The sequence below is a fragment of the Aricia agestis genome, chromosome 8 (assembly GCF_905147365.1).
Source record: "Aricia agestis chromosome 8, ilAriAges1.1, whole genome shotgun sequence".
NCBI classification, from domain to species: Eukaryota; Metazoa; Arthropoda; class Insecta; order Lepidoptera; family Lycaenidae; genus Aricia; species Aricia agestis.
Window position 1 is genome coordinate 10,552,902 of NC_056413.1, and position 271,903 is coordinate 10,824,804.

A 271,903-nucleotide genomic window follows, 5' to 3' on the forward strand; every position below is an offset into this window, starting at 1 on the left:
ATAAAACGAGCGAATCCCTATGTCTGGCTAGTCGCCAACATTATTTCAGATAGGTATACGCGGTATACCTAAGGGAGCATACCCATACTACGTGACCTACTTTTTAAGATTTTTTGACCCCCCCCCCCCCCCCCTCCCCCTAGTGACCACGCGTAGTATATGCCAAGACACCCCCCCTCCCCCCCCCTCCCCCCAACAATTGTTCACGTGGTATTGACAAGAATAATTTTTAATCATTTTGTAAGTTGAAAGAATAGATAGCAAATGAAAATAATTTGACTTATGTTTGTGCTTATTAAGTTATTTATTACAAAAGACTCTTTGCAAGTTAAGTATAATAATTATTGTACTACTTAGTGAAATATAGGAATAAAAATAATGATCACCAAAAATACTTTCATACCCAATAGCTTACCAAAAAGAAATACTTGACACCAATATTTATAATAATTATTACTACTTAATTACATATGGGAATAATAATAATGATCACCAAAAAATATAGATATATTTTTTGCTTATAGTGAGTTTACTGTGAAAGTGGCAGCGCTGAATGAGCAAATTTTTTTTCACTTTTGTATGGGTAAGCGCCCCAGTGAGCGATTTTCTCCATACAAAAGTGAAAAACAATTTGGTCTTTCAGCGCTGCTACTTTCACAGTGAACTCTAATGTAAGGAACACATACACACCCTAAAGTATTAGGCCCTTATGTTTATGTATACGTGGGAGAGCCATGCTTCAGCACGAATGGGCCGGCTCGACCGGAGAAATATCACGTTCTCACAGAAAACCGGCGTGAAACAGCGCTTGCGCTGTGTTTCGCCGATAGAGTGAGTTTACCGGAGGCCCAATCCTCTACCCTATTCCCTTCCCTACCCTCCCCATCCCTACCCTCCCCTATTACCCTATTCCCTCTTAAAAGGCCGGCAACTCACCTGCAGCTCTTCTGATGCTGCGAGTGTCCATGGGTGACTGAAGTCCATCAGGTGACCCGTTTGCTCGTTTGCCACCTTATTTCATAAAAAAATGTATAATATATAGTATAATAACTAGCGACCCGCCCCGGCTTCGCACGGGTATAAAATATATAGCCACTGAAAAAATGATTAAAATCGATTCAGCAGTTTTGATTTATATTACTATCGGTGGCCCGCATTGGTCGGTACCGCCGCAAAAGCTAAGTCTCGCAATTTTTAAATATGTAATATTATCTTCGAAAATATTCATTTAAATCATATACTGTAAAGGGCCATATACAGTATTAATGCCGTATTGGTTAAAATCGCTTCGAAAATTAGCTATTATTTGTCGTTAAAAGTATATGACAAAAACTTTTATTGTGGGATACACGGCCGTAGCTAGAGGGGGCATTGGGGGGCAATGCCCTACCTTAAAAACACAATGCCCTACCTTAAAAATATCAAAACCCTAGAAAATTATGACAATTTTTTTACTTCTGCCCTACATGTAACCAATGCTACCCTACCTCAAATCTGACTCTAGCTACAGCCCTGGTGGTATATCCATAAGAGATAGATATATACCATTGCGGAGTTTTCTGTAGACCTTTTCAATGTTTACAATACTTGGTAGTTGGTACATTATTTTGATAAATCTCGTAGGGTTCAGCCTGCGTTTGCAATATAAGCCGAAAAAATCACATTAGAAACTCCAACAGTATTTCTCCACTATTGGAATGTTATTACTTATTCCTTCCTCCTCCTCTTGAATCACTCTATCTTTTAAAGATAACCGCATCAAAATCCGTTGCGCAGTTTTAAAGATTAAAGGGAACAAAGGGAAATGAGGGAAAAAAACTTTGTTTTATAATATTTAGTGATAGTCTAAAATTACAATAGAACAATCAGAGAAATTAATTTCTAGGCAGATGGCGGACCTAAGTAATTTGGTTACGTTTACAGTTAAACTCAACCGACAGATCACAATTAACATTTAATTGACATAATCCGACTACATGACGTTGGTCTGTAAACTACCTAGGAATCAATTTCCTCGATGATACCCACTAGCTATTTTAGTCACGACTGTAGTTCAAATTGTAATCGAATACCAAGTATAGTAATTAATATGAGCTTCACCAAACTTCAAAATGCCTGATAAGTGACAACAGTGCCTGTTTTTTTTTAATGGCTGTTTGCTATAAATAACCATAATATTAAAATGCTAGTGTCAAGTATTAAATGGCGAGATTTTTTTTTTCATATGACGTTTCTCTCAGCGAAATTGACTACGTGACAAAACTCTAGACCCCCTCCCCCCCTCTCGTGACCGAGCGTAGTATTTTGAAGACCCCCCTCCCCCCCTAAATGGGTCACGTAGTATGGGTATGCTCCCTAATAGTAGTTACTTACAATGCGATGCTCTACGTACAATACAATTACCGAAAGATGTAATCCCGAGCTATCTGAATAAAGTAGACGATTGGGTGTTTATTCATGTACTTGCAATGACAATAATAGATAGGTAAAATTAATGTATTATTATAGGTATGCTAAACATTTTCTTTCCTTGACTATGCTAGGTGGTTGGATTCGATAGTACTGTGATATATTAGATACTAGCTGTTGCCCGCAACTTCGTCCGCGTGAATGTACGTTATTAAAATCGAGAAAATTTAACAGCCATCTACGACTCTTTTATTTGGATCTATATTACACACAAAATGTTTAATTTAATTCACCTCAGATACTTATCGTCTTGAAAAATCCTTTCTTCGAAGGTAAACAAATTGGAATTTGTTGTGTTAGACTGTTGATAAAAACGCTTGAAGGCACGGATTAAGTTCCTATAGCGCTGTCCACGATATCACCGTAGTATGCGACATCAGATTTACACTGTAGGTTTTCTAGCATTGTAGTTCTTTCGTCTTGGCAGAAAAAACTCTCCCAGAGAACATGATGAGATGTTTATTCAAACATATTGCCTTCGGTCGTACATATTCTACCATTTCTACCTATGTGCTCGACTCGACCGATGCTAGTAACTTACATCCGTAAAGTTTGACTTTAGAATTTCCATGGCCGGTAACGAATTGAGATACACAGTGGTCAATATCCATCCATGGTTTGGATAATCGTTTACAAATATTAGGAAAAGTTTTAAAGATCGACCTTTGCTAGAATTGGTAATTACTTTGGCTGTCGTTGTAAATTTCGAGGAGTTCCTTCAATTCCATTACTTAACAAGTCACCGTTTTTAGGGTTCCGTACCCAAAGGGTAAAAATGGGACCCTATTACTAAGACTTCGTTGTCTGTCCGTCTGTCTTCTCCAGGCTGTATCTCAAGAACCTTTATAGCTAGGGTTCTGAAATTTTTACTCAAAAGGAGGGCTCCCATAAAACAAACATGATTTTTTTGGCCTTTTTTTGCTTGATATCAGTAATGACAACAGGCAGGCAGTTGAAATTTTCACAGAATCCTTAATTATATGTGTACTTTAACGATTAAGTTTAAGGGGGGCTTCCATACAAAAACACAACTTTTGGCCTATTTTTTCTCTATAGCGGTACGGAACCCTTCGTGCGCGAGTCCGACTCGCACTTGGCCGATTTTATTGTAAAAATGGTGTCAAATTCTTGCAATCTATACAACAAAAAAATAATTTTGAAAATCTGACCACAAACAGCAAAGTAAACATTAACTCCTCCTTTTTTGAAAGTTGGTTAAAAAAGTATCTAAGATGTTGACCAAGGATGTAAGGTATCATCATGCCAAATTTCATTAAAATCGGTCCAGCGGATTCAGAGATTAGCAGACAATTATGATGATTACAAACAGACAAACAGACAAACAGACAGAGAAACAAAAATTTCAAAAACAGTTAAAATGTGTTCTATTACTCTTCTAACATGCCCCTGACTCGTTTTTTCAAGTTTATTTTCAATGTACAAAAATTTTACCTCTACGATTTTATTATAAGTATAGATAAGACATAGGTACATAATGGATCAGTATGGAGCAAAAGAGCACCTGTACCAAAAGTACAATATAAGAAAATTAAAACGACCAAAGCCATCCATGCCATTTTATACGTCCATCTCATCCCATGCCCCATTATAACTATTCATGATATTCTGGTTTTGCTCAAACATTCCAACGAGATTCCAACCAACAAGTACCCGATGTAGGTACCGTATGTTTATTTTTAACCGACTTCCAAAAACGAGGAGGTTATTTATTCGGCTGTGGATATTTTTTTTCTCTATGCCTACAAGACGCAAGTTAAAGTTATAGCCCGTCAAAAAAGTCACGACATTAATAGAGTCGCCACTTGTTTCCGGTGTGGCCTCTTATGGCCACACTGTATCCAGTCACTATAAAAGATTTTGATACTTTACATTAAATACAGTTAAAAAAAAACACGTTTTAAATAATATGATTTATATAATATTATATTACGTAGTTAAGAAAATTTGAAATAATTATGATGTAGTTATAGTGTGTGTTTAATTTACGACATTACAAGAAACAATTTAATCTATGTATGTAAAGTATTATAATCTTTGTATATGTCATAGTCTGTCTCTGTCAAGAAAGTGAAGAAATTAAAATGTGGCATCATCCCTTTCAAATCAATCTAAGAAAAAAGGGATGACATTACGATGTTTCCACTTTTAATTTCTTCACTTTCTTGATGGACTATATAAAAATGCAATAACTCGATTAAACGGTTGAACCGATGTGGCTAATTTTAGTCTTAAAATATTCCTGGAAGTCCAGGGAAGGTTCATAAGTGACACGAAGTTCACCGGGACATCCAGTCACTAGTTATATTATGAATTTATAGCACCTGTTATTTAAGTACCCTCTCCCTGAGAGCTGCAGAGCTACTTTGAAGACTGCCAGTGAAAGCTGAGAGAAGCTCACTCCTTTTTTTATTAAGGAACTACTTATTTAAGAAAATACAAAAAATAAATAAATGAAAAACAGGGTTTTGTTATTTTAATAAAATATAATCATCCAAAAAATCCAACTTTTAAGTTCTTGCCATGCAGAGCTTAATTTTCACTTTGCTTTAGTTACTATTTATATTTATTAGTGGAAACTTGTTATTGGCTCTCAGTTTTGTAATAGTTTTAGTTATAGTTATTATTATGTAGCTGTAAGTTTTCCTAAGAAAATAAAAATAAAAATAAAAAAATAATATTCTACAATGCAGCCGGAAACAGAATCATCGCCACTTTCTAGGTCCATGTAGTTACAGCAGTGGTGTCAAGAGGCACTTTCATCTTCAATAATCAGCTCTTCAATATCCTAATAAAGGGTTAATTCCCACTCCTTTTATTTATTTTCAGTGTTTTTTTCAAAATAATAGCATAAATTCTCCCAGTCATTTCGGTTATAACGAAACGCTTTTTCTGCTACCTGTAAATATAAAACGTAATAATTATAATATTATATAACGCTGCATCAAAGTGTTAAAAGAGTTAAGTACATACACTGTGACACGAGAATATTTTTATATACATCTAAGTTACATAATTACGTAAAGCACCTAAGTCAAAGTTTCAATCGTTGTAAGGCGCGTTATATGATAGATTTCTTTGACAGTTCATTGTTTACGTAAACATAAGGTTTATGTAAAGTTGTTGTTTTATTATACCACATAATACTTACTCAGGCTACTTGAAATTGCATTAAACAATAAATTTGACAAACAAAATTTATAAAACAAACGCATAATTACCTGCTACTATGGCGATTGAGCGAGCAGAATCGGAAATGTGGACGCGAGAGTTTCAGTGATATTTTCGCGGTTTACTATTTTTCTTCAATGAAAATCTTCGAATTTTCAGCACTATGACACGTCTTTCACTTTAATTATTAATAATAATCACAGTAGCATGTAGTTTTCACATTGTAAAACTAAATTTAAGCAAATTGAAAATCTTTGTCTTGTAAATTTTATGTCATAGAGTATTGATACAACAAAGGGACAAATATCAAAAGAGTGTTGCTATTGCTAAAAAAAAAGTTTCGCCTCCTAGACATTCTTGACGCACTATACGTATGATGATTACAAATTACAACATAAAAAAATGAAGCCAAACCTCAAAATATGTAATAAAAAATATAAACATGTCTATTAAAATAATGACACTGGACACATTTGGAAAGTCATAACAAAATCTTTTGTAAAATATTACGGTCTACTTATATTTTTTTAGAAAAGTTTTTACAAATTCGCAAGTGAATATGACATTTTCAGGGTTATTAACTCATTATAGTACATGCCAGTTGAGGCGGTTTTTTAGCAGCGGGTGCGAAACCAAATTGGAAACTAAGTGGGGGTGCAACCCGGCGCCGCCCGCCCGCCCGCCGACGTCCGAGTTTGGCCGCCCCCAGCCTATCCCGCCCAACCCCTGCTGCGTCGGCGCACCCCACAAACCCAACGCCAAAAGATTCAAATACTTATTTTTCTTCGTCGCCGTTCCCCTCATCGCGTTCCAGACGTACATGATTCACGGCATCGAGAAACCGCCGAAAGAGGATTGCCGGGAGTACGAGTACATGCTCATACGCACGAAGAGGTTCCCGTGGGGGGACGGCGTGAAATCTCTGTTCCACTCCGACGAGTACAACCACCTGCCCGGCGAGTGTGCGGCGGACGACGACGACTAGCCGGCCCGACGGAGGCCGAGAGTGAAACGACTGCGAATTTCGGTGACACTCGAGCGGAGGAGGGACGGTCGGCGGCACGGGCGCACGCATCGGAATTAGAAGGGCGTGCGACGGCGCGTCGGGCGCGTCGGAGGGCCGCGGATCAATACCGGCGTTGACGTCAGAGCGGGGTCGCGCGCCGTCGGCTCGCCCGGCATTGCTAAATAAACCTCCGGGCCGAGTAGCGCGGACGTCGCGCGGCACAGCACCGCAGAGCGGCGGGCCCGCGTCGCCGTCGCGGCTCGCCGCTGCCATGGACGACATGCCGGACCTGTCGCACCTCACGCCAGAGGAGCGCGCCATCATCGAGGGCGTCATAATGCGGCAGCGCCAGGAGGAGCAGCGCGAGCACGAGATCATGAGGTGTGCCCGACCCCCGCCAGCCCCCGCACGCTCCTACCAGCCCCCGCCCACCCCCGCTGCACCATATGTGAAAGTGTTCGTAGCGAGATAAATCGTACGGTCACGTAAAACTGAACCGATCTAATTAATGCAAAATCAGTTCTAGCTATGGCCATTTTGTTCTCGTGTCGGTATGTATCTATCGATATGAGTAGTGATGACAAAATCGACGAATACCTACTTCGTGTGCATCTATAGTAACTTTTATGCCTTTTTTAATATTGTTAAAATCAAACAACGAAATTATTTATAAGTTTTCATGTGGCAAGATATTAAGTGAATATTATATCCATTTGAAACGTTGAAAATCTCGGGGTGTCATTACAAACGACGGCCGCGCAATAGCAATAAAATGTCGCACAGATAGTTTCAGCTGTAATAAATAATACAATAATTCAATTATAAACCTTATATTTCATTTGTAAGGTTTATTCTGAGATACGTACACTTCGAGCGATGCCTCCATATTTCCAGGGAAGTAATTTTCCATTGTAACAAAATAATCAATGTTGCCTTTATTCGTCCTTCGCTACGTTTTCTCAACTTTATGCAATTTAATTAGATCTAACCGGGTACTTAAAGTAAATTAAGTAGTAAGCTACGATTTTAATCTGGCCACTAAATCAGCAGCCGTTTTTGGAGCGTGGATGCAGTAAGGTATTTCAGTGACCTACTTTCTAACCTGCATAGCACAGACCTAAATGAGTACACATTTTCTTTAGTAATATTGTATTGAAATATTTAACAAAGAAAATATTTACTGAAGTCGTTCCTGCAATTATGTGAATAGGGCCGAATGTTACTATTTATAGACGCGCTGCCAGTAGGTAGCTCGGTCCATTTACCAAAGCTGAAAAAGTATTATTACTTAGTTACCTTTTGTTACTGAATTACGAGCGAAGTAGTTTTAAATGTAAGTTTGCACTCTACGTAGAGTTTGAGAATATCTTAAAGAACTCTTACTTAGAACTTATTTTCACAAAAGGAACTGTAGAGTATGTAAAGGTAACCAATTTAAAACTGTTATTTCCTTTCTAAATATTTTCGTAGTTATTAATTTTATTAATTTCGTACTATTTAAAGTTTAAGCCCACGGCTCCCCATGCGTAATCACATGAAACTATCTAACTTCTACCTATCACAAGATATCATTTTTTCAGAACATCGTATGTGTTCATATTAAGTCTTTAATAATAGAACACTTTAATCTACTATCTACTACCATCTTCCTCCCACGTAAAAATGTGATCAAAGTTCAAACTCTGTTATATTTCCTTCAAATACAAACAATTTTCTATCTATACTATCTATGCTTAATATTATAAAGCGGAAGAGTTTGTTAGTTTGCTTGTTTGTTTGAACGCGCTAATCTCAGGAACTACTGGTCTGATTTGAAAAAATCTTTTGAGTGTTAGACAGCCCATTTATCGAGGAAGGCTATAGTATAGGCTATATTTTATCACGCTAAGACTAATAGGAGCGAAGAAATAGAGGAAAATGTGGGAAAAACGGGGGGAAATTATTTGAAAGGGCTTATTTGAATGCGCTAATCTCAGGAACTACTGGTCCGAATTGAAAAATTCTTTCAGTAATAGATAGCCCATTTATCGAAGAAGGTTATAAGCTATATTTTATCACGCTAAAACTAATAGCAGCGAAGAAATAGAGGGAAATGTGGAAAAAACGGGATAAATTATTTGAAAGGGCTTAATGCTTATCTCACGAACTACTGGAGCAATTTTTCTGTTATTTGGCACCGATGAGAATTGTAGACCACGTGAAGGATCATAGGCTATTTTTTGTGGACTCATTTGTCTGTGAAATATCTAATTTACGCGGGCGAAGCCGCGCGGTACGTCTAGTTTTGAATATTTTTAATACCTACCTTATTTAAAATTTTGTATTGGTGTTTCTTACCTTGCAAGTTGCAAGGTAAGAACGGCAAATCCTAAAAAATATTTCTAGAGTTTGTATTATAATTACGCTTCATCGTTTGGCCGATTTTAATGAACCACGTTTTAATAAATGGCTAAATCAGTAGGTATACTGGCCTTTGTAATTATTATAACGCCTCCGTGGTCTAGTGGTATAGAGCGCGCCTCTTGACTCAGAGGTCGTGGGTTCGATTCCCGCGTTGGAAACATGTTATTTCCAAGTTTGGTTAGGCTTAGGACGATGCAGGCTGATCACATTATTGTCTGACAAGTAAGATGATCCATGCGTCGGATGGGCATGTAAAAAGTCGGTCCTGCGCCTGATCTCTCGCCGGTCGTGTCGGTCTTCCGTCCCACTGGGTTATGAGAGTAAAGGAAGTGCACAAGAGAGTGCTCTTTTTTTATTTTATTTAACTGTTTATTGCACACACAAATTTTTACATGAAATATACACAGAAGAAAGACGACACAACAGGTACTGCCTATCTCTAATAGAAATATCTTCCAGCAGTCCTACGGAGAGAGATGTGATGGGAATTATCAGATAGGGCGTGCTCTTGTGAACTGCGCACACACTTGGGCACTATAAAATTACTCCTGCGTAGCTGGCCTGGTTTCAATGAAACCGGCCACCGTCACCGAAACCGGTGTGGGAGCTATTATTATTATTATTATTATTAGATTAATTTATGTAAACACATTTAAATATAATAACTACTTAGTTCTGTCTCTGATATAAATTATGTCCTAAAGCGAATTTTTTTCTTTTATCAGTTTTTTTTTGTTATTAGGTCCGACCGATAGTCAGTTATTTGTACCATACCTATATGTTTGTTAGTAGGGAAAATATTTTTATAAGGTAAATAATAGTCTAAAGAGCTCTTATTAGATATTAATAATACCATGATACACCGTTTCTAGGGTACCCAAAGGATATAAGTAATAACGGGACCCTATTACTGAGACTTCGATATCTGTCCGTCTGTCTGTCTGTCTTCAGACTGTATCTCAATTCTCAAGTTTTAATAATTATATCAATCGAACCGCGCGCTATAGCTAGACTTATGAAATTTTCATAAATTGTGTATTTCTGTTGCCGCTATAACAACAAATACTAAAAACAAAAGAAATTAAATATTTAAGGTGGGTTCCCATACAACATACGAGATTTTTAGCTTTTTAGGGTTCCGTACCCAAAGGGTAAAAACGGGACCCTATTACTGACACCTTAGATAAATGATTGGTCTCGCGCGCGCGGTCGTAGCGCACGCGCGAGACCAATCATTCATCTAAGACTGACACGTTATTTGTATGGGGGCCCCCCTTAAATATTGAATTTATTTTATTTTTAGTATTAGTTGTTATAGCGGCAACAGATATACACAATCTGTGAAAATTTCAGAAGTCTAGCTATAGCGGTTCTTGAGTTACAGCCTGGAGACACACAGACAGACAGACGGACAGACATTGAAGTCTTCGTAATAGGGTCCCGTTTTTACCCTTTAGGTACGGAACCCTAAAAAGGTAAAGTTTGTTTTTTATTAGTATTAGTATTAGTATAGTGTTTTTTATTGTAGGAGGTAATCTCTGAAACTACTGAGGGGTTAGCCAAGATGAATATCGCTTCGTTATAGAATCGTCAACCAAAAATGTATAGAAAAAATTGTCCGATTGCAAAAAAATTAACACCGATAGAAAGCTGGTGTGTTCCTAAGTGTCATATTGTATGCCACGAGTATATTTTATCATTACAAAAAGTTAGGTTTTTTTCCTGAAATTATGCCGTTCTCAGAATTCCACGCGGACGAAGCCGCGGACAAAAGCTAGTTCAGTACATGCCTTTATATACCTAATGCTTTTTGTATATAATTTCGCCATGCCTATGTATATTAAAACGACAGTCATTTTTAATGAGAATAGTACTTTGAAGCGGACTGGATCGAACAAGAAACAAACCTGCATTAATTTTAAAATAAATGTTATTAAATAAGTAGGGAATATGCACGATTTTAGGGCTCCGTATCGAAAGGGTTAAGAGGGCGACTAACCCCAAAAAATTAAACATCGTCCTTCTCTCTTCACACTCACGCCCGTCTTTCATATGCCAGGTGAAAAAGAACGACGCGGACTCATCACCAAATTAGTTTTTTCTCAATAACTCGATAAATATACAACATTTATAAAATCCGCTAGGTCGATCTCTTCAATGATAGAATTTTATACAAATTCGTGAAAACTAGATGCATCATTGTGATTTTTTTCTATCGAGAAAATTTTAAGATATCGTGTTTTGCTCAGATCGAATTCTCGGAAATATAATGTAGTATCCTATTTTAGAAAATGAAACAATTCGGGGCTTATTTTCAAGTAAAAAAATGAATTATAAAACCGACACTTTAGGGTTAGTCGCCCCCTTAAAGCGGGACTCTTTTACTGTCACTTCGATGTCTGTTCGTCTCTCTGTCTCCAGGCTGTATCTCAAGAACCGCTATAGCTAGAATTCTGAAATTAGTACGGATAGTGTATTTCTGTTGCCGCTATAACAACAAATACTAAAAACAAAATAAAATTGATGTTAATTATAGAGGGCTCCCATTTAACGAACATCATTTTTAGCCATTTTTTACGTAATCAGTAATGGCAACCTACCTGTTACCATTATAAAACTATATTTTTATCACGCTTCAATTTTATTGAACCGTTTATTTGACAGTTTTTTGATAATAGATTGAAGACACGCGATGTTCAATATCAATTATCAACCCTAGACAGTCAATAATATTACGCAAAACGTGATTTTGCGCAATAAAATTTCTGGTCTAGGGACCCGCTTAGACATAATTATTTATTTTATTTAAGCCTTTTTAGAAAGAGAGATCCATATACATATTGTGTAACCGTGACGTCATAATATCACAGCAATCAGAGATTTTTTCGTCAGTTCACGTATTTTATTACTAAATTATAATTCTTGATTGAGTTAGTTGTAAGATCAATATTTTTTTAAAAGCTTGATACTTACTCAAATCAATAACAGATTACAGAACGTCCAGGAAACACGATGTGTTACAGGAAATTACCTCATCCACATTCTAACAAAGCCAGCCCTCAGGGAATTGACATTATAGTTTGCATTATTTGTATAATATTGTAGCAATTGTATACATCGAATATATTCTTTACTAATTATTGCATAATAAAATATATTGGGTGTAATCCGCATCTTCATTGGAATAGAAATGGAATTACAATATAGTAAGTATATACAAAACTATATCTATGTGTTTTCCTGACACTTAAATTATTATCTGCATAATTTCATTGAAATCACTTCAGTGGTTCAGTGTGGCGTCAGACTTGCTTCAGACACAATTTCGCGTTTATAATAATTAATATTGAAGACAATTTAAGTGGATGAAGTGGGTAAAAAACAAGGCCTCTACATCCGTTATGGATGATTTATTCAGTATTTTCAGAGCGAACCACTCTTCAAATACTGTAGTGCCTAGGACAAGATTTTTAAATGTCCGTACCTATAATTGCCCAATCACAGACGGCATTCTCGCAACATAGTCGGCCTAGTTCAGAGGAATGAGCCGGTCAATACGTCTGGGACTAACCGTGTGCGGGTTATTTCACGATGTTTTCCTTCGCTGTACGATCGTCCGTATTATGTTCTTGAGATTTGAAAATGTCTCATTGGTACACGCCTCCACCCGGGATCGAGCCTGCGCCCTTTAATAATCTATATATCTATACTTAATATTATAATTCTGCAGAGTTTACAGTTATAGTTTGTTTGTTTGTTTGAACGCGCTCATCTCAGGATAGGCTCTAATAGGAGCGAAGAAATAGAGGAAAATGTGGAAAAAAACGGGAGAAATTATATGATAGTACTTATTTGAACGCGCTAATCTCAGGAACTACTGGGCCGATTTAAAAAATTCTTTCAATGTAAGATAGCTCATTGATTGAGAAAGGCTATGGGCTATATTTTATTACGCATAGACTAATTGTAGCAAATAAATAGAGGAAAATGTGGAAAAAACGGGGGAAATCATATGAAAGGGCTTATTTGGACGCGCTAATCTCAGGAACTACTAGTCCGATTTTAAAAATTCGTTCAGTGTTAGATAGCCTATTTATCGAAAAAGGTTATAGGCTATATTTTATCTCACTGAGACTAATAGGAGCTAAGAAGTAGAGGAAAATGTGGAAAAAACGTGGGAAATTATATGAAAGGGCTTATTTGAACGCGCTAATCTCAGGAACTACGGGTCCGATTTGAAAAATTCTTTTAGTGTTTGATAGCCCATTTATCGAGGAAGGTTATAAGCTATATTTTATCACGCTAAAACTAATAAGAGCAAAGAAATAGAGGAAAATGTGGAAAAAACGGAGGGAAAATATTTGAAATTGCTTATTATCTTAAGAACTACTGGAGCAATTGTTATGTTATTTGGCAAACATGAAGAATAGATCACGTGAAGGGACAAAGGCTATTTTTTGCGGAAAAATGTACGGTTGCGTAAAATTCCTAAATTACGCAAGCAAAGCCTCGCGGAACGATATATATACCATCCTCATCACCTTGATGAGTGGCAGTCTTCCACAGTGCGTTTTTCGCGTAACTTTCTGCCGCGCTCTGTAAAACTCTGGAATGAACTGTCACCAGCAGTATTTCCAGACCGATACGACCGGCAAACCTTCAAGAAAAGAGCGTATTCCCTCTTAAAAGGCCGGCAACGCACCTGCAGCTCTTCTGATGTTGCGTGTGTCCATGGGCGACGGTAGTTGCTTACCATCAGGTGACCCGTTTGCTCGTTTGCCCCCTTATTTAATAAAAAAAAAAAAAAAAATATATATATATATATATATATATATATATATATATATATATATATATATATATATATATATATATATATTTTTAATAATAAATATAAATAATTTTATAATATAATCGTAGGAAACTTGGGATGTGATCTACTATGCTAACGCGGACGAAGTCGCGGGCAACGGCTAGTTATCTATAATCTAACATTTTAATACATAAGAGCAATTAAGTTAACTTATTTGAACAGACCTTGTAACTTACCTAACAGCTATGTCTACACTATGCACTTTCATCTTCAATTTTCGTCACCTTCTTTCATTCAACTTTTGTTTTGGCGCATTCAATAAATTATTGTATGCGTCAACGAACGCGAACGCAACGCCAACATTGTCATTTTACTGGGTGGAATATGTGCGACTTATGTGGTCATAAGAAATTCCAGAAAAAAAACCAAGCGAAAGTTTTGAATACGATCAGAGCGCATGCGTCGCGGGCATGCCTCACGTGCGCTGTTGACTGTGCTATAGTGTGGCCACTGGACATAGCTAATTTATCATCTAGCTAATTCATCTAGCTATACATAGAATTCGCATTTTTTTTATTTTAAATCATTTTCCTGGTTCTAAAGCCTCCGTTTAATGCAAAAAAACAACAGTGTTAAAATTGTTAGTTATTTACTTCATCCACTCATGTCTTCATTTTGAAAGTAAATATTATGTAGATGTTAGTTGTAACAATAGCAATGCAATAACATGCAACCATTAAAAAAACCGGCCAAGTGCGTGTTCGGCCACGTGCAATGTAGGGTTCCGCAGTACCGCTAGTTTTTGATTGGTCAATGACAGGACATTTATAACGTGTTTTACACTACTTACAACATCATTTCAGTTACGTTCAAAGGAATTTGAACGAAAAGTTCCTTTATACTTTGTCGAATACATTTTTTTTAGTTGATCGTCTATTACTAAATAACTTATATAAGTAAAGTCTTCTTAGCCATGATAGTTTCCTTTTAAATTAAGCATATTTTTTACTCTTGTAAATTTTTTCACATTTCTAGAAGCAACCGTTTAGCTGGTAAAAGGGGGGACACCTAACGACTTTTTCCACTTTAAAACTTCATATTTCACAAATGGATCGCTTAATCGAAAAATGATCTATGAATGCTCATAATATTTAAAAAAATATTATCCTACGACACCCCACACGGTGGGGTGGGCGCGAAAAAAAAAATTCATCCCCGCTTGATGTGTAGGGGAGGTCCCATAAATTTTTGTTTTTTATTTTGTCGGCACCATTAATATGTGCCAAATTACAGCTTTGTAGGCCCTATAGTCTCTGAGCAAAACCGCGCACAGACAGACGGACGGACAGACCGAAACTATAAGGGTTCTTTGTTGACTACGGAACCCTAAAAAGAAGCTTAAAGCCGATTTTGATAAAAAATAAAACAATTGTTCAACTTCAGGCGTGAGTGCATTCGTATTTCCAGTTGCATAACAGTTAAGAAATCAAATGTATTGCAACCGAAGCCTTATATTTTCATGTATCGTTACTATGCGATGTGAGGTCGAGTATTGGCCTTCCGTCGAGTGGCCGCCCACTGTGATACCTGCGATACCTGCGATATAGAGATAACACTCGGATTTTAACATCGAGTGCTTTTCATTTCCACTCACCTTTTCTGCGCTCCATTTCATTAGTAGGCCCACGTAATTTCAAAAATGCAAATGCATTCGAAAAAGCCAGTTACGAATGATGTATATCGTATACTGTACATTGTACAATGCGTATTATTAAGAACAAGATGATACACACAACTCAGTTGCGCCGTAAATCATAATTTGTTTATCGAGCGGAAACCGTACTTTTTTTCCTATAAAAACAATTCTATGTCCTTCCCCGTCTCTCAAAGTATCTTCACACCTATTTTATTATTCGTAGCTTCACACCCAATTTTGCCTAAATCGACTTAGTCGTTTAAGCGTGACAGACCGACAGACAGACACATTTATAATATTAGTAAGAAATAATTTAATTGGTATATGGAATATAGATAAAAGATTTCTTGAATACTAACATGAACAAATGTTGTGGCAGACGCAAACAAGACGAAGTAGCGGTGTTGGAGCAGACGATACGGACTCGGAATGAGATGCAGCGCGCGGCGGGGGTGGAGCTGGCCGCCACCTGCCACATCTGCCTCAAGACCAAGTTCGCGGACGGCGTCGGCCACTCCTGCCACTACTGCCGTGTACGCTGCTGCGCGCGCTGCGGCGGCAAGGTCACGCTGCGATCCAACAAGGTCTGCCACACCCTAGACGCCTGTCTCGCTTCTGCTGAAAGACACTGAGTCACGCCAACGCACTACATCATCTTCATCGGTTTGACTTAGGAGTTTCTATTTAGATGAAATCGTGTAGCCGAGTCTACGGTTATCATTGTTCTAGAATGAAATTTCGTTCGCTATCATTTCGATTGGCCAAAACGAAGCGGCGGGAATTTTTTATACTTTTCACACTCTACTATCTTGCATGTCACGAGTCACGACACGTTAAATATTTAGGATAGCGTTCGCTTCCAGGTTATTTGGGTTTGCATACTTTGTCGCAAAAAGCAAGAGTTACTCTCCAAAACCGGGCAGTGGATCCACAAGAGCGCCGGGCCGGACTCGATGCTGTGGCAGATGGAGGCGGACATGCGCGGGCTGCCGCCGCAGGACGGCTCCATGGACAAGCGGCCCAAGCTGGAGCGAGCGCACAGCGCCGCGGAGAAGGAGAACCTGCCCCTGCAGCGGTCGGGGTCGGCGCTGCGGCGGCAGTACAGCCAGCAGGAGGCGCGCTGCTACGGCGAGCTGGAGGGGCTGGCGCGCACGCACCCGCATCTCGTGCACCCGCGCCAGAAGGCGGCGTACGGCGTGGAGGACGTGCCGGTGCCGCCCACGTCGCAGCTGATGCCGCCGCCCGGCACTCATCTGCCGCTGCCGCCGCGCTCGTCCTCCTCCGACGACGAGGTGCCGGAGTGCACCTCCGACACCGACGAGTACCGGGACCGCGGTGAGTCCGCACGCCGCCCGCCGCTTCCCCTCCCGATGTCTCGTTTCCCCTCCGTCCATGCAATTTTATTTATCACCCGACACTACAGCTACACACACCACACGCATTTTCCGATATCCGACGATAGTTCGGGTCGTCCACCGTGACGCACCACCCGTCCTCCACTTTCGCAGCAGATAAAGTTAAGGTGTTCCGTGCGAGGTGTTTAAATTTTAACAGACCCTAGCGTTTCCTTCCAGGTAATCTAGCGAACTTCTCTCGGTATATTAAAGAGCACCTGAACTCACTCTTAGGTACATAACATCTCCGTTGACCTCATGTCCGATCATGTAGCGTGTCCCCGCGACACGAGGTGTATCACCGACATGTTACTCGATCTGTAGTCTGTATACAGCTCCGACTGACCATCGTCCACCATCTATGTTACGTGTTGTAACTTGTAACGCATATGTTAGCGCGCCGTACGCGTGTAGCGCGCCCGCGCCCGGTTCGCCCCTGACCAGCTATCGACTGTTCGCAGGTAATAAAGATAGGAGCGGTCCCGCGGCCTCCAGGAACCAGCGCCAAGCGATATTAGATGACAAAATGAAAAAGTTCTTATCGGTGAGAGGGCGATACGGGAACGTTGTAAACTGTGCTGATATTAGATGTTTCAGTTTTGTTGATGTTCGTTCACCGTTTGTAACGATACTTCTCGGTCGTCCAACGATCGCTGCTATTTTTATTAGATCTCTATCTTTCTTCGTAATGTTTTTTCGAGACGTGTCTTCATCACACAGTATATGAAACAGGTAGACGTACATGTTTCATATACGTACAAATCTTTGCCATGTTCGATTTATTAGAATGCTTTGTATAACATTGTACGTCTATCTTCCTATTGCTTGAACCATGTCATTTACATCACAAAAAAATACAATGTTTTATCTACTTTTTTTACGTCCGTGGTTTTATCTTTAAATTTCGTTTTCATATAACTCGAGTATATACCTTGTAAATGCTTATTTATATTATTGTGCGGTAAATCACTTAAACCCTAATTTAAATTAAATTCTATTTATATATTTCCATTCTTTTGTATTATTTTCTACACTATTCTACTGTGTCTTACCTAACAGTTATTTTATTTTACTGTTGAATGTGCTGTATATATCTACATCGATGGCTTTTATCTTACTTTACTAACAGTTTTTAAAAAACAAAAATAATAATCATAATCTACATTAAATACTATATGGTTCAAGCAAAGCATGATTGGCGAAAGAACTGTAACATACTTGGTTGATGGATTTATTTTAGTTTATGGCCGTGTATGTTTTGATGATTGTTGTTAAATGTTTGACTTGGATAAATAATTGTCACACGTTCTCTTCGCTTGTGCGTGATCACCGCTTCAAATGCGATTCCTTTATTTAAAAAATATAAAGACATTACTGCGTCCTCGGTGTAGTCGGTGTTGGAATAGAACGTTAGCCCGAGCGCGGTCACTGCGTCATCGCGTCGTCGTAGCTGAGGTCGGTCCGGGCGGGGGCGGGGCCGGGGGGCGGGGCGCCAGCGGGCGCGCTAGTCGCGGACGGCGCCGGTCGGGGCGAGCCGACTCCTCGCTATTGATACAATGTCATCCGTAGGCCTCGAGGCGTGCGCGTCGCTCCGGAACCCGCACCTGAGCAGCACCAGCGTGGCTGCCAATAACTATTACAATTTGACTAATCATTCGCCGGTGTCGTACTTGCCGGAGATCCGCGGGACGTTTGACGCCGCGCGGGCGCCGACCGGCGGTCGGAGCTTCGACTCGGTGACAGAGTGCCGGTGGCGCGCGCGCGACGACAGCGAGGGCTCGTACCTGCGGCCATACGCGCCGGACGAGGCTCGCGCCGACCGCGCCGTCTACAAGAGCGCCTACCTGTGGGAGGACTCGGCCGACAGTAGACGCTTCACCGAGAGGAGAAAAAAGACGGTGCGCTTCGACGGCCACGAGGGCGCCGCCACCTTCCCGCGGGGCGGGCGCGACGCGGCGCCCCACGACTGGGCCTCGCTGCGCTGGGAGTCCGAGAGGCAGACCAGCCAGGACTCCGCCACCAAAGACTCGGGCATCGATACTTCTAGCACTTTCACTTCCAGCGAGGATTCGAACAGGGGCGACTGCCCTAAGGTACAATATAATATGACCTCGGTCAATTTTTATACGTATACATATATGCATTTATTATATGGCTGGCGCTGTAGAGGACCGTAGTTCGGGAAGGAGGGGATCGGCCCCGATCGAATCGACGAGGCTCCGGGCGACTTCGGGCGATGTAAAGTTGCGACCGAACCGTTTATTGTGTTTTGCTATGGCATGATTGCATTGGCCGGCATGCGTCTCGTAGGAACTGATGTGCACTTTCGTACTCGCGACACGCCTCTCGCCAGACTAGCTGTCGGTCGTCCCCCGTAGTCACGTACCTAACGTGTGGCATTGCTGGCAGTTCCCGCTGAGCTGGCAAGTGTCGGCGGACGGCACGCGCATGGTGGGTCACATGGTGCTTCGGAAGAGCGTGGTGGAGGGGAGCTCCCACTCCTCGGCGGCCATCCTCGGCCTGAAGGTGGTGGGAGGGAAAATTTTACCCGACGGCTCGAGGGGAGCCATCGTCGAGAAAGTCAAGAAGGGATCAATCGCTGACTTAGAGGGGCAGCTCAAAATAGGCGAGTATTGACAGTTTATCCGGCGCCTTCTAAGTAGATGGTTATTCATAGGTCGTATTGACTAGCTTTGCATGCTTCGATAACCTTTCTCGTGTCATATCTTTTGCCAAACACTAATATGCACAGATCATGAGCAGCGGCAATAACAGAACCTTAACTGTTAGGTGACGAGGTGGTACAGTGGAACGGCGTGCCGCTGGCGGGGCGCAGCGCGGACGAGGTGGCGCTGGTGGTGGCCAACAGTAAACACGACTCGCACGTCGAGCTCGTAGTGTCACGTCCGCTGCTGCGCACCGCACCGTGGCGACCTCATAAAGGTATATATTTTGTATTGTTTGGAAAAGCATTGATTCTGTTTTGTCTTTTATGTTTTTTTAAAAGTCCCATACCTACCTAACGGGCCACCCTTACAGGGTATGATTTTGAGGTCATAATCAGGTCACCACTTTTGTGAAAATGGTACGAAATTGGAGTGAAACCTAATACAACAGAACAAAAATTTCGAAAATCGGTTCACAAACGGCGGAGTAATCGTTGAACATACAAAAATAAAAAAATAAAAATATATATCCACTGCCGAACATATAACCTCCTCGTTTTTTGAAAGTCGGTTAAAAAGTACCCAGTAGTCGATTCTCAGACCTACTGAATATGCATATAAAATTTGGTAAAAATCAGTAAAGCCGTTTCGGAGGAGTACGATGACTAACATTGTGACACGAGAATTTTATAATATAAGATTATATAATTGGAATCTCGGAATCGGCTCCAAGGATTTTCATGAAATTTAGTATATAGGGGTTTCGGGGGCGATAAATCGATCTAGCTACGAATCATTTTTAGAAACTGTCATTTTATTCGTGTTTTATCGAATACCGATTACCGAGCAAAGCTCGGTCAAATAGCTAGTAGCTACTTATACAAGGACTCCATGGTGTCTCATTGATCTGAATTGTTAAATAGCGACAGATATACATTATTTTTATTTTTGCTGAAACTTGCAACCAATTGAAGAGCACCAAACAGCGTAACAAATACCATAACTATAATCTTAATAACGAGGCACACAATCTCAAACAAATTTGACATTTTACATGAAATTTTCTGCCTGTATACGCCGTTGGGGCTTTAGTAGTGTTAATTTTAACCATTGACATAAGAAACTGTTTAAAAATAACATAATTTGTACCATCGAGGAATTGATTCCTACATCCTAGGCAGTTGACAGATGAACGTCGTTTGGTCGGGTCATGTCAATGTTTTTTTTTTATGAAATAAGGGGGCAAACGAACAAACGGTTCACCTGATGGAAAGCAACTTCCGTCGTCCATGGACACTCGCAACATCAGAAGAGCTGCAGGTGCGTTGCCGACCTTTTAAGAGGGAATAGGGTAATAGGGGAGGGTAGGGATGGGAAGGAAAGGGAATAGGATAGGGTAGGGAAGGGAATAGGGTAGGGGATTGGGCCTCCGGTAAACTCACTCACTCGGCGAAACACAGCGCAAGCGCTGTTTCACGCCGGTTTCCTGTGAGAACGTGGTATTTCTCCGGTCGAGCCGGCCCATTCGTGCCGAAGCATGGCTCTCCCACGTTAAAGTAACGTTAATTACATGGCTGGGTTGATGTAACGCGACCAACTACGTAGGCGGTAGGTCCCCCATCTGCCTATGAATCGATAATTCCATGGTACAACACTGAACAATTTGTCCAGAAGTTTACACGGAGATAATGGGTGGGGCGGAGAAGCCGAGCGTGCTGGTGACGTCGCCGGGCTCGCCCGACGTGCACGCGCGACGCCGCTCCGCCCGACACTCCCACAACGCCAGCGTCGCTGGACGCATACAGGTTAGTCCTTTATTATATTGGGATATTTTTAGGGTTCCGTACCCAAAGGGACCCTATTACTGAGACTTCGTTGTTGTTGTATGGGAGCCTCCCTTAAATATTTCTTTTATTTTGTTTTTAGTATTTGTTGTTATAGCGGCAACAGTTCTTGTGTTACAGCCTGGAGACATTCAGACGGACAGACGGACAGATATCGAAGTCTTAGTAATAGGGTCCCTTTTTTACCCTTTGGGTACGGAACCCTAAAATGACATTTCGATGCGATGCGATGCGAATTCGTAGTTTTGTGTGGGAGCCCTTACAATGTATACAGGATGTAACAAAAACAAGTGATAATACTTTAGGGTGTGTACGTGTTCTTTGTAGAGAGTTCACTGTGAAAGTAGCAGTGCTGAAAGACCAACATTTTTTTTCACTTTTGTATGGGGAAACTCGTGACGCTCGGGCCCTTGCCCATACAAAAGTGAAAAAAATGTTCGTCTTTCAGAGCTGCTACTTTCACAGTGAACTCTCTACAAGGAACATGTACACACCCTAAAGTATTATCACTAGTTTTTGTTACACAATGTATATGTGTCTCTTATAATTTATAGAGTTCACTGTGAAAGTAGCAGCGATGTTAAGTTACTTTTCACTTCTGTGTCTCTACGAAAAATTTCCCAACGTAATGAATTTGCCCATAAAATAATTTAAAAAGTAACTATTTCAGCGCTGCTACCTTTATAGTACAGTCTTTATTTAAGGGACACATTCACGCCCTGAAATATTATAACTTAGTTTGGTTACACCACAGACATATATCAAAATAGATACAGCATGTCACTCCATTTGTATAAAATCTAGCGTGCCACTTTTTTCCTACCTACTGTGACGTACCGATGATACGAAACGTGTCCATTATCTAGGCCAAGGTTTCTATTTGAATTTCTACAGCTACATTTAGGCATTTTTAAAATTCCGATTGATGTCCGATTCCGATAGCAGTCTTAAGAACAAACTTTCGAAAGACGAGCATTGCTTGTCACTTGGGAACGCAATATAGCACGCGAAGTACATACACATGCGGTTTCTATCTTGATCTATGTCTGTGGGTTACACCTTGTATAATTTGAGCAGTCTGGTCCAAAAAACGGACATCTTCGTCTGAAGTTGTTCGTTGTAGCACTATTACGAAGTCGCCTACGAGTATACCCTGCACCGCTACAAATGTACTAAACTTACTATGTGGCATCGCTACTTTCTCTGCACAAAAATATAAAGCTACTATATTCGTAGGCTATATAGCGACTATATTTGTATAATTTTTATACCTTACTATTACATCAGAATTGTAAAAAAAATGGAAAAGAATAAAAATTATACTTTATTACTGCTTGGTTCGTGATACAACAGATGAAAACTTTTGAATAAAGCAATTCATCGTCATCATTTGTCATCATCACAATCATCAAAACATTAACATATATTTAACGTATCATTGTGAGGACTCTCATTTTATAAAATAAATATTATCTGTCAGCTACCAACAAACAAACAAAAAAAACAAACACACATGTACCACTACAACTTCTGCTGACTTCGAACGTGTCAATTTTGTCGTAGCTGAAAGTATATTTCGACGTTGCGGCGCTCCAGCTACTGGTGACAGTTGTATCGGCGACGGGGCTGACCCCCCGCGCCGACGGCTCCCCCCGCTGCCCTTACGCCAAGATATTCCTTCTGCCAGACAAGAGCGAGAAAAGCAAGCGTCGCACCAAGACGCTGGCTAACACGCTCGAGCCACGCTGGAACCAGACGTTCGTGTACTGCGGTATACGCATCGCGGATATCAAGAAACGAACGTTAGAGGTAAAAGAAGTTTTTAAAGTGACTTAACCGAAAAAAAGTTATTTAGCCTTGAGAAGAAAAAGAACGCTATCAATAATTGCTTTCGTATATTTTTATGATGCAAAGTTGATTGAGATTCATACTTTTTTACTCCCGAAAACAGAGGCACAAAAGCTGATGTGATCAAACGTATTCTTATGTATGATTATTAATTCGTTATCATCAGATTGACCATGTAGTATTTCTTTAAATTTTTAATCTTTCTTTCATAAAGTTTATTTTAATAAATACAATATTGTATATAGGTATAGTTTAAAAACGCGCCGCGCCACCACGCATGTACGAGTATGTGCGCTTTTTTTATCTTTCTTTTTATTAAGGGCCTGTTCCAACACTTCCTGATAAAATGCCGGATAGGCTATCCACAACTTTTTTGACAGATTCTCCATACTTTATCTGTCAAGTTAAGTTGTGGATAGACTATCCGGCACTTATCAGGAAGTGATGAAACAGGCCTTAAGTAGCCTATCCAGCACTTACAAGGTAATGGTGAAACAGGCCCTGAGTATTTTAGTTTTAGAAACTTATTTTTCATTACTCTTTTTTTTGTCTTAGGTGACAGTGTGGGACCTCAATAGATATGGGCCAAACGACTTCTTGGGTGAAGTGCTTCTGGACCTAGACAATGTGGTGATGAACCACGAACCGAACTGGTACCTGCTGAAACCTCATGAAGACATCGCGAGCTATAGAGTAAGTAAATTTCTGTACGCTAATATTGTGTAAGCAACAGTTTGAAAGCGTGTATGTTACTTGACGCAAAAACTACTGAAAGGCTTTTGATCTTTGGCATGTTAGTTATTTGCTACTTATTTACCAAATAAATAATAAAAAAGGACAGCGGAGCTGGGAGGGTAAAAACTAGTCAACCATGTTTTTAATCACCCAACTTCGAAAAGTTTATGGTTGTTATATAACACACATGTGTATAATAATATATGAAAAATGTTTGTACAATTTTTTTAAAGATTATCATGAATTTATGATTGTTTGTTATAAGCACATACTTATTTACACAATAATTTACACACATACTTATTTACCAAATAAATAATAAAAAAGGACAGCGGAGCTGGGAGGGTAAAAACTAGTCAACCATGTTTTTAATCACCCAACTTCGAAAAGTTTATGGTTGTTATATAACACACATGTGTATAATAATATATGAAAAATGTTTGTACAATTTTTTTAAAGATTATCATGAATTTATGATTGTTTGTTATAAGCACAGAGTATCAAAAGAGGAAAATATAGTTAACTATACAATATCACAAATTTGTTCTAGTCTAGACGTACAAGGTTGATATTCATACAGTTTATTTTACTGATAGCGACTGACCCAACGATCACACCAACTAGCGATATCGTCGACGATTAATCGTACCGACATTATGCAGAGGTACCGCGACGACGAGATCGACGGGGAGCACCTGTCCCCGCCGTCGACGTCGACATCCCGCCTGTCGGACTCCGACACGCCCAGCGAGTGTGATCTCCGCCGACACCACTCGCTGTCCAGCCTCGCCTCCAGCTCCAGCCCCCCGCCCCCGCACGAGGTGAGTCTTATTACTGTAGTAATAAGATACATTATTGCACTGTAAAGTAGCGACACGCCCAGCGAGTGTGACCTCCGACGACACCACTCGCTGTCCGGCCTCGCCTCCAGCTCCAGCCCGCCGCCGCACGCACGAGGTGAATCTTATTATTGTAATAATAAGATACATTATTGCACTGTAAAGTAGCGACACGCCCAGCGAGTGTGACCTCCGCCGACACCACTCGCTGTCCAGCCTCGCCTCCAGCTCCAGCCCCCCGCCGCCGCACGAGGTGAGTCTTATTACTGTAGTAATAAGATACATTATTGCACTGTAAAGTAGCGACACGCCCAGCAAGTGTGACCTCCGCCGACACCACTCGCTGTCCAGCCTCGCCTCCAGCTCCAGCCCCCCGCCGCCGCACGCAGGTGAGTCTTATTACTGTAGTAATAAGATACATTATTGCACTGTAAAGTAGCGACACGCCCAGCAAGTGTGACCTCCGCCGACACCACTCGCTGTCCAGCCTCGCCTCCAGCTCCAGCCCCCCGCCGCCGCACGAGGTGAGTCTTATTACTGTAGTAATAAGATACATTATTGCACTGTAAAGTAGCGACACGCCCAGCGAGTGTGACCTCCGACGACACCACTCGCTGTCCGGCCTCGCCTCCAGCTCCAGCCCGCCGCCGCACGCACGAGGTGAATCTTATTACTGTAATAATAAGATACATTATTGCACTGTAAAGTAGCGACACGCCCAGCGAGTGTGACCTCCGCCGACACCACTCGCTGTCCAGCCTCGCCTCCAGCCCCCCGCCGCCGCACGAGGTGAGTCTTATTACTGTAGTAATAAGATACATTATTGCACTGTAAAGTAGCGACACGCCCAGCAAGTGTGACCTCCGCCGACACCACTCGCTGTCCAGCCTCGCCTCCAGCTCCAGCCCCCCGCCGCCGCACGCAGGTGAGTCTTATTACTATAGCAATAAGGTACATTATCGCACTGTAAAGTAGCGACACGCCCAGCGAGTGTGACCTCCGACGACACCACTCGCTGTCCGGCCTCGCCTCCAGCTCCAGCCCGCCGCCGCACGCACGAGGTGAATCTTATTACTGTAATAATAAGATACATTATTGCACTGTAAAGTAGCGACACGTCCAGCGAGTGTGACCTCCGCCGACACCACTCGCTGTCCAGCCTCGCCTCCAGCTCCAGCCCCCCGCCGCCGCACGAGGTGAGTCTTATTACTGTAGTAATAAGATACATTATTGCACTGTAAAGTAGCGACACGCCCAGCAAGTGTGACCTCCGCCGACACCACTCGCTGTCCAGCCTCGCCTCCAGCTCCAGCCCCCCGCCGCCGCACGCAGGTGAGTCTTATTACTGTAGTAATAAGATACATTATTGCACTGTAAAGTAGCGACACGCCCAGCAAGTGTGACCTCCGCCGACACCACTCGCTGTCCAGCCTCGCCTCCAGCTCCAGCCCCCCGCCGCCGCACGAGGTGAGTCTTATTACTGTAGTAATAAGATACATTATTGCACTGTAAAGTAGCGACACGCCCAGCGAGTGTGACCTCCGACGACACCACTCGCTGTCCGGCCTCGCCTCCAGCTCCAGCCCGCCGCCGCACGCACGAGGTGAATCTTATTACTGTAATAATAAGATACATTATTGCACTGTAAAGTAGCGACACGCCCAGCGAGTGTGACCTCCGCCGACACCACTCGCTGTCCAGCCTCGCCTCCAGCCCCCCGCCGCCGCACGAGGTGAGTCTTATTACTGTAGTAATAAGATACATTATTGCACTGTAAAGTAGCGACACGCCCAGCAAGTGTGACCTCCGCCGACACCACTCGCTGTCCAGCCTCGCCTCCAGCTCCAGCCCCCCGCCGCCGCACGCAGGTGAGTCTTATTACTATAGCAATAAGGTACATTATCGCACTGTAAAGTAGCGACACGCCCAGCGAGTGTGACCTCCGACGACACCACTCGCTGTCCGGCCTCGCCTCCAGCTCCAGCCCGCCGCCGCACGCAGGTGAGTCTTATTACTATATCAATAAGGTACTTTCAAAGAAGTTGATTCATAGACTGCGGACCTATGTAATTTGGTCGCGATATGTCAAATCCAGCAAAAAGATCACAAAAAACATTGAATTGATTCGACCAAAATATGACGTAGGTGCGTCAACTACCTATGAATAAATTTCTTCGGTGGTACATTATTGCACGGTAAAGTACACGCCCAGCGAGTGCGACCTCTGACGACTCTACTAATTGCTGTCCAACCTGCCACCTAGATCTATTCTTTGTAAAATAATTAAAATCAATAAGAAACAGAGTATTATATCAGCCTGTAACGACACGACAAATTACATGCCTTTAATTATCAATAAAAAAAAATTAATAAGTTTTTTGTTATAAATATTATACGTATTTATGCAATAATATGAATAATTTTAATATTATACATATAATTATAATATAACTAATAATCTAATTTTAAATGTTAAATCGACGCTACGTCTGGTCACCGCAATATTGGCGTAGACCCCGTGTAGACTAAATGTAGGTCTCGCGTAGACCTCGCGTAGACGTCGCGTAGACCTCGCGAAGACGTCGCGTAGACCTCGCGAAGACGTCGCGTAGATCATTGGTAGACTTTGCGTATACCCTGTGTAAGCCAGTCGTAGAACTAGCGTCGACACCGCGTAGACCTCGCGTAGACTCCGCGTAGAACAATCGTAGACACTGCGTAGACCTCGCGTAGACACCGCGTAGAACAATCGTAGACAACGCGTAGAACAATCGTAGACACTGTGTAGATCTCGTGTAGAATCCGCGTAGACCTTGCGTAGCACCTCGTAGAGACAGCGTAGATCTCGCGTAGACTCCGCGTAGAACAATCGTAGACACCGCGTAGATCTCGTGTAGGATCCGCGTAGACCTTGCGTAGCACCTCGTAGAGACCGCGTAGATCTCGCGTAGACTCCGCGTAGAACAATCGTAGACACCGCGTAGATCTCGTGTAGGATCCGCGTAGACCTTGCGTAGCACCTCGTAGAGACCGCGTAGATCTCGCGTAGACTCCGCGTAGAACAATCGTAGACACCGCGTAGATCTTGTGTAGGATCCGCGTAGACCTTGCGTAGCACCTCGTAGAGACCGCGTAGATCTCGCGTAGACTCCGCGTAGAACAATCGTAGACACCGCGTAGATCTCGTGTAGGATCCGCGTAGACCTTGCGTAGCACCTCGTAGAGACCGCGTAGATCTCGCGTAGACTCCGCGTAGAACAATCGTAGACACCGCGTAGATTTCGTGTAATATCCGCGTAGACCCTGCGTAGCACCTCGTAGAGACCGCGTAGACTCTAGACGTAGACATAGCGTCCAAAATCAAGCAAATAAATGCCCATAAATCTTATACCTAATAAAAACTAGGCCTTTACATCCGTTGTGGATGATTTATACAGTATTTTTCAGAGCGAAGTAACCACTCCTTAAATACTGTAAGCGCCTGGGACAAGATTTTTAAATGTTCATATATGTATGCAAGCGCATACTGCATTCTCGGCCTAGTCCAGAGGAAAGAACTAGTCTATACGTCTGGGACCAACTATGTGCGGGTTTCCTCACGATGTTGTCCTTCACCGTACGAACGTCCGTATTATGTACTTATCAGAAAATGACTCATAGATATACCTCCACCGAGGTTCGAACCTGCACCCTCTATAAGGAGTGCGAACCGAAGGTCTACCCATTAGGCCACGGACGCTCTATACCTAATAATCGAATACGTAAAGGTGCCCATACACGGGACAATTTGTCGTTTCGATCGATCGTCAAGAAAATCGTCTAATCGATCTTTTGAACGTAAAATCGTTTGCGATATTGCTACACACGTACAATCTGTCGTTCGATTTAAACATCGAGGAGATAAATCGTTACGATAATTGTCCCGTGTATGGCCACCTTAATAATATTGGGTATTTTTCTCAGTTTAGTCCATCCCTCACAGTGCGTGTACACTACAGGTGTTATTGTCCGTAGATCGACGGTCGGCGGCGCGACATGTCGCCCGCGGGCCGCGTGCGCTCCGTCGGCACGGGCAGAGATCGGGTGAGATTTTTTTATCTTATTTAGTTTCTATAGTCTATACGCGTTAAAATAGTGAATGTCAATTAATAACACATAAATGCCGTAACGGCTTAATTTGTTACTGTAAAGACGACTTTTTCGTTATTGATCAGTTTTAAACGTATTTAACTGTCTTCTTGAGGCGAGTATGCTATAGTTTATACGTTTACTTAATAGTATTATCAAGAACACAAATTATACACATAATGCTTCGGACTATCAATTTCTTAATCTTACTAATACCAATAGGAGGCCAGCTACAGAGCCAATCAATGAACAACCTGCCTATTTTGTGTCGACGAGTGCTCATTAAAAATATTGCTCGCTGTTCAATCTAATAATCTGCATTGTATTTTTTTTAAATCCAAGTATATTTAAAGCAGTGTCACGTAATCACTTTTAAACACGAGATCTAATTATTTTTGGTGTGTCACCGCTTATCGCTAACGATCTGCGTGAAATAGGTTCTTTGACGGTGACAATTGAAGATTGTATCGTCGCTTCGAAAACTCGATAAGAGAATGACCCGTCGAAATAATAATTAACTCGGCAAGCTTTTGTGTCGTTTTTTATCGAGGTTATCGATCCTTCTGTTAATTCTGTTTGGTACTGTTTGTTTTTGACTGGAAGTTATTTCATGGGTTTCAATATGAACCTTTAAAACCTAACATTTGTTATATAACTATTTTGTTTAATAATGTATCTTATATATTAAATTTAATCTGAAAGATACTGGCCTAAATAGTGTACACACATCTTTAAACTCTGTGTGTTGCAATAGTGTGTGAGCCCTCCCTAAAAGCGTTTTTGAAGTCATACAGATTTGGTTAAGCACATTAATTCTGGAGCAATTTCATATTATGACATCATATATTATTCATTGTGAATTGGCATTAGGTATCTTCGTGTGTAACTAAATCTCCATGACTAAAAACTACGAGAGTAAAGGCAGATTTACATCAAGTCAGTAACTGACGTCAGTCCCAGTGGACTGACGTGTCAGTGCTGACCTGGCACTGCTATAGTGTGAAGGAATATTTACATTGAGACAGTTGCTGTCGTCAGTGTAATATGCTGACTTGAAATCATGTGAATTGATTTCATGTCAGCACAGTACTCTAGGCCAGTGCCAGGTCAGCACTGACACGGCAGTGGACTAACGTCAGTTACTGACTCAATGTAAATCGGTATTAACGCTGTTTGTGCAGAGCGGGTACGTGGCGCGGTCCCAGTCCGCGGCGGGCGGGCGCAGCGCCTCCCCGCGTCGCTCGCTGTCGCCGCCCGCCGCTGCCGTCGCCAGATACGCAGGTCACCACCACACCATCCCACAGATTACATTCATACATACAACACTATGCAGTTACTCACAAAGCTCTATACTAAGGTAGCAGCCGCGTTGCTGCCTTAGTATAGGCGCTGTAGGACTCTTGTTCATTGTGGTGCTGATTAAAATTAATTCAGTCGTGCATGCGGTGTCGGCTACTAAATAAACCGCTGTCGTTTTCGTCATAGATCCTAAATGAGCAGTGGTCCTTACAATAACAACGTGACCTTATCTTTTTACTTTACATAATTATTTCGTTTAATATACAAGTAAAAAGATAGGATTACTACCTAACACTAGACAATATCACTATGGAAATGTTTCTATTGAGTCATTTGAATGTTTTTTATACTTTGGACTTATCTTTCCTCGATGGCCTTACACTTTCAACGGCGTTGAAGGTGTAACTGCACGTTTACACGACGGTCTCTGTTCATTGTTATCCGGCATCGTAATGAGCGGGCCCGGCGGACGGCCCAGGACTAGAAGTGGGCCACGGATGGGCCGGTAACTGGACCTCGGGCCGGTATGTGGACCCCGGGCCCGACCCCGCACGGAACACGTCGCCGCGACACTCTTGCGATCATCACCACTCTACTGCCACCGACTGTTATACCCTCCTGGCATTTTTGTTTCACGCATCTTCCGCCCTCTCCTCTACCTCTGAGCACGCTAATCACTTATCGCATTTACATCGTAGGTTCGGGTCGCTGTCTTTATGCATGTGGATTCGCTATTGTGGTGACGTGGTAGTTTAATGTTTTCTTCTTGTGTGGATATATTGGAGGTTGGTTAGTGCGTGGTGGACTAAAACGTCAAAGAAGCAGCGTTGGTTGACGGTTACAGTGGGCGGGGAGCGGGGTGCGGGGGAGGCGGCGCGGCTGCCGACGCACGCGTACGCGCCGCGCTTCCAGTCGCGCTCCGCCACCGCCACGCCCACCACGAGCCCCAAGAAGCGCCAGCTGCCCCAGATACCGCATCAGGTACGTGCCCATCGTATGCTTTAAAAAAAAAGTACTATTGAAGAAAATTGTTGATACGTATATGGCGGACCTAAGTTATTTGGTCGAGTTATGCCAATTCGATGTTAACCGTGATCTGTTGGCTGGGTTTGACTTTTTTTTTTTTTATGAAAGAAGGGGGCAAACGAGCAAACGGGTCACCTGATGGAAAGCAACTTCCGTCGCCCATGGACACTCGCAGCATCAGAAGAGCTGCAGGTGCGTTGCCGGCCTTTTAAGAGAGAATAGGGTAGTAGGGGAGGGTAGGGAAGGGAAGGGAATAGGGTAGGGTATTGGGCCTCCGGTAAACTCACTCACTCGGCGAAACACAGCGCAAGCGCTGTTTCACGCCGGTTTTCTGTGAGAACGTGGTATTTCTCCGGTCGAGCCGGCCCATTCGTGCCGAAGTATGGCTCTCCCACGTATAAAACTTTGATACAACGCGACCACATTTAGGTCCACCATCTGCTTACGAATCAACTTCTCTTATAGTACATATTAATACATTTGGTGTAACAAAACTAAGTGATAATACTTTAGTTTGTGTACGGGTCCCGTATATAGCGTTCGCTGTGAAAGTAGCAGCGCTCAAAGAGTAACTATTTTTTTCACTTTTGTATAGGAATGTCATGACGCGCGGGCGCTTGCCCATACAAATCACAAAAAATGTTTGCTCTTTCAGCGCTGCTACTATCACAGTGAACTCTATAAAAGGAACACATACACACCCTAAAGTATTATCACTTAGTTTTGTAATTTGTTACACCCTCTATATGTGGGGAGTTGCATTTCGAATTAAGTAATTGAAAGTAATTTAAATGGACTGTTTATTCTGATGTTGCACTTAATTGCTATTTGTGTTGCAATATTCAATTTCGAGGCCTTCATGGTCATTTGATATTTAAAGTATCAAGGTGAAAGTAGCAGCGCTGAAAGACCAAATTTTTTTTTCACTTTTGTGGGTACAAGGGCCCGAGCGTCACGAGTTTCCCCATACAAAAGTGAAAAAAAATTTTGGTCTTTCAGCGCTGCTACTTTCACAGTGGACTCTCTACAAGGAACACGCACACACCCTAAATTATTATCACTTTTTTTAGTTACACCCTGTATAAATGACTCATTGTTCTTTGAATACAGTCAGCGTTTTGATGCGTCACTTGGAGAGAATGATACAAAAGATGAAAACTGTCTAATACGAAATTAATGTCTTTAGATAAAATAGTAAACCTTACTGGCAGTACAAGCAAGAAAATTTGCTCTACATTAATTATTTGATTAATAGCAGGAAATAATAAATAAAAATTTTAATCGTGTGATTTATAGCATTGTTTGAAATCACATAAAGCCGGGCAAAGAGAAAGATAATCACAATTGGCAAATACTCCAGCAGTTTTTAGCCAAAAAAGTAAACGGCCAAGTAATATACATATTTGTAGCTTCAGTGACCCCGACCCTTTGGCGGACCGCCGAGGTTGCGCAGTACGGGGCTCCATACCATAGATGATGCATAACAATACAGTGTGTTCATGTTCACCGCTCTTGTAGGTCCATTGTTCGTGCAATATTTAGAACGTTCTAGTCCAATCTAGTCAGTTTTAATTAACAATTTTGTTGCAAAGTTCTCAATTTAAAAGTTTATAATTGAAGTGATGTACAGAAATAGAAGTGATACTTGGCGTCCCGAGGAGATGTACCCACCACATTATCAAACAAGAGTATGCAGAGGATTGTTTTCTTGATTTCGTTTCGATTCATTTTGATATAAAATCATATTCATTCAAATTGATATTCTATTGTATTTCTTTATTGCGTGTGTAGCCGGTATTTACGTTGATAACATTGCAGACGTCAACGCTTTGTTTACGTTTAGATCAAAATGGATCGGAACGGATATTATTAGCTTTGGAGATTTGTTTATTGACGTGTTCTTGTGGTTTAGCAAAGCACGCAGAGGACGATGCGCGCCCAAGTGTCGGCGGACCTTGAAGAACGTAAGTGGATCGCCCCGCACCACATTGGCGCCACACTCACCTACCGCAGCACGCCTCAAGGTCTATACATCATCCCCATGCTACATTTTACCGCCCCGATTACGGGAAACGCAATGACGTTTATTTTTTTTATTCGAAATGAGATGAATGCAATGAAATGTAAAGTTGTTGCGTTTTAATGGGTCCGCTTTTTTGAAAAATAAAACACATTTGAGATTAAGTTACTGAATATTGCTGGCAAATGATTAAGTTTGGGAAAATAATTTTGGTATTAATTTAGCTTGTAAAAATATTTTAGGAAAAAAAGTTTGGCTGTAGCGAAAGCAAGCTCGTAAATGGAGCATCATAAAAACACTTTCTACATTCCTACACTAAGCTGTAGTGGTAGTTACGTAGTGGAAATAGTTGTAGCTGTAATTAATTAATAATGAATAGAATACCCAGTTAGCACCAATTAATTTCAAATTTCAAATCTTAAGAAAACGAACACTAAGCTTTTAACTATAAAACAAAAACTAGAGAGTTACTGGAAACCTAATAAAACGCATGATGTGACTGGCTATTTCTCATAATTTGTCCCTCATATTTCATGTAAATTTATCAAACTATGATTGTTGTTTTGCATTTACTTAATACAAAATCCATTTGACAAAACTTATGTTTTGTAAACAAAAACATCCGTGCTTAATCATGTTAATAAATAACATTGCAATTGCAATGCAAGGCAACTTTCTTCAAAATTAGAAAATTAATCATAACTCATAGAACACAAGAAACTGTCGTAGTATTTTCAATCTGAGGTTATGCATCAGGTTGGGAGAGGCACTACGCGGGCCTGTCGGACTCCGAGCTAGCGGCCAGGGGCGGGGGCTGGGCCCCACGGCGAAGACTCTCCCCTGATGCCGCCGCAGGAGACTCCGATTTGGAATCCGTCGGTTCAGTCACTTCTAGCGCTTTCAGCACTCAATCCGAGAGACCACGACCTACGAGGATGCTAAGGTGACCATAACTGGATTCATAAAAGCACACATTCGTGTGTTAACCCACAAAAAATGTTTCAATAGAAACTCAGTTATCTGGCACAATTATACGGTTTTGGGACTATATTCGGACTGCCACCAAAAAAGTATCTCTTACTAATTCCTACTTTTTTCAATATACACATTGGATAAGTGTTTATTGATTTTAACAAATACATAGTATTAAGTACTACATATTATTATACAACGAACCTGATTACCCGGATTTTTGACCATCCGAATGCTTAACCAACAATTAGTCCGGTTAATCGAGTCTGTATTGAGTTATGAATGCAGTGTTGATCATATAGAACAAGAATGCATTCGTGACTCGATACCTTTGTGGGTTAACTCACAAATGATTAACAGCGTACAAAAATTCTATGTAAAAAGTTTACATATAAATTACACAAGGCATTATACAAGAACAGCGTCGACTCTACAATCTACATAGACCATTCACAGTTGGCAAGATCCCAAAACATGATAAATGGCAAATACCTTCTAAGTCGCAGTCATAACATAAATTAAGTGCATACGATGTTAAACTAAACGACGTTTTGGGTTTCAATTTATTACGTAAATATTAATTTCTAGTAAAGGGTAAACATAATCGAAAGGAAGAAGGTAAAATACTTATGTTGTACTTTTACAGCCGAATGGATACCTTTCCTTTGACCTACACGAAATCCCTTTACACATCAGCTTCTACACGTGCAAATGAGGAAACTAGTAGATTACATGCCAATTTGATAAGTAATGGGAGTTTTTTGACAAAAGCCGATGCAAACGAAGTGTATTCTACTAGTTACCCTCAAAATGTCCCAACGAAATGTACTAAAAACGTACAACCGCACCGTTCAGTAGATCGTAGCTACTCAACTCCATTCTACTCCACAATGAAACAAAATGGAGATCACAGTAAACGCTACTTTACCCCCGTAACTGACAAATACAATCATCATTACTTGAAACAGAAACTTAAAATGGATAAAAACAAATTACACGAATACAACAAGACATTGAGAAATTATTACACGAGAAAAATACTTCACAAACAATCGATAAGTTTGGTAGATGATCAAACAGATGTTCTACTGCAAAATCAAAGCCCTAAAGAAATTAGGCGCGCTAAATCGTTTCATATTGACAGTGTTGTAAAAACTGAAATCATCCCCTCAACGCACATAGCTGGTACTCCAGAACAAGACGAAAATGTTCATTATCATGGTTATGCTAGCGATGATAGCATCGCAGAAACGACTATCCTTGTAAATTCAGATAGTCACGACAAGAAAAAATATGATATAGAGAAAGATAATCTAATTAGTAACCAATATAATATGCAACCGAATTCGTGTAGTGATAGGAAAAAGAACTTATCACTCGAATTGAGGAGCAACTATAAAAATTATGAACATTTGTCCGATAGAGCAAATGAAATAATTAAGAATCATATGAATTCTGCTCATAGCTGCCATAAAAATAATAAAAATCATCACAATAATACACAAAAATACTACTATACACTGTCTCCTACCAAACGTAACCAATATTCAGAAAAAGTTAGTGAATCTAACCATCTCTATTTAACGAATGGCTCAGAAAATTGTTCGGATTCTACTAAAACACCGAATAAGCGTAATAAAAGACAAGGTAGTGTTACTATTGACGATGTTCCGACCATATGCGAATATTCCTTACCCCCTTCGTTAAGTTTTAGCTCGCTTTGCAAAGAATCTATGACGAATCTCATTAGAAAGGCTAGAAATAAATTTTACTATGTTACATCAATAGATCATATAGATAAAGAGTATTTTGGTACGATTGCTAATTCTGTGTCTCTTTCATCCCCGAACCTGAATTCGTCCCGCCGTGTTTATGATTCCAATGATCATACTGATTCTTCGGCACCTGCACGGAAAAAATCCACTGACATGGCGCAAACGAAACATGACGAAAATGGTGACGAAAACCAAACCGATGCTCCAAACAAACATCGACGAATGTCTTCGATCAAATCCAATCGCAGTAATGATTACGGAGGACGAGAAAATGGAAGAAATAACAACCAACAACAACCTCTGGAGCGACGCGAGTCCAGGAGGGGTCAATTCACTAGAAGTCTGAGCAATGCCGATGTGCCTCCTGATGAAAAAGCAGGTATGTCGCTTACCAGTCGGGGAATGTAATGACACTAAATTTTAACTTTGAAGTAACTAACACCCTTTCAAATTTTTAAAGATGGCAGTCTGAGCGACACTGCCCTGGGTGGTGCGAGCGAACTGGAGCCCACCAGCGACGACGCGCTACTCAAGGCGGAACCACGCGACTACTTCGGACCAGGCATGGGCAAAAAGAGTAATTCCACCTCCCAACTCTCCGCAACGGGTAAGCTGTAGTATATCCGAATGCTATCTTATGTCTGTATGGTATATTATTATCATTCCGCTAATGCTATATGCGACTATCGGCAGGGCGAAAAAGAAGGTTAGGGTTTGGTAAACGTGGAAAAAATTCGTTTACTGTCCAACGCAGCGAGGAAGTGGTCCCGGGGGAGATGAGAACTAATATCGGGGTCTCCCGAGCGTCGTCCGCCTCCAGCGAGAACGATGAGGACAGGTTGGCAGCGCTAGAGCTGACGACATTGACACAATAGTGCTTTAAAGACGGTAGACTCATTGAGCGGATGATCTCTCGCGGGATATGTGGGGACCTAATAGAGAACTGTCACTATAACCTAGATGTCAGAATAGCGTAGCATGATTAGCGTTCACCGATATAATGTGTGCAATGTTGCTTTGCAGACCTATTTATGTACAGCTTTAACTGGTTTAATGTAAATTTGGTCAGAGCGAGCGAGTACCTTAGTATTTCAAAGAAATGATAGAAAGTTTTCACGGCTCGCAGCTACTAACAATTCTGTTTAAGTACGCCAATTACTGCCCTGCCTTGTCATTGTATATACGGACTTATAATTCAATGTTTTTGGAATTATTCGATCGAATATCGCGTGCGGCGAACGGAACTGTAGTCCGTCGTTTCGCACTGGACCGTTTGTCTCGCGTAGAGGGCGGCCGGGGCGCGCGCCGCAAGCGGTCCGGGGCGCCCACCAGCTTCCAGCGCTCGCACGAGGTGTGCTCCACCAGCCTCGTCTCCATATCTAGCTCGGAGGGATCCTCGTAAGTCGCTCGCTCGTCGCTCCGTCCCCCGCTGTCGGCCTTCTTGCGGCCTGCCCGCGACCGCGGCCGAAGCGACGATTGACGCGTGATTCATACGAATGGATCTTTCTATGGAACGCTCGCAGTCTCCGCTTCCGCCCGGTTCCGGCCAGGTTATGTATGCATCGATGTATCCCGTCTTCTTACACCCCAAGCCTTCGTCTTGTACGCATGATGCCGTATCGGTGTTTCATTCTTTACTGTTCAGCACATTCGTGTCTCTCGCGCGAGGTATTTACCCGTTTTTGCTTAGTGGAGTCGAGTGGTGCTGCAGGTATACCGAGAAGCTTAATGTTTCTGATGCACGAAATATTCTTGTTCTAACTGTTTCCGGAATGCCTACAAATAATCCGCACATTTTTGTTTAATCGTAAGATTTGTCTGTAACTATCTGTACACACGATGCCGTCTTGTGAACTATATTATGCATGATTGTTTTACCTTATCGACACTGAATATAAGCTGCAATGTTTCACGGTTTGAATCTAAACTCTAAAGCAACCAAATCTTATTTTCGTATCGGACCTTTAAATTTCGGCACATTAAAATATTTACACGATCATTTCATTAAAACTTCTGTTGTAACATTACACTAAAAATTTCCTAAAATAGGCATTGAAATTCTGTTTAACTGTGTTACGTACGTAAGGAAATTCTTATGCTACTTACTGTAGCTAAAATTGCTAGCTAATGAGAGCAAAATCAATGTAGTTACGAAATATTACATACACGTAGGTCATAATTACTACTTACAAAATATTTTATAAGTACTCAAACCCCCCCTCTACGCGTAAACAGACGTTACAGTTGCACAATGCTAAGTCCCTGTCTTGCAAGAACTTTCCTAACGAATCGGACAAGTGCAGAATATTGTGTAACTGTAACATCTGCATACACAGACTGGATTAATAAAAGAGTCACTTATAAGTTGAAATTTAAAATTTATATTGACCCTAAAATTTGTTCTAGAAGGTATGTTTCTAATCTATTTGAATCTATCTGTAAATACTACCTTTAGATATAGCCCTCGCCCCTAATCTATGACTCCAAATTGAATACTTTAAAATACTTCATATCTTAGATCTTTGGCGACTACGATCTGTAGATATTGAAACTTCTAGAATCTGGATGACCTAGATCTTTAGAATTAGGTTCCCAATATCTGTACAAATGTTTCACGTAAGGTATCATTGTGCATCCGTTATCTACCGCCCTTCTTCACTATTGTATCAATGTTGTGACCCTTTATACATTTTATTTTATACCCTATGACCTATATCCATAAATCTATTTTAGCGTGATCACTAATCTGACTGGCTTAATGTTTTGTTCTGGATTTTGTTCCTATCTTAAAATTTAGTATCTCAAATTTATTGACTTTGTATAAACTACGTTGGTTTGAATACATAAGTACATCAGCAAATAACAACAATCTTACGAATTAAATATTTTTTTTATAATGTGCGGTCTTTGCAAACTAGCTTACTTATATTTGCCGATATAAACAGCTGGTTGCTGATGCTGCCAAATCGCTTTTATGCTTGTGGAAATGTGATCATTGAAATTTTATTAAATTAAGGCTTAACAAATAACTAAAAGAGTTGGTATTAATTTTATTGGATCTTAGGAATTTTAGATATATGTATATCATTGGAGAATGGATACTATCTGCTCTACCTACAATTCCTACAAAGGTAGAGTCAGTTATATCATATTCATATGCGCTGGTTATATTTTCCAAAGTAATCATTATTATATAAAATTGAAGTGATAAATTATATTAACCATTCACCGGCAATTTAGGCACAGTAAACTGTAAGCTCCAAGAATTTAGAAACCTAATACAAAGGCAATAGGGTTTAATCTCTCATCTCGTGAATGTAACTATTTCCTGACGAACATAGATGGTCCCCCGGTATGCGGGGGTCGGGCTCGTCTGACGGCGGCGGTCTGTCGGACTTCATCGACGGGCTGGGCCCGGGACAGCTGGTCGGAAGACAGCTCCTGGGAGCACCCACACTCGGAGATGTACAACTATCTATGTGCTACCAGAAGGGATTCCTTGAGGTAAGCTTGAGATGTTTCTGAATCTTTGGCAGTTTCTGAGTCTTTTTTTTTATGAAACGGGGCAAACGAGCAAACGGGTCACCTGATGGAAAGCAACTTCCGTCGCCCATGGACACTCGCAGCATCAGAAGAGCTGCAAGTGCGTTGCCGGCCTTTAAAGAGGGAATAGGGTAATAGGCGAGGGTAGGGAAGGGAAGGGAATAGGGGTATATTTGTATGCAAAATTAAATAAAAACTGCCTATCCCGTGCAAGAAATCAAGCAAACTCTTCCTCTATCTTTATTTAACACTACAAGATATAAAACAAAGTCCAAAAGCTTCCCGCTGTCTATCTATACGTTCGTTCTTTTAATAGACAGGGTGATTTAAAAAAATATTTCCGCAGTAGATTAGAGAACCTTAATTTTTGAAAGTCAGCCAAAAAAGCAATAAGAAAGAAAGGATAGGAATGTTTATATCTATTAAAGTATATTATGGCAAAACAACGTTTGCGGAGTCTACGAGTACCTAGTATATTATGATAGTGTGTTCAGCCTTGTACCTAAATTGTACTTTTCAAAAATTTCATGCATTTATAGATATTAACTGTAAAGTTTCCTCAAAAAACTAAATGTATCTGTTAACAATTGATTACAAATATTTCAATTTAACGGTATTTACAATAACACGGTAACATACATAGATACATTTAACATTAACTTACCTTTACAGGTGGAGGTGATCCGCGCGCGTGGGCTACAGGCTCGTCAGGGTAGCCGGACGCTGCCCGCGCCGTACGTGAAGGTGTACCTGGTGAGCGGCAAGCGCTGCGTCGCCAAGGCCAAGACCACCACCGCGCGCCGCACGCTCGACCCGCTCTACCAGCAGACGCTCACCTTTAGGGAGAACTTCAAGGGATGCGTGCTGCAGGTTAGCTTTGCAGTCAATGACGAAAAACGTGGCATAAATTGTTGACGAAAAATGATACAAAGTTCTTTAGATACAGTGAATACCCCTAAGGAAAGACAATTGTCCACCAGTTTCTCTATCAGGCGTGCCACTTCCTCACGCTGACTCAGTGAAATACCTTGGTATTCACCTGGACCGCCGTTTAACATGGAAACCTCACATTAAAGCAAAACGAGACGAATTAAATATAAGATACAAAGACCTGACTTGGCTTCTTGGTAGAAATTCAAAATTGAGCTCACATAACAAATTGCTCGTCTACAAAACAGTACTAAAACCCATCTGGACTTATGGTCTTCAGCTCTGGGGTAGTGCTGCCATAAGCAACATAGAAATATTGCAAAGATGTGAAAATATAATATTGAGAGGAATCTCCAATGCACACTGGTATATAAGGAATAGTGAACTACATGAAATCTTATCGATACCCACCATCAAAGAGGAAATCTCTAAATCATGCACCAGATATAAGCTACGCTTAAATAATCACCCTAATGACCTTGCCCACGGTCTCCTCGAAAAAAGCCGTTATGGTCGTCTTAAGCGCCACAACATACTGGACCTGGATAACAGATTCTAGCCAATTGAATATAGAGGCCTAGTTACTGAGCTTAAGCCTCTGAGCCGCCAAATCCACTTCATCACATCTGCTTATAACTTTCAAGTTGATCGCAGATAACAAGGGGAAAAAAAAAAAAAAAAACAGTGAATACCTTTCTCCTAAAATATCCTATTTTAGTACTTTTTGACTACATAAAATGGCTAGTAAAATCAACTAAAATCTGAAGAGATGCAGGCACGGAGCTAATACAAACTCCGTGGATGCAGTTGTCAATGTGTCCACAGATCGAAGTCTCGTAACTCGAAAAAATTGTGTATTTTGTATGGGAGCCCTCAATTATTTATTTTATTTAAATTTTATTATTAATTATTAAATTAAAAACACAATTGAGTATTTTGTGAATATTTCAGGTGCCTATCTATTGCCATCATTTATATCAAGCAATAAATGGCAAAAAAAAAACACGTTTGTATGGGAATATGGCCCTTAAAAATTTAATTTATTTTGTTTTTAATATATTGTGTTGTTATAGCGGCAACAGAAATACATATCTATAAAATTTCATCTCTCTAGATAGTACCGTTCTTAAGTTACAGCCTGGAGACAGACAGGTGGACATCGAAGTCTTAGTAATGGGGTCCCGTTTTTACCCTTTGGGTACGGAACCCTAACAAGTCGAAAAACATGACCCTCATTCTAACGCAGTGACCGTTTACCAATTCTGTTTGTCACTTCTGGCGCAGTCTGATAGTTTGTCCTCGCAGGTGACGGTCTGGGGCGACTACGGGCGCATCGAAGGCAAGAAGGTGTTCATGGGCGTGGCGCAGATCATGCTGGACGACCTCAATCTCTCCAACATCGTCATCGGCTGGTACAAACTCTTCGGGACTACGTCGCTGGTAAGTGCTAAAAAGTGCTTTAAGGGCAAGTTCACATCTCCACGTCACGAAGTCGTCAACGTGGAACGTGTGGTAACGTGGCACGGTACGTTGACGTGACGTGTAAATTTACGTCAACGTAACCTAAAAATGCACGTCTATGTTCTTCTCTTTCTCCGTTTTTAACAATATCAAAAGCAGAATACGTATTGTGTGGATTTTTTTTTTAGTTATTACATGTCCTTCATTGATATGAAAACAATTACGTGATAATAAATGAAACAATTTTTTTTTGACAATATTACTTGGATTTCTAGTTTTTTGTTCAAGTTAAAAAATTATTATAAACAAAGTATTATTTTTTTTAAAACTTTTATGGCGTGATCTTGTTAAGTATGTTTATATCAAGGGCTCCACGAATTGAAATATTTTTACGAAAATTATTTAAGATTTTATTTAAAGTACAATGAGGACGGAAGTTAGAAAAAATTTCGTTAGTTTACATTTTTCTAATTTGTTGAAAAATTAACTTGAAGTTAAATTTCCAACGGGAGCAAATTCTTTGAAGTGTTCGAAATACACCATAAGTTTTTGAAATTTTTAAATAAATATTTAATTCCTTTAAAAAAATAATCAGTGTGACGTGCTCAGTTTTGAAGCCGCGCGCGCTACCTAAAAATGCCGCGCGGAGGCTTACTTTCAGCGGTTAATTAGAATAATAAAAAATAGAGATAGAATTCCGGGAGTTAGGAGTTTTCTTACGGAAATTTCCTCCTCTTTAAGAATCTTTTTCTTAAATATTAATAGTTTCGGAGTTTTTAACAAAAAACGTAATACCTTTTTTTTTGGCAACCTAATTTGCTTATAACTTTTGCAATTTTTTGTGTGCTAATTACACGCTTCCGATACATTTTTCTAGAATCTAATGAGCTATCGCACGTATTTTTATGACCCTTATCTCTATATTTCGCCATTCTCAACTTATCGCTTAGACTATACGGGCGCCATACATTTAGCTATGTACCGTTTTCACGCAACGACACCGCACAGCACGACACACGATTTTTAGATGACAATTGGCAATGTGGTCTGGCACTCCGCACTGCTATGTCGTCACGTTTTTAGCATATATAAAAAATGACTGCAATAGATAATACAATATAATAGATATATGCCCCGCGTTCCACTTGACGTTAAAAACTATCAAAACACTCAAAATGCCTCCTATTTTGAGTTTTTATCGTTTTTAACGTCAAGTGAAACGCGGGGATGGTGGCTGCGGTGTCGCCGCTGAAATCCTCTCGTGGGATTTGGGAAAACGTCCAAACGACAGCCTGTGTGCCGTGTGTTGTGCAGTTCTTAAATCGTGTCGTGTCGTGGCTCGTGGGAAAGCGCCCTTAACGTGCACGTCACGTCAAGGTACCGTGCCACGTTACCGCACCGTTCCACGTTGACGACGTCGTGACGTGGGGATGTGGACAGGCCCTAAGTCCTAACACCTACGCTAAGATATACAGGTTGTAACAAAACTAAGTGATGATACTTTAGGGTGTGTAGATGTATTCCTATACTAGCTGTTGCCCGCGACTTCGTCCGCGTTAGCATAGTAGATCAAATCCCAAGTATTATTTATTGAAGTTACACAAATATTCAATAAACAAAATTAACTATCCTACGATTTTATTATATATAGATGTTCCGCGCGGCTTCCCTTGTGTAATTTAGGAATTTACGCAACCGTAAAATGTACGGTTGCGTAAATTCCTCCAGCAAAAAATAGCCTATGTCCCTTCACGTGGTCTTTTCTTCATGTTTGCCAAATAACATAAAAATTGCTCCAGTAGTTCATAAGATTATAACAATTCCATATAATTTCCCCCGTTTTTTCCATATTTTCATCTATTTCTTCGCTCTTGTTAGTCTTAGCGTCATAAAATATAGCCTATAGCCTTCCTCGATAAATGGGCTATCTAACACTGGAAGAATTGTTCAAATCGGACCAGTAGTACCTGAGATTAGCGCGTTGAAATAAGCCCTTTCAAATACACTTGCGTGCAAAAAAATCGACCCACCCCGCGCATCTCTATTCAAGTCGCTATATCTTAAAAAGTTATAGTTATTTATTATTTCTTTTTATTAATAATGCGAGTTAATATGATAGGGAATGTGTACGTTTACTCTACATTTTCATTTCCAACATGCTTGACTACAAACGACACAAATCACTAAGCACCCCCATCACTCAGTTTTTTTATCGTTAATTGAACGGTTTTGTTCTGTATGAAAAATCGGTCAAATCTTATTGTTTTTGTTATGTCGCGATTTTTATTGATTTATTGTTCATTTAACTTCATTTTAAACGTAATTTCTTTGTGGCGAAATGGATATTACTCCAAATAAAGCCTCTCAAGCAAGGGCTTTGCTAAGAGCTGAATTTAGACAACGAGTTGTGGCTAGAAGTCTTAATTTAAGTCGAACTTCGGTTACAAGAGTATACCGAAGTATTCTAGAGACTCTAAACTTTACCATGCGACCATGTTTAGGAAGACATTGGGCTACATTTGAACGTGATGACCGTTTTAAGGTGTCAACGTCCTTGCGGAATCGACATCTCATTTCAGTTCAAGTGCAACGACGGCCAAGAGAAGTCGGATGAGTTACAGTAATTGAGTAGACTGTACGACGAAGACTTGCAGGCAGCTATTTGACTTCACAAAAACTCGCTAACGGTCCAAAATTAGCCCCAGCACACAGTCAAGCGCTGCTTAGTTTCGCACGTTCTCATGTTGATTTTTCATTGGATCAATGGCGGGTGGTGCTCTTTTCTGATGAAAGCTAAATCAGTCTTTATGGTGACGATGGTCGCAGAAAAGCATACCGTTGATAAGGAGAATGATTTGCGCAGGCGTGCATTGACGAAAGGCTTCCATTTGGTAGGTGTTCGGGGACTGTATGAGGCGAGATTTCTTTTGATGCATAAACCAATCTTGAGTTCGTAACTGGGCCACGCCTTGGCACTTTGAGTACCTATCGATACATTCAGGGCGTACTAGGACAACATGCGGTGCCATATGCTGGTTTTGTTGATGAAGGTTTCATATTGATGTAGAACAATGCTCGACCTCACGTTGCTGCGAAAGTTCGTCAATATCTCTCCGACGTTGAAATTTCGGGTTTGGACTGGCCAGCAAGGAATCCAACCCTTAATCCTATTGAGCACCTATGGGGAGAACTCAAAAGGAGGGTCAGGGCCCGGACTCTTGCCGCAGATACCCTTCAGGACCTCCAGGTGGCTGTACAAGAAGATCGGCATGGTATCGCTCAGGAGTTCATCATAACTTTGATAAGGTCAAGGAAAACCCGAATGGAAACCTAAATTAGGGTAATGGGTGGCACTATGAGCTATTGAAATCAATTTGTTAGTGTTTTTTACAAGAAAGATGTCATTAATCGCCTACTGAAATGTTATGCCAAACTGACCGGTTTTTGTTTTAAGGCTGTAGAATTAGTAAACAATTTACAATTACAATAACTATAGCAATAATTAAATCCTTATTGTACTACCTTTAAAAGGATTTCAACATTTATTTAATACTTATTATACTTCTTGAGTTATTACCGTTTGAATCATAAGGAGAGAGGTGGGTCGATTTTTTTGCACGCAAGTTTAATTTCCCCCCGTTTTTTCCACATTGTCCTCTATTTCTTCGCTCCTATTATACTTAGCGTGATAAAATATAGCCTATAGCCTTCCTCGATAAATGGGCTATCCAACAGTCAAAGAAAAAGAATTTCAAATCGGACCAGTATTTCCTGAGCTGATTAGCGCGTTCAAACAAACAAACTCTTCCCAATTATAATATTAGTATAGATGAGTTCGTTGTGAAAGTAGCAGCGCTAAAAGAGTAACATTTTTTTTCACCGTTGTATGACAAAATTAATGACGCGGGGGCGCTTTCCCATACAAATCACAAAAAAAATTGCACTTACAGCGCTGCTACTTTCAAGTTTCACAGTGAACTCTATGTAAGGAAAACACGCAGACCCTAAACTCTAAAGTATTATCATTTATCACTTACCTATGCCTTATGGCTGGTTTACACGTATTAAGTTGATAAGTAGTTAACTAAATTTTAACTTAATTTTAAATTGTTAATTGCATGTAAACACAAAATTTAGTAGCAAATAGCAAGTTAAAATTTTGTAAGTACTAAACTAGATGACAATTAGAATTTAGTTACTACTTATATTCTACTTAATACGTGTAAACTGGCTATTCGTTTTGTTACATTCTGTATTACAGGGTACAGGGTCCCTGTATAGCTGTCTCATTCACACAAACTACTTATTGTATATTTTATATTGTTACCATGGGTAAGCAAGTTTTTAAAAAGGATTTACGCCTCTAGTAAACCGCCGCTGCGAAACGCGAAATATCTGCGAAACAGGAATAGAGCGAGAAGCCATAAAATGGCTTCTCGCTCTATTCCTCGTTATATTATAACGCATTGCCGTGTGGCCAGTGAGACAGCAAATCGATTCGCCACTGTTTCGCGTTTCGCAGCGTCAGTGTACGAGAGGCGTTAATGGACAATTCGATTCCCAATAAATGTTTGTTGATGTTTTTGTGATTAGTAGCCCCTCCAAAAAGTTTAAATGTAAAAGCACGGTACGGACCACTGACCTCCATTATACAAGTACGCTGGACTGATGATATAGATATATTTTGTGCATAGTTGAAGCGGAATCAGCTCCCCCAATATTCGGGAAGAGAACTAAATCTGACGTAACTTGCAAATGGCCGCTCAATCGCTATTGGTTGTAGAAACCACAGATAATAGTAACCTCCAATTGGCAGAAACTAGTATTAGTTCCAAGTACTCCCACTACTGCTATCAGCGCCAATATGGCGACTTTCAAACATCATTTTTACGTCAAATTTAGTTCTCTTCCCGAATATTGGGGGAGCTGATTTCGCTTCAAATAGGCACAAAAATTTGCTGTCATTTCAAAGCGTATCATTAGTCCAGCGTACTTGTATAATGGAGGTCAGTGGTACGGACTAACTGTTACCGTGCTTTCACATAACTAATCAATTTCCTTTGTGATGTCCAAATTTGTTACCTTTTATAATGGTGTTCCGTGTTCACTAACATAATTCTTTTTTTTTTCTTTTCAGTAACCAAGGTTTCACGGTGGCTAGTGTCCGGAGATGCTATCGACACAATAAACTAACTTTGTCCAAATAATACATTTAGTGATACTGCTTTAATATCATGATAAACTTGCAAGATATCTTTACTATAGGAAATTTTCTATAAAACGAAAGTACGTGTAAATGATTTGTAATATTTATTTTTCTTTTGGAATGCCTACCGGAGTTTTGAATAGATAGCATTTTATAGCAAGAAACAAAATGTATAGTGTACTCAATAATATGTAATTAAGGATTAAAAAGCCAAACTAAATGTGTTTTTGCAATCTCCTCCCAAGAATTTAACATTCATAATATTATTATTATATTACTCAAAGATGTAGCAGAGATATTTTTAATATGATGTATGCAGTATGACTTTACAGTTATGTTATTAGTGCCCGGTTTCTGATGATTTCAGGAGTTTATCTATTCTCGAGCGCTTTTCATTGCCTAATGTCAAAAAAATTCAACACGACAAACAGTTAACCAATAAACAACGCTATTGAAAAGACAAACTTCTGTCAGCAACTTTTGAAAGTAGTCCTAACTTTCTACAGAACAAAACAACGTGTTATTTATTAAAAATCTTGTTTATTCTCTTTAAGAATATTTTACATAACAGATATATTTAATTTTACACTTAATCTATTCTCCTGAAATACTTACATAGCATGATATCAGTCACTCCTTCAACAATAATAAGCTGTTAATATTACATTTTATTATATTCACTTGTAAATCTTTTGTATTATGGACGCAGAATAAATATTATTCTTACGACAGTTTTGACTTTCGACGACCATTTTATAAATTAGGCAGGTTTCAATTGGAGTAGAAACATAATACATGAATAATAATTAATTGATTTACTTAAACAAACAGTGAGATAAAGATAAAATTTCGAAGTGTGGTATGGAAATTGGATACAATCGTAACATATAAGTTTATAACATACAAAATTGTACATTAAAAATTAATTTGCTAAACATCCACACAATTATAACACACTTATATTAAAAACTTAAATAACATTTCATCCATTAACCAATATTGAATTCAGTTAAGAACTGATCATTTTAGTCCATATTGTTCTTGCTATTCAGTTTACAAATATACAATATAATAAATGGTTATTTGCTTTTAGTGTTGATTTACAAGTGAATATATTTCGTCAGAACTCAGAATCAACCTAAAACATAGTCATTTGTGTTACTCTTTGATAAAATAGAACTAGGTGCGGTGCAAACGGGCGACCGAACACTGCCACAAAGCAACAGCCTCCATTACAAGTTTCGTAAATTCTGTATAGTCTTTCCACACATTGATACCATTAAGGTAAGACCTTAACGACAACACGCTGCAGTAGAGCGGAGCCTCACGTCGTGGCTTAATATTATTTGTTTGAAATTGCACTACGACGGAGCGAAGCTACGCAACACAATATGTAAGTGCGTGAAGTGTCGCTTCGCTCCAATGCAGTGTACTGTGTAGATTCAGTATAAATGTCAACTTTTCAAAAAAATCCTCCTAAAGCGACTTCAAACCCATCTTATTTCAACCAAAACTCCCCAACTATAATCCAATTAATATTTATCACTTGTGGTGCGTTCCACTAAGCGATCAAAACGCTGAATATACTTCTTCAGCCGTTCCACATGGCGATCACTGTGATCGCGGAGAAAACGTCAATCATGTGACGTTATGTTAATTTTCGCTCATGCAAGGCTTAAAACGACTTCCATCCATCCATCTTAAGAAAAATTTACTCCCAAAATATTGTACCCCCTAAAAACCTAAGTGTATTTATTGTTCCCACTTAATTTTACTGGGAAATCCCCAAAGTTGGCAACACTGTGTGGTTTCGCTTAGTACTGTCTCGCCTTTAGAAAATCATTGAAAATGCATGAAAATTGTGTCGCGGCCGCGACAGGTAAGTCGCCCGTTTGCGCCGAAATATAGCGCTTACGCCTTAGCACGTCTTGCACTTACGTTCAGTGTAGAATGTTTTTGGGCTGTTTGGACGGCGACGCGCCGGGCAGCCCGCCGCCCGCTCGCTTCACCCCTGTTGATTTAATGTCTGCAACAGTTATTAGAATAATGTTACGTTCAACTAAAAAAAAATAAAAAAATTAAGCATTCTAAAAAAGAGAAAAATTATACAAGGTAATACTAAAGGATGTGTATGAATCCCCTGCATTGAGCTCACCGTAAAAGTAGCAGCGCTGAAAGAGTGATTTTTTTTTACTTTTGCATAGACAAATGCCAGACGGAGGAGCTAGCCCACACAAACCACAAAAAATTGCTATTTCGGCTGAAAGTGCTACTTTCATAGTGAACTCTAAGTAAGGAACTTATACCCTAAAGTATTATCACTTAGTTTTATTACATCCTGTATATTTTAGACTAAACTAAGCCATAGACAAGTGGCACCCACCTTGCAGCCACCTGACTTGCGTGGCGGGCCCGTAGCCCTTGTCGTTGCGCGCGGCGATGCGGAATATGATGGCGGGCTTAGTGGACGAGTCCACGTGCGCCGCGCTCAGCGACGCCTGCCCCACCACGCACGTGTTCGCGCGGCCGCAGTACACGCGCACGAAGGCTAGCTGCGATTTTGATGCCTCCTGTTGATGAACATGGTTATTAGTACATTCAATTGAATAGTTATACACTTTGCTTGCACTTATTCCACTTTATTAGTAAGTATATTATATATTATCGACGAAATATTATAATTAATATTTCGTCGATAATATAATATTATTTCGTGACGACCTCTGTGGCTCAGCGGTTGAGCGTCTTGTCAGCGCTCACGTCGAAGGTCGCAGGTTCGAATCCCGCCGACGAAACAAAAAGTTTTCAATGTTCCCGGGTCATGGATGTGTATTAAATATGTGTATAGAATAATAAAAATCTTTGCTATATTTCCATTGTCTGGTACCTGTAACACAAGTCCTTCCGGTACTTAGCACGGGGCCAGACCGACGTGGTGTGAGCGTCCATAGATATTATTATTATTATTATATTAGTATAAGTCCTTTAACTTTTTTTACTTTAACTTAAGTAGTTCAATTAACACAAAAATCCTACATCACGGTATCAAAGTATTCTATGCGCGGTATAAATACGACATATCACAATTCACAGCTGAAAACGAACAAAGTGGGCGAGGTCGACGTGCGCAGCGTCGCCTGACCACCACGCACGTGTTCGCCCGACCGCCGTACACGCGCACTAGGTTAGCTAGTAATTACAAGGCTAACTGCAATTTTGATGCCTCCTGATGATAAATATGGTTATTGATAACTATCCTATCGTTAGCAGTCATTCCATTATGTTTAAAAATAATAAAAGTGCCAGTGATAACAGGATTTTTCGTAGTGTGAAAGCCAAATTGGGTGTTTGACTTTATAAAGGCAGAGCCGACTAGAGCTAGAAACTTCTATACAAATGTTTCTTTTACGACGTTGACATCTACTGCTTCCTTAGTAGATTTAATCAAATTTCAAAATTACAATAGGAAAAACCGGCCAAGTGCGAGTCGGACTCGAGCACCGAGGGTTCCGACAGCTTAAAGGTATTATAGACCTGAGTATTTGGTATGAATTTCAATTTAATACCTCTACGCGTTTATGAGGAAATGGGTAGTAAGTTTAAAATTATTAAAAAAAAATATATTATGTGATGTAACTAAAAATTTATGGTTTTCGTAATTTTTCCTTTATCTATGCTATAAGACGTTGCTTCGTACCAAATTTCAAGATTCTGAGTTCACGGGAAGCACCCTGTAGGTTTTGATTCCCTTGCAAGTGTCGAAAATTTGCGGCATAAACGGCTGTATCTTTTGATTGCGTTGGCTTAGAAGTTTGATTTTTTCACAGCTTCAAGGGACAGTAGACCTGAGTAATTGATATAAATTTCAGCTTCATACCTCCACGCGTTCCTGAGAAAAAGGGTCTTGACAGACGGACGGACGGACAGACGGACAACAAAGTGATCCTATAAGGGTTCCGTTTTTTCCTTTTGAGGTACGGAACCCTAAAAAAAGGTCCTGAATGCTACATAAAAAGTGCAATACTCCTTAATCAGAGTATATCTGCAAGCAAAAGCTACTTAATTATCAATTTTAAAAAGAATCTTTTTAACCGGTAAGGCTGCATTTCCACCAGAGATGTGTTGCGAGGAATATGTTTTTGAGAACCAATAGAATCGCTTCCTTGACGTGAGCTTGCCACCGACATCGCTCAGCGCGACGATGCTATTGGATCTTAAAAATACATTTCTCGCAACACATCTCTGGTGGAAATGCAGCCTTATACTAAGATTTGTATCCTGAAATATATGAAAACAAGAGTATAAGAAAATGTGGCCCGCATGGAGTCCCATACCTTAGGTTGGTTGCTGGACCTCACTGCGAGGTATACGGAGTACTCGAATATGCCCTCAGCGGCGACCTGCGGCGGCTCCCAGGACAGGTGGGCGCCCTCTACCGACTTCGATATCTTGATGGCCGACGGCGCGCCAGGGAACCCGGGCAGACAGGTCTTGAACGCTGATTCCTGTAACGATATTCATGTTATTACATGCAATAGGTACACTGTAAATTGTAGTATTCATTAAAATTACAAGTACACAAAACATATTCATCTTGTTATGTTATAGGTAAGTAATAAGAAGAAAGGCGGTAGGAATTTTTCACCGACCCAAAAAATGGTAATAATTTTCAGTGTCCATAACAATATTCCGACCGTTTACCGTTCTTTTTAATGCTACTAGCAACTTAGATTGCGGACCTCACTTGCGATTGATTCTAGAGGAATGCGATATTTTTCAGCAAAAATCCTGTGTCAACCTTTTGCTGTTCTGTACCAAATTTTGCGTAAGTTAATTCAATTAGATACGCATACACAAAATTTGCATCTATATTACTAATATCTATTCTACTATGTATGTACCCAACAGTGTTGGACTAACAGACAATGTAGAGAATTGTGATAATTCTTAATACTTACATTTATATGTAGTAATAAATAAAATACCTCACTAAAATCTCCCCGTCCACAGGAGTTGATAGCTGCGATGCGGAACTTGTAAGCAGTTCCATGCTCCAGAGGTGTGGTGGACAGATTGCTCAGGTCTGGCAGATTGTCCAGCGACAGTGTAGACAGATCCACGTTGGGGTCTGATATGTAGTTGTGTACCTATGAAACACAGAAATATTGTTCAACATTGTACACACACAGTTTCAAATCATAACAGCGGAAACAAGCATAATATTATGGTGACCATTATAATCTTCGAAGTTAAGTAGATATCTTCAATGTTGAATATCTGCTAACTTATAAATACTAGTTAAAAGTCAAGCTTTGTGAGGGCTCGCGTCGTCACACCTGACTTGACTGACTGACTGATGAGAACACATTTACTTATAAATAAAAAGTATTATGTTAGAGCACAAATCAATAGGCGTGATAGTTTTTTCGTAAAGTGTCCAACAAAATGTTCAGGTTGTGAGATATACTAGGGCTCGCTTTGCTCGATTTTGTAATTTAGCAGATATACTAAAATTGAAAACTTATAATTACATCAAGGAAACATAAGTGCCTGTTACTAGCAACAACAAAAAGGGTAACAAAAACTAATACATACTGTAAATGTAGTTCCTTTGACAAAACCAACAGTGTACCATGTGTCTTCTTCATTTTGTGGTTTGTCCTCTGGCTCCGCCTGCAAAAATTATAATCGTTAATTTATTTATAAAATAAGAATAGATATAAAATATAACCAAATAAAATTAAAAGTAAAATTAACTTTGTTTTCTGCTCCCTTAATTAATCTGAAACCTACTACTGGATAAATTTGATACTAATACCGGCATCTGCTTCTTTTTAAATAACTACTAAATCAGCACTTTCATTAATACATTCGTTCATTCAGTTGTTCATACATTCACTTATGATGGTTCTTTCAGAGAAGTCGATTCCTAGGCAAATGGGGGACCTACATTGATCGCGTTACGTCAAACCCAGACAGACAGATCACAATCAACATTAAATTGACATGATCCGACCAAATGTCGTTGGTCTGCCAACTGCCTAGGAAACAATTTCCTCGATGGTACCTTTTCATGATGATGCAACGCGGCGCTCGCGAGCGTGGCTAGGGCGTGCGCGGCGTCGGTGGGTGGCAGCGGCGCGGCCGCTCCGTTGGCACCGGACGAGCTAACGGCGCCTTCGCCCTCTGTCGCACCGGAACCCGCCTCCTCGGCGGAGGATGACACCCGGGCGCCACCCTCCTCACCTAAATATTATTATAGTATTACAAAAAAACATTTTAAAATATTAAATTATACTAGAGATCGCCCAATGATCGAAATTCGACCTTAGTTACAATTGTAAGCATTGTCTAATAGTATCTAAAATTCAATAAAAAAAACTATAATCTGGTTTCAATTTGTCGCCTTGTTGTCAACTGTTGTCAACAGACTTCAACCATAAATAAAAGAGTATAATTCGTATGTATAGGCTTGTCACTCAAAAATCTGTCATTTTTCCTAGTGTGTGTGTTGTAGTGTGTGTAATGTTTTATTTGATAATTTTTTTTATGGTAAAAGCATAATTTCAAAATAATATTAGCTCGATGCACTCCTTTACCATATAAACTATAACTGTGAAAAATTTCATTCACCTACATTTAACCATTTTTCGTCAAAAGGGATACAAAGTTTTTGGCTTACGTATTAATATATAGATATGTTGACCATTTCGCTGAGAGAAAAATCACATGGCTCTTTTGCATTGCTTCATTTCAACGCAGCGTCGACGCAACAACGCGTACCGTAAGAGTCAGTCCACCCGGCTCATTGCGTTAGCGTTGCGTCGACGCAGCGCTGCCGTTTGACGCATAGCCGGCCACACGGGCGCTGCGTCATCGCAGCGTTATTACGTTGCAGTCTTAACGTCAACACCCCCTCCCGCTTCGTCTCGGGGGCTGCTGTCCGTCATGTGTGCGTTGCGATGACGCAGCGCGTCGTGTGAACACCTTGGTTATGCATGTAAAACAACGCAACGGCAGCGCCGTGTGGACTGGCTCTTATGCGTGCACTATAATTTGTGGTAGCCGTGCTCTATTCAAAATCAAAAAAGTAATTTATCGTACACTGGCTATAATTTTCTTAGAGACATCATACGTAAAACTTGATAGTTTTCTGTTAGTTACCCATGACATAGCACTTGAATAGCTTTAGCTGGGCATTATAAAGAAGTTATAATAACCTTTGAAATATTACCTTGTAAGAGGGTGGGTGATAATAAGGCAGATCCATTTGCTGTCATGGTCAGGACAGGCAGAGACTCGCTGACTGATGGCATTGTGTCTGCCGCTCCCTCCATCTCCGAGGTGTCTGCATCACTGAACCTGGTGATATTGTACTTATATTACAGTATATACCTGGCAGTTATCTATCCTATGTTTGCAGAAAAAATCATTGAGTAAACTGGGGCAAATGCATACCTGATGGGAACTGAAATAGGGTAGAACAAGTACTGTTTTTACTTGTCTCCCTTACAATATTTTTGAAAAAAGTTTATTTACGTACTATTTCATGTAAGTACCTGTTACAGGGCTCGGAAACCTGGTTAATCTCGCGATCCTGTTCATTAGAAACACCATACATTTCCAAAAAAAGCGTTTTCATTTCGATTCCGCTCTGAACGTACCGAAATTATTCCTGGTTTTGATCAAAGAGCAAAATGAAACTACTCCTGCTCAAAATACCGGTTAGAACCGTTAGCGATATCGTTCGCCCGGCCCACTCACACACACCACAACCCTCACCCATGATTGTCCACACGTAAACAAGTTATGGCCTATTGGCTATTAGATGGTGCACTACAAAGGGATAGAAGATGTCACTGCACTAGTTACATTTCGTGAGAAATTAACCAGGTTAATTTCAGAAGCAATACCGCTCGCATCTCGATTTTGCTCCGTGTGAACACTAATCCAAAAACTGCTTATAGAGCGCTTTAACCTGGTAAAAAAATACCCGTTCTGAGCCCTGTTACTCTATTTCTTTCCTGACAGTATGCAATTGCACCTATTATAAAATCTACCACTTAACAATATGATCTAAATGGTTAGTTTAAAATTTGTGTTTAACTTAGTCTAAATATACTAACTCATTAGCTTGTGGCTGTTGAGGCAACAATGAGAAGGAGTGCAGGACAGCTGGGCCATTGGCTGTGGAAGATATAAGGGTTCCTTCTGTCTGTCCACTACTTGTTATATCCGCACCACCTTCTTGAGTACTTGAACTATATGGAATAGACGATAATTTATCAGACTATACTAATAATCTAAATTAAATAGAATTAAAAAGTAAAAAATGAAGATCACAAAGTAAAAATTAAAAAGAAATCTTATAATATGTTTAACATTGATAATTACAATGAATATGTTGTATGTTCAAAACATATAAAAGTTTTTTATCTTCTAGAAGTAAAACCAGAATCATTTAGACACCTAAAACGACGCCAAATATTAAAACTGAAGCTGCTGTAGGCGACCAGAATGCCAAAGAGAAGTCTCCACACTTACTCTCCATGTCATAAACCACACAACAAAATTCATAGTTCGAGAACTGATTGCAAGATCAGGCAATCCATACAAATATTATCAATGCGAAAGTGTGTCTTCACCCTGTCTATCTGTTACCTCTTCACATCCAAATCGCTGAACCAATTTTGCTGAAATTTGGTTTGGAGATACTTTAGAGTCCGAGGAAAGCACATAAACTATTTATACATCCCGGAAAAATTTACAGTTCCCGTGCGATAAACGATTTTTGGCACAAAGGCGTTGCGGGCAATAAAAATCTTCCTGAAGTAAAAAATTAATTACCTTATGCCTGTGCCGAGTACATCTTGTGCGGCACTGCTGATGTCATTCACATCATCACTGCTGGCAACTCCCTCACCGCCACCCATGTCTTCGTCCATTGTGCTCGACTCCTCTGTAATAAAACATATATTTTTATAACCCTTAAGATTTGAAAACAAAATTTTTATCTACTATCTGAAAACAGCCTAAGATTAAAATACAAAATGGCATTTACATGGTGTGAACTGATATCAAAAGTCATCCCTGGCATTCCAGCAAACTTGATCAAGCTCTGGAAAATATAACAAAGGCCATTGTCAAAATAATGTCAAATTTACCATCTTGAACAATTGGTGCACTTTCAATGGGCAAAGCGGAACTGATAGATTGGTCCGGAGATTCCTCTTGTGGTTCACCTTCCTCTGTTCCATCTTCCTTTTCCAAGCCTTGTTCTTTGAGGAGTGGATCCAATGCATGGTCCTCTTGGGGAGAGTTGTCCTCAGTCTCAGCCTGTAAATATTTATTTGCTATCATTTTTTGATAAATGCTTGGTATGACTTTTCTTATTAAATTGTGTCACATATTAATATCTCGATTGTGGAAAAACCAGACACAATAGCTTATATATTGTTAACGCGGCCACATGTGGCCGCTTGGGAGTTGAAGCAATTTAAGTATTATTTGTATATAGTTCTATATTATGAATCAATGTATGAGTTATATTCATTGTAGTAGCAAAATATATACAAAACTTACTGGAGTGGATAAACAGTTATCTCCGATATATGCAGACTCATCTCCGACTGCCCCTGGAGTAGTTTCATCTATGTCCATTTCTTCTTCCGCTGAAGCATTGGCTAAAATATGAACATTTGTGTGAATATAAGATAAACGAAAGCCTTTTATCCCAGTAGCACCATGAAATTGCCCAATTAGTCATGAAAAATGATGAGGTTATAGGGACACCAACATGAACATGGATTTTTTTGACCTCTCCCTTTTACCTGGATCGGCTACCGGCTGCTCCAAAAACTCAGGTTGTAAACCATCCCCTAAGTCCGGAAGATCACTGCTGCTTGTAGGAGCACCACCATTTGCAGCTACATGTAACGGACATATCCCTAAGTCGTTGTTTTTAAAGTAAACAGTGTTAATTAAAACTTATTTATGTAAAGTCAATTATTTTTCTGCTACATACTAATCAGAATTTAGTATAAAGACGCTTAAAAACACAAAATTGCCTAAACTGAACATTGCACATTTTATAGAAATAACTGTAAGATACCTAGAATTTGGACTTACTGGCATCATCCGCCGATTGTATTGCTTCAGATTCATCCCCTGCGATGTTACTATCACTTATATCTGGTAAATTATCAGATGGGTTTTCAACTAAAGGGGACATTTCGGCGCCATCCGCAACATCCCCTTGAAGAACAGGCTCTGAATCCATTTTGGTAATAACTAGGCACGTACTTTAGTAAGCACAAATAAACATTGAAATTCGTACGGTTTTTAGTATGAAAAACTTAGCATATTTCTTATAATTACAAAAATTAGAGATTTTTTGACAGCTTTTAAAATGCCGTTTGCAGATTTCACCAGTGTTGCCAACTTTTTTTTACTAACCCACCAAATTCAGCAGCATAAACCACCAGAAACCACTAAAACCTAAATGGCCTCTCAAACCACCAGAATTCCACTAAATAAAGTAAAGACAACAACAACCTATCTGAATATAATTTGAAAATATTGCAACAACAACGTCATTATTATTATGAAATAATTATTTTTGTTACTACAATAAGGTAAACTTTAGTTACCTATGTACCTATGTATAAGAAGGTACTTAACTAAAGATTAAAGATGAACGTCTTTAGAGAAATCATTGTCATTTACTTGTTCAGTTTGTGAAGAATAAATTTCTTTAGTTCTAATTTTTGTCATACGGTATTTGGTATTATGTTGTTATTACAGCATTTGCCTTCGCGTGCTAACCTTTCACGAAAGAAAGGCGATCAAACTTCATCCGGTTTCTCTGTTAAGTCTTGACAACATTCATCATGCTAAGTAATCGCTCTGTATCAGCGTTAGAATGCGGCAAAACGAATAAAGATAATAATACTTAATATAATTAAGTTTCCAGTATGCGTCTTCAAGGGTTAGAAACATAATAAAAAAACTAGTGGTTTAACGTCGAAGCTACCACTAACATAATATATAATCTAATCCACTAAGAAATCCACTAGCCACTAAAACTAAATTTTTCCCGCCGAAAGGTACGTCTAAACCACCAGATCTAGTGGAAATTCCACTAAGTTGGCAACACTGGATTTCACAGACCAAGCCAACTCGGCGTCACAAGTTGTTTTTTTTTTCTTGGATACATTTAGGTTATGGTAAATTGTAAAAAGATTAAAGTAAAAATGACTTCTGCTGTCTGCAGAAATCTCAACTTCAAACTTCAAAATTCTTTGTTTGTTTGAACTTCAAACAATACTTCAAACTTCAAACAATGGTTCAAACTTCAACTTTAGCAGCTATATAAAGTTGTAACTATAATTTATAAACTAATAACACAAAATTTTAAATTTGAAATAAAGCAAACAAAATTTTCCAAATTCCGATGTTAAGAGTTACGACTTACGAGTTACGAGTTACGAGCGACTTACGTGTTACGAGCGACTTACGAATTACGATTACGAACTAATTATCAGTTTTGTCTGCTCATTCATTTCTTTATTAAAAAAGAAACATTGAGACGAAGAAGAAGAAAAATAAAAGAATGTCAAATTTCCCAAATTTTTTCCAAAAAAATCTTGAATTTACAAAATATCCTAATTTACCTATCGAAATAAAATATTAATTCGTTACAAATATGGAAAACAAAAAACCAGGGGAAGGGATTCGTTCTATGAGATCTACTACAGCATTCAGAGTTATAAATTTTGAGCTGTATGCAAAACCTGTAAGATATTAAAAAATATTACAAAACTCAGCTACCGGACTGTGTTAATGTGGTTTATGTGATGCTAAAATATTATGGAGTAATAGATTTTTAACATGACGTTAATTTTTGATTTCAGAATATAGTTATAATGAGCTTAGGTCTGACTTGTTTTGGACTTGCTTTAGGTTATATTGCCTATATGAGACAAAAATACGAATCTATGGGCTACTATGCTGCAGTTAATGAAGATGGAAAGGAAATATTCGAGAAAAAGAAATCTAAATGGGATTAAACATTGTGAGACAATCTGAGACAATGCAATATCAAAATGTTTGTGCAGGCTGTAGGTAATAGGTAAGGCAAATAATATAATGATAAGTTATTAAGATTGTTAGCGAATAAAATATATTACTTTTAACATATTACAGGACCCGTTATTATGAATATTCAAAAATCCCAATCCTTTAACATGTAAGCACAACCCGGTCAAAAGATTTTGAGACTCGGCTGGTATTGGTATCAAGTTTTAGGATCTTTTGACTGGGTACATACCCCGTGTATTATATTTCTCTATGGTACTGTATACTGGTCTATTTAGTCCAGTAAAGTAACTTTCAAAATTTAAAACAAAATAATAATATATTGATAATCTTACTTTCTTTTTACGAATAATAAAAACTAAGGAAAAGTAACTCCGTCAAAAAACATGTTTCACAATACTTGTCAAAAAAGTGTACCTTAGGTACACATTTCAATACCTACGTTTGCAATATTTAGGTGACCTTGAACGGTACTAGACTGACGTTACATGACAGATCAAAAGGAACCAAATTTAAAATGGTAATAGTATGGGAGTTACGATTCCTTAGTTTTTATTATTCATAGCTTTCTTTACTTTCTTTCTAGTTTTTTGTTTAAGTTAAAAAATGATTATACTTACCTACGTAAATTTACCTTAAATTTACTATAACTATAACTTTAACTTTACCCACGCCTCTGGTGCAACCCAGTCTTAGTTAAATTTCCAACGGGAACAAATTCTTTGAAGTGTTCAGAATACACCATAAGTTTTTGAAAATTTAAAATTAATATTTAATACCTTTAAAAAAATAATCAGTACATGTGACGTGCTCGGTTTTGAAACCGCGCACGCTACCTAAAATTGCCGCGCGGAGGCTTACTTTCAGCGTTAAATTAAAATTATAAATAATAGAGAAGTGCGTCGAAAATGTCGTTTTTTTTTAAGCAATAGCAACACTCTTTTGACATTTGTCCCTTTGTTGTATCAATACTTTACAAAACAAACCCAAGCAGCAAATGGACGTGCTATAATGGTCGAGAGCACGTTCTTGTTTTCGCTTTAAGTTCTATAAAAGTTCTTAAAACAGTCGAGTAAAAGTGCTGTAAACGTTTACTCGACGCGAAAAAGGCGCAAATTATTCAGACTTAAGTCCTATTAAAGTGGAATAAGCGCTGAGTAAGCAACAAAAAAATGCTGTAAGATTTGAGTAAAAGTGGTAGAAAACACTAAGAGTGTTTTAAGAGCAACCAAAATGCGTATATAGGATATTTAATTCAATAAACGCAATTGATTTGCTATTATACAGATAAAGTGTGCTATAATAGCAGACGAATTGCTTTTATTCTCCTTTTTAGTTCTGTAAAGAGTGCGAGCTTGTGTGCTACATAAATTTAATGTAAAACAATTATAGTTATTAAACTACATCTCAATCCTTATTTATATTATCAAGTTTTTGAGAAATCAATATGTGATTATTTTTTCTGTTCGTGTAGCTACTCCAAAACATCATGCGCAACAAGTTTTATTGATAAACCCAAAGGCATTTTTACATAAACATTCATGCGCTGCCTATTTTCTTAAATTTGAAGACTAATTAATATAATTAAATATACTTAAAATATATTTTTTTACTGCCATTGTCCATATTGATAATCTAGTTGCAGTTACAGCTAACTTATTCCATTAAAAGTCGAGTAAGAGTGCTGGTCACCACATTTATAGCACAAGGTGTCGCCATGATAACAGGATTTAGGGTTCGCTTCGTAAATATCGTATAACAGCTCTTAATTACACTACAGTTCCTATACGAACGTTTTTAATTCTACTATAAGAGTTAGTCTATAAGCGTGCAGTAACAGCAGCAATGTTGCCATAAGCAATTCGATTGCGTTTATAGAGCTTTTATAGAAACATAAAAGAGCTGAGTAACGGCTGTATAAAAGCACCCAATTCAGCGAATCATCTATTCTACAGCTATTATACGACTGTTATAGATCAAACGATCGAATAACGAGTATTTTAGCCATATTCATTCAGCATCTGCTAAAAGGTGGAGTAAAAGGGCTAAAACATAGTGCTGTAAACGTTTATTCGACGTCCTTAAAGCACACATTAGCAAATATTGCCAAATAGTCGAGATAACCGCTATTAAACGATAAATGGGTGTTTTATGAACGGTTACCCGGCTCTTATACGATTAAAGGCTGAGTAAAAAAATCCTTATTCGACTGTTTTGCTGCTTGGGAAGATTTTCAATTTGCTTAAATTTAGTTTTTCAATGTGAAAACTACATGTTACTGTGATTAATATGAATAATTAAAGTGAAAGACGTGTCATAAGTGCTGAAAATTCAAAAGATTTTCATTGAAGAAAAATAGTAAAATGCGAAAATATATATTACTGAAATTCTCGCGTCCATATTTCCGATTCTGATCGCTCAATCACCATAGTAGCAGGTAATTATGGCTAGGTTATTCCAAATTCACGTTTCTAGAATGAGTAATTTTTAAAGAAAGCGTCATTAAAAAAACTGAAAAAATATAGATGAATAGATACATCTTATAACTCAAAACATAGAATATCATTGTTATAACCAGGGTTGCCAGATCAAAGACCGATCAAATCGCCACTTCGCGATAAAAAGATAGCCCAAAGTAGCCCAATAAAAAAGAAACACGGTAATTAAACGTAATGTCAATAAAACGTATGAATAATATTATATGCTACTGTTCTATTACATTAGAGTTATGTATTTACATGTAATTTTATCAATATTTTAAGGAGACTTGCTTCGTTTAATTCAAGAAGCTTATATAATATAACAGGTAACGAGTTGTTTTTATTTTTTGGGGTTTTTTTCCCAACTATAAAAGTGACATTTAGCAATGAAAATCTATAATTCATAGTATTTATTTTAAAATTATGTATTTACAAATAAAAAATGTTTTATGCATATTAATCGTCATCTGCTGCAAAAAGTTGGATGGTTTCGAGCAAATTACGATCCAACATATCTACTCAGTATATATATGTACTAGCTGTTGCCCACGACTTCGTCCGCGTGGACTTCAGTTTATAGCGCGCGATGTCAACAAAATTGGTGTCAAAAGCTTTTATAAAAAAAACCCTGGTACCCCTTAAATCAAAACAGCTGTGCAGTGTGCACATAATATTTCATTTTTTTAAATTAAACTTTATAATATATTATGCCAAATTTTAAAGCTTATTTAGCCCTCCAATTACACAACTTTACCCATAAACTATTTATCATTAATAGGTTTAAGGTTACGTCACTGTATATATAATATAATATAAAGTACTGACTTATTAAATAATGTAAAAAAGAAATAACAATCGAAAAAAATCGAAACTCAAATTCACGATGATACCACCTCTTATAGAAAGATGTTGGGCAAGCGTTAGCGCGATGTAAGAGACGTAAGGCGCCATCTAGTATGAATTTTTGGAACTAACTTAATTTGAACAAATTTTCGTATTTTCACCCTCTTACAACCCCTTTTTTTCAGTAAAAAAGTAGCCTATGTCCTTTCTCAGGCTTTAGACTATCTGTATACAAAATTTCATTACAATCGGTTCGGTAGTTTTGGCGTGAAAGCGAGACAGACAGACAGACAGAGATACTTTCGCATTTATAATATTAGTATAGATTATCTATGATATCTACTGCCTCTCTCTCACAGAACACTAACACTCCTACCGGAGCTCTCTCTGCTCCTGAACAGAATGATATTCAACAGCCACCCACGCGGCGAACCACAGATTATGAGTGAAAGTGGCCGCGCATAGACAACGCATCGCTGCGTTCGTTGATATTATGGCCGCGTTCACGAAAATACAATAGTAGGCAGTAGCCCAATAGGCGATAAGTAAAAAACCGTGTCGCCCAACAGGCGATAAGTCGCCATTCCAAATTTTTTGTAGCCGCGGAGGACCGCAAAATAGCCCAATTGGCTACTTGTCGCCCAATCTGGCAACCCTGGTTATAACTAGTGACTTTTATGGTTAGAAACACAATACAGATAATTTTACTCGATAAAAAAAAAATCCGAAACAACTTCGATTTTAAAAACATTTTGAGTTTTATAGGACTTAGGGGGGTATTACATTATCATTTATATATGATCATTTCTATGATCATATATAGGATCCAATATATATGATCATTTGATCATATGTGCTTAAGGCGGGGATTAATCTCAATCAAAAACGATAACCTTGCACACAACCAAAGACCAAGCGTATACGCATCGCAATAAGATTCATTTTAGCTTAGCATAAAACTATAGGTTCTCGGGCGGATCTTCTCTATTTTTCATGTTTTTTTTAAATATCTTTGGAAATAAATATTAAGAAACAAAATTGCTCGGTTAAAGAATTTATAATATAGATTTTCTAACAATTTATTCAAATAAAATGTACAATTATTCCAGTTAATACTTATATTTCGATGAAATAGAGTTTTTTCGGAGGTAAGTTTGTACATTAATTACAGCCAAAGTATTACGTTTTATTAAAATGTTTATGGTTTAAGGTATTTTGAATATTGTGCTTTATATCTCATATTTTTTAACACTTCGTTATTATATTGGAACTAGGTAAACCGGAAGTCGCGGAATAACAAATTGGGCTTTATCCTCGCCTTAATACATTACCATATTTCATTGATCCTATTTTACGTCATATGTGATTTCCATAGCCAATGGAGAGCGCTAACGCTGACAGGTATTGACGTCAGGGTTACTAGATCTCAGAGAATTCGATGTGTCAAAAGACATCGTCATTTTTAATATGGCTTGTTTTTTTGTTATTTCAGCAAGATTATCCAATTATATAATTAGAAAAATAATTACATTACATTATTTGAAACATATTAACGAACAAGAAATTAAAAACTCTTTTTTATATTAAATAACTGGCAACACCTATTTCTATGACCGTATTGGATCCAATCTCTCAGCAAATGTCAAAAATCTTTGATCAAGGAAGAAATTCATCAATCATTGACTCAATGATCTCGGATCCAATATATATGATAATCTAATATCCCCCTTACAGGGACTCAATCAAAAAATAATTTGGATAGTTCGATTACTATTAAAATTTTACAGGGAAATGTACGGGTACATGTTTAGTTATACTATTTTTATCTAAGTAAAAAGGTTTTTTCTCCTATTTCACCCTATCATGGACGCGGCGAGCATCGTAACCGCCACTGTACAAGGCGCGCTGATATGAATGTTATTTTAATGTCATTTACGTCGATATTCGCACTGACAGACATCGACCTGCTAATTTAGGAATAACCTCCCATTAAGCGTTTGTTTTATAAATTTTGTTAGTTAATTTTATTGTTTATTGCAATTTTAAGTAGCCTGAGTAAGTATTATGTAGTTTATTAAAGCAATAATTTTACATAAACCCTATATTTACGTAAACAATGAACTGTCAAAGAAATCTATCATATAACGCGCCTAACAATGATCGATACTTTGACTTAGGTGCTTTGCGTAATTATATATCTTAGATGTATTTAAAATTCTCGCGTCACAGTATATGTGCTTAACTCCTTTAATACTTTGATGCAGCGTAATATAATATTACATTTTTTACGTTTTGTTTACAGGTAGCAGAAAAAGCGTTTAACGAAATAACCGAAATGACTGGGAGAATTTATGCTATCATTTTGAAAAAAAAAAACACTGAAAATAAATACAAGAAGTGGGAATTAACCCTTTAATAGGATATTGAAGAGCTGCTTATTGAAGATGAAAGTGCCTCTTCACTGTGACACCACTGCTGTAACTACATGGACCTAGAAAGTGGCGATGATTCTGTTTGCGGCTGCATTGTAGAATATTTGGATGATCATATTTTATTAAAATAACAAAACTGTGTTTTTAATTAATTTATTTTTTGTATTTTCTTAAATAAGTGGTTCCTTAATAAAAAAGGAGTGAGCTTCGCTCAGCTTTCACTGGCAGTCATCAAAGTAGCTCTGCAGCTCTCAGGGAGAGGGTACTTGAATAACAGGTGCTATAAATTCATAATATGTCTCACTTGTCACTTATAAACCTTCCCTCCAGGGAAGGTTTATAAGTGACAAGTCGGAAGGAAGTCCACTTCCAGGAATATTTTAAGACTAAAATTAGCCACATCGGTTCAACCGTTTAATCGAGTTATTGCATTTTTATATAGTCCATCAAGAAAGTGAAGAAATTAAAAGTGGAAACATCGTGATGTCATCCCTTTTTTCTTAGATTGATTTGAAAGGGATGACACTACGATATTGCCACTTTTTAATTTCTTCACTTTCTTGACAGAGACAGACTATGATACAAAGATTATAATACTTTACATAGATTAGATTGTTTCTTCTTGTAATGTCGTAAATTAAACACACTATAACTACATCATAATTATTTCAAATTCTCTTAACTACATAATATATATAAATCATATTAATATTTACGTGTTTTTTACACTGTACTTAATATAAAGTATCAAAATCTTTTATAGTGACTGGATACTGTGTGGCCATAAGAGGCCACACCGGAAACAAGTGGCGACTCTATTAATGTCGTGACTTTTTTGACGGGCTGTAGAATTCCGGGAGTTGGGATTTTTTATGGAAATTTCCTCTTCTTTAAGAATCTTTTTTTTTTAATTTCTTAATTGTTAATAGTTTCAGAGTTTTTAACTTTTTAACAAAAAACTTAATACCTTTTTTTGCAACCTAATTTGCTTATAACTTTTGCAATTTTTTGTGTGCTAAATCTAATACACGCTTCCGATACATTTTTCTAGACGTCTTCCCGAATCTAATGAGCTATCGCACGTATTTTTATGACCTTTATCTCTATATTTCGCCATTCTCAACTTATCGCTCAGACTCCTATAGAATATAGATATTTATTTTATTTTTATAATTCGTTGTTAAAGCAAAATTCATAATCTGTGAAAGTTTCTACTCTCTTGTTGAAACAAGTTATCCTGGTTCTGAGATACACCCTGGAAACACACACATAGATGGACAGACAATGAAAATATCTCAGTAATAATATAGGGTCCCGTTTTTTACCCTTTGGGTAACAAACCCTAAATATAAATTTTCCCGCCTTTTAAACTTGATACTTGATGAACTTTGATGTTATGTACCTAGCTGTTTATGAAAAAAAGCGATGACAGTTGTCACGACATGTCAAATGTCAATAAACTAGATGACATTTGAAAGAAGTCATTACTCAAAATAAATATAAAAATTAAATTAAACTTTATTTTCTTAGTTTTACTAAAATAAAAATGTTTTCAGCGCTAAAGAAATTAACTAGGAGTGGCGAGGATCGGTGTGCACCACCGATGCCAATGTCCTCTTCGTTGCAGAAAAGATTTTCTAGAGGCGTTCATTTTAATAGTAATAACTTTATATTTTTCGTTAATTTTGTTGCTTAATAAACAAGTTGTACATTTTGTATTATATTTTAGTGAAAATACTCATCAAGGGTGATAGAAATGTAGGAAAGTCGTGTCTTCTGCAACGTCTTCAAGGAGGAGCATTTACTGAAGACTATGTGCCAACAGAGCAGATTCAAGTGGCACCAATTCATTGGACTTACAAAAACTCGGATTACATAGTTAAAGTAACTGTTCAGAATATAAACTACTGCTTTTTATCCATTGATATAAAAAAATAGAGTACTTATATGGCTACGAATAATAAAAACTAAGGAAAAGTAACTCTGTCAAGAAACATGCTCCACAATACTTGTCGAAAAATTGTACCTTAGGTACACATTTCAATACATTTGCAATATTTAGGTGACCTTGAGCGGTTCTGGGTTGACGTCACATGACAGATCAAAAGGAACTAAATTTTAAATGTAAAGTATGGGAGTTACAATTCCTTAGTTTTTATTATTCATAGGTATATGGGTAAAATTTTATTTTTATCAATTTCATATCAAATTGTAACATGTTTTTTTTACATAAGTATTATAAAAAAAAACTTTTAAACTATTTACAGGTTGAAGTATGGGAGGTAGTGGATAAGGGTCGCACAAAGAAAAAACCTCCATTGGGCTTGAAACTTGAGAACCAGGCTGCTACGGCACAGGCTGATGATGTTGAAACACCAGTACTAGATGCCACTTTCTTAGATGTTTATAAGAATGCAACTGGAGTTATTTTAATGATGGATATTACAAAGCCATGGTAATTATTTCATAGACTTGTAATTAATACCTTAACCCATCAAGCCTCGCGCGAGCACCGGTGATCGTGACAACAATAGAATACAATAGTAATTCTTGGAAACTCCGATCGAAGGATTAATCATGGAAAAACCAGACACAATAGCTTATCTATTGTTATCGCGGTTGCCGGTTACCACTTGGGCTTTGAGGCATTAATATATCAATGTATTATATTAATTTGAAACTATAAAAGCTATACAACCTACACATTAACGTCAACCTAATTAAAACAAGTATTAAAACACATTAAATTATAATACTGCCATAAAGGATTATAAACAATCTGATGACACATTTTAAGGACAGAATGTAGAAATGTAGACTACTCTTAGCCTGAGATACTACCCCCTTTACAGATAACCAGGAAATGAGTTCTTTTACTTCTTTTTGTTTCCTGGTTTATTATTAAAAAATGCTTTTTTTCTTTTTGTAGGACATTTGATTATGTTGTGAAAGAACTGTCGAGGATACCCGCCGACCTTCCAGTTGTGTTGCTAGGTAACCACTGCGACATGCAGCATCACCGGCAGGTCCAGTCACATCACATTGAGCAAGCCCTGCAACATGCTAAGGCTGTTAGGTGAGTCTTATTTTTAACCCATACAGGGCCCCCGTAAGGGCTACTGGCGCCTGTGTGCAAAAAACGGATTTGGCGTCCCTTTAGGCAAATTTTTTGGGTCCTTGGTTTAGGCGCCCCTAAAGATGGCGATTTGGTGCCTAGAGGACATGCATTGCATTGCACACATTGCACATATGGTAGCGTACGGTATGGCCCTGAATCCATAAATATAAATGCAAAAGTATTCTTTGAGATGCAGAAAAGAATAAACTATAATATCTAGATAGGATAGATCTTAGTTTGACTGATCTGATGGAGTTATTGTCCAACTAAGATCTATGTCATAGAATATAATTGATACAACTAAATATTAAAATCTTACAAATAAAAATATTTACACAAAATAATTATACAAAGTCAGCTTGTATTGTTTTTGTCTGACACATTAGAATAGTCACTAGGGAGACAAAGACAGCTATTAGATTCATTTAAGTGACTTTAGAAAATCTAGGTTCACACTTTTTTTTATTGCAGAACTGCACCCATCCGCTATGCTGAATCCTCCATGAGAAATGGTTTTGGCCTAAGACTTCTTCACAAATTTTTGAGTGTACCTTTTCTGAGGCTACAGAAAACCAGCTTGTTGGAACAGTTACAAAGGAACCAAAAGGATATGGAGGAAATTGAGAAGGAGCTAGATGACTTTCAGGTATAGTTAAGTTATTAATTTAAACATTTCATGATTAAATATTGTTTTAAACTATTAAGCCTCAAGCGGCCCCCGGTGGCTGCATTACAATTGAATATCTATTGTGTCTGTAATTCCCACACTCGAGGTATTAAAGGAACATTGTGTTAAGGCCTTAAGGGCATGGTGTCACGGGCGTATATATAGCTTTGATAAGGAGAGGTCCCTAACGTAAAGAAGCGGCCAAGTGCGAGTTGGAGTCGCCCATGAAGGGTTCCGCAGCAGCAAATAGGCAACATGTTTAGGAAATCAAAAATATTTTTTTATAAGTACATGTACCGCACCGATTTTAATTGGCGAGGTACATATATTATTGTCGAAATTGGACAAGTAAGATGGATAATAATTGGGGGAGGGGTCCGGCCCCCAGGACACCCTCCTTATATTCATGCATGGTGTACTAGGTGTGGCGGACGCTCATTGCAGACGGCGCGTGATTATATTACATTTGTAGCCTGTTGCTTCAGCTAGCGGAGATCCTAAGCGACCTTACGTTTAATAATTTAACTTAATAATTATGAAACATTCTTACCACCTATATACTTATCTACATAAAAAATTACTCTTAAAACCTTATTTGTGGGATACTTGACCCGTACCAATAAAAATTTATACGTGGGAGAGCCATGCTTCGGCACGAATGGGCCGGCTCGACCGGAGAAATACCACGTTCTCACAGAAAATCGGCGTGAAACAGCGTTTGCGCTGTGTTTCGCCTAGTGAGTGAGTTTACCGGAGGCCCAATCCCCTACCCTATTCCCTTCTCTGTCCTCCCCTATTCCCTTCCCTTCCCTCTCCTATTACCCTATTCCCTCTTAAAAGGCCGGCAACGCACTTGCATCTCTTCTGATGCTGCGAGTGTCCATGGGTGACGGATGTTGCTTTCCATCATGACCTGTATGCTCGTTTGCCCCCTTATTTCATAAAAAAAAAATTTACCTACACTTTATACCTTTATACAGTTGTTAGTACTGTTAGAAGTTTTGATAGACAAGGGTAAAAACTGCATACTTACATAATATTATATATAATAATATTTATTAGTAAGAAAACAATTAAAATGTAATTCTTTATTTTTTTGCCTTTAAAATCAGAGTCCGAGGTAAATTTCAGTATGAATAATTGCTACCTGAAAAAAGCAACAATTGCAATTAGTATTTCATTTAAGTACATCTAGATGTCACAGTATATCATCTCCTTGCTTGTCCTGCAATTGCACAAAATATACACTTAAACTAGGCTAGCCTCTTAGCTTTCTTCTTCAAGCTTACAATATACAAAGGGAGCAAGCAGACATTAATTAGTTATAGTATTAACACCTTACACCTGTACTGTAGTCCTATTAATTGATATCTATTTATATTGCCACACTTTGAAAACCTAGGATAAAAAAACTTTATCAATGTATACAAATTCCCTCGGTATAAAACATAAACTTATACGACAGTATATAAATAAGTCTATGGTATAAGCAAGGACGTTGAAATAAGAGCCGGACGGATCGCCATTAAGAAAAAAGTGAAGCACTCTTAATAAGCCGAGGCGATCATATGTACACATCTTACACACACACTCGCACTGTAATAAGCCGATCGTACCGCCATTACACAATTAGACTGCATCGCGGTGTAACGTCTTTGTAATTCATAAATAAAAATAAATATGCCATCTTGTGATGTAAAATAGTGCAAGAACAATACAACCTTACACAAAAAACATCAAGGAATAACTTTTCATAGGTAAGATAACATATTTTTAAAGTATTTTGATAACGTATTTTAAAGTATTTTGATAAAGTAAAACCTCAACTTCAACAGGTCTGTAGTGTCCATAACAAATTATTGTTTTTTTTTTTAGTTTGTTTGAATTACTTACCGAAAATGGACTTTTATATTATAAAGTTAAAAGAAGCGGGAAATTTTAAAAATAAATTTAATAAGTCATAAGTGGTTTTTTAATTGAAATAAGAGTGTATTTATTTTTTATACATATTTTAGGTGTAACAAAATATGTACATCTGTAAAATAAATATATTTCCTAAAAATAGTCTACACCCCTATTAATTTCTTAATTTACAAAAGTGGATATAATTGTTGTCTTAGATTTCCTTCAGCTAATGAAACTTGGAAAAATGACTGGATAGATGTTATCAGAGATTGTAGAGGAAAAAGTAATTGGAAACCAACAAAATCCAGTGTCGTATGCAGCATTCATTTTGATAGCAATGATTTGTACAGCACTGAGACGGGGCAGGAGTGTTATAAATTTCACTTGTGTCAATCTATACTAATATTATAAATGCGAAAGTATCTCTGTCTGTCTGTCTGTCTCGCTTTCACGCCAAAACTACTGAACCGATTGTAATGAAATTTTGTACACATATAGTCTGAAGCCTGAGAAAGGAGATAGGCTACTTTTTAACTGGGAAAAAAAGGTTGTAAGGGGGTAAAAATGCGTAAATTTGTTCAAATTAAGTTAGTTCCAAAAATCTATACTAGATGGCGCCGTGTGTCTCTTACATCGCGCTAACGCTTGCCCAACATCTTTCTATAAGAGGTGGTATCATTATATATTCAAGTTTCGATTTTTTTTTCGATTGTTATTTCTTTTTTACGTTATTTAATAAGTCAGTACTTTATATTATATACAGTGACGTAACCTTAAACCTATCAATGATAAATAGTTTATGGATAAAGTAAAACGACATTTTTGACAGTTCTCCTTTACCAGCAGCGCCCCCGCCCACATTCATTTAAAGTCTTGTCAGTTGTCGCACTTTATTATGTTGTTACATAATTAGAGGTAGTATTATTAACATGTCGAATATTTATAGCTTTTGACAGAAGACATTTTGACCCGTGAAACAACTTCATCAAATTAATTCTGGAACGGAATATAGTCGGGGAATTTTTTTACATATATGGCAACACTCAATTCTCTCACACATAGTGAAAACGGCGCCATTGTTATGCTTCACTTTTTTGATGTGCGATCCGTCCGGCTATTATTTCAACGTCCTTGGGTATAAGATTATATTTGAATTACCACGCGTACTACAAAGTACAAAATATTTTTTCTTTTACTAAATCACTGCATCACGTGTTTATCATTATTATTTATAAAACATCCATAGTTCCATACTATACGTACTAATATTATTACCTACCGTATGTCTGGCGCAACGTAGTTGCGGGCATCAACTAGTTGTATTATATTTAAATTATATAAATAAAAATAAAGCTACATTTTTATAATTTATTAAGATCAGATTACCTTATATTAAAAAAACAACAACAACAAACAATAACACGTTGCGCCAGACAGACAGACAGTAATAATATTAGCACGTATATTATGGAACTATGGATATTTTCAAATAAGTAATAATGAAAAACACTTTATGCAGTGATTTAGTAAAAGAAAAAATATTTTTTAGTAGGTACGCGTGGTAATTTAAATAAGTATAATCTTCTACACCTATGGACGATTAATCAATCAAGAACAAATCAAGAAGAAAAACGAATAGCACATCAACCACGACACGAATTTCGCGTTATGGTCTGTTTGTGATTGTCAGAACGCGTCGTGGCCGTTTTCATTAGAGCCACGACGCAAATTTCGCGTCGTGGCTGTTTCACTGTGACCACAACGCGTTGTGAGCCATTTTTTCGCTCATTGATTTCGCTCATTATATATATATATATATATATATATATATATATATATATATATATATATATATATATATATATATATATATATATATATATATATATATATAAATATAATATAATATAATTATATATATATATAAATTCCAACCCCAAGGGGTTCAAATAGGGGATGAAAGTTTGTATATAATCATACTTCTTAACGCGAGCGAAGCCGCGGGCAAAAGCTAGTTATAAATAAACACCTTTATCTAATTATATCTAATTTTATTTTATAATATTTGCGGTTTCGGATAATTATGGAGTACGGGAGTACTTGCCCGCGACTTCGTCCGCGTGGACTTCAGTTTATAGCGCGCGATGTCAACAAAATTGGTGTCAAAAACTTTTATAAAAAAAACCCTGGTACCCCTTAAATCAAAACAGCTGTGCAGACAGTCAGTGCAGTGTGCACATAATATTTCATTTTTTAAAATTAAACTTTATATATTATGCCAAATTTTAAAGCTTATTTAGCCCCCCAATTACACAACTTTACCCATAAACTATTTATCATTGATAGGTTTAAGGTTACGTCACTGTATATAATATAAAGTACTGACTTATTAAATAACGTAAAAAAGAAATAACAATCGAAAAAAAATCGAAACTTGAATATATAATGATACCATCTCTTATAGAAAGATGTTGGGCAAGCGTTAGCGCGATGTAAGAGACGCACGGCGCCATCTAGTATGGATTTTTGGAACTAACTTAATTTGAACAAATTTTCGTATTTTCACCCACTTACAACCCTTTTTTCTAGTAAAGAAGTAGCCTATGTCCTTTCTCAGGCTTTAGACTATCTGTATACAAAATTTCATTACAATCGGTTCGGTAGTTTTGGCGTGAAAGCGAGACAGACAGACAGACAGGTACTTTCGCATTTATAATATTAGTATAGATTAGTATAGATTGACTCACGGCGCCCCTCTTGCCTTTCCACGGCGCCCCTCTTGCTTTTCCACGGCGCACCAGGGCGCCGCGGCGCACACGTTGCAAACTCCGGGTCTACTTGATTTTGTCCGGAATATTGGAAAAGTCACATGACAGATAAAGACCTTGAATACGTTGCATAAGCATCTTTATTAGTAGATATTTCGCGAATTTTTTTAACTACAAATCAATAACAAATAAGCAACATCCGACGCAACCAGCAATTTGTACTATGATAGCTACCTTATTTAAGAATCTTACTGAGAAATGAAATTGTAAGGTTTTTATTCTCTATTCTAATGCTTATCTATGATATGCTAATGAATTTTTATTTTCAGAACTCTGAAGAAGCACATTACAACATATTCGTCGATCGTCTGGCGAATAAAAGGCGGCAAGGTGCAGAAAACGAGCCTAGAATTAATAACGACCGCTCGCCTAGTATCGTGCTGGGTGCGGGGAAACCTATTATACCACCGAGTGTTAATCCTCTGGTAAGTCGTATAATTTCGATCCTATTATCTCCCAGTCATAGAAGCGATTAATACTAACTGAAGCAACTTATCAATATTTGTACTCTAGAGTCTAGAGTGTCGATTTCCTGAAAGGCTGCTTCACAGTTTCTGCTGTGTGTGTGTGTGTTGATGTCGGTTCCTGAACGTTACCATTACTCTTTTTCCTGTGACTGCTTTATCATCGCGGTCCTGTCAGCGAACACAAACAAACTGATTCAGTGTTATATTTTGGGTCGTTTTAAAAGAGTTTCCGAGGTTACTTTCCCGAAACTTTTCTTTATTCAATTTCATTCAGTTTAAAGAAAATACAATATTAAAAGCTGCAGTATAAGTAATGATACTAACGTATAATGATGAATGATATAATAAAACATACTTTAGAATGGTCATAATATACTGCTTCCTAATACCTAGCTACTACCCGCCTACGTTGTTGTTGTTGTCTAATAAAGGGCGAGATGATGATGATTAATTTCTTAGAAAAAATTAACCACGTCCGTTTAATAAGTTCAGATAATAATAGACGTTCTACTTATATATTAGCTTACGGTAAAACTAAAAAGTCACAATATCATTACAATTTCGATGACAACATGTAATGCTGGAATCTCATGGTGCGTAATATCACGAAACGCGCCCCGCCAGATCGAGCCACGTGCCGTGTGAAGGGGGTGGCTCGCGCGCTACGCGCCGTGATAACGGGTAGCTCGCCTGTTGGCTCGTGATATCACGCGCCGTGATAACGGGTAGCTCGCCTGTTGGCTCGTGATATCACGCGCCGTCAGAAGGCAGCATAACATGTTGTAACAAGAAATTTAGACAATTTAAATATTATGTCACTAACAATATTTTATTTTATTCGGAAAACTTACAGCTTTTCAACAATTTCACTAAGAGTACAATTATTATAGAAATTAATATGTAATTGATCAATCTTAATATGAACACGGCTTATGCTCTGTTGGTCAATTTACTTGTACTTACGCATGTTTCACTGCAATCTCGAATAGTCTATAGGGGCAGGAGAAGACTAATCATTTATTTTTTTCAGCTGGCCCAATCTCTGAACCCGACGCCTCCACAAGTGAAACAGACTCAGTATGTGAGTCCTGAGCTCATGAAGAGCAAGCCGCCAGTCAGCATGGACATGACGCCGGCCAAATCACAGTATCAAGAAAGGTAGACTATTCCTAACATGATTAACATCTAATATAGCAAAACTTTTTACAAGTTAGGATCCCTCAGTGGAACTAGAGGGGGCAATGGGTGTTTCTTCATGCGCTCACCGCTCACTCCTCGACCCACTAAAGAGACCTAAAATCGAACACTGTCCTTTCCTCTACCATTTTGGCAAAGCGATCGACGATCTTAAAGCTGTGCGTCGCTTTAGCTAGATAATGATGCTTAATAGCATTTGGCCGGAGTCTACTAGTAAAGCCAATCCAAAAAAATCCATAGCTTATAGAAATCTAGCTGTTGCACCTGCGTTAATCGCGCAAATAGTTCTCATAAGTGTCTAATCATAGCGTCCCAAGCACCCCGTCCGGCGCAAACATGTCAGTGACTGGTTCGTCGGGCGCGCTCGACGAGTTCTACGCCGGCACCCTCGACACCAGCTTCCTCGACGACCTGGGCGACGTCAATGTCAACCAGGAGGCGAATTATGACAGTGACAGGTTTGTGCAAATATCTTCTTGTCAAGAGTAGATTCCGAAATATAGCCCAGAACAATGCTCATGACATCTAGAATCCTCAGTACATATTGCATTGGTTGGTGTGCCACTGCTGACACAAGTGTGAAGTATTAGAAATATATAAAATATCTGCAATAACACCCCAACAAATAATACGTCAATGCACTGGCACTGACCAGAACAATATTTCAAACGAATCAAAAGCGTGACGTCGTTTACTCTACCATCATTAGCTCTACCTAGTATACTGCTCTATATTTCGGAACACACACGCATCATCGATTTCAGTACTCTTCTCGCAGCTCCAGAACCCTTTATAGTCCGTAAATTCAATTGCAGCGACGAAGAAACGTCAGTTAATCCAAAAGTGACGTTGGAAGAAGACGACCTGGGTGATGACTTCAGCGAGCCGTCGGCGTCGCTGCGAGAACCCCAGCGGATTAATGAGGAGGATCTGAGGAATGTGTTTTTCAGGCAGGCGGCGGTGAAGGACGATGAGCCCACTGTAGATAACGACTACCAATGGGTCGGAGATGCTAGTGTCAGACGGTCGCCTGAAGGTATTTTCTTTTTTTTTTTAAGAGCTGAAGGCATTAAGCTGTATTTTTTTAAATGAAATAAGGGGGCAAACGAGCAAACGGGTCACCTGATGGAAAGCAACTTCCGTCGCCCATGGACACTCGCAGCTTTAGAAGAGCTGCAGGTGCGTTGCCTTTTAAGAGGGAATAGGGTAATAGGGGAGGGTAGGGATGGGAAGGGAAGGGACAAGGGGAGGATAGGGAAGTAATTGGGCCTCCGGTAAACTCACTCATTCAGAGAAACACAGCGCAAGCGCTGTTTCACGCCGGTTTTCTGTGAGAACGTGATATTTCTCCGGTCGAGCCGGCCCATATTAGTGCCGAAGCATGGCTCTCCCACATATAAACCGCTGAATCTCAATTCTACCATTAGCTGCATTCGTCCTTTCTTTCTCATGAAATGTCTAATCAAATGTTAATTATGCTTGTAGGAAGTATATCAGTTTTTTTTCGGAATAATTTTAATATTGATATATTATACATATATGTAATGTTATATTTAATTATGCTCCACAGGTGGTGAGGATCCAGATGCATTGCAGGAGAGCCAACAAAAGGTACGAAAATTTAAGTAAAAAGAATAGTTTTGCTGTCATTTATTTTTGCGATATTTTTATTTAGATGTTGAGTGTCGACCTTACGATGCATTTTAATATTATTGCAGGTAGAGAAAAAACATAAGAAGAAAAAGTCCAAAGATAAAGACAAGGGTGATTCTAGCGAGAAATCGGAACGCAAAGAGAAGAAGCATAAACGAAGGAAGTCTAAATCTGAGAAACCGTCCAACCCCCAAGCTGACCTGCTCGAACCGACGGCAGGCATCAACTATAACTACGACGATTATGATAGTCTTTAACACCGATAACATCAGTAAATTAGGGGTTTCAAAAATGTGCCATTTGGATCCTTCGCCGCCTGGGCACTAAAATAATCGAAAAGCTAGTTATGGCAAGACAACACGGCGCGTTGCGTCGACGGAGCGCGTATTAAGGCAACAAGGTGGTAACACGACGCTGCGTTAATGCAGCATTGTTGTTAATAATAGGTACAACTTAGAGTCTATTCCATAAAGTTATTAATACCTAGCGGAATAGAGAAACAAAGGCCTGAGCAAGAGAGATGTCACTATCAGTAACACTGCGTGGTAAAAAGAGACGTGTGACACATGACAGCAGCACTCTTTTTTGACGTCTAGTCGGCACGTGCCGCACGTTGACAATTTAATCTCATAGAAATCATGTTCAATCATGCTTGTGTAAGTGTATACGTACTCATATTTTTACACACAGATGAAACCAATTTCGGTTTTGTTTGACAGCTCGAGATTGTTGCTCTATTCCGCTAGGTATATTAACTTTATGGTCTATTCGGACCGCAACGCGACGCGTTTCTATATTTGTATAGATTTGACAGATTTGCAAGACGTCTCACGCAATTGACATCTGTCAATTCAGTACAAATTTAGAAATTCATTTATGCGTCGCGTTTCGGTCTGAATTGACGCTTAGCGGTGGCGATGCAACGTAGCAACCTGCGAATCGTTCGTGCGTTGACAGCGTTGCGTCGATGCAACGCACATAATATTATAGAATAGCAAAACTGAACTGAGTGCAATGTGCAACTCCACAACATGATACAGCTCGAAATTCGATTATTATGTAGTAAATAAAAATATTTTTAAATCGCTAAATAACAAATTTCAAGTCGAGTCGTGGTGTGAATTGACCCTTACGGCTCTAGTACACCGATGCTGCGAATCGCGAAACAGCGGCGAATCGATTTGCTGTCTCACTCGCCACACGGCAATGCGTTATATATGACATCTCGCTCTATTCCTGTTTCGCATTGGTTTCGCAGATATTTCGCGTTTCGTAGCGGTGGTCTACTAGAGGGCAGAGGCGCAGAGTTTAAACACTTTTTGTCACCGGACAGTACGACACACACGTCCAAAGCTGTCTACGCTGTTCTGATAGACCACTCCTGAAACACTCTATACTAAAATATTTGCCGTTACAAAAATGGGCAAACTGAAAACATATTATCAATAAAACAATTATTGTTGTTATTTAAATATTAAATCAATAATTTTAATATTGATATTTTATACAACAATGAAATTCTAACTACATATTTTTTGTGTTTTCAAATCAAAAGCATGATAAAACGTTTTTAAAATAGAAATATTTATATTTTAATCGCCTTATGAAGATTTATTTTAAGTCTACTGTTTTTGTCTATACTTAACGACTTTTCTAAATATACTAGACAAAGACAAGTAGACTTTGTATAATTATGTCTAATGTCCTGCATAAATATCTTTTTAGTGAGTAGGTATATGTTTTATTACTATTGTAAATCTTCTTAAATATGGTGAAATTTTGAATATTATTTTATGTAACATACTTCCAATTAAAATACATTCCACTAAATAGTAAAACGAGATTTAAGGTACAAGTTGGAAGCCCGCTACATGAAGCGGCAGCAGATAACGTGTCGTCGCGTCACTACTGGTTTCTACGTATTTCTATGAAACGTGTCGCTAGCTTCGTGTCGCTAACTGCGGAGGGTATTTCATCACGACACGTGGTCTGCGATTGCTTCTGTCACCCGCTGCCAACTGGCACCTTAAAGGGCGCTTTTCCTGTCATGCGTATCATCAATGCGTATCAACAATTCAATAACTTTCATTGTGCTGTATTGATATCAATGATTACAACCCGCGTGCAGCAGCAGCAAGAGCATGTTGTCATCCGCATGCGAACCAGGGGCCGTACAACTAAACTCTCCTACTCTAACAAACGCGAAATGACGTTGTTGGAGCAGGACGCGGCATTCTTATTCGATTGTTTGAGTCTCAAAACGATTTCGTAGTAGGCCTCCAATCTCCATCCGCGCGCAACAATAATCCACATGACAGGAAAGCGTTAGAAACAGAAATACGAATATGCATAATGGATTTGATCTAGTCATCTACTTATACCTTGTTTGCATTTTTGCTTTGGCGATTTATGGATCTGAAATTTTTGTACTTACGTTTGCATTTAAGGGCCAACGCTAAAACACGGGCGGACGCGGGCGCGGGCGTCGGAATACCGCCGCGGGCCACGAATCCGCGAGCGGGCACCCGTCGCGTGCGCCCATCTCATTTAGCGATGCTAGTATAATTTTTATCACGAGCTTGTACAGTTGTGTCGAGTAGATTACCATGGGTTATTTACTAATTTATTATTTGACAAAAAGACGTCAACGGAAGCAATGTCGATTGCGAAAAGCGTGCGCCCGCCGTCCGCTGCGCGTGTGACAGTCCGTCGCCCGCGTCCGCGCTCCGTCGCACACGCCTGCGCTGCCCATACTATTTTTCATTATACACACGCGAGCGTGCGCCCGCGCGAGTTTTAGCGTTGGCCCTAAGATTTTCGGCTTATACGAAGATGGCCTTGGGACATTACCAACCCGGTTGCGTTGCACTGTACATTAAATGAAATATTGTTTTCGTTTTATTTCCTTTTCTTGTATTTTTTTAAACTAGCCAGATTATTGTCATCTTGCCACATAACGGCTGCACTTTAGGGTCTATACAGACGGACCGCATTTCAACTGCAATCCAACCGCAAATTGCAGTTCAAGTGCAGTTTGAATGCAGTTGATAATGGTTTGCAGTTCTATTGCAGTCGTGTCAACTGCATTCAAACTGCACTTGACCTGCAATTTGAGGTTGGATTGCAGTTCATCTGTATAGACCCTAGGATACATTTAATCATTACTTTAGAGGAATGTATAGCGCTTATGTCAAAACCTAGGTACTTATATTAAATTAAAGTGATTGTTAAATAAATCTCTCTAGTGCCGCCGAGAGATATTAAGATCGTGGATTATTATGTATTATGTTATATAAATAATAATTTTACGCGAGATAGATATTTTTCTTGCATGTTTTTTCTTTAAGCATGTGCATTTTATAATTAATAAAAATATAAGTTACTTCCTAAAAGGCTATAAATGTTAGTTTATAGTTCTTATTGTTAAAAACATAATACATTTTATTGTACTTTATGTTGTTGCTTGTTGAAATATACAAAATATATAAATGTATAAGATTAATAACAATTTCTTTTATTTTTAAAGTCCGGTCGCTCCGGCCGGTTTTCTCTCTGCATTGACTATAAAAATGTCTTTTTACTTCTATAAAGTATCTTGTTTTATGCCATATCTGAGGGCTTGCAAGACGTACATAATAAAATAAAAAGAAGGTTTTTGACACAGATTATTGAAAAGGCCGGTCTTTAAAATACTACCAAATTGAAAACAAATAGAGCGAGAAGGTAATGGAATGGGGCAGGACAATGATGGGATAAAGTTTGGTCTCAACGAAAGATATTTAATAAATAGATTACAATCTATTCAAAATGTAAATATACAACCACATCGATATTTTATTGGTTAAGATTATAAAAATTGGACCACTCTGGTGGAGTCCATGTAGTAATATAACAATATTACAAACAAAAATCTCTACATAACAGAACTTACGATAATTAGTCAACTTTATTTTATACATACTATAGTACACGATTATTTAACATAATATTTCGCCTAATTTTAATATCATACAACTATGTATACTAGATAATAATTCTTTATTTTTGTAATAAGTTAATAAAACTATAAAATATTCTCTTCAGTTAAAGATCAGGCATTCGATAAGGCTAAAGTAGTTGAAACAATATTTGGTGATGTTACGGTATGTCATACGTGCACGACTTACGCCGTTTATAAAATTTACAAAAGCACTTTGTACTAGTCATCCGTTTGTGATAAAACAATACACCGATCTGAACACGCGTAAAATAATATTTTAAACTCATGATTATTTGGCTACTCTGTAAAAGTATATAAACAAGAACGTCGCATAGCTAAGTAAAATGCATTATACTTAATATGTTTGGGCTGTTGGTAACGCGAGCTGTACTAGCTGTATTAGTGGAAGAAGATATAAAAATTTCGCTGTTTGCAAGGATATTATATATAGAACATTTTCTTATTATAATGACTTATTATAAGATCATAAACATTTTTTTCTGTTGTGGTGCATGGCAAAAAGGTCGAAAATTATTACAGTTTATAGGAATGGTTTACTTTCCTTTAACCCTTGTCCCTTAGTTACATATTTTATCGTTTACCAATAGTGACAGTTGACTCTTATCATTTCCACTATTTATTACTTTCAACCTTTTTTAACGTTACCAGAAACCCAAAACACAATATGTGAAACCATATCAACATTTATTTAGAAATTCATCTAGTTCTATTTCTACTAAAAGTAAAAAGTAAACTATACAGAAACTACACGGATTGTATAAAATTTCTTATCATAGAACAAATGAGCACATAATATATATTTATAGATAATAATATTAAATATATTTACATCACTTACTGGCTGATCATCGATTTAGATTGAAAAAAAATTGGGCAGTCCATTTTTGGGAACGTTTGACAACTGTAGGCTTTGTGCAGCTTATCGCGATTAGCGCGACAAAGGCGGAGAATTGAGAAATATTACGATACCCAATTATTGTTTTATAAGGGCATTTTGGCGAAAATTACTTATAAGTAAGATATCTTTAAACGAGTAATTCTTGTAATAATGTAATTGGAATCTCGGAATCGGCTCCCAACAATTTTCATGAAATTTAGTATATAGGCTTCGGGGGCGATAAATCGAACTAGCTAGGAATCATTTTTTTAAAAATGACATTTCAATCGTGGTTTATCGAATACCGAGCGAAGCTGGGTCAAATAGCTAGACTACTTGTATTAGATATTAGTCACTCATTAGTCATTAATCATTATCGTCAAAATGTCCTTTACGACAGTTGAAATATCCAGTATCGATTATATTGTGTCGCGCTTCTATACCTATTTGGCTATCTCGCGCCTATTGTCTAACGGCCGTTCCCAATATTTGATCTGTCTCTGGTTTTGCCCTACTAAAGATAGGAATAGCTCACAATTGACATAAATGTCTAATGTGAGCTATTCATATCTCCAGTAGGGCAAAACCGGAGATAGATCAAATATTGGGAACGGCCGTTAGAACTGTGCTATGTCTATCTGTAGATATAGATATTACTTCTATCTTACAAGACGATTTATTGCAACATTTTGGTGTTTAAATCTTATACGTTATCTTAACTAGTGTACGCAGATTCGATGATAACCCAGTAAATATAATTTAGCAGTAAATTTTACAAATAAATAATTCTTTTTACAAATCAACATGGCAAAGCTTTACATAATTGTTGCTCGTGTGAAACTCAGATCATTTTATCTTATATTCTATGTAATGCATCCCTAACAATATCGCCGGCTTACTAAGCCCGACCGCTATACTCTTTTAGAGCCAGGCCACATTGCTTCAGAGAGTCGCGTCGTCGCATCGGCATAACATCGTATGTCACATTTGTTTTTTTTTTTTTTAATTTTGAATTTGTGTTGAGGCGACTAGCGACAACACAAGACTGTGACAGCATAGCGAGTAATTTTTTCTCCCACTTTATCTCCTGACTAATAGCTTCGTCCACACTGTGTCTTTTTCCGTTCGTCAAGGGCATGCGTTATAGCGCACTCAACAGCGAACTTCAAAAGTTGATGACGAAAATTGAAGATGAAAGTGCACAGTGTGGACATAGCTATTGTTTGATAACGCCATGTCTAATAACGTAACAAATTAATGTGATATATCAAATTTTATAACACGACAGCATAGACACAACACAAGAAAGCAATGTGGCATCCGCTCATTCTTGTGTAAATGTACGGTGCGAGTGCACTTAGTAAAAACAGGAATGTGTGTAAATTAAACGATTTCAGTAATGGAATATTGCATGTAAGTGACACTTCACTCGGGCGGGTAGCACCACTATGCCGCGTCTAGCGTTAAAAATATTATTGCTTCGAATTCATCGCAAATAAAATCATTTACAGCCAAAAGGTAGATATATAAATACAAAACTACAATAGAACACTATTACAACAGATCGCGACGCAAAACGTATTTCACTACGAATAAGACACCTATACACTCCGTCGATCGAACTCGTCCGAATGCGATCACATAGGCTGAAAGACGCACCTAGCTCGTTACACTTACACCTATCTAAATACTCTTATTTACAATATCTAATAGTAATTGTTCAAATTTATAGGAGCGTTACCCTAGAGGGGATCTACCGAGAGACGTAGGCGACGAGGCGAGAGGGCGGGGCGCGGGGCCCCGTCAGTCCACGCGCGACGTCTCGCTGAAGTTGTCGTCCAGGTAGCTCTGCAGCGCGTGCTGGTGGCTCAGGTGCGTGCTGAGTGACTCGAAGCTGACGTTCTGCTCCACGAACGTGTGCTGGTCCGGCGTCGGCGGCTCCATCCGGAACTGGCTCAGCGTCCACGGGTCGCCGGCGTCAGGGGCGCGGCGGGGGCCGCCGTCGAACGGCGACTGGCTCCAGGGCTGCGGCGGCGGCGTGTTGAGCATGCCCGCCTCCAGCTCGCTCCACACGAGCGACTCGATGCTCTGCGCGGTGGCGGCGCTCATCTGGCCGAACCGGTCCGCGCCCCAGCCGGGGATCTCCGGTGGCGGCGCGGTGGGCGGCCCCTCCGGCATCTTGAGCGCCATGGTGCGGCCGTACGCGTCCTGGCGGGCCGGGGGGCGGGGCGGCGCCGCGTCCGGGCTGGGCAGGTGGCAGTCCGGCCGGACCATGGGGCTGTACCCGCCGACGCCGGGGCTCCGGCGGGCGACGTAGCCGGGGTCGACGCCGGGCCGCGGCGAGTACGGGCTGGGGTGCTGCGGCCGCGACATCGGGCTGTACTGGACCGGCGTCTTGTTGGGGTTGCTCATGATCACGCCGTCGACCTTGAGCCCGAGGCCGGGGTCGGGGCTCGCGAGGGTCGCGGGGTGCGGGGAAAACGGCGCGGGGTGTTTCCGCATGGGGCTGTAGCCGCCGGTGTTCCAGCCCGTCTTCTGCAGCTCGGGCTTCGCGATCTGGCTGGTGTCGGGGCTGGGCTGCGCGGAGTACGGGCTGGGCTGCGACGAGTATGGGCTGGGCTGGGTCGAGTAAGGGCTCGGCTGTGTCGAGTAGGGGCTCGGCTGGGCCGGGCTCGGTTGCGCAGAGTAGGGGCTCCGCTGCGAGGCGAACTGGGCCTCCTGGCGCCTCATCGGGCTGGACTCCTGGCGGGCGTAGCTCCAGTTGTTGGGATGTTTTATGTCCTGCTCCTTCTGTTTGACGCCCAAAGTTTCGGGGCTCGGCTTGTTCTCCAGCGAGGTCGTCGGGCTGCACTGCTCGACGACTTTCCCGTGTTTGAGCTTTGTGGGGCCCTCCAATCTATTGAGCGGGCTGGCCTCTGACTTGTGAGTCGGGGTGCGCTTGAACGACCCGAGGCTCCACGGGCTGGTCTTCATGGGCTCCGACGCGACTCCGGGGCTGTGGGGCACCTGGCTATCCGGTTTCTGGACGGGACTGAAATGGGGGCTCCCGAAGTCGGTCTTGAAGGGGTCCGAGCTCGGGGTGGAGGAGGAGTCGGGCTTGGACTGGGCGAGGGGACTAGATAAGTTCGGTGTTGATCCTCTGGAACTGTGTTTCCTTTCGACTGACGTCGGAAGCGTCTCGGAGCCGGCTGTCTCAGATTTAGCTGTCGGAGACTTTAATTTAGCTTCAGCAGGCGAAACTTTATCGAGCAACATGCTGCTGTCCGATACACTTTTTGGCTCCTGGAAAACAGTCTCGGGGGACTTAATGGGGGGAGTGTTTTCTAACTTGGAAGTTTCAGCCGCGGTGCTGACGGAGTCACTCTCACTCGACGCTGGTTTTGAGGCTTCAGTTTTCTTCGACTTTTTCTTCTTGGTTTCCTCCTCCTTGGCCTTCGCTTCCTTCTCTGGATCGAGACTGTCCTTGAGATTCTGAAGATCGGTTCCAGTGAAAAGTCTCTTTATACCCCGGGGGAGGGCTCGACACGAGCTGAGGTTGATGGACTCTAAATGCGGGCACTTTAACAGCACCTTTTTGACAGCTTCGAACGACACAGACGAGCCGCACAAGTTGAGAATTCTGCAAAAGGAATGTCGTTATAACAAATTGCATGCTATAAGAAATTCATACTAATATTATAATGCGAAAATGTGTCTTTCTGTCCGTCTGTCTGTCTGTTACCTCTTCACTCCCAAACCGCTAAACCAATTTTGCTGACATTTGGTATGGAGATAGTTTGAATCCCGGGAAATGACATAGGATACTTTTTATTTCGAAAAAAATTACGGATACCGCGCGATAATCAAGTTTTCGCGCAACGGAGTTGCGTGCGTTATGTAGTAAGATATTTTTCTTTTATTTAAGAACTTTGCACACCTTCTATAACATAATAATTAATAGGCTACTTGACCTAATTTCTTTCTTCATGGTAATCATACGGTATGACACACACACACACACACACACTATGGCGGACAGTGTTTTCGGCGCCATTTATGAGGCATATTTTTCAATCAACATTTTTATGGGTTTCTACTGTGTAAAATATTAGTTATTTTTTTGTGAAAATGAATGATTAAGAAGCGATTACCATGAAGAAAGAAATAAGGTCAAGTAGCCTATTAATTATTATGTTATAGAAGGTGTGCAAAGATCTTAAATAAAAAAAATATATATCTTACTAGATAACGCCCGCAACTCCGTTGCGCCAAAACTTGATTATCGCGCGGTAACCGTAATTTTTTTCGAAATAAAAAGTATCCTATGTCATTTCCCGGGATTTAAACTATCTCCATACCAAATGTCAGCAAAATTGGTTCAGCGGTTTGGGTATAAAGAGAGTCTAAAATACAAAACGTATGACTCATACGTTTTGTATTTTAGACTCTCTTTATTGAACATTTTTTATGTACTAAATGTACGAGTCTAAAAGTGCCCAAAAATGATAAAAGAATTAAATAAGAAATTAGAAATAATTTGTAATGTTGAAAACTTTTGGAGAAAATTTATTTATTTCTTTATTAGACTCGCCAACAGCAAAACACAAAAATACATATAAATACACTTACTTAACTAAAACATGCACTTATGTGTAAGCCAATAATTATAGGCGGCATTCATTAAGAACAGTAGATATTATAAAAGTTTTGGCCATTTCATTTCCCGTCTACAATAAATGGAGATAATATTATATAAAACTGATGTTTTATTTGAATTATTCAAGAATATATATTTTACAAATCTTTCTAGGCTTATTCTTATTATTTATGTACAAATAAACTTACATATAACGAGCGCGATAAATAAAAGATATTAAGTTACGAGTCGGATGACGTCACATCCAAATCGGAAGTACCGCAAAAGCGTTTTCGTCAGTACAAATCCTATTTTCATAAAATCATATTTTCAAATCGACTTTATTTATCAATCATAAGCTTTTATTTGATGATAAGGGTGAAATACGGTTTCCTAGGCCATGTTCTACTAGAAATATACGTTTGTTCAATGAAATTGAATATAGGTCAAGTAGCCTATTGTGTATAATAAATATTTAGTTTCTTTATATAGTTAATATTTAGTTTTCTAATCTCACTGTTTTTCTAGAATTATTTATAATGTTTACTTACCTTAGTTTGCTATTGGGTGAGTCAGCGAGTGCAGACACCGCGTCGTCGAGGACTTTGGCCGCCGACGCCCAGGACAGGTCCAGCTCTAGTAAACTGTGCGACCACTTCTCACATATCAGTTCCAAACAGGCGTTGTTTTGACGAGTGACGTTACAACCTAGGTACGAAAAAATTTAATCATTTGTTTGTTGTTATCTCAGATAAAACCTTTTAGATTTTAGGAAACGTTCTTACGTCTTATATCTAGGGAACGTGAGGAGACCTTCAAAAACCAAAACTAACTTTGTCGGAATCGAACCCATGCCTTGCTAAAGGGCTTATTCCACCTTAATGCCCCCCCCCCCCCCCCCCCCCCCCCCCTTCAATTGTTCACGTGGTACTGACAAGAATAATTTTTAATCATTTTGCAAGTTGAAAGAGTACATACTAGATAGCAAATGAAAATAATTTGACTCATATATTTTGTGCTTATTAAGTTATTTATTACAAAAACTCTTTGCATATTTATGATAATTATTGCTACTTCATTATATAAGTAAATAAAAATAACGATCTCCAAAAAATACATTGATACCCAATAGATTGCCAAAAAGAAATACTTGACACCAATAAAAAAAAACTTTACTGTGAAAGTAGCAGCGTTGAATGAGCAAATTTTTTTTTCTCCATACAGATGTGAAAAAATGGTCTTTCAGCGCTGCTACTTTCACAGTGAACTCTATGTTAGGAACACATACACATCCTAAAGTATTATCACTTAGATTTATGTATAATATTGTATAATAACTAGCGACCCGCCCCGGCTTCGCACAGCCCGGGTATATGGACTTCAGCTTGTAGCGTGCGGTAGTTGCCGTTTCCATGTAGGCTACAGAAATGCTTCCGCGGTACGATTATTTCAAACTTCAAAAATCTTTTTATAACTTAAAAAAAAAAACTCGCGAAAAACTTTCGTTATCCTTACCACCTCTTATAGAAACACGTTTGAGTAAGCGCTTGTGCGATGTAGGACGACGCACATCGTCATCTATTATTAATTTTTGGAACTAACTTAATTTGAACAAATTTACGTAGAAACACTCCTTTACAACCCCTTTTTCCAGTTAAAAAGTAGCCTATGTCCTTTTCCAGGCTTTAGACTATCTGTGTACAAAGTTTCATTACAATCGGTTCAGTAGTTTTGGCGTGATAGCGAGACAGACAGACAGACAGATAGAGGTACTTTCGCATTTATAATATTAGTATAGATATTCAATTTACAATGGTTTTATTGAATAAGGATTAATGCCGTATTGGTTAAAATCGCTTCGAAAATTAGCCACTATAATATTTTGTCGTTAAAAGTAAATGACAAAAAACTGTTATTGTGGGATATCCATAAGAGGTAGACATATACCATTGCGGAGTTTTCTGTAGACCTTTTCAATGTGTACAGTACTTGGTACATTATTTTGATAAATCTCGTAGGGTTCAGCCTGCGTTTGCAATGTAAGCGGAAAAAAATGTAATTATTTACGACATCACATTAGAAAGCCCAATAATAACAGTATTTTTCCACTATTTAAGGAATGTTATTATACTTATAAACCTTCCTCTTGAATCACTCTATCTATTAAAGAAAACCGCATCAAAATCCGTTGCGTAGTTTTAAAGATTAACAAAGGGACATGGGGGAAAACTTTGTTTTATAATATATTTTAGTGATAGTCTAAAATTACAATAGAACAATCAGAGAAATTAATTTCTAGGCAGATAGCGGACCTAAGTAATTTGGTCGCGTTTAAAGTTAAACCCAACCGACAGATCACAATTAACATTGAATTGACATGATCCGACTACATGACGTTGGTGTGTCAACTACTTAGGAATCAATTTCCTCGATGGTACCTACTATTTTAGTCACGACTGTAGTTCAAATTGTAATCGAACACTAAAATATATAGTAAATATGATCACCAAGCTTGACAGCTTCACCAAACTTCAAAATGCCTGATAAGTGACAACAGTGCCTGTTTTTTTAATGGCTGTTGGCTATAAATAACCATAATAAATGCCAGTGTTAAGTATTAAATGACGAGAAAAAAATTTTTCGTATGACGTTTCTCTCGGGCGAAATTGACTACGTGACAAAACTCTAGACCCCCTCCCCCCCTCTCGTGACCGAGCGTAGTATTTTGAAGACCCCCCTCCCCCCCCTAAATGGGTCACGTAGTATGGGTATGTATTAGAAGCTTCTCATTCCATGAATCAGAAGCCACACTTCTTCCGATTTAGTTCGCTAATTAGGATCCTAGTTTTCTTAATGCTACATCACTTGACTTTTAGTTACGGAATCAATTACTAAGGTGGAATTGGACCTTTACTTTGACGCGATCAAACATACCTCCAAGGAACAGATGCTGCAAGTCCCACGCTGGGACTCTCACGAGGCCGCTGTCTGTCAATCGCTGCAGGTTTCTCAGATCCAACAGCCGGAGTCTAGTCGCAGCTCGGACGAGGCGAGCCAAAGCCTCGTCACCGAACCTGTACTCGCCGAGAGCTTCGCGTTCCACCGTCGCATTGCCAGCTATAGATAGTTCTTCTAGTTGACTCCAACCGCCGGACTCCATCTGGATAAATCATTAAGGCTTTAATGCTAGGGCTACAAAAGAGGTGTATGCTAGAATATTTTAAAAAAAATAGTAAAATTTACCTACTACAGGGTGTAACAAAACTAAGTGATAATACTTTAGGCTGTGTATGTGTCCGCACTCCCCAGTATAGAGTTCACTGTAAAGTAGAGATGGGCGATGGGTAAATACCCAATCTACCCACCTGGGTATTTACCGGGTAGATTGGGTATTTACCGGGTAGATTGGGTAAATACCCAAAAATGGTGGGTATTTATAATTCAGCGTACGTTTTCACATATATTTTTTTAGTAAATCCTTAGTAAAACCTCCATTAAATAATGCAAATTTGGTCACTAGCCCGTAACTGTTCGAATAAGCCCCTTTAAGTCTTAAACTAATGTATGTTTGCAATACAAAACCATGTTTTTCATGAATTCCGGCCGCATGTCAAAGAGTAACGCTGTGTTTTTGAACTTTTTTCCTAAATTTTGGTTTCGTATGTGTGATATTAATATTCTTTAAAGTATACTGCCTTTTAATGGTGATAAGGTTTTGGGAATTGAGTAAATCGTCTTAGTGGACGCCTTCATCGCTAAGGGAAACACGCGTGCGTAATTTCAAAACATTCATCCCTCCTTTAGGCTAAACTTTGAAAAATTCTAAAATACATAGGTTCTCGTAATTCAATATTTGTTAGTAATTGTAGGCACTTAATACGAAATATTGTTGTGTAATTGTGTCTAAGAAATTATAAGGTTCCACTAACTAACCTTGAGCCTATACTATTACAACCTCAAGGTATAAAACCTCTTTGAGGTAAGAATTTTGTGAAATACAATTATAGTGGATGCCTACTTTATTAGAGGAACACGTGTGCAAAATCTTGTCTCTTATATAACCAGTACACAATGTCACGTCTACTGAAAATATACACTGAAAATCGTCCGCCATCATACACCATTACTCCGTTTACACAATGGCGATGGCTAGTAGTGGGCCAGTATGGTCAATTGTGAAGAGGCACCTTTACAGTCTTGACACCTATATATTATGTACATGCAAATTAATGTATTATGTAAATGAGTACTGTTTTTGTATAAACGCAACTAATGATCAAATATAAAAAGTTCTTGGCCTGTGCGTTACTTAAAAGAAAAAAATTCCCTTTTAACCGTGGGAGAGCGATTCTTCGGTACGAATGGGTCGAATCCGAAAAAACCGGCGTGAAACAGCGCTTGCACTGTGTTTCCTTCAAAACGCAAAAGAGAATGCCGATCTTATGACATGTCCTCATGTCGTCCAACTCGACCCTTTATGATGAGGGCGGAAACCGCCAACCGGTATGGTTCGTTATGGTAACGAAGTATGAGCGTCATGTCGGATATTCGGTTTTATCAGCGCTCAGTGCAAGTAGCTCCAGTGAGTGCTCCAGAGTTGGCTCCGGTCTTTACGCGTCTTTTTTGGCTCAACTATCCTACTTACATAGTTTCGGCTTCTTGAAAGACAGCTTTTTGAGAACCCGATACTTAAAAAATGTGACCGTTCCAATTCTTCCAACAGCAGATCAATCGCTATAACCTTCTCGAAGATGATGGAGTCCATCATCAATAGCCAGCCCCTTCGACACTTGGACGCTCAGGGATTACTAAGGCTCGGCTCGGCTCTCTTGGCGTACCTAACTCATCGTTGGCTCAGGCGATTGAAACTATGGGTATTAGCTGTCAGTTTGGATATATACAATTTCACTATTATCCAAGATTCCATACATCCAAGAAATAATGCAAGAGGGTCACAAGTTTCTTAGCAGTCGTAATTGATGGTGAATGCTCTGATACTCTATCTGTTGACACTGGTATCCCTCAGGGCTGTGTGCTATCTCCCACCCTATTCATACAGCCTATCAATGACATGTTACAGACCAACGGCATTCATTTCTATGCAGATGATAGTACAGATAATGTGACTTCTCTCATATTTCTCGGGGTGGAATGGGGTAGACGTAACTCAGTCTAATTTAACCGCACCAAAACACAAGTCAGCGCGTTCACCACAAAAAAGTCACCAATAGTATATCCTCGTTTAAGGGAACCACTTTAACAATCTTCCCCAGCATTAAAATTGGCGTAAACATTTTACCAAAAATACTAAAAGAGCTACCAGAAAGTAGAATCAAATATCTCACACAAATCCGCGTGTATTTAAAAAAAAATTCCCCCCGCAATGTAGAGATTATAATATTAATTAATCCCCAAACCCGAAAAAGATCCATAGGATGAAAAATCTCACCGGCCTATAAGTCTTCTGCCAGTGCCCTCCAAGGTCTTAGAAATACTCTTCCTGAAACGCATGATGCCAGAAATCAGAGCGAGTAAACTGTTACCCGATCACCAAATCGGTTTTCGCCAAGCGCATGGGACCGTGGAGCAGGTACACAGACTGGTAGAAGAAATTCAAAAAGCTTTTGAAAGCAAATCTTACTATTTTTCTGGACATATCACAGGCCTTTGATCGATTATGGCATCTTGGACTGTTGTATAAAGTTCGTAAAAAGCCACCCTTAAACTTCTACCTCTTTATAAACGCATACCTCAGCAATAGATATTTCTATGTTGAGTACGGATATAGTGTCACATGTCTCCATGAAATCGAAGCCGGAGTGCCGCAAGGCAGTATATTGGGCCCTTATCTCTACCTTCTAAACACATTAGACCTTCCAAGTACTGATGAAGCTCTGACATATACATACGCAGATGACACAGCAATCCTCGCAGTAGACCAAACAGCCCATGGAGCATCGGCAAAATTGCAAAGAACCTTAAACGAAATATCATAGTGGTTAAAAGATTGGAGGATAAAAGCCAACGAGAATAAATCTGTCCATGTAACTTTCACATTAAGACACGAAACATGTCCAGAAGTAGAACTTAATCGGATAAAAATACCACAGTCAAACGATGTTAGATACCTAGGAATTTATCTCGACAGGCGATTAACATGGAGAACACATATATGGAACAAAAGAAAGGCTTTAGACAAGCAGCTACGAAAGCTTTACTGGCTGATAAAATAAACTTATTTTGTATAAAAGCATACTCAAACCCATCTGGACCTATGGGATGCAGTTGTGGGGCACAACCTCCACATCAAACACAGAAATTCTACAATGATTCCAATCTAAAACCCTGCGTTCAATAACTGGAGCCCCATATTATGTTACGAATAAAAACTCCCTTCAAAACTATTGTAAAAGGATAAAATGACATCCCAATATATTGGCAAAAAAATTGATAAAACTCTACCAAACCAAACATTCAAAAGATTAAAAAGACGAGCCCCACAAAATCTTCTGTAAATAAAGATAAATAGTAAATATATAGACGCATCAATGGATGCGTGCCATACAAAAAAGAAATTCAAAACGACTAGTTCAATGTCTAGAAGTCAGATCGCTAGCAGAATGAGAAGTTAAAAAAATCAGAAGCAAATCAAAGCAAATCAGATTTTATATAAGATAGGACGTGTTATATGTATAAATAATAAAAAATTATACCTACATATTTTTTTATATAATTTCTTTAACCAGGTACTTAAACATTGTCTATTTTAAAAGTAATTTTCAAGGGTCTTCTAATATTTTTTCTAATATATTTTTTTAATATTTTAAAGGTTTTTCAAATATTTTAAATTATTAATAAAATAATAGAATGTAAATAAAAAAAATCGGCCAAGTGCGAGTCGGACTCGCGCACGAAGGGTTCCGTACCATTATAAAGAAAAATTAGGACAAAATTTGTATTTTTTGTATGGCAGCCCCTCTTAATTTTTTATTTTATATTAATATTATTATTAAATATTAAAGTTAACATCCATCTAAAGACTGTGTAAAAATTCAAGTACCTACATTTTGCTATTATTGATAAGATAGCAGAAAAGGCCAAAAAAAACACGTTCGTTGTATGGGAGCCCCCCTTAAATATTAATTTTATTTTGCTTTTAGTATTTGTTTTTATAGTGGCAACGGATATACACAATCTGTGAAAATTTCAACTCTCTAGCTATTACCGTTCTTGAGGTGGTTGTGACTTAAGTATTGAATTTTATCTACCCGCCCTTTTGGGTAGATACGGGTATTTACCGGGTACGTGAGGGTAAATACCGGGTAGATGGGTAAATACCCAGGTACGTGCCCATCTCTACTGTAAAGGGGAGCGATGAAAGAGTAACTTCCTTCTATAAACAATAATAATAATAATAATAATAAAAACCGGCCAAGTGCGAGTCGGACTCGCGCACCGAGGGTTCCGACAGCTTAAAGGTATTATAGACCTGAGTATTTGGTATGAATTTCAATTTAATACCTCTACGCGTTTATGAGGAAATGGGTAGTAAGTTTAAAATTATTAAAAAAAAATATATTATGTGATGTAACTAAAAATTTATGGTTATCGTAATTTTTCCTTTATCTATGCTATAAGACGTTGCTTCGTACCAAATTTCAAGATTCTGAGTTCACGGGAAGCACCCTGTAGGTTTTGATTCCCTTGCAAGTGTCGAAAATTTGCAGCATAAACGGCTGTATCTTTTGATTGCATTGGCTTAGAAGTTTGATTTTTTCACAGCTTCAAGGGACAGTAGACCTGAGTAATTGATATAAATTTCAGCTTCATACCTCCACGCGTTCCTGAGAAAAAGGGTCTTGACAGACGGACGGACGGACAGACGGACAACAAAGTGATCCTATAAGGGTTCCGTTTTTTCCTTTTGAGGTACGGAACCCTAAAAATTATAATAATAATAAAAAAATAAAGTAGAAGTAAAGACTCGGATTCCGAAAATTTATTGCGAGACTTTCAAAGCATGGTAACGTTTCCGAATCCGAGTTAAACGGAAATCTTGAATTCAATAGACGTGGGAAAGCCATGCTTCGGCACGAATGGGCCGTCTCGGAGAAATACCACGTTCTCACAGAAAACCGGCGTGAAATAGCGCTTGCACTGTGTTACGCCGAGTGAGTATACCGGAGGCCCAATCCCCTACCCTATACCCTTCCCTACCCTCCCCTATTCCTTTCCCTTCCCATCCCTACCCTCCCCTATTATCCTATTCCCTCTTAAAAGGCCGGCAACGCACCTGCAGCTCTTCTGATGCTGCTAGTGTCCATGGGCGACGGAAGTTGCTTTCCATCAGGTGACACGTTTGCTCATTTGCCCCCTTATTTCATAAAAAAAAAACATTAATTCCCTCATTTAGTGCTGCGTCCGCGCATGAATATATGAAACGGTTAAGGCTACTACATCATAGAAGACATTATCCCCCCTCAAACTGGCTAGCATTTAGCCTACCTGCTGCGAGGTGGTGGCTGAGGCCAGCACGAGCTGCGAGTTGGCGGCGCGGAAGACGCGCAGCTTGGGGCAGCCCTTCTGCAGCGCCTCCAGCGGTATCGGCGCGGGGTGAGATATCGCCAGTGCACCCGATATGTCCAATACCTCGAGATTAGCACAGTGCGTCTGTTGATACGAAGTTATAAATAAAAATCTTTTATTTTCAGACAAAGCAGTCCTTACTGATATAACTTTAGAGAAAAAATAAAAATTAAATACACAATCATTATTATTTTCATGTTATGATATATAGAACAGAACAATTTTGCCAGTTCGGCTTTGTTTTCATAGGAGCTGAGCAGCTATGCAGCGTTGCGGGAAATGTGTTTTTAAGGTCCAGTGGAATCGCTACGTTGAGAGAGGTCAGTAAATGCGATTCTACAAAAGCTAGCTGAAGTAATTAGATAACTAGCCAGTATAGTCTTAGCTAATTTTTAATCTGACATTAGAAACTTTAGTACAGCCATATGTATAACATAGCACATCTTAGTCTACTAGATATACCCTGTTAATGATAAAGATATTATTTACGCAGTGTGTATAATATCTTTATTCGTTACAGAATATTGTATAGTTTAGCAATTTCTTTTTAAATATAAAAATATATTTGTCATGTAGTAAACTTTTTCATAGCAATAAAGAGACAATAATTGGCAGATTTTATAGAATTATATGACGTGTAAATAGTTTTATTAGTAAGATTAACATACCGCAACAGAAGTGAGTATCTGCGTGAGCGCGGTGAACTTGTTGTTGGCGAGTATGAGGTGTGTGAGCCGCGCGCCGAACGCCGCCGCCACTCGCGCCATCGACGCCGCTGACAGACACGTGGAAGAACCGCCCGTCTCAGACTAAGATATAACAACAATTACAAAATAAGATACAAGAAAGATATTTAAAAAAACAATTTTGAATTACGATAAATTAAAAATAGGGAGCATAAGCCCGGGCGCGCACTAGCGGCCAGGTCGCGAGGGCCATCGAAAGTATGGTGTGGTCGCTGGCCGCCGTGGTCTATGGCGGTTTCATACTAAGGTCTATATCTCGATGGCCGTCGCGACCTGGCCGCTAGTGCGCGCCGGGGCTTAGAGATAAATAAAAATCTTACGACGGAAATGCTACAAATAAATAAATAAAATTATATAAAATCTTTACAGCAAAAATAAAATAGCAAAATCACCGTAAGCGACAGATCCAGCCGCTGGAGCGCCGGCAACCCCTGCATGAGCTCGTACAGTTGTTCGGATGTGATGCGGCTCCAGCCGGCCACGCTGAGCTCCACTAGCCCGGGGCAGTAGTCGGCCACGCACGCCAGCACCCACGACACGTTGCTCACCTTCCACTGGGCTGTAAAGATGATGACGTCATTTAATTAAAAGCCAACCCGTGTAGTGTGTACACCACATAAAGGCTAATCCACAATATGCACCAGAACATACTTAATATTATAAATTAATGTGAAAGTGAGTCTGTTTGTCTGTCTGTTACCTCTTCACGAATCACGCCACATCCGCAGAATCAATTTTGATGAAATTTGGTATGAAAATACTTTATGTCCCGGGAAGGACATAGGATACTTTTTGTCCCGAATAAAAGTAAGGTTCCCCCGCGATAAACTAATTTTGGCCCAAGTGTAAGCGCGTATTTATTAATAAAAATGAAAAGACTATTTAAATGTACCATATTTTGTAGTCGTTATCGTTTGTATTTATTAACGCGTACGCGGTACGGCGTAACGATAGCTTAACCACTTTTTTTCGTGACGTTGTGGTATGTGTGAGTAGAGTTTTTTGACAAGAATTTATCTATTTACTGGCGTTTTTTATTATATAAGTGTGTCCGACCGAAACTGATTTTTCAGCCGAAACCGAAACCGAACTTTCGGCCTTACTCTTAGTTTCGGCCGAAACCGAAACTTGGTAAAACATTCAAAATTACGATTATTTACTAAAATTTATTGATTTTAACATAAATTACAACTTTTTAAACTAAAGAAAAAGTACCACATTGAATTTTTTACTTTTTGCGACATTTCTTACCATAAATATTATTATTCTTAGACTCGAATAACTTTTTGTACTATATTCCGTTTTTTCATACGATTCCAAGTAGATGCGTTTCGTCTCATTCACAGCTAATCCGATTTTTATCTCCTGAACGCCCAATATTGGAGTTTTAACTTCATAAAACACATGTCCTGTCGGTGTAGTGTATGACAGATCGAAAAACATAGGCGAAAAAATTGTTAAGTTGACAGTTTTCACAGATATACGTTTGGTTAGCTTATTTATCGTTTCTTGCTATTTGTTACTAAAACAACGTGACAAGGCTCAAAGATGATAAAAATGTATAAAAATCATCAATCAAACGTATAACTCAAAATTAGATTCATTAATCGCGATTAATTAATGAAGAATGTAAAATCTATTTGAAACAAAACGAGATTCACGTGGCCATATAAACGCGTTCATTGTTCAATGAGAACTTAGTTTAATAAAACGTTTAAGTGTGATTTAGAAGTTATTTGAAGTCATTTTATTTAGGTGCGATTCACCTAAGAAATAGAACGCGCTTAGTGTACACTAAATTGGTTCTACACGTATAAACCCGTTTATAGCACCTAATTGCATTTCACTAACATAAAGTTCACAACGATCCGAGTTTTATCTTCAGAACATCCAATGTTGCACGGTTAAACTTCATTAAAGCCGTTAAAGTCCTGCCAGTGTAGTGTCATGGCGAAACGAAAATCATAGACGAATAAAATGATGCGTTTGGGTAGTTTATATATCGTTTCTTGCTTTTTTATTGATCCCCGTAGGAACGTGTTTAATGAGAATTAAATTTATAAAACGAAGTTGTGCGATTGGTGAAATCCTCCCTTAGACATACTACTGAACGACGTACTACTGAAAACAAAATCAATAATTGCAGTATATTATTTTTATGGGAGACATGGACACGACCGCGGTCGAAGTTCAAAACGAAATGACTAAGCAAACTTGCAGTTGACGTCACATTTTATTTCTCCAGAAAGCGTTTTGTCACTAAACCTGAAGAATATACTGAAGGCCGCAAGAGTGAAGCTTACGGGGAAGTGGGCTAGATAAGATTCTAGCAGGGTAGGAACGGTCTAAGTCCTAAGAGATTGCGTGTCCAAAAAAAAAGAGTGAGGCGAGATTACTAAATAAATCTCACAAGATATATCCTAAGATATCCTATAATCTCACAGTCAAACAAAATTCAATTTATCATAGCATTTACTAAATCGTTTGTTTGGGAAACATTATTAAAATAGCACGTAATTTGCCAACAGTTATATATATTAAATAAGCCTGCTTTTATCGTAGAAATAAAATTCAATAATATAATTTCGATAAAAATAAGTTAAGACAATTTAATGGAAATAAAAGGAAGTGCTAATTTTGATTTGGGACTAATCTGGAATACACAATCTCAAAACATGATTAAATAGATGGTGGCGAAATGAGCCAGGGCCTCGCTGGCAAGCAAGCTCGAGTTAACTGCGAAGTTTACCGAACGATGCATGAGTTTCGGTTTCGGTTTCGGCTATATTTTGGCCGAAACCGAAACTAAGGCCGAAACTAGATTTTTTGGCCGAAACTGGCCGAAACCGAAACCGAAAGTTCGGTCGGTCACTATATATAACCAAATAACAATGCTGTTGAGTATATTAACTCCTGTCAAAATTACTCCGAATCATGCATCAGTGCTTCAACAACAAAAAATGTGTCTGTCTGTCTATTACCTCTTCACGCCCAAACCACTGAACTGATTTTGCTGAAATTTGGTATGGTTTAGTAAGTCCCGGGAAGGGACATAGGATACTATTTATAGAGGAAAAATTCATGATTCCCGCGCGGTAAACGCGCGAGTATTTTGGCGCAACGTCCGCGTCATCTAGTCAATTTATAGCTTTAGTCCAGATTGGTACAACTGGACCTTTAAAACTGAACTCACCTATATTGAGAACTTGACATTGCGACAGCCTATTTTCAAGAATCCACACTAGCTTGTAATCAGTTTTGAACTTTTCAATCGCATATTGAGCGAGATCCATATGCTTCCAAAACTCGGGCCGACAGCTCACATTGTACCACAGTCTGCATACTCTACTTAATCTAAAAATTAAAAATATATATGAATAAACACACCGTAAAAATAATATGTATATGTCTACTTAAATAATTCATTAACAACACTGATTAAATTTTGATCTATAAAAAATTTAATTGTAGGTGTACACTGTACATAGTAACATATTTGTTTGATTGAATATAAAATATTTTTTATTATTTAATATAATATTATATTAGATTATCATTTATTCAAATGATAGACACCTTGGAAGTTATAAAGACATCCTGATACAGCATTATTATGTTAAATTAATATTAAGAAAAAAATTGTTCGTTCATTTTTAAAAACTTCGATTTACATTCCAGTTCTTAAAATAATAATAATTTATTCTTTATGTAGACACTACTTGGACATTTTACAAAAATAAATATCTTATAAAACTCAACTTTAAGGCCAATACGATCTTAAGAGTTATGTTTAGAACCATTACTGAAAATAGCTACTTTTATGGCAATAAAAAACATGTGTGTGTATCTAATTTATTTTTTTATAAATACATCAAGCCCCTGGTATGCTCACTGGTGAACGAGACACAATAGAATATCTATTGTGTCTCGTTTTCCCACGATCGACGGGTTAAAACTTACCTTACAATAGTTGGTAAAGAGCCTGCTTGAGTAGCATAGTCAAAAATCCTAGCCAATACTTCTTCAGGCAAGGCATTTGCCCACGGGCTCTGTGGTCCAATATCCTTAGCTTGCTCTACATTTACTCTACTTTTTTCAGTCTTTTGAGCTTTATCTAGAAAATATTAAATTGATTATATTACTATACAAATGTTATGATGTAATGACACTGGTAATTTTTCTTTCCCTTTAATATATTTTTAGAGTGTTATTGGTAGTGAAAAATAAGTGTTGATTACATATTTTAAGTTTTAATTAACATTTTGTCTTTTAATGTGATTATAATGTACTATACCTTTACTTTTAGGGTTATTATTGTTTGATTTTCGCGTTTTGGGCTGTGAATGCCGTGGTTTTGGGGCAGCCACACTTATTGAGGCAGCCGTATCACCTTTAGTTGGATCATACTCCTCCCCGGAACTGTTACTAGGGGCTGGGGAGTAGGCTCTTTTCTTTTTGGATTTTCTTTGCCCTAAATCGGATATTAGTTTCGGTGTTGGCACAACCTGTAAGTCGGGAAGTACGAATTCTGTAAATATTTTTTTACAAAAAAGCTTTAAATTATTATACACTTGTTGCAATGTAAGTAAAAGTAAAATTTGTACTATTATTTTGTTTAGTATCACATTGTGCCAGTAGAGAATCAGCACAAAATTCAATCTCTAAATAATTTGCAGATTTAAATAATATTTTATACATAGTATGAATTTAGTAAATTATTAAATTAAATTGGAAAAAATGTGTAGATTAAATTGGATGAAAATTTTATAACTTGAACTCATAATAATTTAAAAGATAAGATACAATTAATATTATGATAAAATGCTGGCTTTATAGAATTTTGTTTTGGTTGATAAATTATAATCTGTTAGATGGCAAGGTGCAAGAATAAATAATGTAGCACATTCCACACACTTTGCTAAACTTGTGTGCCATTATTAATATATAATAGACTAATTTATATTTAGGCCTGATAACTGAGAAGTGATAATAACAATTAAATATCAGTCTCACAATAACATACTTGGAGTAAGATTGTTTTCTGCTACGCTATTGGGAAATTTTATTACATAATATTAAAAGTTTGGTCTTTACTAACTTTGGCCAAATAATAGGTTTTTATTTGAGTACTTCCTTATAGAACATAGCTTCTAGTTGTAGATACAACTTGTTATGTAACTCTATATCTATATATATATAAAACTCAAAGGTGACTACACTGACATGGTGATCTATCAACGCACAGCCCAAACCACTGGACCGATCAGGCTGAAGTTTGGCATGCAGGTAGATATTATGACGTAGGCATCCGCTAAGAAAGGATTTTGATCAATTCCACCTCCAAGGGGTTAAAATAGGGGATGAAAGTTTGTATGTAATAATACTTCTTAACTTTTTTATAAACAAGGAGAACTGATTTTATAGAAAACTATACATCTCCTTTTATAAATATTCTGATAGTAGAGCAACCAATCTGCCTGATCTGATATAATGAGTATACTGAAAGATAGTACTTTAGTGATTAACTCTCTACAGTTATTTATGAAAGTATAATTCTTTTTTGTTTGGATTCTTGTGCACCCAAAAGATACAAAGGCCACAAGGAAAAGCTCTAATAAATTCCTTAGAATATTTGTATGAGTGAAAGTGTAAATACATGTAATTAATTAACATAGGCTGTTATATGTAGTATATTACTAATTTAAACTGACTTTTGCCTGACAGAGTTCATTTTTTTTCTAATCGGAATCTATGATTGATTTTTTTAGGGCACACAGAACACACATGTTTATGTTTATTAACTTGGAGTTTATAGTATCATTTACTGATAAAAACATATTTTACAAAGTTTTGTTATGTGAGATCCTCCATTGTAAACATAAAGAATACAATATGTAATTTGTATACTAACACTGTCTGTTTGTGCCTTCTAGTTTTAAAAATAATGTAAGTACTTGAAAATTATCTAACATGATATTCAAAAATATACTACAATTTTAGTAGTTACATCAATACATTTTAGCCAACTCCTACACTAGTAACTAATAGTAATAGTTAATGGAATCAGGAGAAAAAATTGCTTCTTTATCAATATTTACATATTATACAAAATATTATGGGTAAGCATTATTAGCAGTCAATGTAAACATAACAAACATAAAAATAAATACATACAGTGTCCTGTTCCCTTGTTCTTCTAATCTTAATCTTAAGTTTGGTATTTGAGTCCACGATCTGGCTCCTGTAAACAGCTGCGCGTTCAGTCTTCTTAGATTTCTTTTTACTACGAGAACTACAGAGACCCAACATAGAACGCGGTTTACCACTGGAGGGTATCACTATATGTGTCCTTTGTTCCTTAGAGGAGTCCTTGTTTTTACTCTTTTTGGATGATAATTGACTAAGTTCATGGCTGTACGGTTTGCCACTTTGCCTCGATATATTAATTATGGGTAACTTCATACTATGTAACACTTCATCCTCGGAGGTCTCGCTCTCGTCCTCGCACTCGGCTAGCTCCTCCTCCTGGCACTCACTACTACTCACTAAATTTAAATTTTTACCACCCTTTACTTGTGACACTACACTATTCGAAGAATGCGTCCTTTTATGTGATTCGTGCGACTTTTTCTTCTTTTTCTTTTCTTTAGGAGGACAACCGTTGGGAGGTGAGTCTTTATCGCGTTTCGAATGCTGCTTGTGTTTTTTATGGCGCGACCGAGGTGCGGACGGGAGAGCTCCATTGATCACCTTCATCTTTTGGTGGGCGATTTCGTCGATGCTCTGCTCGAAATCTGTCTCTAGCTTAACGCAGGAGACTCTGTCGAAATCCTCCTGCAGAGGTTCCGAGTCCGAGTCGGAGGCTGCATCGGAGAGACCATCCTGAGGGAACAGATCTTTGCGGACCGAGAGCCTCACAGCGGGCTCGGCAGCGTCGTAGCCGCCGTTGAGGGGACTCGAACGGCTCGACATACCGCCCGTCACCCTCCGCCCTCGCGAACCACTTCTATAAACCACTCACCGTCACCTGTCTGTCGCGAAGTAAACAATCAGTTTGACACATCACATTTTCACTTTTGATATTCAGGCACTCACTATTCATAAAACGATAGTTTACACTTTCATGTTTGATTCGGCACAGTAAAAGTTTTGATCACTCCCATATTTTCCCACTATCATTTCTTGAGACCATCTTAGGCATCTTTTTTTCTTTACGTATTCGCATTTTAGGTCATCCATGTTCATGTAACGTTGTGATTGCGAAAAACAAAGTGTTGACCATTTTCGCGGAAATAAACACTTATCTTTTGAATAAAGACAGATTGATTTAACTAATTTAGTCAGTATTTACTAATGTTTAATTATATTTGGCGACTACAAGTTGATGAAAACTGTTGACCTTGTTAAAAAGCTAAATAGGTTTCAAATTTTAGTCAACAGATGCAGACATTGTCACAAAGATTGTTCTTGGTTGTTCATCTTTGAAGCAGAGTGTCTTTGTAACGACGTCGACGAGTGATAAATAATTATTATTAAATGAGAATTTTTGTCAAATTGTGATAAGAAATCTATTTTTTTTTGATTGGCAAGAAAATATTCAAAGAAAATTATAATTACGCATACTCTTTTTGGTTATAATTTTGAATATAATGAAATTTTTAAATATAGATATTTTTATAAAATATACTACTTTACAAAGTTGTATCTACTATCATTAGCATCTTGTCTTTGGTTTTGTCTTGTCTATGTCTCTTGTCAGTTTCTGTCACTGTCATACGATAATGCATATAAAAAGGTACTCTGTGGATAATGCCCACCATCAGAGAAAATATTGTTTTTTATCAGTCATTAAATATTTTATTCGTTTTTCTGGTTTTAATTACATTTTCTTACGATTTTTTTAACAGACATATTTTGTTTCAAAAATTGGAAACATTTAAGCTATTTTTTTGTATAATAACACAGTAATCTGGCTTTTGCGTATAAATTTAAATGTCAATTGTGACTCATAGATGGCAGTTGGCACTAGTGGTTTAAATTTTGGACGAAATAAATCTAGAGAGTACTGTATACAAATTTTTGTTGTTTCTGTTTCATCTTTTAGTACAAATTGAAGCTTTAGTTTATTTATAATTTATACATTTAAGACAAAAATTTTTAGTAACGTGTGTTTATCAGAAGTTCATTTAAATTAACGTGATATTTTGGAATTATCACTTTTGCTAGTGCTATCTATGACGTATGTCATAAGTAGTTGTGATAATAAAATGATAACCTATACGGTCTCAGTAACTGCTATATAAATGGGTGAGTCATATTTAAATTTATTTACTGTATCGATGATCTCATAAAGGAGCATTTGTAGGTATTCGTTGTGTTATTAAAAGTCATTGTTATAACTTCTTAACAACATTAACACTCCCTAAGTTTTTCATAAATCTTGATAAAAAAAAGTTGATTATGTACATAGTATTGTTTTTTAAACCATTTTGCATTTGCAAAGCAAACACTCACGTTTTAAAGAATCATAACACATGGACATTTGTGAGTTACATAAGTTTTCTGCATTGTCTCAAAAGAGAGAGACTGTGTGAGCAAAACAATATGTAACATTATCTTATAACATTGCCTTTATTAGAATGCCGCAAAGTGTACCTACTTCGGCTCTAAATTTTTTGTCTAGTTTTTTATAAACAAACATATTCAAATGAAGAAGTTCCTTAAATAAATTGATATACTTACTCTATGACGGCCTATGATACTGCCATACTACAAATCTGTTGACATCTCATTCATAAAAATAAACTAAGTAGTATGGTATGTAGTTGAAGTGCCTCAGTAAAGGAAGTAAACAAACATACATTCATAGCTACTTTCCTTACTTAAGCCTTCATAATTGGATTCAGGGTGTTATTTTTACATCCTTTCTTGTTCTTCAAAAACAAATGTTCATTATTATTGATTATTTAATTTGGATGTATTTCAAATTAAAAATAATGAATAGGTATTGAAGTACCTACATAATACAACCTTTTCAAACATTTTACTCTAAACTATGCCCTTACTTGCAATAAACACTGAATTTCTTTTTTTTCCCTTGAACTTCTGCAATGGGTTAGTTATAACCAAGGGCGTCGCGTGGGGGGGGGGGGCAGCTGCCCCCCCCCCTAGAGACTCTAAAAAAGTTTCCAAATATAATGCAAACAACGACCACTATAAGTAATATTAAAATCTGGTAATAGATGTAAGGCTCATAGTACAAGTGAAAAGCTTCATGTGCTGGCGACTTTACCTACTTTTCATTCTTTACCTACAATTCATACATACTTTTCATTCATACCTACAATTCATACCTACTTTCTTAATAGCTACCCACAGATTTTTAATTGGTATGGTCTCTGCAAGACCTACTGTCTCAGATGGTTGTATCTAACTTAGACCTTAATCCATCAATCCCCAAGAGGAACCCGGCTGTCGCATAACAATTGAAAATCTTCTTATTGTGTCTGTGACTCCCACGCATACTCCAGGTATTAGGGTGGGTTGCACCAACTTACTTTAACAGCTTTAACCATAACAAAATGAACTGTCAAATTCTATAGGTAGTAAAAGTCCATAATGGACGCTATATGTGACAATAACCTTAACTATAACTACGCCTCTAGTGCAACCCACTCTTAATGTCTTATGTTTTAAAAGTCTTCCTAAGTCACAGAAAGTAGATTGCAATGTTATAAAATTGATGTGAAGAAGTAAATAACATAAAACAAGATTGTTTTCAAAAAGTAACTTTGCATGTTCTGATGTTATCTTAGTATGAAAATAGGGAAACCTTTTTGTTCATCATTTTCTAATTTCTATAATCTAAAATCAAATTGTTGGGACTGGGGTATATTATACTTAATTCATATCTTTTAAATTGATTTGGCACCAGATTTTCCACGCAGGTTCGTCTGCGTAAAATAGGAATTTCACAGACAAATTAGCCCTCAGAAAATAGCCTATGATCCTTCACGTGGTCTACTTTTTATCTGTGCCAAATAACATGAAAATTGCTCCAGTAATTCGTGACATAAGCCCTTTCATAATTTTAGCGGTTTTTTCTCATTTTTCTCTATTTCTTTGCTTCTATGAGTCATAGCCTCTCCTATTATTATTATTATTATGAGCGTGATAATAAATAGCCTGCCTTCCTCGATAAATAAGCTATCTAACACTGAAAGAATAATTCAAATCGTACCAGTAGTTTCTGAGATTAGCGCGTTCAAACAAACAAACTCTTCCGATTTATAATACCTATTAGTAAAGTATAGATTTAGGTAAACCAGATTGGGTATCATGTACCTAACTTTCTAATGGTAATTAATTCTCTAGAATATCATACAGTATCGTCGATTAATAGTTTCAATAAATTGTAATTTGCGTCCCTGACTTGGTTTCCAAGAAACATAAGGGCCAAGCCACAACACAGCGTTGCCGCTGCGGCGTCGCATCGATAAATAAAACATTACTTTTCAATGGTTGTTTTTGCGATAGGACGCCACAAAGCAGTGTTGTTGCCTGGGTCTAAGAGAAGCACACGCCGTGCTTCTCTTATGTTGCTAAGAAACCAGTTCAGGGAATGCAACAATGACATTTTAAATCATAAGCACTCTGAAGGCAAACGCGCCATCGCTCGACTGGATGTCTAGAAAGTAGAAATTCTAGGCTTTTATGATATCCTAGAACTAAATAGCCAACAAACTTCGCGACAAACCTACCACAATACGAACAAGACGATCGTTCGTCAATATTATTTTTTGCGATCGGTCACTCGCATTTGCTGCATATATCACACTGCACTGCCACCAGGTACCAGGTGGCAGTGTGAAGAAGGAAGAGGAATGTTTGGGCTAAGCTAAGGTAGCAGCCGTCCTTTTGCCTTTCTTTTTGAGGCTTCCCCAAAAAGCTCCCCAGCCTAGAAAATTCGATAACTTGGGTTCGTTCCGGGTAGAGAAACTTAGGCACCTAATTAGTCAATAATGAGTGTTCTCTGTTGTTCCAGATGCTGTAAAACCAACCGCAAGCGGTTGCGATAGCGTTTTGTGAGGCCGGACAGTGAGGGTAACTAGATATTCGCGTATCGGGTGTCGGATCGAGGGTTACTGTAATGTGTAGTGCGTGGTTGTGCGGTGGTGGCGATTAGTTAGTGATGCTCGCAGTGATGCAGAGGCATGGTGGACGCGGCAGCGGAGCGCAGAGCCGCCGCCGCGAGCATCAGTCATACCTCCAGTCTCACCAAGTAAGTAAAATTATTGTGCAGCAAGTCTCATGGCGAGAACTTTCGGAAGGTCTCGTTTCTTTACGCTAGATTGAGAACTGAGAATAAGTCTTTTTTGGGGTCTTTATCCATGAGTTTCCCGGAGCTTCTCGTCTAGAGTCAGCATCGCCATCATCATCAGCCTATTGCCGTCCAGAGTCAACATAGCATGGGCTATTGTGCTATGACCTAAAGCGACACGTGAAGAATTAAAGAAGTGAGTTTTTTGTGACATTCTTTTGACGACCTCTGTGGCTCAGTGGTGAGCGCGTTTGTAGCTCAAGCCGGGGGTCGCGGGTTCGACGGAACAAAAAGTTTTCAAAGTTCCTGGGTCATGGATGTGTATTAAATATGTGTATCATCTTTATCTTTATATATAATAAAACTCAAAGGTGACTGACTGATTGACATAGTGATCTATCAACGCACAGCCCAAACCACTGGAAGGATCGGGCTGAAATTTGGCATGCAGGTAGATGTTATGACGTAGGCATCCGCTAAGAAAGGATTTTGATAAATTCCAACCCCAAGGGGTTTAAATAGGGGATGAAAGTTTGTATATAATAATACTTCTTAACGCGAGCGAAGCCGCGGGCAAAAGCTCGTATTATAATAAAAATCTTAAATATATGTATAGTATAAAAGTATTAAATATATTTCCGTTGTCTTGTACCCGTAACACAAGTCCTTCAGGTACTTAGCACGGAGCCAGACTGACGTGGTGTGAAGCGTCTATAGATATTATTATTATTCTAATAATTCCTAAGCCTTATTATAGAAGATACCGAGCTAGCTGTTACTAACCTTTCCTGCCCTGTGAAAGATTAGTTACGATGGTACTGCTAAAAACCAGAACTCATTATTCATTATACTATAATGATAGACAAGCCCAAGGCTGCCGCAAGGACCACGTAAATCGTAATCTATAGTTATTGCTTTAGTCCGGGTGAATGTCAACTATGCGATTACGTTTCGAAGGTCTCCTCACGTTCCCTCTGATACAAGGGCGTCGCCAGCCGATAGCGCAGGGGGGGGCAAGTTGACTTTACCTACTACAATTCATACTTTTCTCATTCTCTATGAATGAGAAAAGTAGGTAAAGTCGACAGCACATGAAGCTTTTCACTTATACTACGAGCCTTACATCTATTACCAGATTTTAATATTATAGTGGTCGTTGTTTGTATTATATTTAGCAACTTTTTTAGAATCTCGGGGGGGGGGGGGGGGGGGGGGGGGGGGCAGCTGCCCCTCCCTGCCCCCCCCCCCCCCCTGGCGACGCCCTTGCTCTAACGTTTCCTAAAATCTAAAAGGTGATACAGTCAAACCTTTTCCTTTATTGCGCCTATCTTTGCTTGTGTCACGGGTCAGGACTTATATTTATATTATGTCATGGCTTTTTTGTCGTTCTTTACACTGTTAACCCATCAATTCCGCGTAATATGGGGATTTAAAGTTATGCCCAATATTTTGTCGCATTCAACTGCTTTGCGGTATAATAAACAATAAATTACATCATTAGTCATTACCGAAACGTTTTCTTCGATAAAGTTCGCGTGAATAAATGTCATTGACTGGTCTGCCTACAACAAGCCTACAAAATATTTTAGACTATTGCCTACTTTCTGCACAACAAAACTTTTGTTATTCTTATGTATAAAATTCTCGTGTCACAATGTAAGGCCGCGTACTCCTCCGAAACGGCTTTACTGATTTTAACCAAATATATATTATGCATATTCAGTGGGTCTGAGAATCGGCTACTGGCTATTTTTTATATCGATAAGTGCATTTGTTGAATAAATAATAGTAAATTATTACAACTCGAGACTGACGGCGACCATTGTTTGTGCGACGGGATAGCGATGGACGTTGCCATGGTGACATACTTATTTAGTCACTTCAATAAAAAAATATGGGCGAAATAATTTAAGCGTGGGAGAGCCGAAGCATGCTTCGGCACGAATAGGCCGGCTCGACCGGAGAAATACCAGGTTCTCACAGAAAACCGGCGTGAAACAGCGCTTGCGCTGTGTTTCGCCGAGTGAGTGAGTTTACCGGAGGCCCAATCCCCTGCTCTATTCCCTTCCTACCATCCCCTATTCCCTTCCCTACCCTCCCCTATTAACCTATTCCCTCTTAAAGGCCGGCAACGCACTTGTAGCTCTACTGATGCTGCGAGTGTCCATGGGCGACGGAAGTTGCTTTCCATCAGGTGACCCGTTTGCTCGTTTGCCCCCTTATTTTATGAAAAGAAAAATATGGCAAAAAAACGTTTGCCGGGACAGCTAGTATCTTATAAATATTCCAAAGTCAAACATGTTTATATCATTGTGATAAAGGTGCACCAGAATGTGCCGCAAGAGTTTATCGTTATAATACTGCTAATAAAAACATCTTTCGAACCGAACCAATTGATATTTATTGCCGGCTAGTTCATATGTTAAATTATCATTATTGACCGCTGCCATTACAGCGTTGACCTCGATGATCTTACGATCGCTCTATTGGACCTTCCTGATTGGCGCATGTAGAGCTGATTAATCCGACTCGCTTTAGTGACCAGTTTCAAAGGTTTTTGACAGGAATTTGATCTATTCAATTAGGCTTTTGATTGGTTTAAAGTAAATAAATCAACAACCTTATTGAATTGATGAATACCTCTGAAAAAACCTGAAAAACCGGTCATAAGTCAGCAGAATATCGCACTCGCCTGTTACCACTTACCTGTAGCACCTCCATCGTGGGTATCGCAATTCGCAGAGACAATAGATTTTCAATTGTCATGTTATGCGGCAGCCGGCTGCCGCTTGGGGATTGATGGGTTAATTATGCGCATTCAAGAGAAACTGCCTAGTTGTTAATGTTTTGTCAGCCATTAAAAACGCTGCAAACCTAGTATGTTTGTGAGGCCTTTTGACTGCGCGATCGCAATTTATAAGGAGCGATTTGTATGATTGCATGTAAAGTGAGACGGGTACGCAATGTGAGTCTGTTAATGAGTATAACTGCCGATACACGGCTCGTCACTCGTGTTATCAGGGTCGTGGGCGGCTGTGTGCCGTAATATACTACATACGTGTGTGTAAACATAGTAGCGCTTCCAGGAAACTCGGCCGGATTTCTCGGTACGATGTCGCGCACATTTTCAGCAATGAATGGCGTTGCAAGACGTCGAACGTCGCCAACGCTGAAACGTACGCGCTATCTTATCAGACCGCTCGTATCCGTCCCCATTTCGCACCATTGTCATTCGAATTTTATAAAACGTTCATATATTATGTAGCCCTGTAAACGTGTACGGTTTACAATGTAGATAAGTACTATAATTTAGAGAAAAAAAATAATTTTAAACTGGTGTTAAACGATTCTGAAATCTGAATGAACCAAAATGTATAAGGAGTTAACAACACGTCTCAAAATAAGAAACAAATAACACAAATTGGGTGAAGGTTTTAAAATAAATGAACAAATTATATTAAACAGACCGTAATTTAAAAATTACAAGTTTTCAGAACTTGTAGAAGTTCGCTGAAGCTAAAGGTTTTCAGGTGTCATAGGCCTTTTTTAGTTCAATCAATATAAAATTCAATAGTTTGCGGACTGCGTCACTGTCCTTTTTAGGGTTCCGTAGTCAACAAGGAACCCAAATAGTTTCGGTCTGTCCGTCTGTCGGTCCGTGTGTCCGCGGTTTTGCTCAGAGACTATAGGACCTACAAAACTGTAATTCGGCATGAATGCACATATTAATAATGGTGCCGACAAAATTGTACTTATATAAAATCTTAAAAAAACATTTTTTATGGGACCTCACCTACACATCAAGCGGGGATGATTTTTTTTGCGCCCAACCCACGGTGTGGGGTGTCGTTGGATAGATTTTTTTTAAAATATTATGAGTATTCATAGATCATTTTCCGTTTAAGGGATTCGTTTGTGAAATATGAAGTTTAAAGTGGAAAAAGCGTTAGAGTCCAGTGTCCCCCCTTCTACCAGCTTCTTTTGCTTCTAGAAATGTAAAAAAATTCACGAGAGTAGGAAATATGCTGAATTTAAGAAGACTTCATAAATTATTAAGACTACTTAATAGTCGATCAACTAAAAAATTGTATTCGGCGAAGTATAAAGGAACTTTTCGTTCAAATTCCTTTGAACGTAACTGAGATGAGATGTTGTTAGTAGTGTCAGTAAAACACGTTATAAATGTCCGGTCATTGACAAATCAAAAATTAGCGATACTACGGAACCCTATATTGCGCGTGGCCCGACACGCACTTGGCCGGTTTTTACCTAAATTATATTTCCGTAAGACGTTCCGTTTCCCAAATTCTGCTAATCGTGAATAACTTGGACCGGGTTTGAACGTTGTGGTTCGTTGACCGTTCTGTAGTACGCTGTACGATGGACTTGCCGCTTTAACCTTACCAGTTATAAGGTGAATTCGTGCGTCAGCGTTTATTTTATGGTGGATGACTTCATTGCGCTTTTTATCCGCTAAAAGAGTTCTAACATTATAAACATTGCTAAATAGTTGGGTGACCGTCTTTGAAGGGGTGTGTTGCACTTTAGTTTATGAAATTATGAATAACATCTTTTGTTACAGTTTGCTTTACAGTCGGTTCAGAGCTATGTAACCACTGAATTTCTACGAGGGTAAACCTCTAGTTATGGTAGATGCTTCACAACATGCCCGAAAAATGGTTCTATTAATGGATATTTCAAAATGGTTTTGTTAATGGATATTTTTTATTTCAACAGTTTATGCCGTAGGGCGTAGTTTTATTATGCAACACGGATTTCCGTAAAACAACACCTGGTGCATTAAATTGGTGTCAGAATCACAATCAAGTCAAATCAAGGTCGCCGCAAAACGTCGGTTGACTGTAATTTGATGTTCTAATAGAATGCACCTTTTGTGAGGAATTAGCAAGTACAGCAGTGCGTCAGCGATGTGCAAGCTGGTTAACTTCCGCCGTGCTGTTAACATTGTAAACAAATGAAAACATGTTGCATTAGCATCGTCAGCTATATATCAGAATATCAATTCAATACTTAAGTATTGATTTGATCTAATATATAAAATTCTCGTGTCACAGTTTTCGTTGCCGTACTCCTCCGAAACGGCTTGACCGATTCTCATGAAATTTTGTGAGCATATTGAGTAGGTCTGAGAATCGGCCAACATCTATTTTTCATACCAAAAATTATTTATATGGCAAAACAACGTTTGCCGGGACAGCTAGTATTCTAATAAATCTTGATTTGAGACACCATGGCAGTTAGATTTATGCAAAAACTTCTAGGAAATTAGATTTGATGCCGTTCATTATGTTTATCAATTGTTATTGGTAGATTTGAAGCCGGGGCCTCTGAAGCAAGGGTCGCAGACTGCTCTTTAGCCCTCCATTAAAGGAACTTCAGGTAACTGTTTGTACTTTATGTTGTACTTTATTAATCTCAAAACTAAACGCTAGTGATCTTAAAAACGGATTTTTGGATCTTTGACATTTCAATATAAAGATAAATGAGACAAAAATAGTATTTCCTAATTTATCAGATCAGTTTTGATAATTGAAGACGTGAGTGGAAGAATCGAACAAGTAACATTTCGTAACGTACGGACAATAACTCATTTTTAGGGTTCCGTACCTCAAAAGGAAAAAACGGAACCCTTATAGGATCACTTTGTTGTCCGTCTGTCCGTCTGTCAAGACCCTTTTTCTCAGGAACGCGTGGAGGTATGAAGCTGAAATTTATATCAATTACTCAAGTCTACTGTCCCTTGAAGCTGTGAAAAAATCAAACTTCTAAGCCAACGCAATCAAAAGATACAGCCGTTTATGCCGCAAATTTTCGACACTTGCAAGGGAATCAAAACCTACAGGGTGCTTCCCGTGAACTCAGAATCTTGAAATTTGGTACGAAGCAACGTCTTATAGCATAGATAAAGGAAAAATTACGAAAACCATAAATTTTTAGTTACATCACATAATATATTTTTTTTAATAATTTTAAACTTACTACCCATTTCCTCATAAACGCGTAGAGGTATTAAATTGAAATTCATACCAAATACTCAGGTCTATAATACCTTTAAGCTGTCGGAACCCTCGGTGCGCGAGTCCGACTCGCACTTGGCCGGTTTTTTTTTTTTTTAATTATTTTAATAAAACTTATAACTATCTACTTCATAACCTAGCTAATATATCTGGCTACACATATAATCCATAGTTTTTCTATTTCAAATAGGTTTTCCGGCCCATTTAAGCAAAAAAACGGGAAGATTTTTCATGTTACTTACCTTATTCTTCCACTCACGTCTTGAATAGGCATGATGACTATTTTTTTTTCTTATCGGTAATTGAAAGACACTTAAAAAATAGAAACATCGTTGAAAGAATGACACTGATAGCTTAAAAATTCACCAAGATATGACAATTCAAATATCTCAAAAAAAATGACCTGCCCGAAACGCTCCATACAAAGTGCTACGAAAGTATGACGTCAGTCTTTCGTAGTTTGTACGCATCGGGAGACAACTTTGTTCGACAGGTATATTAAATATTGCGTTTATGAAAGTGGTTTCTTATCAAAAGTTGCTTTTAATTGCATAAGTTATCGCATTGTATACACATATTAAGAAATTAAATTGAAAAAAAATTCGACTTGAATATCCAACTTTGAAGGCGCATAACAAAAAAAATACAAATGCTATCAAGCTGAAATTTTGGGAACACTTATTTTTTACCGTGATTTCTTTATTTTATTAACAAAATTCGCTAATCTTTGACCTTGTCATCATCCCTATTATGACTTTAGTGATAAATCATGATTCGAGTAGTCATGCAAATTCTAGTTAAATATACATACTTATATTAAACAATGATGATACATAGCTAGCAATTCTAACTATGAGCAGTAGGGACTCACTTGGTACTGCTTCTTCTTATTTAAAAATGGCCCCGTAGTCTGTTGCCAATGTCAAAGTGGTCGATGTGACTCTGCTCTAGGATGGGTTGGCTTTATGAAAAAACAAGGTATGATTTGAGACGCGTACGGATGTTGAAAAATCTAAAACAAGCACAAACATATTTTAGGGTTAGTACTATACACCTCACAGTTTTATTTTGTTATTATGAATATATGAACATAACATTTCAACAAATAGAGTATTTACAAAGGACAAAACAGATTGATATTAGATTGATAGGACGAGGAATGGTAGGGGGAGGGTGCACTTGGTACTGACTACTGACAGTCCCTATTGCGCGTCATTTTGGCAGTCAATAATCCCATATTATCGTGACTCAGCTAAACCATTGCATGACACCTTTTCAATTAAAAAGTCCTTCAAATGTGTTGTAAGCGGCGATCTACGCATTAGTTTACAACGCTTCTCACGCAAATACACTGAAAAAATACGTATGTAGGTCAAACAAAAGCCAAGAGTAGGTAGCGCGATGATATCATAGTCAATACATATAAAACACGATACATAAAACATTTCATGCCAGTATCGACTATCGACTGCAAAGATTTCGTAAACATACTAACGTACCTACTTCTTTGTCACTTTGTACTTCGGTTCTCAGTTGTGATGGTCGTCGATGGTAAATTGCGTCAGTTCCTAATAAGAAGGCGAGGCACTCATTATTCACACAATTTGCCTTCACGTTATTAAAAATTATGATAATATTATGATGAATATAATTCTATTTACATTAACATTTTTTTCAGATAATTTACTAAGCCATATCGCGTACGCACTACGCAATATGCATTTTGACATCTGCTTACTACGTACCATTTAATTGATTGTTATATCGGCATTTACCCATATCCAAGGCTAACATAATAGTTAAGCGTCTCAGCGAGACCGGTGCTGTCAAACATTTGACTTCGAAGGTTGTCCGCTTCGGGTCGGCTAAATTCGTCGGTGACTGCGAGGGGCTTGCGGTGGGGCGGGACTATTTTTGTCTGGCGGCCACGTTTGGAAAACGCGATGACGTCACGGTCCTCCGCGGCGATGGCATCATCGGGCGCCCGCGACACGCACGCCGCTACTTGCCAAAATATCGCAACCGGCCAGTCCGCTCCCGACTAGCGATCAACTTTATTTTGGTCATTGTTACAAGTTTATTTGCCAGATTTATTTATTGGCACTGGCATTGTAAATATTACGTTTGGTTTAATCTGCGCAAGGGCATTGTAGTGCTATGTTTACTTCTCCAAAACATTCATATTCTTCTTCGTTGTACCTCTAGGCTTGTACTATTATCTATTCTGTGCTCTAGGTCATCGTTGGATTTTATTTTTCAGTTTCATTGCTTCGCTCATTCTTAGGTGTCTTAACAATAATCTTCCTTCGGCGATTACCACAATACGCCTTGGCAGACTGGCTGGCTCGGCTGCTTACAAAATACAAATATATCTTTTTTTATCACAGTGTATCATTATTCCTAGTGACACATCGCATTCTGCTTTTAAAATTCAAGCAGTAATAGCATAGAGTCATGATCGAGTTCCTTTTGGCCTTTTTATGCTAAACATAAAACACTAGAAATACAAAAGTATCATCAGGATTAAAAGATTACAAGTTAATTGCTATAAAGGTCTTTGACATGGTTGGCATTAACTCTTCTTGGTATAGAGTACCGATGACTCCCAGATATACACGTGACCGGATTTATACAGCCTGGCATTTACTGAGCTTGTCTAAATCTGTATCCTCAATTCGTTGTGTCCGCTTCGATTTGTTTTTTTAATATTATGCTAAAGACCATTGTTGTGATGCTGTTGTTTAGATGCACAGTCGATGTCCAACATAGGCAATTATAGACGAGTATGCTCCTCTACACGTCTGTAATTGTTTGTACCTACTACCTACTTTGTACTGTTTCATCATAGGCCATCGTGGAGAGGCCGCATGTGAATGATTTATTAGATCTTATTCTCATAATATGTTTGAATTACATACGTGCAAAACGAAGATGTACTTAACATGTACCTGTTATCAGTTTCAACCGTACGCTAGGTACTACGATCGATCTGTTTGTCGCTCGTTATCGAGTGACGAAATTTTTTGTTTGGGCACTAGCGATATGCGGACGACGAGAGATGTCGTTAGAATTTCGTGGTAGCAGCCGTAGGGTCGGGCGCGCGTTATCGTACGGCAATCATCAGTGCGACCGGCGCCCCCGCGAGCTACGGTCCGCATACGCCGGATCGGCGGCGGTTTATTTACAGTCGCGTCTAGTGAACTATGAACATGTTGAGTGGTTTATTTTTAATTAGAAGTTTTAGAACGCTGGTGAATAAGACTTACGATTCGGAACGCTGAAGTTTTCTTTTCTAAACGAAGTTGCATTGTTTACACGCTTAGTCGTTAATAGTATGGGTACGTAAGTGTTAACCAACGTCTATTTTTTATGGAATCCGCGAAAATTCGCAAATAATATCGAACGTTACGCAAACAGTTCAATGTCAAGTTGTTTTTGCTCAGCTCAGATTGCCTGGAATGACCAAACTGTCAAACTTTACTGGAAATGGACTAATAGATTTCCTATTCTATGAAGTAGTAGTTCTACACAATTAATAATTATTTTGTAGTCACAAGTTAATAAGTATATATTTTTATCACTAAACATTATCTAGTATTTATGTAGTGCATACCTTTATAGTATTCTTCCTTCATTATAATAAGCTAGAGGCATTAGGCATGCTGCATACTTGATTGGTGATATCTTTAATTGCCTACTGATATAATAAATGGATTCATGTAGTTCTAAATTCTAAAGTTATTAATCTGTTCAAAACTCCACGAAGTTTTAAGATGTTCATTTGTCTACCCAAGCTACTTAGACAATTCTTAATATTATTCGACAATATTGATGTTCTTAAGGAAATTAAAAAGGGGTGAATTCTTCTAAACATTTTGCTAGAAGTAGTCGACACCACTTTGAGCAGAATGATCGTGTATGTGTGATGTTTTGAATTGAAAATATTTATGTGTCATTTTAATAATGCTTTGGAACAAGCGACAAGCGTACATAGTACACACCTTGAACTGAGCGCAGCGTTTAGTCATAGTATTGATTTAAAATCCGGCCAAAATGTCAACTCTGTTGTGTGGATATATAAATATTCACATGACCTATCGTTGAACTGTATTAAAAGCTGCAGACAATACCTAATAGCGCACCTCATGCCTAAATTAGTTCTCATGTCCTTGTTTGAGCTGCTGCTACCTTTCAGTACCTACGCAATTTATAACGAATTACCATATTGATCGGTCATGTGGCTATATCGACATCCTCGTTTGTTGAGGATGTATAGCTTTAGAAGACTCACAGGTTCTTTCACACTCACGAGGAATCAGAGTGCTAAGTCAAAATGCATTCGCTAATTTCGATAGCGAACTAAGATGTCCAAAATGTGTGGGATTTGACGTAACGCATCGCTAAGAGTCATGACTCATGCGTGATGAGTTATGTCAAATTTCATACATTTTTGTCATCTAAGTTCTCCGCTATCGAAACGAACGAATGCACTTTGCACTCTGGTTCCTCGTGTGCTGTGACATGTCTCATTGGTTGACTCCACCACCCGAAGCAGCCTATCAAATACAAGCCAAGACATCATCATTTCACCACTAGGCCGTACAATTTTGTCACGACCTTATTAAAGTCTCAAGTCATCAGGTTTCCTAAATTCTCATGTGATTTTTAGGTAAGTTTCCCATACCGGTACCTTCGATTTATGATTTAATACGTTACTAAGGCGTGGTTGTCAAGAAGGAAGTTTGCCATCAACATAATCACCGTCTCATCTCGTGTAGTAAATATATGCTGGCGCCGCACGTCGCCCTTCGATTAAGTAATCGATCGTTATCGAATTCGCTGCTCTGCGCCAATACTTATTATTAGAGAATGAAATCGTACCTTCGCTTCGACAAAGGCTATTTAAAGTTTTCTTGGTCATATTTTGTGCCGTTGTCTTACGGAAGGTACGCATTATGTATTTACTCGTAAATCATGGAACCCAATTTTTTTCTGATCTCATAAAACAGTAGCAAATATTTTGTAGGTGGTACGGTCTGCTAAGATATTAGGCTCATACTCAAATATTATTAAGATAGTGCTATTGGTACAGTTCACTTTAAAAATATTATGATAGTAAGTTAATATCTCATTTCTCTTACCTTGCATTTAATTTAATAATAATACGTCTATAACGCTATAGTCTATATAATTATATCAACTACTAAGAACTTTGTGAAACTTTGAAAGTAAAACTGGTACACAGCGTTAATTACATTATTGTACAACTTATCTAATAAATTAACATTGTACGATTAATGGTTTCTACGGTTATAATTGTCAGGAATAGGCTGTACTATTCTGTTAAGAGATTGTTTAGTTGGTATGTACTATGTTGGTAGGTACACTAAAGTCTAAATAGTTTGGTATTTCCGGAGTGGTCTGCCATTCCGTAACCAATAATATGCGCATAAAACTTATTGATGTAGGTATGATCTATTCCTCGAAACCATAATATAGACAACTTCAAGCGGGAAGCAGAAGGAAAGTAATTAATCCTTTGATTGGATTCTTGGAAATCTATTGTTATTCTATTGTGTCTCGCTCACCGGTGAGCTTATGGGGTTTGATGGGTTCAAGGAACAATTTAAAAATATTTTGTTTAAGAATAACATTATTCGTTGCTTATAATCATGAAGTTACTATTCAAAACATTACATAAGTAATTGTTTATTTTGCAGAATGGAGAAAATTGCTTAACCCCATGCTAATTTTCTTCAAATAATCTTTGTTTAATGTAGAGTTTTTCGATGATAGTTTCTATATTAACGAAATTTATATCAACAATGTGTGTAGAGATTTGACATATTTAGGTCATAGAGCATCGCAAGCGCATTGTCATTTGCGATTTCTTACGTCAAATTCAATTTTGTTTTGGAACTTCGCTGTCGACAGCAAAGCCCTTATCCAACCTATAAAGCTATCAAAGTACCTACCCAGGTTTTAAGCAATGACGGTATCTTTTGCTGAATATCCAATAATAGAAACGAGCGAATAATTTGATCTGTTAAAGAGTCATAAGTCTCAATAAATGTAATCGTATCCAGGATGTCTTGAACTCGTTCCATAGATGAGAATACAATCGATACGGGTCAAGTGACCTCCATCCATCCATCCTATTATGAACAAAACGGACACGGCGACTCACTGGGACTTGAATGGCTTTCAAATCGTCAACCGTTTTATTCGCTTTGTCGGATATGTCTGTGTTCGTTGGAGCAACGGTTCTAAAGCGAGTCATTCATTGCCAAAAATCAAAAGCGGTCTTTGGGCAGTAATTTACGTTCACTTGTTACTTGTTTTTTAAATAATTTATTTACGCGTCTAATTTCTTTTGTTTTTTAATTAATTTTATTAGGTTAATCATTAATTAATTACACGTCATGCATTAAAAAGATACAATGTGAAGTGGGAAGAAATTGTTAAAGGCAACCACAGCAGCACAATATTATAAGTCACTAGCTTCCCATAGTAATGAATGTGCCAAAATATAATTCTCTTTAAACATGCTACTTATTTACTGATATAAATAGTATTAATATTGATAGAAGTATACAAGGAGATCAAGATAAGAAAATATTAATCAATTCGCTTGTAACAACCTGACATGCAGCATTGTAAATACACATGATAGATCTGTAGAGTTCGACACGATTTTCATTAACATAAGTCGTATCCCAGTTCACGACCTTTTGATTTAATTGTTTGATCGCATAAACGTGATTGATTACGTACAACTGAATGTAATCAGTAAACTTGTAAAAAAATATAGATTTTTGGATGATTCAGCGCACATCACATTGAATTTGTCATTACTATTATAAGGCTGGCTTCTCACGGCGCGTTATATCACAAGCCGCGCCACGCTGACAAACATTCAAGTAAAATTAAACTTTATTAACACGATAATAGATATCATTTTGTATTTTTTGTAAAATTACAAAATGTTATTTGTAAAATAAGTAAATTTTAATGAAATGCAACTTTATTCAGTAGGCAACTAGGTTGCATTTCCATATATGCCGCTAATTTTATTATATTAAGTTTAATTCCTTTATTTTGATAACAGATGCCGCCGCTTGGCGGCTACATCGCGCTATAGCTAGCACGAAGATATTTGTTATAGGTATAAGGTGATTAACTAGTATGAAACTAATTCCATTCACACTCACATGTGGTGTTGTAAAATTATCATGCCAGAGCGATTTAGTCCCAGGGTAACCGTACAGACGGATTTCGTGATGTTGTGCTCGAATAGAAGCGTCAATCTTCCACCAGTTTATACGTGGGAGAGCCATGCTTCGGCACGAATGGGCCGGCTCGACCGGAGAAATACCACTTTCTCACAGAAAACCGGCGTGAAACAGCGCATGCGCTGTGTATCGCCGAGTGAGTTTACCGGAGGCCCAATTCCTTTCCATATCCTACTCTATTCCCTTCCCTTCCCATCCTTATTACCCTATTCCCTCTTAAAAGGCCGGCAACGCACCTGCAGCTCTTCTGATGCTGCGAGTGTCCATGGCGGACGGAAGTTGCTTTCCATCAGGTGACCCGTTTGCTCGTTTGCCCCCTTCTTTCATAAAAAAATGACCAGTACGAGTGGACACATAATAATAATTATTATTGTGAACTAGATGTCCCGCGCGGCTTCGCCCGCGTAAATTAGAAATTTTACAGAATCCGTAGGTACATTTTCCCATAAAAAATATTTCCCCCGTTTTTCCCACATTTTCCTGAGTTTCTTCTGTCGTATTAGTCTTAGAGTAATAATATAATATAACCTTCTCGATAAATGATGAGTCTTACTCGATAAATGATCTATCTAACACTGAGATAAGTTTTTAAATCGGACCTGTAGTTTCTGAGATTGACGCGTTCAAGCAAACATACTCTTCAGGTTTATAATATTAGGTAGATATAGATTTTTTTTAATTATCGCTTGACAAACTCGAGTCTCGATCTAAAAGACTATGATATGGTAGTGATGATGATGATGATGATGATGAAGAATGTAATTTGCATAGTAGCATATGCTTTCTGTTCTTAAAACAACGCCGAAACTCCCAAACTTGTATCTATAAAGAATCAGGAATTCTCTCAGCACCTTCCGAACCACGGTATACCAGGTATATCTCGGTGCAAAATCTTACTTGTTGGTAGCATATGCTTAGAATACTTCTCACGAAACCGAAGTCACCATATGTTTCCCTATAAGTTTTGAGGAGTTCCCTCGATTACTTGGGTTAGGCCCCGTAACTATGCACTTTTCGAAAAAAGCGTGTGACTCCTTAGTTCATCCTTCACTCCTTGCTTACCAAAAATATTTTTATGCATTTTTATGTTAAAAACTACGTGTGCAGTGTTTTTACGAGCCTATTTACAGTAGTAATGATGTCTCAGATTAATCTAAGGCTCACCATTAGATTTTATAATTCCTCTTTTTTTTCTAGTCAATGAAAATTTTACTGACCCCACGCCATTGTTTAAACTTTTAATCGTTAAAATCGTATTTTTTGTTATCTACTTGTGTAAAAAGTTCTTGCAATATTTAAACCCTTACTTTTTTGAATATTATAGTGCTTGTTATGTAGTTATAAATAATTATCTCATCATATTTTATTCATAAAATATACATGACTCCACTTTTTTTCCAGTGTGTTGCCTTGGCGTGTGTTACTCGTTTTTATATTATTTTCTTTTTGTTACGGCTACCCTAATATATTTTATTTATATGGCAACATCTCTTCATGACATTTCATTTGACAGCTATGTCAAGTAGCCATCTTTGGAGGATTACGGTGACGTCAACGTCTGTTGCAGAAAATTCAGATACTGTTTTATTGGAGAAAAAAGCGATCATTCTATTAAAGTAAGTAAATAAAAACATTACCTAAGAGTCTCCCAACATAGAAACTGTTCGTAGTTCATGAATTGTTGTGTGAATCACGTAGAAAAAGCAAATTCAAGAGTGAAAAATTAAGTTGAGGTTAGAATTGCCACGCGATTCATTCCAGTGTGTTACTGTGTGATACCGAGTGTTACCGTGTGTTACATAAAGCTTTGTACACATACTACGAGAGAGCTGTTTTGGATAAATATTCGTAATGATTTACTGCTAGCACATAGGGTTATGAAGATTTTTGTGTGGAGCCTGGCCTACCTACTTGTCCGCTATTGTTTTTTTTAGGGTTCCGTACCCAAAGGGTAAAAACGGGACCCTATTACTAAGACTTCGTTGTCTGTCCGTCCGTCTGTCTGTCTGTCTGTCTCCAGGCTGTAACTCAAGAACCGCTATAGCTAGAATTCTGAAATTTTTACAGATTGTGTATATCTGTTGCCGCTATAACAACAAATACTAAAAATAAAATAAAGTTATAATTTAAGGGGGGCTCCGATACAAGAAACGTGATTTTTTGGCTTTTTTGCTCGTAATCAATAACGGTAACAGCTAGGTACTTGAAATTTTCGCAAAATTCTTAATTGTATTTGTACTTTAATAATTAGTAATAAAATTAAAATAAAGTAAATATTTAAGGGGGGCTCCCATACAAAAACACAATTTTTGTCTACTTTCGCTCTATACCGGTACGGAACCCTTCGTGCGCGAGTCCGACTCGCACTTGGCCGATTTTATTTTCAAATCGCGTTCACAAAATATAATTCTTTCAATAAATGGATAGCTCTCATCAATACAAACAAGAGAAAATCTTAGACGAAAACGCGTTAAGTGTTACACCTTGAAGATAATGAGGTGCTAAAGTTTTAATATTGGTAATAAATGATTTAAAATTGTAATAATAAAACTTTGGTTGCTTATATCTTCAGAATTTGACACTTTGCGAGTTTATTTCTTTATTTGTATTACGTTAGCTATCCGTATAAAAAATGACGTACAAGAGGGTGATTTTGTGATTTTTAAGTATGAAGAAAATCTATATCCTGGACGTGTACTTTCTATCGGAAGGAGCCCTTATTTCTGCTATGAAAAGAGCTTTAAAATCGTGGAAGTGGCCTGAAAAACCGGACGAACTACTATATCCTTGGGAAGATATTGTTAGAAAGATTAATACGCCAAAACAAATATCTAAACGGGGGTATTTTTCTGTGCCTGAAATCGATAGCATAGATTAGCTATTCATGTTTATGATTAAATTTATAAAAAAAATGATAGACAGATATTTTTTGGTTTATGTGTTTTATTTGTTAAATACCTAATAGCTTTAATATCACATACATAATTAACACGACGGCCTTTTTCAAAATTATTTAGTAGGCTACGACTAAATTCCATTGTGCCGCTCGGGAATCTCCACTCCACTGTCTCCGCTGTGTCGTCATCTGCTGCTCTTCATTCGCTGCACTCCACGGTCTCCGCTGCGTCTTCATCCGCTGCTCTTCACTCGCTCCCCTCTACTGTCTCCGCTGCGTCGTCATCCGCTGCTCTTCACTCGCTCCCGTCTACTGTCTCCGCTGCGTCGTCATCCGCTGCTCTTCACTCGCTCCCCTCTACTGTCTCCGCTGCGTCGTCATCCGCTGCTCTTCACTCGCTCCCCTCTACTGTCTCCGCTGCGTCGTCATCCGCTGCTCTTCACTCGCTCCCCTCTACTGTCTCCGCTGCGTCGTCATCCGCTGCTCTTCACTCGCTCCCCTCTACTGTCTCCGCTGCGTCGTCATCCGCTGCTCTTCACTCGCTCCCCTCTACTGTCTCCGCTGCGTCGTCATCCGCTGCTCTTCACTCGCTCCCCTCTACTGTCTCCGCTGCGTCGTCATCCGCTGCTCTTCACTCGCTCCCCTCTACTGTCTCCGCTGCGTCGTCATCCGCTGCTCTTCACTCGCTCCCCTCTACTGTCTCCGCTGCGTCGTCATCCGCTGCTCTTCACTCGCTCCCCTCTACTGTCTCCGCTGCGTCGTCATCCGCTGCTCTTCACTCGCTCCCCTCTACTGTCTCCGCTGCGTCGTCATCCGCTGCTCTTCACTCGCTCCCCTCTACTGTCTCCGCTGCGTCGTCATCCGCTGCTCTTCACTCACTTCACTTCAAAAAAGTCAAAGCTTATAATATCTTATCATGCCTTACCATTATATTTTTCAGGTTACAAAGTAGACACTTTGAAAATAGTTATTCTAATAGAATGGCATTTTACATATTATTGTAAACTAAGCCTTACACAGTTCCGTTGTGTTACCATACTGTGTGTGTTACTGGTTGTGTTACTTTTCCAGTGTGTTATTGTGCAAAGTTACGGGGCCTAACCCACTTATAGATCCTTCATCAGATCATCACTTTTCTGAATATAATACCAAATTGGGATGATACCCTATATACCAAAAGAAAAATTTTGAAAATCGGTTAACCAACGGCGGAGTAATCGTTGAATATAAGAAAACGAACATAACACCTCCCCCATTTTGAAAGTCGGTTAAAATTGTAGCCTATGTGTTATTTATTTAATATTTTAATCAGCACATGAATTGAATAACAAAATTTTTTTCAAATTAATCGTAGCACCATCTGTCAGGACAAACTAAAATTGAAATAGAATAATATTGAATGCGATGATAGCGCCGTCCGCCGGATCTAATGTAAAACATTCCAAAATCAACAACTCCTTATAAATAAGAAATTAATTGAAAAAACATTTTCCAGTAGACCAAACTGTAAATCTAAACCATTCTCGAATCTCCACGAACACACACAAAAAATTTCATCAAAATTGGCCAAGATAAGATAAATCCGTTCAGCCGTTCTCGAGTTTTAGCGAGACTAACGAACAGCAATTGATTTTTATATATATAGATTTATCTTTCGATTTCTATATAGTCTTATTAAAAAAATAATCGGACAGAGTAACAACTTAAGTTAGCTAAAATAAAAAAATAATCGGACAGAGTAACAACTGAAGTTAGCTAAAATTGTGTTTATTTATGTACTATGTATTTTGAGACTATGCAATTTTGTCGCGTTCGCGATTCACTTTCACTTTTGTTGAGTTTCAGAACGCGATATTAGGTCCTCCAACGCGCACGCGAATTTGAACTTTATGCAGCGGTAATAAATTACAAATTGACTCTCCATTTTATTTAGAAAACGTTTGTATGGGAAATAGAAAAATGCTGTTTTGAGGATTTTCCCGGCAATTATTCGAATTTTTCTCACCTTTTAAACCTTCCCTAGACCTCCACGAATAATTCAAGACCAAGATAAGATAAATCCGTTCAGCCGTTCTCGAGTTTTAGCGAGACTAACGAACAGCAATTGATTTTTATATATATAGACTAGATGTCCCGCGCGGCTTCGCCCGCGTAAATTAGAAATTTTACAGAATCCGTAGGTACATTTTCCCATAAAAAATATTTCCCCCGTTTTTCCCACATTTTCCTGAGTTTCTTCTGTCGTATTAGTCTTAGAGTAATAATATAATATAACCTTCTCGATAAATGATGAGTCTTACTCGATAAATGATCTATCTAACACTGAGATAAGTTTTTAAATCGGACCTGTAGTTTCTGAGATTGACGCGTTCAAGCAAACATACTCTTCAGGTTTATAATATTAGGTAGATATAGATTTTTTTTAATTATCGCTTGACAAACTCGAGTCTTGATCTAAAAGACTATGATATGGTAGCGATGATGATGATGATGATGATGAAGAATGTAATTTGCATAGTAGCATATGCTTTCTGTTCTTAAAACAACGCCGAAACTCCCAAACTTGTATCTATAAAGAATCAGGAATTCTCTCAGCACCTTCCGAACCACAGTATACCAGGTATATCTCGGTGCAAAATCTTACTTGTTGGTAGCATATGCTTAGAATACTTCTCACGAAACCGAAGTCACCATATGTTTCCCTATAAGTTTTGAGGAGTTCCCTCGATTACTTATGGATCCTTCATCAGATCATCACTTTTCTGAATATAATACCAAATTGGGATGATACCCTATATACCAAAAGAAAAATTTTGAAAATCGGTTAACCAACGGCGGAGTAATCGTTGAATATAAGAAAACGAACATAACACCTCCCCCATTTTGAAAGTCGGTTAAAATTGTAGCCTATGTGTTATTTATTTAATATTTTAATCAGCACATGAATTGAATAACAAAATTTTTTTCAAATTAATCGTAGCACCATCTGTCAGGACAAACTAAAATTGAAATAGAATAATATTGAATGCGATGATAGCGCCGTCCGCCGGATCTAATGTAAAACATTCCAAAATCAACAACTCCTTATAAATAAGAAATTAATTGAAAAAACATTTTCCAGTAGACCAAACTGTAAATCTAAACCATTCTCGAATCTCCACGAACACACACAAAAAATTTCATCAAAATTGGCCAAGATAAGATAAATCCGTTCAGCCGTTCTCGAGTTTTAGCGAGACTAACGAACAGCAATTGATTTTTATATATATATAGATTTATCTTTCGATTTCTATATAGTCTTATTAAAAAAATAATCGGACAGAGTAACAACTTAAGTTAGCTAAAATAAAAAAATAATCGGACAGAGTAACAACTGAAGTTAGCTAAAATTGTGTTTATTTATGTACTATGTATTTTGAGACTATGCAATTTTGTCGCGTTCGCGATTCACTTTCACTTTTGTTGAGTTTCAGAACGCGATATTAGGTCCTCCAACGCGCACGCGAATTTGAACTTTATGCAGCGGTAATAAATATAAATTGACTCTCCATTTTATTTAGAAAACGTTTGTATGGGAAATAGAAAAATGCTGTTTTGAGGATTTTCCCGGCAATTATTCGAATTTTTCTCACCTTTTAAACCTTCCCTAGACCTCCACGAATAATTCAAGACCAAGATAAGATAAATCCGTTCAGCCGTTCTCGAGTTTTAGCGAGACTAACGAACAGCAATTGATTTTTATATATATAGATTATAAAAGTAGTATAGCATCACGGGGAACTGGGAAGGTTTTGAGCAATTATTATTGTTCGGAATCGTACATCTTGCAAGCTTTCGTCATCATTCCACGCGAAAAACATACCATCATCAAATCTCATCACCTTGGTGAGGTGCAGTCTTCCACCGTGCATTTTTTGCGTAACATCCTGCCATGCACTGTAAAACTCAGGAATGAACTGCCACCAGTATTTGAGGACCAATACACGCCATAGGAATTTAGTCCCAGCCCCCAGGGTAGGATCCCTGGGACTTAAATCCCTCTGGCGTGATAATTCTACAACACCAAGAATAAGTGTAAGTGAAAATAGTTTCATATTAGTTAATAACCTATAATAAAAATCTTCGTGCTAAGATTTTGCGATGTAGCCGCCAAGCAGCGGCATCTGTTTTTTTTAATGAAATAAGGGGGCAAACGAGCAAACGGGTCACTTGATGGAAAGCAACTTCCGTCGCCCATGGACACTCGCAGCATCTGAAGAGCTGCAGGTGCGTTGCCGGCCTTTTAAGGGGTAAGAGGGGAGGGTAGGGTAGGGAATAGCCAATAGGGGAGGGTACGGAAGGGAATAGGGGAGGGTAGGGAAGGGAAAAGGGTAGGGGATTGGGCCTCCGGTAAACTCACTCACTCGGCGAAACACAGCGGAAGCGCTGTTTCACGCCGGTTTTCTGTGAGGACGTGGTATTTCTCCGTTCGAGCCGGCCCATTCGTGCCGAAGCATGGCTTTCCCACGTCAAAAGTGTTATCCAATAAATGAATTACATTTAATTTTGATTGAAATGCAACCTAGTTGCCTAGTGGGCGCGTGGCTCGAGCAGGCGCGTTTAAGGCGGGATTATAGGCTACTGACGTTTTAGAATTTGAGGCAAACTAGCTCAATAGATGGCGCTCGAAAGGTACATATTTACATAGCAAGCTATCGTCGATTTTAATATTTTCAGAAATAGTGTGGTAAACTCGACATACAGAGTAAGGATTAGCAGAGAGGCCATGTTCACCACTTGATATAAACGAAATCCCTATCAAATGTTATTGTTATCTACTCAACATATTATACCGTGGGGTCCCTATGACTCCATGACAATCTGGTTACCCTACCTAAGCTGTAAGGCAAGAACATTTTATATATCGTCAAATTAAAATATTTTGCTTATTACACTGGCTAGGGCTTCCTTTTAAAGAAAATCTGACCTTTGTCATGATCACCTTCATAATCGCAATTTTTCAAAAGATTCCTTAACAAATCATTCTGTGTCTAAGGCCTGAGAAACGATTATATTGCACTAGCAGTTAGCACCGGGTACAGAGTACTTTTAGCGATGAGGGGTGCTCCGCCCACGCGCTCTCGGCCAGCGACTCCGCGCATCCGTCATCGTGATTGATGAAACAATCGCTCATATTGTCGTGGGAAATGTGGGACATCATTTTCGTTAATAAGCACGAAAGATCATAAGAAAGTCATGTGAGAACTGAGAATTTGTTGTTACTGGCATCTAGGCCAGTTTAAAAGGTTTTACTCTACTTTTTTCTTACTTGGGTACATGTTTGTTTTGTACGCAGTGCACATATTATGTATTTAATTGGTATAGATGTAAATTACAAAAACTGTAAGTGCCAGAAAGAGAAATGGATATTTCTTTGTTCTTTGACTTGTACTTATTACTAATGATGATAATGATACAAATTCTAGTACTTATTTCTCTATTTGCTTAGTCATCTCTAACCCTTAATTGTTATTTATCAGTTATAACTTCAATCAGTTATCACCCATCAACATATTTTTAATTTGTATTTCTATAAAATAAATCTTTTTAATGTAATTTTTTCTGTATCTTAAAATTTCTGTTTCGTTAATCGTAACCTCATCTGACTTGGAGTGAAAAGGATAATTAATGGTTGCCAATATTTTTATCTCTAACAATAATCAATTATTCTGAGTGATATCATCGGCAGCTTTCACGCCGATTGTATGATTCATTGCAAAATTTCAATTTCCTTTTCAAATAAATTGATTTACTGGCTAGCTTAAATCGAATTAAATTCAAATGTAATTTCATGCTACGAATTTTAGTTAACAACTGCAACAGTTATTGTTTAGCAGCCAACAATATATTTCGGTGGAAATGGTGCGATGATCACCGATTTCTTCATTTCTCTGACTTTCTGACTTGGAGATGGTCATTAGTCATTACTCAATAATCCTGTACTGTAGGCAGCTGTGGAAACTTATAATATTATACTCGTATTATAGCAAGAATAATACAGATAAATAAAAATCTATGGAAGACAGCTGGTTGTCAAAAACGAATCTTATCTTATATCTTTAAACGAGCAATTCTTGTATATAAATATATAATTGGAATCTCGGAATCGGCTCCAAAGATTTTCATGAAATTTAATATATAGGGGGTTTCAGGGGCGATAAATCGATCTAGCTAGGAATCATTTTTAGAAAATGTCATTTTATTCGTGTTTTATCGAATACCGAGCAAAGCTCAGTCAAATAGATAGTTACTAATTAAACAAGTAGAGTAGGGTATAACCTTCGTATCTTATCTTAATAATTTTAATACGCCATTTCACGTGTTTTTGAAACAGCACTACGACTGATAAACTGCACCCGAAGTATAGTTCTCATTATCATTATGTCACTTGTTTGGGAAGGTCCCTAAGTCCTCTTGTCTCAATAATTATTATAGTTTTCCAAGATATGAAACTTCCAAGTATGTAGTTCCAACTTCCAAGACACCAAATATGCAGTTCGTACAATAGGCGCATCGTACATGACTTACCTGGTCACATTTTCTGATCCTGATCAGAAAATGTGACCTAAAAGAAAAATATTTTACATCACATACCAACCTAGACAACTTTTACATTTAAAGCTCTTCCAACGCATAGCTTAGCTCTTAGCCAAATGTAATACGGACATAGCTGGGCGCGGGCGCGTGGTCGGCTACGAGGCTGGTGATGTAAGATCGGCTGCCTCCGTCGGTGATGTCAGCTCCCTTCCCCCCCGCACCTCCCCGCCGCGGTGCCGCAGAGCCTCCAACAAAACGAATATAATATTAATACATGCAAATTGCTCCAGAAATGTTTTTATTCAGTGAACGATATCGCTTTTGTAAACACAAAGAGCAATATCGAAGCGATATATTGCTATATCTGGCGTACCAGCTGTCATTGTGCACGTAAACACGTGCACAATGACAGCTGGTATTCGTAAAGCGCAATGAAGCCAGTACGCAGAGGCACGGGTAGAGAACCGTTTTTTGTTTACTATATTTTTTTTAACTGGCCTCAGTTTTGATAAGATTTTACTAAACTGTTGCTCCACGTAAATCTGAATGTTTTTGAAAGCTGAAAAGTTGTAATTTTTTCGGTTAAGAACATTATGATTTTGCGTGTTTCGAATTTACTTAGGTTGTAAAGTTAATATTTGGTAACCCGGAAAAGATTCAATAAAAATTACTTGGGCATTTGTTTATCTTATGTTCTTCGAGTTAAAATATTCTTACAAATCACATTGCGCATTAGCTAAGTGCTAGATGATAATTATGTGGACATAGATGTGAAAATACTCTACCCGTGAACATTATACTTGCTAGTTATCAGTTACTATTGCATTAGTCTTGCCAAATAGTTGCCGCAATGCTACAACACGAAAGCTGGCTGATGTTGGAATCATGTGAATAGACTTTAATTTATACAGTTTTTTACCCCCAGATTTCCAATTTTTGCGTTGATACAAATTTCTATAAATAACTTATAAAAACAAGTATTTTTATAACATAAATTTTGCGACTACATTAATTAATAATGTAATTAACTATAGATTAACGAATGACTCAGCTTAATTAGTTTAGTCGTGCTCTATGAGTAGAGTATGAGAAATAGAGCGTGTCTTATTTGGATAATGTGATTAGATCCGTATCTAATGGCTATGTACTTACTTGGAGCACATATTATTATGGTAGGTATAACGTAGGCGTACATTGATGATGTTATAAAAATTATAAAAAAATAGGTACAACGTCTTCATAAAAAAATGTTTTGCTTTTGTCCGCTAAAGTTCAAATGTTCGAAAGGACAGAAACGGAAGCCATCATCTTAATCCATTAGGCCAAATGATTATTATTTGTTGATTATTATGCAAAAAATATTAAAATATTAGTCCTCAAATACTTTGAGTCACATTTAATATTATTATTTCACAGTTTGATCATTCTTGGCTTATTATTAATTAATTATTGTATGTCTGTGTTCTGTATAAAAAAGCACTCACGTTAGTAAATTAACATGTACCTTGCACCCTCATTTGTTTACCCACGGGACCACCATGATAGGAGTAAGCCGATATTGTGTAAAGATGATTCAAGCGAACGCACACGTAATTCGTCGTATACGGCGCATGACCTAACCTTTTTTCGGGTAATTTTAAACAATAGCATGTGGGCTTCGACTTAAGTTTATGTTAGAAACTGACCTACATATGTTCTATTAAAATTGAGTCAGAAAATTCAAATTATTTTAATCGTTTTCAAGTATTTATTCTCACGTTAAGTTCCTGACTAGAATTATTCACCTGTGTTCTAAGTCCCATTTTGTATCTGTTGCGCAGGAGCATAAGGAGATGTTACAACTAACGATTCGGCAACGGCGAGACTCATGTTTACAGAAGTGCTCAAACGTTATCCAAAAACTAACATGATAATAGGTCGGTGATATTTACTCGGATTGAAGTGCAGTGATAAAAGAACAATGGATTCGAACATACAATAAGTGTATCTGTGAACGAGTGATTGAAGGAAAATGGAGGGTGCTGTGCTCAGCACCCAAAGTAACGGTAGATTTCGTCACCTGAAGAATGCGGCTTCAGCGCTCTGCGCACGGACCCTGCCCAAGTCGAGGTGCGGGGAACCGTCTGTGAGCTCCTCCAGGCACCACCACACTTACCCCCGCGCCACGCCGCCCAAGAGACCCTCCATCCCGTGCAGGATGGAGCCCCTCATGTGCGAGATGCCCCAGACGAGGAAGGTGGAACCCCTGAGGGATTCCGTCGCCCATTCCCCAAACAAGTACGGCGTGGTTAAGCTAAAAGGAACGTTGGCTAGGTAAGACGATTATTCTTGTTTGGGATATCCGTGACTTAGGGCCTGTTTCACCACTTCCTGATAAGGTGCCGGATAGGCTTATCTGTCGGCTGTCAAGTTAAGTCGTGGATAGCCTTATCAGGAAGTGGTGAAACAGGCCCTTGGTGTTTTTGCCAGGTGCGGGTTAAATGATTCCTTCCCAAAATGCCTGTATTCTTTAATGATGATGATTATGTAATATTGTGTGTATTTACTATTTATAAGTGCGCATGTTTAATCCGCGAATGCATGCGAGCTCTACTAGTATTTAAACTTCATTTGACTATCAGATTTAGGTTGCTGGTTGCATTTACTATGTACTGAATACTGATAAACAATTGTTCACATAATATAATACTAGCTATTTGACCGAGCTTTGTTTCTAGCTAGATCGATTTATCGCCCCCGAAACCCCCTATATACTAAATTTCATTAAAATCGTTGGAGCCGATTCCGAGATTCCAATAATTATATATATATATATATATATATATATATATATATATATATATATATATATATATATATATATATACAAGAATTGCTCGTTTAAAGATTAAATATATAAGATTATTAGGTCTACCAGAATCTGATGGCAAATTTTGACAGCAGATTTTCAAAAAATATCCTTGATCATTGGATAAATTTTTATATTCAATTTTTATAATAAAAAAGGATCAAAATGTTTTATTCCTATTACCCCGGTATTGCTTAGAGTCAATTTATTTTCTCACTTTTTGCCATCAGATTCTGGTACACCTATAACATTCTAGCCCCTGCTCTAGAATCTAGGACGTTTGATAATTATTATTTTTAGTAAGAGTTTAAAGTGTGGCAAAGTACCCGTATGTACCTGAAATAAGCGGTAACCGAAGCATAAATCAAAGAGAATTTACGGATTAGCAAAAAGTCGAGTGGCTCGGTCATCATGATATTTAAATAATATGTAATACGTATGAGTTGGGTCAACAACTCCGCCATGACATCATGGTGTTGTTTACTACAGCGCTGATGTTGGCGTGACCGTATTCGTTTTTTATCGCCTCCGGATCATTTGATCGCTTTTTAGGGTTCCGTAGCCAAATTGCAAAAAACGGAACCCTTAAGAGCTATACTATTGAAACTTGGTAAGTAGATGTAGTCTGTGAACCGCATTAAGAGTTTGATACAAAAATAGAAAAATTTTAAATTTATAAAAATTTTAGGGGTTCCCATAGGTACAACTGAAACAAAATAATTTTTTTTCATCTGACCTGTAACCACTAGACCTGTGCGTATCTATGGATAGGTCTTCAAAAATCATATTGAGGTTGTTAACATCATTTTTAGGGTTCCGTACCTCAAAAGGAAAAAACGGAACCCTTATAGGATCACTTTGTTGTCCGTCTGTCCGTCCGTCCGTCTGTCAAGACCCTTTTTCTCAGGAACGCGTGGAGGTATGAAGCTGAAATTTATATCAATTACTCAGGTCTACTGTCCCTTGAAGCTGTGAAAAAATCAAACTTCTAAGCCAACGCAATCAAAAGATACAGCCGTTTATGCCGCAAATTTTTGACACTTGCAAGGGAATCAAAACCTACAGGGTGCTTCCCGTGAACTCAGAATCTTGAAATTTGGTACGAAGCAACGTCTTATAGCATAGATAAAGGAAAAATTACGAAAACCATAAATTTTTAGTTACATCACATAATATATTTTTTTTTAATAATTTTAAACTTACTACCCATTTCCTCATAAACGCGTAGAGGTATTAAATTGAAATTCATACCAAATACTCAGGTCTATAATACCTTTAAGCTGTAACAAAATCAAACTTCTATGTCAACGCAATCAAAAGAAACAGCAATTTAAGCTGCATATTTTGAAACTCGCAAGTACTCGCAAGGGAATCAAAACCTAAAGGGTACTTCCAGTCGACCTAGAATCTTGAAATTTGGCATGAAGCAACGTTTTATAGCACACATAAAGGAAAAATTCCGAAAACCTTAAATTTTTAGTTACATTACAAAATATATATTTTTTAATAAATATAAACTTATTACTTTTTTCCTCATGAACGCGTAGAGCTATCAAGTTGAAATTCATATCAAATACTTAGATCTAATTGCCTTTAACCCGTGAAAAAAAAAAAAAATTGTACGGAACCCTCGGTGCGCGAGTCCGACTCGCACTTGGCCGGTTTTTTTTATAACCTGAATAGTTTGCGAGAGAGACTCTTCCAAAGTGGTAAAATGTGTCCCCCCCCTAACTTCTAAAGTACGTTGATAAGTCTAAAAAAATATATGATGTACATTACTATAAAAAACCGGCCAAGTGCGAGTTGGACTCGCCCATGAAGGGTTCCGCAGCAGCAATAAGGTTTATTTTATGAAATTAAGAGGTTTTTGATTTATTTTCATATTTCAGTGGATTTAATGAAAGTTAAATTAAGGTTTACCATTCATGACGTATAAAAAAAACTACTGGCTAGATCTCGTTCGAACCAATTTTCGTTGGTAGTTTTTGTAGTAATGTACATCATATATTTTTTTTAGAGTTATCATGCCCCTACTTTAGAAGTAAGAGGGGGGGGGGGGGACACACACATTTTACCACTTTGGAAGAGTCTCTCTCGCAAACTATTCAGGTTAGAAAAAAATAATATTACAAACCTCAATATGATTTTTGAAGACCTATCCATAGATACCCGCACGCATTAAATCAGGTGCGTTGCCGGCCTTTTAAGAGGGAATACGCTCTTTTCTTGAAGGTTTGCAGGTCGTATCGGTCCGGAAATACTGCTGGTGACAGTTCATTCCAGAGTTTTACAGTGCGCGGCAGAAAGTTACGCGAAAAACGCACTGTGGAAGACTGCCACTCATCAAGGTGATGAGGATGGTATGTTTTTCGCGTGGGACGATAGCGAAAAGTTGCAGGTGGTATGATTCCGAACAATTCCTCAGAGCACTCCCCGTGATACAACCGATAGAGGATGCAGAGTGAAGCTACATCTCGGCGTAATTCCAGGGGGTCCAAGCTGTTTGAAACACTATGGCAGTCAACAATTCGAGCAGCCCTTCGTTGGATACGATTCAGAGGGAGCAGTTGGTATTTTGGCGCCCCTGCCCAGAGATGAGAACAATATTCCATATGAGGCCGAACCTGCGCCTTGTAGAGTTGTAGGCGTTGGTCCGGACTGAAGTACTGTCTCGCTCTGTTAAGAACGCCAAGCTTCTTCGAGGCTAATTTGGCCTTACCCTCAAGATGATATCGGAACTGGACTTCGCTCGATATGTTGACGCCAAGTATCTCAATGCTAGGGGAGATGGTTAAAGATGTGCCCTCGAAACGAGGGCATGTTTCAGTTGTATATATGGGGACCCCTAAAATTTTTAATATTTTTTCCATTTTTGTATTAAAATCTTAAAGCGGTTCACAGACTACATCTACTTACCAAGTTTCAATAGTATAGCTCTTATAGTTTCAGAGAAAAGTGGCTGTGACATACGGACGGACAGACAGACAGACATGACGAATCTATAAGGGTTCCGTTTTTTGCCATTTGGCTACGGAACCCTAAAAATACCAACGAAAATTGGTTTGGACGAGATCTAGCAAGTAGTTTTTTTATACGTCATAAAATATGGTAAACCTCAATTTAACTTTCATTGAATCAACTGAAATATAAAAATAAATCAAAAACCTTTTAATTGCATAAAGATAAACCTTATTGCTGCTGCCGAACCCTTCATGGGCGAGTACAACTCGCGCTTGGCCGGTTTTTTGTTATAATTACGTCGGTAATTTGTAATTAATTGATTTAAAATTAAAACGTCTTTATTCCTAAGAACAATGGTTATAAATAGACCTACTACTTACCTGTACCACCCTGTACTCAGGAGAACCCTTACGCACCATTAGATAGAGCAATAGGATCAATGTTTGTGTGGGTTTTTCAGTAGTTCAGGTTGAGTATAAATAACGAAAGGAATATTTTTGTTATCGTGACGCGCAGATAAACAGTCTAAGGGCATGAGCCATGAAGTCATCAAAGATAATATATGAGCTTCCTAGTAAATTTGCGACATAATATGTCGCACCGGTTGTAAAACTTATCCATATAGTAGGTAGGCGTATAATATGTATCTTAGATATCAGATGTACGCCTCATCAGGCGTACATCTGATATCTAAAAAATTACTAGAAAATTAAAGGAATCTACCACGTCATCACGTGGTAGATTCCTTTAATTTTCTAGTATTAAGTTAAACGTCGCGATTTTCATCATACAAGAGATTCTAGATGGTGGTTTTGGTTCACTAAATGCACTTATTATTATAGTTTTGTAACATAAAGCTTAATAACTTTATAGGCTTAGAGTTAAGCAAATGCCCGTTAAGTAATGCTTGTTGCTCCTTAGGCTAGGCTGGGCTTGATAAATATCTCTTTTCTTATTCTCTAACGCTTCTATAGTCCAAGGAATAATAACAATAATAATAATAATATCTATGGACGCTTCACACCACGTCAGTCTGGCCCCGTGGTAAGTACCTGAAGGACTTGTGTTACAGGTACCAGACAACGGATATATATTTAATACTTTTTAGACTATACATATATTTAAGATTTTTATTATATGATACACATATTTAATACACATCCATGACCCAGGAACTATGAAAAACTTTTTGTTCCGTCGGCGGGATTCGAACCCGCGAACCCCGGCTTAAGCTACCAACGCGCTCACCACTGAGCCACAGAGGTCGTCAATGTCAATGACCGGCTCATTTTTTTCAAGCTCAACCTTTCCACACCCTCCTCGCAAGCGTCCTCAAAGAAGCCGCATGAAAAATCTCTACGTACTCACCTTTTTGGGTCAATAACACTCGGTGAGGTCATGTACGAAAGTGCAATTAGTCACGCGACTTGGCTGTCGTTAGATATTTACGTCGGATGATGATTGGTTTATGATTGCGATGCGATCCAACATACCTTGTAAGGACATGGTGGAGTTTTCACGAGGACGTATGATGCATAGATTATTCATTGTCTAAAGGTAAGGGTAGATAGTGCGTATACCTGGAACAGAGTATTTGCTAAGCCTTTAAAGATATTGTGTGGTTGTCATGACGAAGAGATGAGTCTTTAATATGACAGCAAAGAAATGCTTTCTCTACTTGCTACCGCACGTGAAACATACTGCGTTGTTACTTGTTACCGTTAGGTTGGGTTAGCACTTAGTACACCCAAATTACTTGTGTATTTTTACAAACTTTTTAATATTTTCAACCTGCCCATTAAGCACAATGGAATATTGCACATTATTTGCGCATGTGCTTTTAATTCCTTAAATTTTACAATAATGACAGTTTTTATTATATACTTATCTCTAATCTCTATGTATAGCTTGGTACTACTAATATGTATTCTGTGGTCTATCGCTAGGAGGAACCAACCTCACACAGGGGTCAACTAGTTGTATTTCCAAAAACTGTCAATAAGAAAGGCCTGTTTCACCACTTCCTGATAAAGTGCCGGATAGGCTTATAGAACTTTTTGACAGATTCTCCATACTCTATCTGTCAAGTTAAGTGTTGGATAGCCTATCCAGCACTTATAAGGAAGTGGTGAAACAGGCCCTTAGTATTAGAAACTTTTTCTGCGTATGCGGCGCTTCTCACTCGTCGGGTTCATGTCATGTCAAACATGTGATAGATGTCACGAACTTATAACCCACATCCTACAGCATTCTATTTGAGTAATGCTTCTTCAAATAAGAAAAAAAACTTTACAAGTGCCCACTAAAGAATGTAAATCTCGTTCAAATTAATCGTTACCTAATCCTGGTAAAGCATAGGTACATGATACAACCTATTCTTGGTAATACAATTTTGTATTCTCTACAAAATTGCCAATAATAATATTATATCGTTTTGTATAATGTAAAGCTATTATTGATTTATTGACTTTTTACTCGTGACCTTAAATATATCGGTACTCGTGTTTGACGTTTTATCTATAAAAATTGACAAAGGCATGACATCACTCATATAAATAAAACAATGGAAGAATTTTCGTGTAAAATCCCTACTACTACAGCTCTCATTAGTGAGTTCAGACTCGCTATAAATTATTTCTAATAGCGTGCGAAACGGGAAATCGAATGTGCTCAATTGAAGGAGAATGGAGTAAATGCACTCGCGTATTTATAATGTGTTGATAGTGAGTGAGACGGCGTGTGGCTCTCGCTCGCACACCATGATGTCATGGTGTATTTCTGTAGGCGCTCGCCTGGGTCGCACGAATACGTTGCTACTTGCTAGACTAGACTCTGCTACTGTACTTGCCTGGGTGACATTGCTTTCTTCATATTCGGTACCTCTCACTGCTCGTCTGTCGAAAATCCAACTATAATTATAGCGGGTTTATATTATTCCAATCCAGTAATTCAATACAGCGCTAGATTGCTACTGGAATAATTAAACGGACACTGGAATTAACTAAATTCCATTCCAGACTCGCAGCAAAATTTTGGCGTCTTTTTAATATAATAATTTAATTCAGATGTTTTGTGCTCCGCTCTTTTGAATTTGCAGCTTCAGCAGATGACGTGTCGCAGGCGGCAGCGATATTTCTGGTTTGTATGAATAAGGCAATTCTCTCACTTTAATGGAACTCATAAAACTTGTCTCGTAGGACAAAACTTTGCGCAAGTAGATACCTAAATAAGAAAAATTATTGATTGTTCGATTTGATAAATCTAATGGATGTTCATTTGATAAATTACATTATTTATCACAGTAATTGTATGTACTTAATAGGCATGCATCATTGATACACAACAAAGATAAAATTATCTTTTTGTTGTTGTTTCTTTGTTGTGCGCCAAAATTGATGAGTCCGATGACAATGTTATTACTTATTTTTATTTTTAGGGTTCCGTACCCAAAGTGAAAAAACCCTATTACTAAGACTTCGATGTCTGTCCGTCTGTCCGTCTGTATGCCATCAGGCTGTATCTCAAGAACCGCTATAGCTAGACTTATGAAATTTTCAGATTTTGTTACATATCTGTTGCCACTATGACAACAAATACTAAAAATAAAAATTTTTGCTCGTAATCAATAATGGTAACAGTTAGGCACTTGAAATTTTCACAATCTCATATCTAAATAAAGTAAATATTTAAGGGCTCCCATATAAAAATTACAATTTTTTGTCTATACCGGTACGGAACCCTTCGTGCGCAAGTCCGACTCGCACTTGGCCGATTTTTTTATTTTAGACATTGACTTAAGAATACTTTGCAGTTTTACTTCTTGAATCGTTATTTTCTATAATAGGCTTGATGACTATTTTTTTTCTTATTGGTAATTGAAAGACCCTTAAGAAATAGAAACATCACTGAAGGAATGACTCTGATAGCTTAAAAATTCACCAAGATATGACAATTCAAACATCTCATAAAATAGACCTGCCCGAAACGCTCCATACAAAGTGCTACGAAAGACTGACGTCACTCTTTCGTAGTTTGTACGCATCGGGTGCCAACTTTGTTCGACAGGTATATTAAATATTGCGTTTATGAAAGTGGTTTCATAACAAAAGTTGCTTTTAATTGCATAAGTTATCGATTGGTATACAAATATTAAGAAATTTAATTGAAAAAAAAATCGACTTGATTATCTAACTTTGAAGGCGCATAACAAAAAAAATAAAAAATGCTGTCGAGCTGTAATTTTGGGAACACTTATCACCGTGATTTCTTTATTTTATTAACAAAATTCGCTAATCGTTGACCTTGTCATCATCTCTATTGTTGCGATAACTACACCTATTGATTGAATGCTTATAATGCCTAACAATTCGATTTTTTTAACGTAAACTTTTTTAATGTTTCGTTTTTAATGTTCCAAATTACAATAAGTTTTTGTTTGGAACAGATTGTTGAACATATGCGTGGATGAAGTGGATAACTAACATTTTATAACATGATAAGGGCAAATACTCAAACACTAAGGGCCTGTTTCACCACTTCCTGATGTGACAAATAGGCTATCCACCAATTTACTCGATCTAAGTATGGAGAATCTGTCAAAAAAGTTGTGAACAGCCTATTCGGCACTTTATTAGAAAGTGGTGAACATGCCCTTAATTTTCTAAATTGTTAGTTACCCACTTCATCCACTTACGTCTTCAATTGGAATGAAAAAGATGATAGGATTAGTCGTTGAGCGTTCAGATTGAGTTGCCGCTGATCTCATCACTCATTTTTACGTCGGTTAAGCGACGGTGATGCGAGCCTTTGTTGTGCATTTCACAATATCCAGGAATATGACGGAATGAGTATGTTCCAGGTATTGGTTAAACGGGGGTAATTTGAGATGCATCATTGTAATTTGTACCTATGTACGTTGCGGTCTGAAATTCTGAATTAACCCTTAGGGCCAATTCACACCGGATCGGCAGCGGCCGGCAGCGGCGCGAAGAGGCGCGGCGAGGCCGGCAGAGGCGGCTGGACGCTCGCGGCCGCTGGCGGCCGCGCGCTACCTTCAGGGCGCCGCACAGTGGATCGAAAATCGAGTTTCATAGACATAGGAACTTGAATTTCCAGATGTCTTTTTTTGGGCTGAAATATGTTTTCCTAGTTGTTATTACATAATAAAATGTAAAAAGACTCATCTACGTGTAATAATAAGAGAGTAATAATTTTTTTAAGAAATTTTAGTATGGAGCCGACATGAAAAATGAGCATATTAATATCTCTGGAATCGCATGGTTGGCCGTTATATCCTCACACACTATTATAGTACTAATTATTACTCACATTTTGGCATATTTTGTATTACGGCACCATTTGTACTTCATTTTGGTTAATTAAAATCTGTCCATTGGTACTTTGTTTTGGTTAATTAAAAACTTAATTCAAATAGAACGAAGAAAGAAATTATTATGGTGATATAATGTTCCCTCTCTTTTTCCAGTGTTTTCCAGTGTCCCCAGTAACAATTTAAAACTTCCAACTGAATTAAATTAAATTGTCTGGAACTACTTGACATATTCTATTGTTTTTTTGTTAAATGATCCGTGTTCTTTACTTTCATAAAAAATTGTAACTCCCTAATTATTACACGTAGCTGCGTCTTTTTACATTTTATGATGTAATAACAACTAGGAGAGCATATTTCAGCCCAAAAAAATGACATCTGGAAATTCAAGTTCTTATGTCTATGATACTCGATTTTCGATCCACTGTGCACCGCGCGTCCGTCGGCGGAAAGTGCTCGCGGCGCCTCGATTTTCGAATTCCGCGCGGCTTCGCTCGCGCGGAATTCGAAAATCGTGTACAATACGAATATTCTTGCAAATCTCCTTTAGAAACATGATGTTTTTCCAAGACCAAAAGTAGCCTATGTTACTCTCCATCCTTTCAACTAAGTCGATGCCAAAAATCAAGTCAATTGGTTGCTTCGTTAGGCTGCGAAGAAAGGACAAACAAACAAACAAACAAATACACTTTCGCATTTATAATATTAGTATGGATAGCTGTTTCCCGCGACTTCGTAGGCGTTACCATAGTATAATAACGGAAATGGATAATTCTCTCCTTTTTATGGTCCCTTACTCAAATGGTAAAAAACGGAACCCGATTACAAAGATATAATATCAGCCTGTCCGTCTGTCCATATCCAGGCAAATCCAGATATTAATCAAACGACACTCAAAATCTGTATGTTTAGTTTTGTTTCACTTTTAATAAGTAACTTTGTTTGATCCTAAAGGAGAATTAAAACTCAACACTAACGACGCAACATGTTTTTGCTTGGTAACATTACCAGGTGGGGGGGGGATTGGGGCGGCGCAGATGCTAAGTTTGAATAAGGCATATATTATTCAAATCGGATCAGTAGTTTTCGTGTTAAAAGAAAAAGTTTTATACAAAATCTTACCCCCTCTTTTGTCCCCTTAGAGGGGTGAGGGGAAAAATTTTATACACCAGATATTAAATTGGAAAATACAGTTTATAATATGATGTAAGTTTATTCAAGAAAAAAGTTTGATACAAAATCTGCCCCCTCTTTGGTCCCCTTAGAGGGGTGAGGGGGGAAAAATTTATACACCAGATGTTAAGTTGGAAGAAAATAAATATATCTGCGAAAACCGTATTCAAATCGGATCAGTAGTTTTCGTGTTAAAGAAAAAAGTTTGGTACAAAATCTTACCCCCTCTTTTGACCCTTTGGAGAGGTGGGGGGAAAAATTTTTGTACACCAGATGTTAAGTTGGAAGAAGACAAATATATCTGCGAAAACCGCATTAAAATCGGATCAGTAGTTTTCGTGTGATGCTGGAACAAACATACAGACAGACAGACAGACAGACAGACAAAAAACTAACCACAGTTTTGGCTTCTATAGCGATGTTGTAACAGCCCACGCTTATTATTTTTTGGATATCTTTAATGTACAGAACTGTCATTTCTACAGTATTATTATATGTATAGATGGATTTGACAGATTCGCAAGACGTCTCACGCAATTGAAATCTTGCAAATCCATACAAATTTATGCCGCGCCGCGCCTCGCCTCGCCTCGTCGCGTTGCAGTCTGAATTGACCCTAAACGACAAAATATGCAAGAAGTGTCATAATTTGTAAAAATATTATTCACAACATCAAAGACTGCACCGAAACATCCGTAATATCAATTTAAATCATGGACGTAAACATGACATAAAGAAAATTGAACGCGGCTTATGAAATAGGTACGCCCTCACAAACGGTGAGGTACAGTCGAATAGAAAATGTTTAAATAGCTGAAAATGATTGAAGACATGAGTGGATGAAGTGGGTAAGTAACAATTTAAAAAAAAGTTTTTTTTTTATATAATTAAATAGAGCCTTTGAGGCCGGAAAATGATTTGAAATAAAAAATGTAGATTTTATGTATGCCCAGATATATTAATTAATAATGATGAAGTAGGTAAGTAACCATGTTTTTTCAAAGAATAGGCGGGAAAATTAGTTATTGTTCTTATGTTATAAAATGATAGTTACCCACTTCATCCAGTCATGCCTTCAAATGTTTAAAAACGGCTTAAAATAATTGCATGAGACGTTCCATAGGTCGTGAATTACAGCTGTCACTTGCTATCGAGTGCCCGTTTTGTCAAACCGACGTCAACGCGTGTGAAATCGGTATCTATATATTAATACGTGAGCCAAAAACTTTGTAACCCTTTTGACGAAAAATGGGGAAACGTAGGTGAATGAAATTTTGCACAGTTATAGTTTATATATTGAAGGAGTGCATCGAGCTAATATTATTTTGAAATTATGCTTTTATCATACATTTTTTTAACAAATAAAACATTACACACACTACAACACACACACTAGGAAAAATGACAGATTTTTGAGTGACAAACCTATACATACGAGTACGAATACGAAAATATCAGTGGCGAAGGGTGAATATTTTCGGAAGAGAAGCCGGAGTAAAAAATCTACTTACCAAAACGCTCAGCACTGATGTTCAACAATGTTCGAGTTTAATGTTTGATATGATGCCTTTGAAAAATGCCTTCTGAGTTAAGTTGTAAGCGTGACGGCACATACGGTCATTCAAAACTAAGTTTGGAAAACGAAATTTCCTTCGACAGCAAATAATCTGTCAGACAACAGTCTCAGCTGTACGAGTCGCATAATTAACAAATCACAATACAAATTAATTTAAATTCGCGACACTGCACTCTTCTTAACGCTAAAACAAATAACATTCGACATTTAAACACAAAACAAACAAGTTGTTTACAAACACTCATCCGCCATTTGACTCATAACAATTTTACTTTATGAAGATCATCTTTCTCGCTCGCACTTGTGCGTTGCTAATTAACCTTTCTCCGTAATAACTCGCCGAGTATCGGCTTATTTCCGAGTATATTGGCGCGTGGTAGAACGAGACAGAACATGACGATCAGTTCACAGGAATGAAAAGGACAGATGCTTAGTATGAAATATCGTTGTATGAAGAAATAACCCGCTAATTTATCGGCTTCTATCGGAGACGGCCTGCACGTTGCATTGCCTATATAAATTTGTAGGCGATTAATTATTAATTCAAACTATTTTAAGTGCGAGAAAAATTTATTGCATATAAAATTTTTAGGCGTTTAGTGAATTCAAAGTTTTTTTAAGTATGTAAAATATTTATTAGATAAAAATGTATTTGGCCCATAGGTTCGATTTTCCAAAAGGGAAGCCGACGGGAATCGGGTTATATGGACTCTTCGCCACTGCGAATTATACTCTTTTATTTATGGTTGAAGTCTGTTGACATCAAGGTGACAAATTGAAAATGGATTATAGTTTTCTTTTATTGAATCTGAGATACTATTAGACAATGCTTACATGGCCAGTCTGAAATCAGCTGAGTCCCAGAGACAAGAATTGAAAAAAATATGATAAAGTCAATATTTTTTACAAAATATAGGTAGTAGGTAGTCCTAATGTCGTTGGAACTAAGGTCGAATTTCGACCATTGGGCGATCTCTAGTAATTAATAATAAGCTGTTGCTTTGAAAAATTTTAGTCAGTTATAATTTTTTTAAACAAGAAACTCCATTGTCATTGGTCAATCAAGCTTTTCTTAGTTGTAAATCCTTTAATTCTTTACCTTGTAATCTAATACGTTTGTAGGGAAACGGCGGCAAGCTCCAAAAGGAAGCTCTACCAACGTGTGCAATTACTGCTTAGTTACGCCGATGCTGACTGTAGTCATTTTAGAGTTGTATAATATGTCGCACCATCCTCAGAAATTTCAATAGCCCGATCAGAATTCAGAGTATTATCATTTCTTGTTTATAAAAAATCCACCAAAGTAGCTCACATTGACATTTGAACAAATATATTGACAATATTCGTCATAGAAATCGTTGCCACCTGACTGTACGAGAAAACGTAGGACGCGTTTGTAATTTTATAAGATTTCATATCTTGGCCAAGGCACTCAAGTCAATTAGAGCAAATATTTTGAATAGGAACCATTCTTGGACGATAAGGACGAATATAAATGATCTCGATTACAGTCTAATGCCATTAGAATAGATCGTTTCAATAAATTACTACTTGTCATGTCAGAAAAAACAAGGATTACATTTTTTAAATAATAGATTTAACATTATAAGATCATTCGTCTTTTGGTGGTGATACCAACTTATTTCATACCTATTTAAAGAAGACTGTATGTATTATGAAGCATCTTAGCTATTCACGGCCGCACTGAAAGAAAAATAATGATTTAACTTTAATTTAATTAAAAGTTTGAAAGATAATGTATGATCCTATGAGGCTTACCTATGTTAAAACTTAAAATCTTCATTTAATTACAGTTAAGTAGTTAATATTCGTCTCTGATTGCGGCAGTATTAAAGGGCTCTCTCACAAAACTGCGAATTCGCAAATCGCATCGCATCGTAATGTCATTTTTATTATTAAGTAATTTATTATGTCGCAGATGTTTGCGACGCGATGCGATGATGCAATGCGAATTCGCAGTTATGTGTGAATATAATAATATTTAGTCTTCACTCTGTAAAAATATCAATTTTCTTTCTTATCATGATAGCAAGTAAGCAAGTTGCATAATTTTATGACACGATTCTAGAAGTCTGTTTTGTAGTGTATCGCACTAATGTATATTGCAACAAAACTATGTATTAACTCATTCTCTACATTTTAGTTTTGTTATTATACAATAAACATTTGTCAGGAAGCAACATAATCTAATTACGTAAATGCTGTAAGTGTTCAAGAAATCTAACCAAGGGGGTACAGTTTATTAACAATCATAAAAAAATACAGACGAATTGATAACATCCTCCTTTTTTTAAGTCGATTTTACAATTATAATACTTGTATGTATGTAATCTGCATGTTTTGCGGTCCAATTAAGGCGACTCTACATTTTCATTTATTCTTATCGTTTATTTTTGTTGGGCTATGATGGATAAACATGATGGCCACGATGATTACAAAGCTGTGTATAACATGCTGCATGCCCAATCGATATCTTCATCTAACTGTAAACGAATATGTTCCTCTACAGTCTACACATTGTAATCGCCTGTATTTGTCCATGATTGGTCAAAGTGCCTAACATGAAAGGAGAGACTATTTCTATTTTCTACTCTGTGATTCCCAGTCTAGAATTTCATTCACAGATTCCTACTCAGATTTTCGCAAATCTGGGACTTTTTATTGTTTTTGTTTTTAAATATTTCCATTTAAATAAAATTATTATCATATTGTGGAATCCTCTTATCACATAGGTCAATAACGGTCATACGCTTGTAAGTCAAAACAACTATTAACATTAAAAACACTAACCGCACAGTCTAGTACACACTACACAGTGAGCTATCGATAATGAAACTATTCACAATCATTTGCACATTCGCCTGTGCTTCTGCTTGTTCGATTGAGGATCTGCCGTGTGACGTAGTATCAGCACCTGGGTTTGGATGTGGGTACGTTACACGTGTTTTTGCTTAGAATAGGTAGTTTGATATAGAGTTTGCACTTAGAATAGTAAGGAAATCTTAGGTGATATTCAACAAGGTGGTTATTTTCTTTAAGAAATGTGACAGCGAAAAATAAATTGAAATTTAGTAAAACTCTACACTGTTTTGTATATTATGTGTGATTAATAACTAGAAGTTGTCTGTAATTTTTCAGCACTGATGTTTTACTATCGCGCGGAAACCGTAATTTTTTTCCGGGATTATAGTACTATATCCATTTACTCAATCATCCATACAAAAATTATAAAATTGGTTCAGCGGTTTAAGCATGAAACAGACAGACACTTTCGCATTTATTACCGGTACCGATTGTGGACGAAACAAACAAATATTTTAATAACCAAGATTTTATTTATTTTATTTCAAAATTATCGAGCGGTAGGTATAAGCAATGATCGCGTAACAGTTATTTATAAACCAAAACAAAAACCAATGTCCTTGCAGCACATGACTAAACTGAACCCAATTATATTTCAGTCGATACCATTTACAGATTAATTGCTCGCAGATAGTTAATTCATTCTTGACAAGCTTACAACGTTGATACTCTCTGTTTTATTCGCATAGGAGAAACGTTATTTTCATTCTAGAAGTGGAAACTTTTTCCATCCCGAAAAGTTGTGCACTTTTTGGGATGAAAAAAATTTGATCTCACGTCAGAATACTTGATTTTATCGAAAATTCGTAAGACGAAGAGAGACTAGACCGCCGGCGCTCCATCGGAGTAGATGTAATTATACATATAATATCTCCTTTCGTTTATTCTTCCGGCACTTCCGGAGTGCAACGCGTCGTCTTTTAGACCGATACATAGTTTATACCCGGGCGTTATAATATTATGTTACATATAATTATAGTTTTGATGTAGAGTCATACGCGTAGGTGGACATTCAAACCCTAATACCCTTTTCTGTGTATGATTTGCAAGCACTAAAGTGACTTTCTCGTGGGAATGGAGGGCTGGCGGGCTGATTGTAATCTGAGGCATCAGGCAAGGCGTTTCTCGTTTATCGAATTGTACTCTGAGAATGTCCGCCTACTCCATAGTCCATGGTATATCGTTACTGTTTTGTGCGAGAGCTAGTCGAGGTATCACGATCAGATTGAAGCCAAGATAAAACTAATTACTTAATATAGAAAAGAATCAGTTTGATAAACAAAGATAAGGTAAACGTTTTAGTTAGTGCGTTTTACTTCCATTGTAAGCCTTCCAAACGCGTTCTGTTTAACTTTTTTCATTGAAAACGTAATGTATTTTGAATAGCGAATATTTCTTTTTGAGAATTGCCTAAACTTTAGGACTAAGTACATTTTTATCCGTAATAATTTATTTGATACTAGCTGTTGCCCGCGACTTCGTCCGCGTGGACTTCAGTTTATAGCGCGCGGTGTCAACAAAATTGTTGTTAAATTTAAAAGCTTTTTAAAACCCTGGTACCCCTTAAATCAAAATACCCAAAAACAGCACTTATTATTTCATTATTTTAAATTAAGTAAACTTTATTTATGCCAAATTTTAAAGCTTATTTAGCCCCCCATTACACAACTTTACCCATAAACAGCTATAATTTATCATTCATAGGTTTAAGGTTACGTCACTGCATACTGCATAGATTAAGTACTGAGTAGTGACTTATAGAAAATCGTGTAAAACAATCTATAGAATCGAAAAATATAATTTGGGATGGTACCACATCTTATAGAAACTTTTAAAAGCAAACGATAGCGCGATGTAAATGACTCTTAGCGCCATCTGTTTTGAATTTTTGGAACTAACTTAATTTGAACAAATTTACGCATTTTCACCCCCTTACAACCCCTTTTTCCAGTTAAAAAGTAGCCTATGTCCTTTCTCAGGCTTTAGACTATCTGTGTACAAAATTTCATTACAATCGGTTCAGTAGTTTTGGCGTGAAAGCGAGACAGACAGACAGACAGACAGACAGACAGAGATACTTTCGCATTTATAATATTAGTATAGATTTTGTTAACATTTCAAAGGCATTTGTTTCAATTCAATCCTTTATTTTGTGTATTATTTAAATTAACTTTGTTAAATGAGGTTTTAAAGAGAAACATTTTTAGGTGAGTTGAATGAAATTTATATGGTTTATAAATTATAATCCATCCATCCATCATGAATCAAGTCCTCATGGGCCTTGGCAATAGCTTTATGACAGAACCTCACATTTAATGAAGTAAGTCCATCTCTGTTAAGTAGGTACTCTGCCTGCCTAGCGTACGTCAACGAGATATCTCACTCTCGAGATAATTAAAAACTATTCGTCTCATAATGTCAAAATCTCGACATTATCACAGTATAGCAATATTAGTCCCTATGTCATATTGCTATACTGTGACATTATCTCGACAAAACTCTATTAAAAAGTGGGATATCGATGATAGATCTACGCGAGAAAAAATATTTGTCATGCTAGGGTTAATAGAGATGAAGAGACAAACCATCAAACATCGAGAAAACATGTAGAGAGAGATCTCGTTGGCGTATGCTAGGCAGGCTGTACACAGGTACACGTAATGTATTTTAAGTTTTAACAACGAAATGTGATGTCGAGGGTACTATTTAGTAATCTGTGGTCGAGGGCTGAACGTGAGAATCAGACAGTATCAATTCCTCACTCTTTGTGTAACCCGACTCCTGCCGTGTTTTGTCTACGAGGGTATCGAGGGGCTTCCTTTGACGACGTTCTTCAAGTCAGCGAATTCCTAAAGCAATTAACCATTATGTCATCGTTGATATTATAATAATTATGTGATTTCAAATATTCGATAAGATATGACGCGTATAGATAACGTTTTAGGAGTAAAATGTGATAGGTAATTGGAATGGCTTAATCATAATGTCTATGAGTAATAGGACCGAAAATGGTTTGTGGTTATGATTATGTGGATAGTGTAGATTTAATTAAACTAGAGATCGCCCAATGGTCGAAATTCGACCTTAGTTTCAACGACATTAGGACTTACTATATTTTGTAAAAAATATTGACTATCATATTTTTTCAACTCATGTCTCTGGTACTCAGCTGATCCCAGACTGACCGTGTAAGTATTGTCTAATAGTATCTAAGATTCAATAAAAAAAAAACTATAATCCATTTTCAATTTGTCACCTTGTTAACAGACTTCAAACATAAATAAAAGAGTATAATTCGTATGTATTGGCTTGTCATTAAAAAATCTGTCATTTTTCCTAGTGTGTGTGTTGTAGTGTATGTAATGTTTTATTTGTTAAAAAAATGTATGATAAAATCATAATTTCAAAATAATATTAGCTCGATGCACTCCTTCACCATATAAACTATAACTGTGCAAAATTTCATTCACCTACGTTTCCCCAGTTTTCGTCAAAAGGGATACAAAGTTTTTGGCTCACGTATTAATATATAGATTATTTACGAAGCTATTTTGAAATTTATTGATTAGGCTTGATATGCTATTTGCCTGTAAAATTATTGTAATTAAAATTAATTATTATATATAAATTGATTTATACAGTTAACCGGATATAAATACATATATTCATATTCGATTGTTTCTTTTGTGGGTAGTAAGTATTGTTCTTTTGTTTATGTAATAGAAGTAGCAATTTTTTTGTAGAGCAAAATATCTTTATAGAAAATAGGATTTATGAGATAAATCGTCTTGGCAACTATCTATGTGCTAAAAATAAGTTTTACAACTGTTCGTAAAACTTATCTGTTAAAGTAGAAATCTCTCGTGTTTATGATTCAGTAGTGTTATGAAATAGTAGATAACGCTAATAAATTAATATATTTTCATAAGTCTACTGGTAGGCACACTTGTTTAGATTTATAAATCAGTTGTGTACTTGGCCGTGACATTTTTTTTTGAACTAAAAAGCGAGCTATTTTCATTCATAGAGACGTGCAAGAACTATATAGAATATCATGGCAACACGTCATGTTAGGTAAATAATAATATAGTACACGTGACGGGCTTCTGACGCCAGTGGGCTGCACTTTCTTTATATCAGAGAATATGCAGGAACTATTATAGGTGACAGCATAATACATTAAGTTAATAATATGTAATTGAATACAAATTTTCGATTGGCGCCACCAGTTTGCAGCACATTCCCTCTTGTTATTGTAAATTATGTTATACGGTGTCGGTAATAGGGTGCATTTTTGCAGGGAAGTGGCGAGCGCCTGGGAGTACCGGATCGGCCCTCCCGACGAGCCCGCGCCCGCCCACCGGGTGCAGGGCCTGTTCAACGACATCGAACTCTATCCGACTAAAACTCAGGGTAAGCTACCATTATATAGAGCTAATATAATAGAGCTAAAGCATCAACGAGGGGTGTATGGCGCTATGTTATAGCCGCCATGTCTATCGTTTCAATTGTCGTGTCAAATAGCTGTCATATGTCATGAAATAGCTTCCGCATGTCACGAATCACGATATAGCTGTCTTATGTCTGTTTGACACGATAGACCTGACGGCTACATACATGATACAAACCTCATTCACTTTTCATTATGGGTTGCAAATTGAGATGCATTTTTAATGAACCATTAAATTTTGAAACAGGCGGCTCTTCTTGAATAAAAGCTAAGTTTATAATTGGTTAATTTACAAACGCGTCCTATTGCATCGATGTGTGTTTGATGATAATCTGTGGTTGTAACGAGAACTCACCCTTTTATTACACACTGACGTTTGAAAAGAGATTCCCTGTTGGAATTGTAATAATAATTATGAAGACTAGAGAATAGAGCTGGCTCTTAGTAGTAATGTGACCTTGTAGGTCTGTACTGACCCATTGATAACGTATACCTTGTAATAACCTTGACAACATTAGAACCATAGTAAGACGTGTTTTTAAATGTCTCATTGGTAGAGTGTTTTCAAATGTACATTGTTTATAACATTTTGTTATAACCGAGTGTTGTTTATTAAATTACCTAGTGCTGTTTTTTTTTTTTTAATTTTGGACATTGTAATTTGTAACACCTGCACCGTAATTCTCATTGTAATGGATAGATTGATCTAAATTGTAAATGAACATCAAATGGCAATTCACGACAACTATATTTCGCATAAATAAAATTCATTTAATATACCTCGTGACAAATTAATAGCTCCACAGATTGATATGAATTCAAATTGAATTTGTTATCGTATGCAAAACACTGATACGTAACTTGTAAGGCCTGTTCACACTGCACTAGTGCGTTGCGTTGTGTCGCCGCAATGAATCTGCAAAGGCGTCGCTCCATCTTTTACATACATTTTGAAGACATGTCACTCATGTGTGGCTTTGTCGGGTGTAGTATTTTGACGGACAGGAGATGGTGTAGGAGACTACATTATGTCACGTTTCGCTATCACCGTCTTGTATTATATAATATATTATATTAATTATATTGTCGTGCGTCGCCGCAACACAGCTGTGTGGCATTCAATGCCTAAGGGCCGGGAGTCGGGACCCATAAACACGCTACGACGTCGTGTCGTACCATGATGCGGCGTCGTTTCACGATGCGACATCGCGTCGTGGGCACCAACAAGCATCGTAAAAAACTACGTCACGACATCGTAACGTGCCACGATACACGGCACGATGTCGCGTCGTAGAAACTCACGATGCGTTCCTGTGTCAGTGCCACTGTTGTTATTCAAAATTCAAAGATGATGAACTACGACGATGCTCGTCGTAGATTCCTCGACGCGACGTCGCATATTGAAACGACGCCGCATCGTGGTACGACACGACGTCGTATCGTGTTTATGTGATCCGGTCCTTATTCCGGTCCAAAGTAAACGCAACGCACCAGAGCAATGTGGCCACGTTCTAAAATCTAAGGCGTGTCTTAGAAAAACATAAATAAATCTAAATTAAGATCCATGAAATCGCGTAATTTTTTTTTTATAATTACTTACAGAATACCTATATTGTTAATGTGTCATGGTGCTGATGACTCAGCTAATTATTTTTAAGTAAATTACGGTACTATGTTTTTTGTACGTATGCATGTCGATTTTTTATGCATGTGGGTATACTGCAGAACCTACCTATCTGAGAAGTTTTCAATATATTTTACCTATGAGTATAAACAGTTACTTACCAACTAATAAAATCTGAGATCCGCAGAACTCGGAAAAATGTATTTTGTTTATAAAATAAATTATTTTGTGTCACGAAAACATTATATTATTTTATATTTTTAAATATATTCGGTGCCTTAATTATGGGTTTAATTAATGATTTTATAGGTACTTTAAAATGTGTTTCATTATTTTTTAAATTACTTCCATCACGCAGTGTTAATGTAGTTAAATTAGTTCATTAAATGGATGGTTGAATGGATTAGTGACCAGAACAAATATAAAACAACGGTATACTCGTAGTTAAACGAGGGTTACATACCCAAATGACATACAATAAAGCGTAGATATATTTATTAATCTTGTATTTATTTATTAAAATAGTATCACTTTATCAGTACCATAAAGTTAATATAGCTAGGTATATTAACTTTATGATCAGTATTTACATCAGTCTCTTTAACGATAATTTTATCTTTGGAACTCCTAATCCAATTCTTGTTTCATTGGGAAATTCCCAATTTGCGAAGTCGTTGAAGCTAAAATTTTGATTCGCTGACTTCTTATCGTGGATAGAATCATCTCCTCAGTCTCCAGTGCGACCTCCAGCGGCAACTGACGAAGCTGCTCGGCTACCGTTTGACCGAAAAGTCCGAACTCATCGTTGTCTTTAGAAGGGGGCACCGAAACCATTTCTTGCAAATGACTCTCTTCGCTCTCTTGAACGAGCAGGTCCTCGATTTGTGTTCTCTTCTCGACTGACTGATCGATAAGATCCGATTCCTCTTGTAAATGACTGTCTTCAACCTCTTCAACAAGCGGGTCTTCGAGTTTTATTCGTTTCTCGCCCGGCGGGTCGATAAGACTCGATTCTTCGCTCGATCCTGAATCTGAATGATACGAATCTTGAGTATCTTCTTGGGTTTTCGTTGCCTGAAAAAACGACATTTTATTGTATCGGAATAAAAGTTTTTTCGTATGACATTGCATACGACCTAGTTGGTTATATGTAACAATCTACAAATTAAATAAATAATCGGGCAAGTGCGAGTCGGACTCGCACACGAAGGGTTCCGTACCGTTATAGAGCAATAATGTGATTTTAAAAAGTAAAAAAAAATCACGTTTGTTGTATGGGAGCCACCCATAGATATTAATTTTATTTTGTTTTTAATATTTGTTGTTATAGCGGCAACAGAAATACACCATCTGTAAAAATTTCATAAGTCTAGCTATAGCGGTTTTTGAGATATAATCTGGAGACAGACGGACAGACGGACATCGAAGTCTCAGTAATATGGTCCCGTTTTTACCCTTTGGGTATGGAACCCTAAAAACTTACCACCTCTTCTAACTTCCTGTCTATAACGCGAACGTCGTTTATAAAATCCAAATACGGCACCCACGATATTCTAGAGACATAGTTAAAATTCTTCTTTGCCTTCAGTGTTTCATTGTAGTGAGTGGTTCGGAGACTTCGTATCTTGGCTTTAACCACCTTCACACTATCCATCCCCATAACCTCCATGATGTCTTTGTAGGCATGATTTCGAGCTAATAGATTTTTGTATTTTTCATGTTTTGGATTCCAAAGACACTCGAATTTCTTATAGATTTGTAAAAATTCTATACTCTTTTCGGCCGTCCAACGTTGAGATAGCTCAAATAACATTTCTGCATTATTAATGCGATTACTATTAATGCGATAACTCTCTTGAACAAGGGAGCTACGACTCTCCTCTTCACTCGATACTGTATCTGAACGGTGCAAAACTTGAGTCTCGTCCTTGCCTCGTGCCTGAAAAAGGCGAAATATAATAATTTTCATATGGCATAGCATGTCGCATCCTATGCTACACGAAAAAAACTACATAATATTATGTATGTTATCTGGTAGTTGGAACTTGGAACCCGTAACACAAATTCTTCGAGAACCTACCACGGGGCCAAGACTGCCTTGGGGTAACGGTCTCACACAAAATTAATTATTAATATATTAAATATTAAATGAAAAACTTCTAAAACTTAGCAATAAAATCATGTTCACACGTCCACGCCCACTAAAAGTATAACTTACATTTTTTTTTATGAAATGATGTTTTTTATGAAAAGATGATTATTGCATCATTGTATGAAATTATGTGAAACCTCGCACATTAATTGTTAGTGTCCGACCGAAGGTCTATTTTTGGCCGAAGCCGAAGCCGATTAATCGGCAATTGCTACAACCTTCGGCCAAAGCCGAAGCCGAAGGTTTATAATCTTAATCGCGTGACTCTCAGTAATTAATTTTTATCCGACTTAAAAAAAAGGAGGTTATCAATTCGACGCGTATGTATGTAATAATTCCAGAACTGCCCAATTTTCGTATATGTTAGTCTGTAATCTGTATCAGCGTCTGAACAAATGTGCCAAATTACAAGTTGTATGCATGTATGTATGTATGTATGTTTTTATGTTTTTTTTCGCATATCTCTGGATCTGCCATTCCGATTTCAGTAAGTAATTCTTTTTTTGTTGTACTATTTGTATTTTTAATTGTATTGTTCAACTTAGGGAATAGTGCAAGTTTTATCAAAATCGGTTTAGTAGTTTTGGAGATACGGAGTTTTAATTCTCAATTACGTATAATTTTGAAGTCGGTTTTATCTTTTTAAAATACTAACCGTATTTTAATGTTTAATATGTCTAGAAGCTATAATTAATTAAGTATTTCAAAACTTCAATATTGAAGGTTTACCTATTATATTGACTGTCTCATAGAGAAGTTGATTTAGAGATGGTAATAAAAGTTTGTCATTTCGTGATTTATTTATTAAGTACTTAATAATTTGTGGACTACAAATTATAAATTAAGTTTAAGGAATTACTCAAATGTGTAGTTCAAAATTAAGTATCTAAGAGAATTTAATAAGTTTTTTTATCATCGTAGAATGTTTTTTGGCTACAACGCATCGTTTTTAGTTACTAGCCAAAAACCAAAAATTGAGACCTTTGTCACACTCCCCTCACTTCAGCTCACCTCCTAGACTTCAGGACTTTTAGTATGTTTTGTCTCTAAGCACCCTGAATAAGTTCCAGCAGAAATCTCTTAGGTTCCCACTCACGCATTCTACAACTACATACTTTATTGACTGAACTATTGTAAAAAAAATCTATATTATAATCTATAATAATAATCTAATTTTTTTTACAATAGTTCGGTCTAAATAATTAAATGATTTATTATGAAGTTAGTGTTTGCTTTAAATTGTATTTGACAGTGACTCCCAGTGGCCTCTGCATACACGACCGGTCCGTCACGTCGCTCTCTCACGACTCATTCAGTCTTTCGTTTAATCTCGACGGTTGTCCTTCGCCGAAGGTGGTTTTTTTGGCCGAAGGCAGCCGAAGCCGAAGCTTCGGTCGGACACTATTAATTGTCCGCACCGTACGCACCTATTTCGTGTACCTACTTATGCGGTGCGTTCGATGCGATACGGCGCGGCGCTGGCAAAATATGTGCGATCAGCTTAAAAACTTACCACTCTTACTATGTCCCTTATAAAATCCATATACGGTATCCATGAGATTTTAGAGACGTAGTGTTCATTTTTTTTGCCTTAGTCATTTCATTGTTTTGAGTGCTTCGGAGAATTCGTATCCTGGCTATAACCTCCTTCATGCTGTCCATCCCCATAGCCTTCCTGATCTCCTCGTATGCCATATTTCGTACTCTTTGATGTTTGTATTCAACGTGTCTCGGATTCCAAAGACACTCATGTTGCTTGTAAGCTTCTATGAATTGTATGTTTTTCTCGCCTGTCCAACGTTGGACTGACATTTTTAGGTAGCCGATAGCAGTGTCGCCGACACGCGTCCGCTTCGCGCAAGCGCTGTCACGCAACTAGTTTGACGTCGATAGCAGGGTTGCCACTGCTAATCTGGCGAATCATCGTAAAATCCATATCAGTTTCCCCAATTTTGTGATAACAGCTATATTAATAATTAGGTACATTGTTAAATTTTAAAGTTTCAAATTTTAAAGCTTTATTACTACGCTCATTTTGGGTAAATTTGAATTGCGGTTTAACTTTGAACAATACATTAAGGGCGGATTCGACCAAACGAGAGTAAAATTTTACTCGAGTATAACTGTTTCCTAATCTAAGAGTAAGCTGGTTTTGCGTTTTTTCAACTTGTAATCCAAGAATAAGGTTATTACACGGGAGTAAATATTTACACGGGCTATTTTGGTGGAGTAAATATTAAACTGAGAATAGTTGCACAACAGGGTGTCAACTGTGACGGTCGGTGTCATTGTGAACTATAATTGTCATTTTATTTCATACTCTTCGAGTAACTTGAAGATGCAAACGAAGATATCCTAGAGTAAATTGAAGGAGTAAAATTATTCTCAGTATAGTCACACTCGTGTAACTCAAATTTGGTCGAATCGGGCCTAAGTATACAATAATGTATTGTTCAAAGTTAAACTGCAATTCATAGTTACCCAAAATGATGTTATTATAAAACATAATATATATTACCACAGAATAAATATTACCTAATTTTTTTTCTTTAAAAGTTAACAAATTTAGGTAAGTATATTATTATAGAAACGGCCCCGAAAGTTTCACTTTTACTGTGGATTATTAAAACCACATAATCTTTATTTTTTTTTATTTTATTCTTTGTTTTTATTTGAACATTTAAATAATCATTTATCTCTATTTTCATAAACTCGTATAGTTATTTCGCGCCAGAAACATAACAAGTTTATCGACCAGACCCGACAAACTAGGAATAATGATTTAAATAAATACTTGAAAAAAAAATTACAATATCAATTAGCATTAATAAAAATCGGAAGAGAATAATATCTCTACATTTTCTCAAAATAAGGCCAATCCCCAATAAACCCCGAATCAACTTGTGAGTCCCTACTCCCCACAGTTTGGTGGATATCCATAAATTGGCAACCCTAGTCGAAACTTGAAAACCAGTTTCTACGAGGCGCCGCCGCGCCCAGGGGAGATAAATATTGAAGCATTTTTTTTCTCTCTCATATCTCACGGACTCAACAAGGACGTCCTATAACCTGCTACGTTGTCTTTGTTAATTCTATGGCGATGTTTGAAACCGAAAATTGACGAAATTAGTTGTACTATATTGGGTTTGGGGCAACTACTGTCTTGAAACTTGTTAGTACAGCGGGGCTAAATTGGTCACATTTAGCAATTCCTCTCAATCAATTCAGCAAATGAATTGTCAAAACTGTCAAACTGACAAATGTCAAGTTAGTACGAATTACTAGATATGAATTGCAAGCAGACATGCATTTTGCGATTTTAAAAAGAATAAATCATAACATGAATTATTATATGATTCTTCAAAGCGACCATTTTAGCCCCGCAGCACTTGTGTGTGTTTTAGCTCGTCATAGAAATAATAATAATTTTTAATCATCAATTATCTCATTATTGTGAGATTTTTTTGAAGTGAAACTTCTTTAGGCGCGTTGAGAGTAAAATTTCAAGGTAGCGTCATGACTCATGGCGATACCGTCGCGTCACGGAGTAAGGCGACAATTTTGACAGTTTCACTTCTGACACGTGTGCTCGGCACACACACTCTTTTTTAATGAAACGCCTTTTTAGGGTTCCGACTTCCGCACCCAAAGGGTAAAAACAGGACCCTATTAGGGCCTACCCATACTACGTGACCTACTTTTTAAGATTTTTTGACCCCCCCCCCCCCCTACCGCGTGGTATATGCCCCCCCCCTTCAATTGTTCACGTGGTATTGACAAGAATAATTTTTAATCATTTTGCAAGTTGAAAGAGTAGATACTAGATAGCAAATGAAAATTATTAAGTCATTTATTACAAAAGACTCCTTGCATGTTTATGATTATTATTATTACTTTATATAAGGGAATAAAAATAACGATCTCCAAAAAATACATTGATACCCAATAGATTGCCAAAAAAAATACTTGACACCAATAAAAAAAACTTTACTGTGAAAGTAGCAGCGTTGAATGAGCAAATTTTTTTTTCTCCATACAGAAGTGAAAAAAATGGTCTTTCAGCGCTGCTACTTAGGAATCAATTTCCTCGATGGTACCTACTATTTTAGTCACGATTGTAGTTCAAATTGTAATCGAACACTAAAATATATAGTAAATATGATCACCAAGCTTGACAGCTTCACCAAACTTCAAAATGCCTGATAAGTTACAACAGTGCCTGTTTTTTTAATGGCTGTTGGCTATAAATAACCATAATAAATGCCAGAATTTTTTTCGTATGACGTTCGTGACTCTCGGCGAAATTGACTACGTGACAAAACTCTAGACCCCCTCCCCCCTCTCGTGACCGAGCGTAGTATTTTGAAGACCCCCCCCTAAATGGGTCACGTAGTAAGGGTATGCGATAGAGACTTCGATGTCTGTCCGTCTGTCTGTCTGTCTCCAGGCTGTATCTCAAGAACGGCTATAGCTAGACTACTGTCACAGATTATATATTTCTGATGCCGCTATAACAAGAAATACTAAAAACAAAATAAAGTAAATATTTTCGGGGGTTCCCATACGACAAACGTCATTTTTTTGGTATTTTTGGTTTGTAATCCATAATGGCAACATGTGTTTTTTAATTAGTCCATTGAAATGTTACATGAGCTTTGCATTTATTAGAGGACGCATTTTTATGTTGGGATTTTTATGGGACTCAAGTTTGTGGGGTCGGTCGCCATTCTTGTCCCCCGGCCGCCATCTTGGCAAAAGGGGTGACAACACTATTGTCGCGATACCTCGGAAACTATACGTCTTACAAAAAATTTGTTTAATCATAATGTGTTGCAATTTATTTTGCCTACAAATATGTTTAAGTTGCGGATATATTATTATAGGTTTTAAAAAATATAAATGACACAAATATTGTGAATTGTGATAGATCATACAGTATATTATAAGTTTATGGATCATACGGTCATTAAGAATTATGACTTATGAGCTTAAAGGTCAGGGGTTCCAACAGTACAGGAAAAGTATGACTAGCGTCTGATTCATATATGCACATATTACGAGTAGTTATTACACACTTAATGTCACATTAACGTAAAACGCTAAAAAATTAATGCGGAATGGAGAATGTTACTACGTATGCCAAATTGCTTGAAATTTTGTCACAGTAAAGCCTGTATGTATACAAATACACTAGTTTTTGTTGCAGTCAAAAATACCTAGTAGTTTTGATTTTATAGGCATTCAAAGTTTCGAAAAATATTGATTCCCGCTAACAGCCCGCGTCCGCTTGTGACGTCATAGCACAATACCGCCGCGCGGGCCCCATACAATAAACGTGATTTTTTGCTCTATTTCAACAACGGCAACAGGTAGGTACTTGAAATTTTCACCAAGGTATTAATTATATGTGTATTTTAATAATTAATAATATTGTTATATTAAAATAAAAAATTAAGGGGGGCTCCCATACAAAAATCACAATTTTTGGCCTATTTTGCTCTATAAACTATATTCTGTATTTTAGACGTCGTCTATTTTAGACGTGGGAGAGCCATGCTTCGGCACGAATTGGCCGGCTCTACCGGAGAAATACCACGTTCTCACAGAAAACCGGCGTGAAACAGCGCTTGCGCTGTGTTTCGCCGAGTGAGTGAGTTTACGGGAGGCCCAATCCCTTACCCTGTTTCCTTCCCTACCCTCCCCTATTCCCTTCCCATCCCATCCTTACCCTCCCCTATTACCCTGTTCCCTCTTAAAAGGCCGGCAACGCACCTGCAGCTCTTCTGATGCCGCGAGTGTCCATGGGCGACGGAAGTTGAATTCCATCAGGTGACCCGTTTGCTCGTTATATACAGTGTGTAACAAAAACAAGTGATAATACTTTAGAGTGTGTACGTGTTCCTTGGAGAGTACACACCCTAAAGTATTATCACTTGTTTTTGTTACATCCTGTACATGTATAAATTATTTTTTTATTTTAATATAATATTATTATTAATTATTAAAGTATACACATATAATTAAGGCCTTGGTGAAAATTTCAACTGCCTATCTGTTGCCGTTATTGAGATAGAGCAAAAAATCACGTTTATTGTATGGGGCCCGCGCGGCGGTATTGTGCTATGACGTCACACCGTAACCGGCCGCCCGCATCGTACAGTTACAACTTGTTTTGCTTATAAATTGGAAACTAATTAAAGAATCCAAGTAATTCTTTCACTAATATTCTTTATTTTTGACAGAGAATGTGGACTGCTAATAATCAAAATTAGGTAACACTAGAGATCGCCCAATGGTCGAAATTCGACTTTAGTGTCAACGACATTAGGACTACTACCTATATTTTGTAAAAAATATTGACTTTATCAATTTTTGCAACTGATCTCAGACTGGCCGTGTAAGCATTGTCTAATAGTATCTTAGATTCAATAAAAAAACTATAATCCATTTTCAATTGGTCAACTTGTTGTCAACAGACTTCAACCATAAATAAAAGAGTATAATTCGTATGAATAGGCTTGTCACTCAAAAACCTGTCATTTCTCATGTGTGTGTGTTGTAGACTGTAGTGTGTGTAATATTTTATTTGTTAAAAAAAAATATGATAAAAGCATAATTTCAAAATAATATTAGTTCGTTGCACTCCTTCACCATATAAACTATGACTGTGCAAAATTTCATGCACCTACGTTTCCCCATTTTTTCGTAAAAAGGGTTACAAAGATTTTCGTTCGCGTATTAATATTATGATTCTCCATTGAGGAAGTTAGGATCACATGTCATGAACGTTTATGTGTGATATATGTTTTATTAATACATAGGTACTAGGTATAAAACGAACAACTTTCTATTGTAAGTTATATTCCTTATGTTGGATTAAAAACGTACAAATGGGGTACTGTTGACTCTACCAATGTAGTTAATAGAATCAGGCGTTCGGAAATCCATAGCTTATAAAAATAAACCTCAACCTTAATAAGTAAATGAGTGAGTGTACGCATAGGCATGCGTACAGCACCTCCCTCCTCTCCCACACTGCCTATGCGTACACTCGCATGCAAGAACCTGCAAGCTTACACCACCACTACACAAGCAATAATGTTGGCAAATCCGTGCAAGACCCCTCACCACCATGCAGGTTGAAAATCTCGACGCGTGTTTCGCTCAACACCGGAGCATCCTCAGGATGTGCCTTCGCGGTTTGGCCGCTACAACACAAGTAAGCTTGTATAAAAATTTTAGGTAATTTATTTCATTTGGGAACATTATTCGCAGGGATTGGTCATCTGTGCAATCTATGGTACTCAGAGGTTTATCGGGAATGACGTAAGCGATAACGATTGTAGCTCGTACTTTATGATCGTTACTGTGTTTCTTTCGAACTGAATAATGCGTGTTCGCGACTAAACACAAGATAAACTAAATTTTAAATGTCAATCTCTTGATTGCTATACACAGATTGCTCCTATAAAATGGTTAATATAATGTGCATTCTGCTCATAGCAATCTTCGATTAAAAGGTGCAATGCATACTACATAATGTTATTTGATGGTATGTTTAAGAATATTCTTTATCATCATTCAGTGTTCACGTTGGGTTATGACTTATGGTGGATGACTATGACTGTCACCATGATTGTGCAGCATGAAGGTAATCATTATGGAGCCATGGTCGACGTGGGGAGGCCGCGAGGCGTTGTGATTTTCGTAACCACTAAAATGGAGGAGGAGACTAGAGTTCTTTCTAGTATCTATTATCTTTACTAAACTGCTGCAACATAATATACAAGCTATCATTCTTGCTTTCTAAGAACATATTTATATGTATAGACTTTAAAATGAACCGTGTAGTATAATATCTTGTCATAATAATCGGCGTTGGAAGTTCTTTATCCTTTTGCTGACATAATATCGTATGTAGTCGTATGTAGTTAACCCTTGTTTTCTAATACATGCCTGTGAGTTCATCGCGTATCTGATTAATGTGGAACCTAATTACAAAGAACGTGTGGGCATGAGATAATGCACTACGTCATTCTGAATCAACCACTATGTCATTAAATTACACAAACACACAGTCGTAAATTGAAAATCGATATAACTCGTGTAAAATACGAGTAGCCTTCCGCGTATCGTAATGTGCTCTCGATTCCGGGTGAAACGGTTTTTGTCGTTTGGTTTAGACTGGATTTATAATTTACGAGCTTTTGCCCGCGGCTTCGCTCGCGTTAAGAAGTATTATTATACACAAACTTTCATCCCCTACTTTAACCCCTTGAAGGTGGAATTGATCAAAATCCTTTCTTAGCGGATGCCTACGTCATAATATCTACCTTCATGCCAAATTTCAGCCCGAACGGTCCAGTGGTTTGGGCTGTACGTTGATAGATCACCTTGTCAGTCAGTCACCTTTGAGTTTTATATACAGGCTGTAACAAAAATAAGTGATAATACTTGAGGGTTTGTACGTATTCATTGTAGAGAGTTCATTGATCACTTATTTTTGTTACACCTGTATATATCCATACTAATTACTAATATTACTAATAATATTATAAATGCGAAAGTATCTCTGTCTGTCTGTCTCGCTTTCACGCCAAAACTACTGAACCGATTGCAATAAAATTTTGTACACAGTTATTCTAGAGTCTGAGAAAGGACATGGGCTACATTTTGATGTGGGAAAATATCTTATTTCCATGAAAATATTGATGAAAATTAATTCGCATTGCGCGTGGGCAGCGCTCATCCCGGGGGTCCTGGGTTCGAGTCCCGCAGGCGGAACAAAAAGTTTTCAATGTTCCTGGGTCTTGGATGTGTATTAAAATAATATTTCAAAAATCTTAAATGTATTAATTTATGTATAATATTGTAAAAAATCCAGAAATATATCGATGCAATGAACATTTTAGTTCTAATACGATTCAACAGATGGCGTATTATTTTTTACTTTATTGTAACATAGAACTAATCATACTTATTAGTTAGTATGTTTTTGTTTATAGTTTTTAATACGTTAGAATATTATGTTTAATAATATAATCACTTGGTATAATAATAATCAATCTATCTTATCTTATAGAACTCCTACTGCATTTCTAATATATGTGACAAGTTGACAACAGAAGGCGCTCTAAAAAAAAGGAGTTCGAGTGTACCGTGTTGGCCTATATTGCATCCAGAAAATATATCAATGCAATCAACATTTTAATTCTAATATATGAAAACAGATGGCGTTTTATTTTTTACTTTATTATTGTAACAGAACTAATCCTACCTACTTTACTATATAATATTGTTTTTATTCATAACTAGCTGTTGCCCGCGACTTCGTCCGCGTGGACTTTAGTAATTAGTTTATAGCGCGCGGTGTCAACAAAATTTGTGTCAAATTTAAAAACTTTTTAAAACCCTGGTAAGTGGTACCCCTCTTAGGGCCGCGCTACACCGGAATGGCAGCGCTGAAAGTGCTCGCCTCGCCGCTGCCATTCCGGTGTAGCGCGGCCCTTAATTAATCAAAATACCCAAAAACAGCTGTGCAGTGTGCACATAATCTATACTTATATTATAAATGCGAAAGTATCTCTGTCTGTCTGTCTGTCTGTCAGTCTCGCTTTCACGCCAAACGCCAAAAGTATCTCTGTCTGTCTGTCTGTCAGTCTCGCTTTCACGCCAAACGCCAAAACTACCGAACCGATTGTAATGAAATTTTGTATACAGATAGTCTAAAGCCTGAGAAAGGACATAGGCTACTTTTTTACTGGAAAAAATTGTTATAAGGGGGTGAAAATGCGTAAATTTGTTCAAATTAAGTTAGTTCCAACAATTCATAGTAGATGGCGCCGTGCGTCTTCTACATCGCGCTGACGCTTGCTCAAAAGTCTTCCTATAAGACGTGGTATCATCTTACACTTAAGTTTCGATTTTTTTCGATTGTTATATCTATTCTACGGTATTAAATAACTCAGTACTTTATCTGTGCAGTGACGTAACCTTAAATCTATCAATGATAAATAGTTTATGGGTAAAGTTGTGTCATTGGAGGGCTAAATAAGCTTTAAAATTTGGCATAAAATATAAAGTTTAATATAAAAAATGAAATACTTATTGTGTGCACACTGCACAGCTGTATTGATTTAAGGGGTACCAGGGTTTTTTTCATAAAAGCTTTTGACACCAATTTTGTTGACATCGCGCGCTATAAACTGAAGTCCACGCGGACGAAGTCGCGGGCAACAGCTAGTATATATATATATATATATATATATATATATATATATATATATATATATATATATATACAGTGTGTAACAAAAACTAGTGATAATACTTTAGGTTGTGTACATGTTCCTTGTAGAGAGTTTACTGTGAAAGTAGCAGCTCTGAAAGACGAACATTTTTTTTCACTTTTGTATGGGCAAGGGCCCGAGCGTCACGAGTTTCCCCATACAAAAGTGAAAAAAAAATTTGGTCTTTCAGCGCTGGTAATTTCACAGTGAACTCTCTACAAGGAACACGTACACACCCTAAAGTATTATCACTTGTTTTTGTTACACCCTGTATATATATATATATATATATACATATATATATATATATATATATATATATATATATATATATGCTTCCGCCCGAACGCGCGGTTTGGTAGCATCACCGCGAGATTACAAGGAGTAGGAAGAATTCAGTTCTCCCGCTTTTTATGGGGAGGCAAGACTGAATACTTCCTACTCCTATCTTCTTCTGATTAAATCGTAGCGGGTCCCAAGACAGCTTTAGCATGTCCCTCGGGCGCCCTGAGATCATATCAAAGGGTTTTCGTGGTTGGTTTCTGCGACGCGACGTCGTGCCGTGTATCGTGACACACGTAGTTTTTTTACGATGCTCGTCGTAGATTCCCACGACGCGACGTCGCATCGTGAAACGACGCCGCATCGTGGTACGACACGACGTCGTATCGTGTTCATGTGTCCCGGCCCTTATTCCGGTCCAAAGTAAACGCAACGCACCAGAGCAATGTGGCCACGCTCTAAAATCTAAGGCGTGTCTTAGAAAAACATAAATAAATCTAAATTAAGATCCATGAAATCGCGTATTTTTTAAAAATAATTAAGTACAAAATATATTGTTAATGTGTCATGGTGCTGATGACTCTGCTAATATTTTTAAATAAATTACGGTATGTTTTTTGTACGTATGTCGATTTTTTATGCATGTCGGTGAGCCTAGCATGCGCAATACGAGAAAATTTTGTCTACATGTTTTCTCGATGTTTGATGGTTTGTCACTTCATCTCTATCGACCCTAACATGACAGACAATTTTTTTCGTGTAGATCTGCCGTCAAAATCTATCGACATAATGTCAAAAACCGGCCAAGTGCGAGTTGGACTCGCCCATGAAGGGTTCCGCAGCAGCAATAAGGTTTATTTCTATGAAATTAAAATGTTTATTTCTATGAAATCAAAAGGTTTTTGATAAGTATATTTCAGTTGATTTAATCAAAGTTAAATTGAGGTTTACCATTTATGAAGTACTCGTATAAAAAAACTACTGGCTAGATCTCGTTCAAACCAATTTTCGTTGGTAGTTTTTATAGTAATGTACATCATATATTTTTTTCAGAATTATCATATTTTTCAGAATTATAATACTTTAGAAGTTAAGGGGGGGGGGGGACGACGACACATATTTTACCAATTTGGAAGAGTCTCTCTCGCAAACGGGAAAGGTTAGAAAAAAATGATATTAGAAACCTCAATATGATTTTGAAGACCTATCATTAGATACCCCACAAGCATAGGATAGATGAAAATTTTTTTTTGTTTAGTGTACCTAGGGGGCCCCTAAAATTTTTAATATTTTTTCCATTTTTGTATCAAAATCTTAACAGACAGACAGACAGACATGACGAATCAATAAGGGTGCCGTTTTCTTGCCATTTGGCCCTAAAAATGACTTTGACATTATGTCGATATCGACAATATAACTACACTCGAGAGTGAGATATCTCGTTGTACGCGCATGCTAGACGCACAGGGCATACTGCAGTACCTATCTGAGAAGTTTTCAATATATTTTATCTATGTACTAAAACAGTTACTTACCAACTAATAAAATCTGAGATCCGCAGAACTCGGAAAAAATGTATTTTGTTTATAAAATAAATTATTTTGTGTCACGAAAACATTATATTATTTCATGTTTTTTAAATATATTATATAATAATATATTTAATTAATGATTTTATAGGTGTTTTAAAATGTGTTTCATTATTTTTTAAATTACTTCCATCACGCAGTGTTAAGAGGATTCCACACCGCCGTTTTTCCATACAAACGCTGTCCCCTGTTTCCTCCATGGATAATGCCGGTAGAGTTATGATTTTTTTCCTGAATATCTATGGCCACTATAAGCATGTCCCTATGTTTTCTTTTTTTTCATAATTTAATGATTAAAAAAGATAAGAACGTCCAAAAACCCAAAAAAATGGCCAGATTTTCCTCTGTGTTCAAACACCCAGAAAACAAAACTGGCTAGAATATACAAAAAAAAAAAAAAAAACATAGGAACACAGCTCAAGCCTTGCTTTAATTCTTAATGAAATTTTTTTTCATATCGGTTAAGTTTTGGAGAAGGAATCAGCGGACAACGAATCGAAGATTTTCTGTTCTTTTATTGGAACTTTTGTCGTGTTGTCTCTATCGCACTCTCGGTGGAAGACTTGAGATTGGTGAGACAGCAATACATTTTTAAATACCTATTTTCAATTTCTCTCGCCCCTCTATCCTCTTAATGTAGTTAAATTAGTTCATTAAATGGATGGTTGAATGGATTAGGAACCAGAACAGATATAAAACAACGGTATAGTTAAACGAGGGTTACATACACAAATGACATACAATAAAGCGTAGATATATTTATTAATCTTGTATTTATTAATTAAAATAGTATCACTGTATCAGTACTTACTAGCTATTTGACCGAGCTTCGCTCGGTATCCGATAAAACACGAATAAAATGACATTTTATAAAAATTATTCCTAGCTAGATCGATTTATCGCCCCCGGAACCCCCTATATATGCTAAATTTCATGAAAATCGTTGGAGCCGATTCCGAGATTCCAATTATATATATATACAAGAATTGCTCGTATAAAGACATAAGATATCAGTCTCTTTAACGATAATTTTATCTTTGGAACTCACTACTTAATTCAATTCTTGTTTCATTGGGAAATTCCCAATTTGCGAAGACGTTGAAGCTAAAATTTTGATTCGCTGACTTCTTATCGTGGATAGAATCATCTCCTCAGTCTCCAGTGCGACCTCCAGCGGCAACTGACGAAGCTGCTCGGCTACCGTTTGACCGAAAAGTCCGAACTCGTCGTTGTCTTTGGAAGAGGGCACCGAAACCATTTCTTGCAAATGACTCTCTTCGCTCTTTTGGACGAGCAGGTCCTCGATTTGTGTTCTCTTTTCGATTGACTGATCGATAAGATCCGACTCCTCTTGCAAATGACTCTCTTCGCTCTTTTGAACGAGCAGGTCCTCGATTTGTGTTCTCTTCTCGATTGACTGATCGATAAGATCCGACTCCTCTTGTAAATGACTGTCTTCGCTCTCTTGAACGAGCAGGTCCTCGATTTGTGTTCTCTTCTCGACTGACTGATCGATAAGATCCGATTCCTCTTGTAAATGACTGTCTTCAACCTCTTCAACAAGCGGGTCTTCGAGTTTTATTCGTTTCTCGTCCGGCTGGTCGATAAGACTCGATTCTTCGCTCGATCCTGAATCTGAATGATACGAATCTTGAGTATCTTCTTGGGATGTCGTTGCCTGAAAAAACGTCATTTTATTGTATTGGAATAAAAGTTTTTTCGTATGACATTGCATACGGCCAAGTAAGTTATATGTAACAATATACAAATTAAATAAATAATCGGGCAAGTGCGAGTCGGACTCGCGCACGAAGGGTTCCGTACCGTTATAGAGCAATAATGTGTTTTTAAAAAGGAAAAAAAAGTGATTTTTGTATGGGATATTTTAATTTTTGTTTTCTTTTAATATTATTAGTAAGTACACATATAATTAAAGCCTTTGTGAAAATTCCAAGTGCCTACCTGTTGCCGTTATTGATAACGAGCAAAAAAGCCAAAAAATCGCGTTTGTTGTATGAAAGCCACCCATAGATATTAATTTTATTTTGTTTTTAATATTTGTTGTTATAGCGCCTAGCGGCAACAACACAACCTGTAAAAATTTCAGAAGTCTAGCTATAGCGGTTCTTGAGATAATATAGCCTGGAGACAGACGGACATCGAAGTCTCAGTAATATGGTCTCGTTTTTACCCTTTGGGTACGGAACCCTAAAAACTTACCACCTCTTAATCTAACTTCCTGTCTATAACGCGAACGTCGTTTATAAAATCCAAATGTGGCACCCACGATATTCTAGAGACATTCTGTATATTAATACGTGAGCCAAAAACTTTGTATCCGTTTTGACGAAAAATGGGGAAACGTAGGTGAATGAAATTTTGCACAGTTATAGTTTATATGGTGAAGGAGTGCATCGAGCTAATATTATTTTGAAAATATGCTTTTATCATACATTTTTTTAACAAATAAAACATTACACACACTACAACACTCACACTAGGAAAATGACAGATTCTTGAGTGACAAGCCTGTACATACGAATTATACTCTTTTATTTATGGTTGAAGTATGTTGACAACAAGGTGACAAATTGAAAATGGGTTATAGTTTTTTTTTATTGAATCTAAGATACTATTAGACAATGCTTATACGGCCAGTCTGAGATCAGCTGAGTGCCATAGACAAGAGTTGAAAAAATATGATAAAGTCAATATTTTTTTTACAAAATATAGGTAGTAGTCCTAATGTCGTTAAAACTAAGGTCGAATTTCGACCATTGGGCGATCTCTAGTAGTTAGAATTCTTCTTTGCCTTCAGTGTTTCATTGTAGTGAGTGCTTCGGAGACTTCGTATCTTAACTACCTTCACACTATCCATCCCCATAACATTCATGATCTCTGTGTAGGTATGATTTCGAGATAGTTGATTTTTGTATTTTTCATGTTTTGGATTCCAAAGGCACTCGATACTGTATCTGAACGGTGCAAAACTTGAGTCTCGTCCTTGCCTCAATTGTTCAATTCGATAATATCGCTGTAATTTGGTTATATAATATGCAAAATATTATATAACCAAATTATATAATACCTAAAAGTGCAATAGTGGGGAAGTGAGTCTAGCTTGTATACGGAAAGGCCGTCATATGCCGGTCTTACCTCCAATCAGATATTGTCAACCTTTTCAAACCTACTAGATATCAATGCCCATAAAGTGGCCAAGTCACAAGTGCCCTCGAAACCTGACCTCCACAGACCACAACCGAAAATTATGATTTTGGGCTCATAACTTTATAAGTAAATATTATGTCCTTTTATAACGTTGTTTTATTACGGATTACCTATGTCAAAAAAGTGTTTGATAGCCCTGAACCCAAACACATGCCGGACTTGCCCCAATTATATTCTTTACTCAATAAAAACTAAATGAGGCTTTAATATTATAACAGCATAGTTTCTTCTTCAATACCTCCTACTTACACATGTCACTATCTGGTTTTAGTCTGTTTAGTGTATATACGATGTCGAAAATCTGCTTCAGACGGACTTGCCCCAAAGACTGGGAAAGTCCGTCTACAAGATGTTTCTTTGAAATATCAACTATATTTTCCACACAATTAATGCGTGGGGACATCTAACGTCTGTATTAGGTTTATAAAACTACCTACATCACTATACTACATACTAAAAAAAAATCACGTACCTTTTGTGAAGTACTAGAAATATGTGTAAGCGCTGGTTGAGCATCATTCAAATTTGGCTCAAATAACAACTGAAAATAAAAATTGTCGTTAAAAAAAAGAAGAAGAATAATAAGCTCATACTGAAGAGCATGCACTTATAAACAACAACAGACAACGTTAACTTGGGTACCGAGTTCAATTTTATTTTAATAAACTCGAGTAGAAACATTTAGACAGCGTAGGTAGGTCAATATTCATATAGTTTCAATTAAATAATTATTTAGTCACAAAGTCATTTTTTTTTTATAAAATAAGGGGGCAAACGAGCAAACGGGTCACCTGATGGAAAGCAACTTCCGTCGCCCATGGACACTCGCAGCATCAGAAGAGCTGCATGTGCGTTGCCGGCCTTTTAAGAGGGAATAGGGTAATAGGGGAGTGTAGGGATGGGAAGGGAAGGGAATAGGGGAGGGTAGGAAAGGGAATAGGGTAGGGGATTGGGCCTCCGGTAAACTCACTCACTCGACGAAACACAGCGCAAGCGCTGTTTCACGCCGGTTTTCTGTGAGATCGTGGTATTTCTCCGGTCGAGACGGCCCATTCGTGCCGAAGCATGGCTCTCCCACGTGTAAACTCCCATTTAATAAATTAATATTTAAAATACAAAATTTAAATTACTTACTTACCTTTTTTGGCACTGCAAAAACATATACTCTCAGACGCCCCGTCTCAGTGATGTACAAATCATTGCTATCAAAATGAATGCTGCATACGACACTGGATTTTGTTGGTTTCCAATTACTTTCTCCTCTACAATGTCTGATAACATCTATCCAGTCATTTTTCCAAGTTTCATTAGCTGAAGGAAATCTAAGACAACAATTATATCCACTTGTAAATTAGGAAATTAATAGGGGTGTAGAATTTTTATAGGAAATATATTTATTTTACAGATGTACATATTTTGTTACACCTAAAAATATGTATGAATAAAAGCTTTTAAAAATAAATACACCCTTATTTCAATTTAAAAAACCACTTATTAAATTTCGTTTTAAAATTTCCCGCTAAAGCGCTAAAGGTCATGATGGCGTCGCTATGACGTCACGGTACTCCAAACAACAAAAATCTTTGTATGGGCTTGACATCGAAATGTCACTGTCACACACAATGTTTTAGATATCGTTTATACGTGGGAGAGCCATGCTTCGGCACGAATGGGCCGCCTCGACCGGATAAATACCACGTTCTCACAGAAAACCGGCGTGAAACAGCGCTTGCGCTGTGTTTCGCCGAGTGAGTGAGTTTACCGGAGGCCCAATCCCCTAACCCCTACCCTATTCCCTTCCTTACCCTCAACTATTCCCTTCCCTTCCCTTCCCTACCCTCCTCTATTACCCTATTCCCTCTTAAAAGGCCGGCAACGCACTTGCAGCTCTTCTGATGCTGCGAGTGTCCATGGGCGACGGAAGTTGCTTTCCATCAGGTGACCCGTTTGCTCGTTTGCCCCCTTATTTCATAAAAAAAAAAGATCGTGACGTCACATCCTGTCATGTTTGTTTGCGATAATACAGATTAAATATAAAAAATATTATTGAAAGTTATTAAGTAAAAATATATCCATTTTCGGTAATTCTATAATACAAACTCTCAAAAAAACAATAATTTGTATTAGATTTCGGTTACTGTCTACACCCCTATTATTGAATTCCTGCCTAATTACTGATCAATAGTAAGTATGCCAAATACTTACATGACACTAATAAAAGACAGTAAAATTAATTAATTATTTAAAATAATTCCCCACTTTGTTATGGACACTACTGGGCCTCTATCATGAGCTCTTAAATCCATTCTCTTTACGTCCTTATACTGACTGTATAAGGACGTAAAGTGAATGGATTTAAGAGCTCATAATAGGCCTGTTGAAGTTGAGGTTTTGAGTTCCAAGCAATTGAATTAATATTTACATTGTTTTATCAAAATACTTTAAAAATATGTTATCTTACCTATGAAAGGTTATTCCTTGATGTTTTTTGTGTGAGGTTGTATTGTTCTTGCACCATTTTACAACACAAGACGGCATATTTATTTCTATTTATAAATTATAAAGACGTGGCGCCGCGATGCAGTCTAATGGCGTAATGGCGGCACGATCGGCTTATTACAGTGCGAGACGCGAGTGTGTGTGTAAAGTCGCCTCCCCACATAGACGAGCGCACTTCCAGTTCCAACGCGTCGGCACACGCTTACAACGGCGCTTGTGAGTAATGCACACATAGGAAGGTCGTTCAGTATGCTTAGCTCCGTGAGTAATTTGTATTCTGTGATGCTTTGGATCGCGCCAATGTGCGGACTGCGGACGGATTCAAAATGGATGTTGATTCGCTAACAGCTGCAACTGTATATTCACAGCTTATAACTACTTTGTAAATGTGGACAAGAAAAAGTTTTTAAAGGGTATTCTCGAAATTAATAAGTAAAAGGCGAGAAAACGTAACAAACAAATAAATAAACTCACTTTTACATATTTTATAATATTAAAATAATGTAATTATTTTATTTCTTATTATTTATTAAGTATATATATAAAAATATTACTTATTATTATATTTATCATGATTAGTATATATTTATTATTTATTAAATATTTAATTTATTTTGTTTTTAGTAAGTATTTGTTATAGCGACAACAGATATACACAATCTGTGAAAATTTCAGAAATCTGGCTATAGCGGTTCTTGAGATACACCCTGGAGACAGACGGACAGACAGATGTTCAGATAGACAGACGGACACACAGAAATGCAGACACACATTGAAGTCTTAGTAATAGGGTCCCGTTTTTACCCTTTGAGTACGGAACCCTAAAAACATCGTGAGAAAAATAGCATGTCCAAGAACCTTATTTTTTAGACCTCTTGATATGATTTTTTGGTTCCACAGGCAGTTTTTACTATAGTAGAGCTTAAAAAATTTAAATATTTTCTCGGTACTCATATTGTTCGCCATTTCGTCAAGTTAGATGTTAATTCGGCACAAGAAAACCTGCACTCTTCATCGCCGCTCCGGGCGAACTGATCGGGCGGCCTATGTGTGGATGGAGCACGAAGCTTGCGACAAATGTCCTTTGATCTTTGCCGACATTTCCGACACCGCGCGGCAAGCTCGCAGACGCGTCGGCCAACGTCTAAATACCTATAACGGCCAACGCACGAACGCCCGTTCAACACATTGAGCCGACGCGTCTGCCAACGCGTCGGCCAACGCGTTCGCCTATAAATCGAGTGCCGCATTAAGATATGTACGTATGATCGCCTCGGCTTATTAAGGGTGCTTCACTTTTTTTAGCGAACCGTCCGGCTATTATTTCAACGTCCTTGAACACACTATTATCGCGATACCTCGAGAACTATACGTCTTACAATTTTTTTTTAAATCAAATTGTATTGCATATTATTTTGCCTACAAATATGTTTATGTATAACTTTTTACCCTAAATAAAAAATTAAATTTGTAAAAAGATTTGCAAATGAGTTGTCAAACAAGTAACAATTTAATTTAGCTTAACACTGATTAAGGGCGGATTCGACCAAACTGGAGTAAAATTTTACTCGAGTATAACTGTTTCCTGATCTAAGAGTGAGCTGGTTTTGCGTTTTTCCAACTTCTAATCCAAGAATGAGGTAATTACACGGGAGTAAATATTTACACGGGCTATTTTAATTTAAATCAACATTCAGTAAACGTGGCTTGGCAATGAGCACTAGAGAAATAATCAGGGACTAATTGGATTTATTGGAAACCATCGGCCACAAGCGTCGTTAACTCGTTACCTACATACTAAAGTCTAAAACACTTTACGCTTGCCATCTGTGTAAGTATGAACTCCTCCAAATATGCAGTTTTATATTTGTTTCTCTTAAGTGCTCATTGCCAAGCCACTATAATAATTATAAAATAAAGAAATCTATTGATACGTTTACTGAATGTTGATTTAAATTACAAAATAAGTTGAAGGCTTGGCTTGAATGTGATCTGAAAACTTTTTACGACAGAAGTATTGAAAAGCTTTCCAATATTTTGCTTGGCTCCTTTCACATTTCATGTTTTGGTGGGATTTCATTTCTGTTTTGAAGGTTTTTTCTTTTCTTTTCTGGTCAAGTTATAACTTTTCTGTACTTAGCTTAGCACTCATTCTCTATCTCCTTTATATTTTATTTATGTAGATTCTGTATGTCATTCAGTTTTCACGTTGGGTTATGACTTATGGTGGATAACTATGACTGTCACCATGATTGTGGCAGCCATAGTCGACGTGGGGAGGCCGCAAGGCGTTGTGATTTTTGTAACCACTAAAATGGAGGAGGAGACTAGAGTTCTTTCTAGTTTCTATTATCTTTACTAAACTGCTGCAACATAATATACAAGCTATCATTCTTGCTTTCTAAGAACATATTTATATGTATAGACTTTAAAATGAACCGTGTAGTATAATATCTTGTCATAATAATCGGCGTTGGAAGTTCTTTATCCTTTTGCTGACATAATATCGTACTAGCTACTTGACCGAGCTTTGCTCGGTATTCGATAAAACACGAATAAAATGACATTTTCTAAAAATTATTCCTAGCTAGATCGATTTACCGCCTCCGAAACCCCCTATATACTAAAATTCATAAAAATCGTTGGAGCCGATTCCGAGATTCCAATTATATATTTATATATATACAAGATTTGCTCGTTTAAAGATATATAAGATGTAGTTAACCCTTGTTTTCTAATACATGCCTGTGAGTTCATCGCGTATCTGATTAATGTGGAACCTAATTACAAAGAACGTGTGGGCATGAGATAATGCACTACGTCATTCTGAATCAACCACTATGTCATTAAATTACACAAACACACAGTCGTAAATTGAAACTCGATATAACTCGTGTAAAATACGAGTAGCCTTCCGCGTATCGTAATGTGCTCTCGATTCCGGGTGAAACGGTTTTTGTCGTTTGGTTTAGACCGGATTTATAATTCACATGCTTTCGCCCGAACGCGCGGTTTGGTAGCATCACCGCGAGATTACAGGGAGTAGGAAGTATTTAGTTCTCCCGCTTTTTATGGGGAGGCAAGACTGAATACTTCCTACTCCTATCTTCTTCTGATTAAATCGTAGCGGGTCCCAAGACAGCTTTAGCATGTCCCTCGGGAGATCATATCAAAGGGTTTTCGTGGTTGGATACCTCATACCGCTGTCGATCCTGGCACTGACACTGACACAGGAGATAGGTACAGCGGCGGTTTCTCTGTAAAACAAAATTATGCACTTTGTAATCGTTCTCGCTTAGTCGAAAAGCCTCGCATTTTTGTATATGCGAGGTATTCCGACTTCGGATAGGGCACCACGTGTATTTGATACAATTTTTTTTAAATCAAATAAAAAAAATTTTAGAAAAATCTTTTAAAAAATCTATACCGTCTTTTAATGCTAAAACGTAGGCTAAAACTTATCGATAGCTCTGAGACTGAAGGGCATTATTTATTCATTTCTGTATTCGAAACTGCTCAGTGCTCTACATTTTGACGCCCTTCGAGGATAATGGCTTATTCCATTAATTTCCAAGTAGATACCCGGTTTGGAGGTTACCTAGTCATAGGAAATTCTAGGTTACAGCGATTAGATATAATGATTAATATCATGACACGCAACTGTGCGGAATTGTCAACAAAAATGTAATAGGTATAATTCATAGACTTGATGTAGGTACTGTATAATTACTCATGCAGTCATGCAGTAGCACAACTAGTGTATTTTTGTTGACAATGTTAGTAGTTAATAGTTATCTACTTTATGTACTTACTTTGTTGACTACTGTCACGTATACAGACTACGTGACAGGTGTCAAACAAATGGTTACAGTTTGCAGTAGACTATTTTAGTATTTTTTTTAAAGCGGTACCGAATTAAGCTTCTGTAGCAAAACGTCGCGACAACGTAATCTAAATCATGACCGCGACCGCGACATTATCGTAGAGAGCTCTACCAAATACCAATTACTTTGACATTAGAACATACACGCATATGTCACCCCAACCGGACTCGGAAGGGGAGAGGGACGGCCCTCTTTTAAGCAATAACATTAACAACTTGAGCTCATCTATCGCGATAACTCGTACGCAGCTAGTTTGTGCTACCGCGCGCGAGCAGCCTCACTCACACGTCAGAGTGAGTAAGGGGTCGGACCCCTTAAAGAGCAGGGGGGACCCGTGTCCCCACGTCAGATAAAATAGCTTATTTTATTTATTTATTTTTTTATTTATTTAGGACCAAAAACAGTTTTGCATTAATTTACAACATTAGGTTTAGACATTTAAAAATACACGCTACATGCAATAACTAATTACAATTGGTCACAGCATGCAATTACATTAAAAAGTAAACGGTAAACACAATTAGAAATAAAAATAAGATACATAAAATAATCAATAAAAATGCTTTTACAATAAAATACAGATTTAAAATTAAGAAAAAATAAAATAATGATACAATTCATTAACTTACAACAAATTTTCGTAGCTCTCCCCAATATTGCCCTATTAGAATGTCACACGTGTGACTTTAGGAGGAGGGGCTAGGCCCCCCTCATTGTTTATCTCCAAACCAACTAGCAACAGACTAGATATAGCCACGATTAAACTACCATGGTCTTAACCAGACCAGTAGCTTAGACGGGTTAGACCCTTTCGAAAAAAACTTTACGTTCCCTAGCACTGACGTTTTGTGTCGTGTAGAAAGAATATTTTGCCGTGCTGTGTCGCATCGCTCCGCAGCTGTTTTTAGTTCCTATATGATTACATTCGTTTCTACTCTAATTTTCATGGTAAAATGCATTACTGCACTCAGTAATGCATTTTACCATGAAAATTAGAGTAGACGAATGCATTATGTTTCGTTTAAACTTTAAATGCATTCAAAATAAAATACAAGGTTCACAAATTGTTTACAAAACCCCCCGCTGCGACTTACTCCAGTCTCACTCGGCTCCCGGCACATGTAACCTTAATAGAAATATATGCGTTCTAATTAAAATCGATTAATTTGAGAATATAGTACGGACGTGATTGTGGCATCGGCTGATTGTATCGCAAACGCGGGCAGGGCATGAGTGCCATCAATGATATGATTGTGAATTGTTACTGCCGTGTGATTACGGCATTCTGTTTTAATTGATGTGGCTCAGTGGCTGAGTGGGGTCTTGGGTTTGAATCCTGCTGCGGTAATAAAAAGTTTTCAATGTTCTTAGGTCATATTATGTTGTATTTAAATATTAATTACCCCTGTCTGATCATTATTAACGAAACACAAATCTTTCAGACACTTATTGCGGGCACAGAATAGATAGTAAAATCGCTCGGGACCAGACGTGCTGCATAGAATATGTAATAATAATAAGAATTATTATTGGTTAATGGTCTGACTATACGAGTACCTACTGAATAAAATTTTGTTTTGTATAATTTACTAGACGTTCCGTGCGGCTTCGCCCGCGTAAATCAGATATTTCACAGACAAATTAGTCCACAAAAAATTGCCTATGGTCCTTCACGTGGTCTACTTCTTATCTGTGACAAATAATATAAAAATTGCTCCTGTGGTTCGGGAGATAAGCTCTTTCAAATAATTTCCCTCGTTTTTTACACTTTTTTCTTTATTTCTTCGCTCCTATTAGTATTAGCGTGATAAAATATAGCCTATAGCCTTCCTCGATAAATGTGCTATCTAACACTGAAAGAATTTTTCATATCGGACCAGTAGTTTCTGAGATTATCGCGTTCAAACAAACAAACAAACTCTTCCGCTTTATAATATTAGTATAGATATTTATGCCTATTTGTGGATAGGAAATTATAGGACTTCTTGCGAAAATAAATCAAAGTGACTCTACCTCCGCGTAAAAATATACGCTGTTAGCTGTTGTTATCCGCCTACGCGAAAGTTCGAGTTATAAATGCGATAATATGCAGTTGCCAGTTACAAAACTATCTAGACTTTAGTGCTTTACATAATAATGTAAATACGCAATCTAGTAATTCGGTTTCCAAGATTTTATTATAGGAGTTTGTCTGTTTACAAGCTCTTTTTATTGGCTAATCCCTAACGACAAAAAGTTAATTAATCAAAACGCTACAGAACATAATGTTACTGAAATGTTTTTACATTAGAATACTGGCAGCATCAGCACAGAGCCACAGACTGTAAACAAAATGTTTTGTTTGATGTTTGACAACGTTTCTGAACTGTAAATATTCTGATACTACGTGTGCACCATGTCGGATTGTGGTCGGCTTATTTACTGTCTGTGCTAGTAGGCAGTAGCGCCCTCTGCTCTTTGCGTTTTATTCCTTATTAAAGATAGAAAAAAATATAGAAATTCCTTACTGGATTTGTTTTAAAAAAACTCAGATACTGATTACAATTTCATTCTAGCGTTTGAATATTAATATTAATTATTAAAGTTTATTCTTAGGGTGGGTTGCACCAACTTACTTTAACTAAGTATACCTGTAATTTTAACTATAGCTTTAACTTTAACTACAATGCAAAATGTCAAATCTTTGGTTAAAGTTTAAAATTGACGCCATCAAGACGCCATATTTAACCATAACCATAGAGCTCGACAAGGCTTTAAATGCATGTGGCGAAAAAAGGAACTAACGCTGTCATCATACAAAAACGCAATTTTTGACAGTTCTCCTTTACCAGCAGCGCCCCCGCCAATGTTCTTATTAAGCCTTGTCGGACCAGCAACGTCTTCTGTCAAATTCGGTGGTCAAAGTTAAGCTTAAAGTTAAATTTTCCTTAACTGTAACCATAACTTTGACCATAACTTTAACTTTAACCACGCCTCTGGTGAAACCCAACCTTAGGAGGCTAAATGTCGATAAAACGAAATCTGAGCTCTATTTAGTAAAGCATGCTTAAGTGTTGCATAACTTTGCAGTAAACAAGCACTGCAGTACCGTGCCTATTTATGTGGCAACCTTAGCCCTAAAATATTAGTCTGTTCGGGTAAACTCTACGAGCTAGTATTGGCGGCTCGTTCCATTAATCTTTACTGGCCTCTCTGTTTCCTTGTAGTATACTTCCTTTAATATAATTATGAAAACGTAGTGTGGTAACAGTGGTAGTACTAATATATATTCTCTGTAACAGTTCTTAGTGACTTGTTAGGACGTAGATTGTAAGAGCTCATTGCTATTTATATACTTATTGGTGAAACTAAGTTCCATGCGAGCAGAACAGTAAGGTAGTTTGATTAGAGTGACGTCTCTATTACAAGAGCTATCACATTTTTTAGTTTATTTTCACCTGTCGGTTTCTTTTCTTCAAACTTTTTCTTTTGTCAAAATAGCTTGCCTTTTCAGACTGAAAGTGAAAGATCTACTATTAGGTTTAGTGTAAGGTGGTTCAATGTAACTATTTAATTTTATGACTATTGACTAGCTTTAAGTTGTTGTCAAGACCTTAGGTTATATAGTCTGAGATATAGCCACTAAATCCACTAATATAGTCGTTAATTGAACTTTACAACCACGTTGTTGATGCACATGATTCACAAATCACGGCGATCACACAGTTTGCACAGCCGTTAACACTGATTCACTTTGATATATATGATAATTTAAGTGGATTGCCTCCAGTCACGTGTTGACACTGTGTTTTTTTTTTGCAAATTTGTTTTTTTCCAGTATTATAAATAAAGCAAAGGTTTTATTTTTTTCCGCCTTTTTCGTTACAATTTTGTTTCTGTGTTGTTTTTGTGGCAAAATACAACATTTGCCGGGTCAAACAGTTTTGAATAAAATTGTTTGACTTAAACTTTAATAATAATAAATGTTTATGCAAATATAGTCGTAGCCTATTATTATTGTGACGTGCAGCAAAAAATATAATGAAGTATTCAAAGCACGAGTACTACTAGCTATTGTTTCGTATTTACTACTGTTATTGTTTAATTTGCGTCTCGTGTTTAATAGTACATACGGCTTTGTTATCCTCGTGCCGTGCAAATAATAATTAAAAAGGTTACGTGTATTTAACCTCTTTTAAAGGCACGTTTTACTTTTTAGTCTTGGTGACGCAGGGCGGTAACTGGCCGGTAACAAAAAAAAAGTGGCTGATTGATAATTCCTAAATCCTAGGTGATCTTCTAAATTCAACATTCTGAAAATGAAAAAAAAAAGTTTTTTCAATGGATTGGAAGTTTTAAATAGACTGTTAGCTACAGGGCCCGTACCTTGAAACCGTTTTGAGACTCAAACAATCGTCCTACTCCTACTGGCTACGGGCTACGGCCTACGAGCTACGGTTGCTACGAAGCTACGAGCGTGTGCTCAAAAATTATAAATTTTTATTATTATATTTTTGTTATTATACATACATAATATTATATAAATTATCATATTTTATTTGTTGATAACGGGTGTGAGTTTCTTTCATTAGAAAAATAGATTCCTATAGTCTGACAATTAGTTTACTTCTTACACTTTAGCATGCTACGCAGTTTGCTTACCACGTAAACGGTAAAAGCGTCACGTGACCAATAATTTATTGTTTTTTTTATGTCGTCATCATATTAAGAAAAATAATGTCAGATTTAAATATAGATTGTTGGGACATGAAGGTTTACCTGGTAACTTTTGTGAAGTAAATAGAGAACCGTAGGATCAGAGTTGCGAGAAATATTATTATTGGGTTTCTATTCTGAGATGAGTCATCGTGAATACGTAGTTAGGTATAAAAGAAAGTTAGTAATCAGAACCAGCCACATAACAAGACACTTGACCTGTGATCATACGTTAGTAGGCGCTATCTGAAACGATAAGATAATTTTTCATCATTTTTGTTACGTATAATAATTTTTAATTAGCTTTACAGTGTAAACACTAATCAATTCTACCTAATACAGGTAAGAGTAATTATTTAATAGGGTAATGTTTATTGATACAGTTTGATACGTATTCCCTTTAACTCTACGGAATCAATTTCTATGTTTAGTAGAAAATATTCTTTTATCACTTCCCATCTACCAGGTTCTCCGTAATGCTTGTAAAGGGGCTCTTATACAATTCGACTGTATAGAGCAGGGGTCACCAAATGGCGGACCGCCGACCTATTGTGTGCGGACCGAGCATTATTGAAGATGAACTTAGTTAAAAATAAATTTCGGTCTCGACTTACTGATGAACATCTCCAGGATTTAATGTCAGCTTGTATCCCAAACTTCAGACAGAAAATAATTAGCAACATAAATGGACACTTTTCTCATTGATATGTAAATCTTAAAAATACCTTTGAAATTTCCGTAATTATCTAAAATGTGGACTTCGCGGCTTTTTTCATTTCTTAAAATGGACCCCGAGCGAAACTCATTGGTGACCCCTGGTATAGAGAGTTTGGCTGGTTACAGATACGTAGAGTAACTGGATAAACATTCAGTCGCTTTCGTGGTACCACTATAAGTTTCCATTTTCATTTTCCATATTTATTTCATTTTTATTTTTTACATTGTTCACGGTTGCACTTTTGTAATGGGTGTTTGTAAATTTTTACGCATAAACAACTGAACGCATTTTGATGAAGGCCTCCTGAATTACAGCTCAGCAGAACCAAGCAGCGAATTTGTCGATGCTTTTGTCGGTCATGCAATTATTAATGGCAATTTTTAACTTGGCTATCATTTTTCATTTTTTTAATGGACAAAATTTGTTTTTTAATTGAATGTAAATCACTACTAACAAATAAATTGTGTTGTTCCAGTGTTCGAGATGCTGGTGTGCGCTCGGCAGTGCGCGCGGCGCAAGTCGCTGGTGCTGACGTTCGGCGAGTTCTGCGTGTTCGCCGCCGAGCTGAGGCGCTGCTCGCGGCAGGCCAGGCAGTTAGTACACACTACTTAGTAATTATACTAGAGCTGGTCCGGCATACGTTGTTTTTTTTTACAAATTCAAATATCTTTATGGCCGTCATATACGCTGTGGGGACTGGGGATATGCTTAAGGAAGATTTTCCGATCGAGCGAGTAGATTGTCTTATTATTTTTTTTTATGAAACTAGGGGGCAAACGAGTAAACGGATCACCTGATGGAAAGCAACTTCCGTCGCCCATGGACACTCGCAGCATCAGAAGAGCTGCAGGTGCGTTGCCGGCCTTTTAAGAGGGAATAGGGTAATAGGGGAGGGTAGGGAAGGGAAGGGAATAGGGGAGGGTAGGAAAGGGAATAGGGTAGGGGATTGGGTCTCCGGTAAACTCACTTACTCGGCGAAACACAGCGCAAGCGCTGTTTCACGCCGGTTTTCTGTGAGAACGTGGTATTTCTCCGGTCAAGCCGGCCCATTTGTGCCGGAGCATGGCTCTCCCACGTAAAAAAATTAGACGTAATGACAACTCCTTTTAGAACCTCCAACTTTTAGACAAACACTGATAGCGTCAAGCGTGATCCAGGGGTATGAGAAAAGTTAAACGATTAACCCACCCGATATGACGGCATTTACACTTTCAACAAAATCATTACATTTCGAAAGTGTTTGGCAGCAAACGCTGCGACTTGAGAATTTTATGTTTTTAATATTATTAATACGTATGTCTGTCTGTTTGTTACCCCTTTCCGCTTAAGGTTGTGTTACCCCTACGCTAACTAGGTCCTCAAATCTCTTAATTGGTTTGTAAGAAAATCGGCGTATAGTGTAGAGCGCTTATGTGTGGGATTAGGAGATTTACCTAATTAGGAACGTGCTACATTTTATAAGTTCAGTAGACATAGAATATCAATCATTTAACCATATCGGGATTCGGGACTGCTCTAAAAGGAATTAAAATTTTCATCAATAGAATTGCGGGTTGTAAGAACCATAAAATTAATATGCAAATGTTTGTCTTACCTTTATTAATATTTGAATAAGTAGAAGTGAAATTTTACCTCCAAAAAAACTAACACTGACCTAATAACGACCAATTCGGCATTAATTAGTCCCATAAAAGCATTAGTTTAGACTCAGTCAACCCAAACAAAGATGACATTTAAGTTTTTACATCCGTACATATTCAAAGTCAGTGTTTGTGGTTTTTTTGTCTGTTACTTCTTTACACTCAAATAAACTAACTTAAATCGACTTTGTTTCGATTTAAGTTAGTTTAGTTTGACACTTTGACTCTGACTAACGATTAAGGGTAGCTTTTAACTGGGAAAAAGGTAGGGTTTCAGCGGTAAATTAATTTCTGCGCATCGAACCTACGGGCGACGACGTCGACACTATGTCTATCGTATTATATTAGATCTCTCATATTTTTATTCGGCTTTATAAACATTATACATAATGCATCATTATAGAATTTTAATAGCGTACTTGACGTAATCCACCAGTACATGCGATCACCCTTTGACATTAGCAAGGATTAGATCATATGTAAATATAACATTGCTTTGACCGCTGCCGTGCGTCCGTCTCAGGTAGTGATGTGCGATATCTGTAGCAGTAATCTGGTTGAATCTGCTATTTGACTGACTGACTAGCGAATTCATTGAATGAAACCATTGAATTTAGAGGTACAGGCAAAGACTTGACGAGTTGGCCTTTACTTTAGTCACTCAGTTAAATGGTCTCATTCAATGACGACCTCCGTGGCTCAATGGTTAGAGTGTGTGGCAACTCAAGCCGGGGGTCGCGGGTTCGAATCCCGCCGACGGAACAAAAAGTTTTTCAATGTTCCTGGGTCATGGATGTGTATTAAATATGTGTATGATATAATAAAAATCTTAAATATATTTATACTATAAAAGTATTAAATATATTTCCGTTGTCTGGTACCTGTAACACAAGTCCTTCAGGTACTTAGCACGGGGCCAGACTGACGTGGTGTGAAGCGTCCATAGATATTATTATTATTATTAATGAATTCGCTAGGCATTTAATCGAATTGCAGATTGAACCAGATAACGCTCTGACGACCACGATGATATAATCACGCCCAAACTAGACACTTCCTTAATAAAATGGAGCATTATCGATTCTATTAGGTGGCAACAATTTTGTGTTTTGCACTCTTTTACGATTCGCATTTGTTTTTCATAAAGTGTTAGGCAAATAGTATACTTTTTGTATACTTGTAAAGTTTTATTAGACGGTGTCATCCTCATTATTATCTTAAAATGTGCAATTTTAAGTAGACAAAATGTTACAAACAATATTTCAAACTAATTTACGAGTTTACGACTTTGTAGTGTAAAAAGAATAAACATCATGAATCAAAAGAATCATCTTTATAAGCATCTTAAATTGATCGTTATTTTCGTACAACATTGTACACATTCGGAGTTCTGGCAGGTGAACAAAATATGACTGACGAAAGTGATACATTTAAAGTGTTGACATCGTCCAATTTCAATCGAATGAAGGGTTTTTTATCAATATATTTAGGTATGTGACACACATCTCTATTTTGTGTTTGCGAAAATCGTGTGGTTTCTATAATTTCAAAATTGCCTTTCTGTCTTAAATTGACTAAGCAAAAGTTTTTTTGAGTAAGTATTTTAAATTACCGTGACTCAAGGGAAAACTGTGTCACCTTTTGTTTCCCCTTGAGTCACCATAGAAACCAGGTTTACTATGACATACTAAATATTATGACGAAAAAGAGTACATTCATGAGTTTTTATTAATAATTTGCGTAAATATATTTTCGTTATTATAGCAACCAAGGCTCTGAAGTCTGAGGCGCTTTAGTAAGAAATAGCAGTTTAGATTTTTTTCCATTAGAAAGGTTGATTTCACCAATAAATTTGCTTATTGAGGTGTGTAAAAGTCTCAAAATTGAATAAAACATTATCCTGTTTAAAATCAATTATTTTAACATGGTTTGCGTTTGGTGCGCTTTTGATGTCATACGAATAAAAGTTAACTTCCTAACAATCAGAAATGTCAGAAACTTACACACTTTTCCATCATCGGAAAATCGTGCGCGTAGTTCTACGGTCTAATAAGGAAACGTACGGTGAACAAACAAAGCGCGTAATATGTCCTCGACGAGTGCAGTGCGGTGCGTGCACCGAGTATATCCGTCGATGACAGCGCGGCAGGCCCAGCTCTTGAACCTCAGGCCGGGGGCGATGACCCGTGTGTCATCCTTATCACTTGCATTTTCGACAGTGCAAGGCCGCGCGGCAGGGTTCCGTACCCCAAAAACGGCTTCATTGAGAATTAGTTGCCGGTATATTCGTTCGTCTGTCTATCCTTTTGTCATCTATCGAAGTTTGTTAAAGGAAACTTGTGAATATACCTCGATGGATTTGAAAATTGTCCAATTGCAGCGTATGGTTAAAAAATGCCCGAACATTGTAAATTGCAATTCAGCCTGAACTGTATTTTTATAGTGATTTATAGCAATTTTTTTCAAAGATTAATGTATTTTATTTCTCCATTAAAACTAAAAAATGCCAAAAATAGTTAGTATTAAATAAACTCCCCATCCAAATAAGAAACGTGTAATAATAATAATACTCCCCACACCAGTTTCGGTGACGGTGGCCAGTTTGATTGAAACCCGGCCTGTTACGCAGGAGTAATTTTATAGTGCCCAGGTGTGTGCGCAGTATACAAGAGCACTCTCTATTCCTTTCACTCTCATAACCCAGTGGGACGGAAGACCGACACGACTGACGAGAGAACAGGCGCAGACCGATCTTTTTTACATGCCCATCCGACGCATGGATCGTCTTACTTGTCAGACAATCAGGTGATCAGCCTGCATCGTCCTAACTAAACTTGGAAATAATATTATGTTTCCAACGCGGGAATCGAACCCACGACTTCCGAGTCAAGAGCCGCGCCCTATACCACTAGACCACGGAGGCGTTTTTAAGAAAAAGAAACGTGTATCAGCAGTTTTTAACCCACAAAGGGTTTGAAAAAATCAAGTGGGCTCTACTTTCTCTAGCTCAATTTCTAATTGTTTGGTTTCTGCAGGACGTCTAAGATCGAGTCGCCCGGCTGGAACGTGGACTGGGAGCTGCGAGAACGGGACGTCTGCAAACATGTCAACGGTAAGACGCTCTTACTTTAATCTAAGTTTAAGTTTGAAGGCTAAAACTGTACTCAAAATAAGAACTGGTGCATAAGTCGTACGCTTGCCTAGGTATTTTGAACTCGAGACAGTGAAAGCACAGTTTATGTAATAATGGTTTGGAGGTAGCGTTTTCGACTTCAGTATTTGGGCGTTGTTTTTTTAATTGCCTGAAAAGAGAAATTCATATCTAAGCCTTATTTTTAAATATTTTTACTTTTTAGCGATGCTTCAATCACGTAATACGAAAGGATTCTGAAGTATGACATGTAGAGAATAGAGATCTTTTTATTCGACAAATTGGATTAGTTTTTAAACTAGGTCCTCCTACTACTACTAATTAATGTAACAATATGAATGATATCACAATAAGTACATTAAAGTAAATAACAGAGTAACATAACAATACAGGATGTGAAATACAATACTGATGTTATATACAATAATAATTATTTAGACACGACCGCGTAGTCGCTTTGATATATCGATCATTACATCATTGGCTTATATAGAATCCGCGTGGTATACTGGTTCAATAGGTACAGGGTCCGATTCTCATGCTTCGAATGTCTAAATTAAAAAAGTAGGCGTGTAGGCTTCATACTCTGTAGTCTGTACCAGAGACCAGCCATACATTATAGTATATTTATTACTCTATGTCTGTACTAATGAAGACATTGGCCACCTGCTCGTTTCTTACACTTCCCTGACCTTATTTTGCTTGACAGTTGACTAAGGTGTACTCGGGGAATCGAGACCGTAGCGGTCATTGACTCCCTGTCAAAAAACTTTTCATTTTCTATATAAACCGCGATTGACAATGAAGTGTCAGATGTTCCTAGTCTAAGGGCGATATCGTATTTTGCATACTGGATGTGAACTGAATATGAAGCATCAAGCATATCACTTCGAACTCATAAAAAGTTGGTTATTATCATTCTAAGAGTTACCAAGAGGTTTTCCGATGAATCTGTAATAATCTGTCTTTATAATAGGTCAATTTTATTCTTAAATATTATAAAAACAGTGTGAGCATATTTTTATTCAGCGCCTAGACTAAAAAGGTGAATGACCGCTACCACCTCGTTTCGCCGAGTACAGTATAGTAAACCTCATATTTTCCGTAAATCTATGCGCGTGAGGGTCAGTCCACGATCAAAACGGCATTGGAGATGTGAGAATCTGGCGCCAGAACAATAAGTTCCAAACGACCGATCAATACGAAAACATGCGTGACCGATATGAAATTAGGGTTGTCATGAGACAGTTACTGAGAATTAAAATGGAACCTTTCACCAACAGATATAAATCTTTTTTAAATAAGAAACTAAAAAGAAACGTGGGATGAGCATTACTTGGTACCGTTATCAAATAACAAAAGGTAAATGTATACCTACATATTATAGGAGTATCACTGTAAATAAAAAAAATAAAAATAGAGGTCGTCTTTTTTCTCTATAATTAAATTAACGTGGCTTTGTTTAGTCGAACTAGATTTTAATATTCACTCTCGAGAATTTTAAAAATACTTATTGAAAATAATATTATATACTTAGAAGTTAGGACTTAAACATGAATAAATTATACTTAGTTATGATATTAATAATTATACTTGTCTATTGCTTTAGTGTTTGCAGGTGTCGAAAAAATATATTTTTATAATTGTTTAAATAATTAGTGATTAATTATAGCTGTAATAACTATAAATGATAACTTTATGTAAATAAGATAAGTACTTACCTTAAAATATTGTTAAATACATTAAAATATACTTAAAGCATAAATTACTCGAATAACCACTTAATAAGGGGGCAAACGAGCAAACGGGTCACCTGATGGAAAGCAACTTCCGTCGCCCATGGACACTCGCATCATCAGAAGAGCTGCAAGTGCGTTGCCGGCCTTTTAAGAGGGAACAGGGTAATAGGGGAGGGTAAGGATGGAAAGGGAAGGGAATAGGGTAGGGGATTGGGCCCCCGGTAAACTCACTCACTCGGCGAAACACAGCGCAAGCGCTGTTTCACGCCGGTTTTCTGTGAGAACGTGGTATTTCTCCGATCGAGCCAGCCCATTCGTGCCGAAGCATGGCTTTCTCACGTATAAATATATATAGAGTATACTTTTTGTATGTATTTAAATTCATCGTTTTAGTTTAAAGAGATCAAATATAAAGAAACTAACAGTTTTAGGGTTTGTGATAGGTACTACTAACTGTTGGGCCAGCTCTGCATGTTTCACTTTAAAAAGTAATAATAAAAAACCCTATAAGGACCAATTCTCATTCCAACGTAACGCAGTGATGCGAAGCATTTTAGATGAACTACTAAGAACTGAATTTATGTACTAGAGTCTAGACAATAAAATACAATTTGAATTCACTCACTTGCCACTTGCGGTGTTGGACTGCCTATTCCAATTTTGAATGGCCCGTTGAAAATTAAAATACAGCGCCCCGTGGCAAGTAGAAAGTTAGCAACCCTGCAAAAACTGCAAGTAACAGCAGACAAAGCGTGGGCCACCGGCGACAGTGAACTTACTCGGGGATACCGCTCCGAGTATTTCGGGATTGGTACCGTGTGGAAACTTAGTCACCGAGTTGTTTGCGGGAGAAACGCTGTCTCCACTACCGACCTTAACTAATTCTGGTGCGGAAGGGGATTATCTACGCGAATCGTGTCCTTATTGCTCGCGGAATGTGGAATGTTCCCGCGTGATATACGTCTTGTTTTGCGAGAAAAATTATAATAATATAAATATTTACACGCGAAACAGTCTTCCATAAAACAAATCGCATGAAATATTTTTAGGATTCCGTACACAAGGGGTAAAAACGGGGCCCTGTTATTAAGACTTCGTCGTCTGCCGTACTTGACTGATTTTTTTTCAGATAGATAATGTAACTTTTAAGTTTCTTATGTATTTTGCTATAAAATATTTACTTCCGGCTTACCCTAATCCAATGTCGCTAACATTGTCTGGCAAGTGGCCATTCCAATGTATCTGAATTAGACATCAACATGTATTAGCGTTATTTACTCAACGCTTATGCTTATGCTATTCCTATTCCAATAGAAGTTGATCAGGAGACTTATTTATCATTTATGTGATGTCTCATATCTCATGCCTCACCGTCTCATGACTCCAAATTGATTAAATTTTGTTAATATATCAATCCAGCGGTCATAGGTGATGTCAGTACCAATCGTATTAACTGTGAATGACCTATCAATTTATTAAATTGCTAAATCGTGATTTGCGGGTGATTCACTCGCGAACATCTAAAAATATTAAGTTTTCTCGATGGTTTTTGGTTAGAGCATCGACTATTATACCAATTATAAATTACGCTGTAAAATCTTCAACGAATTTAAAAAAAATACGCCTTTTCTCTCCTCTGATTGAATGATATAAACTAAACAATTCCGTTTGAAGTTATGATGGGTGATATGGAATTAGCGATGTTTAAAGCGATGCGTTGGATTTGCGTCATCCCCTAGCGCATCTCGGTTATTTATAGCTCCATCTAAATCAACAGCATCCATAAAAATTGTTATGATGTCAAATTGTCACATGAACAGTCCATGTAATTTAATAGGACAATAAAGTAAGTGTGCCAAATCGCGATTCTAAGGGCAACGTTTGGGAATGTGACACATAATTAGGTTTTTGTCCTGATTTTTCTGCCAAGTTAGACGTAGGGACTTCCGTTTAACGAAATATTTGAAACATGTGTGATGTGACAAGATGATGAATCGTTTCCATGAAAATGATTTCAACACGTTACGATTGACATTCAGGATTCGGGTTGTCGGGGGGTTCATATTTTGCAATATCCTCTTAAAACCTATTATCTCTGGTAATTATTGGCGGTAAAATAAAAACAATAAAGGGATTAAGTAACCGCTCAGCTTGCAAACATGAAACGAGTCATCAGAAATAATGTCTATATAGTTGCCATAAAAATATACGAAAATACAACTGCGTTTCCGCATAATCCTTTTGAGAAGCATAAACAAACAAAGCTTAATAAACTGCTTGCGGCCTTCCCAGCTCTTCCGTCTGCTATAAACAGCGCGGAAGTGTGATGAGCCAGGATACATAGAAGAGCCAAACTGAAATATACTAATTGTGAGTTACTAATAGATACATTACTGGTACTAAAAACTATTGCAATAATAAATGGTTAAAACATCAATAACGAATAGTTCTGGTAGTATTTTACCAATGGATGTCTTATTATAAAAGATAGGATTGTGATGCATTTTAAGAATGACTTCTTTGAGGATTAATAAAGGACACGTTGTTTTCAAGACAAACATAATCAAAGGTTTGTGAAATATTATACCTAATAGGCAACACTTCTAAGTTCTCACATACCGCAAACCTATGTTGTAGTAAATAAAATATATATAAATAAAAGATTATGTAAATTGCAAATTAAAATCGCGTACGACGTTGTCGGACGATATAGCAAAATAGGAAACGTAACATGTGATTTTCATACGAACCAAGGAAATCATTTTTATGTAAATGTAGGCAAACCAGTATAATCGCAAGGTCGTATAAGATATTACGAAGTACGATCTGTCCTCATTAACAAATGTTTCGTATACTTAAGGGTTAATAAAAATCCTTAAAGCATCATGCTACCACAGCCTTAAATTGAAAAGATAAATAAAGTAGGTAAGTATACATTTTCTGACATGAGAGTTTATTTCCAGAAATTGAAATCTAAAAAAATTGTGAAACTGTCTGCTAAGAATTAATAATGCTTTCTTTGCTTGTTTAAATCAAATAATTTATGCGTAAAATTATATCAGGACAAGTGACGAATTTATCGCTTTCTGATAAGGAGCACGATATGAGTCAAATTCACCAAATATACGTGTACAACGTAGTTACTTTTATTTAATTTCTTAAACTTTTATTTTGAACCTAATGATTTTATGTTTAAATGTTGACGACAAACTATAAAAAAATTGCACGCATATTCTTAAGCTTTTTTTACTAACTCTAGAATTTTGATGTCGAATCATACTTTATGAGCTTCATATGACATATAGCTGTTGTTAGTTGTTGAGCTTCATATGACATATCTAGCTGTTGTTATCCTTTATTTATTTTGATTCTGGTTGTCCTCTTTTTCGTTTTGTGAAAACGAAAAAGATGGCAACCATTCTTATTTTAAAGTTTTTAAATTTATTTTGGTTTTCCCTTTTTTGTTTTTAACAAAACTGTACTTTTAAAGTGATGAAATTATATTTTATAAATGTCTTCGTTGATATACCTAATTAGCATTGGATAAAATAATAATTAATAATAATGGTACAGGAATATGCTGTTGGCTCAAATTACATTAAGTTAATAACTGGTTTGATTCTGTTGCAAAAAAAAGACTTAGAAAAATATTTGCTACTTCTTTGGGATGTCTTTAGACTTAAGTAGTTATAACTTATAGCCCTTTGAAGAGTAATGCCCAATGGCATCTTTAACCCTCCGGTGGTGTTGACATTTTTTTTTATTAACCCTCCGTGGGTTAATAAAAAAATGTTTATCAAGAATTTTATGAGTTATCTCATTTCAAGAGAACGTTTTTGATATTCTCTGTGTAACATTACCGTTTATTTTTAAGACATCGAAATACAAATAATTATTGTAATTTATACATGATTCAGTCTTCGAGATTCTTCTGATTGTTAACTACATGATGTATGACGCACTATTATCCGGAAACACATCCTCATTATAAGGAATTGATAGTTTTTATCGGAAAATACGCTTGCGCATAAAAACCACTTCCAAAAAAATAAATTCGGCCTCTTCGAACAAATGACATTCAACATTTCATTAACGAGGATCTCGTTTATTCAATTCTCCGATGTTAATGTGGAATACATTATCATTTTGTTTCTCTATCACACAGATAGAAAGCGTAAATTTTTGTCTTAAAATTATTTACATAAATTGTTTTTAAATAAAAACAAAACCTATTTTAGTCTCTCCGTGCTTCTCAAGTCTATTAATATATTGTTCTCTTGCAATTACTATAAATACCGTTGTTAATTGAATGCCTAATTGGAAATACTGTATCTAACTAGCTGTACATTGAAAATATCCTGGTGCGATGCGACCGCTGCTAACATATTTGTAAAATGTAGAGTACACAAAATCCTTGGTTCCGTAGAGATTAACCGGTGGATCAATCGAAGACCTATGTGAGTATCGATCACGGTGATGATAGAGTCATGTCTGTAGTGCTATGGTATAACGGAATATTTTAAAATGCGGAATTGGCTAGTAGTCGGACGTAGAGTTGGCCGCGGTCGCCAGTCGTACGCCGACCGTACTACGGGACAGCGCGCGCGGGCGCGAGTGTCATACGACTGCAATCATGCCGCCGACAACGATGATCGTGCCCTGTGCGTCTCATAATCTCGTAAACATTCTCATTTTTTAAATTAAACCTACCTCTAAAACCGGCCAGCACTCCATTTTTAAATTTTTATCGACCGTTTATCATTCTGTGGCGGGCGATTTGTCCATTGAGTGACGTAAATACGCTTACTACAAACCGCGTAATGTAAATTTTCGCATTTAGATGTTTAGTCCGTTTGTTGACAGGTTTGTTTATGTTTATTTCGGGTCGCGTTTCGTATTCCGTCGTTTGGCTATGATTTATTTTAGTGCTGTGATGTTAACGTCGTCTTGTGCGAATCGACTCGTAGGTGTGCGGTGATGTTTTGATTCGTTCAAAGTTCTGTTGTGTCCGAAGTGTTGTGTCCAGTGCTCGGATCAGTGTGTTGTCATAGTTCTCTAATTTAGGTATTCGAATATAATCGTGTTTACCGCATATGGTTAGCGGCTATGTTTGGAAACGATACGGTAAGTAGGTGGTTTATGTAGTTCAAGAATTCGCCGTCGTGTTGGCTGCCCACGCTGGGGCTCATCAATCATTACCGATTGCCACCATCGGTACAGACTACAAATCGCTCACCTCATAGCGATACTTTCTAAACCGAGCGGCTATTACTCATAAGTGTACTACTAAAGTACCCAATGTACTGACGATGTTTGAGTACTCAGTCGATTGTCGATCTAGGTCAGTATTAGTTTCGATTAAGTTTCATTGAATTTTCGAAATCGGAATCGATTTTTGCTCTAACACTATCTCGGATAAAGTCTGATGGTGATAATGCACTTATCGACCTTAGGCCATTATTAACTTGTCACAATAGAGGTGGCAAATTGTTTGAAATGTATCGCGCGGCTAGGTAATTGTAGCTTATACACGTTTAGCATTAAATCTCGTTCAATTTGCCATCAGATTGTATAACAGCCCACGACTTTGCGTGTCCAGCCCCAGTACAATTGCCAACAATTAACAGTGCTTCTTTTGCGTGCCCGAACCTATTTGTAAAATAGGGCCAACAACTCGCGTGATACGCAGCTTCATACTTTACACTTACTGTATGACTGTACTCACTCGACAATGTTTTGTTTACGTTTCAGTTTGATGTTTCAAAGGCAACTACAAGTAGTACATCCCATCCACTGAGTTTTTGGCCATCTATGGCATTCTTTAAATATTCTTATGAGTAGTGATTTCGTCTCTGTCAAGTATTATTTAATTTGGTTATTAGTAATTATCTTTTGTGTTGACAGTCAAAGTTCGATAATTAGTTCAGTCTGTTTCATTCACCTCATCTTCATTCATTAGTAAATTTTTCGTAAGGTCCTTGTAGAGCTTTTAATGGCCCAAGAATTTCTTCCTCATTTGGTATCATCGTGTTTCTTTTGTTGATATAACGAGTTTATTCTGTTTATCAATATTTTCAATTTTGTTAATGTTTTGCGTTTGCTGTATTCAATTTGTATTGCTGCCCAGTTTAAATGAATATTGTTTACTCGTGTATGTCTGCTGTCTAGAACACAGACGTAGGAAGTTGTCTGCGTTAATTGACTTAGGCACTTTCAATAATTTTTATGGCTTCCAGCATTCTTCCCATAGCTTTTATCTGTTAAACTATTAATTAATTATTAAGACTGAATATATCTTCAAAAAATCTACTAATTTGCCCAATATTAATCTTATTAATCTACTATATTAATCTGCTAATAGACATGATGTAAGTTACATTAATTTGTACTTAGAGCATACTTAAAAGTAGTTAAATTATTTTTTATAAAATTACAAATAGTAACATATTATGTAAGTCATGTTTTTATAAAAATGGTTGCTTTTAGACTGTACTTAAAACTTCCCAAAAATGACTTACGACTTACGAGCACTGGTGACAGAGCTCAAACGACGAATTATATTAATTTATGTTTTCTGAGCATCACATGCTTTAAACCTTTTTTAAGGTGAATTATGTGCATTTGCAAGATTTGTAACATTTGAAACAATTAATTATTGTATAATCGCTCACCTTGCCTTTTATGATAGATTGTGTTTTATGTCGAGGACTCACTAGTCTATAAACAAAATTAAAATCTCATGTTTCTGTATAATTTGTAGAGTATATTACGGATTACAAAAAACGGTATCGTTATTAAAATATAGACTATATTTCAGTTGTTTTGTCTGAATTTTTGGAAATAACTAGAAGAATTAATTAAATTATAAACTCAATGACGATGGTTGATTATATTATTATTTCAATAAAATTAAGCATGGTAACCGACAACTACGTAGTCTTTAAGTCTATTCAAATCTGTTACATCTCGATGCACTGCCTGGATAAAATCCGCTACGTAAAGATTATATTTTTTTTTTTTTTTTTTTTTTTTTTTATTATAAAATTGGGGCCGTCTATAGACTGTTCGTCCATATCCTTTTTTTGTTATTTTATTATTTAGATTTTTCGCACCAAGGATAATTGAAATAATATTATGAATTTTAATTAATTGTGGTCCATCACGCCATGGACACTTTTTTTTTTTTTTTTTTTTTTTTATATATATATGTGTATATGTATATTTAATAGAATAGAGTATAATATGTTATACATATAATAAATAAATATATACATTTATTGTTTTATAAATTGCATAATGATAATATTAATGTTTTGAACGGTGAGGTCCCAGTCGGTGTGGCGGCCAGTAGATCCGACATTTTCCGATTTCCTTAGATTTTATGCTGCTCCACCCTTTGCCTTTAGATGTTGTGACATTGGCTTGGTGGAGAGGGGTCACTCAAGCTGGGTGGAGTTTTTAGGTTGTTAAAAAGACATCGTTCTGTGTCGAATCTACCCGCCATGTGGCTTAGGACTTTATCGTTCCTGTCTTTTATAGCCATTTTTATATTATAGTCTCTTATGTGTTCGGTTGACACCTCCGTGGCTCTTTTTATGAAGCTTGCCACAGCGTCTCCGTCAGTGTCAGTGTAATAGACACAGGTGTTAGTGTGCCGGGATATGGCTACAACTGCATGAGGAACGCTGTCATGGATTGCCAGCTTTCGGGACTTGGTCTGTATGATGATCACCGAGGGACTCGTTAATCCCTGAGCTTCATGGATTGTGAGGACGCGAGAGTCCGTTCCCGATCCATAGCCTGTATTAGTGAGGGCTGCTTTCTCCTCTTGTGTGTGGACAAGATACAGGGTATTTAGATTGGTTTTAGGTATTCTCGCTCCTGAATACTTCATTAGCTTTAGGGACCGCACTATTTCCTTCGATGAATAGATGTTATTATAGACCATGCTTAAGGCGTATGCCACATCCATAGGGCTCCTGTGTGTGCAAGACAACTCCTGGGTGATGCTGGTTACCAGGTTTGGACGAGTGTAATTAAGTTTAAAGAGGTTTTCACGCTCTATAAACGGGAGTTGGTTAATATCTCCAATGAGGATAACATCGTTGGCGCCTGTTAACTGATTCGCCATGACGATTGAGCCGAAATGGTTCATGAGGGCCTCGTCAACTATCAACCTTTTGTAGGTTTCTTTTGTCCCATTTACCAGCAAAGAGGCCATGGTACGAACTTTATCTTTAACTTTGTTGCCAGTTCGTAGCGATAGCCTTTGCTTTAGATCCTCGGCTGCTTCGATTGTCGTTGTGTTCGATATTCATCAATGTCTAAATATAATCGAAAGATTATATTTAGACATTGATGAATATCGAAGTGAGGGTTAAACTTGTAATATGTGTACTGTGTAGCTATGTAAAGTGTTCGTCTGACGTACAACGTGTTACATACGATCTCTGTTGTTGTACGTAGCAGCGTGGGCATCACATTATGCATACAACATCAAATCTCTACCTACACGGAAACTTGTCGAAACGGAGGTATTAGGTCTAATGCATAATTAGTTATAATGGCAATCTATCATCATCATCGTTTTAGATGAGTTTGATACTACAGTTGAAGACGTGAGTGGATGATGTAACTAACAAGCATAAAAGGAGGCTATAGGACCGAGGAAACGATTTGAAATTTAAAAAAGGATTTTATACGTGGGAGAGCCATGCTTCGGCACGAATGGGCCGGCTCGACCGGAGAAATACCACGTTCTCACAGAAAACCGGCGTGAAACAGTGCTTGCGCTGTGTTTCGCCGAGTGAGTGAGTTTACCGGAAACCCAATTCCCTATTACCTTCCCTACCCTCCCCTATTCCCTTCCCATCCCTACCCTCCCCTATTCACTCTTAAAAGGCCGACAACGCACCTGCAGCTGTTCTGATGCTGCGAGTGTCCATGGGCGACGGAAGTTGCTTTCCATCAGGTGACCCGTTTGCTCGTTTGCCCCCATTATTTCATAAAAAAAAATAAGTGGATTCTATGTATAGCTAGATATAAAAGCTAGCTAAATTACAAGGTATCTTGTAAAATATAAGTTACTTCATAAATCATATACTCATGTCTTCAATTATAATACCTATTGCACACCACATTGTTTCCTAAAACTCAAGTAGAGTACCTACTGAAGATGCATCCAATGAAACCGAACACAAACGTAAAGTGAAGGGAGTGACCGTCATTGAGGAAACGCATCGACCTTTTCAGTCGTTTGATTAGGAAGTGGTAATATTGGTGGATGACATCATCATATCAGAAATAGCACAAAATAACAGCACCGTTACTCGTTAGTGTCCAAGTTATAATTAAATAATAAATCTGACGAATAATCATGAGAAAAATGCGTGAGAAAACGCATCCGAAGTTAAAGCGAGTCTTAAAATGAAAAAAATATTGATGATGTCATTCCAAGTCGTTGAACCTCCTGACGAAACGGGACCAAAGATATATTACTTTGTTCAGCATGCCCTCTTATCGGCCAATATATCAAAATACTTTTAAATTATAATTAAACTGCATCAATTTTCTTAGCGTATGATATCACCTTCCATAAATAATTCAAGTAAAGATCTTGTTTTGTTAAATGTCTTTAAGCGGAGTATTAAGTTAGACAGAGAATTGTCTGATTCCACCGAGTTGCATTGACAGTAGCTCTAATTAAATGCTTTTTTTTCATGTTTTACTTTTAATTAGTTTCTGTAAGGCTCTTCCTGTTAACCTAGACTCATTAAATTCGGTCTCTTGTTACAAGGTCCCGATAAAAGTTATTCATTTATTGCCATGAATTAAATGCAGACAAAACATTAACGGTGTATTATTATTAGTTATTACTCATGAATCATACGAGTATTAAATATTAATTAGGCTGTATGGCTTTGAAACCAATGCTTTCTATTGGGTGTTCCCCAAGGATCAAAATTTGCGTCCTTCTTATTTTTTATTTCTATTTCCAACTTCAATTAAATTAGATGCCAACACTCTTCTGGTGTTGTGTAGACACAAATCGCCTTCCACAGATACTTTCTTTAAAACAGTTTTAAAATCTTCAGGGTGTAACATAACAAAGTGATAATATGTACTTAGAGTTTAGGGTGTGTGCGTGTTCCTCGTATGTCGACTTCACTGTAAAAGTATCAGCGCTGAAAGAGTAACTTTTGACTTTTATGTATCGTCATAGAATTGCTCCAACATCATGAATTTGTCCATACAAACATTTTAGTCGCTCTATCACAGCGAACTCTACACAAGGGGCACCTGAAAGTATTATCACTTTGTTTGTTACACCTCGTAAAGATTTATCGAATGCAACCGTTTTCCGTCTATCATGTGTCTCTAATAATATTGTTGTGTCTTTTTTTGTAAGTTAATAACAACCGTTGCACAGGCAGCGAGGCGTCGCCGCCCCCCTGCGAGGTGTTCCTGGGAGGGTCGTGTAACCCCACCACGTGGCGGTCCGACATCGCGATACCTATGCTGAAGGATATGGGCATCACATACTTCAACCCGGTGAGTAATAGCAGGAGACCAACTTCAAACTAACTATTGAATCGGCGCAAGTACGGCTGTGCAGTGTGCATCTGATATGCTGGCCGACCAACGCAGAGTCACATGGGCACGCTTCGGCCGATATGACATACTACGTCAAACGTATATTTCTAAAATACTTCAGTCGTAGTCGGCCTACTGATTCATTCTATTTTAGTAATAGTTTCGGTAGGTCGTCAATATTACCTGACTTGACAAATGACAACCTACAGAAATCGCCACAGATCTGTACTGGCGCAGTCCAAACTGAAACCTATACCTAGCTACCTATACCTAGCTTATGAAAAATCGGATTTGCCCCCCCTCTGGCCCAGAACCTGGGTAATTTGCCCGCCCCCCCTTGGTAGAATAAAGAGTTAACATTGTTATGTATTATTTAAAAATATTTCGTTAATAAAAAAAATGTAAAGCTACTAGCTAAAAGCAGAAGCTTCAAGCAGCTTTCAGACAACTAATAAATTTAGTAATGTATAAATTTTTCTAACGTAATTATTTGTTTTTGTAGAGCAAAACTGGTACTGGGCGCTCGCTACAGAATTAATGTAAATCGCCACAAGATGGCGTTAAGCGCAGCTTAGATCGCACTATCGCTTGTCAGAGCGTTTTCATATAGTAGCTCTCGTGTTCTATGGCACTACTAATTCAAGATTCAAGAATGAAAAAATTCGGCTCGAAGGACCAAAATGTTGTATTTTTAGAAGGGATAATGTTCTTTATCCTTGATAATAATAATATCAATAACAATGTTAATCACTCTTGTAAAATGGTTCACCGTTCGTCGTTCGTGTAGACGTGTAATATTCACACGGTGCTGCTTGACACACTCTACCGCGTGTGTAGATTAGACTTAGGTTAATAAAATTGATTTCTGTAATCAACTGAGTTCTGTAATCAACAAGTAATCGTTGACTACGGAACCCTAACCAGCAGATTTTTATATACTTATTGATAGGTTAATACTCTTAATAGTTATAAATTATAATAATTTAAGAGTAACATTGTCGTACAAATAGTCATTATTCATTAATGTAAATAATTTGAATTTGAATAGAACAATCCATATTTTAGGACCATCAAATCGAAATATGAAATTCTTTCTATCTCTGTTAGGTACCATTTTCCAGAATTTTCTCGATAAAAATTGTTATTCCTCTTATCAAAATGAAGCTACTCACGAAAAATTAGCTTGATAGTCATAAAAAAAAATGTTCTAGGGAACCTGTACTATTCTGGCGGATGCGTAATATAATTAATCCAGTCTTATAAATACTTACACAAGAATTTAAAAATGATTATACTGTGTAAATGCATCGCATTTGCAACGTCGCAATGCGATGCATTTTAAAAAGATTCATTCTTTGGAACAGCCCGCGCGCCCGTCACCGCAAACGGTAACTGTGTAAAGTTTGGTACTACTAATATACAAGGTGTAACAAAAATAAGTGATAATACTTAAGGGTGTGTACGTGTTCCTTGTAGAGAGTTCACTGTGAAAGTAACAGCGCTGAAAGACCAAAATTTTTTTTCACTTATGTATGGGGAAACTCGTGTCGCTCGGGCCCTTGCTCATACAAAAGTGAAAATTTTTTTTCGTCTTTCAGCGCTGCTACTTTCGCAGTGAACTTTCTACAAGGAACACGTACACACCCTAAAGTATTATCACATATTTTTGTTACTCACTGTATATTCTGTGGTAAAGTGCAATTTTGAGTAGCTCATTTAAAATACATACTCGTAATAATATTATGCTACTGCGATTTGCGACGGCCGATGACACGTCACGTTGAAGGAGAATCGGCTAAGTGAGATGATTTATTTTAACATTCTGTTTACTACCTGTTTGGTATTTGCTAATTGCTATGTAGGTATCTAGTAGTATGAATGAAATGCGTAATTTCTTAAAAATCACTAATTTATACTAGTTTATTATTTTTCCCTGTTTGCTAAGATCATAAAACTTATCTTTTTTCTTGATTTGTTTATAATTGTTATGACTTATTATTTTTTTCCCAAATGATTGAGATCATGATTCACGCAATCTGACAAAATTTTAAGAATTGAAAATGATTAATCGAGTACCTAACCTAAATGTTTTTGTAGGGTGGTGAGATCAAAGAGGATAAACGAACAAAGATCAAACTCATAATTATTAATTATTATGAATCAGAAATCTGACAAACTCTAAATTGTTTCCTGCCGAAGTTACCTTATAACTTTTGACTTTATTTTATACTAATATCAAAACATTATGTCAGTTTAGTAGTTAACGAAAAACTATTTTGAATGTTGGCTTAATTTAAATTGTTTTTATACACCTAAAATAGTTTAGGTAAGATAGCTTACGTCAACCAGCATTACACAATAATTCGTGGGCACTCAAATTCTTCAAGCTTAATTTGATTTTAAATTAGATGTAGGTGTAGGTGGACGGCTATACAACGATTAGGTACATTAGTTGTTTTATGTACATTTTGGGTACATTATGTCACTAAAATAAAGCTACGCTTTTGATTGAACTCAAATTGTCGAATAAAATATATTATCCGCATTCCGCTTAGATGAAAATATAAATAACACTAGCGACCCGCCCCGGCTTTGAACGGGTATAAAATATACCTATAGCGGTGACATAGGCTATAATATTATAGCCTATGTCACTTACTGAAAAAATTATTAAAATCGATTCAGTAGTTTTTAATTATATTCATTACTCGGTGGCCCGCATTGGTCGGTACCGCCGCAAAAGCTACGTCCCACAATTTTAGAATCTGTAATATCTTCGAAAATATTCATTTAAATCATATGCTGTATAGGGCCTATTAAATCAATAATGTTTATAAAGTATTTAATTGAATAAGGATTATTGCCGGATTGGTTAAAATCGCTTCGAAAATTAGCCATTATTTAAAGTTAAAAGTAAATGACAAAAATATGTTATTGTGGGATATCCTTATGAGATAGACATAATTATTATACCATCGTGGAGTTTTCTGTATACCTTTTCATAGTGTACAATACTTAGTAGGTACATTATTTTGATAAATCTCGTAGGGTTCAGCCTGCGTTTGCTATTATGCATAACGTAAGCGGAAAATTTTTATTTACGACTTCATATTAGAATCTCCAAAAATAAAAGTATTTCTCCACTATTTAATGAATGCTAATATAATTATAAACCTTCCTCTTTAATCACTCTATCTAATAAAGCAAACCGCATCCAAAGACTTCTATTTAAACTGATGACCGCATCAAAATCCGTTGCGTAGTTTTATAGGAACAAAAGGACGTGAAGATAAAAAGGGACTTTGTTTTATAATATTATGTAGTGATGATAACATCCGGAATTCCGTTGCGCAAAAATTCGTTTATTGCGTGGAAACCGTGCATTTTGACCGTGATAAAAAGTACCCTATGTCCATTCCCGGGAATCAAAGTGTCTCCAATCTCCATACCAAATTAATTTTAATTTAATGACTAAAGGCCAACTAGTCAAGTCGTTGACTGTAAGTTGTAACGTTTGACGTCTAAACTAAAGGCCAACTAGTTACTTTCTTTTGAACTGTAATCGTTTAATTTTTGGAATTTACTAGTCATTCAATTAAATAACAGATTCAATGAGATGACACGTATGTGGAGAAAAAACTCAATGTGCATTAGCATTTAGCATGACGTGATCTTAGGATTCTATACAACTTTCAATACATTAACATACATAAATATATACAGTACATTACGGCAATTACACGATACTCGTTGATTGATAACTCAATGATTACTACGCGGACAAATGTTACGCTGTTACATATTTATAAGTGATCACATTCCCGACCAGTTAGAGGAAAAAAGTTAAGGTCAGTTATCTGTAACGAGACGATGCGGCCACAAAACAATTGTTGCAGCGGCACGAGAATCGCGTTACATAATCTTCAAAAACTAAATCGTAAGAGCTGTCTTGACCACAATTATTAGTACCTAACTTAATTTTTTTAATAACTAATAACTTGAAAAAAGGGTCATAACTCTTAAGTCTTAACTGAAGATTCCTTATTTGATAGCCTTGTGATTAGCGTAATTATAGCGTTCATTAGTCGGGGAGTATTTATTTGCCTTTGGCATAAATTTGTTACTCCATTTTGAGCGACTTTGCCGCAAGCGCCGCTCGTTTCGTGGCTGTACCCTTAGGCTATGCTCGGAATGCTAAATTCGATAGAGCCCGTTCGACAGATTGTGGTACAACGTGACAGATTGCATTAATTTGCCTCAGATTGAACACGTTCCATTGAATTTGAAACAACTTAACGATTGTGCTTTGTTATCTCTGATACGAGTTTATCACTGACTGATATATCAGGTTTGACATGCGTTTGATAATAAACATGGAGCTCGTGGTGTGAAGTCACGATGTGTTAACAGTTAAACTACATCCTACAGTCATTAATAATATCTCTTGACTCTATTGTATATTCAATTGATCATTATAGCATAGTAGAAAACGTACTCCTTTAGTTTTAAAAATTACTTAATTTATTTCATATTTATTTGGGGAGAAATAAAAAGCTATAAATTGTGTAAATTGTTCTCATTTCATTTATTTTGTTCAACAGCAAGTGGACGACTGGTCAACGGAGCTAATAGAAGTAGAGCATCGGGCAAAGGCAGAGGCGCGAGCGTTTCTGTTCGTACTGGACAGCGAGACGCGCGCGGTCGCCGCCAGCGTCGAGGCCGCGCATTTAGCGGCCGCTCCCCGAGATCTACTGCTTGTGTTGAGGCCGTACAGTCGACATCAGAAGATCGGCGATGAGGCAATATCTGACCAGTGAGTAGCTTAATAATCATCAGTGTGTTTTGGTACGTTGCGTCGGTGAATGTTTACGAAGCCGAGGTACGGAACTCGTTACGCCTACGATCAAAGTGAAAGTTATCCGTAGCTGAGCGTAGAGATCTGACAGAGATGCATTGAGATAAGGTCAAGTCAAATAAATATGATAGTGATTGAGAGAGAGAGCAAGATAAGGTGAAAATATCGATTAATTACATCAGAGTAACTCGTAGCGTTTGATAAAGTAGAAAAGAAAATCCGCACCATCATTGGCATGATTATTTACGTTATATCTTAATTATAAACGTTTTATGGTGTTTCAGAGAGTACATTGAGCTGGCACGGGCGCGCGCCACGCTACAGGAGGCGGTGGAGAGGCGGGGACTGCCGGCGTTTACGGATATCCCCGCCGCTCTGCGATGCGCACGCGCAGTCCTACGAGGCGCGAGGACGCACCCGCGACAGTCTCTCGGTCACACCATACTGCGTTTGAAACGCGCATTCGACGCAGCGGGCGGACGCAACGCTAACCTATCCCGCTCGAGAGCCGTGGATGCGTTGAAAGAAGCGACGAAAGCGCCGCGCGACATCGCCGAGCGCTTTCTGCCGCCCAACGCCGATACCGTAGACTTTGAAACATTCTGTGCAGCGGTCGCCGAACTCGCCGCTGATGCAGGTATGTTACCATAAACGTCCGTATATTTTTTAATAATAAAATTTTGTAGTTAAGGATCAACAAATAGAAAAGAAAATATTTTCACTTAATCACAGTAGCTAAGTGTCAAATTAGAAATAAGAATTTACTCTCAGTAAAAACTTGTACTGCTCTAACTAGTGGTCATGTAGTAAAAGTGACGTTTGTATAAGGACGGACGCGCGTGTCGGCCGGCTCGAGTATGGCTGCGCGCGTGTGTCGCGCGTTCCGTACGCTCCGCGACTTGATAGCCGCGCCCCACCCGCCCGGTGTGTTAGCACGAAAACGCTTAAGCTCGTCGCTTGGGTCACACCCGATTTTTTAATATTTTTCACCGTTTTTTTTTCGCTACAGGATTCGTGTGAGCTAGAAAGTGTTTATTAATTTGACGAGAAATTGTTGCAATCACAACATGAAAATTTTATTTTCACGACCTAACTTTATCTCATTATCATGTTTTAATTTATTTGAGTGTGTATATCAAATTAATGTGTGATTGGCTTATTTTAATGATTTGCAAAAGTTTAAAGCTTCTTGTTTTATTGATACAACTTACCAGAACTTTATTTTTTTAAATAATTATAGTAAGTATGTAATTTAAAATGTAAATAAGACTTACTTACTATAAAAACTGTTTTAAGTTATTTGTTTATTTTAAAAGATGAGGTACCGAAAATATATAAATCTCTTACAAGAAAAACTACACAGATATTTTTATTTGTTAACATTATTCACAGCTATTTAAGTAGTTATGGGAAATTCACAGCCTCTTATTTATGCTTGACACTTATTACACAGTGTAAACAAATAAAGTAGATAATTGTTGATGATAACTAAGTTAAACATGTTGCCAAGGTGTACGTGTTCCAATGTCGTGTACTATTTAGGTTATAAATTAGAAAGCAGAAAAATGGATGTCAGAAAATCTAACTTGTAATTTTTACTAATATATTTTGAGACATGAAAGTATCTTCTAATAAATGCAGCATTATCATTGTATGTAATTGATCACAGAGTACCAAACCCGCGTCAGCGAAGCGGACACGGGGGCGGAGGCGGCGGGCGGAGCGGAGCGAGTGAGCGGGCAGCGGGATACCAACGGGCTCAGAGCGCACAACCCGCGGTTACGAGCGTACGGACAGAAGCTCTCTTTGTTTATACCTAAGGTAAAATATCTACTACATATTATAAGGAAAGTTATTGATTTATAGACATATTGCTGACCTACGTAATGTGGTCGGATAATGTCAAGTGTAGTTGATAGATGAAAATTTACTTGACCTAACGGCTAACCTAACCAAAATGTGACGTAAGTCCGCCATGTCCTTATTATGCCATGTAAGTATCCACTAAGAAAGGATTTTGGGCAATTCAGCTACCTCCAAGGGGGTAAAATAACTAAACTTTTGAACGAAACTAAACTTTGTCAATTTTAAACCGATCGGGCTGAGACTTTGCATGCATAAAGCTACTACGACGTAGAAATCCGCTAAGAAAGAAATAAATTCAACCCCTGAGGGCATAAAATAGGGGATGAATGTGTATAAAGATTTTCAACTGATTGAACTGAAATTAAAGATGGAGTTACTATGATAAAGACGTTCGCTTAAATAGGGTCCCGTTTTTACTCTTTGTATAAGGAACCACAAAAATAGGAAAACTATCCACCTTTGTTATAATACTAGTATGTTAACGTGGACAAAGTCGCGGGCAACAGCTAGTGTGCTAATAAGGACGTTGTAAAGTTTTATTCTTGTTAGAAGAAGCTTGTTGTTGAGTATTGTAATAATTTGACTCAGGTGTGCAAGATAATCTACAAATAACGCTCAATCAATTATTCTAACCGCAAAAGAGTTTTTATAAAGCAATTTTATGTTATGAGTCAAGCAATGATAGAACGAATGTGACGTTATAACTAAGCTATGATGTCACTTATGAATCTATTTGTAACCAGACGTTGTCCGTAACTTCTTCGCTTCTGACGACCTCTGTGGCTCAGTTGGTGGGCTGTTGGCAGCTCAAGCCGGGGGTCGCGGGTTCGAATACGAAACAAAAAGTTTTTAAAGTTCCTGGGTCATGGATGTGTATTAAATATGTGTATTATATAATAAAAATCTTAAATATATGTATAGTATAAAAGTGTTACGGGTACCAGACAACGGAAATATATTTTATTTCCGTTGTCTGGTACCCGTAACACAAGTCCTTCAGGTACTTAGCACGGGGGCAGACTGACGTGGTGTGAAGCGTATATAGATATAAAAAAAGTTAGGTACGTTTATCGCGCGTGATTGGTATATTTTTCCATGGTTTAACTTTAAACTCTCCCGGGGCTCGTATTAATTTCATATCAGTTTTTTTCTAAATCAGTTCAGCAATTTAAGCGTTAATAATAAATGTATTAGTATTTAATACAGATGCGAACATAATATTATAACTTTTTTTTACACCGATAAATGCTTTACGCATCCCCGGCGAATTGGAGATATCGGCCGGGGTATGTGAGACTCCCCAGCCCAGTTGAGACTAGCCACTAAAACCCCACGGTGCTCCACTCCTACAACCAACATATAATAACATAGTAAATATTATGTGTCTGTGCCAACATTTAAATCTTGGTTTTTAAGCTCCTTTGCAATTTTTGGTAACGAAGTTCCTTATCGCGCGTTCCGAAAGGGGGTTAGGTGGAAGAAAATAAGACCAAAAGTTGTAACGACACTTTTTGCTACAGTTGTAAGCCGTACGGCGTGCGCTTGTGTCTTTCTCTGCCCTCTTTCTCATAAAGCAACTTTGTTCCATCCGGGTGTCTCTCGACACCTCTCAAGTTTTTTTCTTTATAATGTGGGTTAGTGTCCAACAAAATTAATAAACGTTTATTTGTTACAGAATGGCGGCGGTGGCACCGGCTCGGCGTCCGACAGCAGCGCGGAGTCCGTGTTCACACCGGGCACGGAACGCCGGCTGGAGCGTCTGCCCGCCATGTTGGGAGCGCCTACCCACGACGTATACCTAGGTGGATCCTTCCCGGTACGTAAGATTAGCCAGCCTTGGCCTTAGATGGTTCTAAATGATGGTTATCTTTGAATAAGACCTGCATGTAATGTCTAAAAAATTTAATCTTCAATGTTATTTTGAGAGCATTTAACGAATGGACGCTGCATTGGATGGCAAATTTGAAACTACAATGCCTCTAACTCTATTTTAAATCGAAGTATCTACCTAACAGTGTTGGTGGAATGTTTATGTCTATCGTCAGCTTAAGGTGACGCCACGTAAAAGTAAAAAACCGTGTTGGATATGTTTTTGATTGCTTGTTTTCTATGAGAGGCCGTATAACAAGCAATGGAACGGCAAAAAATGGAAAAAACATTTTGGAAGCTTATCACAGCATAAGCATATCACTCTCATCTGTTGACAAAATAGGAATCCCTTTTTTTACAGAGGTCTTTTTGATTTATTATTTTGTGTTATATAAGTTGACCAATCGTGTTATGTGTAATATGGGTAATTCAAAGACAAAGACATTCAGATGAATACTGACAATGAACTTTAATTTCTTAGCTTTAGTCATTGCTGAGAAAAATCGATATCGCTACAGTCAAATTATCAAGGCGTCGCCTTAAAAAATTGTACTGATGAGGTCATGTTTAGTAACTGTCCGGCTTTATTTATAATGGCGACAATAATTATAGGGCATAAAGATTTCACTAGAACGTTGTCCATACAAAATGACGCTGTTGTCTACAGAGCGGTAATTGACACAGCTTTCTCAGAATTCGCGTCAATAAAGCGAACAATGACGTCACGCGTCAGCAAATTGTGGACGGGTCAATGTCAATGTCATATGTCACGTGGTGTGTACGTGAATGATTCAAACGACGTCGATTTTAATCACCACTTTTCATTTTACGCAGATTTCATGCAGTTAATATTCCATTATACTTTACAATTATTATTTTCAATACATTGCAAGACTGGTTTCGATAAATTATTATAATAATGATTTTAAATCAATAGTATAAGTGCAAAAAATCCGTGAAAATATTCGAAATTTTCTGCAAGAACCTTTTTACTAATCAGTCACAGCACATTCTATAACATTTATAAATAATATTATAACTCTCTTACTCATTTCATTTTTCCACCCTCAGAGCAACGGCCGTCGGCCCGAGGAGGTTTTGCGTCGCGAAGGCGTGACGTACGTTGTTTCGCGCGCGAACGACTACACGCGCATGTTCAGCGCGCCCGCCCGCCGCGCCGCGCCCGCGCACCCCGAGTCGCCGAGAACGGACAAGAAGCCGCGATCCGATCACACGGATCGACCCGGTCATACGACGGATCGAACCGGCCACGGGACCACGGATCGAACCAGTCACGTGACCACGGATGAAGTCGACCACGCCCCCCAGTCGCCCCTAGATCCGAGTATCGAGTTGAGAGGCGACAGAGATAGCAGAGTCGCAGAGAGACTGAGCGCGTCGGACTTCTACTCGGTGACGGAAGACCACACTCCGCAGCCGTTCAAAGGTATTATATTATCATGTAATTGCATTGTTTAGAACATATTAAATACCCTTGAAATGCTTTTTTATACTACTAGTTTTTTTCTTCCTGAATTTAAATATTACTACCTAAAGCCGAGCTTTGTGAGGGCTCGCGTCGTCACAAATAAAAAATACTATGTTAAATCACAAATCAATAGCCGTGATAGTTTTTCGGGTAGTGGGATATACTAGGGCTCGCTTCGCTCGCCGTGATTATTGGACTGTATGTCACTGTGTAATCTGTGTTTTTGCCCTGCCTTTTTTTGCCCGCATGACAGGAAAAACATCTATGAAATAATAAGGTGCGGGCAACTTTCATGCGGACCAACATATTTTTTTGAGAATAAGAGACGGTCCGCACTGCGAATTTTAACCGCGCGAATTTATTCATATAAAATCGCGACATTTTTAGTGCAATTGCGGATGCTCTCTGCTCTCATAAGATACAATGTGTTACAGAAGTGCGACAAATATTCGCAGTGCGGACAGTTCTTTATCATGTAGGGGCGCTTTTCTGCCCCGCCTGTTTTTGGCCGCATGACAGAAAAAACATTTATTCTATAAAATGATGCAACTTTTGTACGGACCATCATATTTTTTTAATAGTAGTAGTACGTGTCAATTTCAATGTTTTGTTTCTAGGTACCTACGACGAAGACCTTCTCCTGGGTTCTCGGCAGCTGGTGTTCTCTCTCAGCGCGGAGGCGCCGTGCTTCGCCGCCATGGTGCTCGCCGCGCACTACATGGGGCTCCGGCCCGGTGCCACCGTGTTGATAGTACAGCCTATGGACCCCAAGGCGGCGCATAATGTACGTATATAACATGTTTTTGCTACAAATAATAAGTAGGTACTAGGGTAGTGTAACTTGGTAAAAAAATGGTTCCACGAAATCTCATCGAAATACACACCTTTGAGCTTGGTTTAAAATTTGTTGCTCCAGCTACGTGTAAATTTATGATAGTGACTCAAGCTATTTGAGCGGTCCAATGTATGAGAGCTAATGCCCTTATACAGTGTATTATTTTTCGATGGTTTTTGGTATATGATTAATTTGTTGTCTCCGACTTTGTTTGCCCAATAGGGAATAGGGAATCGGTACCAAATGTGTACCTCGTATTGTAAGATTTTTGTGTCCTCATAGAGTCTAGTATAATTGCTCCACAGTTTCAACAAAGGTCATCATTTAAAAATATTTATACCCTTAAGGCTTCAGTCTCAAAATCAGCGGGGAGCGGGGCTAGAGAGTAGGCAGCGGCGGCGCGGGAAGCCGTCTACTACGCCGCGAGCCGCTGGTTTCGAAAACCGGTTCCTATAAACCTTGGAATTTCGAGACTGAAGCCTATATTATAACATATTCAAATGAATACTGTTTAAAATATTCTAATGAATACATTTAAAATTTCAGTACAGCGAAGCAGCAGTGAAGGACTACAATCGCGGTCGTCACTACCTCACAGACCTCGCGCGGCGCTCCGCCGTCCCCGTGTTCGACAACACGGACGCCGCGCTCGCCTGCGTCATGGAACGGCTGCGGGCTCGCGACGCACTCACGCCGGAGTGAATGTTGAGTGAAATAATTATACTGGCTGTTCGTAAAATAATTAAAAAGCTGCCGTCTCTTAAAGACGTGATGCGTGATACTAGTTGGGAAGAAACGATGCACTGTACCCTAAAGGTGAGACCGCACTAAGCGACACTATGCTGCAGCGAAGTGACGCAACAATTAACGTATAGATATGTCGATTAGTGTCGCGTAGCTCCGTTGCCGCGTAGTGTCGCTTAGTGCGGTCTCACCTTAAAAAGCTGAGTAATGATATCACGTGTTAGAGCCGTGAAGCATGAATAGCAAATGGACATTAAAAAAATTATCCACAGCCGAACATAGAACCTCCTCCTTTTTGGAAGTCGGTTAAAAACTGGTATAAAAGCAGCCAGTTTGTACAGTGCAGTGTAAGACCGTTCGTTGTATTTTGACAGCGTATGGGGGTTGTTTTAAAGTACAGTAAATTTGAGGTACATATTTTTGTTTGTTTTTGTCAATTGATACGGTCACATGCCAATTGTAAAATGGACACATAAAATTACACTTTATGTCATGTAATATTGTAATTCTGAATCTCAAATCATTTTTCATCGAGTATTCCATACGTAATTCCTTTGTATTTATCAAATGTAAGAAAGACATCACAATATTGTTGAACGTGTGTTTGTGCGGCGAGTTTCATATTGTACTTATTACTTAAGTGTTATCGCTACTAGTGTAACAAGTCTCTCTTGCTTCGTCACTCTCTATTGTGTAAATGCGGCGTAAGTCAGGTAGAGAAGCGTGTAGCGGCGCCATATATTTATTATACATTGCTCAAAATTGTCCACTAGTCTTTAAGAAACTGCTTAAAGTCTTTGGCGTGGAAATTCGTGTATTTTTTTTTTCGTAAAAATCGATGTTAATGATAACATACGATACTTTCGGCTAGTTTATTAAGTTCTTTCGTCGTCGCAATACGCACCTCTATCGGTTGTTCTTGCGCTACTCTTGTTATAGAATGAAAGAGCCCGAGTGGAAATGATAGTGTCGCACCCAGACATAAAACATATTTAAGAAGACGACGCATCTTGCGAACGCGCGTTACGAAGATGCGAGGTCTACTTAAATATGTCTCCGGTCGCACCAGTCGGGAGCTAACAAATCTCTGTGATGAATTTGTTTAGTAAATTTTTTAATGTAAATTTTCAAATCATAAAATTAATGAGATAGTAAATGATCGCAAATTAACAACTAACTGAATCATAACATGACAAAAGCATGTGTCAGTACACACTCAATGGTTATTGTAAAAATTGTCCTTGGTTTACAACCACCTCTATTAAATTATAGTTTTGTCGGTATTTTTGTGTATTGCGGCAAGGAAAAGTTTAGATATTTGATCATATATGAGTAATGTTTGTCTGAAGTGTTTTTATGGACAATCTTTTTATCAATAGCATGCAATGGCCTGATTTTGTAAATATCTTACCCTTGTATCTTACTTCAAAGCGCAAGCTGTATTAGAAAATTCTCTTGAATAGATCTTAAGTGTATTGACATAGTGCTGTTAAAATAATTTATTATTAATTAATTAACGAATTTGGATTTGGAAAGTACAAATGTGTCTTGCTCACGTAGCAAATGTAGCCGGTATTTGTAATGTTAAACGATGTTATGCAAAATTAATTGTTACTACGCATTATACTCATTTTTTAAATGTAGTTTAAATTAAAATTGTAGCTCTAAATTGTACGGGATATCGCACGGAGCTCGACGCTTCAGAGTAGCCCCGCGTTAGATAAATAATAAGTTAAGCTGACTCACTGTCACTAAATATTACAATTTTTATAATCGGCAAATATTATTTGCTAGTCACACTTTCACTAACGTGTTTAAGTACTTTACTATATTGTTTGATAGTACAAAAATCTAATTTATAGAAGAAAATATTTCATATATTAATTGTAATTATATGCCATGTACGCTTATTTTAAACTAAAACATCACATGTAAATATAGAAAATAATAATTATACTTTATTTCGTTTTATTTTATGGGTAAACTTTTTGCTAACCTTTATATTCGTAACGAAAGCAAAATAATGTCAAACCATAAATAATACTTTATTAAATTCAGTCAATAATAATTATTGATTTACACTAGGCACTAGCATATTGCTAAACATTAAAAAACTGTCATTTTCTGCTTATCTTTTCTATGTTTCTGTTCTTTAGCTATTTGTTGCTCCTTGTTTTTCAACAAACCCAATTCTTTATTCTTCTCTGTTATTTGTGTTGTAATACTTCTATGTCCGCCCGTGCCCGATGGATACTTTACTAGGGAATGTTTTAACTTTACAATATCTGCTTCGATTTTTCTACAGTCCTCTGCTATTTTAAACTGCTCTATGTTTAGGTCTTTACTTGTAGACTGTTTAACGTCTATACTAGGGGCCCTCGATGGCTCAGCTTGGGTTTGATCTCCGAGAGCTTTGTTTATAACGTTAAAAACATTTCGTTTCTCCTTCTCTTTCTCTCTTTCGTACGCCCTTTTATTTCTTTCCTCCTCTCTCTTTTGTATTTTCTTTAGCTTCTGTTCCACCTAGAGAGAAAAATAATCAATGTAAAGGTAGATTTTGTAACAAATTAAAATAATATTATGTGACTTGAAAATTTTTGCTTTGGTAGGTCAATAGACCAGTGTTCCACAAAAGGTGTACCGCAGCACACTGGTGTACCGTGGCCAGTTATAGTTGGCAACTTCTCAGGACGATCGACGAAAACGAATTGGGAGCAGAGCACCCCCGTACACGCTGATGAATTTGTGGTGTACGTCAAAAATTTTCATTTTTCTAGGTATACCTTGAACACAAAAGTTTGCAGAACACTGCAATAGACTACAGTGTTGACTAGTTAGACTACAGAGCTTTACCTGCGAGTCGTTCTGTCTCATAGCCAGCGCCTGATCGAGCGTGGCTCCCTTCGGCAACACCGTCGCCTGCACGGGCCGCAGCCGGCCGTCGCTCGCGGCGCCGAGACCGGTGCCAGGCACGTAGCCCATCGCCAGCATCAGCTTAGAACCCATGCCCTGAACGAAGGTGTAATAGATTAGATTACAGTGTTTTCCAACCTTTTTCAGCCACTCAAGCACACAGACCCTGTTAATAAAAAAAAACGATTATGTATGGTGACACTGTGGACCCCCAAACATATTATGGGCGGACCACAGGTTGGGAAACACTGTATTAGAAGATATTTATTTTAATATTAAAATATATTTCATGTATATTTTAAGGATTTTTGGTCGTCAGGAACGATCTACAGTTATTCCTAATGGCCCGCGCCAGCTAGCAGTGGCCCTTGTTAAGTTGTAATATCTGATACAAATACATAATAATGCAACAAATTATTCAAACCCCAGCCTTACATGAAAAGTACTATCAAGAAGTTGATTCCTATGCATATCGGGGACCTAAGTAGTTTGGTTGCGTTACGTCAAACCCAGCTGACAGATCACAATTAACATTGAATTGACATATTCGACCAATTATCGTTGGTCTGTCAATTGCATAGGAATCAACTTTCTCAATGGTACATACAACGGTCGGTAGGTGGACTGTGAAAACAATTCGAAACTCGAAAGACAGTTTCAATCACATCAATCACATACTTATATTTTATGATTCAAACAACTGATTGAATAGTGCCATGGTAGTCCACTTAAAAAAGAAGGCGTAGAGTGCGTGAGCTGCAAGTTGCAATCTAAGCAATATGTTCAGGATGTCTAGAAGGTAAGCATACTAAAAGTCCCCGCTCCTAGGGGTGGAAAATATGTAATTTATAGTTTTCAACTTCTCTATTTCATGCGTGATACTCGGAAACCTATTAGAATTTCAAAAAAGTATATAATACAAAAGTAGTAGGAAATTTTATCAGCTTTCATTGTGTACAAGACACTTTTTCTCTACGACGCACCGTTTTGAAAATATGAGCAAAAAACTCAAAACTGGGAACTTTGATCCCCACCCCCCACTCCGTCTCCACCTCTAGGAGCGGGGACTTTCAGTATGTTTACCTTCTGGCCATCCTGAACACATTTCTGAAGAAATTGCTTAGGTTGCAGCTCACGCACTCTACACCTTCATTTTGACTATTCTTTAGGTGGACTATAGCTACTGCATTTTGGGTTTTCCATGTTTACTTTGTGTAAAAAAACTGTTTTAAACTGCGTAATACATACTCACTCTAGTATGTCGTTCCCACTCGCCCATAGCCGGCACATCATTCTGAAGACTCTTGTCAATCAGAAGTGTTTGACTGTCCTCGGCCTTAGCACATTTGCTGTCTGGGTACTCTGTGTCACTTAACCTGTCTTCAGAATCACTGCTATCACCATCATCTAAAATAATATAAAATTTTAGAAAAAAAAACATTGGTAGAGCTTGTCTAATTTGAAATGTCGCGCCCCACCACTTCACTATACTGTACTCAGTGAAATATTAGTATATATATAGTTAGCGGTCATTAGTAGTAGACTCCCTGTCAAAAGACGTTATTTTCTATACAAACCGCGATTAACAACATCTGACACTTCATTGTCAATCGCGGTTTCTATAGAAAATGACAAGTTTTTGACAGGGAGTCAATGACCGCTACCGCCATGTTTCGCCGAGTACAGATTAGTTGATATAAATGAAAAATTTTGTACTGCAAATCCTTCGTGAAGGATGTTTAAAAGGATTTGTTTAAAATGATGTTTAAAATATAAAAATAACCTACTGTTTAGTGGGAACATCTCTTCAAATTTAACATGATATTCTTCTGATGTAGATTTTCTTTTGTCCCCAACTTTCATGTTCTGTTCCATTTTAACTATACATGTCCTTTTCTCGAGATCCACATCCTTCACTACAGCTCTGTGCCACAAGTGATATTTTTCTGTCGACTTCTTTGCTATAGTCATATCCTGTAAACAGAAATGTGAAGTATAATTAAAGATTTTTCCAAAACCTGCAAGTTTTAGATACAAACACACAATTTGTGACAAATATTTCTTAATTTTTTTGTCAAGATAATGTTAAACTAGTGCTAGGGTTCAAAGGATACCCTAGCATGTAAAAACTGATGTCAGAAGTGGGATTTATGTTGTCTGTGTTCCCCAAGTGGTTCCACCAGTTGATGCTAGATGGCACTGTGTGTCCGTATCCGTAAAAATAGTTTAGAATTGAATTTATCTATTGCACATTAAATTTTATTAAAAGGTTTAAGTTACAACAGAATTTACTAATTCAGTTGTGTCATGTAGTTATTGTGTTTCTCTCTTTACAAATATATATTAAATTGGCTATGAATAGAGAATAAAACAGTTGATCTTATATCAGCACTATAAAAAAATAATAACCTCATCTTCAGGTGGCTTTAACTTCAGTAAAACACCGCTACCAACTTTTACTCCATCATAATCAGGATCTATTGCTTCTTTCAGATCTGATAATTTTACTACATTACCATGAGAGTATCTGTGAAATATTAAATGGTAAAAATTTAGTGTGACCATGGGCGTACCCAGGTTCTGGGCCAGGGGGGGGGGAAATTACCCAGGTCCTGGTGCCAGGGGGGGGGGGGGGGGGGGGCAAATTACCCAGGTTCTGGGCCAGGGGGGGGCAAATCAGATTTTTCATTAGCTAGATAGGTATAAAGAATAAAAAATTCATAATTTTTAGTTGTAAAAATATTGTATTGCAAACAATGGCAAAAATTCGTTTTTTTAATTTTTATAGATAAAAGTACTTAGTAGGGACGTCAACATGATCCAGGGGGGGGCAGCTGCCCCCCCCCTGCCCCCCCCTCGGTACGCCCATGAGTGTGACACAGCAGGCAATAAAAAATCCACACTGTTGGACATGGTCAGGACAAAACTGTTTGTCCTTGTCTGATATGATAGAAAAATTTGCTTGATTGACTTGGACAAACATTATCCTTTTACAGTTAACTGAGTGAATCTTTAATATTTATAAGTCTAATAATGTTATACATTTTTTAACTCACCGGCACTGATCATCAGTAAATTTACACTCCCCATTAAGATAGTATGGACATGGTAGCATCTCTGTGTGTGTTGGATGTGTGTATAATACTCTGACCTAAAAGATAAAGAAAAATAAAATACCTAACTATAACAATAATAAGAAAGGCGTAAAGGCAGTTTATTTGTATCTTTTAGAAAAAAAAATACCATTCAATACTATGGATTACACATGCTTTAATAATTTTTCAATAACAATAAATTTAAAAAGTAAGGACTTACTTGGAGATCACTAAACTGGTCATCGTCTTGGTGTGGCTCGACTGAACTGACCATTGCATTGTGGAGACTCGGCTGGCCTCCCCATGCATGAGTGTGATACACAGCACATTTCATACCCAACAGCGATGCTAGTTCATCCTAAAATATTAAGTATTCAACTTAGGATTTTTTTTAATCCAACATTAAAGCGAAACAGTATCAAAAATTTATAGCAACAAAATAGTATTTTCATATGAGCAGAGGAGGCCTCAGAGGGTGGCCTTGCATTTGCAGTGGCCTCGCAATGTATTTTTTCGTAAGACAAAGGGCCTTGCAAAGACCTGCTGCCCAGGGCTTTGCAAGGACCTTCCGCCCGGGGCCTCACAATGGGTAAGGCCGCCACTGCATAGAAGTCAAACAAATATTATTTAGACAAAACACTTCTTGAGTTTCTAACCAAAGTACACATTTTACACAATACTATTTTGTAGTTTTATTATACCAATAAAACTACAGTTAAACTACTACTACAATGTAGAAGTAAAATAGCAGAACCAGAATAAAGGTACCTTCATTTGCTTGTTGTAACACCCAATACATGTTAATTCTATAATATTGCCTCACCTCAATATCACTATCATCCCCCTCATTTTCTTGTTTTGTGTCTGCATTTTGGCTACCATCATCATAGGCACCTGTTTCAGCCATTTCTTTCTAATGAAAAATAAAAAAAATTAATATATGTATTAAATATTTATATGATAGCAAAATAAAGTTTTTGAATGAAATTTAATATGTGGTCTGGTCCTACAGATCTTGCAATCTACAAGCGTGCGGCACTCTTATCTTAGTTGTGTGAGTGACCATAATTATCTATACACGCGTACATGACTCGCTCGCTACTGACTGCTCCGTCAGGTACGCACACTAACGAAAATGTCTATTTAGAATTACAACTACAAATAAAAGCTAAAACTTGATTGCTATTTCTGCCCTGAAGGCATCTTACTCATCTTTATCTACTCAAACTTATCACTGGGAAAACTGTGCATTTATGACCTTATTCTTTCTTTAAACTTCAAGCAAGCCTTAGTCTACCGAGTTCTAATCACATTATAAGTATACAATACCATAAACAGAGCATATTCTTCATCTACTTCATTGGAGTTTTCATTTGTACTAGACCCATTCTCCGTGGAGGTTGTTGGTTCGGAATTATAAACTTCTAAGCTCTCTTTAGTCAGCTTTATCAGCTCAGCTAATTCTTTTTGCAAAGCGAGAAGTGATTCTTTTTCATTGTCATCTTGCGTGTTTTCTAGCACTGATCTCACCATAGAAAGCTAAAAGATGAAGGTATAATGATTATAGAGTATAATAATTACTAATTAAGTGCCTAGAAATTAAAGTTTATTAAGTGAAAAGTTTATTTTATTAGACTTACTTGACTTTCATACCGTTCAATTGCAGATTTCAAGTCTTCCATAATGATTCTTTGAAGTAAAACAAAACAACGAGTTTTAATAAGTACTTGAAACAAATATTAGAGGTTTCTCTTAATCATTCGAATTAAACTGGAGTCTGGAACGAAATGCCTAAAATCAAAAATAAACCAACCAAGAAACCGAGTACAAAATTGAAAGTGACTTTGACAATTGACATTTGGATTTTAGGTTCTGACGTCTGCGGTCTGACACTATTTTTTTTGGGCAAAGATTTTTAAAGCCATTGAAGCCTTGGGTACAATGCCAAAAAAAATTGGAAGGATTCCTTTTATACTTAGGTAATAATATGTTTGTGGGCCTAAATAATTCCTAGTTAAAAATGTAGGTATGCCACAACACTACTAAACCGAATATTTTAATATATTAAGTAACAGTACTACGAAATTCATAATAGGTAGGTACACTAAAGGTGTTCCACGAATAAAACGAACAATAATTATAATAATTAAAGAAAAAGAAAATTCTACTTTTAACATTTTTTTATTATGTTTTGCTGACGCGGCCCATTTATAAATCAATATTGCACCTACAATAACATTCAGTTTTTCGTTCAAGGTCTACTAAAATATTTCTACTTATTATTAACATTAATTGTCTCTCAGATTGCTAAGTAATAAGTATGTATGTATTTTGTATGTTAATAGCTTTAACTTTTGAATGGCAAGTTACATAGCAGAACTGCACATAGTGTCTTCATTACTTGGACATTAGTTTCCTGATACTCCATGATGTAAATCAATTTATAGTACTTATATTTTACAAATTGCTTATGGAATCTATTGTTGTTTTTTTAATTACTGCAGCTACAACACTTTTCACTTTAGAACCACTGTAACGTTCCTCATTTGTAAAGTTAGCTGCTATTGTTTGGAATGTCTCATTCATCAGTGACTTTATTTCATTTTTTGCATCATCACTTTTTTGGAAGTTGCTGGATGTATCTTCTATTTTTTTATTTAGATTGAGCAATAATTGTTCATCTTTGTGCTCAATTTCCTTTTTCAAGTTTGCGATTTCATGCAAATAAGATTTTTCTTTTTGTGCAAAAGTGTCACATTGTTGGTTCAGCTTTATAATTTCATTTTTCAGGTGTAAAATTTCACTGTCATTTTCTTCGCTTGCTTCTACAATTTTTGTCTGTCCAATATCATCTCCCTTATTATTTTTAATAAGTTTACTGCCTAATCCATTGGCTTGGATATATTCCTCATAGTTCTTTATTTTTGTCTCATATTCATTAAGCAATTTTTGAATTATGATATTTTGATAGTTAGACCCACTGTACTCTCTATCAGAATTTGAAGTTTCATTGATTTTGCCTATTACCATATCTAATTTATCGGAAATTCTGTTCATGTTTATTCTCAGCTCACTATTGCTTACTCTTTGTTCAGATATTAATAAAGATACATCACTCATCCCTACTACAGGCATTTCAGGCTTTCTGTTGCTCACAACTTCTAGTGAGCTACATGGTACAACTTCATTGGGGTTTTCATGAACATTTGAATTGGCACCATGCTGAGTTTTTGTCTTAGCTACACTTTTTGTGGTGAAGACTTGGCCATCAAGCTCTTCTTGGATATTGCTTGCAATATTTTTATGGGGAATTGACTGACTTGACTTAATAGGTTTTTGTTTTGTAGGTCTCCTGTGATCAATACTTTCATTAGAATCAGAAGAGTCAGTTGATTCAAAATTTGCTTTTGTGTAAGGAAGTACTGAGTGTCCCATGGATGCCATTCGTTTTATAATAGAATCCTTAGTTCTCTTATTGACAGAAGAATCGGTATCACTTTTATCTTCCATTGATTTTTCTTTAGTACTTTCTACATCTTGATTTTCAAAGGAGGAGCTTACATTTGTCGGTGGATTTTCTTGTTCTGATTGTTTAATCATTATATTAAGTTGTTTTAATATTTCTACAATTTTTTCTATTTCATTTTCTTTTGCATAGATATTCCAGTATTTTCGTGCATTATCATAATATGAAAAACATAACTTTTTCACATGCACTTCAAATGTTGGCGAGAAAGTTGCATATGACAGAGTCGTTTTGTTAGCATTATAAAGTACAAAATTATGTGTTCCATTCTTCAAAATCTTTATTATTCCAAATCCTAATATTCCTTTGTTAACATAAGTATTGTTTGTCCTTAAAAGAAAAATCTGATTTAAAAATATTATAATACTCTAGAAATGTTAGTAAGTATTTATACAACTAAATTTAATAATAATTTGAAGGTTTAAAAAACATGGCTAGTCAATAATAACAATAATTATTACTATACATATACTAACCCAGGGCCCCCGTAAGGGCTAGTGGCGCCTGTGTGCAAAAAAAGGATTTTAGCGCCCCCTTAGGCAATTTTTTTGGATCCCTGGTTTTGGGGCCCCTCAAGATGGCGAGGGGCGCCCGTGTGCATTGCACATTTGGTAGCGGGGGCCTTGTACTTACCATTCATATACATTTGAAGCACATGCAAACACACATTCTGTTGGTTTAGCATCTTCAGATTTGTCTTCTACTTTTGTCTGAGAAGGAGGCTGCTCAGGTTTATATTTTAAGGATGCAGTATCTTCTTTATTTTCTGTTTGAGATACTTTAAATATACTGGCAAGTGAGGTGCTGAAAAAGATATGGGTATTAGTTAAACTACCATTTAGTTTTTAAAAAACAGGAGCAGTGACGGATTAGCCCTTAATCAAATTAAGCAATTCCCTAGACCCTAGGGCATCACGTCTGAGGTACCACCAGAAGAGTACAGGTTCAAAGACCGATACTAGTTGAGATACGGACAGGGCCTAGATTGCTTAGGGCATCAAGTAGATCTGTCACTGAACAGGAGATGTATATTTTTAGATTAATAACTTATTTATAACTTATAAATACGCTGCACGCTGTACAATAATAATTACCTCGAAGCAGGAGTAAATAGATCTACATCCACATCATCAGTGAACATAATGATATCTAAGCTCACGTCTCACAAGTCACAGTTAATGTTATCTTTTATTATAGTTACCTACAGCAATATACAATTTACAGAATACAATGTATCAATTTTTAGGAATCTAAACGGTTTAGCTATAGAATTATTTAAATCAAAAACAAAATCTAGGTTTTTTTTTTTTTTTTTTTTTTTTTTTTTTCTATTTTGGCAACTTGACACAAAGGATGCGTATTGTGCCACAGACAGGGTAAAAAGGTAAGGAACGGCGGAAGGAAAAAAAGGAAACGGAATTTGGAAGAAAGTTAATTAAAACAGTGTGGTAAATAATTAAATTCTACAATAAACTAAATGACATATAACTTATTCTAAATATTAATATTATTTAATGTTAAGTAATTAGATATACAATTATATACATATTTATCATTGGAAGCAAGTAGTATATTTACAGAAGTAGGAAATGGAATAGGGATTAAAGATAGTTTATTATACAGTTGGGAATGATCATGGAGGGAACACGATAGGATAATGTGGTTTAAGTCACCTACTTCTCCACAGTCACATAAATCATCATCTTTAACGCCAATTCTCCTAAGATGCGTTGGAATGCACATATGACCCAGTCTCATCCGAATAATTGATGTTGTTATATTTTTAGAGAGGAATATTTTAGAAAACCAGGGCTTAGTAGGGATCTCTGGTTGAATTTTACGATACTGTATAGCTTTTGTTTGGCTACTCAAGGCCCACGACTTATTCCAAGATTTCAATAGGGAACTCCGTGCCAGAGCAGCCAAATCATGCGCATAATTATTAAAAGGGAACAAATCACCACTGAAAACAGCCTCTTTTGCCAATTTGTCGGCAATTTCATTGCCAACAATTCCGCAATGGCTCGGTATCCATATAAATGTTATTGAAAAGCCTTGAAGTTTACATTGATATAGAAGGTTTCTAACTTGGACAATAATTGGATAACAATTTTTTGATTTAAAAGGAAATTTAATCAGGGATTGTAGAGAGCTTAAAGAATCTGTAAATATTAGTGTCTCTTTAAGCCTGCCAAGTAAAATATACTCAACAGCCTTAAAAAGGCCGTAACACTCTCCTGTAAAAACAGATGTTTCAGGCGGAAACTTTACTTTTTGTACAATTTTATATTGTAAATGGTAGACACCAACTCCAACACAACTATCTGTAGAATCCTTAGATGCATCTGTATACATGTGGTGGTAACCCTGCCAATTGTTATTCGTGATGTACTTAAATATATTGTTAGCAAAATATGTATCTGATTTTTGAATGCCAATGTCAAGTCTAATATCTGGCACAAGCGTTAGAGCTTCATATACTGAATCAAATAACGGAAAAGTTTGAGAACGAAAAGTGGGGGCGTCAATTACTAAGAATTTCCGATAACTAGTAAGAAGTAAGGGATGAGATTTATGATGCCAGTATTTATTATTACTATGACATAGTTGAAATAAAGTTCTAAGTTTTGGAATTAAGGGATGATTTTTAAATTGATAACAACGAACAAAATATTTATCCGCCAGATATTGTCGACGGAGTTGAAGAGGAGGTTCGCAACATTCCAACTGAAGTGCGTTTATTGGAGATGATCTCATAGCTCCGCAGATTATACGCAAGGCTTTCGCTTGTATTTTGTCCATTTTTTGTAAACCAGTTACGCTACACGGCTCCAAAAGAAAAGTGCCATAATCTAGGACACTCCTAATTATTGCATTATAAATTAATTTCATAGTAAATGGATGTGATCCCCACCAGACACCAGATAAACACCTTAACATATTTAGAAGCCGCTCACATTTGGAACAGATGTAATCGATGTGTGCGTTGCCATTTAATTTTCCATCTAAATATAGCCCTAAAAATTTGACTTTGTCTTTAACGGGAATTGGCACTCCATCATAAATAATAGTAATAGGAGGAGGCATACGCATACGGGTAAATAAGACGATGGAACTTTTATTGATGGACAAGTCTAAGCCATGCTTGTCCATCCAAGATTTTAACTGTTTCAAAGCGCTAATAAGATCTTTACATGCAATATTTATCGAACTATTGATTACATAAATAGCCTTGTCATCTGCATATTGAAGTAATTTTATGATACTTAAATCTAGACAATTTTCTAAGTCGGATGTGTATATATCGTAAAGTAGTGGACTTAAGACTGACCCCTGAGGAATGCCTTTTCGAACAGTTCTAGTTTCCAAAGAGTTATTTAAAATTATTATTCTTTCTATTAAAATATTAATAATGAAATTTACTAAAATTAAGGGCAAACCAAATTGAATTAGCTTTTCCTTTAGGATACTTATAATAATATTATCATATGCAGAATTTATATCCAAAAAAGATGCAACAACAGATTTATTTTCTGTGAATGCTGTGCGTATATCTGTGGTTAATATGGCAATATTATCTATGGTACCTCTACCTTTGCGGAATCCAAACTGTGTATTCGAAAGGAGGTTATGTTTTTCTACAAACCATTCTAGTCTGTTTTTAGCTAAATGTTCCGCAATCTTTAATAAAACAGAGGATAGAACAATGGGGCGATATGATGTAGCCAAAGAAGGGGGTTTGTTGGGTTTTGGTACTGGAATAACTTTTTGTTTTCTCCATGAAGTGGGTAAATTACCAGTTATTAAAATTTGGTTTATTAACTTGAGGTAGTATTGTAAAATTTCCTCATCAGCATGTTGAAAGAAAGAATATGGAATGCCATCTAATCCGGGAGAAGAATCTTTTAAGTTTTGTACTACCCCTTTTAACTCTTCTATTGTAAAAAGCGAATTTAGGTCTTCAAAATTTACATTTTGTAAAGGAGGAGGAGGTTCAATAGAAATAGTGGGAGGAGCTAAATTATCCAGAAACTCAGAAGCTAAAGAGTCAGATATAGGATGAGATGGGGTAGTGAATGCAGATCTATACCGTCTTATGTTTTTCCATACTATAGTAGGATGAATACCTGGATTTAATGATAAGCAAAAATTTCTCCAACTAAGTAACTTCTTTTTCCTGAATAATTTCTTAGTATCCTTAACACAATCAAGATATAGCTGATAGTTGGCTATGTTTGGATTTGTATTATATTGTTTTTCAATCTCTTTCCTATTCTTAATGGCAACTGTGCATTCTTGATCCCACCAAGGTGGAGATGGTGTATGATGACGTGAAGTATTTTTTTTTGGAAATGATTCATCAGCAGCTTTTATAAATGCTGCAGTCAAAGCCTCGGCACATAGTGACTCATTTTCTGATGATATTTCAGGAAGAAAAGATAACTGATTCCTGAGTGAAGTTTGAAATTTATCCCAGTTAGAATTATTGTTAATATGATACTTTATTGATTCAGACTGATTCGATTTACTTTTATCTTTACCTGGAAATGATAGAATTATAGGAAAGTGATCACTTCCATGACTTGACTGTAACACATTCCAATGAAAAACAGATGATAGATTTGGTGAACATATTGACAAATCTGGTGCACTACAACCTTCATGAGGAGCAGTGCGCCGAGTAGGTTGGCCGGAATTGAGAATACACAGTTTATTATAATCTATTAAATCTAAAACTTCGTAACCCCATTGATTGTCTTTGTGACTCCCCCATGACTGATGCTGTGCATTGAAGTCTCCTAGAATGACTACTGGTTGTGGTAATTGGCTAATAATACTTTTTATTTCAGAGAAGATGTAATATGAAGGATGAGGTATATACAGTGAAACAAAACATATGTTATTTACAGATGCAGCAATGATTGAAAAATCAGAGTGATGTGATGGAAGAGGAATGTGATGAAATGATTGATGGTGTTTGATGAGCATGGCTGTACCACCATACCCATCTGATCTGTCTTCCCTGAGACAAGTGTAGCCAGAAATCCTGAAAAGTGATTCCGGCTTGAGCCATGTCTCTTGTAAGGAAAGAACAATAGGATTGTATTTATTAATTAAAAAAATAATTTCGTGTTTTTTACTAACCACACTGCGGCAATTCCACTGGACTACGTTGTCCATTGTTGGAAGTGGTATTAATTTGTGATTCAGTGGTGAATATGGCAGCGTTGGACGGTGATAAAGATGATAATGATGTAATCAGTTTGTTTAATGCTAAAATTGTTTCTTGTATCGAATCCATGTTAATACCGGGAGCTGGATATGCAGATCCATTATCTCCTAATGGAGGATTATAATCTTTTATTAAGCTATTATGTATTTGTCTGTCATACCCATTTTGTTGTTTCTGTGGCAATTTTGGTTGTTTGAAAACAGTTTTTTTATATGACCGTTGTATTAAATTCAAATTCTGTTTATTATTATTGTTGTTGAAAAATGATTTTTGTGTATTTACAGGTGATGATGATGAAGAAGTAGATGATATTAACACGTCAGAATATAATTTTGAAATGGGAGGATGTAACTTAGAAGCTTCTGAGTAGGATAGACAATTGTGAGCCATTGACTCCTTAATTGATTTTTGGCGTTGGAATTCTGAGCATTTTTTATCAGTTGCAATGTGCGAACCGTGGCAAATACAACAGTAAATAGACTCCTCTTCAACTGAGCAACTATCACCAGCATGCCCTTGGCCACACCTAAAGCATCTAGGTGTTGACCGACATTGGTTTTTGACATGTCCGTATCTACAGCAATTGAAGCACTGTATTGTAGGGAAAATATATAAATCTACAGGAAGTGCATTATAGCACATGAAGACTCTCTTTGGTAGCGTCTGTCCGTCAAATGTTATTACCACAGATTCGGTGTTATTAAATTGAGCGGTTCCATTCACTATTGTTTTTTTCTTTAACCTCCTAATTTTTAGTATTTCACCACATCCAATTGGTAAAGTAATGTTATTTATAACATCATCATCGGACCAATCAGCAGGTATGCCTCTAACTAATCCTATTCTACTTACCTGAAATGATGGTATAAAAGATTTAAATTGTTCTGAATTGAATTGAGGGTTACTTATAAAACTATTGGCTTCATTATATGAAGAAAAGGCTACAGATAATCGGTTTCTGGCTATTTTCTTAATACTACCATCTACAATATTTTTAATGTTATTTGTTTTCAAGTAATGGCCAAACACTATAGGGTGAAAGTTTATGTTTTCATTAGGTGACTTTGGTACCTTTTGTATATGGACAATATACGGAGAGGAGTCTGTATCTTTATACAGCATCCTACCGATCCGTGAATCTAAGCCCTGGGATTTTTGAGTTGTATTCACATTTGGTTGAGTTTCAAGGATAATGTCTTGTTTAGGAATATTGTGGTTTTCGGTATCGCTAAGACACATGCAATTAATATCAGGCTTGGCCTTTTTCGGGTCTTTTTTTATTTTTTTCTGGCACTTTTTGCAACGCTTCCTAGGAATCGCTGGACGTTTTCTGGTATTTACAGAGCATGAGGTGTCCATGCTCGAATCGTTTGATATAGTAACATAATGACCAACGGGGGGACCAGGTCCCCCCGGGTCGGGCTCCTCCATAATATTCTTATGAACTACTATATAAATAAAAACTTACCAAATAAAATTAATATGTACAAAAACTAAGAAAATTAAAACTAAAACTACACTATTTAATTAACTAATTATAAATATAAAAATAATTTTAAAATTTTCCGAAAAAATACCGCGTCCGCCCTTTGCGAGTTCCCGCGCTTTTTTCCAAAATCTAGGTATTTACTTTATTTACATTTTTTCCAACTGCTTCTTCTTCTTTTTATTTATGGCTCCTTTGTGAATCGCCAATGTCACAGTATAGCAATAATAATAAATGGGCCGATTTGTCAGATAGCCTTAATATTATAGAAACAGTCGACACTGGCCAAATGGCATTTAGCCATGGTTATAGCTGAAGTGCCATTCTCAGAAAAAAAAAAATGATTGGTGACAATTGACAGATGTCATTTAACAAGTGATGAAGTGACAGATTTTTCTGCGTTTTGGTTTTCCTGGCCAATTCTTTTTATTTGCCTACGCAAAACGCATGTGTTAAAAATTTTACGTTTTTATTAATTTATTACATTTTCATTTTTAAAACAACTTAAGATACAATTTTAAGACATACATTTAGTTTTAGAACGATTGGTAATCATGCCAGACACATTCACGTGTATAACGTGCCAGGTTTTGTTTCGGTCTGCGGATTTACAACGTGAACATTACAAATTGGACTGGCACAGGTACAACCTGAAGAGGAAAGTAGCCTCTATTCCGCCTGTCACACTAGAAGAGTTTGAACTTCGAGTGAAAGAGCACAGGGAGTCTGCTGAAAACGCTAATCGCGATGAGTCTGTGTATTGTAAGTATTGCTCAAAATTGTTCAACACCGAAAACGCGTACACCAACCATTTGAATAGTAAAAAGCACAAGCTAGCAGAAGCCAAAGGTTTACCTGAGAAAAGTGAAGGCACAAAACCGGACGAGGAGGGTAGTCACTCCGATAGTAATAGTTTTGAGAAAATCGACACAAACAAAGTGGCACAGGCATCTAAGTTTGTTGTTGTTAATCCTAATGATTCTGGAGACGAAGAAATTGAGACTGATTCTGAAATTGAGGAGGTAATTAATTTTCATACTACTTTATATTAATTTATACTTAACTATAATATTTTTTTAAATTTCATAATAATTATGAGAACTGTTACGCAATCAAGTTAAAATTATTTGTTTATAGTTTGAATATAATTTGTTTTGGGAGCTTTAAATATAAATAAATTTCAGCTGGACTCAGATGAATGGGAAGAATGTCATATTAAGGGTAGTGACTCCTTGATAAAGCCTAAGGAATGCTTGTTCTGTGGTCACAGCAGCAAGAATATGGTAAAGAACCTGAAACATATGTCGGAAACTCACTCTTTCTTCATTCCCGATATTGAATACTGCATAGATGTCAAGGGACTCTTATTATATCTTGGAGAAAAGGTAATTTAAATAGTCATTAAAATAAACATATGATTTTGGTTCCTTCTTGATTTGTTTGCTTGTAAAACTATGTAACTTTGACATTTAAAACATTCTGATCAAAGTGGAAACAATTCCCTATGACTAATACACTCTTTTATATTTACCCCTTGAAATACTGTTATTATCATGTTTATGCTCTATAATACCACTAGATAATGTCTAGTCACTATGGTATAGAGCGCGGCTCTTGACTCGGAGGTCGTGGGTTCGATTCCCGCTTTGGAAATATGTTATTTCCAAGTTTGGTTAGGACAATGCTGGCTGATTACCTGATTGTCTGACAAGTAAGATGATCCATGCGTCGGATGGACATGTAAAAAGTCCATCTGACGCATGGTCCTGTGCCTGATCTCTTGCCGGTCGTGTCAGTCTTCCGTCCCACTGGGTTATGAGAGTAAAGGAATAGAGAGTGCTCTTGTGTACTGCGCACACATTTGGGCACTATAAAAATTACTCCTGCGTAGCTGGCCTGGTTTCAATGAAACTGGCCACCGTCACCGAAACCAGTGTGGGAGCTATATTATCATGTTAATTTGGAAAAAATAATTTCCAGATATCACAAGGCTACATGTGTCTCTGGTGTAATGAGACAGGTCGCACCTTCTACTCCATGGATGCAGCTCGGGGCCATATGATTGACAAGGGTCACTGCAAAATGCTGCACGAAGGGATAGCTCTAGCCGAATATACTGAGTACTATGACTACAGGTAAGATAAGAGCATAGCTGGGTATTAACTCGTTAATCCGTTAATTAACGAAGTTAACATTTTGATTAACGGATTAACTTTTAAGTTAACTTTTAAAAATATTAACAGACTCGTTAACTTCCGTTAATATGCAGAAGTCCGTTAATCGTTAATCCAATGCCTACTGGTAAATAGTAGGCATTGGATTAACGATTAACATGACATGACACCGCGGCGCGGCGCGAAAACAGGTTCAAACAGTTAGTATGAAACGACAAATGCCGGGCGGGTGGGCAGCGCGGCGCCGCGGCACGGCAGCAGCGAAACAAAAACTGCAATACTAGATACATTTTCAAGCGCATGTGAGTGAGAAGACATTTGTTTCGTTTTATCATATCATTACTCACGGTAGGCGCCCAGCGGCCAGCGCCGGTGCTTATAGAGAGAGTGATTTGTTTATTCTTGTCATTTAAAATCATTTGCATGTTCATAAGGAAGAGTACAGCGGGGCTAAAATGGTTGCTTTGGAGAATCATGACTGAATCATAATATGATTATATTTTTTTAATCGCAAAATGCAACTCTGCTTGCAATTCATATCAAGTAATTCGTACTGATTTGATAAATTTGTCAGTTTGACAGTTTTGACAATTCATTTGCTGAATTCATTGTGAGGAATTGCTAAATGTGACCATTTTAGCTCTGCGGTATAATTTAGTTAGATAGAATAGAAGTATTTTTTTGTCCCTAACATGTTAACTTCCAAAACCTTAAACCAACAGGTTTTGTACGTACACTAACGCAATGGTATAAGTTACAACAAGGCCATATTACACATATTAACGGATTAACGATTAACATTAACTTGCGTTAATTCGTCCGAAATGTAACGCTTTAACATTTAACGAAGCTAAAATTTTTTTTAACGGATTGACATAATCGTTAATCCGTTATAAAAAATGTTAGCTTCGTTAATACGAAGTTAACTATTTGATTAACGGTGCCCAGCTATGGATAAGAGAAGGATAAATAATAAATATAATGTCTTAAATAGGCTCCAAAGTCCAAACTTAATTATTATAAAGCAATTAAAATTAGCAAATAAAAATAGCAAATAAAATTGACGGCTAATGGTACACGGTAAAGTTTCTATAAGCTTATGTTGTACCATCAATCTTTTTTAATTTATTTTGTACTTTTTATTAATAAATAAATAAAAAAAAAATCCAGTTGCTTATTTGAAATTCCAGGGTATCACAATAATAGTATTTATAATACTATCTAGTATGTTGATGTAGTGTGCAAAATGACTGACAAGTTTTTCACTTTCGATATAATAAATAATTTAAAGAAACTTATGTAAGCAGCAGATCATTTCGTCGCTGCGCCTGCCAAATCCTGTATGTGTTTTTAGTAAAATTTTCAGGGGCAAAGCTTATTATGTATGAACTAAGACCTTTAATCTATACTAATATATATAATTGGGAAGAGTTTGTTTGTTTGTTTGTTTGAACGCGCTAATCTCAGGAACTACTGGTCCGATTTGAAAAATTATTTTACTGTTGGATAGCCCATTTATCGAGGAAGGTTATAGGCTATATTTTATTACGCTAAAACTTATAGAAGCGCAGAAATAGAGGAAAATGTGAAAAAACGGGGGGAAATTATTTGAAAGGGCTTATTTAAACGCGTTAATCTCAGGAACTACTGGTTTGATTTGAAAAATTATTTCAGTGTTAGATAGCCCAATTATCGAGAAAGGCTATAGGCTATATTTTATCACGCTAAGACTAATAGGAGCGAAGAAATAGAGGAAAATGTGGAAAAAACGGGGAAAATTATTTGAAAGGGCTCATTTGAACGCGATAATCTCAGGAAGTACTGGTCCGATTTGAAAAATTCTTTCGGTGTTAGATAGTCCAGTTATCGAGAAAGGCTATATATTATTACGCTAAAACTAATAGGAGCGAAGAAATAAGAGGAAAATGTGAAAAAAAATAACGGGGGAAATTATTTGAAAGGGCTTATCTCACGAACGTTATTTGGATCAGATATTAGAAGTAGACCACGTGAACGGTCATAGGCTTTTTTTTGTGGACTAATTTTTCTGTGAAATATCTAATTTACGCGGGCGAAGCCGCACGGAACGTCTAGTTTATTGATAAATCTATCAGTTATTAAATAAAACAGTTGATTGTCTGCTCCTGATAATATTACTAAAAACACAATGGATTTGGCAGGGGGCGCAACGACGATGTGGTCTGTTGTTAATTTACTACATTTTAATTCACAGCTCATCATACCCCGACAATGAAGAAGGTGATGAGAATATGGATGTAGATGAGGAGGTGGAGGGTCCTGCGGCGTTGGGCGGTGATGATTACCAGCTTGTTCTACCATCAGGAGCAATCATTGGTCATCGGTCACTTATGAGGTTTGTAAATTGTAATGTTGTCATTAAACAATTCCTTGTGTCAAGCCTAAAATATTATGTTTGTAATAGCATTCCTATTTATGCCTATAAAAATGTTCCTGTGTCATGTCATGGCATCACAAGTGATCGATTTTGAAGAAATTTTATCGCGCCAAAATGTACAGGTGGGATTTCATTTTGCGTAAAAAGTCGCGGAAAACAGTGCTAGATACAGATTTACTGTTATTCTATTGCTTACAAATATTACGTTGAAAATTTTGTTTGATTTTATAATTGGAACAAAATGTTTCAGAGTTCAAAGATATGCATTATAACTTGTAACTCTTACAGATATTACAAACAACACATATCTTCCAATAACCAAGTGGTGGTTAAGAAGTCGGACCGCAAGTTGCATCGGGTTCTGGGAGCTTATAAGGCACTGGGATGGGCGCCTAAGGAGCAGGCAGTGGTGGCCAAGTTAGTATTATATCATACTATAGTTTGTGCGTTTTATGATGATATGCGTGACACATTATAATTGACAATAGTAGGAAAGTTACCTAAAATTAATCGATAACTTAAAAAGATCGAATCACTTCGTAAAGGAATTGTAATTGAAATTATCGTATTCGTACTGACATTTCAGTGGTGCCGGCGATTTAAGATGGCCGCCCTTTTTTATCGATTTGATTTCGATTCAACAGAGTCAATCTCTATTGACATAAGTTCCGTTTCATGCATCTGAAATTTTTCAAATGTTTTCGTAACAATAATTTTATACTCCTATTTCACAGTTAATATTTATAATTTCATATTAGTAAGTTAGCATTTAGCAACTTCATTTTTATTCATTTACAATTATAGGAAACATTTGTTTTTGTAGATGAAATATAATTTATTACATTTTGATTTTTTTTGGTTTTCTTGTACAAAAAACCCGTAGCAAGGAATATGAAAACTGTCACCCATATCATCTTAAAACGCACAAACTATAATACATGGTATAAACACAAAAGTGTGTTTGTCTTAATATCAAATAACATGGGTGACTGAGTCTTCTTTCTCTTGGAAAGGACATAGATGTGATGCCACAAATGTACGGTTCCTATGTGATTTCGGGGCGAGAGATTTTACGGGAAAAACCTAGTTGGTTCTATAACAAATAACAACGTAATTAAATTATTTACTTACTCAAGTATAAATTAAAGTACCATCAAAGAAATTGATTCATAGGCAGTTGACGGACCTACGTCATTTGGTCGCATTATGTCAATTTAATGTTAGTCGTAAGGGTTGATTCATACAATGATATTCTATGTTACTTGGATTCATACCGCAACGCGACGCGTAGATGCATTTCTAAATTTCATTTCATGATTTGACAGATTTCAATTGCGCAAGGCGACATGCCATCTCTTAATTCAGTACTCTGTCAATTCAGTACAAATTTAGGAATGCATCTACGCGTCGCGTTGCGGTCTGAATCAACCCTTACTCGTATTCTGTCGGCTAGGTTTGGCATAACTTGACCAAATTACAATCTGAATATGAAGTATGAATCATGTTCTTTGTAGTACATATAGTGAGTTTTTTTTAACTCTATTTTTTTTCAGGACGGCTCGAGACATACACTTCATGAAGAGGGTGCAGGCAAAGGCTGAGATGCGACTGTCTATCAAGGCCAACAAGTTCCAGAAACATTACCGCCCACAAGTTATCTTCTAGTCTCATCACTTGTTCTCACTTGGTCACACGTGCGCGATAGACCCCCCTTACATTCCTGAAAGGGCAATTTTTAAATTCGTTATTTTTTAAATTATAATATTTAAGGGCCTTATCACACTGGCGATTAGCGAGCAATTTGAAAGCGACGCGATTGCGCAGCGCTCACGCCGCGATGACGTCGCGATTGCGTGCACGCAGCTAGCCTTCGGCGTTTTGGACACTCAGCAGCAAAATGGATTCTGACGTCACTCCCTCGACGAGTCTACTATATATAATAATAATCTGTGTAGACGAGTGTACAAAATGGCGTCCACGCCACGCCGCGATGACGCTGCGCTGTCGCGACGTGCACGCCGCGCAATCGCGGCGTGTGCGCTGCGCAGTCGCGTCGCTTTCAAATCGCTCGCTAATCGCCAGTGTGATAGGCACTAAGATAGTTCAATACTTTTGTCTAAAGTGCTATGTGTTAGTGTTTGTAATACATACAGTACTTTTATTTGTATTGCAGTGTTTGTCACTCACACACAAACCATAGTACTGGGAGCACAATAATTGATCTATCAGTTTACTATTTGTTTCATGGTTTTAATGCATAAAAAAGTTAAAAAAAAAAACAATCTATAATACGCATATTTTCGAAAGCATACCTTTTACTGTAATTATACATGTTCTTAAAACACTTACCACGTGTTAAGTTAAAATGGTTTTATCGTCTACGAATTCTACCAACTTTATAATACACTACTGCTTTATAACTTTACTTTCCAGACTAGATATTCTAGAAACTTTACAGACAGAGATTATTAAAAAAAAGAAAATTTGTGCATAAAATAATAACATTGATGTCATCAAATGTAATAAAATTGTTTCTTGTTTAGAGTTTATTACAATTTAAACGCAACTTTCAAAGTTGCTGTGTTCACTTGTTGTAAAACTTCCGCCATCTTGTTTTTATCTAAATAAATTGATAAAATGTTTATACGAATATGTTTTATTGTATTAAAATTTGCTGTAGCGCATGCATGCTGCATGAAAAATTATCTTTAAAGCTGCGCGTGCACTGGATCGGAATCGGAGCGTACGGATTTGTTGCTTTATATTGATTTGTACGCGTGACTGGATCTCGCTGTTTCACGCCGGTTTTCTGTGAGAACGTGGTATTTCTCCGGTCGAGCCGGCCCATTTGTGCAGAAGCATGGCTCTCCCACGTAAAAAATTCTTCTATATATAAATATATATACAAGAATTGCTCGTTTACAGATAGATAACGTTTGTAGTCTGTATAGACTAGCACGAGTCGGCGCATGAGTACCGAAAACTATTCCACCTCTATTTTTTATGTGATCCTCTTCAATGCCGCCATAAGAACAAATACTAAAAATAAAATAAAGTTAATATCCCATACAAGAAACGTGATTTTTTTCAACGAGGCACTTAAAATTTTCACGAAATCCTTAATTATATTTGTACTTTAATAATTAATAATAAAATTAAATTAAAATAATTGTTTAAGGGGGGCTCCCATACAAAAAACACAATTTTTTGTCTACTTTTGCTAAGATAAAAAAAAGATATAAGCAATTAAATTTTTTGAAATCTCTATTATCAATATTAAGTAACTATTGTACATAGAATTAAAAAAAAAATTACTTTGACATTATTTTGTTTTTTAAAAATATATTTTTCATCAGTCGAAAGTACCCAAATTTGAGGTTTTTCGAACCTTTAAAAATTCATATCTTTAAAAAGTTTAACTTTATCGTAAAAAGTCATAGGACCTTTTTTATTGGTATTTCAATAAAGAATATTAAAAAAAATTGTTCGGTTGAAAAATAACAATTCCTTGCAATGGGGATTGTCCATTTTTTTTTAAATTTTGCTCATTACAAAAACATTTCGAGGAATACGGTCAGTGATCGTTTTTCTGTATATAAACGAAAAAAATACCCATTAGTTACTTATATTTTTGAACAAACACGTTTAACCTTTGTTTGACCTTCAATGGCGTTAAATTAGCAATAAATTCGACCAACATTACTTTTCGAACTTTTTTTAAGCTTCTCGTATCAGCTTTCACATAATGAGAACTTGCATTTGACGACACAGCCATTATAAATAAGATTGAAAGGAAATTTAAAACATATGCAGAGGTCAATTGGCGGCCGATGATGACGTCAGAGCGAAACTTTAAAAATTTATTGAGAAAAAACTAGCCTATTTCAAAATTATTTAATTTATATTCTTAAAATACCATATTTTAACGAAAAAAAATATAAAAAGTACATGTGATTTTTTTTTGGACAATGCCCATTGTTTAAACAATGTTTGTTTAAACACCGGGTTGCGCCCTGGCAACATGCATTTATATCATCAGGAGGGCAATTTGAAGAGGATCGCATAAAAAAATTGATGTGGAATAGTTTTCGAACTCATGCGCCGACTCGTCCTAGTCTAGTAGACTGTAGTACTATCAGAGAAGTTGATTCATAGGTAGGTAGTTGGCGGATCTACGTAGTTAGGTCAAGTTAAGTCAAACCCATAAAGTTAATATGCCTAGCGGATTAGAGAAACAAAGGCCTGAGCAAGAGAGATGTCACTATCAGTAACACTGCGTGGTAAAAAGAGACGTGTACCTAATACATGACAGCAGCACTCTTTTTTGACGTCCAGTCGGCACGTGCCGCACGTTGACAATTTAATCTCATAGAAATCATGTTCAATCATGCTTGTGTAAGTGTATACGTACACATATTTTTACACACAGATGAAACCAATTTCGGTTTCGCTTGACAGCTCGAGATTGTTGCTCTATTCCGCTAGGTATATTAACTTTATGGTCAAACCCAGTCGATAGATCAAAATCCAAAGCTAGCATTAAATTGACATAATCGGACCAAAACACGTAGGTCCGTCAACTGCCTATGAATCAATTTCTTCGAGGGTACATACCTATCCACGTGGATCTTTATAAATTAGCAAAGGGTAAAAAGCGTGCCTTCAAGCGTTTTTTTCACAATTACTACTGGCAACAGTCTAACACAATAAATTAATTTAGCTCTAGCGTAGTAGTCACTATTATTATTAACGTTTATTCCCGTGGTGCTTCCCCCTTCCAGTTCTTTGACTTTCGGTCACTGCAACCTTGTGCTGTCTCCCGCTTTATATGGGGAGGGAATCTGGAATTCTTCCTACTCCTCCTATTTCCTTCTGATTAATTTCGTTGCGGGTCCCAAGACAGCTTTAGCATGTCCCTCGGGCTCCCTGAGATCATATCAAAGGGTTTTCGTGGTTGGATACCGCTGTCAATCCTGGCGACACAGGAGATACAGTGGTGGGAATGTGTGGTGGGCCAAAGCCCGTTTAAAAAAAAGGGTAAAAAGTATTAGGTAAATAAATACAGATAACAAAATATACATTATTTATTGCCGTTGTTAGTCTGTATCGGCAAATCTGTTAACCCTTGCGGTATCGTTCCTTTGCGGGAGAATCCCAAAGCGGCTTTGAGCACACATAATCCGGCCTCTATGGTCTTTTTCCTGTCGGAGTCGTTGCCCAGCGCGGGGTTTATTTCGACTAAATCGAAGGCTCTCAGGCGGCCGGTGGCGTGGATAATCTCCATTAATTTCACCGCCTCCCTCAACGTCAGTCCGCCTCGCACTGTGAAATGTAATTTGTTTGTTTTAATGCCTGGAATTGGATGGGCTAAAGCCTTTTTTGTCGATACTAAAAGAGCAACCGGTAAGGACGCTAAAAAGTTTTTAGACACACGAAAGTAAGTATTTATGTAGCAGGAATGCAAACTAATATTATAAATCCGAAAGTGTGTCTGGCTTCACGTTTACTTGGAATTGGCACTTGGAATCGAAGGACCGATGAAATCTGGTATGCGATAGGTATTTTCATTTCCATAAAAGCATATAGGATAGTTTTTATCCTGAACGGGTCCGCGCCGACCCCTCACAGCGCCTGTGTGCGGAACCCATTGTGCACTGTGATTATCAACTAGGTCCTGACGTCATCATTGTGGGCGGGGCTTAAGTCAGTACACTTTCAGCGTTTGTCAGGTGCACACGTAACGAAACTCCCAATGATTACAACACCTCCTCTTAGTATTAGCTCCGTGGCGAAACCTATAAAGTGCCTCTTTTTTTTACAAAATTAACAAAATATTGGTCTAAAATTGGTCTGAGTTGCGGCGGTACATGTTTGTACTTATCTATACTCCACTATAAATAAAATTAATATATTGAGTAAGTGTAACAAAAATAATAGATATTTTCGATAGCGGCGGCGCCCCTTATATTGTCTTGGCGCCTGTGTGTGCCGCAATTTCACACCATAAACTATATAGAATGCTAGTGCTTCGCACATTGGGGCGGCGCGGCCCTGATGCTAAAAAGATGTTCCTGCGTGAGCTACGCGAATTTCGGCTCAGCGATTTTGTCGCCAACATGTAGATGTTGATACTATTATCTTAATGTTATAAACATTAAAAGAGCACCTACTTAGGGATTTTGCCGCGGAGCACTTTTTTACGCTGCGTGGCGTGGGGTCCACCCGAGACCATGGCCTAGAAAGCACCCGCAACGCCGGAAAATTGAAAAGTCCGCGACAAAATCCGCAATATGTGACTGCTCAAACTATGAAGTAAGAACATTAATATTCGCGTAAATCTAATGCCCGCGCCGCACCTGCGTAGTGCTTCGTGCTTAATACGATATTATAGATCTTGCAATCTACGAGCGCGCGGCGCCCTTAGTTGTTGAGTGACCATATCTACACACGCGTACATGGCTCGCTCGCTGCTGACTGCTCCACAGATTACTAGTATATATTGCTCCGTCAGGTACGCACACTAACGAAAATGTCTATAATATTACAATTACAACTACAAATAAAGGCTACGCGCATTCGTAGATTGCAAGAACTATACCATTGAACGATCTGCGTGTATCGTCCAATGGTATCATCTCATAGCACGCGAAGCTTCGTACGATAGACGCATGCGGCCGCGGCATTATAAATCATTACAACATTCAACATTGTTGCAAAATATACCTGGAGTGCCCGTGCTGGGTGCTTCGAGCGCGTCCAAGGAATCGATGTCGAAGCTGACGTGAATGGGTTTGTTGGCGGACGGGTCCAAAACGCGCAGGATGTGATTTATGGACCTCCCTATACCGTATCTGAAAATATAATCAGTGGATTCATAATATATTTACGTTCCTTCCGTCTCTGAGATTCATAAAATATTTACAGCGATATCACAAACTTCTATATTAATTTATGATCACGGAAAACGTATGCTTACATTACTTCGAATTGAGATTTATTCTCGTGAATCTTTTGTTGAGGAATTTTATACGAGTTGTATTTTGTATGACGAAAGTTCTGAGGATATGTTCAGATGTAGCCTGCAGGTATTTTTACTAGCAGTAAAGTATAAAAGTGTAATTATGTACTAGGTACGTAGGCCGATCACCAAACGGTTAATTTTAGTATAATGCAAAGATTTTTGTTCTGTTTCTTTCTCAATTCTTTTTCATGCATATTTTTTGTAGGTTTTATAACACCCTTTATCTTACTCTTCAATGTCTTCCATGGTGAAACAAGGCACATTATGTTTCTGTATAGCGAGTCTTTCGTACGCGTCCACCGATCTCAGTCCCACGTAGCCAAGGCTCTTGATAGATAGTCTGTAAAACAAGTCAATTTAATAAGGCACAGTCAAGATCTTATAGTTCTATGCTAATGTTATGAAGAGGAAACGATTGTTCGCATCGTAAAGGCTACGAAACTTCTGGTCCCATTTCGATGAAAGGCACAGATAGAGAACACAAAGTACATATTCCACTTTAAAAAAGTTTTCGAGAACTTTTTGAAGATTGCACCTAACTTTTATGCGGAGTGCTGAGGTTATAAAATTTAATTTAGACAATGAAATATCAACTAATCTACATTACTTAAGAGTCCGTATACGAAATTTTTCCGATTTCGCTGATTAACAGACGTGATTTAACAGTTAAAATACAGTATTTCTATAAGTTTTAATGCACAACATGTAAGATCATTTCAATTATAAGTTGGAGCTAGATTTTTGTTTTTTTTAAGTATTTTTAAATAATCCAACTCAAACCTCAAAAAGTTTTGTGATTTTTGCTGTAAAAGGTTTAGAATATCACCTGTTTATGGATTGTATTGACGTCTTAACGGTATGAAATACAATGTACTGTTGAGAAAGTCGTCTATACAATGTTGGAATTACTTTTTACCACTTTAATATGAAATAGTTGAGTAAAAAAATATGTAACTCGGCAAAATTTTAGAGAAAATGGGCAAAGAATTGCTGTTTATTTCGGCATCTTGGAGCTGTAATTCATAAAAAGAAAACGACAGAAATAATCTATAGATAAAATTCTATCCAATTCGAGAAAAAAGAAAAAAAAAAAGAAAAGCAAATTGTGCCAAAAAACACGATTCAAAACAACCTAATTCTCACATTAGCCTTGCGGCGAGTAATATAATGTGAGATTTAGGTTATTTTGAATCGTGTTTTTTGGCACAATTTGTTTTTTTTTTTCTATTTTGCTCGAATTGGATAGAATTTTATCTATATATAAGTAGATTATTTCTGTCGTTTCCTTCAAAATTTCGGCAAAATTTCGTATACGGACTCTTAAGGTGAATAGTAAAGCAAAATGCGTTTTAGACGTCTTTTTGGCGATGTTTTACAGCTAAATTACAGATCGGGAAATACAGAAGTTTTGTGTAATTAGAAAGTGTATCTTGAAATATATTGTCGTGAACGATATTTTTGGTGATCTTTATTCAGTTATCAGAAAATATATTTTTAAATCGCGTAAGATGTATATTTTAGGATGGGTTTTTTTTTTGGTTTAGCTAATCCGTTTATAATGAATCTTTGCATACATGTTTCTTTATTTTTTATCTTGTTGATCGCGAACCATTTGCGATAAACAGTATTGCAAAATAGAAGTTTTATCATCAAACTCTTTAGTGCCTACTGTAAATCAAACTCCACTAGTAAATGTAGTAAAGCATTTGCTCATAAAATTTAACAGGCGTAAATTAGTTACAGAATGCGTCGTTGTCAACTCGAGATATGTACAACTGAGCGCGGCGTTGCCGTTCCGCGCACACGGCACAAGCAGTGCGTGCTCTTCTTTTGATTAGTCTCACTTTGACAATTTACCGGCTTTAAGTTTTAACAGTTTGCACTTTTCGATTTTGAAAAAAGTGAAAAATAATATTATGATCATGTGATCATCAGATGCATTTACAACAGTCTATTATTTATCGGACATTGTAATGTAAATTGTTACGTAAATGTATAGCATACAGAATAGTTTATCACAGAGACTTCAAACAATTATTTTTTACTGTTACACTATTATACCTACATAACTATAGGATGTTTAAAAAATGTTTGCCATACATGGAGATAATATGCCATAGCTTCAGGGAAGGTTCAGTATTGTCAAAGGAAGCCGTAAAATTAAAAAAAAATACTTTTAATCACGGACGTAAAAAAAATACGGACGGATCGCCATTAAGAAATGAGTGAAGCACCCTTAATAAGCCCAGGCGATCATATGTACACATCTTGCACAAACACTCGCACTGTAATAAGCCGATCGTACCGCCATTACGCAATTATACTGCATCGCGGTGACACGTCTTTGTCATTCAGAAATAAAAATAAATATGCCATCTTGTGTTGTAAAATGGTGCAAGAATAATACAACCTTACACAAAAACATCAAGGAATGATATTTCATAGGTAAGATAACATATTTTTAAAGTATTTTGATAAAATAATGTAAATATTAATTCAACTTCAACAGGTCAGTAATGTCCATAACAAAGTGGGGAAATTTTCCCCAAACCGGGGAAAATTTTAAATTATTTTTAAATAATCAAATAATTAATTTTATTGTCTTTTATTATTGACCAGTAATTAGGCAGGAATACAATAATAGGGGTGTAGACAGTAAACGAAATCTAATACAAATTATTCTTTTTTTGAGAGTTAGTATTATAGAATTACCGAAAATGGACATATTTTACTCAATAACTTTATAATATTTTTTATATTTGATAAGTGATTTTTTTAATTGAAATATGAGTGTATTTATTTTTTATACATATTTTTAGGTGTAACAAAATACTTATGTACTATCAGAGAAGTTGATTCCTATGCAAATTGGGGACATAAGTAGTTTGGTTGCGTTACGTCAAACCCAGCCGACAGATCACAATTAACATTGAATTGACATAAGTATTCGACCAAATAACGTTGGTCTGTCAATTGCATAGGAATCAACTTCCTTGATGGTACATCTGTAAAATAAATATATTTCCTAAAAAATAGTCTACACCCCTATTAATTTCTTAATTTACAAAAGTGGATATAATTGTTGTTTGACGACCTCTGTGGCTCAGTGGGTGGGCTGTCGGTAGCTCAAGCCGGGGGTCGCGGGTTCGAATCCTGCCGACGGAACAAAAAGTTTTCAAAGTTCCTGGGTCACGGGTGTGTATTAAATATGTGTATCATATAATAAAAATCTTAAATATATGTATAGTATAACAGTATTAAATATATTTCCGTTGTCTGGTACCCGTAACACAAGTCCTTCAGGTACTTAGCACGGGGTCAGACTGACGTGGTGTGAAGCGTCCATAGATAAAATTGTTGTCTTAGATTTCCTTCAGTAGTAGGGGAGGGAAGGTGCTATTTGTGTAGTCACCCGAGCGTCATTGAGACCTAGTAGGAATGAAAATATTGAATGGACCTCTAGACCAGGAATAAATTTAACACCATGTTAGGTGATTTGATTTGACGATAGCGCATGGTAGAACTCTCGATAGCTCTAACAGGCCGTTAACTGATTTAACAAGCCATTATTTATTTAAAATTACTTGATTGTTTGATGAAACGGGTTACGGGACTTAAGTATCTTATATCTTTTCGTATACAGGTTTCTTATATAGGTTTCGGGGGCGATAAATCTGTCTAGCTAGGAATTATTTTTAGAAAATGTCATTTTATTCGTGTTTTATCGAATACCGAGCAAAGCTCGGTCAAATAGCTAGTAATAATTTTATTATTGTAAATGTTTGTACATAATCATTATTACTAATAATGTTATGTAAATAATATACTTCTCTGTACGTAATATGTGTTTTTTTTCTATCTATAGTGTCATAAAAATAATATTTTCATTATGACATCTTTAACAACCGCTTACATTTCTGAAGCGAAAAAAACATAAAAATATGTTTAAGTATAAAAAATACATTTAACTTGTCTGAGTTTACAAAATAAAATTTATGATTTATATGGCAACCCTCATATCACGCACACGTCCTACACGGGCGGCCATAACTAGGCTTCACTCATGATTAGAGAAGGTTACGTCCGTACTTTTTTTAAGTCCGTGCTTTTAATGAACTTTTTAGGGTTCTGTAGTCAACAAGGAACCCTTATAATTTCGGTCTGTCCGTCTGTCTGTCTGTCTGTCCGCAGTCTTGCTCAAAGACTATAGGACTTACAAAGCTGTAATTTGGCATTAAGACCGAGCTCCCTTTTTTTGCTGTGTTTTCTAATAAGTATTACGATCCCGGAAGACGATGAAACACAAATGAAATTGAGATTTATTTAATGATTGTATATTTATCTGATACTTGCCTAACGGAAAACACGATTCACTTATTTTGACTCTATAGTTTCATTTTTCGAAATTATGAATTTTTCTGGGTTTTTCAACAAATATCTGTTACACTTATTGAGTTACTATCATTCAATAACTTGCACTACTACAATCACACACTATATAAAAGATTAACTAAAGGAAATATTAGAATTGTATTTAATTTTTAAGTAATCAATAATCACCAAAAACATTTTTGGGACTAGCGAAATTTACTTTCGTGCTATAATGCGCCGGACCGTTGTTACGCGATATTGTTCACTATTAGCTACAGCGCAAAATACATTTCATCATCATTTAATATACCTTCATGTGTATACGCATCAGACAATGCATTGATTTTCAAATTGTTTTTATTCACAAAATTTTTATTTTTGTAATCCTGTAGGATCCAAGGTAGGATAGTTGAAATTGATGCAACCGAAGGACAAAATTTAGAAGAGTCATTACATCAGATTAATGATAACACGGATTCAAATGTCCAGTAAGAAATATTATTATTATCTTTTAACGTAAATATTAATTATTGATTATATTAAAAACAAAAAGCCAGACTGGAGGGAGTAGTAGTATTTTTTTTTTGTCAGCACAATCAGCTGCCAGAATTAGTGGATCCTAGATATCCGAGAAAAATACCTATTAGGGACCCACAGTATATAACAGAGACTGTTACAAGAAAAAATGAAAAAAAAGTCAGAAAAAAGAAAATTAGTCCCCCACCATTCAAGCCAACAAGCCCCATTGCCCAAAGGGAAAAAAAAATAACTTAATAATTCTCAAATTTACTCGAATACAAAAATTCCTGTCCTGTCCAATATCCGGAAGTCCAATATTTTGGAGCAACCCCAGATGGCACTGTAGATGACGACACTATAGTAGAAATAAAGTGCCCAAAATGTTGTTACAATGTTGGTGTAGAAAAAGCCATAAATGATAAACAATTAACGTTTTATAAAAAAAAACCAAAGGCGGGTTACAAATAAATAAAAACCACGCATGGTTCTACCAAATACAGGGCCAGCTTCATGTAACCAGAAGCAAAAAATGCATTTTTGGTATATGGTCTTCAAAAAACATTCCAGTTAAAACGGAAATAATCTATCGTGATGAGGAATTCTGGGAAACAAAAATGGAGAAAAAGCTGAAAGACTTCTATATGGATTGCACTTCTATATGGTTTTTATTTTTTTGTAACAAATAAAAACCACGCATGGTTCTACCAAATAAAGGGCCAGCTTCATGTAACCAGAAGCAAAAAATGCATTTTTGGTATATGGTCTTCCAAAAACATTCCAGTTAAAACGAAAATAATCTATCGTGATGAGGAATTCTTGGAAACAAAAATGGAGAAAAAGCTGAAAGACTTCTATATGGATTGCACTTCTATATGGTTTTTATTTTTTTGTAATAAATAAAAACCACGCATGGTTCTACCAAATAAAGGGCCAGCTTCATGTAACCAGAAGCAAAAAATGCATTTTTGGTATATAGTCTGGCAAAAACTTTCCAGTTAAAACGGAAATAATCCATCGTGATGAGGAATTCTGGGAAACAAAAATGTAGAAAAAGCTGAAAGACTTCTATATCAGTGGCAAAAAATGAAACATTCATCTCCGCGTCTTCTCCCCTGAAACCTCCCCCACTCCAAATATCATGAAAATCGTTTGAGCCGTATTCGAGATACATATAATACGGGACATACATAAAATACGGGTTAAAAGGGGATAAAATAAAAAAGTATTCTATGTACATATTTATTTTATTTAATTAATTCGAAAAAAAAAAACAAGTAGTCTCTGTTTATTATTACTCTGCCCACCTCTGCAAAATAAATTGCTAAATGCTACATCTAGCGGAAATATTATGTAACTTACCGTAGCAACCTACACCTCCTACTGCTACATTGATTCATAAACAGATGGCGCTCCGCGTCAAACGTCCAAGGTCATTTGCTTAGATATTCGTCTTAATAACAAACATAATAATTAAACCAGCTAGTTATAAGGATAAAGGAATAAATCTCCCTAATAAATAAATCATGACTCACAGTCTGAGGATATTATGTCTCTCAGGTAATTTGTTATTCCGAAATGTTTTCACATAAAGTACCGTGTATTTTGCTAGAAATTTCTGTTTGCACTTCATGTTCGAAACATGAAGCATTTTAAATTCTAATGACGAGTGTATCTTAACTTTGAAACAGTTTTGGTATTTACTGCTGTACCTTGAGTTAATGTTTCTTGTAAACTTAATCGACGGAGAGCTGGCGAACAAATCGGTCATGACTCATGTGGCTTCAGCTGTATTAAAATTTAAAACTCCGTTAGCTACTTCCCTGAACAACCTTTTCTGATATGCGTGCTGGTAGGCCGTGGGCGGTGGGTGTGGGTTTAGTGGGGTGGGGAAAAAATGGCAAAAAATGTAGGTTTAATTTTTTTCCAAACAGTTGCTCGGTACTTCCTATGCACCCAAATTTTTTTAAATCAATCGGGTGGTGTGAAGGAGTTGCCAGCGTTAATTAAAAGTAGGAAAATTATTATTGTTCATGTGAGTTCAGCGTACTAACTAATCTCGCGTCAGAAAAAAAGACAACACATTTAATTTTTAAGGATATGGATGCTGTTTCGTGTCTTTTGTGTACCTATCTCCAAGGGTTTGGCGCCGCTGTCGATCCACGTCCACACTAGAGAGGCCGAGGGAATGTTTGGTTTGTGAACAGTGGCCTGTAAAGGTTTACTATCACTTACTTGGGCACCTGCCAGTCCATAGTAGGTAGGTATGGCCAGTAATCCGCCAGCTCCTTTACCAGGAGAGCCACGGGCATGCCGTGTACGGAGCCCGAGCCCGAAGTCTTGTTGGTGTTGATGTCCGCATGCGCGTCCACCCAGATGAGAATCATGTCCTCGTTAACAGCGTAGTGGCCGTCCACGGTACCTTAAAAATAGTCAAATCTAGAACGACCACCTTTTTGAAAGTCGCTTTATAACCCAATCAACATAGAAAACCATACATACATAGAGAACATAAACGCCTACAGGCTGATCACAGATTGTCTGACAACTTGTAAGATGATCCATGCGCCGGATGGGCATGTAAAAAGTCGGTCCTGCGCCTGATCTCTCGCCAGTCGTGTCGGTCTATCGTCCTACTGGGGTTTGAGAGTAAAAGGAATAGAGAGTGCTCTTGTGTACTGCGCACACACTTGAGCACTATAAAATTACTCCTGGTTTCAATGAAACCGGACACCGTCACCGAAATATTGTTGTCTCGGTCTGGCACATTCAAAAAGTTACATGACAGATAAAGACAGCGGACCAAGATACCCTGAAATACGATGCGAAATAATAAACGCTGCGTGCTGCGTTTCAATGTAAAAATATGTGCAACAATACCTTTATAGATGTTATCCGTGTTATTTTAGTGCACTATCGTCAAAGTTTTAATGGAATCCAGATAAAACACACCAGTAAGGGGCGATTTCACCAAAGAAATGGAACGCGTTCAAAGCACTCTGAACCGGTTCAAAACGTATAAACGCGATTATAACATCGAAATGCATTTCACCAGCATAAACTGAACGCGTTCACAACAAATCCGAGTTTTATCTTCTGAACGACCAAAGTCCGAAGTTTAACGTCATAAAACCCGTTCAAGCCCTGTCATGGCGGAACGAAAAACATAGACAAAATAAATGTCAAGATAGCAGTTTTGACACATACGTTTGTTAGTTTACGTATTGTTTCTTGCTATTTTGTAGTTAAATTAACGTGAAAAGGCTTTAAAATGATGAAAACATGTAAAATAATCGCGTGACGTCAGGTAAACTTAGATTTAATAATCGCGATCAAAAGAAGTTTGTGAAATCCAATCGAAACAAAACGAGATTTATGTCGCAGCATGAACGCGTTCAATGGGAACTAAGTTTTATAAAACTAAGTTTTATGTGTATTTGGTGAAATCCCACCTTAGTTACGTGCCTCGATTTACAAACAACTTTAACGGCGAACAGTGTTGAGGTAACGAAAAAAATTATTGCTAAATAAATTCACCATTTTGAAAACGGACGGAAATGTATTTGGGGACGTTTTTATCACATATTTTAATAATTTACACCTACGTACTACTCCATACAACTGTAATAAATCATGATAATTATAATAATAAATAATAATTGCTATAAATAATGCTAAAATATAAAACAAAGACTACTTATGTACCTATAAAAAACTAAATCTAAGTCAGAGGCTGCGGGCGGCCTACGTACTTACATTATGCTTGCATTATACATACTTACCTACTTACCTTTCGTTAATTTTATTAATATTACGTACGTTAAAAGAAAAAAATATTGTATGAAAAAAGTCTGAGATTAGCCTGACTAAGATTATAATGGATATAATATACTTAACTCATTCAACCATTACTAAGACTGCCTGTTCAATCAGGGTAAGTTATTAACTCGTACCCGAAAAACCGACTTCATACTTTACAAGATTAAAATCTAGTCTCACCGACTCCAATAGAATGGTCTCCGCCTATGGTGATGGCTATCCGTCCGTCCCGCAACACGGTGGCCACCTTCTCCGACAGGTTCCTGTTGCAGGCGGAGACCAGGGACAGGTGTTTCATGTTGTCCACGTCCACCGGCTCCCCCTGAGCTGGGACCTCTACGTCTCCGTAGTCCTTCACGTCCAGGCCCTCTGAAAAACATGCGATATGGTCATAATATTATGTAATTAATTATAATATTGTATAATTTACTAACAATATGGATTTTTGTGATTTGAAATAAATAGTTGTTATTATTATTATAATATGTGGTTAAAACTAATTAACCCTAATTCTTCGTTTTAAAATTAGACCTTCAAACCTTACGTTTTAAACAAATCGTCACGATAATGTCACGAAAGTATACATTTTTTGAGAGTTTTGACTACCTACCTAATGGAGGGATACTTTGTACTTTTATAATATCGAGACTACATTGACTTTTTCACCAATACAGGCCATGCAGATAGTAAATATAGATGCCAATTTGGTCGACGTCGATTATTCTAATACTGCGCAATCATGATGCCAATGCTGGTTACCTATCATGGGCCAACGTGAGGGTGATAATACGATTATAATCCATACGTTTTTTTTTAAATGCGAAAGAGTCTGCCTGACCTAATATTTTTATAGAAGATTATCTTCTACATAGCTTTAAAACTCATATTTTCCTAATATCTCGGCGTCGATAGAGAAATATTTATATTGACATACCGATCTCCCTCAGCTGTTCCACTAGCCCCGCCGTCCGGAGCGCGGCGGGCGCGACGCTCACTCCATATTTTTTCTGACCTTTCTCAAACGGAACTCCAATAATGCCAACTTTATTCACTTTCCCGCTAATGTTCCTCGCAAACGTTCTGAAGACGTTCATTTTTAACAGTTTTATATTCCGTCTAAATACTGTCTTAATACTTAAGAATGTTGTATCACCAACGTCATGATAATACTACGAATAGATTTGGAGTGAACTGTTTTGTTCTGATATCGCCAAGTCAAAAGGTTAACATTTATCTTAAACTTAATTATGATGTTCAGATAATTGACACTGATAACAAATGAAGATATTTTGGGTCTTCTCTGCACCAAGCGTCTCCAAAACTGTTATTTTCTAAACTTACTTTGTTTATATTCTGTACAATTTACATATTATTATGTAACACTATTGTGACATACGTGGGAGAGCCATGCTTCTACGTTCCACGTGAAATACCACGTTCTCACAGAAAACCGCGTGAAACAGCACTTGCGCTGTGTTTCGCCGAGTGAGTGAGTTTACCGGAGGCCCAATCCCATACCCTATTCCCTTCCCTATCCACCCCTATTCCTTTCCCTTCCCATCCCTACCCTCCCTTATTACCCTATTCCCTCTTAAAAGACCGGCAACGCACCTGCAGCTCTTCTGATGCTGCGAGTGTCCATGGGCGACGGAAGTTGCTTTCCATCAGGTGACTCGTTTGCTCGTTTGCCCCCTTATTTCATAAAAAAATTATATACTTATGTTAGTAATGTGGAATTGTGTCAGTTTGTCTATTAACTTTTCACACTTTACTCCTAAACCGATTTGCATGAAATTTGTATGGTGATACCTTAAGATTTAAGACTTTAATCCATCGATCGTGGAAAAAACAGACACAATAGCTTATCTATTGATAACGCGGCCGCATGTGGCCGCTTGGGAGTTGAAAGACAGAGTACTTTTTATCTGCCGAAAATTACGTATGGTTAGAGCGATAAACTCAGACTGAGTTAACGAAGTTGCAGGTAAAAGGTCTCATGTCATACTGTACTATCTCAGATATTCTACTTAAACTAGATTATATGTATTTGGCGATATTCCTAGACCAAAACAGTATATAGGACGTACATACATAGATTCATACACTCGGCACATAGACAAGCTGCATTCGATAGGTTCGAGAGCATAATAAATTGAAGACATAAGTGGAAGAAACAGGTAAGTAACAGTTAAAAAAAATGCCGTTTTTTTGCATAAATGGAGGCATTAGGGCCGGGAAAATGATTTAAAATAAAAAATGTTAATTTTATGTATAGCCAGATATGTTAGTATTATAAAGTAGGTAAGTTACAAGATTTGTTTAAATTATATGGAAAATAATGTATCAGTTATAAAATTATAAAATGTTCGTTATCTGGTTCTTCCATTCACGTCTTTAATTATTCTTTTAATAAAAATAAATGTTATCTCAAGCACAAGCACTAAGCGACGCGTTATATCAAATCCCTAACATTTAATATCTAACTAGGCCGAGTCTATCGAATGCAGCTTGTCTAAGCGCCATAATCGTGAGGATTACTAGCAGTAGCACAACAATCGATGCACGTAATCTGTCGTCGGCGGTGTAATCTCGGTCTTCAGATATTCCTGTGATCATTACGGCGGCTTTCCTTTATCTGGGCTTCGTCCTATATTATTTTGCATTGTTCCGAATATTCAGTATCCACAAAGAAGAATATAGGTAAGACGGAAATTGTACTTAAAATTTACATACGAGCTACTTTTACAGTAAACTCTATATTACGTGGGAGAGACATGCTTCGGCACGAATGGGCCGGCTCGACCGGAGAAATACCACGTTCTCACAGAAAACCGGCGTGAAACAGAAAGTTCGCCGAGTGAGTGAGTTTACCGGAGGCCCAATCCCATACCCTATTCCCTTCCCTATCCTCCCCTATTCCTTTCCCTTCCCATCCCTACCCTCCCTTATTACCCTATTCCCTCTTAAAATGCCGGCAACGCACCTACAGCTCTTCTGATACTGCGAGTGTCCATGGGCGACGGAAGTCGCTTTCCATCAGGTGACCCGTTTGCTCGTTTGCCCCCTTCTTTCATAAAAAAAAAATGGGCGACGGAAGGTGACCCGTTTGCTCGTTTGCCCCCTTATTTCATAAAAAAAAAAATTAATGAACAACAATAATAAACAAACACACCCTAAAGTATTATTACTTCGTTTTGTTACACACTGTATAGCGAGTACTGTAAATTATAATTCATACTGTGATATAATAAAGCAACATTTCATACAGTCAATTTTCACGCAGTCACAATTATAATATAAACCTGGCACCTGGAACTAAATTGGGTGGTGTGCTCTATCTATCTGAGTAGCTTCTTACGTGCGCCGCTTGGACTAGAATATAGGCCGGGAGGTTAATAATTTAATACTGCCTCCGGTGCTATGAATATAAAAGACCCTTGAATTTAAATTCAGAGGCCAGAGATTAATACACGCTTCATTAATTTCCAAATTATTTCGATAGTGATTTACGTAATTTGTGAAGTATCATTTTTTAATTTCAAGGCTCATTTTTAAATGCATGATGCATCGCTTTTATAAAATATTACTTAGTATTCGAAAAAATATGTTTTTTTCATAAACATTCAGTTCTTGAAAATGTTATTGAAAGTTTCCCGTCATAATTTTCCTTTTCCAAGACGTTTAGTATAAACTATACCTACCGATAATAATTTGCACGTATATAAATCTTATATCTTTAAACGAGCAATATATATATATATATATATATATGTGGGATAATTATTAATTAAGTATTAACTTTTTAATTTGTATTCTATTGTCTATGTACAGCAGCCCGGATAAGTGATGACTTGGCAGAGGTGACACTTGTCAGATGTGAGTAGAGTTGTCAGTAGTAAAAGCAAGATGAATGAGATGTTTTTTTCGATTGTGATACAAAAATAAAGTTAGTGAGAATTTAAAACGTTTTTGCATTGGATTGAGCCTCATCCCACATCTTTTTGGGGGCTCGTCCGGGATGGAGTAAAATCTGATGTGAAACGGAAGACGCAAGACGGATTAAGTTAGATACAGAATTCTATTAAAATGGTAGCTTTTGGAAATTTGGATTAAATATTTATTCTTGAAGACGAAAGACTAAATGACCCCAGATAAGCCATCATTTTGCACGACTGCCAGAAGAAGACGCAATTTAAATAGAGATTCTAGTTTGAAGAGTTCTAGCTTTATTGTAACAATGCCACCGAAAAAAGACGATAAACACGAAACCGAAGACGAAGAAGAAATAGAATGTGAGGTAACGATTTCGTTCAAGGATTTAGAAAAGTCTATGACTATTTTTACCGGAGATGACACCTATCCTATTGAGACTTTTATTGATGAGTTTGAAGATACTGCGCAGATTATGAAATGGACAAAAGTCGAAAAACTGATCTATGCGAAGCGACTGTTAGATGGAACAGCAAAGTTATTTTTACGTTCTTTGGGAAGAGTCAAAGATTATTCCAGTCTTAAGAAGGCACTTAAAGAAGAGTTTGGACCAAAGATCAACAGTGCAGTAGTACATAAAAAGCTTGCTTCTCGTAAGATGAAAAATGACGAGACATATCAGCAGTACTTCTTGTCTATGAAAGAGTTGGCGCTTCACGGCAAGGTCGAAGATGCTGCCCTAATTGAGTATGTGATAGATGGTATTCGTGACCTGGATGCAAATAAAGTTATTTTATATGGCGCCTCGGATATCAAAGAATTTCGCAAAAAGTTGGAAATCTACAGCGAGTTCCAAAAGAAGATTTCTAATAAGCCTGCAAACTTTACTAGTGATGTCCAACCATCTAGAAACACATCATTTGGAAAGAAGAATCGCGTCCATAGATGCTACAACTGCGGAGACGTAGATCATGTCTCATCCAACTGCTCAAAAGGAGTCAAGTGTTTTAAATGCAATGACTTTGGACATAAAGCTACTGAATGTTCCAAACCGGCGAAGACACTAAACATTCAAAGTAAAAACGATGACGAGAAAGTTCCTTACAAGAAGATAAAGATTAACGGCCAACACGCTTTAGCTCTGATTGACACCGGAAGTGACATTAACCTTATTACGAAATCGCAATTCGAGAAAATTAAAGAAAATGTAAAAGACTACAAAAATAAAACAACGTGCATAACTGGTATAGCAAAGAACGAAGTTTATACAGAAGGAATGTTTGTAGCTAATGTTCAGATTGATCAATGTTACGCAGATATCAAGTTGCACGTAGTCCAAGACAATGAGATACCAGTTAATATCATAATAGGTAATCCCATTTTACACGATTTTAAAGTTTGTTTTACTTCAGAAGGAATTTTTATGGAAAAGATTAGTCACCTTACGCTTTTAGTAGAAGAAAATGACAAAGACGATGCTGATAAGCAAATGGGTGAAACAGACAACGCTGCTGAGAAACTGGACCAGCAAAAACGGGGTTCCGAAGATGAAGAGGACCTTGAAGAGCAGAATAAAAAAGATAAGGAAGAACGAGGTACAGTTGAGAGCACTGGAGGAAAAGAGATGGGTGCAAAAGAACAAGAGAACGGGACAGACGATGGATCGGATGGTAAAGATAAAAAGAAACAGAAAGATATCAACGAAATGGAGGATGATAATGACGGTGAAATAGAAACGGAAAATCCATTCGACATTGACGTCATGAAAGAACAAGACGATAAAAATGAAGAAGACAAAGAAAAAGACAACAAGATCGGTCTAGAAGTTTCCAGTGATGAAGAAGATCGTGGCGATAATACAGAACAGCAGGATAACGAAAATCAAGAAGCAGAAGACGGCCCAGAGAAAGAATCTAAAGACGAAGCGGAAAATGAAGATGAAGAAGGTGACAATGAGAATATTGCACTTTATACGATAACTACCGGAAAGCCAAGAGGCAATGGACAAGTAGAGCGTATACACCAAATCATTATAGCTGTATTAAGCAAATTAAGTGCTGATGACCCTAATAAATGGTATCGCCATGTCTCTAACGTTCAAAGATGCCTAAATGGAACATACCAAAGAGCTATTAAAACGACGCCGTTTGAGTTACTTTTTGGTACTAAAATGAAGGATAAAGATATAGAACTCCAAAAGTTGATAGATGAAGAAGAGATAGAAATTTTCAACGAAAAAAGACAAGTACTTAGACAGAAAGCCAAAGAATCTATAAGAAAAATACAGGAAGAGAATGTGAAATCATATAATAAGAAGCGAAAGAAAGCCAACGTTTATAAACCAAGCTACTTAGTCGCGATAAAGAGAACCCAAGGAAGTAAACTATTACCCAAATACTTAGGACCTTACGAGATTATTAAAGGTAACAAAAACGATCGCTATTCTGTAAGAAAGGTTGGGAATGGCGAAGGTCCGTTTAATACAACTTCTTTAGCTGATTTCATGAAGCCCTGGGTCGCACAGGAAGATGATTCATCTGAGGCAGATGAATAGCAGGATGACCGTGTGGGATAATTATTAATTAAGTATTAACTTTTTAATTTGTATTCTATTGTCTATGTACAGCAGCCCGGATAAGTGATGACTTGGCAGAGGTGACACTTGTCAGATGTGAGTAGAGTTGTCAGTAGTAAAAGCAAGATGAATGAGATGTTTTGTTCGGTTGTTATAGAAAAATAAAGTTAGTGAGAATTTAAAACGTTTTTGCATTGGATTGAGCCTCATCCCACATATATATATATATATATATATATATATATATATATATATATATATATATATATATATATATATATATATATATATATATATATATATATATATATATATATATATATATTTATATATATATGACTCTTCCTGACATCTATTGGCGAATAATAATACTATTTTGTGAGCAACTAATTCAACTAATTGCTTTAACGACACAACAACAGCTAAAGCTATTCTAACAGATGGCGTTGTTAAGTAACACGGAGTCAATGAGTGTTTGCTATACCGAGCGAAGCTCGGTCATCCAGGTACTATAAATAAAAAGAAAAATATTTTAATTAAAATCATGAAAAACCGCCATCTTACACTGATTTTATTAAATATATGGGCTAAGCTTCTATATGAAAATAAATGTTGAAGTTCTCGAGTACCTCGAGTGTGAACAGTTTAAGTGGTTTGACGGTTGAGTGGAAATAAAAATTCAAGCCGCAATACTAATGCTGCTCATTCAGGATGTTTGTAAAAATTTTGTCGAGCGAATGTGACTTTCAAATTTGTGATGAAGTCTTTCTAGGATCATTTAAAAATACTTTAATTTTCCTGTCTCTTTGTTCGTCTTTACAATCGTGCACTTGAAGTTACGTAGAAGTTTTGATTTTTTTTTTACAAAAGTAGGTTATACTCGTAGTTTTCTGATCGTTGCGAGAGAGTTCCGAATACAAACCGTTATATTTTTGTTTTTCGTGAGAACGTTGCTTATAAATATTCAAAAGAGCCGTATTTACTTTCAGCGGTATCACGTATTCTTTTGATACGTTATTGGCATGTACGAAACCTCCATACGTCTTATTTATGGAATTGACTTGCTACTTGATTGAATTTTCCCTTTTCATTTGTATTCAATCGATCGGAAATACCGATATGAACTCGGGGTAAAGATACGGTATTTTCATACTCTTTTACGGTTTTCTTAGACAGTAAAAATGAAAAACTGAATCATATATATTTAATAGAAGGTATGACTATAATATGACAGTACATAGATAGGTATACACTAGCTATGTGACGACCTCTGTGGCTCTGTGGTGACCGCGTTGGTAGCTCAAGCCGGGGGTCGCGGGTTCGAATCCCGCCGACGGAACAAAAAGATTTCAATGTTCCCGGATCTGGATGTGTATTAAATATGTGTATGATATAATAAAAATCTTAAATATATGAGTAGTATAAAAGTATTAAATATATTTCCGTTGTCTGGTACCTGTAACACAAGTCCTTTAGGTACTTAGCACGGGGCCAGACAGACGTGGTGTGAAGCGTCCATAGATATTATTATTTTTGACCGAGCTTTGCTCGGTATTCGATAAAACACGAATTAAATGACATTTTCTAAAAATGATTCCTAGCTAGACCGATTTATCGCTCCCGAAACCCCCTATATACTAAATTTCATGAAAATCGTTGGAGCCGATTCCGATATATACAAGAATTGCTCGTTTAAAGATATAAGATAAGATATACAGTAAACCAATTTGTTAATTTTATTTTTGTAAAGGAATCAACAGAAATAAAATGTGAAACATTGAACGTATATAAAAACATGTCGCACTATAAGTACTATTTTAGTTTATAAGTACGATTATAGTAGCCATAGTGGCTACTGCTGTATACGAGAAGACGTAAAATCAATCTAGAAATATATAGGTACGATTCCTTGAGGACTTTTACTCACACTCAGTCGCATGCGATATTTTAACAACCAGAAAAATCCCATATATATAGTTTTGCCCAGTTTTTACATTACTTAAACTTTACCTGTAACATGTCCTCACGATAACTACTAAAATATGATGCTTAGTATTTACATTTTGAATTAATCCTTTACTGATTATACCTTTTGCATATTCTATTCGAGAGGCATAATTGAATGTGGCTTGAATAAATAGTCCCAAAATGAATAATTACGCAGCGTTTATTTGAATTCAAACCTAGGAGATTTTAATATTACTAGGTGTTGCCTCGAAATAAATTCTTGGGACGTGAATCGTAATGAAAATATCTTTTGTACTTTTCCAAGACTCTCCATATTAAATTTCATCAAAATAGGTTCGGCGTTTTGAGCTATAAGATGTAATACACAGAGTCACAGATAGAAAGACAGCAGTAAGTTTAGTGTAGTTAGTCTCAGACTTCGGTAAATTACAATATTACTCGCGTAGCCATTTGCCGTAGCACTGCTACGAGGCGAGCACTTTGTAACAGGCAGACACAATATTTTTGCATCTTTAATATTATGTTTGTAAACTAAACTCAATTTTGATTGACCACTTTGGACTTTCACATCACACAAAAACTATCCTAATAATATGTCCTTCCCGGGGCTCAGAGTATCTGCACACCAAATTTCATCAAAATCGGATCAGCGGTTTGAGCGTAAAGGGGTAACAGACATACAGTCGGACACACTTTCGCATTTATAATATTATAAGTATGGATATTGATGGATATGAAATTAAAAAAATAATTTCTCAATGACAAAAGACAGTAAAACAATTTTTACCCTTTGCGTGTGTATTAATGGATTACCTTATAATATAATATGCTTACAAAGCACATATATTATTCAAAACTAGATACATAATAAATATCACGTAATATGTAATGTAAATAGTATAATAGACGTTATAATAGGGTATTGTTGGGCGCATACCCGTTTAGCTTAGCTGAAAGGCGTTTGGTTTGGGATGGTCTCACATTGTTATGTTGCGCTATGTAAATATAATTTTGTAACACAATGGTATAAGTAATAGTGGAATATACTTCTAAGTCTTTTTCAAAATTTACTGTAAAGGCTATGACTTGACACGCTACCGCGTGTTTAGATTAGGGTTCCGTATCATAAGGCGCTTTTACTAAGACTTCGTTGTCTGTCCGTCTGTCTGTCTGTGTGTTTGTCTGTCTGTCTGTCTGTCTATCTGTCCGTCTGTCTGTCTGTCTGTCTACCTATCTGTCTACAGGCTGTATCTCAAGAACCGCTATAGATAGATTTCTGAAATTTTCACAGATTTTGAAATTGATGACAGATTTTGAGATTCGTACTGGGCCGATTTTCATTAAACTTATAATATTATACTGTTGTCCAAAGACTGAAATTTAGGCTTGGTTAAATAAATGAAGGATACTTTTGGCATTAGTTGTAGATTATATCGAGAAAAATACGGAGTTTGCAATTTATTCTGTACGTAAACGTTTTATATGAGCAGCATATATTTTGTGCCTTTACCAAAACATGATATTAATGAGGTTTAAAAAACTACTGACCACAGCTTAGCTTATCTTAAAGCAAAGACATCTAGTAGTACCATAAAAATAAAATAAAATAAAAATTGTTTTATTTCTGAGTAAATTTGAATCAAATCTTTTCAGAAAGTCTACGTGACATCAGATGACCTACCGCCGGTTCGGGAACCAACCCGGCGAGAAGAACCGGCGTAAGAATTTCGCACGGCCAAGAATTTTTTACCAAAAAGTGCCAAAAATTATTCTCTTACAATATAAAGATTACAATGTCATGTAACTCTCATGCTCATGCTCATGAAGTATCTGTTACATAAGCTATCCGCCGCAGATTAGTAAATTTCATTGACAATCTCTGGAGACGCATTAGGCGCGATACGGGGAGAGTTACAGGCGCGTTACGACGCGGGCGTGCAATGAAAATATACGCTCCCCAGTCCCCCATAAATGCTATTATATGATGCCCCAAATTCTACGTTATATACGCCATTTAGGTAATAGAGAACCCTATCTTAAGGACTAAAATGATTGGCTTATATAAGCTATGACAAGATTAAATATAATTATACAGCTTGATAATAAAACCAATATTACTAATCTATTTACACCATACCAGCTCTAAAAAACCTACAATACAGAAAAATTTCCAATTCACCCTTCCCTTTGGCTTCGAATAGCCATAATCTGGTTTGGATTTTTTTTTAATTGCAAGAAAGTTATCCAAAATACAATTCCCAAATATTATGACTGTAGTGAAAGATAATACGAGTAGAAAGCATACTTATGATATTGTCACATAACTAGCCTAAGCATTATCGTGTAGTGTAACATTGAGACAAAAGAAAATTAAGATTAAAACATATTTCTACTGGACTGGACATACAGATGTGATCAAGTCTTAGTGGCCAGACACTAAGGGCCCTATCACATGACGTTTTTTTTTTTACGCACGTTTGTATCGATACAAACGCAAGTTGAACGTTCTGCAAACGCAAGATTGCCGACACGCTTTAACCTTTACACATTATCCTTATTTTTGTGTCGATACAAGCGTTTTTCGAACGCAACTAGGACGTGCTGTAAGCGCGCGCTTGTATCGCGTCTGTATCGCGTTTATATCACGTTCATGTCGCGGTGGCGGACACGGCGCCCGCGCCCCTCCTCCACCCGTCGTACCCCGCTGAGTCGCCGTGTGTTTGTATCGATACAAACGCGCATTCAAAGCGCGTTACAATAGCGTTCAACTTGCGTCTGTATCGATACAACGCGCGTCGACAGCGCGTAAAAAAAACGTCGTGTGGAAGGGCCCTAAAATCCTGTACAAGTGTAAATTTGCTTTAAGGCGAGGATAAACCCCAATTTGTTATTCCATGACTCCCGGTTTATTTATTTATTTAGCCTCATTTATTCCTTAATTATTACAATTTGCATACATGATAATATTATAAAATTACAGTGTTTTATTTGACTCCCGGTTTACCTAGTTCCAATATAATAACGAAGTGTTAAAAATATGAGATATTTATTTATTTTATTTATTTATTTATTACGGTACAGTTACAGACCACAGAATAACAACATACAGTAAAATAACATTAACAACACACGGCATTTAGACTGAGGTCCAATTACAACTACACCAGCATTGAAGGTAACAATATTAGTATAAGATTTACTTAGGGAAAGACAGGGAAAACACAAAACAAAATAGAACTAAAAACTATAACTAGACATCAACTTGCCACAATAATTACAAAGTATAAAATAAATAAAAATATATCCTAAAGTAGGTAATACAATTCTAATGACTTAAAAACTAAAACTAAACTCTGTTAAAGGCCATCAACACATATTGTTAAACATTTAGATGTTAGAGTCCTTGGCTAGATCACGTTTAAATGCAATCAGACTACAATTGAAAATATCTTTATCATGGCATATTTTATTATACGTATTACAAATTCTATGCAAAGGATTATTTTTGGACACATTACTATATGTTAGTGGTACACTAAACAGCTGTTGAATACGTACGGATCGAGTAGGGATCTTAAATGACAACTGTTTTAAAAGAACAGTGTCCATAAGACCATTAACAATTTTGTAAAGAATACCAAGATCAGCAAACTGTCTTCGTTTCTCAAGGCTTAGGAGACCAAATTTATTGATCCGATCAAGATAATCCGGCAACTTCCTTCGCATATCACATCTACTACTTAGTACCCCAACAAATCTTCTCTGAACTGCTTCAATTCTGTCGATATGAACACTATACATAGGCGACCATACAGATGAACAGTACTCAAGAATACTTCTCACTAGGGCTACATAAAGTAAGATCCAAGTACAAGGGTTCTTAAAAGGCTTAGCTGTCCGAGAAATAAATGACAGCATATTATGGGCCCTGCTGCATATGGAGTCATAGTGCGACCGAAATGATAGTGCGGTATCAAAAATAATTCCCAAGTCCTTTATTACTGAGACACGAGATAAAGGCTTGTCATTTATGTTATAAGTATAACTTATTATATTTTTTTATTTCTTGTAAAAGTAATAACTTGACATTTATTAGCATTTAGTCCCATAAGATTGCGTTTGCACCATTCAGTCAAGACATCTAGATCTCTCTGAAGAGCTAAGCAATCACTGATATCAAATATAATTTTAAATATCTTTAGGTCATCTGCATATGCTAAGCAATTACATTTTATGCAATCCAAAAGGTCATTTATAAACATTAAAAATAACAGCGGACCCAGAATTGAACCTTGCGGAACACACGACGTCGCAGTGTACGGAATAGAATCATAACCACTTAAAGCGACCAACTGTGTTCTATTTATTAAGTATGATGCTAACCACCGATGTAGATTACCATGTATGCCCTGATGGTAGGCTTTGATCAATAGTATTGAATGGTTAACCTTGTCAAACGCTTTTGAGAAGTCCGTGTAGATAGAGTCAGTTTGTTTTCGAATATTAAAAGAATCACATCTATAACTAGTATAGGTAAGTAAATTTGAGTTTGTAGATTATTATTTTACTTTAACAAATCCATGTTGATTAGGACTTAACATTTGTTTGAAAATATAAGGCACAATATTTAAAATACCTTAAACCATAAACATTTTAATAAAACGTGATACTTTGGCTGTAATTAATTTACAAACTCACCTCCGATAAAAATCTATTTCATCGAAATATAAGTATTAACTAGATAATTATACATTTTATTTGAATAAATTGTTAGTAAATCTATATTAAAATGCCCTTAACCGAACAATTTTGTTTCTTAATGTTTATTTCCAAAGATATTTAAAAAAAACATGAAAAATATCGATCCGCCCTATATAAATCCGCCCGAGAGCCTACAGTTTTATGCTAAGCTAAAATGAATCTTATTGCGATGCGTATACGCTTGGTCTTTGGTTGCGTGCAAGGTTATCGTTAAGGATTGAGATTAATCCCCGCCTTAACTAAATACCATCGACGAAATTGATTCCTAGGCAGTTGACGGACCTACGTCATGTGGTCGGCTTATGACAATTCAATAGAGCCTGTGAGTGGTTGGATGGGTTTGAACTCGACCAAACTACGTAGGGCCGCCATCTGCCTATGAATCAACTTCTCTGATATTACATCTCTAATAAAAATACGCATTCCAAATTCAAAATGCCATATACGTTAACAGAATATTCAGGTAGGTATTGTCACACGAGTTTAGTTCTCTGATGTGCGCCGTTCAATTTTTCCGGCGCGTTGCCGATGACAGCCGATGACAGCCGATTACGAACGAGCGCTAGAATTGAATTCGACTTGGCTATCGATAAGTCACAGCGCCTTCCAGGTAATCTTTGTTACGTGAAATTTATTCATAGGGATATTTTGTTACCTAAGGCCGGAGGAACTAGAATGTTATTTCGTACTTTGTCTAACTAGACTTTGTAATATCTGACAAGAAGCTTAGAACAACTTTGAAAATAGGCTATCATACCAGGAACAAAAATGACTGCTTAACTTTGGCGAAATATTTTTTTTATATATTATTTTGTTAATCTTTCCATTGTTAGGGTGGGTTGCATCAGAGGCGTAGCAAGACGTGAGTGGAAGAATAAGGTAAGTAACAAAAAAACTTTCCGATTTTTTGCTTAAATGGAGGGTTTAGGGCCGGAAAAATTATATAAAATAGAAAAACTATGGATTATATGTGTAGCCAGAAATATTAGCTAATTTATGACTTATGAAGTAGATAAGTTACAAGTTTTATTAAAATAATGAGGGAAAAATGAGTTCTTATCCGTATGTTACGAAATGTTACTTGTTCGATTCTTCCACTCACGTCTTCAGTTATAGTTAAGGTTAAGGTTATCGTCAAATATGGCGTCCATTATGGACTTTTACTAGGGATTTGACAGTTCATTAGACATTTCGTTATGGTTAAAGTTAAAGTAAGTTGGTGCAACCCACCCTTAACCTTTTATCACAATATCATGCTTTTTCTTTCATAAACGCAAAGAACGAAAGAGATGAAGAATATAAATACTTAGTCCGAGTCCACTTAAACAGGTAGTGTGACGCGTAGCGGTCCGTAGCTGCCAAGCTACGAGTTGCTACGCTACTACTACTACTACGAGCTACGAGCAATCTATAGCAGCCATTCTTAAGGGTCAATTTATATTAGCGCAGAGTCGAAGCGCATCGAAGCGAAGTATCAAAACTGAACATAGCAAATCCAACCCTAACTCCAAAGCGTTAACGCACACATTTCATCTGAGAATTTTAAAAGACGCGCGCGCGTCCGGCGCATCTGCGCGAATTCGCGCGCATGTGCCCGACCAACGCTGGTTGATCTCGTAGAAGTAATGTGCTTATGCTCTTGAGTTGAGGTTGAATTTTTTGTGTACAGTTTTTGGAAATTCGCTTCGCTGCGCTTCGACTCTGCTCTATTATAAAAAAAAGGGTCCGAAAAAAATTGCCTTAAAAATATAGTTCCGAAAAACTTGCTTCAAATTCAGGAATTGAGGTTTAAAACACGGAGCGATTCCATTTGTCTTCAAAATCTTTAGTTAAAGCTGAAAATATTTTATTTAAAACGGCAGACAAATTGTGCCGCTTAGAGTAGTTATTACCCCATTACAGTGAGCGAGTAGCGCCCGGGGCCAGCGCTGTCCGCTGCAAATATCAATCACATAAATCTAGTCCAGGGACAGGTGGGAGCTCTATTTTTACACGTAAAGGCATTACAGTAAAGTCGGCACTATATATAGGCGAACGCGTTGGCCGACGCGTTGGCCGGCGCGCTTGCCCAATGTTTAGAACAGGCGAAATACCTACCGCCAACGCGCGAACGCCGGTTCTACACATTGGGCCAGTGCGTCGGCCAACGCGTTCGCCTATATGCAGTGCCGACATAAGGCATCAAGAAGGACGTTTAAAAACAGCCAACATATTTGGAAACAAAACATACAAACGTGTAATTTTTTTTTATTCGAGTCTGACGATGTTATTTTATTGTCTCATATTGAAAACAAAATAAAATAATTTGTGCTATGTCCACCATGATTACTACCAAGATTGCAAAACAGTCTAGCATGCACTATCGTATTTTGCATACTCGACAATATGTACTGAATATGAAGCATATCACTTCGAACTCATAAAAAGTTGGAGATTATTATTTTTAAAGTTACCAAGAGATTTTCCGATGAATCTGTAATAATCTGTGTCTTTATAAGAAGTCAATTTTATTCTTAAATATTCTAAATAAAGTGCGAGTATTTTTCATTAAGCGCCTAGACTAAAAAGGTCAATCCGCTATCGCCTCGTTTTGCCTAGTACAGATGCATTTGTAGTATTAAATTGACAGACTTGCATGATGTTATACACAATTGAAGTCTGTCGATTCAATACAAATTTAGAAATGCCTCTACGCGTCGCTTTGCGGTCTGAATTGACCCTAAAAGTTATTTATCAAGATAAGTTAAATTACTTTTTAAAAAGCATCTGTATCTACGTAACAAAAGTATGTATTTTTCAGTTTGCTGTAGTAAGTACGGCCATTAAAGGCTCCGGCGCTGCAATGCGGAGCTCCGTACTTAACTGCCAATTACGTAATTAAAACTAAAGTGAGTGTAATGCCACACATAAATAACGAGATAACTGAAACCCTGGATATATTGCGCGGGAAACATGTTTCCCGCGCAATATATCCAGGTTAGTTATTAATGAGCTTTATTTTAGAAGGATTTTATTATTTTATTTGAAAATTAATTTCGACCAGCATAACAAATAGCGACTATGATCTTTTAATACACGTCTTTGTTTGGCCATGGTTGACGTCGTTTGTACTATAGATAGTTCGCGATCATGGCTATCCATCATATCTGAGGGTCAATTCAGACCGTAACGCATGGTGTGGCCGCAGGCCACGTTGCGGCCAGGTGCGCGTCGTCTATTCCGGTTTCATACTAAGGTACCTATCTCGATGACCGCCGCGGCCTGGCCGCTGCGACTTGGCCGCTAGTGCGCACCCGGGCTAAAGGCGTTTTCCCACGAGACACGACACGACACGACCAAATGCGGTGAGTAGGTACTCCGGGCGCCATACATTTCTATTTACCGTTTACACACGCAACGACACCGCACAGCACCACACACGATTTTTAGACGACAATTCGCTATGTGGTCTGGCACTGCTATGTCGTCACGTTTTTTAGCATAGTTAAAAAATTACTGCCATTAGATAATACAATGTATAGTATATGCCCCGCGTACTAAACGATCAAAACGCTCAAAATGCCTCCTATTTTCAGCGATTTGATCGTTTTTAACGTCAAGTGGAACGCGGGGATGGTGGCTGTGGGGTCGCCGCTGAAATGGTCTCGTGGGAAAACGTCCAAACGAAAGCACCCTAAGGGGAATTTTTACAAGTTTAGTTGTTTTCTTAATTATTGTGCCAATCGATATAGAACCGTAAATAAAATGTCCGTAGTTTCGAGTGAGCAGCAATATAATATCTCTAGATGACGCCTGCAACTCCGTTGCGCTGAAATTCGTTTATCTAGCGGTAACCACATACGAAGCATCTGTTTACCCAGCCAAATCGGCTTAGCGGTTTGGGCGTCAAGAGGTAACAGGTAGACAGACACACTTTCATATTTATAATATAACTATGGATAATAAGATACAAAGTCAATATCACATATAACATAATATTACACTTCAATACGTCACAACTAGCCGCATACGAACTTAAAGTGCTGAGAGCTATTCCCGATAACACGTCTCATACGAGTGCAATATCTCTGGAACGTTCTGCACCTGAAAACTTTACAAATAAAATAATTTTTCCAACGGACAAGTTTCCCTCTGGAGGATTTAGAAGTTGCGCCGAGTATTCAACTTCGCCTCTTCGCTGTGAATATTTCTGTCTAAAATGCTGTATTTGCTGTATCATTTGCATAACACAAATGCATTTGACTCATAAATGTTCAGAATCTGCATTTAAATGGAAATGACAAACAGTAGTCTAACTTTTATTTGTTGTTTTTAGTTTATAATTAGCTTTGATATTTTGAGCGGTCATTCCGCCTCCGCCAAAATTAGATGCATCATCCAAGCGCCAGAGCAGACTATTACGGCCGCACTCCAGGCGCGGTCGCAGCCTGAAATTTTGGGGGGTGGTCACTCAGTTGTCACTACACAATTTTTTTTTATCTGCGCCCTCAGACGGTTCTGGGTTCACAGCAGCTGTCTAAGGTCGGACGAAGTGGTGGTTAGGGGATAGCTAACCTTTTATTATTTAGCAAGATTTTGAGATGTTTCAATTTTACCTTAGATTTTGGGGTCATGTCCCCTGTGACCTCGGACGGTTCTGGGTTCACAGCAGCTATCTAAGGTTGGACGAAGTGGTGGTTAGGGGATAGCTAGCCTTTTATTATTTAGCAAGATTTTGAGATTTTTCAATTTTACCTTAGATTGGGGGGGGGGGGGGTCATGTCCCCTGTGACCCCCCCTTCGGACTCAGAGACATTTAATGTCTAATGATGATCTACAAGACAAGACAGACAAGTCTTATGTAAAAATCTTCATTTAACTAGCGGTAAGTAAATTATATTTGCCTCTGAGAGCGGCACCCAATAATACAAATGACATTTGATATAAAAATATAATATAGTTTGTCACTTGATTTGTAGATTAATAATTAGTCTCAGTTTTCAAATCCTTCAAAGACTGAACATACACACTACACAGCAAAAAAAAAAAAGAATTTCGTTAAAACATTTACATCATTTCGACCATCTTATGTAAGTTGACGTAATAGAGCGTCGTGTAGATGCTTTTAGTTTATAAGTGCACGATGTGACGTCGTTAAGATCACTTTGTTCCGAGGAGTCTGAAGCCCTCCCTCAGGAGCCCTAACACGACCCATAAACAGGAATGTACCTCCAAAATTCACGTACACTCGACTTATGGAGTTTTCATGTCTATTTTTGGGCGTAAGTTTATTTAATGAGCGCGGTCCGTCCTATCAAATCTATACTTACTAACATTATAAATCCGAAAATGTAATCCAAAACATTATAAATCTGGCTGTTACCTCTTTACGCCTAAACCGCTGAACCGATTTAGCTGAAAATTGGTATGGGTATCCTTGGAGTCCCGGGAAAGGACATAGGATACATTTCCGGAAAAATGTGTGGCTCCCGCACGATAGACCATTAGAAGTTGATAGAATTTTGGCGCAACGGAGTTGCTGGCGTCATCCAGTAAATGAATAATTTCGTCGAATATTAATATCAGTAATAACAAATCATCAGCAAGTAAATCAATTTCGTTTCTTACATTAAAAATACTGAATAAACATACTTAATGTTAATTTCGTTCGCGAAATGTATTCATGAAAAACAATTTATGAAAATTCTTCAAAGTATCACCCTCGTTTATGAAATGCCCGCTGTATGCACACATATGGGAAATGTTTTTAATCTTAAAACTCATTGTGAGGAGAATTTCGGCTGACATTATTATCTCTGCCAATTTGAATGGAAAAGGACGCGTAAAAATGTTAATAGGCAGAAGATGGGCGCAGTTTGAGCATGAATATAAGCAATATATTATTTCATTAATATATTATTACTTGGGCATCGAAACCCGGACCCAATTTTCAAAACCCGGGTTTTCGGGTTTTTTTAAACGAAAACCCGGCTACCCGGGTTCGTCGGGTTTTTTGGGTTTTCTTAAAATTCAAAGATTAACGAAGCGAAAATACTTTTAATATGATTTTCAGCGATTGCCAACACCTTTCCAGTAAAATACTATTGAAATACCATAGTGTGCGGTCACATACTTTTAAAAAAGCAACTATTTACCTCTCCTATTATATACATTGGATCTTATCAAAGCTAGGGATTAAGATTTTCGGGCTAAGATTAAGTATTACAACAAGCTTCACCTCTAAATTACATAATTATATTATTAAATGTATTTGTATTTTATGAAATATATAAAAAAATCTATCAAGAATTTTTGAAGACAGTAAATGGAAGAATAACCTTAAATATAAAACGTATGCCAACAAATCTTTATTTAATCTTTTGCATTTTTATTGCTGATTGTCACGTTATTAATAATTAATTATTTAGTCCTAATTGATGATATACCTGTAATTAAATTTTTTTGCCTAGTTTTTACTTGAAATTGCCTTTTGTTTGCCTTGCTACGGCATGAAGCCGAATATTCTTTGCAATTTAAGGTAACTTTTCTGTTATCCAACAAACTGGAAAATCTTACATTACACTACACCTCAAAGCTTTTTGTAGTCATTAGTTCTAGTCACAATAGACAAAATTCATGTCAGATTACCATATAATTGATCCGACCAGACCATAATATTATGGCAAATGCGGAATGTTGCTTTTAATGAATTTGGAAGATTAACCATGGTGGCATGCTGTTACACACAAGAAATTGTCTCTGGCGCTGGTGCTGATAAAAACTCTGCTTGTTATATTTCATCTTGATTCACTAAAATTGTTTTAATAATTCCGCAGTGAGTATGACATCCACGGCCGGCTAAAGAAAGCCACCATTCGTCCTATTATGTGTAACCAATATCAGTCTCTTAACCAATAAAAAGCAATCTGCTGCATTTGTCAGAAATATGGATTCAAAATATACTTGATGGAAACTCCTCGGCATGGTTTTGTCAGTTTCTAGGGGCTGGTTGCTCTCCTTGAACCTTTTTACTAATTGCATTGTCTTAATATTGTCGCTTTTTGTTATGTTGTGAATATAACAAATAATGACAAAAAGCGTAACGAAAAACAAAAACCTTTAAGTGTTTTTAGTAAGTTAGACGACTGAAAATAATGACTTTAAATTGCAAAGATACGGTCTCATACCGCAGCAGGACACAATAAATATTTTTTAGTAAAAATAGTGTATGCAGCCAAACATCGATTAGTATAAATAGTTACTATTAATTTGACAATCAGCAATAAAAATATCTCATTCAAATAAAATTTTCAGTTACAAAATGAAATAAAGATTTGTTGACTTATCATAGAGTTTTTGTGAGTGTAGATACCTGTGATTGCTTTATAAAGTATAAAATTCGGAAAAGTGTTTTAATAATATGTTTTATTAAATATTAAAAAATAAGCTATCATTGTTACATACACTGTCTTCAAAAATTCCTGACAGGTTTTAAGATATTCCAAAAATACAAATATCCCGAAGACTTTGTTGATGGGTGTATTTTATCACCAACGGTCCACACAAGTTTCAACGTTTTGTCACCTAGTGGCTGACTTGCCCATCATCAAAAGTACTTTCAGCAGACTTAGAAGTTAGAACCCTTTGAAGCTGTCCACGCTTTATTTTGTAAGCCTTTGATCACATAATAAACAAAACTGTAGTCAATCACTGAATGTTGATTGAAAACTATAAAATAAGTTTAACAAGACTTGGCTTCTATGAAATTTGAAAACTTTTTGCGAGGGATAGATTGTTTGAAGAGACTTGGCTTTTTTACATTGAATGGTTTTGGTAGGTTTTTTAAAATATGTATTATTAATTATCATTAATAAATATTTTTATGACAATTAGTCCTTAATGCTCCTAAAACGAAACTTTTCCTTAAAAATATTATATTTTGTTTAATTATGTCCAATACAAATAATTAAACCTATACAATATGTTATAAAAATAAATAATTTGTATTTTAGTTTGTTATAAATACCATTAAATCAGGTCTGGCATAATTATCAAAAAAACGAAAAACCCGAAAAGCTCGAAAAACCCGGGTTCCATTTTTAAATTTTTTCATGATCCTCAAAACCCAGGTTTTCCCGGGTTTTCCCGGGTTTTCGGGTTTCGGGAAAACCCGGTCTCGATGCCCTAATTATTACTAGCTGTCCCGGCAAACGTTGTTTTACCATATTTAAAGTATTTCGCCTATATTATTTTATTGGAGTGACTTAATAAGTATGGCACCATGGCAACATCCATTGCTATCCCGTCGCACAAACAATAAATGATAGTAAAATATTACAACTCGAGACTGACGGAGTCTCGAGTTGTAATATTTTACTATCATTTATTCAAAAAATATGCACTTATCAATATAAAAATAGCCAGTAGCCGATTCTCAGACCATTGAATATGCATATAAAATTTGGTAAATATCAGTAAAGCAGGAAGGAGAAGGAGTACACCTACGGTAACTAACATTGTGACACGAAAATTTTATATATAAGATTTTGTTATCATTTTGTTCCGTTTTCCTTTGTAGGTTTGTAGGTTAGGAGGGCTTTTTATAACATGAATAACAATAACCAAAAAGTTTACTTAGCCGCTTATTACACTTGTTTCGAACTTATCAATTATTGTGACCGAAACCTTAATTTTTTTTATTGAAATGGAAACAAAACAAGTTTAAGATACCACTAGATCTATAAGCCAAAAGTTAAAATACAATGAGAATACTTTGTATCTCGTCTAGGCAAGAGATTACCCAACGCCAGACGGCAGAGAAAATTACATTTTCGTGTGAACTGGTTGCTTTGTATTCCATTATTTTCTGCTTTACATATTCTTACATCACAGATTTTCTATTTTACTTTTATGAGGTTATAGTTTGAAAAAAGGGCCCTTTTTGTTTTGGAGCCCAAAGAAACTTACTACATACTTTTATGAGTTTACTGTTTAGCTATAATAATTGAATCTGACATAATAGAGTGGTAGATAATAATCTTTTTTTTTTAATAAAATACGGGGGCAAACGAGCAAACGGGTCACCTGATGATAAGCAACTACCGTCTCCCATGGAGACTCGCAACATCAGAAGAGCTGCAGGTGCGTTGCCGGCCTTTTAAGAGGGAATACGCTCTCTTCTTGAAGGTTTGCAGGTCGTATAGGTCCGGAAATACTGCTGGTGACAGTTCGTTCCAGAGTTCCAGTCTACCTTAATGGATTATAAAACTTCCGAAAATAATCTAGACAATCACTAAGGATTTGCTAATTGGAAATATAAGTCGGAGGCCCTTATAATCCAAGTCGTAAACTCCGTTGCGAGCATTCTTGCTACTTACTGTCCAATATCATTTCTGATGATATGGGTCAGAAATGGACGTTGTTTTGTAGCCACAAAAATTATAAGCAAATATTTTTGACAAGAGGTAAGGTACGTTTGAGACCTCAAAATAATACATTTTATACCACGCGGAAATAAGTAAAACGACAGTGATATAGGTCCTGGCAGACGAGGAAATAATATGACAATGACGAAATTAAATGTTTCTTTGCATCCGCCTTTGCTGATCTTTAGCTATTATCGGCCATTCTCTGGTTTGGCATTATTTGCCTAATTACCGTTACCATTTTTTTTCTTCGCTAATTTGACTTAAACTCATTAAAATATGAAAGTAATTAAAGATACGAATACAATAATAAATTTGGCGTGGTACAGTTAATTATAGTTTTTTAGATAATAAGACTTACAATTTTTATGGGAACGGTAATTAGACAAATGTAAAAATTTTATGTAACGGTAACTAGAAAGCATTATAATTCTATCTAAAACATCATAGAAAAACACTGATTAATAAGTTGCACATGTATAATTGTCACAAAAGGGGTAGAATTAACGATGTCCTATACAACCATAACTGCCAATAGTAAAAAATAGACACTTTCAAATAAAATCTGAAAAATGAGAAAATAACATCAAACATTGTTTTAATCGGTAGATATTTATTAAGATCCAGGTACGATGAACCTAAAAATAATTATATTCTAAATCTCTTTGGACAGAATAGCTCAAAATTATTTATTATGAATGGTAAGGCATCGAAACTATTAATGAAACCTAATCTCTATCTAACACGCACCTCTATCCAATGCCTTATCAAACCATCAAAACTGTCAGTTAATACCCTTAGAATGCTGTTATGACTACTTCTGACACGCTGCATCAATGACGCCATTCGTTTCCTTAGTATGGCGTTACAGCCATCAGTGCGCATTTCGGCAAACATACCTGAGGCACTACAGTACCTCGGTAGTACTAACAGCATTCTAAAGATATTATTGTACTGAACACGAAGAGCATTTATCGCACGCTGGGTGTAGCTCGCCCATAGATTGCATGTGTAAAAGGACTGACAGTAAGATTTAAATAAAGTCACTTTCACCTCTGTAGAGCATCTTGCAAATCTACGAGCTAACATGTTCCCACGTACGGCCAACGCCCTTCGCTCCCTCTCAATGTCTACTTCGTCAGCAAACGTGTCAGTTACCCAATGACCCAGGTATTTGAATTTATTGACTCTAGCAAGTGGAACTTCATTTAGACACGGGTGGTATTGTGCTAACTTTGTGTTCACGGGGTTGAAAAACAAGAAGTTCACTTTTCTTAGAGTTATACCTGATTCCTAATACGCTTGACACTTGCCTAGCAGTTTTCTGAGGCCACTGATCGAGGGACTGAGCAACACCATGTCATCAGCATAACGAATGTTGTTCAGCATTACTCCGCCAATGGAACAACCGACATTAGTGCTGCTCAGCCCCTCGATCAGCTTATTTACGTAAAGGTTGAACAGACGGGGAGATGTTAATCCACCTTGTTGAACTCCACATCTTAATTTATACTCGCTAGAGAGAGCCCTAGACCACTTTACAACATAATTTTAAACCGATCGGGCTAATACTTTCCATGCATAAAGCTACTATGACGTATGCATCCTCTAAGAAAGGGTTTTGATAAATTCTATCTCTAAGGGGATAAAATAGGGGATGAAAGATTGTATATAATAATACTTTTTAACGCGGGCAAAGCGCGGGCAAAAGCTAGTATTATTAAAGACTCATTCATGATAATAATAATCTATGAAAACCGCGAGAAAACTTCAATTGATTAAAAAGTACGTATCAGTTTTTCATACAACGGTAATTAGGAACATATGGTAATTAGTATAC

The 271,903-nt window shown here is 37.3% G+C and overlaps 12 protein-coding genes across 26 annotated transcripts; 6 read left to right on the forward strand and 6 right to left on the reverse strand.

The window, feature by feature from the left end:
* Positions 1–6,129: 6,129 nt before the first annotated feature.
* Positions 6,130–6,682, forward strand: LOC121729974 (cytochrome c oxidase subunit 6A1, mitochondrial-like). The gene has a single exon (XM_042118750.1). It carries the CDS (start codon positions 6,218–6,220, stop codon positions 6,641–6,643), a length of 426 nt encoding a protein of 141 aa, XP_041974684.1. The 5' UTR covers positions 6,130–6,217; the 3' UTR covers positions 6,644–6,682.
* A 5-nt stretch (positions 6,683–6,687) lies between these two features.
* Positions 6,688–47,482, forward strand: LOC121729972 (regulating synaptic membrane exocytosis protein 2). 4 transcript variants are annotated; one of them, XM_042118746.1, is made up of 22 exons: positions 6,692–7,045; positions 15,956–16,160; positions 16,440–16,911; positions 18,540–19,063; positions 19,380–19,596; positions 19,761–19,913; positions 21,308–21,441; positions 23,044–23,289; positions 23,884–24,021; positions 24,726–24,884; positions 28,917–28,985; positions 30,212–30,311; positions 31,174–31,310; positions 33,268–33,379; positions 34,132–34,318; positions 36,371–36,501; positions 36,583–36,729; positions 36,816–36,960; positions 39,464–39,626; positions 40,338–40,535; positions 41,901–42,035; positions 47,194–47,482. In XM_042118746.1, the coding sequence occupies exons 1-22, from the start codon at positions 6,936–6,938 to the stop codon at positions 47,194–47,196; spliced, it is 3,885 nt and encodes a 1,294-aa protein (XP_041974680.1). In that variant the 5' UTR covers positions 6,692–6,935; the 3' UTR covers positions 47,197–47,482. The 4 variants fall into 4 exon arrangements, with proteins under 4 accessions (XP_041974676.1, XP_041974678.1, XP_041974680.1 ...); XM_042118742.1 differs by lacking the exons at positions 18,540–19,063; positions 19,380–19,596; positions 19,761–19,913; ... (4 more) ...; positions 28,917–28,985; positions 30,212–30,311 and having other exon boundaries at positions 6,688–7,045; positions 34,994–36,501; XM_042118744.1 differs by lacking the exons at positions 18,540–19,063; positions 19,380–19,596; positions 19,761–19,913; ... (4 more) ...; positions 28,917–28,985; positions 30,212–30,311 and having other exon boundaries at positions 6,689–7,045; positions 33,268–33,319; positions 34,994–36,501.
* Positions 47,483–48,831: 1,349 nt separating this feature from the next.
* Positions 48,832–57,689, reverse strand: LOC121729973 (host cell factor-like). 3 transcript variants are annotated; one of them, XM_042118748.1, is made up of 13 exons: positions 57,391–57,689; positions 57,093–57,188; positions 56,845–56,945; positions 56,427–56,598; positions 56,110–56,221; positions 55,389–55,523; positions 54,497–54,624; positions 53,330–53,508; positions 52,858–52,935; positions 52,248–52,409; positions 51,597–51,767; positions 49,646–49,832; positions 48,832–49,273 (listed from the first exon to the last, which is right to left on the reverse strand). In XM_042118748.1, the coding sequence occupies exons 1-13, from the start codon at positions 57,539–57,541 to the stop codon at positions 49,203–49,205; spliced, it is 1,743 nt and encodes a 580-aa protein (XP_041974682.1). In that variant the 5' UTR covers positions 57,542–57,689; the 3' UTR covers positions 48,832–49,202. The 3 variants fall into 3 exon arrangements, with proteins under 3 accessions (XP_041974682.1, XP_041974681.1, XP_041974683.1); XM_042118747.1 differs by having other exon boundaries at positions 48,832–49,288; XM_042118749.1 differs by lacking the exon at positions 57,093–57,188 and having other exon boundaries at positions 48,832–49,288.
* A 1,268-nt stretch (positions 57,690–58,957) lies between these two features.
* LOC121729548 (small integral membrane protein 8) lies at positions 58,958–59,458 on the forward strand (the record flags this gene model as incomplete). Its single annotated transcript, XM_042118089.1, has 2 exons — positions 58,958–59,056; positions 59,175–59,458. Coding segments are annotated over 2 exons (255 nt in total), but the record flags the coding sequence as incomplete, so codon positions are not given.
* A 7,172-nt stretch (positions 59,459–66,630) lies between these two features.
* On the forward strand, positions 66,631–77,459 carry LOC121729772 (rab-like protein 6). Its single transcript, XM_042118394.1, has 11 exons — positions 66,631–66,771; positions 66,843–66,997; positions 67,381–67,568; positions 68,043–68,189; positions 68,703–68,877; positions 73,901–74,056; positions 75,129–75,256; positions 75,604–75,753; positions 76,111–76,331; positions 76,866–76,906; positions 77,014–77,459. The coding sequence occupies exons 1-11, from the start codon at positions 66,660–66,662 to the stop codon at positions 77,203–77,205; spliced, it is 1,665 nt and encodes a 554-aa protein (XP_041974328.1). The 5' UTR covers positions 66,631–66,659; the 3' UTR covers positions 77,206–77,459.
* A 4,984-nt stretch (positions 77,460–82,443) lies between these two features.
* LOC121729330 lies at positions 82,444–103,243 on the reverse strand. 2 transcript variants are annotated; one of them, XR_006035953.1, is made up of 11 exons: positions 101,947–103,243; positions 100,067–100,277; positions 99,733–99,886; positions 98,966–99,126; positions 96,165–96,331; positions 95,695–95,835; positions 94,946–95,110; positions 89,375–89,600; positions 86,992–87,148; positions 83,057–85,444; positions 82,444–82,916 (listed from the first exon to the last, which is right to left on the reverse strand). XR_006035953.1 is itself a non-coding variant. In XM_042117810.1 (10 exons), exons 1-10 carry the CDS (start codon positions 102,742–102,744, stop codon positions 83,629–83,631), a joined length of 3,996 nt encoding a protein of 1,331 aa, XP_041973744.1. In that variant the 5' UTR covers positions 102,745–103,243; the 3' UTR covers positions 83,011–83,628. The 2 variants fall into 2 exon arrangements, 1 of the variants encoding a protein (XP_041973744.1); XM_042117810.1 differs by lacking the exon at positions 82,444–82,916 and having other exon boundaries at positions 83,011–85,444.
* Positions 103,244–103,944: 701 nt separating this feature from the next.
* On the forward strand, positions 103,945–212,793 carry LOC121729940. 8 transcript variants are annotated; one of them, XM_042118679.1, is made up of 14 exons: positions 103,945–104,079; positions 106,817–107,053; positions 150,965–151,077; positions 182,550–182,667; positions 186,750–186,826; positions 199,013–199,155; positions 203,799–204,010; positions 204,337–204,689; positions 204,881–204,976; positions 205,722–205,873; positions 207,594–207,734; positions 208,859–209,234; positions 209,894–210,060; positions 210,658–212,793. In XM_042118679.1, exons 2-14 carry the CDS (start codon positions 106,986–106,988, stop codon positions 210,811–210,813), a joined length of 2,172 nt encoding a protein of 723 aa, XP_041974613.1. In that variant the 5' UTR covers positions 103,945–104,079; positions 106,817–106,985; the 3' UTR covers positions 210,814–212,793. The 8 variants fall into 8 exon arrangements, with proteins under 8 accessions (XP_041974613.1, XP_041974608.1, XP_041974607.1 ...); XM_042118674.1 differs by lacking the exon at positions 103,945–104,079 and adding an exon at positions 131,715–132,207 and having other exon boundaries at positions 106,977–107,053; XM_042118673.1 differs by lacking the exons at positions 103,945–104,079; positions 106,817–107,053 and adding exons at positions 116,237–116,472; positions 131,715–132,207.
* Positions 153,274–156,769, reverse strand: LOC121729943. Of its 2 annotated transcripts, XM_042118683.1 has the most exons (4): positions 156,404–156,769; positions 154,234–154,677; positions 154,193–154,198; positions 153,274–153,812 (listed from the first exon to the last, which is right to left on the reverse strand). In XM_042118683.1, exons 1-4 carry the CDS (start codon positions 156,431–156,433, stop codon positions 153,366–153,368), a joined length of 927 nt encoding a protein of 308 aa, XP_041974617.1. In that variant the 5' UTR covers positions 156,434–156,769; the 3' UTR covers positions 153,274–153,365. The 2 variants fall into 2 exon arrangements, with proteins under 2 accessions (XP_041974617.1, XP_041974616.1); XM_042118682.1 differs by lacking the exon at positions 154,193–154,198 and having other exon boundaries at positions 154,222–154,677.
* Positions 212,794–212,881: 88 nt separating the features above from the next.
* LOC121729942 (zinc finger CCCH-type with G patch domain-containing protein) lies at positions 212,882–218,679 on the reverse strand. The gene is made up of 10 exons (XM_042118681.1): positions 218,504–218,679; positions 218,193–218,402; positions 217,687–217,776; positions 217,084–217,221; positions 216,825–216,919; positions 216,178–216,295; positions 215,556–215,742; positions 215,021–215,175; positions 213,709–213,864; positions 212,882–213,378 (listed from the first exon to the last, which is right to left on the reverse strand). Exons 1-10 carry the CDS (start codon positions 218,543–218,545, stop codon positions 212,962–212,964), a joined length of 1,608 nt encoding a protein of 535 aa, XP_041974615.1. The 5' UTR covers positions 218,546–218,679; the 3' UTR covers positions 212,882–212,961.
* A 366-nt stretch (positions 218,680–219,045) lies between these two features.
* Positions 219,046–221,688, reverse strand: LOC121729756 (FK506-binding protein 15-like). The gene is made up of 3 exons (XM_042118373.1): positions 221,484–221,688; positions 221,023–221,193; positions 219,046–220,719 (listed from the first exon to the last, which is right to left on the reverse strand). Exons 1-3 carry the CDS (start codon positions 221,528–221,530, stop codon positions 219,321–219,323), a joined length of 1,617 nt encoding a protein of 538 aa, XP_041974307.1. The 5' UTR covers positions 221,531–221,688; the 3' UTR covers positions 219,046–219,320.
* Positions 221,689–227,499: 5,811 nt separating this feature from the next.
* On the forward strand, positions 227,500–233,616 carry LOC121729356 (zinc finger protein 622). The gene is made up of 6 exons (XM_042117835.1): positions 227,500–228,130; positions 228,293–228,493; positions 229,089–229,243; positions 231,516–231,656; positions 231,987–232,115; positions 233,252–233,616. Exons 1-6 carry the CDS (start codon positions 227,663–227,665, stop codon positions 233,361–233,363), a joined length of 1,206 nt encoding a protein of 401 aa, XP_041973769.1. The 5' UTR covers positions 227,500–227,662; the 3' UTR covers positions 233,364–233,616.
* A 3,152-nt stretch (positions 233,617–236,768) lies between these two features.
* Positions 236,769–248,592, reverse strand: LOC121729357 (arginase-1). The gene is made up of 6 exons (XM_042117836.1): positions 248,360–248,592; positions 247,606–247,794; positions 245,842–246,028; positions 238,949–239,059; positions 238,422–238,549; positions 236,769–237,020 (listed from the first exon to the last, which is right to left on the reverse strand). Exons 1-6 carry the CDS (start codon positions 248,517–248,519, stop codon positions 236,779–236,781), a joined length of 1,017 nt encoding a protein of 338 aa, XP_041973770.1. The 5' UTR covers positions 248,520–248,592; the 3' UTR covers positions 236,769–236,778.
* Between the last annotated feature and the right edge of the window lie 23,311 nt (positions 248,593–271,903).

Excerpts from the sequence above, each read along its gene's own strand:
- LOC121729974 (XM_042118750.1), top strand. The coding sequence starts at position 6,218 with ATGACATTTTCAGGGTTATTAACTCATTATAGTACATGCCAGTTGAGG.
- LOC121729972 (XM_042118746.1), top strand. The coding sequence starts at position 6,936 with ATGGACGACATGCCGGACCTGTCGCACCTCACGCCAGAGGAGCGCGCC. Across the intron at positions 19,064-19,379 it reads ACAGGGGCGACTGCCCTAAG|TTCCCGCTGAGCTGGCAAGT; the intron begins GTACAATATAAT and ends CATTGCTGGCAG. Across the intron at positions 39,627-40,337 it reads ACCAGAAGGGATTCCTTGAG|GTGGAGGTGATCCGCGCGCG; the intron begins GTAAGCTTGAGA and ends TTACCTTTACAG.
- LOC121729973 (XM_042118747.1), bottom strand. The coding sequence starts at position 57,541 with ATGGATTCAGAGCCTGTTCTTCAAGGGGATGTTGCGGATGGCGCCGAA. Across the intron at positions 54,625-55,388 it reads CAACAGCCACAAGCTAATGA|GTTCAGTGATGCAGACACCT; the intron begins GTTAGTATATTT and ends CAATATCACCAG. Across the intron at positions 51,768-52,247 it reads GACGGGGAGATTTTAGTGAG|GAATCAGCGTTCAAGACCTG; the intron begins GTATTTTATTTA and ends ATATCGTTACAG.
- LOC121729772 (XM_042118394.1), top strand. The coding sequence starts at position 66,660 with ATGTTTTCAGCGCTAAAGAAATTAACTAGGAGTGGCGAGGATCGGTGT. Across the intron at positions 68,190-68,702 it reads CAACATGCTAAGGCTGTTAG|AACTGCACCCATCCGCTATG; the intron begins GTGAGTCTTATT and ends TTTTTATTGCAG. Across the intron at positions 74,057-75,128 it reads CACCGAGTGTTAATCCTCTG|CTGGCCCAATCTCTGAACCC; the intron begins GTAAGTCGTATA and ends TATTTTTTTCAG.
- LOC121729330 (XM_042117810.1), bottom strand. The coding sequence starts at position 102,744 with ATGTCGAGCCGTTCGAGTCCCCTCAACGGCGGCTACGACGCTGCCGAG. Across the intron at positions 99,887-100,066 it reads TAATAACCCTAAAAGTAAAG|ATAAAGCTCAAAAGACTGAA; the intron begins GTATAGTACATT and ends AATATTTTCTAG. Across the intron at positions 87,149-89,374 it reads GCAGCATCTGTTCCTTGGAG|GTTGTAACGTCACTCGTCAA; the intron begins GTATGTTTGATC and ends TTTCGTACCTAG.
- LOC121729940 (XM_042118674.1), top strand. The coding sequence starts at position 131,906 with ATGGAGGGTGCTGTGCTCAGCACCCAAAGTAACGGTAGATTTCGTCAC. Across the intron at positions 199,156-203,798 it reads GCATCACATACTTCAACCCG|CAAGTGGACGACTGGTCAAC; the intron begins GTGAGTAATAGC and ends TTTGTTCAACAG. Across the intron at positions 204,011-204,336 it reads GATGAGGCAATATCTGACCA|AGAGTACATTGAGCTGGCAC; the intron begins GTGAGTAGCTTA and ends ATGGTGTTTCAG.
- LOC121729943 (XM_042118682.1), bottom strand. The coding sequence starts at position 156,433 with ATGGATTTTATAAGGGACATAGTAAGAGTG. Across the intron at positions 154,678-156,403 it reads TAAGGGACATAGTAAGAGTG|GCACGAGGCAAGGACGAGAC; the intron begins GTAAGTTTTTAA and ends CGCCTTTTTCAG. Across the intron at positions 153,813-154,221 it reads ACAGGAAGTTAGAAGAGGTG|GCAACGAAAACCCAAGAAGA; the intron begins GTAAGTTTTTAG and ends TCGTTTTTTCAG.
- LOC121729942 (XM_042118681.1), bottom strand. The coding sequence starts at position 218,545 with ATGGAAGACTTGAAATCTGCAATTGAACGGTATGAAAGTCAA. Across the intron at positions 213,865-215,020 it reads AGTGGGAACGACATACTAGA|GGCATGGGTTCTAAGCTGAT; the intron begins GTGAGTATGTAT and ends ACCTTCGTTCAG. Across the intron at positions 213,379-213,708 it reads TGAGACAGAACGACTCGCAG|GTGGAACAGAAGCTAAAGAA; the intron begins GTAAAGCTCTGT and ends TTTTCTCTCTAG.
- LOC121729756 (XM_042118373.1), bottom strand. The coding sequence starts at position 221,530 with ATGTTCACTGATGATGTGGATGTAGATCTATTTACTCCTGCTTCGAG. Across the intron at positions 221,194-221,483 it reads CTATTTACTCCTGCTTCGAG|CACCTCACTTGCCAGTATAT; the intron begins GTAATTATTATT and ends TATCTTTTTCAG. Across the intron at positions 220,720-221,022 it reads GCTTCAAATGTATATGAATG|GACAAACAATACTTATGTTA; the intron begins GTAAGTACAAGG and ends TTTTCTTTTAAG.
- LOC121729356 (XM_042117835.1), top strand. The coding sequence starts at position 227,663 with ATGCCAGACACATTCACGTGTATAACGTGCCAGGTTTTGTTTCGGTCT. Across the intron at positions 229,244-231,515 it reads ACTGAGTACTATGACTACAG|CTCATCATACCCCGACAATG; the intron begins GTAAGATAAGAG and ends TTTAATTCACAG. Across the intron at positions 232,116-233,251 it reads GAGCAGGCAGTGGTGGCCAA|GACGGCTCGAGACATACACT; the intron begins GTTAGTATTATA and ends ATTTTTTTTCAG.
- LOC121729357 (XM_042117836.1), bottom strand. The coding sequence starts at position 248,519 with ATGAACGTCTTCAGAACGTTTGCGAGGAACATTAGCGGGAAAGTGAAT. Across the intron at positions 239,060-245,841 it reads ATGGACTGGCAGGTGCCCAA|ACTATCTATCAAGAGCCTTG; the intron begins GTAAGTGATAGT and ends CTTGTTTTACAG. Across the intron at positions 237,021-238,421 it reads ACCCAGCACGGGCACTCCAG|TGCGAGGCGGACTGACGTTG; the intron begins GTATATTTTGCA and ends TACATTTCACAG.